At 37.3% G+C, this 232,638-nt stretch overlaps 20 protein-coding genes and 1 long non-coding RNA gene across 51 annotated transcripts in view; 11 read left to right on the plus strand and 10 right to left on the minus strand.

Moving 5' to 3' along the window:
- Positions 1-10,723, minus strand: part of pald1a (phosphatase domain containing paladin 1a) — a 62,260-nt gene extending 51,537 nt beyond the window's left edge. For 3 of the 8 annotated variants that reach the window (XR_012369365.1, XR_012369364.1, XM_073867252.1), the window contains exon 1: positions 10,563-10,723. The gene's annotated coding sequence lies outside the window, so the exon portion shown is untranslated. Of the gene's footprint in view, positions 1-2,882; positions 3,051-7,153; positions 7,290-7,789; positions 7,929-9,853; positions 10,023-10,562 lie in introns of those variants that run through there. The other 5 variants (XM_073867253.1, XM_073867254.1, XM_073867258.1 and 2 more) reach the window with 5 other exon arrangements.
- On the plus strand, positions 7,304-15,662 carry ndr2 (nodal-related 2). Of its 2 annotated transcripts, XM_055176591.2 has the most exons (4): positions 7,304-7,541; positions 12,411-12,745; positions 14,150-14,901; positions 15,015-15,662. In XM_055176591.2, the coding sequence occupies exons 2-4, from the start codon at positions 12,481-12,483 to the stop codon at positions 15,165-15,167; spliced, it is 1,170 nt and encodes a 389-aa protein (XP_055032566.1). In that variant the 5' UTR covers positions 7,304-7,541; positions 12,411-12,480; the 3' UTR covers positions 15,168-15,662. The 2 variants fall into 2 exon arrangements, with proteins under 2 accessions (XP_055032566.1, XP_073723360.1); XM_073867259.1 differs by lacking the exon at positions 7,304-7,541 and having other exon boundaries at positions 12,107-12,745.
- A 1,671-nt stretch (positions 15,663-17,333) lies between these two features.
- On the plus strand, positions 17,334-26,781 carry lrrc20 (leucine rich repeat containing 20). Of its 5 annotated transcripts, none has more exons than XM_055176598.2 (5): positions 17,334-17,476; positions 18,531-18,621; positions 19,327-19,476; positions 22,551-22,718; positions 26,556-26,781. In XM_055176598.2, the coding sequence occupies exons 1-5, from the start codon at positions 17,468-17,470 to the stop codon at positions 26,669-26,671; spliced, it is 534 nt and encodes a 177-aa protein (XP_055032573.2). In that variant the 5' UTR covers positions 17,334-17,467; the 3' UTR covers positions 26,672-26,781. The 5 variants fall into 5 exon arrangements, with proteins under 5 accessions (XP_055032573.2, XP_055032576.2, XP_055032574.2 ...); XM_055176601.2 differs by having other exon boundaries at positions 17,354-17,528; XM_055176599.2 differs by having other exon boundaries at positions 17,355-17,528; positions 18,457-18,621.
- A 9,150-nt stretch (positions 26,782-35,931) lies between these two features.
- On the plus strand, positions 35,932-44,807 carry LOC129421212 (neuropeptide FF receptor 1). The gene is made up of 4 exons (XM_055176588.2): positions 35,932-36,097; positions 38,778-39,095; positions 40,052-40,151; positions 41,748-44,807. The coding sequence occupies exons 1-4, from the start codon at positions 36,073-36,075 to the stop codon at positions 42,535-42,537; spliced, it is 1,233 nt and encodes a 410-aa protein (XP_055032563.2). The 5' UTR covers positions 35,932-36,072; the 3' UTR covers positions 42,538-44,807.
- Positions 37,081-40,822, minus strand: LOC129421219 (uncharacterized). The gene is made up of 6 exons (XR_012369366.1): positions 39,747-40,822; positions 38,874-38,977; positions 38,751-38,802; positions 38,278-38,355; positions 38,097-38,211; positions 37,081-37,921 (listed from the first exon to the last, which is right to left on the minus strand). It is a non-coding gene; the product is annotated as an uncharacterized lncRNA (long non-coding RNA).
- Positions 44,808-48,876: 4,069 nt separating the features above from the next.
- Positions 48,877-55,812, plus strand: ppa1a (inorganic pyrophosphatase 1a). Its single transcript, XM_073866524.1, is given in 9 exon segments — positions 48,877-48,905; positions 49,015-49,059; positions 49,061-49,099; positions 49,388-49,475; positions 51,670-51,819; positions 53,487-53,558; positions 53,560-53,576; positions 54,925-54,994; positions 55,416-55,812. Coding segments are annotated over 9 exon segments (666 nt in total). The 3' UTR covers positions 55,572-55,812.
- A 1,432-nt stretch (positions 55,813-57,244) lies between these two features.
- Positions 57,245-60,958, plus strand: sar1aa (secretion associated, Ras related GTPase 1Aa). 2 transcript variants are annotated; one of them, XM_055176595.2, is made up of 7 exons: positions 57,245-57,400; positions 58,618-58,689; positions 59,187-59,306; positions 59,410-59,475; positions 59,707-59,810; positions 59,889-60,020; positions 60,116-60,958. In XM_055176595.2, exons 2-7 carry the CDS (start codon positions 58,632-58,634, stop codon positions 60,230-60,232), a joined length of 597 nt encoding a protein of 198 aa, XP_055032570.1. In that variant the 5' UTR covers positions 57,245-57,400; positions 58,618-58,631; the 3' UTR covers positions 60,233-60,958. The 2 variants fall into 2 exon arrangements, with proteins under 2 accessions (XP_055032570.1, XP_055032571.1); XM_055176596.2 differs by lacking the exon at positions 57,245-57,400 and adding an exon at positions 57,410-57,566.
- Positions 60,959-61,863: 905 nt separating this feature from the next.
- LOC129421213 (testican-2) lies at positions 61,864-107,206 on the minus strand. The gene is made up of 10 exons (XM_073867262.1): positions 105,656-107,206; positions 73,288-73,333; positions 70,496-70,610; positions 69,894-69,999; positions 66,937-67,060; positions 66,554-66,655; positions 66,135-66,353; positions 65,564-65,626; positions 65,057-65,200; positions 61,864-64,555 (listed from the first exon to the last, which is right to left on the minus strand). Exons 1-10 carry the CDS (start codon positions 105,809-105,811, stop codon positions 64,434-64,436), a joined length of 1,197 nt encoding a protein of 398 aa, XP_073723363.1. The 5' UTR covers positions 105,812-107,206; the 3' UTR covers positions 61,864-64,433.
- Positions 77,447-82,453, plus strand: LOC141363747 (uncharacterized). 2 transcript variants are annotated; one of them, XM_073867264.1, is made up of 8 exons: positions 77,447-77,687; positions 78,981-79,056; positions 79,164-79,290; positions 79,555-79,620; positions 80,588-80,980; positions 81,721-81,822; positions 81,900-82,132; positions 82,243-82,453. In XM_073867264.1, exons 2-8 carry the CDS (start codon positions 78,985-78,987, stop codon positions 82,423-82,425), a joined length of 1,176 nt encoding a protein of 391 aa, XP_073723365.1. In that variant the 5' UTR covers positions 77,447-77,687; positions 78,981-78,984; the 3' UTR covers positions 82,426-82,453. The 2 variants fall into 2 exon arrangements, with proteins under 2 accessions (XP_073723365.1, XP_073723364.1); XM_073867263.1 differs by having other exon boundaries at positions 77,447-79,056.
- On the plus strand, positions 83,402-90,198 carry LOC141363746 (uncharacterized). 2 transcript variants are annotated; one of them, XM_073867260.1, is made up of 10 exons: positions 83,402-83,545; positions 83,896-84,022; positions 84,134-84,345; positions 85,868-85,985; positions 86,077-86,168; positions 86,367-86,484; positions 86,926-87,030; positions 88,143-88,328; positions 88,418-88,597; positions 88,724-90,198. In XM_073867260.1, the coding sequence occupies exons 2-10, from the start codon at positions 83,911-83,913 to the stop codon at positions 88,960-88,962; spliced, it is 1,362 nt and encodes a 453-aa protein (XP_073723361.1). In that variant the 5' UTR covers positions 83,402-83,545; positions 83,896-83,910; the 3' UTR covers positions 88,963-90,198. The 2 variants fall into 2 exon arrangements, with proteins under 2 accessions (XP_073723361.1, XP_073723362.1); XM_073867261.1 differs by having other exon boundaries at positions 83,431-84,022.
- On the minus strand, positions 93,877-104,934 carry LOC129442078 (uncharacterized). Of its 2 annotated transcripts, none has more exons than XM_055201924.2 (9): positions 104,687-104,934; positions 103,584-103,666; positions 101,851-101,976; positions 101,310-101,475; positions 96,943-97,414; positions 96,540-96,607; positions 94,974-95,041; positions 94,751-94,794; positions 93,877-94,010 (listed from the first exon to the last, which is right to left on the minus strand). In XM_055201924.2, the coding sequence occupies exons 2-9, from the start codon at positions 103,659-103,661 to the stop codon at positions 93,950-93,952; spliced, it is 1,083 nt and encodes a 360-aa protein (XP_055057899.2). In that variant the 5' UTR covers positions 103,662-103,666; positions 104,687-104,934; the 3' UTR covers positions 93,877-93,949. The 2 variants fall into 2 exon arrangements, with proteins under 2 accessions (XP_055057899.2, XP_055057898.2); XM_055201923.2 differs by having other exon boundaries at positions 101,851-101,985; positions 104,687-104,932.
- Positions 107,207-107,359: 153 nt separating the features above from the next.
- Positions 107,360-115,428, minus strand: ascc1 (activating signal cointegrator 1 complex subunit 1). 4 transcript variants are annotated; one of them, XM_073867265.1, is made up of 10 exons: positions 115,295-115,428; positions 114,850-114,977; positions 114,557-114,656; positions 111,463-111,560; positions 110,508-110,686; positions 109,954-110,087; positions 109,747-109,866; positions 109,461-109,585; positions 108,456-108,529; positions 107,360-107,575 (listed from the first exon to the last, which is right to left on the minus strand). In XM_073867265.1, exons 2-10 carry the CDS (start codon positions 114,965-114,967, stop codon positions 107,459-107,461), a joined length of 1,065 nt encoding a protein of 354 aa, XP_073723366.1. In that variant the 5' UTR covers positions 114,968-114,977; positions 115,295-115,428; the 3' UTR covers positions 107,360-107,458. The 4 variants fall into 4 exon arrangements, with proteins under 4 accessions (XP_073723366.1, XP_073723368.1, XP_073723367.1 ...); XM_073867267.1 differs by having other exon boundaries at positions 114,850-114,974; positions 115,295-115,311; XM_073867266.1 differs by lacking the exon at positions 115,295-115,428 and adding an exon at positions 115,108-115,213.
- Positions 115,429-115,460: 32 nt separating this feature from the next.
- anapc16 (anaphase promoting complex subunit 16) lies at positions 115,461-118,182 on the plus strand. 2 transcript variants are annotated; one of them, XM_073867270.1, is made up of 4 exons: positions 115,461-115,601; positions 116,380-116,516; positions 117,351-117,425; positions 117,620-118,182. In XM_073867270.1, exons 2-4 carry the CDS (start codon positions 116,390-116,392, stop codon positions 117,727-117,729), a joined length of 312 nt encoding a protein of 103 aa, XP_073723371.1. In that variant the 5' UTR covers positions 115,461-115,601; positions 116,380-116,389; the 3' UTR covers positions 117,730-118,182. The 2 variants fall into 2 exon arrangements, with proteins under 2 accessions (XP_073723371.1, XP_073723370.1); XM_073867269.1 differs by having other exon boundaries at positions 115,463-115,601; positions 116,380-116,531; positions 117,620-117,989.
- Positions 118,183-121,637: 3,455 nt separating this feature from the next.
- On the plus strand, positions 121,638-123,393 carry ddit4 (DNA-damage-inducible transcript 4). The gene is made up of 3 exons (XM_055175609.2): positions 121,638-121,799; positions 122,069-122,267; positions 122,373-123,393. The coding sequence occupies exons 2-3, from the start codon at positions 122,096-122,098 to the stop codon at positions 122,858-122,860; spliced, it is 660 nt and encodes a 219-aa protein (XP_055031584.1). The 5' UTR covers positions 121,638-121,799; positions 122,069-122,095; the 3' UTR covers positions 122,861-123,393.
- On the minus strand, positions 123,177-133,064 carry dnajb12b (DnaJ heat shock protein family (Hsp40) member B12b). Its single transcript, XM_055175608.2, has 9 exons — positions 132,675-133,064; positions 131,624-131,804; positions 131,022-131,167; positions 130,670-130,843; positions 130,440-130,516; positions 130,213-130,322; positions 126,154-126,326; positions 125,553-125,699; positions 123,177-124,364 (listed from the first exon to the last, which is right to left on the minus strand). The coding sequence occupies exons 1-8, from the start codon at positions 132,805-132,807 to the stop codon at positions 125,578-125,580; spliced, it is 1,116 nt and encodes a 371-aa protein (XP_055031583.2). The 5' UTR covers positions 132,808-133,064; the 3' UTR covers positions 123,177-124,364; positions 125,553-125,577.
- Positions 133,065-135,457: 2,393 nt separating this feature from the next.
- On the plus strand, positions 135,458-151,149 carry scd (stearoyl-CoA desaturase (delta-9-desaturase)). The gene is made up of 6 exons (XM_055175610.2): positions 135,458-135,758; positions 137,629-137,838; positions 138,052-138,182; positions 148,371-148,576; positions 148,671-148,903; positions 149,659-151,149. Exons 1-6 carry the CDS (start codon positions 135,533-135,535, stop codon positions 149,856-149,858), a joined length of 1,206 nt encoding a protein of 401 aa, XP_055031585.2. The 5' UTR covers positions 135,458-135,532; the 3' UTR covers positions 149,859-151,149.
- A 5,223-nt stretch (positions 151,150-156,372) lies between these two features.
- Positions 156,373-170,684, minus strand: sec31b (SEC31 homolog B, COPII coat complex component). 2 transcript variants are annotated; one of them, XM_073867271.1, is made up of 26 exons: positions 170,596-170,684; positions 169,993-170,083; positions 169,784-169,907; positions 167,461-167,656; positions 167,282-167,377; positions 166,827-166,967; positions 166,545-166,687; positions 166,370-166,469; positions 165,958-166,119; positions 165,690-165,842; positions 165,376-165,606; positions 165,203-165,277; positions 164,400-164,486; positions 164,210-164,312; positions 163,709-163,887; positions 163,454-163,580; positions 163,135-163,280; positions 162,172-162,345; positions 161,700-161,846; positions 161,121-161,280; positions 160,637-160,987; positions 159,197-159,255; positions 158,743-158,868; positions 158,537-158,656; positions 157,496-157,567; positions 156,373-157,415 (listed from the first exon to the last, which is right to left on the minus strand). In XM_073867271.1, exons 1-26 carry the CDS (start codon positions 170,662-170,664, stop codon positions 157,236-157,238), a joined length of 3,612 nt encoding a protein of 1,203 aa, XP_073723372.1. In that variant the 5' UTR covers positions 170,665-170,684; the 3' UTR covers positions 156,373-157,235. The 2 variants fall into 2 exon arrangements, with proteins under 2 accessions (XP_073723372.1, XP_073723373.1); XM_073867272.1 differs by lacking the exon at positions 170,596-170,684 and adding an exon at positions 170,317-170,334 and having other exon boundaries at positions 169,993-170,085.
- A 788-nt stretch (positions 170,685-171,472) lies between these two features.
- On the minus strand, positions 171,473-173,430 carry ndufb8 (NADH:ubiquinone oxidoreductase subunit B8). The gene is made up of 5 exons (XM_055175805.2): positions 173,270-173,430; positions 172,854-172,980; positions 172,632-172,731; positions 171,931-172,086; positions 171,473-171,629 (listed from the first exon to the last, which is right to left on the minus strand). Exons 1-5 carry the CDS (start codon positions 173,358-173,360, stop codon positions 171,537-171,539), a joined length of 567 nt encoding a protein of 188 aa, XP_055031780.1. The 5' UTR covers positions 173,361-173,430; the 3' UTR covers positions 171,473-171,536.
- A 193-nt stretch (positions 173,431-173,623) lies between these two features.
- arhgap44b (Rho GTPase activating protein 44b) lies at positions 173,624-213,793 on the plus strand. 8 transcript variants are annotated; one of them, XM_055175796.2, is made up of 24 exons: positions 173,632-174,274; positions 191,790-191,865; positions 192,528-192,567; positions 192,656-192,775; positions 193,194-193,270; positions 194,060-194,171; positions 194,424-194,500; positions 194,921-195,035; positions 195,288-195,356; positions 195,440-195,521; positions 197,235-197,362; positions 197,779-197,890; positions 197,973-198,054; positions 198,140-198,220; positions 200,974-201,087; positions 201,258-201,349; positions 201,433-201,613; positions 201,733-201,750; positions 202,422-202,613; positions 202,948-203,418; positions 207,572-207,687; positions 208,381-208,767; positions 209,098-209,138; positions 211,365-211,504. In XM_055175796.2, the coding sequence occupies exons 2-23, from the start codon at positions 191,804-191,806 to the stop codon at positions 209,103-209,105; spliced, it is 2,736 nt and encodes a 911-aa protein (XP_055031771.2). In that variant the 5' UTR covers positions 173,632-174,274; positions 191,790-191,803; the 3' UTR covers positions 209,106-209,138; positions 211,365-211,504. The 8 variants fall into 8 exon arrangements, with proteins under 8 accessions (XP_055031772.2, XP_055031771.2, XP_055031768.2 ...); XM_055175793.2 differs by lacking the exon at positions 209,098-209,138 and having other exon boundaries at positions 211,365-213,793; XM_055175797.2 differs by lacking the exons at positions 208,381-208,767; positions 209,098-209,138 and having other exon boundaries at positions 173,624-174,274; positions 211,365-213,793.
- A 587-nt stretch (positions 213,794-214,380) lies between these two features.
- Positions 214,381-222,341, minus strand: tex47 (testis expressed 47). Of its 3 annotated transcripts, none has more exons than XM_055175803.2 (8): positions 222,020-222,341; positions 220,054-220,126; positions 219,655-219,758; positions 219,413-219,477; positions 217,779-217,935; positions 215,866-216,019; positions 215,713-215,771; positions 214,381-215,193 (listed from the first exon to the last, which is right to left on the minus strand). In XM_055175803.2, the coding sequence occupies exons 1-7, from the start codon at positions 222,230-222,232 to the stop codon at positions 215,734-215,736; spliced, it is 804 nt and encodes a 267-aa protein (XP_055031778.2). In that variant the 5' UTR covers positions 222,233-222,341; the 3' UTR covers positions 214,381-215,193; positions 215,713-215,733. The 3 variants fall into 3 exon arrangements, with proteins under 3 accessions (XP_055031778.2, XP_055031777.2, XP_055031779.2); XM_055175802.2 differs by having other exon boundaries at positions 217,779-217,989; positions 222,020-222,327; XM_055175804.2 differs by lacking the exon at positions 222,020-222,341 and adding an exon at positions 220,888-221,163 and having other exon boundaries at positions 217,779-217,989.
- A 551-nt stretch (positions 222,342-222,892) lies between these two features.
- Positions 222,893-231,582, minus strand: cyp4f3 (cytochrome P450, family 4, subfamily F, polypeptide 3). Its single transcript, XM_073867273.1, has 13 exons — positions 231,424-231,582; positions 231,158-231,318; positions 228,456-228,597; positions 228,146-228,199; positions 227,840-227,967; positions 225,936-226,057; positions 225,576-225,864; positions 224,846-224,912; positions 224,631-224,760; positions 224,418-224,551; positions 224,267-224,331; positions 224,115-224,197; positions 222,893-223,287 (listed from the first exon to the last, which is right to left on the minus strand). The coding sequence occupies exons 2-13, from the start codon at positions 231,305-231,307 to the stop codon at positions 223,113-223,115; spliced, it is 1,539 nt and encodes a 512-aa protein (XP_073723374.1). The 5' UTR covers positions 231,308-231,318; positions 231,424-231,582; the 3' UTR covers positions 222,893-223,112.
- Between the last annotated feature and the right edge of the window lie 1,056 nt (positions 231,583-232,638).

The raw sequence follows: 232,638 nt of genomic DNA on the forward strand, positions 1-232,638 counted from the left end.
TATGAGAGGATTTGTGTGCTTCAATTTGCACTTATGCATATTCTCTCTTGGACGCACCTGGACTTGTAATGGGGTTTGGGGCAAGTGAAACCTAGTGGTTAGTGTGTCTGGCTTGTAACCCGAGAGTTGCTGGTTCAAGGCTCACGACTGGCGGGTTGCGACTATGGTGCCCTTGAGCAAGGCACCTTAACCCCAATTGCTCCCGGACACTGCATGGATAGCTGCCCACTGCTTCGGGTGTTTGTGTGCTCACGACTTGCAGTCCGTCTGTTCCGAGAAGCAACCTTCCGATCTTTCTGATGAAGACTTAAACTGCAATTCATCGACTGGCTGCTTGAGGCTGGCTCCAAAAGGGAGTCAATTCCCATAGACCTCCATGTTAAAACAGCCTGGTACAAAAAGTGTTTTTGGCCTATATAGCTAATTTTGCCCTTCATAACAAACGGTGAGGGGGTGAATTTTTTTTGTAACTCATCCGTTTAAATTGTATTAAACCACAAAGTTTTTGGTGACACACCTCAAACACGCAGAAAGGCCGCCCACTTCCACAGGAAGTGTGGTGAGATTTCAGAATCTCTTGACTATGTGGTTTAGACAGAGTGCAACTAAAACACTGTCATTTATTCAGACAAAAATAGGTAAACATTATTTCCAGTGCCATCTTAATTTCATATCCTGCCCACTGCTCTATAGCAAATTAGCAACTTACATCCAAAATAACCTGAATAAAAACAGAAACATAAACCTCCATTCATGTTTTTATTCATAGCTATAAAACGTCAGAATTGCAGATCATCATCAATGCGACACAACTAATGGACTATCTGTCATTTCTGTTGTGTACTAGTCGCCCACTATTGCATTTATACCATGAACTCTTCAAGACACTGAAGAGATGTGCAATGTTGTCATCATTCTGACAATCACTGTTTCACCTCCATTAGCAGTGAACCACAGTGTCAATGCTGAGAGTTTCTTCCCCTCTCACAAAGAACATTGGCCCCCGGAAAAACCCACTTCCTCACACAACTTCCTGCATTGCAACACCTTGAGGATGTGTTACATGTTACTTCAAGATTAACGTAACTGCAGGGCGGGTGGCCATGGGGATATCACAGGGGAACACCCTGGCACTTTGATTTTTACTATGGTATTTCGATTGGTAAGGCAATAAACTTAAAATAAAAATGTCTCAAAATACATTGTTGTTCAAATGATGTTACTTCCTTCAAGGCACACAAAATGTGAAATGTCTTCTCATTTTCATAATACTACAATGGTGCAAGGGTGAGGTCTGGATGATTTTAACAGCTACAAATATTCCCAGACTGCTACAGGAGAAATTGGCTCTCATATTCACACACACAGAGACTCAGAAATAGCACATAATTACAGTTATTGTGAAGAGATGACTGAGCACAGCCCAAAACGAAAACACGCCTTACCATCCTCATGACCACACTCACACGGTCGTCTCAATATATATGTAGGGCCTGTGATTTACTCGATGCGGAAAACACGGATCCAAGTATAAAAATGGAATTTAATGTACAACGCGGAATTTTGCACATTTTGGATATTAACTCATTTGAAATTTCAAATGCTAGTTTTTTGACGTGGTTTCATTTATCGGCAAATAAAATGACAGAAATGTGTGGAAACATTTTCCTTTTGTGTAATGTTGGACGTAAAGAAATGTACGTCCGTTTCTCGTCATGCATTGCAAGCATTGCCTCATCAGAGTGCAAGCAGGTTTCGTCAAAGCCCGGGATACAGCAGACAAAAATATACATTACCAGGGCTCCAGGCTAAATTTTTTCACTAGGAACACAGTGGCCCCCAACTGAAAATTTTAGGGGCGCAACCAGAAAATTTAGGGGCACACACCGTAAATCAACATGCTAACCAAATATTCACATTTCTACTAATTTCCACTGCATTACTTATAAATACATTAATGTTAAATGCAGAAAGTACAATGTGCGGTTTCAAATTCAGTGTCACATCACAAAAAAAGGTCAATTTAACTGGTCGCACATGTGGATGTAAAATTCAGTCGCACACACTCAAATTTTGGTGGCAGTCTGGAGCCCTGATTACACTTTCTTCTCGCATCCACCTTGTGTGCGCATAAGTACGCACATATTTAAAAGCATATTTACAGGACAATCACAAAGTTATGAAAGATGAGGAAGAGCAGCTGATCCACCACTGCAGTAAATATACTGTACGAGTAAGCTACTGTGTTCCTAGGACACAACGCGACCCTCCTGACATCTATTAACCAGCATATATAGTTCGTATATGTTTTCCTCAGACATTAGGGCTCACGAAGCGCCCACACAGGAGCATCGGCACCGGCAGTCAACACAGTAGTCAAGTTTATTTTTGTTAAAGTGAACATAAACAGCTGGATGTTTATCAGTATATTAAAACTATTAAAACAACAGTAGTCTGCTGGTTTCTGTGCCAGAAATGTTCATTAAACAACAACATTTTTTGAAGACGTGTCCATTAACAAATTAACAATTAGCAGATGCTTTTATCCAAATCGACTTACAAATGAGACAGTTTTAATAGGGTGTCATCTTTTTTAAAAAAAACTAAAATTGGTATTCATAAGTAAAAAATTAAGTGAGAGAACACACAAGATTGCTAGACCATTTAAATCACACAATGATACACAAACACAAACACACAGCAACTGGATGAAACATGCATGTTTAACAAATGTTTACCTTAGCCATTTCACAACTTAACTAACGAATCATTCTTCCAACTGAAGATGAATGTCTACAAATGAGAGTTTTAACAATTATTTTGAGAATAACACTGTTCCCAGAACCTAAATGAACCTTTACAAACACAAACTCTTACTGTACCTGTGAACACCATCAAATCCACAGACAGAAACCCCACAGACAGACAGAGAGCGTCAGATGATAACGGAGGAGACTAATAAATCACGCCATGATAACCAGACGCAACGTGTGTGTGTGTTTGGGGCAGTCGTCTTTAACTAGTACCTATCCTTCTAAAGAGACCGCTTTAGTCTGAACGACACAAGTGTCAGACACACAGTGCAAGGTTGTGCAAGTGTGTGTGTTTGTGCGTGTAGGATGTCTGTATGTGTTACTCATCAGAACTGAATCCTACAACACACACACACACACACAATTATCACATGAATTGAAAGCTCTTCCCAGTGAGTGTGTTACAACCTTCTCTACACACACACACACACACACACACACACACAGTCAGCTCAAAGCAAACAAGGCGATGAGCTAACAGCATGCGTGTTTACATCACGTAATTCAGCGCGGCTCTTGTAAGTTAGCACATCACACTAATTACTTCATTCGTAAGCAATTAAGACGCCCCGTCTCTCACACAACACACACACAGCTGAGTAAATACTGTGAATCTCAGTACACACACACACCTACAGCTACACACAGACTCCTATTCTTTATTGAAGCTAATATAGTAATATAATGAACTAACACATAAAGAACCCTCAATACTCCTCATAATCATGCACAATTGAACCTCATTCACACAGCACTTTGGGCCCCGAAAAATTACTGTAAAATTGGCAGAGGGGCTTCTGTGTGAACGCAAACACGTACCGTAAATGTTCTGGGATTACTACCGTAAAGAGGACCTAACATTGCCGTAACATTCTCTCTGTGTGAACAAGACGCAGAAACAATGCCGTAAGGGACATGCTGTAGGGGTGGGCGATAAATTGCCTGTGATTCTCATGCGTATCTCATCAGTTTAACTGGTTTCATGATTAGTAGGAAATTGACATCACCTGCTTTCAGGTGGAGCGGCATTTATTACACAGAGCCGTATTTTACAGAGAAGCTCGGCAAAATCGGATATCAGAGGCGATTTGTCCACAATTATGGACGCAATTTTGCCTAGCTTCTCTGAGAAATACGGCTTTGTGAAGTTAATGCTGCTCCATCTGAAAGCAGTTGATGCCGATTTACTAGTGAGGACGCACATGCAAATGCATCCTGAAGTTATGGTTCAACTCACTATGACACTTAAAACGCAGATCAATATTTACAATGAGAAATGTCTGCAAACTGGACTGAAGCAAAGATCTGATAGCTCGTCACGATCAGCGCTGAAGCTGAGATCATTCACCAGCATTACAGAACAGCGCATCTTATGATCTTGTCATAAACAAACATGCACACGCGTGGTTTCTCAAGAAATAAATATTTACAGATAATTAGCAAACTTCAGACGCTGTAGAAAAACCTAATAAGTGCAGGACTAAAATACGTTGTGTGTATATTGGCCGATGATGCTTGCTATGCTTCTAAATGAATTACGGTGAAATGCCGCTATATCCAAAAGTCAGGGGGCGCTCTCGTGCAGAAACTCAATATGCACTGTAGACGAAGAACAATACACATTTTAATGACACGCAGCTCCAGAAAATGTCTTAAGGATATATTTATATTGCTGTTCTTCAAAACTTTTCAGATATTTTCATGATAATAAAGAATAAGTATAATGATTATGTTTGACGAGTGTTGCTTTTTCAAATTCATGTTATAAACAAGTCAAACTAACAGTGATTTCTGATCGATAAGGACTTACTGATCAAAAGCTGTAGTACATGAAAAAGCTGTGAATATTATCGGCTGTGCGATTCAGAATAGTTATCGGGCACGCACTAATAGTGTATTTCGGCACCCCTAGTCACGTGTCTTTACGTTATGTGTGTAAATGCATGCACAGATTCCAGAAAATCATTGGCAGTGCGAATTAACCAAAAATCAAACAATTCCGGACAAATCCAGGACGCTGGATTTGTCTCTGCAGAACAGATATCAATCACAAATATCTACACACACACTTGAAACCCTTGCACATTTATTCAGTATGCTGGATAATCAAATATCAGTTTCCTTTGGTATCATAACACAATTCTGTTTAACACTTTTAAAAATGTTTCAATCCAATTCTCAGTGAAGAAAAAGCTAAACAAAACTTGTGCAGATGAACGTGAGCCAAGCGATCTGACAGGTCATGTTCCTCAGAAGATCAGGGATTTATGAGGACAACTGGGGCACGAGGAGGGAAACTTCTTGAAGAAGTATGTGTGGTTTACTAATACAGCAAACTGCAGTTGTGTGATACACACAGTCACACACACAACATGGGGCAACAGGGTGAGGCAGGAAATTGCAGTACTATCTCAATCTTAGCTAAATTTACACCGGTCACAAACACACATGTACACAAACTAACTAGACCAGTTTTTGTTCATCTATCACTCGCTTCTGAGTGCCATCATGCTGAAATAAATGCAAGGACAAATGAGACAACGGGTCACACAGAAATAACATTTCTATCATCATTTACTCTCACTGATGTTAACACAAACCCTCAAGTTCAGTATGAACTCTGACCTCCTCTTTACACACAATGACATTGGGTACATAAAGCGGATGTTGCTGAGCTCCAAAATGACAACATAAGAATCATGAAATAGTTCAGATGACTTCACCATAGCTCTTAAAACTCTGAATGCTAATATTCAATCTGCCCTTTTCGTCATAATTTTAAAAATGAATTGTAGAAATGTTTAAGTCATCTTTATCTCATTCTTTGTTTTATGCAGCTCTAAAAAATTTCAGAATCAATTCTTACATAAACAGTTCATCGTCATCCTTTATTCATCTTGTGTTATTCCTGATACTGTGGGAAAACCAAAGGAGAATTAAAGGCGTTGCTAAAAATAAAACATATTTTATGTCTTTTGTGTAATGCAATGTGTTACGTGGTTTAGAGTTTAAAAAATACTTTTTCACATAATAGGCATGGGCCGGTTACTGTTTTCAATGTATAACGAGGTTTTAAACAGTCAAGGTTTCAATGTTCTGTGATACCGTCTCCAAGGTATGAGCTGTGTTTATACAAAATTCATTCAATCATGTGGTTGATTTGATGTTTACATTTAATATACATTACGAAAAGATTATATATTTTTTGAAAGCATATTATAATATAAAGGCTTTATTTTTACCTGGCATTTTTGAAAATAACACATTTTAGTGTTGCAATGGCAATACCGCAACACAGTGAAACCGTGGTATTTTTGCTAAAGGTTATCACACCGCCAAAATCTTATACCGCCCCATGCCTACCACATACCGTATTATTGCTCCTCTATGTCCCGCCTTCCTGAAACACGTTAGAGTTAACCCTAACCCTAAAAGTTACTTTGCATATACATGTGGGTGGTTTTATGCAAATCTTCCCACACAGTGACTTAGAAAGTTTGGGCGTTTCAGAAAATAGCCTTTCACTTTTATAAAGAATAACTCATTGGGTTTAAGACTTTAATCTTTGCAGCCTTACGGATCTCCTATATGCATATAATTCAGGCTAAAACGTACCATTCTTTTTAAGTACAATTTCGTTGCTGTAGTTTTTCTTGCTCGTCTCTACACCTGCCGTATTTATTTTGCGCTCCTTGCTTTGGGCCGGTAGGTTCACCTCTGCACCCGCGGTCTAGCCAATAGTATAACAGTATAAGACCTTCTTGTATTTAGTAAGGCCCCTTCTGATTGGTCTTATTTGGACAATCTAAGCGTGCAACATACAAATGATAGACATGTAAAATAAATTCAAGTTATCACATCTCTCTGCGATACAAATATCGTGTATACCAGTATTGTGATAACGATAAATTTCTCGGTATGTCATGCAGCGCTAATATCACGTCATATGACCCATTTAAAGACTCTTCACAAAGCCCATAGGGTAACTCATATTGACAACATCTGCCAGTCTTACTACAGTAAATCTACCGATTCATACAACTAACATAGTAAAAAGATAGTTATTAACTGAAACAAATATATCAATACAATATCTCTTAAATAACATATGACACTATTAATGTTAATGATGTTTGGCCACAAGTCAACCAGAAGTGTTAAAGTTACAGTATAGGTGTCAAATCTGAAAATCACAGCAGAACTTACATGATTTATGGGTGTGGTCTCCATAAAAATTAAGTGTATGGAAAATGTAAACATTTTTCACAAAAAGATTTTTCGTGAATCACAGATGATAAAGTACCAAGAATTCAGAATGAGTCAATAATTGATATATTTACCTGAGCTCTTCTTTACAGCACTTATGCTTTCTGTATTTATGAAGTGTGCTGTGTGTAAGGAAGTGATGTGATGTTTTAAAGGAGTGATCAGAATTTCAGCTTCCTGTGAAACTTCCTCACAGGCTGTTAAAAACGGGTTACCTGCCTGTTTCCTGCTATCTGTACGACTGATGAATTGTGTTTTAAACATCCGCATCCGTCTGGACTCGCTCTGCTCTATAAAAATGACACCTGTGTTTGTGTCCGTTAGGAAGCGTATTTTCCTGTCCGGATTGCCCTCATAATGAGGAACATAACTTCAATTACGTTACACGCATTTAGTGAGAGGCATCTGATTCTGATCCAAAGATATCTTCATCCGAGTGAAATCACAAACGAACAATGAAATGTAAGCAACTTTTCTTTTTCTAAACAAACTTCTATCTGAATCAGATGATCCGAAAATAGACAGTCAATGGCAACATTTCTTTATGATAGCTACACCCCAAAAAATCATCATGTCTAAATGATCGCAAGCAAATATGAGCTTTAGAAATAACCAAGAAAATATTTAAGACTTGATGATACAAACTGAATCATAACATACAACAAATCATGACAATAAAAAAAGACACCCTAAAGTTTTTATTTACTTACTCAATCTGACACCATGTTTATGCTGTCCAAATCGCGGCACAGGACCGTAAAGCTGCTGTAATGTCTTTCCGTCTCTATGTGCAGCTTTCAAAAGAAGCACGCTCAGATTGCAGACGCAGCCCTTGTATTACTGTACTGACTACATACAGACAACAGATAGACAACATGACATCTAGTGGCTAAAATCAACTCAACACATCATGATTCAGTCAAACAAATCTTGCATAACTGTACAACAACAATAAATCCACAAATACAGCAAAATTGCATCAGATTCTGAAACATTAAAGCAAGTTTTTTTTGAGCATCTTAAATGCAATTTTTAGTTGTTATGTGACATTGGTTTATATCAAGTTCAAAGTGTGTACTAGCACAGACAACGTTCATCATAATAAATATTAATGTGCTCTTTTAATTTCATTAATTTGCTTTTTTCAGTTTTTTTATGGTGTGGCAAATGTTGCTAAAGAGCTAATAAAAGATTCAGAAATAATCCTTATATCATCAATAATCCACCAAGTATTTAAGAACAGCTAATTCATTTTAAACAAAAGCTACAGAAATCATCTTACTACTATCCTGATTGTATGTTGTCATAGTAGAAACCTACATTTAAATTGACACAGATTTAAAAACTCAATTCAATTTAATTGTATTTATATAGCGCATTTCACAATTGTTTAATTGTTTCAAAGGAGCTTTACATTAATAAAAACAAGTGAAAACACAGAAAAATCTGAGAAAAAAACTGAAGTGGAAAAGTGAGTGGAGCGTAAAGTATAGGAGAAAGAACTAAGGTAAGCCAATGTTAGTCGACTCCCTAGAGGTTAAAAAAACTCCTAGGAGAAAAAGCCTTTGGGGAAAAAGCCCTTGGGAGAAAAATCCCTTGAGAGAGAGACAGACTTAGCTGATCCTATAAAAGATATGCTATATATTAAACACTATATTATAACATTTTATGGGAATTTATTTTTTTATTTAAGGAAGCTGTATTTAAGGAAGCTAAAAAATACTGTTAAAAGTAAGAAGTCTTCTACACTTATCTTCAAATGTGCATTTTTATATTTAAAGGCTTTTCGTAAATATTTACTCATTTAAAAAAACGCACCCCAACCAGGCATTTATGAGAAATGTTAAGAAGACAGTTCAACTAAATTATTAAATAATGAGATAGCTGACTCCTGTCTGATGATAACTAGATTTATAGTTTGGGTAGAATTCTATATAAAAATAAATATATCAAGAGAGAAAACAAGCATTGGTGTAAATGAACTTTTGTTTCAAACCCTCATAGGGTATATGTGAAAATATATCTCTGAAAATATATCCTTAACAAGAATGAATGAATTCAATGCATCTTCTAACAAAACTTTGTAAGCACACAGAAGATCCAGAAAAAAACATCTCTTACATTCCCTTTCCCATTAAGGTTTATCTCACTTAAATTAAGGCTCGTGCAAGGCATTTAACACAAGATGCATAGAAAACTGTGACAGTGCTTTTAATTGGTCTCATTTTGGTCTTCAACAAATGACCTGTTTCCCTGCTGTAAACCCTAACAAGGGCACTTGACTTCATCTCAATCCCTAAAGCAAACTCCTCTAATCTAGCAGTGACATCTTCACATAGATGGATTATTCACAGATCTCTAATGGATATCAGCATCGAAACGAACTTCATCACCATTAATCTTCATATACCTGACTCTCGATTAACACATTAGCATTTGAAACGATTAATATTAAATGGTTTTAACGTGGATTGATAAGATTCAACATTTAGGTTTCGTCAAACTTTAACTATTAGAAATAGATTATATCTTGTTTAATGTCGACTTTCTGAGGAAACATCAAAAATTATAAAAAAAAATTACACGACGTCTAAGACTTTTGTCATCATTTAGGAACAATGCACATATAAATGTAAAAACAAATATATTTTAATCATCTATCTAAAATCGAATAATATAAATAAATAATGTTTGCCTTTGTGGTAAAATATGACGTTTCATTTTGTAATCAAACGGACATTTCGTGTCGCCTCAGTCAGTTTGTGTAAATGTACCTGTTTTTTCCCCTCTCTCTCATTCAAACGATTTCTAAATCCACACGAAGTCTCATGAAGCTTACAAATTATTCAAACATTAAGATGATGGTGGTAATTGTGACTCTAATCGCTCGTTTAATGACGTTGTTGCCCTCTTTTCTGCTCTCCAACAAAGTAGTACTCTAAAGCGACACACTGAGTGACGTCCAATTCGCAAAAGAATCGTTCTTTTGAGTCGAGTCCGTTTGTATGATTCAGTCGAACAAGCCCAACTTCGATGTGTGGACTGGACTTATTGACACAATCTATGTGAATATGTACAGTTATTATTCAAGAGAAACCTTACACTTAATAGCTAATGCGATACACAAAAACAACAATACGTAAAATGGCAAGTGTTGAAGAATCTGTGAATCAACTACTGAATCGATTCACTAAAAAGCTTACTAAAATGAACCGGAGTTCTCAACGCTGTTATGATCTGCTAACGATCATGTGTCATTTACAAACTCTAGGTTACAAATCACACACTCGTTACAGGTATCAAACCATAGTCATGCAATTTACTGCAAGAGAAATGACAAGAGAAACACATTCCGCTGCATAGAAGCTCCGGTTTGTTTGAACGCGCTGGCTTTTTGATTCGGATCTACAGCAATGCAGTTTTATGAAATGAATCTGTGTGAGACAAACCGTTGCTGAGAGAAAGTTAAAGTTCTTCACTCACCATCGCAGTGAAATCTCCGCCATCAAAACACAACGACTGATCTCAGAAAACACACACTTGTGTAAAATCCCTGTTGTGTGTTGGATTCAGACGCTCGGAGGGACAGCACTCGTGGTGCGTGTGTTTGATGCTCTCATTGAGCATGCGTGTGTTTCGGGGGTGTATGTGTGTGACTGGCGCTGAGGGGTTCAGACTACAACTCGTGAACTGTTTGTGTAACTCTCATGTATTTATTAAAGCCATTCAGAAAATATGATTATGAAAGAAAACATTTAAAAGCTCCTTAAGGTTAGATTCACCCTTAAGGTAAGTTCACACTTACAAAAATGAAACATGTTTTTTCTACAGTTAAACAAAACATGGTCAGTGTAGTAAAACCATGGTTTTGCAAATAGTAATCATTAAACCAGAAAGAAAACATGGTTACTACATTTTTACCACAAAAAAAACATGGTTAATTTTCGTTAGGGCAGGGCTCGATATGTTGGATTTATTTGGCAGGCCTATTTTTGTTATTATAAAATTATAGCCTATTGTAATAGTTTAAACTGCCCAGTGCTAAAAAACAACATCTGTGCTGTACTGGAGAGATTGTGGAATGGACGATCTATATTGTGATTATATTTTGTGATAACGGTGAGACAAAACCAAACTGTAAAAAAAATGCTGTAGTTATGCAGCTGTTTGCCAGTAACTTACTGTAAATATATGTTAGGCTATTTAACGGCAACAGTTTGCTTAAGGTTAAATGAACATTAACAAGTCTTTAACCTTAACAAAATAAGGTAACCGCTTCATGCGAAGCATTCTGGAAACCAGAAATCCTCATCCACCTTTTTCTGTTTTTATCCTTCAGATTTTGGTTACTAGAATGCTTTGCATGAGGCTGTTATTTTATAGTTTTATTCTGTAAAGACTTGTTAATGTTTAATGCGCATTTAATTTTGAACAAATAACATACACTGTAAAAAAATTCTGTAGAAATTACAGTATTACTGGATTTTACTGGCAACTAGCTGCCAGTAACTTACTGTAAATTTTTTGCAAGAGTTTGTTCAAAGTTAAATAAACCTAAAACATTTTCAGTTTTTATCTTCTACAGGAAGTTACTGGCAACCAGCTGCATAATTACAGCAATTTTTTACAGTGTACATTATATCTACAGTAAGTTACTGGCAACAGCTGCCAGTAATACTGTGATTTCTACAGATTTTTTTAACAGTGCTAGAAACATAGAATTGGTTATATCAATGAAGCAAGAGTGAGCAGTTCTCATGATATAATTTCAAAATGGTCTAGATGATATTGATCTAGCCAGGATGTAGAATAATACAAAAAAACAAGGTCATACCCCATGCACTGCAAAAAATGACTTTCTTACCCAGAATTTTTGTCTTGTTTGCATTACAAATATCTAAAGATTCTTAAATCAAGATGCATTCTCTTGATGAGCAAGGTTACCTATAAGAAAATAAGTCTAGTTTTTAGACAAAAAAATAAATAAAATTTAAGCTAATTTGTGTTTAAAACAAGCATTCTTACCCCATTGGCAGGTTGTTTTGCTCATCATAAAAATCCATCTTGATTTAAGAATTTGTATTATTTGTACAAAAAAAATGCCAAAAATACTCAGTAAGAAAGTCATTTGTGCAGTGTGTCCTACACGTAAAGTGTCCTTGACCCAGTTTAGTCTTCAAAGAGCAAAAGTAACTTTGGTGATGTCACGGTGCGCAAGGTGTTTTAATTGTTCATTGTAAAAAATGCGTCTCATTACCACATGAATAGATGATGAGCTGTCATGGCATGTCAATTTCCTTTAATGTCCTCTGCTACTTGTTAAATATGCAGCAGGGGCAGAGGGTGGGGGTATATAAGCCCTCTTGGACCCCTCAACCTGTCATTCAGAGTTCAGTCCATCATGCATGCGCTCGGAGCTTTGCGCCTGGCCTGCTACCAACTTTTGCTTCTTGGTGTATTTGGAAAGTACAACAGTAACAGCCATCTCCATGGCACAAGGACTATATCAGCGCATTTATCCAGACCGGACCGAACCCACCGATCGAACCATCGTTTGCCCACCTACATGATGCAGCTCTATCGGAATTTCAAGATGAACCAGACGCGCCCTGTGGATTATATGGACCACGAGCAGGCGGACACAATCCGGAGCATCCTTTCAAAGAGTAAGCCATATTTTATTTCATTTATTTCTCATGGTTTTTTTTTTTCATATGAAAGAGTTGAGGTTTAATGGACTTGGGAGCTTTGGGGGTTTGATGCGCGCCTGAGTCTGGATATCAGAGTTGCGCACTGAGGTGAAAAGTGCTGCGGCTCTTTTGTTGAGGGTCCCGGTGGCTCCTGGCTGTCAAATCTCAGCGCCAGACACCTTGAATCCACATCTCACTCGTGGCTGACTAAGTCCAGGATCAGCTTGAAGACTAATGCCCTGCGCAAACCCCTCTCTGCCGATGTGGATTAGACCCTCGCCAGACATCCTTATACAAATCAGTTGTTAAACCCAAATCAACATCAGCCCTCAGGTCTTTTTCACACGTCGCTGATTAGATTAGGTGCTCTTGGTTCCGAGCACGGGCGCAGTCGTTTACCAGCACGCCACAGGCATGCTCCTTTGAATTGGGATCTGCTGCAGATGTGTTAAACGATGGGTTTCGATCCGATGTTTGTTTTGAACGGATTAACAAGGCAGTGCCTTGCCCCTCCGTTAAGATTACTTTAATATATCAAATCGATACTACACGACTTTAATCAATTACAATATGGTATCAGATTTAGGCATATAAAGGACATGAAACTAACTGATGGGGTTCAGTCAAACCATCTGTAAAAAAATTGCTGTAATTATGCAGCTGGTTGCCAGTAACTTACTGTAGAAGATAAAAACTGAAAATGTTTTTTGTTTATTTAACTTTGAACAAACTCTTGCCAGTAAATAACATCAATGTAAAATCTACAGTAAGTTACTGGCAGCTAGTACCCAGTAATACTGTAATTACTGTAATACTGTAATTTCTACAGAATTTTTTACAGTGCAAATTGTGCCATTTAGTTGGTTATCAAAGCGGTTAGTTGAAAGATTCTAGCTCTTAACTTCATTGCAGGCTATGTTACATGGAAGAGTTGTTAAACACAACTATAGGGCCACTTGTTAGATAAACCAGAGCAATTAGCTGTTTTTATGTAAATGTACAGCTCCAATACACTTCACTGGACAAGAGCCATACATGAGGATCAAAGTGTGTGTGTTCAGCTGTCACAAATCACCTCATTACTTTTAAGTTTGTGTACACTACAGCGAGTCATTCATCCCTGCTTGGTGAAAAATAAATATCAAAAGAGCCACAAGCCACTGTGGTGGGTACATATTTAATTGGGCGAACCTCGCAAAACCTTTCCAGGACATAAACATGTTTGATTTTCATTAGGATTTAAATATTATTACGTTACTGAGTGATTGTTTTTAATTGCCTTCAGTTTCACTTTTAAGGTTGTTTGACTCCATCAAAATCTAATCAAATATAACAAAGATGTTCCCAGAATAACTTTTGTTTTTCATTTTTGTTTATTAGGTTTGTCCAGTGAAGGCAGACACTACGTCACATACTTTGACCTTTCGTCTGTCCTATCTGAACGTCAGATACAAGGTGCCGAGCTGAGGATTCGTATTCCCAGAGATACAAACCAAACGAACATCACGGTGGAAATCAGACACCAGCAGAACGTCCCGTGCCACCAGCATGTTTGCCTCCAGAACCAATCGTTGGGCGTGCTCACAGAGACATCTCTCATGGGCTCATCTCATCACTGGAGTGTCTACAACGTCACAGACCTGCTTCTGGATTGGATTAGCCCAAAACTTTCTGAGACCAAGCCCCTGAAGATTAAAAGAGCCGTACGATCCAGCAGATACACTCTTCAGAATGGGCCGAAACACACGGACGGTGTCCACCACAGAGCCATGCTGCTTATATTCTCCCACACCGCTTCAGATCAAGGAACGCAGGACAAGGCGAGTCTACTTCACACGGCTGAGAAGTCCAAGTTTTTATTCAACACCGAAGGAAAAGAGGTGCGTAGAGAAAGACCGCACAAAAGCAAGAGGGGCAGGAGAGGTCAGCCCATGAGGAACCCAGAGCTGGTCAAAAGTCAGGAAGATAAAAGCTTGCAGTGTAAAAAAGTCGACATGCACGTGGATTTTAATCAGATTGGATGGGGTTCCTGGATCGTTTTCCCCAAGAAGTACAACGCTTACCGCTGTGAAGGCAGCTGTCCGAACCCTCTTGGAGAGGAGCTTCATCCCACCAATCATGCTTACATGCAGGTTAGTGTCTCTTTATGTTTCCAATAAAATCACTCTCAGTACTAGCTTTAATATTAAACGATATTGTGCCATACTGATTCCTTATTTTGTCTTTATTTCTTCTTTTCCCTCAGAGTTTGTTAAAGTATTATCATCCTAACAGAGTTCCATCGGCCTGCTGCGCACCAACAAAGATGAGCCCCCTCAGCATGTTATATTATGAAAATGGAGAACTGATCCTGCGACACCACGAAGACATGGTCGTGGAAGAGTGTGGCTGCATCTGATGCACTCGTGGGTTTCATCAACACCTCTGAAGGAGGTTGAAGTGTACTTTTGAAAGCCCCCGTCTTAGCAAGAACAGTACTGTACGAGACTCGGTCGGCATCGAGCGAGGGCTGTTTTGTTGGTCAGGTGGTTTTCTCCATGTAATTGCCAAATTGCCTGTCCTGAGAACATCCTGAAAGCCCACGGGCAACAGGAAGCACAGCCTGCATGAGCAGAGGATAATCATTATCCAGACAACAGTTCCAAACATTTATGGACCTTGAAAAGAAGCGGTTAAGAGTGAATAAAAAATAATAATATCTTAGTTTAAATGGATTTCAAGCACTGTCTATGTATTTACAATTACACCGTGTGGTGAAGACTGTATGTAAATATTTATTGTATATAATACGTAAATAAAACATTGATATTTATGTAAATATAATATATGGATTCCTTTATACCAGCCAAAAAATGTTATTTTTGCTAAAAGAAATAAAACATGTTTACGTAATAGAATTTGAATGATGTTGTGATTGATTTGTAATAGCATGATTTGTGGATTCCATTATTCTTTCTGAAATCTTCAAATGTTTTTATATTTTCTTTCATTATCCACTTGTGATTGACAATCGAATCTCTTTACTTTAGAAACATACATTTATTGGTCTTATTGTGCACTATTCTATTCATTAGAATAAAACACTGTAAATGAGTTAAATATTTAAAGTGACATACACACTTTTCTCGAAAATCTGACAATGGATATGCACACTCAGTTGAAGCCCACAGACTCTGTCTGTGCCCTCTGTGGGGTCACAAGGGGTCATGGGTCAAACACAATCACCTTCTATTGTCCCACAGTAAAAGTCCAATCCAGTCCTGACCTGCCATGGACATTCTAGAATCACTTCTCATAGAATGAGGTTTACATGAGCAGAGCGAACCACTTTGCAAACACAGGACAGTGAGGTATGTACAGTGAGGTATGTACAGTGAGGTATGTACTTTGACTTTAAAATTTGATTCATGTTTCATTTACACAGCAGTAAATGTTTTAGTAGAGCTGATTTAGAATCTGACTTCTATGCTCTAAAAATTTGCCAGTTGTAAAAACACATCTTAGTTACAATTCCGTTGCAAGACAGATTCCATGTTGTCATTGGAGGTATTAATATTATGGATAAGAAATGTAATAATTTCCATATCAGAAAATTACTTTGAAATCTTAGTTGCTATACAATTTTTTTTAAACATACCTTCTTTATTGACAAAATATGGTCAGTGTAATAGATTTTTACTACCCAATAAGGTAAGGAAATTCATTTTAAGATATTGCATCAATATTATTCATGTAATGCTTTTATTAATAAGTTTCACTAGGAGATCTATCCATTATCTTCTTTCTGTAATCTTGAACCTGAACATTTATTTTGCATTTGTAACTTCCCTGTAGACTTTTGGAAGTGATGAATTTTGATGCATTTTACTAATGAGTTGTAATAGATGACTCCATGATTCTTTTTCTGGACTGTAACACCGGTTCTTCACTGTAAAAAATGCAGCATGAAATTAAAACAACTTGGTTTGTAAGCAATTTCAACCTATTATTTTAAGCTTTGGCTTGTTAAAAGTTGACATAATCTAAGTTAAAGATATATAAGTTAAGTAAAAATATATGTTGAGTTGCATTTTTTTACAGTGGATAATGCATTAAAATGAATGATACTGTTTCATCTTGATAAAACACTCTTTTATTTTTTTCTGTGTAGATCTAAAAATATTTTATGAGTTTCTTAAAACAAATGCAAAAAATGTCTATTTGTATTTTGGATATACAAATATTTAAGTATTTTATTCACTTTTCTTTTTATGAATTATGCATGTATATTGAATTAGTAAGATCTGTTTTCTGTCTGTATTCCCTCTGTTATATTATGTTATGATAAATGTTTTCTTTGTATAATGTTCACTAAATGTTAAATAAACGTTTTAAAAATGCCAGCTTTTAAAGAAAATAGAAACAAAAGTCTATACATTTTTATTTGTAAAAATTTTTATAGATAAAATAATTTATGTAAAATTAAGAAAATGCACCATGTAGGGAGATTAACAAAAAAGAAAAGTATAAAAAACATAAAAAATAGTTTGATACCGCTGATGTCTTTGCGCAGCTGCCGTCGTAAAGCCGCCGTGTGTTTTGCGACACTCGTGAGTGGAATCCGGCAGCCGGGTTTGCGTGTGGCTGGTCTCACACACGATACACCCGAAACATACAAACACTGTGTGATTAAACTTATCTAACACATCTGTCGGGTAAATGGAGAGGGTGAGAAAACATCGCATGTGTAAATGAGAGGATTTACAGCGCTGAATTAGAGGTTTGCTTTACTTCAACGCTTCTAGAGCGCTTTAATGCTTTTACTACTTTAGCATCAAATGAATGGGGTGACGTCATTCACGAGTTAACACGCCTCAAAGTAATGATTCATAATCTGTAACAATGTAATATTTCTGGTCGTGCATGATATAGTTTCATAGAGAGACGTTCAGGTAATACTCGTGCTATAAATAACTTTTTGGCTTTCTAAATCTGTCTGCTCAGCTGTCTGTAGACGTATCTGTCAGACAGGTGTATTGAGAATACTGATGACAGCACAGAAAAATAAATCCTGTCATGAGCACAATTATTCAAACAGTTTGTAAAGATATGTTATACTTTATTGTTAGTTACAGAAACCAAACTTATGGAAGAATACTGGCTTTATAGGTTGAAGTGACCGGGTCAAGTTGTCACAAGCGATACATCTCAGTAACTATACAGTGTAAAGTTTAAAACATTTAAATGAAATGTTTAGTAATGTTTGGTTTCTTTAGCAGTGGTTTGCTGTGTTCAAAACCTAATTACCTGGGTAGATAGTTCAAAACTAAAATAAATGAAGATTATACATTTTAGTGGATCTCATCAAATTAACATTTTAATATCATTTCAGGTAAACGGGTAACTTTAATAACACCACATTGGCATGCATTATGCTATAAATGAATTACTTAACTTAAATGAATAAGTATTATTTTCTAATAAATGTGTTTTATTTAATGTTTCATTTATATAGAATTCATAAAAACCTTTAAAACATACATTGCACATTGTTATGTTTAAATTTAAAACCTGGTAATCAGTCAAGTGGGCACTAATACTGACAATTAAAAATATTGTCTAGTAGTTTAATACTTATATTTTATTAGTATCTCTATAGACTGTAGGGAGGATTTGTGATATCAATGCATGTTTGTGTGCTTTGGCAGAAAACAGCTGCGTGTTTGTTATTTAACAGTGCATGACACATTGAGTCCAACTGAAAGCACCAATCACTCCTCAGATCAGAGCTGAACATCACAAGATGGCACAGGCCGTCGCCAACGTCGCCAGGAGGATAAATGAGACCATTGAGGAAGACAGAGACTTTTTAGGTGGGTGTGAGGAGCGGTTTACTAAAACTATCCAGAAATAACTTTGTCATACCTCATGCCTTAAAATCAAAAGAATGTAAACTTATAGATGTAAAGAAAATGAAGCCTATTAGGGCAGCACGGCTATGAGAACACAGAAAATTAGGTTTTCTCTGTGCATTTCGTCCAACAAAAATGTTTCATCCAAAATATCAATAACATTTGTATTTCTAGAGATAATAGAAATCTGATTGCTGATAACAGTAATGAAAAACCTGGAAATATTTAAGAGAAATTGAGGCTAAGCCAAAAATTGTGTTCAGTGATTGTAGTGGTTTTGACTGTAAAGGTCAACATTTACCCAGTAGATGGCGCCTTTGTTCTAATGAGCTCCTATCAATAACAAACACTTGATTTTGACCATTAACCAAATTGTCAAGTGTCCTTTGCTTTAAATCATTTAAGGGCAAACAGAAAAGTAAACTCTCATTGCAATCAGTGTTATTGTGAGGCCAAACATGCGTGCACGTAAAGTGCTTTGAGATTTCCGCCCAGCGACCTGATAGTATTTACTGATTTTCTGAGTGATTGCGCAACAGGAGCTGGTTAATATGCAGAGACCGAGAGTCCTTGAGTCCACGCAATCTCTTCATTAGATTTCTCTTATTAACAGACTGATTTCTAATTTCTGAATCAATCTGCATCATTTCTTTTCTTTTGCGTCAGATCTGTCGGACTGCGGCTTGATCAGTTTTCCTGATGGCGTCTTCAAAATGCTACGCAGTTGCACAGATAACATTCACAAAATCACTCTGGCCAACAACCAGCTCAAAGCTTTAGGCAGCAAGTTTTTCCTCACCTTCTCACAGTTACGAGGTAAGATTGAACTCCAGCTTGTTGTGTAGATGACCTAAACCTAAGACAGCTTATCTCATGAGGCAATGACTTCGGCGGCATGAAGGCAGCTCCGGGAAAAGCATTCAGACAGCCTTCATAGGCAGCGTAATTTGAATTATAAACAGAGAGCACCTTTTATGATAACTAATCTCGTGTTTGAAAACTACAATCAGTGTTGGGTAAATTACTCAAAAACAGTATTAATTATTAGTTACTAAATGCATCTTCACTCTGCCTACACGTTTTAAGGTCCAATTCTTCCTATTAACTACTATTTCCTTAATATACTCCTAATTACTGCTTATTAAAACTTAGTAAATTAGTTAGTAGTTGTTAAGTTTGAGTATTGGTAGGATGTAGAATAAGGTTTTGCAGAATCAGGCATTAATGTGTGATTTTTAAGTACAAGTAAACAGCCAAAATCTCAGTAATATTAATGCTTATTAATAACCAACTAGTTAAAAGTAGAATTGTATACTACACACTTATTAAGAAGTAGTGTTTCTTTGTTAGTTACAGTATATCTACACTATAAGTATGTATCTATTATTACCCAGTACTTATCTAGAGTTACATAATAACTATTTACCACTGGTTAAGTGCAGTAATGATTCCATTTAATTACCATGTAGATACTCAAAAGTAAGTACCACACATCTGTTTGTAGGTACAGCATATATACCATAGATGTACAAGGTAAGTACACAAACTGTAAAATAAAGTGCTACCCAGTAGGGCTGTGACGATTAATCGCGTGTCCCATTAAAAAGACCTGTCTAAAATCGATTCTGAATCGCAAGGCTCCGATTCTGTGTTTCATGCACAGTTCATGCGTGTACTACGGTGTTTGGTCAGTAGGAAGTCCTTATTAATCTAAAATCATTACGAGTCGTGTATAAAGTGCATTTAAAAAGCAACACTCATTAAACAAAATCATTCAAATATTCTTTATTATCAAGAAAATACCTGAAACAATCTGAAGAACAGCGATATAAATATACCATAGACATTTCCTGGAATAACGTTTATACTTCTGTGGCACAATTGGAGTTTCTGCACAAGAGCGCCCTCTGGCTTTTGGATGTGGCATCATTTCACCGTAATTCATTCAAATTCATTCATTGAGAAAACGCGCATTTGCACGATTAATCGTCCCAGCCCTACTACCCAGTAGGGTGTTCAATTACATCAGAAGTTAAGCCCGATTTATAGTCGTGCATAGGTTCTACGCCGTAGCTATGTGGTTACACGCGTGGATACTGCCTACCAGTGGTTTCCGTGTGTGTTTGCACGTCGACGCGGAGGACGACGCAAAAGTATAAATTAAAAAAACGACGCGGAACCTACGCCGTCGCAGCTACGCCATAGGACCTACGCACGACTATAACGAGCCCTTTACTGTAATTAAATTACTGGAAAGATAAGAGTAATCCCTTACTTTACTTTTCAACTACTTACCATACTTTCTGGACTAAAAACCGCACCGGAGTATAAACCACATCATTCAAAAATGCGTCTTTAAGATGAAATAACTTATATAAGTCACAGTAAAATCTATACGTCGTGTTTATTTAGAAAATTATTTCACAAAATCCAAGCCGAAGAACAGACATTTAATCTGGAAAGGCGAGTTATTCAACTAAACAATAGAAGACAGAACAGCAGGTTGAATAGATGTCTGTACGTTAAAGTAATATTATCAGTTATTTAAACGATAAACCATAGCATACAGAACTTACCTGGAAGGTTGAATAGTCTAAATTAACCCAACAAGCAAACTAGCGTGAAGTTCGGAGACTCGTCATTCCACATCACTGAATCATTGAATTACATAAATACAGAAGCAGCATATAGCGGACTCTCGCGGCTGTAGACTGTAATGTTGTCTCTTGCCTCATAAATGTCAAAATCAATTCATACTGACTTACAGGCGCACCTATAAGACTATAAGACGCAGTACCAGCCAAGTTATGAAAAAAACACGCCTTATAGATTGAAAAATACAGTAGTAACTAGTTACACCCAACACTGACTGCAATACTAATTTCTCACTAGAAATGCAATCAAAAGGTGTAAAAAGTAAAAATATAACTTGATTTACACTAAATTTGTGATCCAGACACTTTCTTGGCCATCATTTATTTTTCCAAACTCGACCAGGCTCGACCAATCACCCCTGCCCCCCCCCACCCCACACACACACACGTATATAGTTGTGGGACAAGACGATGAAGGTATATCAGGAGATAGAAAGTAAACCAAACATTGTATTTGGACGTTCCTTGGAATAGTGCCACCAAAGGCAACATTTTAGAGATTTCAGACGTAGCCTGTATGTTCTCAAACTAAAATAATTTGTAAAAACTTTTAAAGTCTTTCTGTTGCCTGTAGTGAAATCTCGACTGATTCTCTCAATATACACCCTCATCCAGCCAAGAGGTCATGAATCATTGCCTTTAGCACAGTGATGATAATGCAATATTCATAAAACACCAGTGCATTTATTTTTAAGAAACTATCAGACTGGAGTGAATCCACTCGTACCAGTAGAGCATTGTGTTAGTAGTGCAAAGGTCATGGGTTTTTATTTTTTAGGAAATGGACATATAACCTTAATGCACTGTAAGTTTCTTTGGATAAAACCATCTGCCAAATGCATAAACATAAAACTAACATAAATGTTTATCTCGAGAAAATAGTTTTCTTGGACATATACTTCTTTGAAACATCTGAAGTTCAGCATTAATTCACAACACTCCTCACTTTTAAACTTTGAATTTAAATTTGGAGTAGCAACTTGTGTTTGCCAGCAAAGTGGTTGACTTCATTCATTCCCAGACACACACATAATCACATTCATATACACAGAATTTTGATTAGATTAGCTTGGCTTCAAAGAGCTGTGCACTTCTTTGATGTTATGATATTTTGGTGAAATGATGCCGACTTACATACTGCAGTGTATAATCCTGGAAGCTCAGCTTTACTGTGTGGTCACACATCTGTCAGTAAGGATAGATGAAGATTGAAGCAGGCTGTTTGTTCTCCTATAGATTTGGACCTGCAGGGTAACGTCCTCACTACACTGCCACAGGCGGTCAGCGGTATGGAGCATTTGATCAGCATCAACCTTTCCAATAACCAACTGACGGTTTTCCCCGAGCACCTCACCGATGTCAAGAGTCTTCAGTACATCAGCGTGGAGGGAAACCAGATCACAGGTGAAAGGACCTGCAAACAGAATATTCAATCACTTTATTATAAATAATGGTCCACAGATATGAATGATATTGATATTATAGGCACAATATGTAGGATTTCCGGCACTAGAGATTCCCATTTTACAATAACAAAGGCGAAGCGTAATGATTTTATGAATGAGAGGGGAATGATGCAAGATGTTGTTTTCACATCCAGAGACTTGTTGAATTCACTAATCATGTTTACGGATAAGGTAATGAATGAATGTTTTATTACCTACGTTTGATCCGATTATTTTATGCTGTGGTAATGAATTAGCTATAAGGCACAACAGCTGCGTGTTAGATGCTGTATAACCGCCACATCCACATCTGTCCACTCGTGTTGCCATGGTTTCTAGAAACTGCAGATATTATTGATAGGCAACAATGACAAGGGACGAGACGTTATTTAAAATAGGAATTTCTCTGGATTTACAACTTCTTGGGATATTTTGGTATAAAACGGAATGAAATATCACACTGTGCTGGTGTTTTTTGGATATTTATTACAAAAATCGTTCATATTGTGGCTTTAAGAGAGCAAAGTGACTGATATGAGGCCAATAGGCTTTATGCCCAGCTGCACCACTTCCTGAACTTCAGCCAGCTCCCCGCCTCCTGTCCGCCACCATTGGAAAAACTGACCAGTCCAGGTGTGCCCGACCTCAGTAGTCACAACAACAATAATCAGACACACCTGGATCAATCAGCCTGTCCAACAATGGCAGACAGGAAACAAGGAGCTGGCTGAAGTTCAGGAAGCAGTGCAGCTGGGCATAAAGCCTATTTAACACAAATGAAATGGCAGTAATTGAGTGACAGGAAATTTGTAAAACAAACAAAAAACATTTATTGTGCATCACTGTAAAAAATGCAGCATTTTGTCAAATCAACATATATTTTTATGCTACTTTAACTTAAATATTATGTTAAACAATTTCAACTTATCGCAGGTAAAAACTTAAAGCAACACTAAAGAGTTTGTTTTACCTTCAAATGATGTTTCCAAAAAAGTTTCAGTCGTTCATCCAAAAACGGAACTTTCACATTCACTTTGCAGCTTTCTATCGGCCAAAACCACACTAAAGAAGTTTCCAATCGTCGGGTCGTGGTCCTGTAGTCCGACTTGTTTTACGGCAGACCTACAATCCAATCAGAGCCAGCTTTGCTGCAGTAGGCTAAATTATTTATGACAGTGGTAATGGACAATTCCGCTTCCAACCTGTAGGGGGAGCAAAGAGCAAAAACTCTTTAGTGTTGCTTTAAAATATTGAATTGACTTGCAAAACTAGTTGTGTTAACTTCATGCTGCCAATATATCCATATAGTACTGGTAAAGTATTAACATTAACTGTATGTACTGCAGATCTGACACATCACAAGGCTAAAAACAACACACAACCCATCATGACATGAAAAAGTGACTGTCTGTCACATATCTGGTTTACATTTGTGATCTGTTTACAGAAAGATTGATCAGCCAATGCAGATAACAAAAAAAAGGAATATCGGGCACTGCAATATATCAATTTATCTCTAATTCTCATGAATAATTGTCACACTTCAAACCCGTATGACTTTATGTTTGGGAGATATTAGCTATAATCTCAACATGTGTCATACAAATCCACCTGCTCATCACAAACTCATTATGTGTCTCTATAGTAGTACTACGTATAAATCCATGTACAAGCCAGAGACTATTTGTTTTTGCACATGTCTACTAAAGGGTTAATGGTGCCACATGGTGATCAACAGTAAAAATGACAAATTTTACCTCTTAGCAAACGGAAAAACCACCAACAATCAAGAATGCATGATTATATGGTGTCATGGCTTTGCAATCAAAAAATGTGTTTATACTGGAAGTCAATGGGGCAAAAACAGTAAATAAGGGAGAAAAAAGTGAAATCTGATGCTGAACAAAAACTAACAATGCATCAAAGCCAATGTTGTTACTAATCTTTGACAAGCCCAAGACTGTGATAAAAGGTTAAAAAAATCCAGTCAACAATGACTGTTTATATAGAAATTTAGTCATTTTGTGTGTGTTTTCCCCAAATCAGTGACATCATTATCAACTTTAGATTTAAAATCATGTCATTCTTGTAAACGTTTATTAGTTTTGATCAGGACTGAGGTTGATTAACAGATTTATTCATCTGATACATTTTTACAGCCGTTTAATTTAGGATATGTTTTCATCCCGAACAATACGAAAGGGTAGTGAATTTAAACAATGCACAAGAGTTAAAACAATAGAGATCCTGCGTATAAACCTGTGGAGTGAGAGATGATTAATAAACATCCCACAACAGCAGGTTAATAAACTCAATAAAGCTTGGAGTCAGTGATACAGAGAGAGACAAATGAACAGATCCAGACGTCTGACACACAACATTCATCACGACTGCATCACAGAGTTAAAGTACTACATGAACTTTACTCAAACTCTCATAAAAGTTACTATGAATGTAAACTATGACTGGAGTAAACATATATGGACATATATATATATATATATATTGTACAGTCATTGATTGAGGTTTCTGCGAAGAAAAGATTCATTTCTATTAATAAGTCTAAGGTTCAGTAAAGGTCTGGACATTCAGTCAGATGGTTGGTATATAAAAAGTTTCAGACACAGACAGAAGAAATGAGATGTGGAGAAGATGATTGTCAAGGTAATAGAAACTTTAAATACATCGACTGAGAGAAGATTTGTCTGCCAGTGTCAAAGAAATCATGACGTATTAAAATGTGTCTGGCTGTGACGAACGCTTGGTTAAGATTTGATTATTGTCAGTAATACTGAATGCTGTTATACGTTTGTGGGACATATTTACCTAAAAGGTCTGAATGTTCACAGCCTATGAACTGAACAGAAACTGCAATCCATCTTAAGATAAATGAAGTAAAGGTACAAATCATCTGTGATTTGTTTAGTGAGCATTTAGTCATTTTTAATCAGATTTCTGTTTCCATATCTGCACAATTCTCACAAACACTCCTGCAGGGTTCAGCGCACAAATGATGCTAAATAAATCCAAGTTGAATTCAGAATCTTAGTTTTCATGATGATGTTTTTGCTCTTGTGATTATCTGACTGCTACAGAAGATGAAAGCTTCTCATGTAATGCAACGAACCTCACAAAACAGCCATAAAACATAATAACACCATCACACAGAGAGAGAAAAGCATCTGCATGGGCAAGACATCAGAGGATCCTGATTATAAACACATTAATCATAGAGTCTGATCTGAGATATTAATGCATCAACAACAGCAGGACGCTCCATACAACCATGCACAAACAAAATCCACGATCAAAAAATATTATTTCAATTCATTCATAAACTACAAATTTGCCATTTCAATTGATCTTAACTGTCCAAATGTCACAATACAGCAAATTTAAATCCTCCTAAATCTGAACCCTTAAATGTATGAATGTTGCACCAAGTATTAGTAAATATTTGGTTCTTTAGTGACCCCGAGTATACATTGTACATCCATGTCTAGCTTCTCATTACTGTCAGAATACTTCATTAACAATGACCAAATGATGAAATATTGCATATGTTGTTATGTTTTGACATTTTATTGGTCATTAAACAGATGGCAAACAGTCACTCATGACTTTATAAGCAATGATTGTGTTCAGATGTGTATGCTTGTTATTTTAATTCAGTGCAAGTGTATTGAGGTCTCTGAGATGAAAGAGTTTGTTTTCAGATGTGTCGTTACAATGTTGTTGTTATCTAATCGTCTTGTGTTATTTATTCATGATAAATGATTTATTTCTCACTCATCAGAACTGCCCATGGAGAAACTCGCAGTCATGTCATCCCTGAAGAGTCTGGATGTGAGGTGTAATCCATTGACAACAGACACTGAGTCTTCATCACATCAGTTTACACTCCTGACCTGAGAACAGATATATCAGGACTTGATCTCTCTCTGATGCTGATGTTTTATGTTCATACACTGAACTGCATGCTGGGCCTCAGAAGTTTTCAATAAAGTATTTATTAAACATGAGGGGATTTTTGCTTCTATTGAGCTTCATGCACTTGTATAACTTTGAGAGCAACAGTTTTGTTTGTTGGATGAACAGATGGACGCACTTTATCTTAATACACGCTGCCTCTGTTATCAAGTCCATCTGGGATTTGAGATTCACACTTTACAAACTCAAAGAAATGTTCTTCTATAACTCTGTTGTGCTTTCTGTGAGTATATAACACTGTCAACCATTCACGAAGGCAGACATTTTCAACTGAGTTGACCTCAATGCCTACTCTCAAAGTACATCATTTTACAATATAGTATAGTGGTTAAATGTTTTTTAAGTCATGGATTGAATAATTTTCGGATCAGCAAAAAAGGAAAATAAAAGAACAAGGTGATAAATAAAGTCTAACAGTAGTATTTCGGAACAGAAATAGAATCAAATGTATAATAACACCGTCTTCTTCATGCTATAAATTAAATATAATGAATCTTTTTACAGAAGTGTCCTTTTGTCTTCTGTAGTCTGATTAACATAATGAAGCAAACATAAGCAGATTTTTAAAGTTAATGCCGTGTAAGCACAATGACAAGCATCTGATTTTTTATGAACTGTTTTAAGACATACACTGTAAAAAAAATATGCAGCATTTTTGTCAAATCTACATATCTTTTTTATGTAACTTCAACTTAAAAAACTTTTTTAAAACAATCTCAACTTGAATTTATAAGTTATGTCAACTTTTTTAAGCCAAAACTCAAAGTAGGTTGACTTGAGTTGCAAAACCAAGTAGTTTTAACTTCATGCTGCATTTTTTTTACAGTGTAACTGATTGTTTTTATGAGAATACTTGCCAACGTTGTGATATTTTGAGATAATTTTGCGTGCATGTGTCCTGTCAAGCGCATAAAGATTCTATGTTTGCATGCTTTTTGAAACGCATGCCTCCATGTGCACGCTTAATGTATGCGTGTGTGTCCATTTGAGTATTTGTGTGCACACAGAAAACTTTAACATCTTCTTGCGCTTACATTTTTTGAAATGGTTTAAATGTCAGATTTTTCAAATAAAATCTCTTTACTTAATGCATTAAGTCAACATTAAAAAAAAATGTTAATTCAACTTAATTAAGGGAAACCTTTCCATAAAATTACTTAGGCTTGTACAACAAAAATATAATAAGTTCATTTAAACAAATCATCTTTTGTTGCACCAACTTTTTAACAATTAGTTCTGATCTGTTCAATAAGGACAAAACAAGTTGTCTTTTTATCGTGGCTCTGCTGCTTGGAATGTTGTCTACAAATATACGTAAAAGTAATTATGTTTAAAAGAAAATGTGAAAATATGCTTTTAAAGGTATAGATGTACTTTTGCTTGTGCCGCTGCTACTAATATGTATGGTTATAGTTTTGTGATGTGACTGGAGTAATAATTGTATTTTTGTTTTTATTTTATTTGTATAATGATTTTTCTGTATTGCACAAATTTGTGGACCCCAGGAAGATTAGCAACCACTTTGTGGAAGCTAATGGGGAACCAAATAAACAATCATACCAATAAGCACATGTTATAATAAAAAATAATAAGATATGATACATGAGCATGTGAGAAGAGATTGTCCTCGAGTCAGACATTAACACAGTTAGTGAAGTCCCTCACATCCACAACTTAAACACAAACACAACTCTTCTGCACGATGGGAACCAAACAATTCAAAAAAAAATATTGCTTGAGAAACTGCAAATCTTCTCATAATTATCGGAAACTGAACTCATCGTTTCACCTCTGAAGAGATTTGCTTGTACACTTCAACGTATGACAGTAAGAGATTTTTAATGCTGTGTAGTTTTATGAAGACCCTTCAGCTTTTATCTTTCTATAAGTGTCTGAACAAATGAATGTGCTACTGAAAGAGGATGAGCTTATAATCCCTGCCATCGCTTCATTTCATAAAGTTTTCTCTGAACTTTAACGTTCAGTTTTTATTTCAGTGTTTCAACAATGATCAAAGGCTTCTGTGAAAGATGAAAGATACATGAGATGAATTTAATGTCAGTCATTTTTCTTAATCTTTTACTTGAGAAGGATGTCACATTAACAATCTCCTGAAGTCAGATACGTTTAAAAAAAGACATTTATAGATGACATGACATAGCTGTTCACTTTCTGTAAATTAGTCTGATGTAAATTCCATAAATCATTTCATTAGAGATTCATTTAATTTGTCATTAAAGAGCGCATTCTTTTTCTGATTCATGGTTTTACATTTTATTTGGTGTGTAAGTGTGTATTAGTTCATTTTAATGATATGCAAAGGTTCAAATCCCAAATTAAACTATGATGCGAGTTATCGTCTACAACAAACACACGGATGGCAACCAATTTCCATGTAGTCTGTTTTTATATTGAAAGACTTTACTACTGACTAAACCATGATTTAAACACAAGCTTTGTGCAGTGCAGAGGAGCACTTGTTGTTTATGGTTTCTACAATCACAAATGCAGACATGGTTTTAATGTTTTAGTATCTTTACTTTATCAATCTGGTCAAGCTGCAGTAAAGTTGATCGATCAGCTTGATCATCTGCATTTTCTAGATCACATTTGGCTTAAATTGATAGTAAAGATGATATTAACTTCTGTCAGTTTTGCATTGTGAGCTAATCTTCAAAGGAAAGGTGAGGAGCGTCACACTGCGCTTTTCAAAATGATGAGCTTTGTACAAAATCAACGCATTTCAGGGAGGCCGGGGCAACAATAATGTACAGTATGTAAAAATAATGAGTTTTTAAACCACGCGGACACATTGTACTACATCAAATACACAAAATAACGTTGTTTTAGCTATGTAATAGGGGCTCTTTAGACTTAAAGTAATGTATATTAAACATGCTGTTTGACCAGACAAAGTCAAAAGTCACTTTGGGAATCAAAGTAGCAGTCAGTATGTACTGTAATATGGAGACTTGCACACAAGAATGGGATGAAAGTAGTGAATTTTAAAGGCGGAGTGCACGATTTCTGAAAAACATTTTAGAAAAGAGAGACGGGCCTACAACCAAAACACACTTGTAGCCAATCAGCAGTAAGGGGCGTGTCTACTGATCGACATTGTTGCCTGGGTTGCATTTGTGTGGGGCGCAGAGGCGTCATGCCCATTCAAACTTTTTTTGTTGTTGTTGAGCCAAATGGATTTTGCATGCAACCTCAAAATCAAAGAAGCGTCCATTAATCTGTTATTTGTCTTTTAATCTGTTTAATAAGCACAATATTATCAATTCTGTGTTGCATCCGGTTCACTTTTCGGAGATTGTCGCTGTTTTGATGGTGTTACTTTATTCTGGCGGCAGGAGCTGCAGACAACAGTCACAGACATAGTGTCTGAGCGCGCTCACGGCTCTTTGCTGTTGCTGCTGCATTTTGCTATCTGAGGAATTAAAACATGTAAGAAATGCTCACAACATTTCCAAACCTCAGTACAGTAATGTGCAGTTAACCTCCTCTGTGTAGAAAATGTATGGTTTAAAATGTGACCGTCTCAAAGTTATATTATTCGAGTTCACGGGGGCGTGGAATCACACATGCTCACACATGAGGTAAAATTTGATGCAATAATGCATTCCTCGCATAATTATAATAATAATAATTTTATCTACAAATGTTTTGAATCATTATTGAACATTAAAATCAATCAAGTGGATACAGCTTATGTCATTTTGTTTCTTTATATACTTAATGGACTTAAAATTACATTAATTTTATAGGATAATGCAGTTGTTGTGCAAAATGTATTGATGACACAATTAAACAAGTCATTTATTAAAAGTTAAATAATAAAACATGCCGTTTCAGATGTAAATATGATACCAATATGTCATTATTCCGATTAAAATTTGATATGAAAGTTAGAACACTTTTATTTTGGAGGTTTTTGAATAAAGGTGCTTGGATTGTTATAAATGTAAGTGGCATGGAAAAGACTGTACCCTCTATAATATTTCTTTGATGTCTGTGTATGCACAAATATCTGTGAGCTGTGCCCCCTTAAAAAAAAAAAATTGGTGCATGGCACCCCTGGTGGGGCGGGTCTATTTAGGTGATTTCAAATGTCAACATTGACTTTTAGAGATCATGGACCCCACCTTTAAGTCAGATGTTACACTTTCAGTGTATTTGGGGAGGTTTGAGCTGTACCAGATGATTTGTCTGCCCTGTCGGACTGTGTTGAGTTTTGTAAGAAGGTAAAATCATTTCTCAATGATGTCTGCTCTGCGTCTGGTCTCCCATTATAATGTCCATATCCTTCATGCTCTTGTGGATTTGTGTGTTTGAACTCTTCAGCCCAAAGGTTGTTGAAGTTCTTGTCTATTATAGATAAACTCTCACATCAGCTCCATGTGCTGCGTTCACTGTTCCCTACACACTAAACTTCTCATTTCACTTATGTCAATACATCTCTACAGCATCTCCAGAGACAAATACACCACAGATTCAACCGAAGCGTCATTCGGTCTGATGCATTGTGATACAAGTGAGACAACCTGTGAGGAGCAAACTCCCAGTACAGCTATACATGATAATGAGAAACAAACAATATCTGACATGTCAGAAGAACAATCTCAGGAGACGGGAGGTTGCAACTTTTAAAGTAAATGGAAAGTTTAGTCCAAAACAACAATTCTCTCACCATGACAGAACTTGTTCATGAGTGAGAGATGTATGCGGTCTTTAACCATAAATGCAGTGAGATCTTTTATTCTGCATGAATAACAGTTCATCAAAATGCATTCATTCTGAGGCCTTAACTCAATGTGCGGTGAAAAGCATCAATTATCCAGAACAAAACATGTATACAATATCTACAATAATGCTTTAAATTAAATGCACCTCTTGTGTGTATACGCTTGACAGTTTTCCCCCTTTCCCCTGTTTATGATCTCTAACAATTATTTGTGTTTATTGTTGCTCTTAAAGCAAAGTGTTCAATGCTCTTTGATTTGTAAAATCTCAGGAGTTAAATGTAGACAGCTGGTGTATATAAGAGTCTCATCAGACTCGTGTGTGCTCAGCAGGTTAACATCGAGGTTGCTGTGACTCATATGAACTTTGGCTTAGTCTGTTGGTGTTTTGCTCATTATTTTTAATAAGATGTTAATATTGTTTACATATAATCATCAATTGTGTTTATTAACTGAACAGAATATTGATAGAAATCACCTTGAACCTCACATGCCATTACGTAAAAGGTTATAATAAAACTCATGGGCTTACGGAGAAATTTAATTGACCATGAGAATAGCAGACGGTATACAAGGTCTCATTTTTGTGTCTTTTGTCAAGATTGGATAGTTTATATTGCTTCAGACATAAATGTTTTTAGAAGTTGTGGTATTACTTCTGTCCTGTATTTTTTTCTGACCACTGTTCAGTTTAGTGCTTGTTGTTTTAAATCCAAAGAGTGAATATTGGCACTTTACCAATGTAGTTTTAAGTGATAAAGGATTTTAAAAATTAGCATTAAAGATAAAGCATTAAAGATGCTTTTGAGTGTTTTTGGTAAGATTTTAGAAACACAAATTCAACCTTTAGCCCAAATTAAGCAGTTAAGTCAGCGGCATACAAGAAATGTCACTAGCAATATAGAAAGGTTAATGAAAGTTTTGGAGATGGAAATGATTCATTTGGAAGATGAAAGCACAGGGGTTCTTGATCAGGTCACGCTTTCAAAGCATTGATGAAATGGATGTACCATCATTTTTGGCCTTGAGAAAAAGAATAGTTCATATAGATTTTCTTTCATTTAAACTTAGTCTTTGGAAAATTTTAGAGGTCACATATTTTCCAATTTACAATTTTCCATTTCCTTTTGTGTGTAAGTGTGTATTAGTACGTGTTAATGATATGGAAAAGATTCGAATCCCAAAGTAAATGATGATGCGAGTTATCGTCTCCAACTTAAATCTGTTTTTTTGGACTACAACAAACACAAGGGATGTTTCTCAATACCAAGAATGCCAAGTTTGGACTTGTGTCCTTCATAATTCAGACTTGTAAGTTCAGACTCAGAAGAATGAACTCACGAGGATGTTATATTACAAATGGAACAGCAGAGTACTTGAGGTCCTAACCAATACCTGCAGCCCTGGCTATTACTTTAATGTATTTTTACAATAAAACAAAATATATCAAATGCAAAAACCCTGCTTGTTTTTGTTTTGAAAATATGAATATGTGGTTAAGGCAACACGTACGCTGATTAGCTTTAATGTATTTAGTACAAAATGAAGTATGATATAAAACACAACCATTTCTTTTAATACTACAAAACGTTTGTACAACATGTAATAAACATCCAGTTAAAGTAAAGCACAGTAATTTACTACAGTGTAAAGATAGAAAATATAAGTTCTGAAACTTTAACATCAGTTAAAACGATAATAACAAACAACAGACTTCATGAATAATAATTCATATATTCAAAGGAAATATTTTATGTTTGACCATCAAGCAAATATCAGAAGGACTTGCCGAGAGGCCGCTGACCACCCACCGATCACCTGGAACTCACATAAACAAAAGTTGTCGGGGGAAATTTTATGACACAGAAAGAGTAATATTTTGAATATTGTGAAGGCTTTAAATTTCACTGGCGTTGACGCAAAATGCATTCTGGGAAAATTGGCTGTCCACACAACTCACCTCCTGATGCATACAGAATAAAACAACAATTTCAATAAAAAAAGAATAAGAAGTACATAATTAAAAATACAACTAAAGGCATCTTAACAAAATAAGATTACATGAAAGTTTGCCTAAAAAAAGAAAGTTTTTTAACTGGATTTTACTGTGTTTTTTGAACAACAAACAATGCGAACACATTGTATTCACCAAATACACAAAATAACATTGTTTTTAGTAATGCAATAGGGGCTTTTTAACAGATGTTTTTAGTTTTATAAGGAGTTATATAACTGTGAGCTTAAAACAGAAACAAAAACTTTTTTAGAAAACTTACCTCAAGTTTCTACTCAGTCAAATAAAGATGTTAGTGTTGTTGAGCTACGTCTAGAGGAGCTAAAAAAGCACTTCAAAGTATGCAGCCTGGAAAGGCACCGGGTGTAAATGGTCTACTAGTTAAGTTTGGTCAGTGGTGGGAGACTTGCTTTAGATTTGAAATGATATGGCCATTTGCCTTTGAGCTGTCGTAGAGCTATTCTCACCCTTTTACAAAAAAAGGAGATAAAATGCTGGAGACCAGTGTAGGTATTGTGTAGTGACTATAAGATACTCTTGCTAGTAGACTTGAAGGAGTTTTAAAGCAGGTTATTCACTCTAACTAGACATATTGTATCCCTGAAAGATCAATTATTAACAATATCCGTAATATTTTTGACCCTGCAAAAATACATGATTTTATTGTTCATCTCCTTACATCAAGAGAAGGCTTTCGATAGGGTCAAACACCAATATTTGTTGAAAACTCAGGAAGTCTATAAGTGAAAGTGACAAGACCATACTCGAAATGTGACCTCTGCATTAGTAGTGAACACACGCACTTAAAGTCATGAACACACACACACACACACACGGAGCAGTGGGCAGCGCCCGGGGAGCAATTAGGGTAAAGTGCCTTGCTCAAGGGCACCACAGTTTTAACAACTGCCTTTAGCTTACAAAAAGATTTTGTTGAGTTTTATATAATGATATTGTGAGTGTTATTGAGGTTAACTTAGGGTGGCTTATGTGTTCCTTTTGATGTGAATATAGGTGTAAGACAGGTCAGGTATGTGATTCTCTGTGGTTATATAGACCACTTTAACATAAGTTTGGAGAAAACATCAAAGGTTTGAGTTTACCTTGTTCTGGCAAAAAAAAGTTTCCCTGTCAGTTTATGCTGATGATGATGTTATCTTAATCAGTGACCAAAAGGATATCAACACAGTGGTAAATATTAAAATGATTTTAAAGAGATGATATCAGTCAAGAGTGAAGCAATCTTGGTAGGTCATTTACTTCAAGAAACATTGATTTATAAAACTCTTTTTAATAATGATGGAAACGATTCTTTTCTTTCTGCAATTGCTGGAGATTTAATCAAACAACACTTAGGCATCTAGTAAATACTGTCAGACTTGACGACTTCTGGAAATGTTGAGGAGGTTGTAGTAAAGCTGGACTTTAAATCCATTAGATTGATTTGCCAAATTCTAACAGAATGGAGGTCAGCTTTGTTAGAAAAAGGATTAAAAATCCTTGCAGACTTTAAATGAACTCTTTTTATACTTTAGTCTTGTCTCCTAGACTGGAAGAATGTGACAATACTTTTTTTGAGAAGAGATATATGTTGTTTTGTTGATTCACTCAGTGTTAAGATGGTGTATAAAAGTTGTGTGAAAGTTTTAATAGAAAGGTTCTAAATAAAATAAAATGTCCTTGGGCTAAGCAGAGATTGTAAACCAGAATGGAGAGCACTTTATAAGCCAACGTTCCCAAGAGAGGAGGTGATATTCAGTGCAGGATTTTAAATGAAGTTAATGAGTTTTAATGAGGATTTTGTCTATGCAAATGTTTATTTGTGGTTTAAAATATGTTAAAAAAAAAAGGTCTTAAGAGTGTCAGTTGTTAAATTTTGTTTTGGGTCAATCAAAAATAGCAATTTATGTGAGTAAAGATGTTTTTTTCAATTTAAGTCAAGAATACTTACAGATTTTAATTATTTCAAAGCCATAAATTATTTGTTATCTTTTAAAATAAAAAGGTGTAGTAATGAGGCACTATGTTCTGTATGTGAAGGGATGTTAGTTTTGGCTTTTTTGCAGTAATGGAGCATTTTATTGTATTAGAAATATGCAGATTTATATGTACATGTACTGTATGTAATGTATATTTTTTGCATGTCTCTTGGATAGAATTGTTTTATTGTAATACATTTTCAAACTCAAATTATCTTTCTCTTTCACACACACACACACACACACACACACACACACACACACACACGCACACGCACACACCTCTCTCTCTCTCTCTCTCTCTCTTTCTCTCTTTCTCTCTCTCTCTCTCTCTCTCTCTCGGGCTGTCTGTGGTTGAAGGATGTTCCTGTCTCTCTCTCTTTCTCTCTTTCTCTCTCTCTCTCTCTCTCTCTCTCGGTACTGCGGTTCATGCCTGCATGGGAACAGAAGTGCTGTTGTGTCATCTGAACTCGTTGGATATGTGATGGATGTTATTGTAGTAAAGTGTGGTTTTGTGAAGTAATCTGCATGTGATGTTCTGTGATATCAGCAGTTTACAGTCACTCACTGAATCCAGCAGAATAGATGGAAGACTGTGACACTTTACAAGGTAAGAACTTTCATCATCATCATATCTAAAATGATCTTACTGAATGAATAATCAATTTATATTCCTGTTCAAATGTTATGCTTTATGAGAAATACCTTTATACTACTATATTTTCTATTTTATATTGTAAATATAAGTATTTATTTTTTATTCTAATAAATTACCCTAGTATTAATAAAAATGAATTATAATTATGACACAAATGATTGTTAGTTTGCTTATTATAAGAATAAGTAAGAAATAGCAAAGAGTGCTGCACTGATCTTCATTGTGTAAAGTAAGAACTAACTTGAATAAGTAAATAAGTTGTTATAAGCTACCGTTCTTCTGATATAAACACAGATGTTATAGATTAGTGCTGTTTAAACATTAATACATCGTCATGGACTCCTGATGATGCGCACATTGTCATGGCACCTTCTTGATGTAGTTTTAAAGGTAACGTTGACTGATCGTAGTGAAGGTTAGACTTGACTTTCTGCCTCCGTCTCTGTTACGCGCGCGTCTGCACACCTTTCCCAAGCGCGCGCTCTCTCTCTCCTCCTCATCCTTATGAAAGCGCTTTATATATCGCAGATATCTTAACCTAACTGCTGCAAAGGGTGAGTCGAGAAGTTAAAGTCGTCGCATTAAAAGACTGCACGTCGTGGCTTAAGAAATCCACAATAAAACTATTACGCGCATTTAAAAGCAATGTAGCGCGCGCTGCTGCCTAACACATTTATGAAGAAAGACGACAAAGAGCTGCAGATATAAAGTGTGTGTCTAGGTAAAGAGAGAGACAGAGAAATGTATTTCTATAGAGAAATATTATTTAGTTTCACTTGCATATGTTTATAGATATATAAACACAGAAGAATTATATGATGCCTAGTAAGGGCACTATGTTTGTAAAATGTTTTGAAACAACACGAGTTAAGCACTGTAGCTCTGAGATGACTTTCCCCAAAAAATGAATGTACAAAACTCAACTTTTACAACAACTGTTAATCAATGTACAACAAACAGATAATAATGTTATTCTGAACAAAAATGTCATTTAAAATTGTCCTGATGCGCATCCTATTGTGAACTTGTTGCTGATACAGCCCTATTGTAGATATTAATATTGATATTAGAGAATCCTGAAAATGTATATGAAAGTTTATGTTTTATATTTTCAAACGAGTTTCTTTGTGTAGATTTTATCATGTTTATTTGAAGCTGACCCTTAAGCAATCCTGCTGTGTGACTAATGGATTTGTAAAGTACACATCATTTATTGTTGAATGATGAGCACACCAAAAATACATTGCACTTCAAAGAAAGAAAGAAAGAAAGAAAGAATGAAAGAATGAAAGAAAGGTATTGTCCCCTGCTGATTCAAATCAAGGGAGCTTGCAGAAGATGATATTATATGAACCACATGTGGCTTTATTCTGATTTTTTTCAAATAAATAAACAAAGTAAATTGGGTCTGATGGGATGGTTTTTCCTGCATGTGATGTTCTTGTATTGAAAATCATTATAAGGTAAAATGTGAGAAGGTACAAAGAAATTCTGCTTAACTCGGACAGATTCAGACTCACTTTTGAAGATATATTTGTTTGGTTGTGGATTCATATTTATAGAATCATAGAAACATGTTTAACAGACCTGATGATGTGTTTTATAATTCAAACATAAATTGATGTCACCATTAAAACAAATATGCAGAAACACAATTGCAAAAATAATATAAGAGCATACACTGATTTAAGTGGCTTTTGTGTAAGCAAGTGATTCTAATGCATTCTGTGCAAATTATTTATAAGTTCACATCGTACAGCAGCAGTCTCCAACAATCTAAAGGTGAAGAATAGAAATGAAAAGATTATTTTATATTCTGAACTCCTGTCCAGACCTGCAGCGCTTTTTATTTTTCAATTTATATGGTTTTAAAAAGTTTGAGAATAGATAATGAATCAAGAAAATAAAACAGATTGTCTAACATCCAAAACCAGGTTATTATCAGCTTTACCTCAAGCCTCTTGAATAGTGATGGGACTGAGAATTGTACAGGTGAAGCTGATGGTATTAGAACTGAAATCTCATCCCTCAGAAAATGCAAAGTGTTTAAAAAATAATAAGGAAACCTAAGAGAGACCAGAGGTTTAAATCTGTTATGTCTTGCTTAAGGAAAATCTACCCTAAAGAAAAACCTCAGAAGATATTGAGTTTGTTCCAACACCTCTTCCAGATCATCTGTCAGGTCTCCATGCATTACATATGATGCAAAGCTGTGGAACAGGGATTGACATGGATGAAAGCAGGGGTTTGTGGAAGTGATGCTCTCAAGGAACACTACATTATTTGACAAAAAACTTCATGACATACTTTAAAAATGCTAAACATGTCACATATCTTTGGAAAGCTGCAGATTCTTGTGATTTGAATGATGTAAACCCTTTTTACAATACAATCAACACAGCAGGTACGATTAGTTTCCTTTTGGGCGTTTTTTTTTCAGGGAATGCTAAGGGGTTAAAACCAAGAATCACTTTGACCATTGAGAATTTCTTGATTCACTTCATTCAAAGTTGGAGACGTTGCAGTCATTACCCACCACACGCTACCATACAAGCCATAACATCATGCATTGTTTATTGTTGTATCATCTTTAAAACTCTCTTACTTTGCAATCTCTTTTTTGTCTCGGCAGCTCTCTCAACGATGGACGTCAACCCCTTTTACACGGAGAACATCAGCATTAACCACACCATGCTCTTTAATGACAGCAGAAACATCACTTTCTTACCGTATTATCAACATTCTCTTGCGGTGGCCACCGTCTTTATTCTGGCGTACGGTCTCATCTTCTTGCTGTGCATGATCGGAAACATCCTGGTGTGTTTTATTGTGCTGAAAAATAGACAAATGAGAACCGTCACCAACATCTTCATACTGAATCTGGCCATCAGTGATGTGTTAGTGGGCATCTTCTGCCTCCCCATCACGCTGGTGGACAACTTGATCACAGGTAAATCATGTGCACTTTCAAATGTCATGCGTGCTAAAAACTTTCTACATTTCACTGGAACTGTAGTTTGACTTTTTAGGGTTTAAACACTTTCTGAACACTGATCTGAATGTCTAAACATGTCTATACAAAGACACACCGAAGAAGTGACATTACCCAAGTTAGATCTAGAAACCAGAATGTCATAATCTCTTTGACTTCACCTTGATCACAGCAGCAGAAGAACTTATTTGAAGGATTTATGTTTGCCTAATGAGAGATTTTACTATCAAAGTAAAGTAAAAAGTGAAGTACAGTGTAGAGATCAGGATCGTCATGTAATTGAGAGCTTTCAATTTGGTTCACAACACACTTACAGTGTAAAGCAATCACAGACTGAACAACAATTACATATTCATAATGTTTACTGCTTGTATGCATGATATCGTTATGATGAAATCTTGACTCAGATTTGTTGTTTAGATTTTGCATAGCAGACCATGTGTTGTATAAAGCAACCATATGCCATCTGATTCTGTTGACTGTGAATTTAAATACAAACCCAACGAGCCATACGCTACATTGTTTTTTTGAATAATTCATGTGATTTAACCCGTCATGTCAATATTTCTAATAAATAATGGCATCTGAACATATGTCAATAAGACTCACCAGAATCTTTGAGATGATCTCTGATGAACCCAGAGCAGGTGATGTGCAGAGGTCCTTCATAATGATAGCTGTCTGTGATATTGCCTGCTTGTTAAATACCTCTTCAATAGCTTCTCCATCAAATCTTCCCTTTAAACAGATCTGCAGACTATAACAATGTAACTCATAATTTTTTGGCATCTCTATGAAAAAACAAAACTTACTCCCATGACATCAGTGCAGTATAAAGCCTATTGTTTTATATTGAAGTTGTCTTTGATGATTTCTAAATGCATGAGTTTTGTGTGTTATTGTCTCTCGGGCAGGTTGGCCGTTTGAAGTGGTGATCTGTAAGATGAGCGGTCTCGTTCAGGGAGCTTCAGTTTCTGCATCTGTCTTCACACTGGTGGCCATCGCTGTTGAGAGGTCAATAACTCATCTGTAATTTTATTCTTCGCATAAAATCACCACCAACCTCTTCAGAAGAATAGTAATAAAAACTGATGTTTGTGCTTTAATGACACACACCTGTGTGCATTTAATTGTGGTTGTCTGTGTTTCTTTGTGTGGCAATACAAATACATTTATGCATACACTCACCTAAAGGATTATTAGGAACACCATACTAAAACTGAGTTTGACCCCCTTTCACCTTCAGAACTGCCTTAATTCTACATGGCATTGATTCAACAAGCTGCTGAAAGCATTCTTTAGAAATGTTGGCTCATATTGATAGGATAGCATCTTGCAGTTGATGGAGATTTGTGGGATGCACATCCAGTGCACAAAGCTCTCGTTCCACCACATCCCAAAGATGCTCTATTGGGTTGAGATTTCGTGACTGTGGGGCCATTTTAGTACAGTGAACTCATTGTCATGTTCAAGAAACCAATTCAAGCTTTGTGACATTAGCCATCAGAGGATGAGTACATGGTGGTCATAAAGGGATGGACATGGTCAGAAACAATGCTCAGGTAGGCCGTGGCATTTAAACGATGCCCAATTGGCACTAAGGGGCCTAAAGTGTGACAAAAAAACATCCTCCACACCATTACACCACCACCACCAGCCTGCACAGTGGTAACAAGGCATGATGGATCCATGTCTCATTCTGTTTACGCCAAATTCTGACTCTACCATCTGAATGTCTCAACAGAAATGGAGACTCATCAGGCCAGGCAATATTTTTCTAGCTCGTGCAAATTGTAGCCTCTTTTTCCTATTTGTAGTGGAGATGAGTGGTACCCGGTGGTGTCTTCTGCTGTTGTAGCCCATCCGCCTCAATGTTGTGCATGTTGTGGCTTCACAAATGCTTTGCTGCATACCTCGGTTGTAACGAGTGGTTATTTTAGTCAAAGTTGCTCTTCTATCAGCTTGAATCAGTCGGTTCATTCTCCTCTGACCTCTAGCATCAACAAGGCATTTTCGCACACAGGACTGCCGCATTCTGGATGTTTTTCCCTTTTCACACCATTCTTTGTATCCCTAGAAATGGTTGTGCGTGAAAATCCCAGTGACTGAGCAGATCAGACTGGCCCGTCTGGCCCCGACAACCATGCCACGCTCAAAATTGCTTAAATCACCTTACTTTCCCATTCTGACATTCATTTTAGAGTTCAGGAGATTGTCTTTATCAGGACCACACCCCTAAATGCACTGAAGCAACTGCCATGTGATTGGTAGATAAATGCATTAATGAGAATTAACCTATTAATCCTTTAGGTGAGTATATATGCTCTTTTCCTACAAACAACCATCATGTCTCAGGTATATTCCAGCTTTGATCCTCAGAGGACATACATACTGATAAAATTGTCACTTTGTATATAAGTGTCTGCTGAATGTATAAATGTAAATGATTAAACATTGATGCACACTATGACTGCATTATAAGTTGCTCTGGATTAAAATGTCTCACATTTGACAGCACTTATCAAGCTTTTTACAAAACAGTGATTCAGGGAGACTGAGATTCAGACCAGCCTGACTTTAAACAACCTTTTGATGATTCCTTTCTTTCAGGTTTCGCTGCATTGTTTATCCATTCAGGCAGAAGCTGACAGAGCGTCAGGCCATCATCACCATCGCCTTCATCTGGGCTCTGGCCATCGCCATCATGTGTCCCTCTGCGGTGACACTGACCGTCTCCCAGGATCTTCAGCACTTTATGGTGGACCAGGACAACATCACTTATCCTGTGTACACCTGCTGGGAGGCGTGGCCTGAGCGGAACATGAGGAAGATCTACACCACCGTCCTCTTCTCACATATTTACCTGGCACCCGTGGCGCTCATCGTCGTCATGTACACACGCATCTCCATCAAGCTCTTCAAATCGCCTGCTTCCATTCGCGACGCGCACACGGAGGACAACAGTCGTCGAGTTTTCCGTAGGAAGTTGAAGGTGGTTAACATGTTGCTGATGGTGGCTTCGCTCTTCACCGTCTCTTGGCTTCCGCTGTGGATCGTCATCATGTTGACGGACTATGGGAATCTGACAGCCGCTCAGCTGGATCTGGTGGCCGTCTATGTCTTCCCGTTCGCCCACTGGCTGGCCTTCTTCAACAGCAGCATCAACCCCATCGTTTACGGTTACTTCAACGAGAACTTCCGTCGTGGCTTTCAGGCGGCGTTTAAGTTTGGGGTTTGTCTGGTAGAGGTACCGCCGCATCCCAGACGCAACTGCACGTGGAAACACAACCGGGTGTGCGTGGATGAAGACCGGACGAGGAAGAGCGTGCCGGGTAAAGGAAGGAGAAATTTCTGCAGCAAAGATCAGTGTGATGACTTAGTGCTGGAGGATCTAGACTGAAGAGATTCACATCATCAAACCTCCAGCTGCAGTCATGATCAATGCAAAGCTACAACAAATATACTGTCAGATAAAATGGTGCTGTAGGGGCAGTACCCTTAAACCCTTTAACTGGTGCAGCACTTTTTGAGTTAAGGGGAAGGGGGGGGTGAAAAGGTGATATACACCTTTAAATTAATATAACTCTGGCATTTATTTGGTCAAGAAGCTTTATCTTGGTCTTGTTTCAAAGATTTTCACAGAAGTGTCTGGACATAAAATTATTAAATAAAAATTGTTATTACAGTGTACATTTATTGTAATAAATAAAAATAGTACAAAAAATATATGTTTTATACATAAAATTATCACAAAAAATATGTTGTGACTTTTAGTGGTTTTACCAACAACGACCACTAGGTGTCAACGGTATGCTGCATACTCTTGTCACAAATTAATAGATTACTGTCACTGCATTATTATTACTGCTAAAATGTTTTAAAATATAAAATCTACATTCTTTCCAACAATGTATCGTTTTTGTGATAGATAAAAATTGACATGCAAAATATTGAAGTAAACTCAGGTGTCCCGCTCACGGGACAGCACCAGTTAAGGGTTAAGGGTCGTAATACAGTATGTACCATTTACATTTGGTAATAATATGTACTAATATGAACTCTTCAGGTGCAGAGGTGTACTTTTAGAAAGGGTACCGCCCCCAGTGACCATTCTTGGGTGAGATGTTAAACAAAAACTGAAGAGCGTGTCATTTTTTACTCACACTAATCTATGATTTTCTTTCTTCTGTCAAACACAAAAGATGACGTTAGGATGTCTGTCTTTATATAATAATAGTGGCGGCCGGTGAATTCAAAATATGTGTTCGGTACGTCATGTGAACCTATGTGCATCATGTCAAAATGCGTTCCTGTTGTAGACGCATCAAACAGGTTTATGATAAAAGAGACACAAAATGAGATTAAGTGAGTATCTGGAAAACGTGAGCGTCTCTTTTATTCTGAAACCCCTTCGAAACGTCTGCAGAAGACATTGACATGACGCGTGAAGCACATAGGTACATAGCAACATATTTTGACATGACGGGCTAAATACATGTTTTGATGAGCTTGGCATCGTGCACCCTTGATAAAGAAGTCACGGGTATAATAAAGTGAATGTTAGGTTCATTTATTTGCCCTAAAGACCAGTTGACACAACCACACATACAATGACATGCTACAACAAAAATAAAACACAACAATACAACATATGTTCTGGGAAGTAATTGTGACTGCATGCTTTGTCATGTGTTACACAATCACACTGTATGACTTTAGACAAATGTGTCATATTGGGCTTTTATGGTGGTTTAAAGCATCTTTAAAAGGTTCGCAAGCATTCACAGATGTGTGTTTGCCATATTAAAAATGATTGTTGTTGTATATCTGTACAGAGGTTATCATTTGCTCTGCTGTAATAGTCTATTTGATATGTAAATACAAGTCAAACTATTTGCTGTGTTCAACAAACAGTAATTACTACAATTAATTTTGTGAAGTGTCTGTGTTTGCTCCTTCAGATAAACAAACGCAAAGTAATTAACTGGCAAACGCAGGTTGTGAATACTCAAATGCATACAAAGATGGATTTTTTAACATTGATATTTTGTATAAAAAAGCCTTTTATGTTTTACTGTGAAACTAAAAGCAAGTCAGTGGGGCAAGTTGTCACACACTGAGGTAACTTAACAGTCGCTGTTAATAAAACTCAAAGTATGCTGATGTTATTTTATTCCGTTCCCATCTTTGCTCTATGTTGATATGGAAATTGTAGTTTGGCAAATATAATTCACACAAGATCTCAGGTGTGTCCAGAATGTGTATGTGAAATGTTAGCCTAAAAGACCCCACAGATGATTTATTATAGCATGTCTAAAAAGCCTCTATTTGGGTGCAAGCAAAAATTAGCTGTGTTTGTGTGTGTACCTTTAAATGCAAATAAGCTACAGCTCCTCGCTCTCTTAACAAAAGAGACAGTAAGCGCTTTCAGTTCAAATAGATCTGATTTTGTGTAGAAGCGCAGAGAAAATAGCGCTCAGTGACAACTTTCGGAAGGCAGAAACTATGATAATACAGGACTGTGAGTCAGCGGCCATGGGCGGGGCTTTAGCAGTGTGACATCACATTGCTTAAAGAATCAAAACCGCATGTCTAATGAGACAGCTTTGGTTTAATGAGGATAAAAAACAAAGAACGGGTGGATTTGTTTTTCATTGTAGTGTGGTTGTGGTCACACACTGCCGACAAACATTTATGTTTAACACCATGTAAAAGTGGATTTTTTTTATAATAGGCCTGAAGGCTGTCTTATATACATCCATATTAATGACTGACAGGCCTGAATGTTTATTAAACAAAATGTTTTTTACAGTTCAGCATTTGTGTGTAATTGTTTTTTATGTTGACTATAACACAAACTTAAAACATTAACTCAGCCCCTTTAAAAAGCTAAACCGTTACACAATAACACTAAACAATGTTTACACAATAACATGAACTGAAATAACTACACATGCACATCGATAAGCACCTTACCCAACAATCCGAGTGCATTCACGGTACTCAAAATCAGCAGGAGATCTGCAGGTAATCCAGCCTGTAAAAGATTTAACACCTGGAAACCGTCTGTTCATCTGCTGTCGTGCTGCTTTCACGGCTTCTTTCATTCTTTACACACAGAGATATATCAGCCCACATAAACAACACAGAAAGATGAAAGCTAATCTCTCTTACAGATAACACATCACATTCACATTCAAGTATGAAACGGCTACACCCGAGTCAGACAGATTTAGTGTACAGGAGTGAACTTTGACCAAACTGATCTGATGTCTCGCATCCACACGGCCGGATGAGCAGCAGATTATTGGCTTAAGTGTTTTTCACCAGTCGTGTTCATGTGCAGAAGATGACTCAAAGACATCACCAGAATCTGAAAAGACCAAACACAGCAGGAATATCAGTCAATATGAGCTTCAGCATTGAAGAAAGAGCTCAAGAAAACACACAAGATTACAGAGTTTACTTTAGTAAGTCTCTTTACATGCATGCATGATGACATTTACTCAAATCATACGATATCTGTCAGTGACTTCAGTTCAGGTTCATTTCATTTATGCATTTTTATCCAAATAACTTACAGTGCATTCAAAGTATACATTTATATCTGCTAATGCAATGATATATCTGTTGAGCTACAGTACAGAAACACACTCGACATGCAGATGTTTGACCAATAACACTGATGTATCTGTGATTTCATTTGGCATTTTCCTCCTTTTCCTTACACTTTCACTATGAAAAGAAATATTTCAGGTTTTATTTTGACAAACGCATGATGTTGGCCATCTGTTGATGACAGTAACAGGTGGATGTAAATTACTGTTGCTATGTAACCAAGCACATCTTCATGTGCCACACAGGCAAAAATATAAAGATATGAGTTTTTTAAAGATATGATGTTAAAAGCCATCTTTACTGTATTTACGACATGAGATTACATCAACATTAAAGGAATCTGGTTATTATTTTGTCCTCGTAGAAAATGCAGAAGGAAAATATATATCACCTTTCCATGACATCCCCATCTACGCAGATGAGACTGAGGTATGAAATATTTTCATCTCTTGATTGATACCTGTGAGATTGAAAGCAGTCAAACTAAACCAGAAGAATCATATTGATTTGTGCACATCCAACAGAAACACAGACAAGCAAACACATAGAAATCCTAGTCTTAGAAATACATCAAAACATTTCAAAACGACAAGTAATGTGGGTTTTTTGAGTCTATACCTCTGTATTAAGATGCATTAATGGTGGACTAATGAAGTGGAAGAGAGATACGCATGTCTCTGTTTTTAATCCAGGTGTAACAGTCTCTATATGTGACTCATGCTGACCAAATGAGTCTGAATGCACTCGGTCTAATTTGAAGCGAGAGACAAAAGAAAGTATAAATGTTGATTTTGGTTGAAATTGAGGTTTTCATAAAAAATAAGTACATGAAGCCCTCGTCTAGTGATCCCAATGCTCTACATAGTCATTAAACATCTAAAATGATCTTAATTTGTATGTTTACTGAGAAGTGTATCGTCCTAAATGCTTAATCCTAATACAAAGATGCATCTTCAGATGTGTGTGTGCGGGTGTATATGTGTGTTTTTTCTTACCTGACATGAATCTTCTGTAAGTGACTCAGAGCACTCAGAGGAAACACTCGAACAGAGATTAATACTTAAAGATATAACCAATGCACGCCAGGGACATCTACTTAACCAAACCAAAAACAAGTCATAGGAATATTTATGTGAATCTAAAACACAGTCTGATTATTTGTTTCTCTCTCTCTCTCTCTCTGTTTTATCTGTAAAATAAGAGGCTCTCATCATAAATCAATCTGAGTATCATACAGATATAATGTGAATTATAGATGTGAATTTCTCTTTGTGTGCAGAAAAACGTGTGGTCACAAAGAATGTGTTGAATAATAACTAAAAAAGAAGAAACTTGAGCTAAAATACTGAAACTAAAAGCATACAGATCTTCTGTCCAGAGAGATTCAGACTGAAGCACATAAACAAATAAAAGATATTATTTTATTTTGGGTTCATTACCTCCCATTTGGTTCTGAATCCACGTGGCTCTTAATAATTGTGTCCTGTGTCACATGGCTCTGACTGAACTATTGTGAAGATCAACATTGAGTCATTTTATGTGAGTCATAGCGTGCAGATCCATTACACTACACATGAGTATATAAATACCTCCGAGTATCTCTGACGTTCTGATTCAGCATGATGGATTTGAAACATAATAATAACTCTTTTATTGTGATGCAGAACAGCTTGTTGAAACACAGACATGCTGTTTAAAGAGTAGCATGTACGTTAATATAACAAATGGATTCATTATTTTAATTTCCTGCCATTACAAATAGTTGAATTAACTTTAATGTCATTAATATTTCAAGCAGTGCAATGATGCATCATTCAATAAAGATCACATGTGGAGTGATTGTTACTCGCTCACTTGACAAACACACTTACCTTTTAAAAATCATTACAGTATTATTAACTCTGTGACTCATGATCTCATTCCATTCACAGCTCTATTATACACAATCACATGTATGCAGATTAAAAAACATCTAAATGTATATACTGCAGTTGATGTATGTGGATGTGAATTTGCAATGGCACTGGGTGTGAGATTTATATTAAACATTAAATCTGTGAAGGCGTATGACATATGCACGCAAAATTGGAATTTGGTGTATGTATTGCACGACTTTTCACACTGTGCTATTTATACACACTTCATAAGAATGGTTTGGAAAATAGATATTTTACATGACATTTACAAGCCTATATTCACACGTGTTTTATCCACATTGTGTTTACTTACACAGATTAAATCTTTTATTTCTTCAGGACATCTTTCACGCTGTTATTGAAGTTCCTAGATGGACAAATGCCAAAATGGAGGTAAGATTCTGGAAAGGTTATATATCAACACTAATATCATCTGATACCATCAACACTGTAAAACGCACGCACACACATTAAAGAAAATAGGATGATACACAGTGTGTTATTTTGTTTTACACCTTTCTGATTATCCAAACTGAATAAAGAAATTCAATGATAATGAAGTCAAATAAATGATATGCTTTTATCTATGTCGAACTATGCTTTTAAGTCAGTATCTGGAAAATGTGAGTGTCGCTTTTATCATAAACCCCTTCGAACCCCATCTGCACCAGGCACATATTTTGACATGACACGTGATGCACACGCCAAACACATATTATAAATGATGAGCCAGACACATGATGGGATAAATAAATGTTGTGACGAGCTTCGCATTGTGAGATAAAGATGTCACCGGACGCCACTGCTGCATATCCATTTTTTTTATTTATTTAAATTAATTTAAAGTAATACTTTACTTTACATTTACATTTACTTTATCCTACATAAAAATAAAAGTGTAAGGGCTCCAACCTTACCAATGCTTACATTTAATATTCTGATTATTTTATGGGCTCAACCAAAAAAAAAATATTATTAATTTAATATTTTGCATTTAACTTTGATCAGCATGATCAGAGGTAATCGAGTGAAGTTTGTGAAGATCATAAAGCATTTTGACAGGCATATTTAACAAAGTTTTAGGTTTATTAATTTGCAAAACCGAGAAAAATATCCAATTTAATTTACAGAAGAAACCACAGCTCATTTTTGAACAGCGAGTAGATAAACTTCAGATTTCAGTATGAACTTTGGGTCACTTATGGATGATTGAGTTCATCTGTAATCTGCAGAGGTCTGAGCTCTCAACCGCTACGACTTCATCACAATCAATCAATGAAAGAAACCTGATTAATCAACTGATCAAGTCATATTCATTTCTTTTCCGTAGATTGCCACTAAAGATCCTCTTATCCACTGAAGCAGGACATAAAGAAAGGAAATCTATCATCATAAGGGCTACATCTGGAACTATGGGGTGATCCCTCAGGTCTGCAGACTCATCCAGTCTTTTAGAAGTGAAGCATGCAAAATTCAAGTGCACTGGTGTGGAAATAAAACCCAGGGCGTATGAGGAGCCTAACTGTCCATGCATGAACAAACTCTTAAAGTCAAATTTTATGCACATTTAATCTGCCAACAGAGCCAAGAAATTCAAAGCAATTCTGGAAGCAATAATGAGGGAACATTATTAGAGCTCACTGCATATCTGCATTCATTTCAATCATATATTCAAAACTTTAAAATAAATGAACGGCTCGTGTTTTGCCTTTCTTTGACGTGGGAAGATCCAGGAGACAGGGATGGAGACACCAACTGCTGTGGAGACAATGATCCTATAGACATCTGAGACATTGATCATATGGTGAATACCAAATATTGAAATATGAAATGAGCACTATACTTTAAAGAAAAACATGAATAAACCGTAAGGTATTTGGACTGAGAACTTGTTGAACTATGACACATATCATCATTTGACAGCTATGACTTAAATTCATTTTTGTTTTAGTTCACAGTTTTTGTTAACCCGAGGCCAGATTAAGGTTTCTCTTCCTCATGTTTCTTTGAGATAACGCTAGAATATAATCATATGTCTGTCATAATCGACTGTCATTGCTTAAGGCTCAGTCTGGTGGTTTCTCCAGCTTATCGTGTTATAACCCCAACTCTCTAGGCACAACCATTTTAATGTCATTTCTGTCATTTAAACACTTTTAAATGCAAATTATACTTTTTTTAAAGAGCCAGTAAGATGACAATTTTAAGCGTCCTGGGTCATTCTACAAAAAAGGTGGAAATGATTGTCCCTTGCTTTTGCAGACCCCTTAAAGGAATAGTCTACTCATTTTCAATATTAAAATATGTTATTATCTTAACTAAGAACTGTTGAATCATCCCTCTATCATCTGTGTGCGTGCACGTAAGCGCTGGAGCGCGCTGCGACGCTTCGATAGCATTTAGCTTAGCCCCATTCATTCAATGGTACCATTTAGAGATAAAGTTAGAAGTGACCAAACACATCAACGTTTTTCCTATTTAAGACGAGTAGTTATACGAGCAAGTTTGGTGGTACAAAATAAAACGTAGCGCTTTTCTAAGCGAATTTAAAAGAGGAACTATATTTTATGGCGTAATAGCACTTTTGGGAGTACTTCGACTCGGCGCAGTAACACCCTCCCTCTCCCATTATGAGAGTGAGAAGGGGAGCGGACTTTTCAGGTGAGTCCAAGTACTCCCACAAATCTATGAATCCACAAAACAGCGAGCTTAATCTATTTTTATCTTTTTAATACATTTTAATTTGCAGATTCACAAGTTAATTGATGCTATTAAAGAAGTTTTGGGTATGTTGAAAGAAGTTCAATTAATCAAATTTCCATCACCCGAATTCCACCTTTTCTGTAGAATGACCCTCCTATCACGGTTTATAAGTCCCGGACAACAGGTTTAAATGCATGCAAAGTCAAAAAACACTGTGATTTTCTCAAAATATAAATTTTAAATTACCCCATTTCTGAGATCCCCAAACGATTCGTGTCTGCCTAAACCCCACCTTTCAGTAGCCTGCTCTGCTCTGATTGGTCAACTGACAGAGTCTCTGCACAGACCACAGATCAGTGGCACAGACCAACAATAGTGCAACATGTATTGACCTAGTTCTAACATGATTTACTGAAGACATTATCGACATCAATACACATCATTCATCATTAATCCAAGACATAAAAACGATGATAGAAACGAACATTTTACACTCATTTAAGCATTTATGTAAGCTAACCGGGTCATAGCTAAACCGTAAGTGCAGCATGCGTTAACCGCTTGCTAATGTGACTCTCTGACAGTATATTAAGAGTTTAAACAAAGACATCATTCATCATTAATCCAAGCAATAAAAAAGACGATAGAAACTAACAATTTGCACTAATTTAAGCATTTATGTAGCTATAATCATACTTACAGGTTGTGGTTAGGAGACGCATGTTGTTCCAAATAAAGTGGGTAATGAACCATCTTTCATTGCCAAACGTCTAGTAAATCCTTCCGTTAAAAATACACTTTCACAGCCAAATGTTTAGTATATCCTTTCTTGAAAAAGTAATTTAACCACAGATTCTTCATATATCTTCATACTTTGGTAGTGAACAACACAAACTGAAAACATATGATATGATGTTTACACACTAACTAGCTGTGGGCAGGTCATAGTTTTCGTTTCTCCCGTGGGCAAGGCTGCAAAGTGTTGTAAAGTGTGACATGAATAAAGTCAGGCAGAAGATTCAATCCATATGACGAATCATTTTAGCGATTCAGAGTCGACTTTTTTGAAAATAACATTGATTTTATTGACCTGTTCACCCGATTCACGCGTTAAATTTTACTGCTCTAGATGTTACAGAACTTGTTATGATAAATAATCCACCTAACACCCAGGCACGCGAATATGATTTTCTCTAATTTATAGATTTATATTAATTTAATCTGGGGTGGCCAGAGGGGTCAACCTTAAATCAGGGGTGGCACTGGCCCCCCTCTAGCTCGACCCCTGATTTTGACTGCGCTTTGTCATTCTCACAGATATCCATGATGTCCGCAGACTCAAGCCCGGCTATCTGGAGCCCACACTTGATTGGTTCAGAATGTACAAAGTACCGGACGGAAAGCCAGAAAACCAATTTGTCTTTGATGGTGAATTTCAAAACAAGGTTAATAGAGTAACTGTTAATTACTCTTACTGTTTCATTGAAAGATAGGGGCTGACATTTGATTAATGATATGGTCTTCTTTCCTTGATGATGTTCTTAATGGGTGGTTAAAGTCCATGTCAGATATATTAAATGTGTTATCAGTTTGAGACACCACAGAAAAAATGTGATATTAACCACCCAGACAAATTTGAATGATGAAAAAATGCTAAATAAATAAATTAAGTTATCAAAATCTTGGAAAAACAGGCTCCACTGCTTTCAAATGCTGGGGGCGTGTCCTCTGTTGGGCACTGAAACCACACCCACTTGTGGGAAACTGCCCATCTCTCTCTAAATCAAAGGTCCCCAACAACCGGGTCTCTAGAACGTCATGGAAAAATGTGTATAATAGCTACAAAATAGCTTTCAGGAGTGTTTTGACCTTTAAGAGCAGTTTCCACTTTTGTACCGGGTATCTCTCTCTCTCTCAGCACATCTGCACTCACATAGCATTACTGTACAAATGAATGACGATAGCGGCACCGTAATGAAAATAAACTCTTTGACTTAAGTAACCATAGTTTAACAGGTACACTTTAGGTTTGGGAGGAACCTAAACATTCAGTCCTGTGTCAATCATCATTAAAAGCATTTAAGTCTCCATGCCTCTTCCAGCATTCCTCTTCTTCCCAATCTTCTCCTTCACTGCTCATTTTTCCCCTCTGTGCGGTTCTTTTACTTAAACTCGGGGTTCGAGACCGGCCTCAGGTTCAAGCTGCCTTCGAGGAAAGCGAGCCAAGTTAGTTTACCAGTAATTATTAAGGCTTAATGGGCAGGAAAATTCGTGAAATAATGACAGTAAAAAAATCTGCCAAAATATGGTTCTACACTGAAAAAAATGATTCTGACCCTAATGAAATTTAACATCATTAAATTTGTCGATTTAATCCATTACAATATCGGTTCTGGTTTTAATGAATAAAGTTAAGTGGTTTCTATGCATATCAAGTGTTTTAAATCAACCTATGTGAACATGACTCATTTAAGTTGGGACTACAATAATAATTTGTGTATTGAATATTGCTAAAACTGGGCGGTGTTTTCCAGTTCCCAGCATGCTTTGCATAATAAGAGTACATATCAAAGGGTTATTTTATGCATTTTTAATTAGGATAAGAAAAGAGGGGAACTTATTTATGTTTATGTTGTTATATTAGTATTTGAAAGAGTTTCTGTTTTTTTGTTGGGTTTTTAAATGCTAACCATTGTGCAGACGAGTCGAGCATTTGCTTATGATGAGAAGGGTCTCATTGACACCTATCATTTATTTAGTGTTGTTTTCAAACTGTAAGTCTAAATGTCTTGATTTGAAAGCATTTACATTGAAAATGTTTATGCCAAAATCAGCTTTTCTTTTAATAAAGTGTTAGTTATTGTCAGCGTGCTGTTGCTGTAGTATAATAACTTTATATTTATAAATTTAAGAAGAACTAACATGATTAGATAATAGTAGCATTGGTGAATTTAACTCATTTTTACTCAGATTCATTTAAAATGTAATTGTGCTAAGGTAACTAAAACAGTTTACAAACACTTCTCTGAAATGACTTTAAACACAATGCCGTGACATGGACATTTTCTGCAGAGAATGTAAACATGTATTTAATATCTATATTATTGTTTGTGGTTTCACTATAAAAACAGTTAGAGAAACTCACAGTTTCTGGAAAACTCTCATCTCCAAGAAAACTCCTGCTGCCTGGAGAAATCAGCTGGTAAGAGTTATTCAGTAATCTTCTGTACAGTACTGTTGATGATAGTCATTCTGTCCGCTGTTACATCAAAAAGTTTTTTATGTAGCATTTCACATCCTGATAAAGTACAAGCTGCACTTAGACTGACCATTTGAGATTTTCAAATTAATTGAAAATGTTCTTTTATATGAGTGTCAAGAGGAAGCAAAATGACAGATCAAGATGACAAACACTCAGACTGCGGCCGGTCTGTACACATTTATAAAGATTTCATCACATTCACATTCTCAGTGAGTGCCACCTGTCTAAACATCAGCAGACATCACTGTTGTGAACGCACTCGCAGATCTTTTAAGTAAATAAACTCAAACCTTCATGACAGTTGATCCGTAAAGCGTTTCCTTCTATTGTGGACACAATGAGCCAGACTTCTGGGAATTTTCAGGAGCCTGTGGGATTCATATTTACAAAAAGAGATAGTGTTAAAATGATAAACAGGTGGTAGAACAAAAGTAAACAAAAGCAATTATATTTATTAGGGTTGCTCCGATCAATCGTCTGTAGATCGGATTTGTTGATCATCGCATTACATGACTCGATCGGTACTCACTAAATTTGGAAAGAAAGTACATTAATTATCATGATAAAAATATATAAATGATTACTTTCTGAGATACATTCCTTCATAGAAAAGGCAATCCCATACTGCATTGCTGTGTGATCTGCATTTAAGATGGCAGCCGAAGAAGGCAGATAAATATATTTATTATTCATTCAATACAAAATAATTCACTGCCCTAACCACTAAACCCAGGACACAAGATACAAATATTACATTGTTAAACACTATACACTCTTAAAATGGCTGGGTTATTTTTGACCCATAATGGGTAAATATTGGACAGAACACGTGCTGGGTTATTAAAAATATAATTTATGTATTAGTTTAGTGTCTTCATTATTATAAAAGTGTTACGCAACATATCAACAAGTAAAATCAAATAAAATCAACAAGTAAAAGTTTTGAGCAGACTATATCCAAAAAGTAGCCCTGCAGATTGTTTTATCAATTGTGGTCGCCCTTGCTCACAAAAAGGTTGGAGTGTTCACATCACACACTTTGTTGTTTCAAGGCAACTCACTTGGGTTTGGATCTGAAGCCTCACCGTCACGCTGCTTTACAGCTGTCTGATGAACAGAACAGATATTAGATATGGACCGCATGCTTCTCTGGGTTTGTATCTGTGGGTTGATTTCAATCCCATAAGGCTTCAGCAATGTTCAAGGTCTATAGACATGAGGTCAATTTGCTCAGGCAATATTTCAAGGTTCTTCAAAGTTACAGTTTTCTGTCAAATTTATTCTGCAGCCTGAACACATGTGTCACAGAAAGCCTGTTCCTCTGTTCTAGTACAGATGCCAAAGCCATCGTAGATTCAGTGAGTGTTTTTCCATCAGCCCACAGTCTGAAAAACACACAGAGAGAGAGAGACAGACAGAGAGAGAGAGAGAGAGAGATCATTTTCAATAACACTACTGATACATCAGAGAATCTCACAACCCTTTTAAACATAATGTACTATTTGGATTTGCAAAGTTTATGATGATGACTGAGATTAAGGGTGAAAATTGAATTTGCTCATGAAACGCTACAAAAGCCCTTAAATCAAATTCTGTCACCTTCATGTCATCCTTAATCTGTAACTTTCTTCATCTGTGGTACGTAAGAGACTCTCAGAAATGCAGAATGAAACTGTGATCTCCATATGCCCTTTAGTTTCACTGCAGAAAGAGAGAGAAACAAGCTATTAAATGTAAACAATGACAATTATTTGTATGTAATTCTGATGATTTATTCAGGCACATCCATACGGCGATGCAGAGCCGATACCCAGCTCAGATGAGAAACATCTTCATCATCATAACAGCACCTGTAACAGCTGTCATATTCACTCCCTAATGATAAACAGATGTTGGATTATAAAGTCATATTTTACATATACGCCTCGTTTGTAGTTTGTTTATAGTTTCATCTGCTTATTTACAAACTAACATTTAATTTAATTTAATCTGTTTTGTTCTTTTTCTCTTTCTAGTTGATACATGTTTCTATTACAAACACTCATAGAAGATCAGCAGAAGAAACAGAAACATGTTGTTTTATTAGAGCACAAATGAGACCATCAATACCTGACAGCGACACACCTCTGTGACATCTCTCATATTAGTTGCTAATAAACACAAAAATACATAATAATGAATGAATGAAGTTTCTGTTTTGGTGTTTAGAATGACACATACAATATTGTAATATTGTATAAAAAGAAGAAATAAAATATGTGCATGTTTGAAAATACACATAATTGGTTTGTTATTACTAATGTTGTTTACCTCAAGCATCTTTTTTTATCACCACAAACATGTGAAGCTGTATGGTAAAAGAACATCTAATTATAACAGAATAGGTTCATTTAGTAACTTTTTTAGTATAAATGCATGGGGACTCTACAGGTGTTTTACAGGTAATTATTGTTAATGTCTAAATGTTATTTCCTGTGGATTTTTGCATCCATCACCATGGCAACCGCCTCTCAATCTACAGCAGGAGTAAATAAACAGTTTTAGGGTAAGAGCATCAATGCGAGACATACAGAAGTTACTGTCTGTGTGATGTCAGCAAAGGCCTTATAACTACAATAGCCTAGAACAAAAGTTTATTAAATATGAAAACAGATAAAAAACAAATATTCACTGCAGTTTATATAAAACACTTATCATGAAGCCTATCATGATGTGAGAATGCCAACATATATGTGCATTATTTGCTAAATTGGTTATTTTTTGAGTAAGTATGCATGCCGTTTGAAATCTTATTTCAAAGTGTATAAACAAAAAGTTAGACGCTAGATCAATAAAGTCTGCAGGTGTTTAACCACACACCCGTGTAATTGCTGATTTGCTCTTATATTTGCATAATTTTAATCAATACAAAAACATCAACAGAATAACTTTATCGATGCAAACCCTGTTCATGCCTTTTGCAACACAAAATGAGATTCAGATGAAACGAGTAAGCAGTGACATCTGGTGGCCGGAACTTGTATGTACTTTATGACTTCAGCTTATGGCGTTTCTCATTTTGAAGGCTGCAGCCTCCGGAGGTCGCACACGCAGACTGCATACGCCATCAAGCCTAGTTTATTTAAGTTTACTGAGCATTACATTCACAAGTCATAAGCATAGTACAACAATTTACGATTTACTAAGAATAATAGTCAACTTTATAATTGTTAATATTCTGAAATAAGACGGCCTTAATGACGTATGCAGCCTGCCAATGCGACCTCCGGAGGCTGCAGCCTTCCGATTGAGAAACGGCCTTTATTACAGCCAGTGCAGCACACAAACTTTTACAAATACTGAGATCAAACAGCTGGGCTCGTTAGGAGGTAAACACATAACAAAACTTACCACAATAAACTTGCACGTGTAAACCAACGAACATATTAATAAACTTCGCCAAAAAAAAAGTTATTTCGTCACCCACATCAAGCCGTGTGAAATTTCTTCATTAAGAATCTTTCATTTTACTCACAACAAACCACTGAGTTTGCGTGTGCTGTGATGTCATAAGTCAAGCAGTCTGCGCAGCTCTGCAAAAAGTCTCGAGCCAATCAATGTCGCGTAAATGATCAGGTGACTATGTGCGGAAGTGCTCTCAGGGAGAGATTCTGTGGGTTACTAGAGACGCTTCTCTATCCGCAGCGTTAATGACTTCAGCTTTATAAATCACTGACAGCTTCATCCGGACGGGCCGTTATACGCGTCGCGCGCTTCTGATAAAGGTGAGATTTAATCAAACTCTGATAAACAGTCTGATTGTTACACTGCGGTCGGATGATCTTCACTCAGGCCCGGATTAATTGTGCGCGCGCACGGGTTTAACCGAGCTGCCTAGAACAGTGAAACTTCTCAACAGCCACCTTGTCACTTTTAAGCTGGTCTTTACTAGTAAGTGCTTGTGTCCCTACTGGTTAATCTACTAATGTAAACACGTGATATGTAGAGTAGTGGGTTGAACATGTTATCAGTTTGCCATGAAAAGAATGAGATGCGCTGATAATGAAACAAATATATATGTGTGTGTGGGGGGGGGGGGTATATGTGTGTTTTCTTATTGTTTAGTTCAATTAAACAGTGTTTATTTTAAGACATAAATCTTGATTTACCTACCTGACCAGAACCAGAATTTCAATAACTGATAGTTGTTCTGACTGCTGCTCTTAAATGTGACATATCATGATAATTCCATGTTTAGTGCTATAATTGTGTCCCCAGTGCTTCTATCAACTTAGAAAATGGGACAAAGATCAACCCAGTAACCTAGTTTTGGTAAACCATTCTCTGCAAGCATGTGGAAAAATAGCTCATTGAAATTAGTCTCCCCTTGTGATGTCAGAAGGGGATCTTATTATAATAATACCACCCATTAATCTGCACTATCCAACCATAGCACTGACATTTAGTGCCGAGATAAAGAGAGAGAATAATTGACAGCACAATTGAGTTTCAATTTCAACAAACCACCATTATGGGGATCAGTGTTTGCATTTCATCAGCTCATTTGAATTTTAAAGGACACACCCAAAAACAGTACATTTTTGCTGCTCACACCTACAAAGCAATTTAACATGTTATAATAAATTATCTCTATGATATTTTCAGCTATATGTACCCTAGGGACGCCAAAGATTTATTTGACATCTTAAAAAGTCTTGTGACATGTCCTCTTTATTGTCCTGACATCTTCAACTGTTGTGTTACCATACCATAGAGTGATGGGATCAGGTGGTAAAGTGTTAGTACACAGATATATACATTTATATCTTAGTAATGCATAATTACAATATTGTATCATCACATTTAGTACTTTATGTTATAGAAATTGCACATCATTAAATTGTAAAGACATGAGATTGATCAGTGATGACAGATTCTTCAGATCTGAGTAAACTGTTGCTTACATCTCATCAACATTCATAATCTAAACATTATTTTATAGGAAACACATCTACAATGTCATTTATATTTGACTGGATCTACAGAGGCTTTAGTGGAATCCTGCAGTTTTTAGGTGAGTTTAAATTAAACATGGTTTACACTACCAGTCAAAAGTTAACCGTACTGAACAATCCAGCTAAGACCAGCATAAGAAAGTGAGCTGGTCTTGCTGGTGTAGCAAGCTGTGTTTTAGTCAAATGTTAAGCTGATCCACCAGCTTTGCCAGACTGGGAGGACCAGCATAAACCAGCTACCAGCTTATGCTGGTCTTAGCTGGATTTTTCAGTAGGCAAGACACATTTTTGCAATGATTTGAAGTGAACTCAAACTGTGACTACAATTAAGCTTTTGATTGAGATAATTTTGATTTGTTGAATATTTTCTGTAAGTAGTTATTCTTTTGACCTCTATGTTATTCTGAAATAACACAAAATCTGAAGATGTGTTCAAATGTTAATCTATTAATGTATTTATTATATATTTGAACGTTTCCTAAAGTCAAGTAAATATGCTAAACTGACTGACAATACTGAAATATTGTGTTGCTGTAATTTTGTGTTTTATTGGCAGGTTTGTATAAGAAGTCCGGTAAGCTGGTGTTTCTTGGTTTAGACAACGCTGGAAAAACGACTCTACTGCACATGCTGAAAGATGATCGATTAGGACAACATGTGCCTACTTTACATCCTAGTACGAGATTATTATTATTATAATAAATATTATTTTTTATTAGAGGTATTAGAACTGTACAAATAATAATTTGAATGAAAGTTGAAGCTGTTTATTTTATTAGCATCAGAGGAGTTGACCATTGCTGGAATGACCTTCACTACATTTGATCTGGGTGGTCATGTACAAGGTCAGTAATCTCTATCAGTTATTATTAATGCATTGTAGTTTGTTTTTAGGTAAATAACGTTTAACACTAACATAAGTGTCACATCCTCAAACCTAATGCTCTTGTTTTATTTGTTGAATCTTGACACTGCTTTTAAATCCAGTTATTAGTGACCACAATCAATAAAAGTACTGTCTAAAGATGTTCCTGGTTAATTTTGGGTAAACTTGAACTGATCTCTCTGGGCTCCAGCACGGAGGGTGTGGAAGAATTATCTACCTGCCGTCAACGGCATCGTCTTTCTCGTCGATTGTGCCGATCACGAGCGCCTCGCAGAATCAAAGGTGGAGCTTGACGTAAGTCTCCGATCTCTTGGTTCTAGACGTGCCTGTGGCGAGTGTTTTAAACTAAAGTGACTGTCTGTGTGTTTGTAGGCTTTACTCTCAGATGAGACGATCTCAAGTGTGCCGGTCCTGGTGTTGGGAAACAAGATCGACCGACCAGAAGCTGTGAGTGAGACGAGTCTACGAGAGATTTTCTGTCTGGATGGACAAACCACAGGGAAGGTCAGAACCAGCCAATCACACGCCAAATCAATTACTAATATCTACTTCTAGACTACAGTGTCCCGGCATTGATGTTATAAATGCTGTGTTTTCAGGGTAACGTCTCTTTGAAGGAGTTGAACGTACGGCCGCTGGAGGTCTTCATGTGCAGCGTGCTGAAGAAACAGGGTTATGGAGAAGGTTTCAGATGGCTTTCACAGTACATTGACTGATTTTCTTTAGACATCTGCCCTGATTTCATTTCTGCTCTTGGTGATTATCAGCTCATATAAAGCAATTAATTGATTTTACCCATCAGTCAGTTCTTTTGTTAACTCTTTCTTGCATATTTGGATGGATATTCCACATTAATATACTGAAATGATCTCCTATAAAGTTAATTCAAGTCATTTTACTTTGACCAATGGTTAAAATATTCAGCATTTAAAAGTGCATGTTGGTTAAGAGATGACATAATTTGACGGGTTATTTTTAAATGCTAAAAACATAATCCATAGTTGAATATCATTACTTCAGCATTATTAATCTTCATACTGTAGGAATAATGGACGCTTTTCATTATATTATCTGACAAACTCATGAGTGTTTTTAAATCCAATCCTAACATGCTGAAATAGTCAGTGTGTGTTGTAATTTACTTGGTACAATATCAGTTATCAGTTGTAGATAATGTTCATATGATCAGATGTTTAGTGATTGTCATCATCATAGAGATGTTTTTGTGCTGTAGATGTTTTTGATGATCAGACGAGAGTCTGATGAGAGATCACCTACAGCACACACATGCGTTCATGTCATTGTAATATACAACAGATTTTTCCAGATGTGTAAATATTGTGTACAAATGAAGTATAAATGTGTTGTATTGTTTATAGCCTTGAATTAAATGTACAGGTATCTGCCATGTGAAAACATCTATAAAGATTTTGAGGAATGTGCACATGCCATGATATTTATATCTCAATCTAGTCCAGTTTCAGACTTAAAACAAACAATAAATGAATTCATCAGAAATAAATGGCAATCAGAATGAGATCAATGTTTAAATAATAAATCCTGATGTTGGGAAAAGCATCATTTCTGTTTTGAGAATCGTTGGGATCAAGTAATCTACCATATTTTCTTGACTATAAGTCAAACTTTTTTCATAGTTTGGTGGGTCCTGGTACTTCTAGTCAGGTGCGACTTATACGTCAAAATTATTTCATATGAACCAAGACAAAGCAATACCGTCTACAGCCACGAGAGTTCGCTCTATGCTGCTTTTCTATTTATGTAAGTCAATGGATTCAGTGATGCGGAATGATTCATGTCATGTAAATATAGCCTATTCAGCTTAAATGCGACGTATAGTCCTGTACGACTTATTTATGTTTTTTCGTCTTCAAAACGCATTTTTGACTGATGCGACTTATAATTCGGAGCGACTTATAGTCAGGAAAATACGATATACAAGATGCAGAATAGGACATTCAAAAATTACACATCAGTTTTTGTTCTCAGGAGAAAATCCTCCAACATGTTTATCTTAAACAAAATGTTCATCTTGTCAGAATTCATTGTCTATTAAACATATTCGACTAGATTGTATTAACTCTGTCACTGTGAGAAACCTTTTTTATTCTGTTGATACTTTTGAAAAAGTTTTTAATCAAGTGAATCCAAAACAGTTCTTAGATTTTTAGATGAAATGAATTTTAAACCTCTTACTTTATTTAATTAGACTTTATTATCACCATGAATGAAGCTGACATGGTGTTTCTTTCTTTTCTTTTAAAGAAGTCACAGTTTTCTGTTGCAGCAGTGCAAGAATCCAAAATAAAATGATCTCAAACAGAAAAGAAAAAAACAAACTTATTTTATAATCCACAGATTAAGCCTGTGACACTCAGTTTGTAATGTGAACCTTTTGGACCAATCAGCTGTGATATTTAACAACCAATTAAATTACGAAACCAATTAAGATGTCGTGACTATTTCATTCTTGTTGGCTAAAAAGAAAAAGAGACTATAGTCTCAATATGATTTCTCCTGGTTAAATAAAGTTTGCAAAGAAAACGAGAGAAATCTGTAAACCCATATAAGCCAGTGCTATATAGTCTTGTGAAACTGAAGTCGTTACTATTCTCTTTCTGTCTGTTTCCATTGTCAGTCATCTATCTATATTTCAATCGGATTTTATTTATTAAATCTGATGAATAAAATAAACAGAAAGAAGCAGCTCATCAATGTGATTTAAACCTCAAAATGTGAAGGGTAAACTCAACTGCTTTATCTGCAAGCCAGAATGTCAGCAGCACAATTGTAAATCTTTATGGAGCTGTTGAAGACAAATGCATGACTTCAGTGGCAAATGACCACACTGCTGCATTAACTACTGTATCCCACAATGCAATGCACACAGTTTCATTTCCAATGTGATAAATAGACCAAAAGTAATATTAGCTGTGATTTATAACATCTCTTTCCTCACTCGTGTACAATACATTATCTTACTGAATAATGCCAAATATATTCACTACTGCCAACTTAAACAGCATAAGTATGCATCATGCAACAATACTTTTTAACATTACTGTTGTGTTTAATTTTACTTTCTAGCTATAAAAAAATAATACTATACAATGCATAGTGCACCAATATGCAGATTTGAACTAATATTTGAATCTAAACTGGGTTTCTGATTTAATGATGATACATTATTAATACACAAACACACAGTATGTATTCAAAAATGGGTTTAAATGTTGTTTGTATTTTATTTAAAGGTACAGTAAGTAGGATTTACCCTCATCATTGTATTTTGCATTCAAAGGAATAGTGCTCTCTAGCGCCTCGCTTTTCCAAATGCGTGTTGCAACTACGGTAGCCGTTATGAACTCACTGATCTCCTTGTTTGTTTCAGCTGGTTCACGTGTTCTGAACGAAAAAGCGTTGCGATAAGCTAGTGCTTTTTGTCCCTCTCTGCTATTATAGTTTTCAATATGGTGGAATGACAAGCCTTCTTGGACTTACCCGTTCAATGGAAGTAAAGAGAAGAAATTCTAAGCTTACAAAGAAAAGTCAGATCATTGGCACCAATGATATTGATTTTGATGAATTAAACACTTAAAATCCTACTTACTGTCTCTTTAACATATTTAGTGAACAGATTTTGCTCTACAAGAGCTGATGTTGCCAACAATGTGAATCTATTCTGAGACATCTGAAAGATTGTTTCACTGTCATTTATTTTATATTATACCACGGCTCTGTTGAATGCTGCATTCTGATTGGCTGAGAAATGTTCTATGGGTGTTGATTATTTTTCTGCAAACCGCACACCTAACTTGTCAAATGTCTTAAAAATAGGCACCAGAGCAATGTAACCGTGGTATAAGCAGAATAATAGACTCCGGTCCCTTGAATTATTTGAAAATAATGCACACCTGCATTACCACCTTGGTGTGCATTATTTTCTAATAATTCAATGGCCCGTCGTCAATTATTCCTTACGAAGAAAAGCTTTCTGTTGTGGACTATCATGCAATACTAAAACAAATCAAATCTATTCAGATAACAAAGAACATTTAAACAATCAATAAATCATAGCATTTCACTTTTTGTTAGAAATACAACCACAAACTGAAACAAATGTTCAGAAAATGCACATTTGTGTTAAACACATCAAGTTGTACATTCAAGAAACCGAAATCACTCCAGAATTCTGAAAGAAAAGGTGTAAGATCATCACATTTGAACAGCTTGTCTCGTCTATTTCATGATAAATTACACAACAGTTGCGTCTGCTGTACATGCAGATAGTTGATAACATTTCTAAAAGGTTTCACAGTTTGAAACACTCGTCTGTGTTTGCTACATTTAATAAACATCATAACTGGCCATATTGGGCCTTGAATGCCCGTTACTCATTATTATTATTCAGCCTTTACGATATTAAGTTGCTATTCACAGATTATCCCTCACATCTTGTTTCTGGAGCTGTTGTGTAAAAGTAATGTCCCGTTCACACTCGTGCTGTTATAGCGTGACACTAATTTCTGTGTATCTTTATACTGAACCGTGTCCAAACCATAACATTGAATAGGCAAAGCATGTACAGTAAATGTTTCATCTGCTCTTCAGAAGTGAAAGTCCTTTTGCATAAATCATCTTGCATAAAACTTAATACCCTGTTAATGATACATCCGTCTGTGCCTGCATCAGTGGACTTTAACACAGACAAATCTAGTCCATCCCTTTGGGTTGAAAACTCCTGCAGATAAAAGCGAATGAGTGATCCGGGCCACTGGAGGGCACTGTGGAGCTCTAATACAGACACTAGTCATGAAATTAAAGTACTGAAATTTGATTCAGATTGAAGAAAAGCAGTGATGCGGCTGTAGGCTTCATCAGAAGATGATGATGATTGTTTTACCAAATGTATCCACCATCATCACTTTCTTCTGCCTCCTCTTCCTCTTCATTCTCCTCTATCTCTTTCTCCTCTTCATCCTCCCATCCGACACCACTGCTGAAATCTCCAGAGCTCATCAGCTCATCTACAACACAGAGACACTTCATTCAGGTCTTCAACAACTTTATTTCCTAAATTATTTTAGGTAATGTTGACTTTGCTAGACGACGTTTTCTTTCTTCTGGTGTGATGTTAAAGGGCTTTTAACCTATTTTCATTTTATTATGATTTGCTCTGAGTTTTATTTCAGATGGACTGTTATATTATGACAAGCCATTTGTTTCTATCTCATTAATATTAATTAGGTCATGATGACATCACTAGGACTCAATTCATTGGAACAATTGAACATATATTCACATAATCACACCGTCCAGCAAACTCATATTGTGTACATTTGATGTCTCTCTGCAGATTTTGAGGTCAGGCATCATCAGTATTTTTAATCTGGGCAGAAAAAGACTCCTGCTTGTACGCCTGCAGTAACCGTCGTTCATGTCAACATTATGTTAAAGTTAGCATGTTTAGCTGAGTGAGTGTCACTGCTGAATAGTAAAATCTGTTAAACCAATATATTGCTGCTCATCACAGTCTGGGTTTCCGTGGATCCGTGACCCGATGGCTTCAGTACCATGTGGGTCCACACACCAGCATTCACCCCGACTGTGGTCACACTGAAGTTTCCTATAGTAACCATCTTCATCACAGCTCGGGATAAACATACCTGTACACATGCACGCACACACGCACACACACACACACACACACACAAACACAGAGGCTTGAACACTGTGTAGTTGATAAAATCATCAATGTTATCCATCAGCTACTGTTATATAGTATCAACTCAAATAATTACCTCTCTGTGTGTGTGTGTGTGTGTGCGTGTGCGTGTGTGTGTGTGTGTGTGTGTGTGTGTGTGTGTGTGTGTGTACCTGGTAATTATCACATTGTGGGGACCACAAAGATAGGAATACCAGTGTTTTTGTGACCTTGTGTGTGTGCGTGCGTGCGTGTGTGTGCGTGTGTGTGTGTGTGTGCGTGTGTGCGTGCGCGTGCGTGCGTGTGCGTGTGTGCGCGCGTTCACCTGGTTTCATCTTATATGCTCCATGTATCTGAATCCTCTCAATTTCAGCCAAACATGAAGGCTCTGAACACAAACAGATAAATGATTATCGACACAAACAAAGCACAGATTATTTCACTTCTTATCAATTTATGTTATGTCATTTTTTTACTGCAATTACTATAAACTTACAGGAACATGTTTTAGTTTCCTTACTGATCATTTCATACATTGGAAACAAATGCACAGTTTCTTTGATCTGTTTTGAAATGGTTACTTTATAGTTGATAGGCCACTTAAGTCATTCTACTAACTATAAGTTACTATGAAACTACATGTTAACTAACTCTCCTTAGTGTTAGGGGTTAGGGTTAGTTGACAAGAAGTTACAAAGTTGCTTATAGTAATTAAAATGTCTAAATAATGTGTAATCATTTCAAATAAACTTTGAACTAAATTGTTACCTTAAAAATAACTTAGTGTAATAATGGAACTGTGATGAGTTCAACTGAGTTATCAATTAATAAAAATCAGGCATTGAGATCACTTATTTAACTGTTAAATGTTGTAAATACAAAGATGTGCGACTCACTTTCTCTCCAGAAACACAGACACCACTCGGCCGTAGACACTCGTCCATCTCTGAACGAGTCACAGGAGTTAAAGAACGCTCTAATGCACACTTCATATTTCTCCAGGTTTATAGCGGCCAGCTCTGACTGATCCAGGAACAGATCATTACTGGTGTCCAGTTTTGAGAACATCCAGCCGATGGAGTCCTTACAGCCCGCCACGAGACTCGCATCAAACCCTGCATCAGAGGAGACAACAGCTAGCTGATCTAAGATCATTTACTCTATCTTCAGTGTTAATTACAAGATAAAAACTTATTTGTGGTCAAAGTTTTTGGTGTTGTCTGTGGAACAGAAGACAGATTAAAGTGTAATTATATCTGAAGCAGAGAAGAGATCTTTACATCACGTGTCTGAATGTGAATGTGTGTTTGTTCACCTCGACTGACAGTAATCATCTGTTTAGAGTTTGCATGAAGAAGTTGAAACCAATCTCTGAGTCTGTCACCCAGATCGGCCAAATCCTGACCGGTGCACGCATCTAAACAAACACATTACATACTCAACACATGAACTATCTTTACTTTATAAACATCTTATTTCTCAGTTGTATGGCTGGTTTATTTTAAGCAACTTGAACCTCTAAAAATTATGAAAATCAACACAAGGCAGAAAGAGCTCTGAACGACCACAATAGTTTCTTTAACATTCAATCTTCCGGCAGTTCCATATATTAAATGTCAGACTAATAGTGAAACATCACATACACATATACTGACTGATATACACTACATGCATTTAACTCTATAGACAGAGACTCACCTGGTTTGGGTTGAGATGAAGTGTCTGATTTTGTCTTAATCTTGTCACTGATACACGGGCACGGACCAGAACACAGTACAGACACACCTTTACCTGACAAACACGCCTGCTGATCCAGTTTACACTGAACAGAGACACAGAGATATGAACAGAAATTAAAATTCATCGTCAATAATGCTGCACAAAAACTACATTTTGCAATAAGATTTGCTTATTTCAGTGTGTGTGTGAAAGTTAAAGTGAGCACAGCACAGATGAGGTCTTTTACAACATTAGAAACTTCACCCACCTGACCTTCATCTGCATCAGCACTTCACAACTCAATAATATATCCATCTGAAAGACTAATTCACGTTTAGCCTACGTCTAGATGTTTTTATACAAAGTAGCTTACAAATGTATTTTAATGAGTATTATGTGTGTTGCTATAGAAACCAATCATTTCTGAGCAGATGCAGAGCTCAGTTCAGAGTTAAATAACAGAAACATTATAATGCAAAACAAATGTTTAAATGATAAATGAATACCACTTAATCGTGTGTGTGTGTGTTTGTGTGTGTGTGTGACTGCAGATAGTGTTGTGGTTATTTAAGAATAAAGCTTAAGCAGTTTGTTTAATTTTCAGAAGATAAATTAGACTTTAATGTAAGACATAAAGCTGAGCAAGTCTGCAACTCTCACATCCAGCTCTTTCAGGCTAGTTTGCACCTGTAACTTTTTATTATATTGTTATTCGTGCTCTTTGGTCCCTTAATTCAATCAGGATATTCTTCCTGTGGGTCTTATATTACTTTAACCTGATTGGTTCTGGTTTTAAACAGTTGGTTAGGCTTCAATGCCTCATCTCAAAACTATATGTAAAAGATTGGTTTGACAATACCCATGTCACCAAGATTGTGCTTATTAGGGGATCAGTCTGTGTCACCAAGAGTTTTGAAATATGATTTTGTGGTTATAAAAGTGGGAGTGATTACAGCTGCCCGAGTGATTCTCAGTGTGTGGAAGGATACATCTCCTCCCGAGTTTAACAGGTGGAAAAAATATGCTGAAAATTGTGTCAGATGAAAAATTCTTAGCCAGGAATAATGATGATACGGAGGGATTTGACAAATCTGGGGGACGAATTTTTGACTGAGATTGATGGATTCTTTTGATTAAGTCTATTATTTTGTGGGGTCACATATATAGGCACTTTATAATTTGATTTTATTGTATCTTTTGTTATGTTTGTCTGTAATGATTATTGATAACTGGCCAAAAATGTAAATGTGAATTAATCGTGTTTTAAAGCTGTCTTTTTTATGGGGTTTTTTTGTTTGTTAAAAATGTTGAAAATAAATAAAGACTTCAATTACAAAAAAAAACTATATGTAAAAGTACATTATGTAAATGGTTATATTCACAAAGATTATACTTGATTCCTTTATGTTTTGATGAATTAAATCTATTTTAACAGCTGATGAATGACTCAGGCTTCTTTATGTGACCGGCGTCTCTCTCTCTCTCTCTCTCTCTCTCTCTCTCTCTCTCTCTCTCTCTCTCTCTCTCTCTCTCTCTCTCTCTCTCTCTCTCTCTGAATGAGCAATGGTTGTTTCCTGCAGTCACCCCTATAAATATTTGATCTGCTTTTAGCTTGAGTCTTTATGTTCTTACTGCAGCAGCAGCAGCAGCGTTGTGTGCGTGCGCGAGTGTGTGTGTGTCTCATTGTGTGTGTGTGTGTGTGTACCTGTGACACATAACTGTGTCCATCTGATCCACAGACGGATCCTAGCTTTCTAGGATTTCGTAAGAAAGCGAACGGTAAACTTGACACTCGTGCCGCCGGTTTCGGGGTTAGATCGGACTGGCCGGATCTCAACGATCTTTGCAATTGGACTGGTGTTGACCTGCAGTGGTCTGGAGTTGATACTAGACATGCTGTACCTCATGAAGTAATGATTAAGGATAAAAACATAACTGTGACGGCAACATTACTGCAAGATGATATGTACCATCCAGTTCCTCTTGGAAATACTCGCGCGTCTCTGCTGTTAATTAAACATCAGCAACGTCAGAGACATTGGAGAGGACTTAAAATCCAAGGAAAGCTCGCATGTATCCCTTCTGCAGATCACTCCATTTCACACACAATCTTCCATAACTCATCTATTGATGAAGATATATTGATCTTTACAGTTAAGGCGAGACTTCAGGTCTATCCAACAAGGCTAAATCTGTCAATTTGGTATCCTCGTTCCCATCCATCATGGTGTATACATCATGGGCAAGAACAAGTAATAGAATCTATGTCACACATATTAAATGGGTGTCACTATTACAGTAAAAAGTCTTTACGTTTCCAGGCATGATAGGATAGTGGACATTTTATCTGAGAATTTATCAGTATTATTTTCTTCAAATGTGTCAATACATGTAAATGGTTTTGTTAACTCACAAATGTTTTCTAAGTGTCCTACAGTGTCTGTGTTCTCTGATTTAAACGCCACCAGGCCTGATATTATAATCATTGATGAGCACAAAGAGGATGTGTTCATCCTGGAAGTAGGCTGCTGTTTTGATTCATGTCTAGAGGAGGCTTACTTAACAAAGTTAGTAAAATATCAACCTCTTGTACAGCGATTAACTGGCCTTGGCTATAAAGGTCAATACTTGGTATTCATTTTTGGCAGCCTGGGGCATGTGCACAGGCTTGTCATTAGGGGGTTCAGGATAGTTGGCTTTACAAAAGCAAGGGCAAAGCAAATGGCTAAATATTGTTCAATATCCTCCATCATTGGAAGTCGCCATATATGGAGAAGAAGGTGTTGTGTGTATCCATAAATCTGCTGTCTAAATTGTCAATAGATTCATACTGGGGGATCTGGCCTCAGCCATGTTTTGTATCTGTAACATTTATGTCCTTATGTATATGTATTATGAATTGTGGACTTAAATAAAGTAGTTAAATGTGTGTGTACCTGTGACACATAACTGTGTCCATCTGATCCACAGACAGGTCCAGCAGACGCCTCTGGGCAGAGTTTACAGTTGTTTGCATGAAGCTTCAATCCAGACTGTTTGATTCTACAGCAAACACATCAAAATCCACTAATAGACATGGGTCAGTATGTGACGATGGCACATTACAGTACATGTCAATATCTGTGACTAAGAGACTTAAAGCACCTTCAATATCAGTCAACAAATAATTCACATTTCTAAATAATTTCTAGTGTAAAATAAACTATAAGTGTCCAAATGTTTGTCTGTCTGAGAAAGTAAGTCTAAAAATGGATGTAAGACATCAAAGCTGATGTAACATTCATCCCTGAAATGCATTGTGTGATACACTATCATATAGTGTGTGCGTCTCTGTTAGCACATTTTGTCAAATGTTGTCAATAATAGACATTCATACAGAGAATTTGCATGCACACTATACATACAGAAATAATGAACAATGTGCTAGCTTGATATTTCAAAAAATAAAGCTATTTATTTTAAGCTGTAATCTTTTACACGTCTGTAAATGTCTTTCATCAATGCTGAACATCTGAATGTGATGTAATGTGAAGCTCACTTGTGCTCCAGTTTCTTGCGGTTCATGCACATCGCTCGCTGGTATCCCTGAGCCACGCACACTTTATGACGACTACACCTGACCTTCTCACACGGATCTTTAGTGTCGTCCACACCTGTAAAAACACTGAATCATGTCAATGAGGGAATGAAAAGGTAATGAAAGGATGTTTTTGATAATGATTACCCATAAATCTCATATTTTCATGCACAGAACAGACACATCAAAAATTGCTACAACAATTGTGCTTGTGTTGCCAAGAATTGTGCTTTAAAAATGTACAATATGAATTTCAAATGTCATTACAATCATATATAGGGGTGGTTTTCTGGTGGTTATCTTAGTTGCAACATGTTTGAGTTGCCTTTGTTTAAAAACACCTTGCACTGACACATCTTAACATACATCAGTATCATTGTTTTTTCTCAAGATGGACACCAGTACTGTTTTTTGTAAGGTATGTTTGTAAAAACTACATAAATGTAGTCCTAATATAACTAAGTCCTAGATTAATCTAATCTAAACCATAGTCTTTCATTGAGCATTACAGTACAGAAAATAGGGGGGCTTCATTGTCATGAAAATGATGTGACAATGTAAAACATTAATGCCATCAAAAAAGGTTGTCTCAGTGTTTTTAAAACATCCTCGTCTAGATGCAGCACTAACACCCAACACTGCAATCTCATCAGGCACTTTTATAAAAACCAGAAATCATTTTCATCTGTCTAAACTTGAATAATTCAATACAGTGAAAGAAGAATAAACTTCTGCATGAGAATCAACATTTGACTGAAAAATGTACCATCTGTTTCAATGCAACAACGGCACAAACAAACAAATTCATCTCCAGATGAAAAACATATTTCCACATAAATATAAAAAAATGACACTGCGGCACAGAATCGTCTCATTTCTCCTGCTTCTACCCCTAACCAAAACTATCTTGGTATAATAACATTACATTACATTGTGTGAATAATTGAGCAATAACTAAGCTTAATTATATATTGACATGTCTTGATATTACCATAACTGTACAGTACCATGGTAAGACTATAGTATGTGTGTTTAAAGTTTATAGAGAGCATTACCTAAAGTTACTATGTTTGTCTATACAACTGGAATATGTAAGAAATAATTGATGACGTCCATTGAATTACTCGAAAATAATGCACACCCAAGGTGGTGATGCGGTGCGAAGCGGTGTGGGTGTGCATTATTTTTAAATAATTCAAACGACTTGAGTAAATTATTGCTCTTATACCACACTTACCACAGACATTGCACTGGTTGTTATTTTAAGACATTTAAAAGACCAGGTGTGCGTTTATTGAAAAATAATCAACATCTGCTGTGGAACATTTCTCAACCAATCCTCATCATGTTTAAGCATCTCTCAGTCACTCCAGCAGGTGAATAATAACTATGACATCCTGCAGTCTCCTGACCTCTCCTGTAGGTTTACTGCAGTAAAACACTGTGATGTTTTTTTTATGTCTGTGTGATCATAAGTAGGATGAAAGCGTCTTTCTGTGCTCCGGGCTGTGCTGGAGGTGTTTCCATAGAAACATGAGGAATGTGCAGTTTCTGCATGATGATTTATAGCGTACTCACAAGCTTCATCAATTTCTGTAATAACGGCCCTTACAGCCTCAAAGAAAACCCTTTAAAGTGTCATCATGGTGTGTGAATCAAACATTTTTATCTCATTCTGATTCTCAAAGGAGCACAAGAGATCCTTAAGACTACAACGATGAAAAGATGTGATCGATATAATTGTAAGGTTTCCAAGATTATGGTTTACACTTCAGCTATGTGAAACATTCACATCACACATAGAAAAACAACAACTGTACATACATTTATAATAAACCCAGACAATGTTGAAAGACTCTGAGGTCACACTTTGTGATCTGACAATAAACCTTCAATTCAGTTCATTCAGCTACTAACTGCATGAATCTTCTAAATGAGATCCTTTTTTAATCTGTGCTGTCAATCAAAAGTCTTTCTTTTTATTTCATTTATATGGCATATTCAGCCCCTCACATCAGATGAGATTTCTGAAACAGATCAAGTCTTTAATAATGGAGCTTTAAAGAAGTCAGTATAAGGATGAAATATTCATCTGAATCACGGTGACTTTATAGATCAGCTAAATGCAAATCATCTGAATCACATTAAATCCAAATGTACATTCTCAATCCAGATGATTTTTATATAGAAAAAAAACATTTGTATACATAATCTTTCATTCAAATATAATAAATGTGTTTTCCATCGAAAGATTATCTGCTGTTATGTCTAAATAATGTTGTTTGATTAAAGTTTCACAACTGAAGCTTAAAGAATCTGAACGAGCAGTAAATCACGTGGCAGAATGAATCCATTTCACATGTAAAGATTGTATTTGTGTGAAATGATGAAGCAGTGGAAAGATTTAATGAGCTCAGATGCAAAAGCCTTTAAACGCCACCTCCTTTAATAATGTGATCATTTCACGCATTATACGTTCATCAAATACTTTCACTTCAAATCCACTTAATCCAGACCTCATTCACAAATACCAGTCAGAATCAATTATTAAAAAAGCTAATTTATAAGAAAACATGTCAGAGAGACTTAAAGCACATCTACATTTCCATTTATCTGACACCAAACATGTTTGTCTGTCTAACAGCGTTTCTTGCGTACAAACATTTTAAAATCACCTGTAGGGATATTTGGAAAAGGATGATCGTTTTATGGATGACTTAATAAATGAAAAGAGAAACTTTGATGATACTCACTTTCATCAGAGCCCTGTGGACTTTCCAGTGTCCGGATGTGATCGTCCTGATGAGAAACACAAAGACACACAATAAACACACACATGTGAAATAATACACATCAAACACAATGAGCGAGTCAAGTGAATGATCCCATACAGATTATCACAACATATTACAAGCAGAGCAAATATACAGTATCAATGATATTAAACCTGTCCTGAAAAGAGATTTGAGAGCTGTGGGGAAGGGCAGAATATTTTATGAATTACATGAATCAAGAAGAGTTTGGATTCACATGTTATTGAACTGAACAGATTTACATGTTTCAGGTTTAAAGCTCCTCTAAATGCCTCCATCATCAGACATCACAATTAAACACAATATAAGAACATTTCAACACAAACCTTCACTTCCTTCAGCAGCAGCAGGAGACAAAGAGCCAGATCAAAGAAAGAGAGAATAAGATTTTTACTTAGAAACACATGAAAGTGGACAACAATCTGCTTCACATTCAGTTTAATTGTCATCTATTAATATAATCTGAAAGAATAAAAGAGCCGAGGGATTTACCACAGCACAGCGACCACACGTCTCCGGGAATTCCCTGAGCTGACTGAACGGATTCAGCACACAAATAATTCATCACAACTGATCTCAATTGATTCATCACACAACTAATCTCAACTGATTCATCACAAATGATTCATCACAGGACTGAACTCAACTGATTCATCTCAACAGATTCATCATAAAACTGATCCCAAATGGTCTCAAATACATCATATAACTGATTAGTCAAATAAATGATTTTAACTGATTCATCACGAAAGCGATCTCAACTGATTCACTGAACTGAATGATAAACTTCACAGTTGAATAATAATGTATTTATTTGTGTGTTGAGTAACAATGAGAGAAACATGATTCATCTCCCTCTCTGTTTGTATATACTGTACACAAACCTATGAACATACAAATGCATTATCAATGTGTGATCATCTAGAAAAGACACATCAAAACTCACATGAGCTCCTGTTACAGACACACTGCAATATTAATATTCATCAAAATATGCAATTTAATGTCTCAGGACCCATGACTTTCTCACAACACACAAGTATGAAGTCATGTGGTTGGTTGGGTTCAAAAAGACAAACACAGTTTACATAGAAAAAATATGAAGAAATTACATAAATATGCACATGAATCTGTCAAATCAATTATTTCCTGCATAAACTTTGGCCAAATATCATCAAATTAATCATCCGGGCCATTAAATAACTAAGTGCAAGGCAACAGGTTGTATCACACTGAAGGGGTTTATTTTCGCAATAACAAACTGCTGCCTATATATTATCCTGCTTATTACACACCTGTTTACCTAAGGTAAGAATATTAAATATTGATTTGAAATATTTTATTTGCTCATTTTTTTAACAAATGCAGACCCTCCACGGTTTTAAGACAAGACGTTCAAATGTCACAAACACACTATTTGGTTGGATCATTTGTAAATATAATGTCGTTATTAAAAGACATCTTTATATTTCATTTTGTGTAATATTAACCTGTACTTAAAATAATTTGCAGCATCGTTACTGTGTGTTATTAGTAATATTTTAGAGAGCTGTGTAATAAAAAGGAATTGTCTGTGTTGAGCTACAGTATAGATACAGAGATTCACAACACTTTTAGATGAAAGAGTTTCTGTCATTTTGTCTCCAGATGATTGACACAATGAGAGTTGATTGACAGGCTGATGACCTCAGTGCTTTCTTAATGAAACCCATCTAGAAAACACAACACATCATCCATGAATAGCTGTGGCAGTGAAGATGTCACTCTTAAACATCCTCTCAGCCTGTCAGTGACCTGTGAAGCAGATGAAGTTGATTGTTCTTATATTGAGTTTTTTTAATCTCAGAAAAAGCAGATTTTTTCGGCAGCCAGTTTTTGATTGAAAACCTAATGAACCATTTAGATAGACATCCATACAGAAGACTCATCATACATTTGATTTTAAAGGATCTCTAATAAATATGAAGTATTTCAGTGATTTATTAACTGGTACTCATCACTATAAGAATTATAGGTACATTTAAAATCATCTCGTTCACAAACCTGGATGATATTCTGGCATTTTGGGATTATTTTCTCTGAATCTGATTTGATAGAAGTTATTCTGCTTTAGAAAGAGGAAATGTAGTTTATAAGTATATCAGATGACATGATTTTGATGCCTTAAAGGTGCCATAGAATGTAAAACTCTATTTATGTAGTCAGAGATGAATACTAAGAGTTGTGTACATAGTAATGACATATCATGAGCCTCAAACATGATTGTTTCCTCCTTCTTATGTAAACCTCTCGTATGCAAAAACAGACCAATCTCAACATAACACCAACTGTGACGTCATGCTACAGTCCAGATATACAACCCAGCAAGTACAATGTTGTTACAATGATAATAACATTGTGATTGCCGAGTTAGCACTATATGCTAGTTAATGCTATATGCTAATGTTTAGGCTGAAGTTCTACCATTGACGTTAGAGTTACGTTTTGTAGGTCCATACTGAAAAAAAACAAACTTAGCACTCAGAAACGTCCATTAACAATCTCCAAACAATTGATTATTCCTCAAAATCTGATACAGACTCAAACATAAGATCTGTTTTCACACACACCGAGCTACTGAAGGAGAAACAGCCAATCAGAGCAGAGCTCAACATTAATATTTCATGACTCTTTCACATAAGGTAATAATAGACCATTTCATTCTAAAGACAAATCCTAGGACATATAAAACTGACTGGATCATTTTTGGACTTAATAAAGACACAAACCTTCTGTTAGAGAACCATTTAACAGATTATAAACATGCATTCTTTGGCACCTTTAAATGCTCCCTATGTAGACAACTCACCAAATAACTGAGCAGGTTTTAAACACCTGAGAGATTTCTGCAGTATCATCACTGATCTCTTTTCTTCTCTGCTGTGTGTTTTTTCACTCCTACTATGCCTTCATTTCATCAAAGATGTGTTTTATGTCAGTACAGATATATAAACACAGTGAAACTGGACCTCATATTCCGACTTCTGAATGAAATCCAAATCCCCGAGTTCTTATCGTGTGGGTTGAATAAATGGACTTCAGTCTAATGATGCCAGCTGCCTGTGTTGATTCAGTTCCAGCTTCATCTAAATACTCATCAGATCCACTGCAAACCTTTCAAGATCATCAGAAATTCTGTAATGTTTCTGTCATCATAACAAACAACCACAGACATTAACATACATCAATTTCTCTGACTGTTTACAACTGAAAAGCCTCAACTCAATTTATGTTTTTTGAAGAAAACATCCATATTCTCTCTGTTTTGATCTTTACAGTATTTGGTTGTTTATCTTGTGTTGTGATTCACTGCGTCCTCTCATCATCTGTTGTGGGCAGTCAGCCGAAGCTCACATCTGACGGTAATAAATCTGTTCAAACCTAATGAAGTCGTCTACATAAACAGCACTTTCAGACAATGAGGCTGATCAGTGTGTTTAAAACAAACCCAACACAACTCATATCTACAGAACTATTCATGTCTGCTTAGAAATATTAACAAGCTGAGACAAACAAACACATGGATGTGGGAAAGGGAGAGCAAAAGAGAGAGAGAGAGAGAGAGAGAGAGAGAGAGAGAGAGAGTTAGTAAATGTTTATTATTCATTACTTATTAAATAATGTCTACTGTGTAACAACAAACATCAAGACTTCTCTCTGTATGAAGATCAGAAAAAGCAAACAAACCCAGTGAGATGCTCAGATCTCCTCCTGCTAAACTAAACTAGTCCTGTAGCGTAATGACTACTAGATTTTCACATTCTCTAAAACAAATATCAGGTCTGCTTACCCATCCAAACAGTCCAGTTCAGATAGTTATGCTACAGCTCAAGTCTTTCTAAAATCCTGCAAACAGTTAAAGTGGTCACTTAATGCCGGTTAACATGGAATCAATGAAATATAGAGACAGATTTGATAAAGCAGACTGACGTGATGCTGTGGACCCTCAGTCATCACAATCCACTGAAAACTCATATTCAAATCTAATAAAGTTGACTTTTAACCAAGACTGGTCATATATCTGACTTCTTAAAATACCATCCGTCACCCTGGAGAGTCAAACCAACCCGTTCTCATCAATATGCGTATAAATAACACGACTTTACACTTTCAAATTGCGTGTAATGTATACGCCAAATCCCATTTTTGCGTGCATATGATACGCCAATCCTTTCCATTCACTTTGATAGAGCGCAAATGCGTCTAAATACCACGCATCATCTTTAACGGAATTGACGTCACCAGCAGAGCTCAGTTCACTAATAGAGGATTTCACCTGATGCGCGTCCATCTTTAAACAGGTGGGTAACAATAATGCTATTTTTGTTACTAGATCACTTTGTTAACGTTAGCATTTTATTTATTTAATCGCTCCTGCATCACGCGAATGTTGTCGTTTTTTTTAAACGGCAGCGTATGCTTTTAAAGGAGTTGTTACTGGAACAGTGGGTTGCTCGATTAGCACAGCTGGTTGCTAATGCTGTATATAAACCTCTTGCAATTGGTAAAAAAAATAATAAAACAAAAACAGCCTTTAATCATACTGTGACTTGGGTCTTTAGGTTTTAGACATGGCTGTTGACAGCACCGACTGATATAGTTTTTTAGCTATCGTTTTTCGGTAAAGTGGTTGGACCCCCAAGGGTTTATAATGTAGTCTAAGCACGGCACGTGGACTCCTAACCCAGATTAATTAAAAATTTTGTGCACGACATTGTGTTTTACTAAAATATATCGCGTCTGCAGAAAAAAACTAATGTTAAATGCTATTTACGGGCCGCTGTGGTGTCCCAGTAATCGGTGTATCGATGGGTGCTGACACCAGGTCGGTATTTGGGATCATACGGCCAACTACATTCACTATATAAGCCGATCTGAGATCTGTCGCTAATACAGGCCCGTTGGTATAATGCAGGCAGGCAGTACTAGTTGCTTGCAGATGCACGACGCAGATTCCCGGGATGTTTTGTTTCTAATGTCATCATAAATACACAAGTATTTGTTAATTAAGCACAATTTATTCTAAAGTCTTTGTCTTCACCAGATAAAAAGCTTTATATTTTGCAGTAACCAATAAAAAAAACATACATCTGAAATTGATGATGATAGCTAATCGATTTCAGTGGTTCCCAATACCAGTCCCTGGCCTCCCTCCCGGAACGTTTTGGATGTCTCCATATATAAAAACACTTGATTCAGTTCATCAGCTTGTTAATGTGTTAATTGAGGAGCCTGATGAGTGAAATCAGGTGTTTTGTTTAGGGAGGCATCTGAAACGTTCTGGGAGGGTAGGACTGAGGACTGTAATTGAGATGAGAACCACTGGATCAGGTGACGTAATCTTAGCCTTAATACATAAATAAATATAATTATTTTTACAACAAGAGGTTGTTATGAAAATATCAATTCTCTTATCACCTTTATTGCAAATAGTCAGACGTCACTATATTCTACCAGAAAATAGAAAAATGTTATCACCCTTTACCCTCATATCTTTAATGTTTTCCAGTCTTTCCATTCAATTTTATTAGTCAGAAAGTTTGAGTTGAAGGCAGATCTCAGATCTAACTGACACATTTATTTTTGTGTTTCAGTACAATGGCAAGTGTTAACAAAAACAAACTCGAAGCTGTTCTTATGCTTGGGGATGTATTTGTTGAAGAGATACAGGCAAGTTTCATTATTGCTATATACACATATGTGTAATTAATGAACTCCGGTTAGCTAATGGCTATTTTTCACCTATCTACATTTTATTACATGCTATGTCCATAAAGAAATGTAACCGCGAGTCACATACTCCGAAGCATGAAGTCACAAGACCTAAAGTGACCTGGTGGAAGAGGGACTGTCATGGACAACGCGTGACCACCAACAAACGGAGGAAAAAAGAGTCATCTACTGGTTAATGTCCATCTTGTAAAATTTGTCAAATATTTTAACCGTGAGTGATGATGTGTGATTTGGAGTAGGTGCAGGTTTGATAATTGTATTAATTGTCAATATTCTGTACTTGTACATTCATCGTATAAATTACATTATAATGCCAAATACATTTAGGTTTAATAGCTTCCATGTTTGTTAAAGGTTTCAGTGTTTACTTTTGTACACCTGGCCAAGATTTTTTTAAAGAATTGCTCTAATACGTTTTTTTTTTCTTTTAAACAGTTAGTACGTCTCCATGTGCAAGTTCCTTCATCACAGCTCCATGTACTAGCAGCTACCAATATTCTGGTAGGTAAAACACATAAGGTATGCTTTATATCAGGGATGGCCTGGAGAGTCACAGTCCTGCAAAGTTTAGCTCCAGCCCTGATTAAACCTCACCTGCCTGTAGCTTTTCAGTGGCTGTTTCTCAATGTCAAGGATACTTCCTTAGCAGGACTGGTCTTCCCAAGTCACTTTCTTCAGAGGCACGTCTCCTCTTTAGAATTTGGAGAACACGTAAATGGAACAGGCTAGGAAGTGCACGTCATTACGTCAGTAAAAAGGTTTGCTTTCGGTGCTGCGCGCATAGGATTGTGGGTGTTTTGAGAGTGCAAAGAGCACAAAGGATACACACATGCATCCTTTCCTGTATATGGGATATTTTTCTAACAAAGGACTTAGTCCTTGGTTGCAATTCCAAGGATCCTCGACATTGGAACAGTCCTTCTGGCTTCCAAGGATCCTTACTTGACATTGAGAAACAGCCTTTAACTCTTTAGACCTTGATTAGCCTGTTCAGGTGTGTTTGATTGGAGCTGCAGCTAAACTCTGCAGGACTGTGGCTCTCCATGGCAAAGTTTGCCACCCCTGCTTTATATGAAAACAAGAAGTTAAGTACAAAATAAGTTTCATTATACCTGAACTTTTGCTATTTTATTAACTAATCAGCTAAAAATGTTCCCCCAAAACACTTGAATATTGACGTTACCATAGTTTGATGCATCACGCTCTGTCCCCATGACAGAACTAGGATAACTTTAGACAGCATCAGTGTTTCTCAGCAAAATCATGTGGTGGTTGTTCAGTTTCACACTTGACCTACACATAATCTTAAGGGCCATGTGTTTGTTTACCCATTTTTAACTATCCTTTTGCCTTTTCTGCTATCACTGGACTCTCCATGTATTAAAAGCAGTGTAACTGCCACAAAAGATGTGGAATTGAAAAGTTGGATTTCTTGTATGTTTAAATTTTTCTCTTTCTCTATTTGAAGATTTTAACATGCAGAGGCTTGAGGACATTCTGCAGGACTCTGAGAGCATTGATGTTGAAAATCCTGCTCCACAGCCATCATTGTCCAGTTGGTCTGAAAGGCAGAAAGGGGTCCAACAATGTTGGCAACAGGCAAGGCCACAAAACCTTGCCAACTTGTTGACAGCTGAGAACATCGTCCAAATGACATGTAATCACTGTCACAAGAAAGAAGCCATCATTCGTTGTGGGGAGTGTTTACCGTCTGAGTGGTTTTGTGCAGAGTGTGATCAACTGGTACATAAACGCCACACTCTGCACAGTAGGCAAACCACAATGTATGGTTTTTTTAAGTACATCCCTCCAACAGAGTTTGTGAAACTCCATGATGACAAATACATCATCTGTGAACAAGGTTGGTGCCTGTTTTTCAGGACACACTCACATTATACCCAACCAGCCTGAACCATGTTCGAGTGTGAACGTACCCACTCCCTCACCTGCACACAGTCACACTTATCAATCCATGTTTAAGAATGCTTTTGTCAGTAGGATGCAGTTGTTTTGAAGAAAACAGAAAGTAAACTCTCCCACAACACCAAAGCCCATTGTAATGTTAATTTGAGGGCTTCTAGTTTGAGTCAATCAGGATGTGATGACATGCAGACCTCTTATCATGCCGTCATATTGCTTTGACGATCTATTGCTTGCACCACTCACACTTTCACTTAACTCTACCCCACACTTCAGAATTTTTTTACCGAGGCAAATTAAGTTTATGACTGTTGTGCAGCTGACAATCTGTTCTTATGAATTGCGTTTGGCGCGATTTGCGGTGACATTGTTCATTTCAAACCTGAGCCCAAGTGAACAGTGCCAGAGCCCACCTATGCAAGTGGGCCAGGGCACGATTAACCAAACCATGCACTGGCACAGTACAAACCAATCACACTAGTCAAACGAACTATGATTTGGGGGTCAAACATTCGGCAAACATTCGGGCGCGGTTTGTTTTGGATAATGTGAGTGCGCCCTCAATTGATTAGCATTTTTCTCCTAAAAGACAACATTATTAAATTATGTTATGTTTTTCAAGTACTTGCTCACAACCCAAACATTCTTTAATGTCATCCTGATTATCCTTTTCTCTTGCAGATTGTTTGCTGCCAACATCCTTTCCTCCAAGGATATGCTCCTGTGACACTGGTGATGTTGCAATCTCTGCTGGTAGATCCATCATACTGGTTTGCATAAATGGTAGGATTGTGTGAAATAAAATAAATGTTTATTTGACACGTTACTTGTTATTTATTTGTTTTTTCATTTGCTCTCAGGCCGTTACAATCTTAAGATCCCGGAGCTAACTTGCAAACATTGCAATAAGCAATGGGCCCCAGAAGTCAGTGACTTAGTAAGGAGTGGTTACTGGCCCGCTACAATGCAAGCACAGACACTGTTTCACCGAGATCTGTTCCATTCCTTTGAGGCTATGAAGACAGCAGCTCCAGGAATGTCAGTGAAAGCCTTCACAGCAATGTTGGACCAGAGAACGAGGCAATTTGGAAGAGTATGTAAAAATTTGAAGCTGAAAGACAAATGCAACACACCCCACAAAAATGGTTGATTTTGTAGTTCGTTGTTGTTAAAAGCTAAACTACCATGTGTTTCTTTTTTCAGACTGGCAAAGTGAATGTAGATGCTTTTCAGAGGAGCTTTCTGCAATACGTGTACTGCAACTCTGAAAAGAACCAACTTCTGGGAAAGGAGCCATTTGTCTGTCCAGCCTGTAGCCCTGACATGTTGGCTGTTTCAGTTGATGGTAACCGAAAACTCTACAGGTTCCAGAAAAAAAACCAGTAAGTTTTGTGTGCTCATTAAAAACAGCCAAAGTAATTAAAGGGATAGTTCGGCCAAAATCGACACTAAACCCATGACCCACCCACCCCCAAGCCGTCCGAGCTGCACACGTCCATCGCTCCTCAGACAAACACATTTTCGGATATTTTAGAAAATATTTTAGATATTTCTGTTCATTAAATGTTATGTTACGGGGTCCAGGAATAGTCCACGACCTTCAAGTCCAAAAAAGTGCGTCCATCCTTCACAAATTAAATCCAAACAGCTCCAGGATGATAAACAAAGGTCTTCTGTGGGTAATCCGTGCGGTGTTTTTGTAGAAATATCCATATTTAAAATGTTATTAACTTTATAAACTAGCTTCCGGTAGCGCCGCCATCTTAGACTCAGGAGAGAGGATTAGCGTAGTGTACGCACTTTTCTTAGTGACGTATGACAAATTCGGAGGGCGGGGGCACCGAGCAGCAGCAGAGAAACTCTGTACGCTGCGTAAGCTCTCATCCTGAATGCGCATCACTCCAAAATGGCGGCGCTACCGGAAGCTAGTTTATAAAGTTAATAACATTTTAAATATGGATATTTCTACAAAAACACCGCACGGATTACCCCCAGAAGACCTTTGTTTATCATCCTGGAGCCGTTTGGATTTAATTTGTGAAGGATGGACGCACTTTTTTGGACTTGAAGGTCGTGGACTATTCCTGGACCCCGTAACATAACATTTAATGAACAGAAATATCTAAAATATTTTCTAAAATATCCGAAAATGTGTTTGTCTGAAAAACGATGGACATATGCAACTCGGACAGCTTGGGGGTGAGTAAATCATGGGTTTAATATCGTTTTTGGCCGAACTATCCCTTTAATGTATGTATTAATGTTATCATAGTAATATAGGTCTGCCATTTAAAATTAAGCTGTTTATACTGTAGCTGTTAAATATATAATATATATGTTAGACTTTGTAACCTTAACTGTTGGTTTTGTAAACTTCTTACTACAATGAATACAAAATACATTTTCTTGTAGGAGTGAAGAGCCAGGATTCTTTGATGGAGTGTTTTTAGCCCAGGACTCTGAGGTGTCCAATTTTGTTGAGGAAGTCCGGGGGGCTGTCAAAAATGTATGTTTAAAAAGAGTGAGAGTGACAAAAGTGTAAAGTTGGATAAAAAACAGCTAGATTCCAATCCGGAGGGCACAGTATATCCATAGTATTGGTTGTTGCACACATGTCCAACACATCGTCTCAGACTATTGTAATTAACCTTCTATGTGCTAAATAGCAAACAACATCTGTTGGTTTGTTATCCTCCAGAGAGCTACAAATGGAAGATGGGTAAATCAGGCAATTCAAGACAAATCCTGACTGTAATTGTTAAGATAATAATGTTTGTGTGTTTGAGGGGGCAGTAGCCCTTCTATTTAATGTCCATGAATTAACTACTGACATGTTAAAACAATTTACTTTGGTAGATTGCAGGAAAAGCGATGTGTGGGGAATCCCACTGGAGAGCAGCAAGAGAGACATCAAAGCAGGCCAACAAGTTGGATGAAGAAGGAGTTGAAATTGCTGTGTGCAGGCATGGATTCTTACTCAAAGGTTGGTATTTGATTTGATCAATTGCAATTAAACGTATTAAGAGAAGATGATGAACTGAAGCCTTTTTTGGTGTGCAATGTGCTCTTTATTTCCCCCCCCCCCCCCCCAAAGGTCTGAACATGTATAGAGGAGAAATATTTGCGTATCCAATGTTTCTCCAAAATCAGTTCCAGGATGCTACGTTTTTGGCTATGGATGTGACCTGCCGTTATGTGCCATATCTGGAGAAGGTGTCGGAGGCCCTGACTCATCTTCAGCCTCTTCGGAAAATGAAACATTGCTTGTCCGTTATGCATGCCAAAGCCCACAATACAAAATGCGAGGTGATGGATTTAACTACTTTTATATTCCAGGGTATTGTGTAGCCAACAATTAATGTAGAGTGCCACAATGCATGACGTGCATTCATGATCTCACTAATTTTGCATGTGGATTTGATTTGTATAGCTAGTAGGGGTGTGCATTGGCACTGCCCTCACAATTCGATTCAATTACGATTCACCAGGTAACAATTCAATTCGATTCTACGATGCATTGCGATGCATCAGAACTCTACTGTACACAACAAGGCAAGTGCAACTATTCTCAACAAAAACGGAAGCTTAGCAGCTTTAAGACAATGACAATTATATACCTGAGATGAGAATTTACACACAGCGTAAGTCTTGTCTAGTTTCCCATTAACTTCGTAGAATCCGAAATGTGCCCATATGTCCACTTTCCATGGAAAAGGGTGCGTTTTTATTTACCCGTCTTGATTGTTGTTGTTATGCCCCTGGAAGTAATTGAAACTTCACAATTTTATTGTCCACTTGAGGTCAGAAAATAAACAGTGACATAATCAATTATGGCACTTTGCTGCATCGATGCTGAATCGTGCATGCGCGCATTGCGATGCATTGCTGAATCGATTATTGTTGACACCCCTAATAGCTAGATTTAATAATCAGATATCATTGCACACTAATTCCTTGCGTGAAAATTGAAATACACATTGATGGTAGAAACATTAATCAGCAATGCTGTGATTGGCCGATTGTTACAATGGCCAAAGAACACACCTAGTTTTTTAACCCTTTCAGAACAAGAGCTATTGATATGGTGCAGCTATTGATATCCTGCAATATGCGTTGAATTTAGAATGTTCTTCATATTTATCGTTCATCTTCCGCTTCTTAAAATTCTATAGACATTGCTGTAACAGACTTTCCATATCATGTAAAAAGCCGCAACATCCAATCTATATTTTTATTTACATGAATAAGCCTGCTTCCATTCAGGTTTAAGCTTACAGACTTATTGCTATGATGACAACTCAAGTATAAGCCTTGAATAATCAAAGATTATGCAACAATCAAATCCTAATTGAGTAATTCAAGTATGAAGAACAGGCCCCAGGGGTGTGTTTTGTGTTAAACATGAGCTCCTGTGTCAGGGCTATTTAAATGTTACCCTGGAGGGCCGAGCACTGCATAGTTTAGCTCCAACCCTGATCAAACACACCTGAGCAAGCTAATCAAGGTCTTTGTGATCACTAGAAAATCACAGGTGGGTAAGTTTGATTGAAGCTAAACTACGCAGTGCTCGGCCCTCTAGGGCAGTGGTCACCAATCCTGCTCCTGGAGGGCCTAATTAAGGTGCTTCAGGTGTGTTTGATTATGGTTGGAGCTTAACTCTGCAGAGACACCGGCCCTCCGGGACCAGGATTGGTGGCCACTGCTCTAGGGTCAGATTTGAATAGCCCTGCCCTATGTGCTGTCCTCTACAGTGGTTGACCTTGGGATATGCATCAATATCAATCACCTTTATGTCCACACTGTTTAACAAGTCAACTGCTTTCTGTAGATTCTGTGGAATGCGAGGAACCAGGAAGGTGCGGGAACCACTCTTGGTGAAGAAGTAGAACAAGTTAATAGTTTTCTTTCCAGATGTGCTCTGACCACAAAATATATGACCAAGTCAGGTTTGTAAGCTTCTCTGCACCCTTACAATAATGTGCTAATGTTGTATGTTGAGTTACATTTACAATTTAGATTTTCTATTGTTTTGTACAGTAAGAACTGATATGCTTACTGTCCATGCAAGTGGGTGGAATCGGCGTAAAGAGAATGGCCTCCACATTGCCTTGTCTTCCAGATTCAAAAAGGTGTGTTCATGTATTTAGAAAAGGAAACCGTTACTGTTGAACTTTAAGTACACCTAAAATGCATTAAACTGTTACCCCCTATGTAGACACTGTAGCGGTATATAGTATATGTAGTTGTTTTTGTATTAAATCAGGCAGGAGCATATACTTTTTGGATTATTTTATGAAATGACGGGATTTTCTGTTACTGTTTTGCAGACCATAGAAAAGACTTTGGATGCAACAGAGAGCCTGAAGAATATGAAGGACCAGTTGCATTGCTCTGATGACATGCTAAAACAGTGGGTTGTTGATGTAAACCAGTGGGCCAGTAGTGGTAAGGACAATGATGCTTTATACATAAACCCTGTCTGGAGTAATTTGGTTGTAATGCATGTAGCTGTAGCTTATTGTTAAATTCTAGTGGAATTGACACCATTTGCAAGTCATAAGTCTTCAATTACTATTTTAACTTAAAGTAAACCTTTTTAGCAATGAAGACAGAATGGTCAGTCCAAATCAGACCAAATGGAAAATTATCATCAAGCACAATGTGCCAGTAGGGCTCAATATCCAGCGCTCCATGTTTGCAGCATTCATGCCTGCTTGGCATGTAATTCTGATATTTTATTCTCATTTTTGGTGAAGCAGTATGAGTTGTGATGGATATTGCTGTCCAAATTCAATATTGTCCCAAAGTCAGTTTCTACTATTCGATTTGCAATTTACAGTACTTAATGGTTTTAAAAAATATTCTTTCTTCTTGCCTTTAATTTAGGAAATGCAGGAGCCACTCATGTTGATGCTCGTGGTTTGCAGATCTCAATTGAAGCACTCTTTGTTAGCATTTGTCAGAAGAAACACTATCTTTATAGACAAAATGGTATGTATTTGTCTGTCTGCGCGCGTGTCTGTCTGTCTGCGCGCGTGTCTGTCTGTCTGTGCGCGCGTCCGTCTGTCTGTCTGCGCGCGTCCGTCTGTCTGTCTGCGCGCGTCCGTCCGTCTGTCTGTCTGCGCGCGTCCGTCTGTCTGTCTGCGCGCGTCCGTCTGTCTGTCTGCGCGCGTCCGTCCGTCTGTCTGTCTGCGCGCGTCCGTCAGTCTGTCTGTCTGCGCGCGTCCGTCTGTCTGTCTGTCTGCGCGCGTCTGTCTGTCTGTCTGTCTGCACGCGCCTGCCTGTCTGTCTGTGCGCGCGTGTGTCTGTCTGTCTGTCTGCGCGTGTCTGTCTGCGCGTGTCTGTCTGTCTGTGCGCGCGCGTCTGTCTGTCTGTGCGCGCGCGTCTGTCTGTCTGTGCGCGCGCGTCTGTCTGTCTGTGCGCGCGCGTCTGTCTGTCCTCGCGCGCGTCTGTCTGTCTGTCCTCGCGCGCCTGTCTGTCTGTCTGTCCTCGCGCGCCTGTCTGTCTGTCCGTCCTCGCGCGCCTGTCTGTCTGTCTGTCCTCGCGCGCCTGTCTGTCTGTCCTCGCGCGCCTGTCTGTCTGTCTGTCTGTCCTCGCGCGCCTGTCTGTCTGTCTGTCTGTCCTCGCACGCCTGTCTGTCTGTCCTCGCGCGCCTGTCTGTCTGTGCGCGCCTGTCTGTCTGTCTGTCTGTCTGTCTGTGCGCGCGTGTATATCTGTCTCTGTCTGTCTGTCTGTCTGTCTGTGCGTGCGCTCGGCTGTCTGTCTGTCTGTGCGCGCGTATGTCTGTCTGCGTGAGCGTGCGTCTGTCTGCGTGTGCGTCTGTCTGTCTGCGTGTGCGTCTGTCTGCGTGCGCGTGTGTCGGTCTGTATGTGTGTGTGTGTGTGTGTGTGTGTGTGCGTGCGCGCGCGCGCGCGTGTGTGTGTGTCTGTCTGTCTGTCTGTCTGTCTGTCTGTCTGTCTGTCTGTCTGTCTGTATGTATGCGCGTGTCTCTGTCTGTCTGCACATGTACTCACTGGATAGGTTAAATGCAGAAGTCACATTCCAAATATGGGGTTTTATTGGCAAATACTTAAATTCAATAATTGTTTTTGCTCTTACTACAGATCGCAACAAAAGGCGTCAGAAGATTAGCCAGAAGATTGGCCAAGAAAAGAAACGCTTGCTGGAGGAGATCCAGAGATACAACCAACAACCTGATGGTGACCCTGTGGACACAAACTCGGTTGTGCAGAAACTCTCCAACAAAACTCCAGAGAGCATGATCTGGCCTTGGCAGGAAGAGAACACAGGTATTGTATGAACATTTAACTTTTAGTATTTTATTTAAAATGTATCATTCTCAAATATGTTTATTAATGTATAGTTTTTATTCCTTCAGACGGTGTCAACATTATTACTAAGAAGAAGCTCTTTGACCAGCTAATGCTTGTCTCACGACTGACAGAAGAAAAGGAGATCCTTGTTAAAGAAATGATGCAGCACTGTCAGTACCTTAAGAACTCTCTAGCAAAGGTTCAGTTACTGATGGCCACTGTTTCAGAGTGCACACAAACAGGAAGTAAGTATAATTTAAACTCCAAATTGACTTGGTATTTAAGATTTGTCTTGACATAAATAAGCTATCTGATTAAATGTTTAGTGTTTATGTAATTACATTGTTATTTTTGTATGTGTGGACTTATAGGCTATCCAAATGGATTCACAGAGGATGGGTGCAAGGGCCTCCTCTGTCTACTCAAGAGAAGACTGCAAGACCTCAGACTCAAACAGCAGACTGTGGCATGCACATATAGAGGCATTCTTGAAAAAACTCCTAGGCTACTGGAAGAGGAGGAATTGGAAATAGAGGAAGAAATGGACTGGCAAAGTGACATCAGCTCTGAGGACGAAGATGATGAAGAATTGGGGACCCACGTAAATTGAATTGGAACTCAAGTCGGATGTTTGTACTTCCATAACTTAAAAAGGTTTCTGGAGTTTTGACAGAAGTTCCTGTGTTTTTGTTAATAAGTTTGTGGTTAGATTTGTTCCAGCAGACAACGGAATTTAAATTGAATAATTTTATTTATTTTAAGTTGACATTTGAAGAGTTTCATTGCAAAACGAGATAACTCTGTTTTTATTAATTGTTCAGAAATCTTGTTTTTGTGGTTGTGCATTCCAATTAATATCAATTCAACTGCAGTTGGTTTGTTTTGATTTAAACCTTCATAACTTAAAAAATACAGCTAAGTAGCACCATAAAACAAAATAATAACATAATAATAAACATGTTTTGACAAAAATGTTAAAAACGGATTTATCTCGTTTTGCAACGAAACTCTTCATATGATGAAAATCTAGACTTTTTCCATGTTTAAGTGCTATAATTGCATCCCCAGTGCTTCTATCAACCTAGAAAATGTGAAAAAGATCAACCCAGTAACCCAACTTCTAGTTACTGGTTTTGGTAAACCATTCTATGCAAGCATGTGAAAAAATAGGTCATTGAAATTTGTCTCTCCTTGTGATGTCAGTAAGGGATCTTATTAAAATAATACCGCCCCTTAATCTGCACTATCCAACCACGGCACTGCCATTAAGTGCAGAGATCAGCCCATTTGCATTTTAAAGCACAGAACCAAAAACAGTACAATTTATACCTACAAAGTGGCAATTTTAACATGTTATAATTATTTGTGGAGTAATTTGAGCTAAAGTTCATATTTGACATCTTAAAAAGTCCACTTAAGTTGAAACTGATTATAGAAATATGCACTTGTTTACTTGGTTTGTTGTCACATGCTTCTTATACTGCTGTAATTATCAGTAGCCATAACCAGATGTTATTATTGTTTCTGTTTTTTATTTTATCTCCACTTTTGGTTATTTTAATTGGTAGTCCACGTTGTACACTTTCTCTCACATGTAGGCCCATGAAAATGATGAAATTTCCCAAACTTCTGAAACATGTAATATGTAGAGTTGTACTTTTCCTCTGACATCAATATATTCAAACTATATTCTTTGTCTTCTGCATACCATTTCTTGTTTTATTTAAGTTACTGGAATTGTAATTGGGCTACACATGTTTATATATTATAACTGATAATATTTGTATATAATTGCTTGGTGACAATACAAATATAGATTTCCTAATAAAATAGATTTGTCAGACTATAGTTGACTTTTGCTTCTCACACAACAACCCTAAGGAGAAGAGAAAATGTAACCTTTTAGATTCAACCTATACCATGAAAATTTTGGAACATTAAAGGCCACATCATGTCTCATATTAAGTATGCAATAAGATGTAACAAACTGAAATTGTGACTGTAAAACCATTGTAGAGGCTTGTTTAAATATAAACCATATTGTAAGCCACATTTATATACCAAGGATTGGTTAGTAGGGTTGGGTCAGATTACTTTAAAGTGCACTGAATACAAACAACATTGCAATATTAGCAATCAGTTACAAAATTTACATTTAAGCAACAACCAAAGTTTGAATAATGGCCGTTTCTAAATAAGCATTACTTTCACAAGCCATATGCTTATTGCAGTAATTTATGATTAACCATTTTATAGGCTAATTGTTAATAATATGAAATAAGACAGTCTTGATGATGTATGCAACCTCAGAAGGATGCAGTCTTCTGTTTGAAAACAGCCATTATTTTAAGAAGCTCAGTGATTTAAGGCAATGCAATGCAAATTAAAAAGTAAATTTAATAGAAAAAAGTCAATTTAATAGAAATATCCCTCTAAATATAACAACTTAATCCCATGGTAGGAATAGGCTACAAATCAGATGCGGAAACAAGGTCATATAACTCTTATCTTCAGTAATGCATGTAGGAAACTTTTTAAATGGAGGAATATTGAAGCTACAACTTCATATAATCCTAGCTTTGTATGACCATTAAGGTGGTTTGGAGGGGATAAGCACTTCACAACACCCGCTTGATTACTTGATTAAATTGCTGTGGTTATCAGCCTTCGACATGGGTCAGAAGTGGCCTGCTGGTTGGCTCGGAAGGCCACTATCATCCATCCACATGGTTAATCAAAGATACAAATACAAGAGATGACTACAGATCCAATCAGATTCTTATTGTTTATTGTTGTTTGTTGGCATCATCAGTGTGGTCCCTTTTAAACTGTGCCATGTGGGAAACAAAGTTGTATTGTACTGAATTGAATACATGTTGTAAATTAAACACAGCATATTTATTTATAAATTTGTTTCATCATTAGCTTGGTAGGGCTAGGTGTTGGCAGAGACCTCACTATTTAATACTGTGGGTCACAGTATGATTTGATGTTGGTATCTGAACACCTAGATCAAACTCTGTAGTGCTCCGGCCCTCCAGGGTAAGATTTAAGGAACCCTGACCTAGATGCTACACATAACTTCTTTATCACAGTCCTACTGTTCAGACAGTTTCCTGTTGCTTAATATAAGCTTTTCTTGTAATGACAGGCCTGTCTGTGTGATTAGAAGCCTGGACAAGAGGGAGCATGAAACAATCCATTACTTATCTGGCCACTAAACTATATTCTACAGCAGGGTTGGGTATTGCTGGTGCTGGAGGGCCATTGTCCTGCAAAGTTTAGCTCCAACCTAATCAAACACACCTGAAGAATCTAATCAAAGGCTTGGAAATAACATACAGGTGTATTTGAATAGGCTTGGGGCTAAACTTTGCAGTACAGTGGCCCTCCAGGAGCAGGAATGCCCACCCCTGTTCTGTATGAATTACCATCTGGTTGGAATTACATAAAAATGCTGGATTTGATAAACAAACCCCATTTTCTTTTAATAATTTGCTCTAATCTTTTGGGAAGTGAAGATATTAATGGTGCAAGCATTGCAATTGGAATTTTTATTTATTCTTGCTGGTACAAAGCTCAGCTGCTCAACAGTATGTGGTTGCTATTGTCTGATTCTCCTCTTCATGATTTGATATGCACACTCAATAGGAGACAGATCTGGACTGGCAGCAGGCCAGTCAAGCACATGGACTCTGTGTCTATGAAGCCACGCTGTTGTAGCCCATGCAAAATAAGGCCTAGCATTGTCTTGCTAAACTAAGCATGGATGTCCCGTGAAGTGACGTCACCTTTATGGCAACATGTTTTTTAAACCCAATATGCCTCTGCGCCTATGGTACCTTCACACACACGTAGCTCACCATGCCGTGGGCACTGACGCACAAAAATCCCAACTTTTCTGGAAATGATGTGTGTAGTTTCTCACAGTGACAGGGGTTGGAAGGAAGAATATGTTAATTAACAATTTGCCCTTTGTGTTTTTTTCTTAGTAAGGGCCTCTTAGTTTTGAATGCAAATTGTGCATGTATGTCAGTGTATGTGTTACTTGTATATTAAAATATATTAACATTTTATAAAATGTATGTTATAATATTGCATATGTGTGTTTACACATTCCCCCTAAATTACTGAATATACTCTCAACTCATTTTTTACAACCCCAAATACTAAAAAAGCACTAGTTTTAAAAACTACAATTCCCTACTGACACAGCATGCAGCTTGATACAAATCAACACTAGATTTGTAGTTCTTCTGGTTTGCAAGGTGGGTTGTAAAATATACTAAATATATCTACTAATTAAATATATCATATATCTATCAGCCTACAGCTTTACTAGCAATTAGACTGCATATCGACGATCTGTGTTAACAAAAAGTAAATATAATTTTATTATTATTTCCGATTTCAGCCAGAAGATTGAGCAAACCCCGCCCACTACACACCGTACTTCCGCAACTTTCTGCTACCAAATACTGAAAACAAAATTGTTATTTCTAGACTTAAAGGACAAAAAGTTACTAGAGATAGAACTAAATACAATATACATCCACTGATCAAACATTGCGAAAATACAATTCACATTTCTCGCTAGAAAGCAGCCTAGTGGAATGTTACATCTGGAGTAACGCCTATGTTAGAACTTCTGTATGTGGCACACATTTGCATGGGAGATTATGACTGTCAAATAATTGTTTGTCATTTATTGCGTTTTATTTATTAATTCTCATTTGCGCAGTGAAAATTTAAGTCTGTTTAGTATTGAAAATATTATCATATGATATGAAGTTTGGTTCCAAAACGAGATAACTTTTTCAAAATCTATTTTTTAAATGTGCATTCCAGTTAATATCAAACTACAGTTGGTTTGTTTTGATTTAAGCCTTCATAACAAAAAACAGCTAAAACGTTGCACAATTAAATCATGACAACATCATAATATCTTTATCTCGTTTTGGAACCAAACTCTTCATATTGTATTTACAGTAGTACCCATAACCTTAATGTTTGTTTTATTGTATTTATTTTTTTTTGTAACACACAATCATGCCAATAAAGTAGCCTACCTTTAAATTGCAAATACACCTGCATGTTCCTTTCCATTTTTTATGAAGTGTATTGTAGCAATAACCTTCATTGACACATGGAAAACTTGCCCCAAAAGACAATGTGCAGAGATAAAGTAATATGGTTACTGTTAACTGTAAGGTTATTCAAAACACTGGCTATATACGGAGTACTACAAGGTTCTTAAAGGTTATTTAGACAGCAGCTATTGTAAAAACAGTGGTTATTGTCCAAAAAAACAAAACAAAAAGAATCTGTGGTGCAATGTACAAGGGGGTGTATGCATCCTCCAGCTTTATCACAGCTCCAAAATGTCAAAAACATTCTCTCAAAAATAATCTTTCCTGCTTTTTCAATAAGATAATGTATAAGCATAATCATACTTTGACCCACGGCATTGAAAAGTATGAGGTCCTTGCCAACATATAATGAAATGAAATTTATAAACGAATACTTTATTTAAAACAACAAAGAAATTCTTTATTTAGAAATACAGAACAGAACATTACAGCTTCATTGCAGACCTTTTATGAAAGTGTCATTTTTATATTCTCCTGTGGTTCCCAAGATGGGGGCCAGACCTTTTGGCTGAAAGAAATGGCAAAATAAAACACATTATTATGCACTTAATTTCTGAAATGTGTAAAATATAACGATAGCATTTGACATGGTTTACAAATCCTGTTAGGCTTCTACACAATTTCCTGACAGAATGTGGTGGGGAAAGCAGAAAGCTAAAGAGAACATTTATATGTTACATGTACATTTATAGCCAAATTATATTACTGTCAATTTGTAATGACATTTTAAACTGTTGTTTATGTTAAAGATTTGCATCTCAGAAATAAACTGACAATTTAATTGTCATTGAAGATATATTTATTATGTTGCATCATGGTAATATTAAATCATGAACCTAATATTGTGTATCTAATTGTATTGTGTGATAAGCAGATTGTTCCATTTTTACTGAATATGAAATTACAAATTGACTGTAAGCCCTTACCTCACATTCCCTCACAATTTAACAGCCTGCCTGACTTCCCAAAAACAACTGCAATGTTCAGGTGCTTATTACATAAACTTAAATAATTTGTGCTACTGTATAATATAGAATTGTGTTAGTAGCACAAAAGGTCATGGGTAGCACCAGGGAACACATATAATGATAAAATGTAAAGCTTGTGTAAGATTCATTGGATAAAAGCATCAGTCAAATGCATACATGTATAAAGAGTTAATAGCAAATCAGACAGGCTTTTTAATTAGGTTTAATTGTCCCATTAAATACAACTCATAAGTCAGTTAAACAAGAAAGCTGCCATTACCACGACGGACACGGGAGCCAATGGACAAGTACTTCTTTACAGCCCTTGGGAAGATGGTAAAAAGACAAAAAGTTATACTTTTATTTAGAAATTAATTATTCGGTTTAATCAGAATGAAATATTTTGTTATTATCCCAGCCTCTAAAAATCTGTCACCATATAATCATCAAATTCAATTGATGCACTTACAGATGTACATAATGTTCTGCGTAAAGGTACGTACCTTTTTTTCACGTGTCTGGGATACATACTGGACTGGGAAAATGTCCAATGTGCTGTGATACTGGCAAGCTGTAAAGAAAAATTAACAAATTGTGTAAATACAAACCATTACAGCTTAATGTAACAGTAATACAAAAAATACCACAGAAAGATTGATCAAAGACATCCTGATTGTCACAATTCTGGCTAGATAATGTAATAACAGTGAAGAGTAATCTACAAATTAATTTCCAGATAAAAATTCAATAAGAAGAAATCTGTTCTGTGATCTTATGTGAACAAATGATCTTTCTACACAAAAAGAAAAGATTTTCAATAGTTTTGCTGACCAGCATTGACCTGTATATTGTAAATACAAACAAACGAATTTCATGCCAGCAACACACAGGGACAGGGTTAAAATAAGATTAAATGTGCAGAGAATATTATTAAGTAACACCTGTTTAGAAGACTCAACAATAAGCAGGCTAATTGGTAACAGATGATGAGGTAACGACTGGACATAAAAGTAGCATCAGTCTTTGAACACAAGGATGGGTCATGGTTCTCCCCTTTGCCCCAAAATTTGTCGGAAAATTGTTATTCAGTTCAAAAAGAAAGTTTTAAGGTCTTTCAAAATCAACAGTACATAATATTGTGTATTGTGAAAAGATTTAGGGAATTTGGAGACCTCTCAGTGCATAAGCGCAACGTTGGACACCACTGTTCAATGTGCACGACCTTCGAGCCCTCGGCTGGCACTGCCCAAGAAACCATCATGCTTCTCTGACACACATGGGCTTGGGTGTACCTTGAAAAACCATTATCACATAACACAGTACACTGCTGCTTCCAGAAACGCAGCCTGAATCTATATATTACTCAAAAGAGGATGTCATTCATTTATTGTATTCAGAAACACAACCAAGTTCTTTGGGACTGAGGTCATCTCAGATGGACAGAAAGAGAGTTGAACCTTGTGCTGTGGTCATTTAAGTCTACATTTAAGTCAGGAAATACACATTTCAAGTTCTCTATGCTAAAGATGAAAGACCATCCAGATTGTTTTAGCAAAGCGTGTTAAAAGCCAGCATCTGTGATGGCATGGGTGAGTTGCATGTGTGTTGAGGCATAGGCATGAATTGGATTTTCGAAAGACATCGTGGAGAAGTCAATAACTAGGAAATTTATGCTTAGTTCAGCAGGACAATGCCAGGCCCCCTGCATGGGCTACAACAGCGTGGCTTAATAGACACAGTGTCCTGCTGCTTGTCCACATCTGTATGACACATCACAAAGACGACAATCAAGAGAATGGCAATCAGAGTGTTGAGAAGTTGAAAACATGTCTCTGTCCCGGCTTTTGTTAAGTGTGTTGGAGCCATGAAATTCTAGCTTTGTTTATTGTAATAAACATACAACAACAGATCTCCATGTGCCACAGAGGATGTTACAGGAATCACAGTATTCCAAAATGCCGGAGCACCAAATAGCACAGAGTACATCAAAGTTACAACAATGTCCCACAAAGATCAAAAGATACACCACCTGACTCCAATTAATTAATTAGAAATGTAGTATCACCTACCATCATCCTTGTTTCGCCGTCTTCTATTTTCTTTTTTTTTACTTAAAATTTGGACAGCTGCTGACTTCCTGTATAGAGAAACAAAAACTTGTGTAAATTGCAAGCCAGGTGAATACTTGCAAGTACAATGCAATGCAGGACAATCTGTTGACGCTTTCTCTGATCACCTACTGTTGGGCATGGCCACCTTGGATTATGACACACTGGATGCCAAACTGCAGCCATACAAATAACTCCATGTTGTATGAAAAAGTTAAAAAGCAACTTGTGAAATACAGTCTGACTTTTGAGTAGTGTGCCGTGCTACTCCTTTTTGTACATAGACATTCTCCTTACAATTCTGTATCTAAAATTCTACATTGTGGAGATTGCTCTGCATCTTCTATTCTGTGATGGCACTTACCTGTTTGCTGCTGCCACTTCTTTCTTCTTCGCCTTACTCTTTTTCTTACCCACTTCCTCTGTCTTTTCTCTCTCATTGTCTGCCTCCATCACTTCTGTCCCCATCTGTCTCAGCTCATCATACTCTTTCTGTCCCTCCATCTCTCCTCTTTCCTCTCTCTTACTCTCTACTCTGTCTTCATGAGCCTGTGCTATCTCCATCTCCTGCATGTCTGTCATCTCAGTCTCTCCTATTTCATGTTGCTCCTCCTGTCCTCTCTGGTCTTCGATATCTGTTTCATGTTGCTCCTCCTGTCCTCTCTGGTCTTCAATTTCTACTTCATGTTGCTCCTCCTGTCCTCTCTGGTCTTCAATTTCTACTTCATGTTGCTCCTCCTGTCCACTCTGGTCTTCGTTATTTATCACATCTCTTTCTGTATCATTTTCTCCCGGCCTCTCTTGCTGCAGCACCTCCTCACTTTGAGGATCACATGCTTCGATAAAATATTAAACAAAACAGGACATTTAATATGCAGTAAATGGTTTAAAATGTAAAAAGAATATAAAAAGTTTACAACAAAACATATAAAGAAAACAGAATTACACACCAACAGCTATCTAGAAAATATCTGTACTGACATTTAAAGGAACAGTATGTAAGAAATGTATATCAATTAATCATAAAATGGCCCTGATATGTCACTAGATATTAAGAAATCATTTTCATTTCAAATACTTATATCACTGACAACAGTGGTCTGGCCAGGATATGGTCATTTAAAAAGTGGAGTTGCAGCCCTCAACTGATGTTTATGTTGTCATTTTGTGTATTGGCCACCAGTTGTGTGATTGCAGTACCAGTTTTACCCACAAGTTTTGTGATTGCAGTACCAGTTTTGGCCACAATCCTACATACTGTTCCTTTAAAGATGCCGTTTTTCCTGATCCCATTTTTCAAACTTTAGTTAGTGTGTAATGTTGCTGTTCGATCATAAATAACACCTGCAAAATTATTAAGGTCAAAATTCACTGCCAAGCGATTTATTTTCTTTAACAGAATTCACTTTTCAAGGATTACAGAGAATGGGCGGTTTGGACTACAGTCATCTACTTCCCGTAATATCATAGCTTCGAAAACACAGGAAAAACGGCACCTTTAAATCAGGGGCCCCTTCTTCGTATGTCGCTAACTCAGTTAGCTGGATTTGATTGTTGACGATTTGGCATGATCTTGGATTATTTGGTTCTTCGAAGCTCATTTTAGACTTGCTGTCATAGCAACAGGTCCGTAAGCTCGGGAGCAGGCTTATTTCATGTAAACAAGATTAGTTTGTACCTTTTTAAGCGGATGTGATACGGAAAGTCTGACGCAGTCGCGTATTCTCCATTATACGAGCGCAATCTGCGTAAGATGCATGATTAATATAAAGAGCTTTTTAAATTCAACACGTAATAAAAAAAGGATAGATTAATTAAATCTTTTAGCGATGTTATTTAAAAAATATATAATATAACAAATATTCTTTATCTGAACTTGTGCAACTTGTTTTTGTGTAACAGGTGTTTTGATTATTATTCTTAAACGAATGAGAAGACAAATGCTGATCACATTCATTTTAAATTTGTTTGAATTTTCATTAATAAAAACAGCAATCAATCATACCCAGCACTAATAGATGTTATGTACAATAAAGACTATTACTCAGTGTGAAATAATTTTCGTTTGAATAAACTAATCTCCTATTTTAGTTTTTTCTTTAGATTGTCAAGTAGCTTACAATGTCATGCATGAAAGAGTTTTCGTTTAGGAATTTCTATCTGTTCTATCTTTAAATCGTTGTCTACAAATATGTTACCCTGTCCCTTTCCTGACAAAAATGACCAAAATAACCAAATACGTTTTTTGCACATATTTTCATTTATCTTTATCTTCTTTATTACACTTTTCTGTGCAGACTCAGCAGATGCAGGACTTTCAGGTAACGTGGAATACTGCTAATATTGCTATAGTCAGAAACCAGTTAAGAATAATACAATTGAAGTAAACTTATTTAACCACTTGCATATAGTTTCTCTAAAGATCTTTACTGTCCTGTGCATTGCTCAGAAACTTGCACTTTTTAATCTTTTGATGTAGAATAACATTTACATTCACTTACTGCACATCATACTTTATTTACCACATTCTTGAGAGCTGCTAAAAGTGTTGGTGTATTATCTACAACTGCACAAAAGAAAGGAAAACACAATCTTATAATAAACTACAATTCGAATTTTATTTATCAGAAATTAAATTGTTGCATAGACTGTAGGTGTAAGAAAGAGCAACTGCTCCAGAGATGATCTGCACAATCAATCAGTTTAGAGACATCACTCCTGCCCGCACATCACATGAAGATGGAGGACCACCACCTGTTTTTATTTAGCTTTTTAAGTTGCTGTTACAAACAGACAAAATAGCATTTTAACTGTTTTTAAAAGAGACTTAAAGTACTTTAGGAGCATCAAATTTTAATTACAATCATTAATTTCAATCTTTGACAAGCACAGTAAAGATATCAAGATTATATTTTTACAGAAAATTTTACATTATTTATGCTGATTTATGTACAAAAGTAGCTTTAACTGGGTTTTTAAATTCAGTGTCATAAAAAGTTCACAACCTGTCATCAATAGCTCTCAGACTGCAGGGGTTAAAAAATGTTTCTACTATCGATATGTTTTGCCTTTTCTTGCAGTGCATGAACGCGCAGTGATCTCAGATATTTCAATCCTGCCATACTAATCATCAACAGCAGTGGTGTTCAAAGAACCAAATAATTGAGATCATAATTAGTGAGATCTAAACATCTCAGATGTCTCATTTGATCCCGGCTGTATTAAGCGACGTACGAAGAACGGACCCCTGATCTATCTGGATAGGTACACAATGCAAGATCAATCTTAGGGTGGTTTCATATTAGGTCCGATAGCTTTGGGGACACTTGCATCATCAAGCTGCAGCCGTTAACTGATGTTGCTAGACTATGCAATAGGGTTGCTGCGGTGACAGAATTTTCCCACCGGTTAATCAGCACGTGACAAACCCGGTGATACCGGTATCACTGGGTGGGAGGGGGCTTATAAATGCGCATGCAGACATGCGCATTTTACTTTCACTTTTGAATTACGCAACTGTTTAAATGCAGCGCTTGCGTACGCTGCGTTAAATCACGTATGAATTTGCGTGCCATGCGAGTGCAACAGCTGGTTTAAGTTGAGTCAATGTGCGCAGGCAATTCTCACAGAACCCACCAGTGCCAAGCAGAGCAACTGGCTACTACTCCATAAAGCCCTGCTTGAATGATGGGTTTAAGATTTTTCTTACTGAAAAACACAACGGACTCGCTTATATTAAACATCATATATGTATATTATAACAAAAACAAGTAAGCACGCGGCTTCTGCCATTGTCTGGTTAGTCAGCTCGCCTCGCACACTCTGACAGGAATAAATTAAATAAATGAAACCTGCTGCTCATGATGTGACGCGCCCGTTCAGCTCCGCTGAATAGGCTTTATGCCCAGCTGCACTACTTCCTAAACTTCAGCCAGCTCCTTGTTTCCTGTCTGCCATTATTGGACAAACTGATTAATCCAGGTGTGCCTGACCTCAGTAGTCACAACAACAATAATCAGACACACCTGGATTAATCAGTTTGCCCAATAATGGCAGACAGGAAACAAGGAGCTGGCTGAAGTTCAGGAAGTAGTGCAGCTGGGCATAAAGCCTTTTCAGACAGCAGACACATTCAGTTGTAAGTGTTTGCTCTCTCTAACGAAACTAAATGATTTAATTACAAGAAAATATTAAAACGACAGTAAAGGACTGAGAGGCTGAAGCACTGGTAATCACCGTTAGACCGACTATCGCGACAAGCCTACTATGTAAGAGAAATTACCAAAATGAAGTTGTACGTATATCCTCATTGTTCTTTATTTGGACCTTTGGTTTTTATAAAAGAACAAATACAGAAACACACTTGCATCTGTCTGCTGCCAATTGTACAAAAGAAAGTGTGCTGTCCATTACAGAAGCAAGTGTGCGATTACAGAAGCAAGCAGAAAATTAACAGAAATTATGTTTACAGCACGTCATTCTCGCCCCTAGACAGCAATAGACTCTGGGGTGGATTGCATGCGTCATTAATAATGGTCCACTTCCGTAATTTAGATGGATTGTGTTTATATCAGCAGGATAACGTACCGCAGTCAACACAAACCGTACCCCAGACCACCCTTTTCAGACGGGAACTCTGACGTAAAATGGACCCAGGTACGCACCAAAACTGCTAATGTAACCCCCCCCCCCAATAGTGTCATGAATGTACTAATGTGGGATGTGACGTACCTTCTAACAAACCTTCAAAAAGGCAAAGGATCTTCTCCAGGACCGCATGGGCTACCAGTGGCAGCTCAAAGGGGCACTGGAGCTGGGCAATCCACTTTTTGTTTTGTGGTCTGTACTTTCCCCACAGCAGGAGGGGAAAGTACCCAAGGGCCTTTAGTTTCTCCACCTTAACAAAGAAAAGCATATAAGCAAACACAGACAGATTTCCAAAGCAGGCTTACATGGCAAGAAACACAATATTATTATTATACAACATACAAGAACCAAAAGAAAAACCTCAGTGCAAATTTCCTTTGGATAAAGAGGCCATGTGTACAGACAGGGTTAAATTCTGTATGTTGCTTTGATAGTAAATTTAGACTAGCTCATTATTATCTAAAATATTACAAATGCAGTTGGTTTGAGGACATCATGACAAACAACTAAAAGACATTACAATAGTTGTTGTTTCCCTGCACAATGTAAATTAAATTCTTTATTTCTGTAATGTTGACAGGAACCTGTAATTTCGGACCAAAAGAGAAAGACAAATGCATATTACCAGCAGGGCACTGTTATCAAATATTTTGGCCTGATTGCGAGACTTCTTCACTTGTTGTGCCCATTCCTTGGCTCTGGCCCGGAACGACTTCATACGGGCCGTCTGCCTGGACTTAATTTCTAGCAGCTTCCCACACTGAGTTAGGAAGAGAAACAGAGAGAGCAAGGGGGGGTGATAAGCAAAAAAGGTTCTAAACTATGGTCCAGTTGATCAAGCACTGATGATTTTCTAGCACTTATAAACAAGGGCCTAAATAATGACTTGGATACCAAGTGAATGCAATTATTGAACAGACAGACTAAATATGCAGCTGAGTCAACGCACCGGCATGTTTTAATAATATTAAAGTCCTGGTGCTAGAAACCAAGTTAGTTAGTTATCCATATTTCAATAGAAAATATGAATATCCATTATCTGGCCACAAACATTATTTGTTAAGTTGTCATTATTGCATGCGATAGTTAAGATGATGCCATTTTCTTATATATTTAAAAAAACATGAATAAGCTAATGACATTATCTTAACTTTGAGTTTCTTTGTTCACTACATTAACACTGCTTTTCTTATAATGGTCCAACCACAATCTTAAAGTTTTCACAACTACACTTATTAATTATACACTTGATTTTGCCTTGAAACTTTAATATACGCATGGACAAGGAATGCATGATAAATTGCATGCGATGGGGGCAATTTCACACTCATCATCGTGGACATATAATCGCTTGTGATAATGAATGCGATATAGCGCAGCTTGTTAGTGAACAACGGCTTTGTGTAGTAAATGCCGGTTAATCTGAATTCAGATGATGGTGATTTACTACTAATTAAGGAATCTGCTTTACTTTCAAGATGCGTATGACAATCACATTATCGTGCAGCCCTACCATGGACATTGCCTACTAGTAGGGATGGGCGATAAATTGCATGCGCATTTTGTCAGTAAAGCCTGTTCCTTGGTTAGTAGTAAATCGCCATCACCTGCTATTTAGATGGAGCAGCATTTACTACATAAAGCCGAAGTTAATTGACAATCGGGGCAATTTCGCATTAATTATTGCGGATGTATCCCCTGCGATATGTATGCCATACGGCTCAGCTTGTCAGTGAACTATGGCTTTGTGTAGTAAATGCTGCTCCATCTGAATAACAGGTGATGGCAATTTACTACTAATAAAGGAACCAGCTTTACTGATGAGATGCGCATAATATTGTATGCAATTTATCGCCAATCCCTACCTACTAGCAACAATGCAGAAGTATGAATAAAAACTGATGCATAGCTTAAGCCGTAGGTCCTACGCAGAACTATGATTGTTTCATTAGGTGCAAGCATGTTGCCGTGGTTATGTAGCTGGCCAAAAGATAACTTCTGATCTATGTTTGTTTATCAGTCTGTCTAGCAACCAAACTGACCTCTGGAATGAATACCTTGTGGAAAATAAAAATGTTTAGGTTTCCTAAAGATGAGGGGAGACACAGTGACATGAGCTTAGTGTAATGGTTGATACGCTTTAGCTATTATTTAAATTAAGGTCATTTACTGGTTATTTATATTGTTGTTTTAAAAAAATCTACTCTTTAGGGACACTGTTGTTATTGATTCTTTGCAGAAGTCTACCAGAAGTTATGTTTTGGGCAAAAATGCGGGTTGTTTATGTTATTAACACTGAAGCCATCTATAATAGGCGCTTTAACAATTAGACAGTACAGCCTATTGTACATTACTTACCTTGGTGCATTTTCGGTTGGCACAATTTATTTTTTGCAGGCAATGGGGGCACTGCCGAATTGTTGATCCACCTGGCATTTTTACTACAAAAAAAGGTTGGTAGTTTGGGTAAATAAGATAAATTATTACAGTACTACATTAAAATAGTAATTTCTGCACTCATTGAATAATTACTATGCAATACATTAGAAACATTGGCTTACTAGTCCTTTACTTCTATCACATATATAATAGAAATATGTATTCTTAAGGACAGATGATGTTGTTGTGACAGTACCAATAACTATTTTGAAAGTACTAAAAAATGGGAACACAGCAGAGTAATGTCAGGCTTGATCCCTTAACACTGGTTAGTTTATCTTCTTTAGACTTTAGAATAAATTGTGCTTAACTAACGTTAATATATTCACTCACTCACTCACTCACTCTGCTGACATTAGAAACAACTGTACTGCATCGTGCATCTGCAAGCAACTAGTACTGCCTGCCTGCATTATACCAACGTGCCTGTGTTAGCGACAGATCTCAGATCGGCTTATATAGTGAATGTAGTTGGCCGTATGATCCCAAATACCGACCTGGTGTCAGCACCCATCGATACACCGATTACTGGGACACCACAGCGGCCCGTAAATAGCATTTAACATTAGTTTTTTTCTGCAGACGCGATATATTTTAGTAAAACACAATGTCGTGCACAAAATTTTTAATTAATCTGGGTTAGGAGTCCACGTGCCGTGCTTAGACTACATTATAAACCCTTGGGGGTCCAACCACTTTACCGAAAAACGATAGCTAAAAAACTATATCAGTCGGTGCTGTCAACAGCCATGTCTAAAACCTAAAGACCCAAGTCACAGTATGATTAAAGGCTGTTTTTGTTTTATTATTTTTTTTTACCAATTGCAAGAGGTTTATATACAGCATTAGCAACCAGCTGTGCTAATCGAGCAACCCACTGTTCCAGTAACAACTCCTTTAAAAGCATACGCTGCCGTTTAAAAAAAACGACAACATTCGCGTGATGCAGGAGCGATTAAATAAATAAAATGCTAACGTTAACAAAGTGATCTAGTAACAAAAATAGCATTATTGTTACCCACCTGTTTAAAGATGGACGCGCATCAGGTGAAATCCTCTATTAGTGAACTGAGCTCTGCTGGTGACGTCAATTCCGTTAAAGATGATGCGTGGTATTTAGACGCATTTGCGCTCTATCAAAGTGAATGGAAAGGATTGGCGTATCATATGCACGCAAAAATGGGATTTGGCGTATACATTACACGCAATTTGAAAGTGTAAAGTCGTGTTATTTATACGCATATTGATGAGAACGGGTTGGTCAAACACAACTAATAAATAGATGACAATGAGGCCTGTAACACAACTTATGCAAATATTATTTACATGGATAACGATTGCATAAGAAACAGAGACACCTGAATCAATCCATTCATCACAGACCCTGATGTTTCTCAACACAAACCTCAGTCTGTAAAACACAAACACATCAGAAGAGGAGGACCTACAACCATTTCAGTTCTTCATTCTTATCTCTCTGAGATGAATGTTGATTTTGTGTGTGCAAATGTTTCAGATATCGGTGTGTTCAAATAAATGTGTCTGTATAAAAGTCACACCTTAACCTCCTAAGACCTGAGCTTTGATTGGGGTTGGAAAGAAGCAATAAATATAATAACCAAATATTTTTCTTTGAACATGAAGATGTGTAATTGTTCACGTTTGTGTACAACAGGTCTTAGGAGTTGAATGAAAACCCTGTCATTATTTCTCACCTGACGTTGATTTTTCCAGCAGATTGTGTATGATGTGGATCTTAAAGGATAGTTTGCTTGACACAAATGAAGATATTTTGATAAATGTTAATAACCAAACAGATCTGGGGCACTATTCACTTCCATACTATTCTTTTTTCCTACTATACAAGTCAATGGTGCCCCAGATCTGCTTGGTCACAGAAATTCTTTAATATACTTTCATTTGTGTTCAGCAAAGAAAGACATTTATAAAGGTATGGATTGATGTTAATGATGTGATGGGACTGAACTCACATCTCTGAAGCGGTGAGTGACGGTGCTGCGGCTGTACTGATGAACACTGGACATCCACTCTTCATCACGCACGATGACATTACCATGCGCGTTCACGACAGTCACGAGCAGCAGCTGCAGAGCCAACAAAACTCTTATAATCATCATCATCACCATCCGATCCTGCCAGACAACCACAACACAGTTCCGATCCGATCTGTGAGCTCAGCTGAACGATTAAACAGAGAACTGACGAGAGAGAGAGAGAGAGAGAGAGAGAGAGAGAGAGAGAGAGAGAGAGAGAGAGAGAGAGAGAGAGAGAGAGAGAGAGAGAGAGAGAGAGAGAGAGAGAGAGAGAGAGAGAGAGAGAGAGAGAGAGAGAGAGAGAGAGGAACTGAATGAGAGAGGCGGGCGTCACTGTCCAGTTCGTTACGTCACTATTGGGAAATTATTTTTACTTGTCAATTTATTATGCATCACATGAGATTTTATTGAATTTAAATATACATAACTGTTCAAAAATATCTCACAATGTGTACATTTAAAGAAGTGTGCAATATTGTAATATTATATATTTGTCATGGTCCTTACAATCTCGTTAAAAAAGGTTTCTTAATGACATTATGTTACAGTAACGTGAAGAGTTTATAAAATTATTCATTTTCATTAAGTCTGAGGGAAAAAACAAGTTATAATTAATAATTTTCCCTCCAAATTGTCTGTAAACTCGCGCAATTTAAAGGCTTTTAATTGTTAGACCGAAGTTCGTGGTTTCTGCTGTCATCTAGCGGTCAAGACGTTAAATTACAACACCCGCTTAATTTACATTTTAACTCCTTTCTGGTCACTTCTAATATAATGGAAAAGACAATTTGTCTTTTAACAAATTACTTCAGCACGTTTAGATGTAAAATTGTCTATTGTACTCTTTAGGGCCCCACCTGGCACCATCTGATGGCCCCCCAGTATGAGAACCACTGCTACTGGTTAATAACCTTATAATGGATAACATTTTTTAAACCTCTTTACCACAATTTAAGGTTTTACATTATTATAGGTGTAATGTAATTAAACAATATAAAATACTGTTCCTTTATAGCCTAAATGTTATTTTGTTAATTAAAATATGAGTGAAACTTACTCAAATTGAGTAAGACATGAAGAAATAATAACTAAATGTAAATGATATTTTGATCTGTGTCATTCTCTGATGTTTGAAGTGTCATTCTCTATTCACAGACACTGTACTGTACTGTCATAAACACAATCCAAATACAATTCAGAGGCACAAGACCTACCAAGAGAAACATGTACCAGTAAAAATCTCAGGAAATATTTCTATCTACTTTATAAGTAAGCAATAAGGTACGAGAGGCTGTGCTGTATCGTAAATAAGTAACGGCTGAAAGGCATTGTTAGGCACGACGCGAAGCGGAAAACAATTACCACACAATATTAAAGTAAAAAAAATATTAGTGCAACTTTCATGAAGTTAAATCAATAAAAAGAAATCCTTCCACTAGAAAAAAACAGTCCCTGACTGTGAACAACAACGTTTCGATGTGTTAAATGCATGAAAGCTCAAATAAAAACAACAAACTGATACGTGTGGTTGCTAAGAGCGATAAATAGAACTGTTGGCTGAAGCGGTCATAGCTGTATTTTATCGTGAATCAGAATCAAGGATTGGAACTAACCATTTTATAAGAAAAAACATGTAGTATAGTCAGTTCAGAAAAAACTATATTTATTATTTATATTATTTATATTTGTATACACAGGGCTTGATGTACTGAAGAAGAAATGCAGAGAAATGTTTGAGCGTCAGGAGAATGTGATGTGTCCTGCAGATGAATAATATCCTGTAGTGTCTGTGGAGTATCTCTGAGATAGATGAACAGAATTCAGCTCAAACGCTCCGAAATAAAACTCGCCAAACTCCTGCAATCACACAAAGACAGATAAACAGAACACTTTAGTTTAGGCTCAGCAGTATTATAGTCTTCAAGGGTACTTGTAGCTACAATGTATTCATGGAAAAACATCAATATTTGCATTGAAGTCAGAGTTTTATTATAACACAAAACTCGGCTGTTACTATGTGCATTAAAATGATTGGTTTAAATTGAAGGATCTGAGTTTCTTACAAGCAACCTGTGTGTTAGTTTGACAATACCTGAGTGGGCCTAATGTTTTAAAATCGTGTGCTTACACTTATTCATTTGACTTGGTGAAACCTTACTTATTCATTTAGCTGACGATTTTATCCAAAGTGACTTACAATTGCTATATATGTCAGAGGTCAAACGCCTCTGGAGCAACTAGGGGTTAAGTGTCTTGCTCAGGGACACAATGGTGTGTCACACAGTGGATTCGAACCCGGGTCTCTCACACCAAAGACGTGTGTCTTATCCACTCTGCCATCACCACACAAATAAAACAAGTTTTCAAATCATGTTTTGCTGTAAATGCATATATGTTTGTGTGAGAGTTATATTTAGGGGTGGTGTGTAATAAAGGCTATCAGACACATCTATGAGGATCATCATAAACTGTAGCTTTAACCTCTGTGTGTGTCAATCATGTTCAGTTCCATTGACGGCCACCAGGGGGAAGCAGATCCACAACTTACCATGCTGTAGTGTTACCATAACTTTTACTCCTTCATATCAATACCATTACCATAATGATGATACAAAAAGTACCACAGTACATATGGTAATCCTGTTGTTGGCATAAGTTATTGTAAGTGTGGGTTTTTTAAGGGTAAAGTACTGTGTATGTTATGGCGTATTATGAAGATCGTATTTGTTAAAATCACCTGTAAAATGTTTCTTGCGTCAAAAGCTTCACGATCTTTAAAGTTCGGTTTTCTTGCCGTTCCTTTAACCTCGGCTGAAAGAAACACAGATTGAGTTCAATACAAACACACAAACAATATCCTAAAGCTAACAACAGTCTTACATAAGCCGGTGATCAACACATTTTGTGGCATTTAGTGAGGTGAACAACATTACACACTGCTGCCAAATAAAAAAACACAACACGGTCTGCAAGAGTTCAACATGACCACGAAAACAAACCACCGTCCCATTACCATTCCTGATACGCTGAGAGTCCTACAGACAAAAATACTGCAGGGACACAAACACAGCAAACTCTGGCCTTCTTCCATGAAACCTTCTGAATGAAACCTTTGTGTCCGGGATGTGAAAACACATCACACATCAGCCTGATAAACAACATTAGTCTCGCAGCCAATCCTGGACAATGTGTGGCATCCATCAGAGGTCATCAGATTGTTCTCTTGACATCTATGTGACTTGTACTTGATATTAGAGATTCGCTGATCAGACTGAGGTTCTCACAGCGTGAACATCTGATCAATGTGATGTCAGTTAAAGGTGCAGTGTGTAAAGGATCTCTTGACAGAAATGCAAAACAATATACAAAACTATATGATCAGGGGTGTATAAAGACCTTTCATAATGAACCGTTATGTGTTTATTACCTTAGAATGAGATGTTTTTATCTACATACACTGAGGGTCCCCTTACATGGAAGTTGCCATTTTGGGCCGCCACGTTTCTACAGAAGCCCTTAACGGATAACATTTTTTTACTAAGTTGTCTCCAACAATGACGTTTGTCTGGTGACGGCTACAGAAACCTCTCTATGCATTTCAAAAGTGAGGGGTGAGAAGTGGACTGAGCCGTTGGTTGCAATTCGCAACCTCACCACTAGATGCCGCTATAATTTACATACTGCACCTTTAAACAAAGTCACTTTAAACAAGTGTTTTTGGAACTATAAAGGTAAATTTCACCTGATGGATCTTTCCTGAAGAGCGTGTTCATCACCGTGCCATGAATCTTTACTTTATCCCACTCACGTTCCATCAGACCTGCTGATACGAAACACTCCACGAGTCTGTCAGCGATCTGCTGTAATCTACACAAACACACACAAGGCAGTCATTTAATGTGTCCTCACAATGTAATGTTACAATACAAGAGCTTATCAATGCATCTTCACTGCAAATAACCCAACATAAAAATCTGCTGAACATGCATTTTATTTGTGTATCTTCCAGGAGCAGAAGTGAATCTTACTTCTGAGAACCATCTTGAGCAGATACTTTAGCATAGAGAACGTCCACCATTGACGGGTCATCATTCATATACTCAACTCCTCTGACCTCGACAGGAAGAGCTTTTCCTTCAGTTATATCTCTGTAATAATCACAGAACACCACAGATCAAAAGCCCTGTCAATCTATTTCACTGCGTTTGCAATGTACTTTCACACTAGACACACACCTGATAGTATCTTGACACTGTTGAAGCAATTCGATTGCACGTGTCACTTCCTGTTCATTCAGCAGGACCAAAGTGCCAATGGTGAGGTGAAGTTTAGCCGGCTTCTGAAAAATACTGCCATCCACCCCTGCGTCCTGCACAAACACATTACACCAGACATTAAAATTATTGTTGCACTACCTGAAGCAGACGGTGAGACATTGAAGACCTAAATATATAAACTCATATAAAAAAAGAAGTGCTGGTTGGAAGTTTCAAAATGAATCAGGCATCCCATCACTCATTTCAGGATCTGACTACACAACAATGTTCAGATGCATTGATGCGTCATCAGTGTTATTGGCTCTTATTAACTTTTAACACGCATGCATTTATGATTATAAATTATCCCTGATGAAGTGAAAATGTAGACATGAAATACAGATTCAAGCTTGCACAACTTGTTTTTTACTTGACATTATTTCTCATAGAAATGTGTGCATGCAACAACACCAGAAACATTATAAAAATGAACTATGGTGATTTTTGGTCCTTTATTGCGTTGACAGACTAACCTGACCGCAGCGTTCCAGCACCTCCTCTTGAAACCGTACAAAGCCCTCCTGCACCTGATCATGATTCAATGCCAAAGACAGGAAGTGGGTGAACGGCTGCTTCCTTCGAAAGCTTTCGATCAAAACCTCCACCCGTGTTAAAGCGGAGACCACAGCAGCCTGCTGCGCACCTGTGATCACTGCACACAAGATACATGTACATCCTAAAACCACAGTCAGAACACACTGTACCAAACAAACACACAAGCACATCCTGCTACTAGAACATTCTGACCATTCAAGCGCCTTGACTTTCATACAGGAATATTTTTAGTTGCACGTTGCATCAAACAGAAAGTGACAAATGACAAACATCAGTTTCTGAATGTGTTTACAAACAGCACTGAAGAGAATCTGCACATAACTTCATGCTATGCGGTTGCTCTAAGAAGGTTGTAGTGGTTTCAGTATATTGCTATGTGTTTGCTAGGGGTATGGTAAAATGTTTTAGGTGGTTCCTCAGTGGTTTAAGACGAATCATCTACACAAGTGATTCTCAACCGGTGGGCCAGACAGTGGTAGACAACTGACAAATAATTTAATAAATCTTGTTATATTGCATCAGTTATCACATTATTATTATGAATTCAAGATGCATGATCTTAAAGTCCATTTATGTTTTCATATCACATCACATAGAGCGTCTAAGCCTAAAAGTCCACCTTTACATCTTCCACTTTAAATATTTTATTTTATTTTAAATATAATATTTAGCTTTAGCCACTTTCACATGCATTGTTTTTCTGTTATTCTGCATTGATAATATCATGTTTAGAAAGGTGGTCCTCATCAGAATGTTTTAAACAGTCAATGGTGGGCCGTAAGTTGCAAAAGATTGTGAATTGATGTCAGATATGACTCGTGTCTCTCTTGCATTTCTTTTTTATCATCACTAATAATAATAATTCAGTCTTACCAATTTGTCCCTCCACACCCTGTTTGGGAATACTGATCGAAGTTTTCGTCTCTGATTCCAGACGCTTCCGTGTTTCTCCTTTCTTACCGATAATATACCTAAACAAAAATAGATTTTTTGCCAAATATTATATTTAACTAATATAAACCTAAATACAGACAATTTCTTCAAATTCTGAAAACATTACTGATTTGGAGAGGTTTCTCGGACATGGTTTAGATCAATCTAGAAGTAGGCTTGAGTTATATTAGGACATTTGGGTGCAAAACTTTTGTGCATCTTAAGACAAAACAATGGCATTGATATATGTTAAGATATGTTAGTGTAAGATGTTTTTACAGTCATATGCAAAAGTCTAGGAACCCTTGACAATTTCAATGATTTTCATTTCCAAATATTTGGGTGTTTCATTTTGACTATCAAACAACTGAAGGGCACAGCAATACTCCAGCAGTGAAATGAGGTCCACCGGATCAACAGAAAGTGTGCAATATGCATCAAAATGAAATTAGACAGGTCTAAGGTAGACCTTGTCATTTTGAATACCTGTAACTTTTTTAGCACAGATTCATTGAAACACACAATTGGTTTGGTGAGCTCATGAAGCGTTGAACTTCATAGACAGGTGCATCCAATCATGAGAAAAGGTATTTAAGGTGCCCAATTGCAAGTTGTTTTTTTCTTTGACTCTCCTCTGAAGAGTGGCAACATGGAGGCTTCAAAACAGCTCTCAAATGACCTGAAAACAAAGATTCTTCAGCATTATGGTTTAGGGGAAGGCTTTCACAGAGATATAAGCTGTCAGTGTCCACTGTGAGGAACAAAGTGAGGAAATGGAAGACCACAGGCACAATTCTTGTTAAGGCCAGAAGTGGCAGGCCACGTAAAATATTGGAGAGGCAAAGGTGAAGGATGGTGAGAACAACCCACAAACCACCTCCAAAGACGTACAACAACAACTTGCTGCAGATGCCGTTACTGTGCATCGTTCAACAATTCAGCACATTTTGCACTTTGATGTAAAAGAAGCCTTTTCTGCACGCACGCCAGAAACTGAGTCACTTGAGGTATGCAAACACACATTTGGACAAGCCAGCTTCATTTTGGAATAAGGTGCTATGGACTGAAGACTGAGTTATTTGGTTATAACAAGGGGATGTGGGGTTGTGTGGTCCAGTGTTAATTTTAGCAGCAATTTCTGATTTAGTCTTAGTCTTAGTCTTTCGAATAACACACCATTTAGTTTTAGTCTTATTTTAGTCATCTGAAATCTTTTAGTCTTAGTCTAGTTTAGTCGACGAAATATCATAAGAGTTTTAGTCTTAGTCTAGTCTAAGGTTTTTTAGTCTGTTATGGAATTGTATTAAGGTTTGAATATGCAATATAGACATAGAATACACTCATTTTATATTATTCTTAATGTCAAAAAAACTGACCGTGGCTTTTTCACAAAAGATAATATCACATAAAATAAGCCCGCTCTACCTAAAAATATACATGGTCCCTGAAAAAGATATGCATTCTCCCTAAATGACATGCACACACAGACACACACGCACGCAGACACACAGACAGAGACACACACACGCACTTACGCACGCACTTTGTCTAGTCATGTAAAACCACAACATCTATTAGTAACGTTACACATTTCATTCGATTTGAGGACACTGAATATTTATACTCAGTAATAATTCAGACAATCCAATACAATCAATACAGTTCAGATGTGTATTCCTTTCGTTTCTATGTTATACCAAGTTTAGCGAAAACACAGGGGTTTATCTGATAAAATAACCTTAGCGTGCATGCTCACCTTCGCATATATTTCTGGATGAGTCGTCTTTACAGGCTGTCGTCTTGTCATATTTGAAGTGTGACCAGATTAGACGGTAGCTCTGACATTGTTGTTGTTAATGAGACATGTCTTCGGACCGGGTGCACCGCAAAACGTTAGCGTGTTGCTAACGAGCGAAGTCAACTGAAATCATCCAAAGCTGGGTAACTAAGACTGTAGCTACAACTAAATATAATGTAAACAACCTGTTGTGAAAACGAACTTTGCCGCGGGTTTTTGAAATGCCTCTACTGCCTGCTGCCTGCGTAGATCAACCTACCCTCAAAGATTCGCTCTGATTGGATTTCTTCCCAAATGTCCCACAAAATGAGAAGCTCTGATTGGATCTCTTCGCCATTCGTCCCTCCCTAACATTTTCGTCTTATTTTTATTCGTGGCCTAAAGTGTCAGTTATATTTCGTTTCAGTCTTCGTCATCAAATATGTTTTTATCTAGTTTTTATTTAGTTTTCGTCCGTGGAAAAAGGTTCGTTGACGAATATTTTTCGTCATCGTCTTCGTTAACGAAATTAACACTGGTGTGGTCAGTGCCGGTACTGGGAATCTGGTTAAAGTTGAGGGAGATTCTTGAGAAGAATGTTGAGGAATCATTCACAAAGTTGAAGTTATGCCAGGCTGAATATTTCAACAAGACAGCGACCCAAAACACTGCTCAAAATCTACTCGGGCATTTATTCTGCATTCTGATATGTTCTGGAATGGTCATCCCAGTCCCCAGACCTGAATATCATTGAACATTTGTGGGGTGATTTGAAGTGGGCGGTTCATGCTCGGTAATCATCAAACCTAACTGAACTGGAGATGTTTTGTAAAGAGAGATAGTCCAAAATACAAACACTCATTACAGGCTATGGGAAGCGTCTAGAGACTGTTATTTCTGCTAAAAGAGGCTTTACTAAATACTGATGTGATTTTTCTGTTGGGGTGCCTAAATTTATGCACCTGTCTAGTTTCATTTTGATGCATATTTTCTGTAAATCCAATAAACCTCATTTCACTACTGAAATATTACTGTGTCCTTCAGTTATTTGTTCGATCAAAATGAAATTGCTGATGCAAATATTTAAAGATTACAATCATGGAATTGTCAATTTTGCATACGACTGTAAATTAAGGCAGCTCAAACATGCATTTAAGTCTGGAACTAAAATAAGTCCTGTCTGGGAAACCATCTTTATATTAGGTAGTTAAATAACATGCCAAGTCTCAAATATTGGAGAATATTTTGTGTACTAACTTATAAAGGACACTTGGCACATCTATGGCACAGCGAAAGCCTTTCTCTGTCTGTTCTATGTTGTGTGTATCACAGGGTTCATCCAGGCACTCCTCAATAGCTGTCAATGTTGAAATGAACAAATTAACATGAAATAATGCTTTATATAAATATTGTAAGTCTGTTCTATGTTGTGTGTATCACAGGGTTCATCCAGGCACTCCTCAATAGCTGTCAATGTTGAAATGAACAAATTAACATGAAATAATGCTTTATATAAATATTGTACGATAGTGAAATTGACCAAAACAAACCTGTTCCTGCGTATGAATAATCTTCTTCTTCTTCTTCATAAGTTTCTTCCTGAACAGGATTTTTTCTGTAAATTCTCCCATTGATGTTAATGAGCACCGGACGCAAGACATCCATCATAAACAAACTACTGAGGAGGAAGATGAAGAATAGGATGGTCAGAGTTTAAGTGCAAAACAATAATAAGGGCTTATTAATTATGGTAAAAGACACTTGAATAATTCTGTAAGAGAATATAAGTTAAACACTGCAAATCTCACACAAATCTTCAGTAAGCATTCATCGATGAAGATACGTGACATAAATATAAGCACGTGGTCAAGCTTGTGTGTCTGCTGCTGACGTTAAATGTTTAAAAGCCTGCGAAAACAACATACTTGAACTATACTGAGAGCGTTATTATTATAAACTAAATAAAGAAGAAATGATATTAATTAACTTTTCTACCTTGAGCAGCAGTCTGTGTACACTGGAGCCGCCGCTTTGAGCTCACTTCCGCCTTCGTCGCGTGACGTCACATTTCTTGCTGCGCTGCTGCAGTAAGATATATTATAAAAAATATTTTTGCATATTTGTTTAAATAGTTTACACTGAAATAAATTCTGCGTCGATTCTGTAAAATTTTTTAGCTAAATAATTTAAAAAGTCAGTCTGTTGTGCCCGGTGTTTTTCCGCCGGGGCTCGAGGGGGCGCTCTGACGACATAACTGTGTTAAACAGACAGCAACAAAGAAGAAACATTGTCATCGGCGCTTCAGTTGATTAGGTTTATAAAATACATGTTTTAAGATTTTAGTGTTATGTAAATTTGTAGTATTGTATTTTACATTTAAAACCGTACGTGTGAAGTAGCTGTAATATGTCGTGCTGTTTTGTGAGTTATGATGGTTTGTTTGGTGGCGTCATAGTATCAGCGCTGTTTTGTTTATTTGTTTTTAATTACAATATCAAAGTTTGAACAGTTTTTATTTAATGTACAGCTTAATCATAATCTATGTGCTCTGTATTCTGATTTGTCACTGTGTTTATATGTGTCTTGCATACCATATGTTTGACTTTCATTTACTTTTGTCTCAGGTGTTGTTTTGGGGTAATGTCTTTAGTTTAGAGGGTTTGTAAAGTTATAACTTGATAACATGCTTCAGGTGTTATCCATGAGAAGTGTTTCATGACTTATGTTTGGTGTCCCATAGACCTTGGGGATAAAGACATGTGATAAATGTACACATTGGAGCATTACACTGTTTATCTTACGCTGAATACATGCTATTGTATTTTTCCATAACATGTTCTTTAAATCAGTGATGGCAAACTGAAGCTTTACAGTATGAGATAAAACCTGAATGCAATCTTTATACTAAATCAGAGGATTCAATAATATCTGCATGTTAAGCTCTGTTTAGGAAACAGAAACATAACTGAAGAAAAATACTAAGAGACTCATTTTAAATGTTCTGCTATGTCTACACTTATTTGGGTTTATTGATTTTCAGCAAAAGGATGTTGGCTAATGTTTGTGTCATCTGTCCTGTCCAGATTTTGAATGGCGGCGTCTTCATCCTCCTCATCAGCAGGAGGTGTGAGTGGCAGCTCAGTAACCGGATCAGGCTTCAGTGCTTCTGAGTTGATCCCGCCCAGGAAAGTTTTGTACACTTATCCTAAAGGAGCCGGTGAGATGATGGAGGGTGTGTCAAATTTCTATCTTTTGATTTTGTACTGTGTAACTTTTTAGATGTTATTATTTTCTCCCACACAAAAAAGCAGACTCAACTATATGTAAATGTGTAAGCTGACTTCTTGAACATTGGTTAAACCAATTGTGTGAGTTTGTAGCGGGGGACTGTCTGTTTTCTCAGTAGTGGGCATGGAAAGCATTGGGGAAATCTGTTTAAGAAAAATCTTTTTCCATTCCTTTGTTTGACAGACATCACCTTTAAGTGTCCTTCTGAAAACTTGGCACATCCGGTTGGCAAAGTCCACATAAGCCTGTTATGTAAATTGTTATGGAAAGAGTTTTTCTAAAGCCAAACACCCAGTTAATGTCCTTTTGTTGTGGCCATTTTGTTTGTAAAATCCCTCTTGGTTATTAGAGTTGTTTCTGGGTCATTTGTCCATCAGATTTCATTCAGCAGGGGTGCAATTCTGTGTTTGGCAAATGGCCTCAATGCTGTCACCTCACACACAGTCCAGTTTATTGTGCTGAGCAACAGTAACAAACAGTACATTTGCTCACAACATACTGACTCATTGACCAACACCCTGTTTGTGTGTTTAGCACAGCAGTTTTGTCTTTGGTATACTATATACATATGAATGTGTGACCCCTGTGGTTTTCTATAATAGGATTTTAATCTCTATTTAGATATGCATCTTAAATTCCACCTCAGAGTTTTGCAATTTTCTCAGATTTAAGCGTTTCTGTTTACTGATACATAAATTTAACTTTATTTATTTAAGCCTTCTGCCTTATTTGTATCAACATATTCATATGTATTTTTCCGCAGATGGATCTGATAGGTTTTTGTGTGAGTCTGTGTTCAGCTATCAAGTTGCATCCACACTGAAGCAGGTTAAACATGGTAAGATAAAATGCATTTGTTTCGAGTATTTTTTACTAAATACTTTTGAATTTAATCCACATTTAAATTCACACACTTTGAAACTTTCATTAAAAAATCATTGATATTCACATCATTCTTGGTCACTGATCTAGGAACAGATGTACATTGACGGGTAAACATTGGTTATTCATACTTATGATCTCTGATCTCAGATCAGCAGGTTTCCAGGATGGAGCGTCTGGCTGGGCTGGTGGAGCAATTGGAGGCAGATGAGTGGAAATATAAACCCATCGAGCAGCTCCTGGGATTCACCACTTCATAACTGCTGTAGGCAGACATACTCGCATGCTCACACGTAGCTAAACATCTTTTTTTGTGTGTGTATTTTTTGTTATTGTGAATAATATTGTTTTAAAGGACTGTCATCGTAGATACAGTGTTTTGCACTAATGTAATAAGCGTGAATATTTCGATCATGCCTTTGGTTTGTAAATTTGCACCTTGTTTTGTAAAGCCTCAATTGTGCAAATGTCTTAGTTCAGCTGTGTTAAATGTTAAATAAAAGTTTTTAAGCCAATCGTATATGTGATAGTCTGTGTGAAGGAATTTACAACTTAAAAAACAGAACAATTAAAAAAATGAACCGGCACATATATTAAGAGTATGTTTAAATGTTTGATGAGTTTTGAGTCATAAAATCAAAAATGTCTAATTTGCTTTCTATTGTATATCCTGTTTTACTAAAAATATACATTAAAACATTGGTTACAAACTCTTGTTGACTTTAAAAGGGATTCATTTTCACACTTTTTTAACAAAAGTGTTTGCTTAAATAAAAGTAGAGTAAGAAAATAACCATCTAAATGTTTAAGTCAGTTGTTTTTAAAGCACATAAGAAGCTGGTAGTCTGTCCCACATGCTCTCTACGTTGAGGAAATGTATAATCACAGAGTGTGGGGGTGGACAGCAGCTGTGTTGGGATATAAGACCCCCACATTCTTTATCCTCAACCCGAAAGACAACAACAACTCTTTATATACTTTATCATCAGAAACATTTAAAAAAAGAACTGAATGTTCTAAGAAGTGATGTTCTTACGTAGGAACTGAAATTAATGTTACCATCTAAAAACTTTAAGGACATTGAAAACAAAAAAACTAAAATCTGATGTAATGTGATCTCATGTTTGTATGTTAAAGTGTGATGATGTTTATCAGTCTTCAGCTGAAGCAGAGATGTTGGTGGACAAAAGTACTGAACGTTCTGTTCTAGCTCAGATGATTATTGTCCACTCTGTAATCCTCAAAAAAGGGCGTTTCTAACACTACACACTTTCTGCAGGGTCCTAATGCTGTGGAACACAACACACTTTATCACTTTAGTTAAAATGATCAGAAAATAATGAGATTATTTTCACTTTAAATCTTTACCACCAAATTTTCTTCATTAGCAATATTGTCTTATTATTGTTTTTCTCACTTTTTTTAAAGTTGATTTTGATAAAAGTGTCTGCTAAATGCCTAAGTGTACATTTCATGTAATGTGGTGTTGTTCTTTTTCATTTAATTTTTTTTATTATTAAAAAGTTGTGATAAGATTTGTTGTTATTCATGTACTCACGGTGTAAACATCTTTTATTCTTTAACAAGTTTTCCAAAGTATAAACTTTACAGAAGTTCTGTGTTGCAGCTTTTATGTTTTTATGACCTGGATAAACGTCATAGAAATGTGTTGCTTTAAGTCATGAAATGTATAAGCACACTATATATAAAATAAGTCAGTACAGTATGTTTTGTTCCTGGATGTAGCACACGTGTCTTTGTTTTTCTTGTGGTTCCTCGCGCAGTCAGAATAGGAACTGTTTGTCCAACCCTCACGTGGGCTGAAATACGTCTGTGAAGTTTGGCATCCGTCCAAAAACTCTCAGTGTTTGCATTATATGCACTGAGATGAATGCATGCACGCATTAACAAACACAGGCACACATTTCCTCTGAGGAGTTTTACATGATAGGTTTTTTTGAGAGTTAAAAATAATAACCAACTTTATGTGCTTTGTTTTTTTTTTTTTAAGTTTTGTCCTGGAGAAATGTTTTATTGTTCACAGTTGTTGTGTGGTCAAAGGTTCAAAAAGAAAAACAGCTTTAAGTTATAACCTGGGAAATCTTCCAACTCATTTCATTGAAGATCATTAAAAGTGGGTTAAAGTCACAAATGCTTTTGATCTAAATGATCCTGTAAGACGATCTGTGGTAGTTCAGCAGAACATTTCAGTTCATAGATGACTTTCACTTGAGATCCAATCACAACACCACATAACAACATTAACTTTACATTTATGCATTGAGCAGGCACTCTGAATCAAGCATCTATGCTTCTTGTCATGCATTATCAGTCAACATTATATTTTAAATATTGTAAAGAAAATGTGAGTGTTTAACGTCCCTGCTGTGTGTGTTAGGCCATTGTGGCTGATTTTCATTTACACATCACAGAGACACCATCACATTATAACTTTCACTTGTGCCGTCTCTGAAGTAAATGAAGTTTGTGACCTAACTTCCCTCCTGGTGTGTTTCACACAGAAATCGCTGTTAAATGAGTATATATTAGTCTATTAATGTCTTTAGAGGGTTTGTGTATTCATGCAACTTAAAGCCTTTATATGCAAGAGTTTACAGGCTGTTGTTCAGGATTTTATCCTTCAGGACCCCACACCCTTTACCAGCAAACAGAAGACGTGAAGTCAGGCCTGGAATGTGCCGGTTCGTGTTGAACGCTCTTCTGTCCAGAGCCAGGCCCTCATCCTAAACAAGGAAAACTTTAACCCTTCCTAAACTTTCACTGATCGGACACAAACTGAACCATCTAAAGTAAACTTTAAAGCACAATGAGTTTGAATTGGCTACTTGTTGATCACCTTAAACTGGTCTGAGTTTATAAAGTGTGAAAACACCCAAAGCTTTGTTTTCCAAATGTGGACTTCAGTGTTTCATATGTTAAAGTGTATAAGAGAAGATGTTTTAGATTTACATTTATTCATTTAGCTTATGTTTTTATCCAAAGCAATTTACAAATGAGAAAGCATTTCATAAAAAGTGTAGGAATAAAGTTGTAGCTTTAGGTTCCTCGTGATTTTTTTTTTTTTGTTGTAAAAGTGTAAGCAGTTTTTTGGTGTATTGATTACTATTAGCAAAACCACTGTAAATGCAGCATTTTTGTCAAATCAACATATATTTTTATGCTTGAGCTTACAAAATTAAGTTAAAGAGCTTCAACAGCTGAGTTTAGTCACAAGTCAAAACTTAAAATAGTATTTTGTACTGACTTGCAAAACCAAGTTGTTTTAACTTCGTGCTGCCTTTTTTTACAGTGTGGTTCTGGTTTAGGTTTACAAAACCATAGTTATTTTGTGGTAACCATGTTTTTTTTACTGTAGTAAAATCATGGTTAAGTTTTTCTCTTCACTAGTTCTTCTGAGACACATTAACTTGTGGTTTTATCACGTGGTTTCTTCTTTAATAAAAAACTAAAGGATTAGCAGTCTAAAAAGTTTCTAGATGAACTATGGAAAAATAAGAAACCATAAGAAAAATGAACCATGGTTTTGTTATAGTAGCCTAAAAGTGTACTAACCAAGTAACTTTTTCCTCAGATTGATTACTATTTGTGTTCCATATTAGTTTCACCTTAAATACCATGGTAAAACGATTGAGACCAAGAGTACATTTTTAGTTTCTATAGTTTTACTGCAAATCAAATCAAAACGGTTTAATAGTTGCATCATATCATGTCACACAAACAACTTCCTAAAAGTCAAGTTAGTTTATGCCAACTATTTATTTAGCAAACGTCAAGCGGGGCTAAAGATCATTTTCATAAGTAAATGCATTTGTGTTTGTTTAGTAAAGTCATTGTGTTGCGGTGGGCACGTACTCAATGAGTCGGTTTCACTGTTTCACAATACACACAACTGATGTTTCGTTGCAAGATGCAAATCTCCAAAGTTCAATGAAATAAGCAGCAGTACGTGAGATGAGATGTGCCGCTGCATGTCCTGCCTGCAAACAATTACACACCTCCTCCTCCACTAAACACAATAGCTGCAAACTGCACTTTACTGCGCTACGTGTTGCCAGGCGAACTTGCGACGCGGAAGACGTGACCTAAAAGCCGATTGGCTGTAACGTGTACGGGGCGTGGCCAGCGTCAGTGTGTATATAAGCGGCAGTTGAAAGCATTGCGTCAGTGTTTTGCGGAGCCCTCTGCACATTCACACACAGCTGCTGCACTTACATTCATCACGCACGTCTTTGTTAGTTTAAGGACTATAAATCTGCACTGAATTGATCGGATCTAAAGCGACACTGCGGAGTTACAAGCAAAGATTTAGGTAAGAGCTCGATTTTGATGTTTGCGAGGTTTTTAATGCGTAAGATCATTCAGATTTTGCAGGACAAAGCAACAATGTATCAATGAACATGCACGTACTTGAGTCATGTATGTTACTTTAGTATCATCATCAGGCTTGTACGATGAATGAAATATCATCTGATGTATTAAAATAAAATGTAAAATATATATTTTTAGTGAAGTTCTTTGTTGACCCGACTTGTTGTTTTGTATGTCTCATTAATAACAGCTGTATTGTTTCTTCTACAGTGACTTTAGAGCCATCAAGTTTACACAATGCAGGAACATCTGATTTCCAGCATTTTGTCTGAAGACTCCAATCTTCCATCCACCCCAACATCTGATGCTTCATCCAAGCGTTTGTCCTGGAGCAGACTGCTTCAGAAGCTCCACAGCCTGGACTCAGATTCAGACAATCAAAGCAGTACAGATGACCAGTCTGATACAGGTACAGTCTGATCTACAGCATTACTCTACCTTTTTAAAGTATTGCATCTTTAAATATTTTGCATGTTGTTCTTGGTTTTAATGTGGTGGTGTTCCTCTCTCACAGGTTCAATATCCTTGCCCGATTTGTCAGAAAGCGAGATGTTTTTTGACCCGAGCGAGGAGGCTCTCTGTAAAGATGTGGTCCAGCTCATCGCAGATAACCTTACCGAAGCTAAAGACGGCGTATTGCACTGCTCCAAACTTCTCATTCCTGAGAAACTTCTGGAGCACATTGGCCAGGAGCTGGTCCATCTGTCTGTCAGCGAGCCCTGCGGCCTGCGAGGGGCGCTCATCGACCTGTGCGTGGAGCAGGGGGACAACTGTGAGGCCGTGGGGCAGATAGCGGTGGACCCTTACCTGGTGCCTACCTTTCATCTGACTCTGGTGCTCAGGCTGGACTCCAAAGGTCTCTGGCCTAAAATCCAGGGGCTTTTCACGGGCAGATCTCCAGCCTCACCTGTGCTCAGACATGCACTTAAACTCAGCACTGGATTTCGAGTTATTAAAAGAAAACTGTACAGCTCTGAAGAACTACTGATTGAAGAATGCTGAGAGACTGACTAGTTTTTTTATATATATAAATTTCATGTAACGGTTTTGTTCTTTCTCATGAGAGGACTGTAGTTGTGTGACTGTTGAAAGCAGTAAGTTACGAGTCTTCCAGCAGGGCATTTTTAAATGCAGTTATAGGGTACATAAAGGACTAAAAGATTATGTAATACAGTATGTATGGTATGCAGATGTTGCACTTTGCTAACAGTTTGCATTGAGACGGGTTTTTTTATTTTTACGAAACGTTTACCTCAGGTTTATGGAAACCAGATGTGGCAGCTATTTTGCATGCAGTCGTGTAGCAAACTTCATGTGATTTTTGTTTTTATTATTTGTCTTTCATGCAAGTGCCAGCTCACAGATCGATTCAACAATGTGTCTGGATGTGACCGGATGCCCTTTGTTCAAATCAATGTTTGTTGTTTTTAAATGCATATCCATGCATCATATTTATTTGATATTCAAATACAATGTGTACTTTTTGTACTTTTCATTTAAAGTGCAGAAAATAAATTATTTTTTGAAGAAAATAACCATTCTTGGTGTGTTTTAATGTGTCTTGGGCCAACAGTTTGGATGGGGACATTAAGAACATAAAAAATATAATTTAAAGGATAAAATGGTGTGACATAACCTGCCCTAATTTTTAATAAGAAAACTTGATGTTCTGGTCTAAGTTTAGCAGATTTCGACCTGGACGGTTTACCCAAGACCTCATCCTCAAAACCCACAATGAAACCCAAATATTCTCAGCTAAAATTAAACCTCTGCTGTTTGTAAAGTTGATTTAGCCCATGTCATGTATTCCTGGTAATCTTTAGAGTGTAAAATTTCATTTAGGAGTTAATACTTGATAAAGTACGATTTGAAGTAGTATAAAATCTGGATCCTGAAGCAAAGTACATTTCACAATATTTTCATTTATTGATACCAGTACAGTATAGATCCACAGAGGAACTTCACAGAGAAGTCTTTTGTCATGACAAACGTCAAAATATAATCTTTGCAAGCTTGCTTTAGTGATTGCTGACAATGTGATTAACTGATAACTTTGATCAATATATTAAGTGAAGGTTTAGCCTTCAGCTATTCATGCCTTTTAAATTCAAGTTTTGCTGGCTGACAGGTTCATTTCTTCAGTGCTACGAACGTGCCAAAGCGCATGATTCAGATGTCTGACGTCAGCTGACGTTCTTCGTGTGAAATATGGTTCACACTACCAATGAAAAGTTCACACCCACCCACAGAGAGGACAGCAGCACCTAAAATCTTTATTTGTATTCAGAGTAAAACAGTGTCATCTCTGGCATGTAGAAAATAAAACTTCATATGAAATAAATAATCCTATGTGATCCTTCAATAAATATTACATGTACAGCAGTTAAACTCCTAACATTTACAGGTACTCGACGATTTAATCCGTAAAATCCCTGCAAAGATAAATCTCAAAGATATAAATATAAATCATCAAAAAGAATGTATTCCAGAGATTGTTTTTAGGAACCTGCAAGTGAAAAGAAAAGAAATGTTAATACATGCATTATTTGTTATTATTTGGACATTTATTAACTCTTTCCCTGCCAGCGTTTTTTAAAAAGTTGCCAGTCAGCATTTTTTATGATTTTTACAAAAGTTTAAGGCCTTCTAGAAAATGTTCTTCTTTAAATATATAAACAAACAATAAATCAAATGAAACAACAGACCATCTGCTTTTCATCCTATCTTTATTTGTTCTCTTTAATCACCTCTCAAACATGGGTAGGTTTCTTCAAAAAAAAACTAATTTTGAACAAAAAGCTAAGATCATTGCATTTTTGTAACAGACTTTTGTAAGAGATCAGTGATGATCAAAACATACAGAGTTTTTACTGTTTTGGGATCAGTGGATGCTTTAGTGTTTTACAAGTTGTGTAAGAGCACCACCTAGTGCATAATAGCGGAAATATGCATTGTCGTAAAAACTCATCATTGGCAGGGAAAGAGTTAAATCCAACTAAGACTAATGGGTGCATCCCAATTTAGGGGCTGTGGCCTTTCAAAGCCGTATTTGAAGGCAAATGATGTCAACGGGCCGCGACGAAGGCTGTCTTAATTCAAGGGCTCCTTCACATACAAGCCTCCCAAATGTGGCCTTTTTTCCTCTGAAACCAAGGAACCATAGATGATCCTTCACAGAATATCCCAAGATTCAATGGGCACCTGTGACGTCTGGGTAATTCGCAATAAACATTCAAAACTGTAGTTAAATAAAAGTGTATATTTTGCAAATTCCAGGTCCTTGTGACTGTTTTACTATTATAAATGATATTTAAGTGATGTGAATTAATATTATTGCTGCAATATTGTGCGTGTAGCGTTTTGCTTTTGTATATTTCTAAGGTTGGTGAATTTTACATACTGTTGGGTAGTTTAATCTGCAACAGTGTGTTATATTTGTTAAAATAAAATAAAAAATCTGGCTCCATATATATTTTTAAAAGTCTGATAGGTGTCAGCTATTGTGTCCCGCTGACAAGCGTAGTGGGACCCCCACAGGCTAGACCACCTTGTTTCAGTTTGTTTCGTGGCCTTTAGAGGCTACCGCCTTCAAATATCGAGCCTTGCCTTTAAAGTCCGGCCTTAAAAGGATCCAGACCCTGAATTGAGATGCACCCAGCAGCTGAATGTAATATGTTAAATATAGCGCCCTCACCAGGTAGTGCAGATATAACAAAGTTTTATCCATGTAGAGAAGCCTGAACCTCCGATAGCCGAGAACAGCTCGGTGTTCCCATTCTCTGTGCCCGCTGGTACAAATCACTGTCACCGAAATACCGTGCACGATACAGCAATCCTTCCTCTAAAACACAAACAAACAACAAAACGAAAAAAAAAAACATTAAAATATCATAAAAACTATATGACTTAAGTCATGTGAAGCTATTTTGTGTGAGAAACAAACTACAATTAAGCTTTTATTTAGGAAATATCCTCCCCTTCATTGCTGTCAAATGTAATTGGTATACCCTGGCAAAATGACACCATTTGACCTCACTGACGTCAAACACGCCGCATCACGTCCTGACATGCCAAGTTTAAACGTGACTATATGCGAGTGTGAATGTGAGTCAAATATCTCAGTAACTTCAGGTCAGGAAGATGAATGCTGATTCAGTTCAAATCCAGTATGATCCAGCTTTTACTGAATGAATCAAAACACTTTTATTCAAATCCAGACATGAATTTGGAAACACAAATGTGACTCATTCACTCAAATGCATTGAAATCATTTGAGTGTTAAAGTGTTTACGTACTCTGTTGTTTCTCTTTCCAGCAGTTGTTTCTCAGGTTGGAGATGTAATCGTCCTCCACGCTGCTCTCCACCTGTTTCACACTTAATCCACTGAAGTCTTGACTGAAGCGCTCGTTCACGTAATACGTCACGCCTAGATGTTCAGTCACACGCTTGTGTGTGTGTCCTGCCGACCTGCGTGTGCCAGAGAGACATCAGATGGATCAGATATGACAGTGGCTATGTTTACATGCACAAAATTGTGTCAATCCGATTGCAGGTTACAACAATACGGTTTACATGTAAACAAACATTTTAATCAGATTGCAATGTTTATGGTTCATGTCATTCTATATAATCCAAATCAAACATCTGCGCAAGTGCACAGCCATGGTTGCCAGATTCGTGTATGAAAACCAGCTCAATGGACATTTAAAACTAGTCCAAAAGCATCTCAATAACCTTTCACAGCCCAAATACCAATAACTAATAAACTAAATCCTTTCATCTTTAACCCGCAGAGAAAAACACTTGTTAAAAGGAGCCCAAATATGAAGTAAAAAAAGCAAAAGACTTTGCAACGTAGCACACAGCATCTCCGGTGGAGTTCACACTTTATCTCTGAATAAATGTACAAAGTTGAGTTAGAGAAAGTAGTTCTTTAGAAGTTTTCAGATCTAGGCAAAGAAAACACAAAGGCACGACACTATTTTATTGCCTTATTTAAGACATGAACGCCACAGAATGTACAGCATGTGACCCCATTACCCCTTAATAATGTGTATAGCCATTGCCTTGCTATGTTTCTGTGATGAGAATCATGTGATGTGTAAATAAAAGGTAAATATAAGACGTGAACTTAAGCACAACTGTTCTGCGCATGTACACAAGCTATTTTTGCATCCGACTGAGAAAATACTACAATTCAGGTGTTTACATTCATTCTTTTCTCCTAATAATGATCAGAACACAAGTCGGACCACACCAACGCTTTCAATACAATCCAAATTTGCATTTGATCAACTTTAATCGTATTGATGAAGGTGTTTACATGAAGGCTTTTTAATCCGATTGAGCCATCAATACGATTACAGACAGAGTTTTTGGTTGCATGTAAATGTAGCTATTAAGAAACATTAGATTTGTACTTTTGTGACAACTCATCATTATGACTTTGGACTTGGCCTGATACCCAATACTTTTATAAAAGAGTTCGTTTCAGTTCTTGATTCTGATTGGTCAATAATTATTTATGATAACACACATCTATAAGCGCTGTTCTCAATGATTCTGTGTATCACTTCACAACTATTTTATCCAGCAGAAAGAAGACGTTTAGTGATTTAACTTCATGAAAGTTGTGTTGATGCATATTTTTGCTGTTTTATGAAAGCATGGAGGTATTGGAGGCTGTGCTGTATGGTGAAATAACGCCCCTCCTTCAGGCACGACTTTTTCATGATCCAGCACAGCCTCTTGTACCTTATTGCTTAAATACTGCCTATTGCTACAGTGTTTATTTTTATTGTTCACTGGGTGAGAAATGATAAGCTTTAGCAAACAGACACTGAATGACAATGTTCTTGTCTGATAGCAGGTCAGGCTTAAAGTGTAGAGGTCAGAGGTCACAAGCTTCATGCGCACAAAGTATGAAGACACCGCTGACCACAACTGTCCATTCAGACCTCAGGTGATTTGACTTTAAAAGGAATAATTCAGGGTTAAAGGTTGAGAGGTCACCAGCAGAGCGACTCCACAGACAATCCACCAATCAGATGAGACCTCACATGATTGACAGAAAGCATCTGCTGTACCGAGGAGTGGACACATTTCTTCAGACAGCATATGGGTTCATTTAAATTCAAACACATTAAAATGAAAACAACCGATACAGTCAGAGAAACACATCACACACACGCATGTTCATCTGTTGAACTGTGACCCAACAGGTCCGGACCGGCTACGATCGTGTAACCAGCACTGTTATTGATCTCCTATGGTGCCATCACATTGACCCTGAACAGACCAGCGTCCTACCACAAGATCTTCACGTGCAGAATCGGCACAAGAGCGGATCAATACTCAAGCAATATACGAAAATCTTTGTCTCAAACAGAAGTGGAGACATATAAAGCTTTAGTATTTGCTTTGTTTGGGTATGCTGGCATCAGCATTAGTGTTCATGTCACGATCAAAACCTGATACACCTTCAGCATCATCTGACAAAAGTGCTCTCATTTATTAAGTTATGTCCTTCGGAGGTGCATCTGATTTAGGAGTGTTCTGTGGAAAGTCCTCAACTAAAATTAAATGAGACATCCTTCATACAGCAGGACAGCTCGATGTTCCCATTCTCTGTTCCCGCTGGTACAAATCACTGTCACTGAAATACCGTGCACGATACAACAATCCTCTCTCTAAAACACAAACAACTTACCTTCACATGAGGAATAAACACCATTAAAATATCATTAAAACTATATGACTCAAGTCCTTTGAAGCTACTGTGTGAGAAACAAACTACAATGAAGCTATTATTTAGGAAATATCATCCCCTTCATTGCTCTCAAATGTAAAGTGCTCTCATTTATGAAGTTATGTCCTTCAAATGTGCATCTGATTTACGTCCTGTGGAAAGTCCTGAACTAGAATTGATGGCAAAAGAAACAGGAAGCATCATGTTGCTATGCCAACACATTTACAGCATCTGTTCACTCTCGCATCTGTCTAACAAATGAAAAATGGTTTCTATAAAGAGTCAAATGAGAACGTGTTTATATAAAATTTTCTTTAGTCATTGTTATTTTTTATAAATATTGGATTATTTAGAAATATTATAAATAGTTTTATGCAGTATTTTTTCCTGTAATATAGTAAGAATGTGCATGATAAATGAACATTGTCTTAAAAATGTTAGTTAACCAAAATATTGTAATTATTTCATTTAATTTCATGTATCTAAATAATTAGGAATGACATTTTTATGAAATTATTAGTGATAGGCCGATATATCAGCAGATAATTGGATTCTTTTCTATCAGCATCGACCGAGAAATCTTTGCAATCGGCCAGTAAATTTCTCTATTAGTTAAATGTGTTGTTTGCAATGAAAAGACACTCTGTGTCACTCAATGTAAAGTCTGACAGACAGTAAAATGACCAATCATTATTCACTTTTTATCATGACGTTACACTGTAAAAAATACTTTGCTGCCTTAAAAAATTTTGTTAAATCAACTCAGATTTACAAGTCATGTCAACAGAGATGGGTTGTCACAACTTATAAAATATAGTTGAGAAAAGTCAACTTATTTTTTTAAAGTTATAACAACTCACCTGTAGTTATAACAACTCATCTCTAGTCAAGATAAATAATAGTAAGTTGAAATGACTTGTAAATCACCAAACAATTTTAAGGCAGCATAAAGTATTTTACAGTGTATGTTGTGTCCACACTAGTTCAACACACTTATTCAAACAGTACCGTGAGATGTCAGATCCACATTAATTATGTCTATAGGGTAAATATGTTTGAAGTACTTTAAAAGGGTACACTTACTTATATCGGCCAAATAGCTTTATTTATCGGTCAACCACTAAAAATTATGTTAACTATTTCTTGCCTTGCTAACAAAGCACTGTTCCTGAAACACATGTATTCATGTACACATGTCTTCTGAAATATCACCTTATAAGATATCTTCACTTAAATGTCCAACTGCCTCCATTCTTTTCAAATAAATGACGTTTGCTCATGGCAACGCAAATAATTGTGATTATCTGTAGCAATGACAAATACACCTCAAGCATCCTCCAAATTCCCATGAAAGAAGATCGCATTTGAAGGTGGTATATGAAGTGACCTGGTTGCTTTTTAATGACGCATGCTGATAAATGCGCCCTTTGAAGGATGCAGCTTTGAAATGAGACACGATTTATGTTCTGAAGTGCTTTAATAAATCTAACCTGTTCAATATAGGAGGTCACCTGCTGAAATTAACTTTACGCCTGATCAATGGCTTTCTTTTTTATGATGTATGCATGAGAGAGAAATAATGAGAGAGACAGACTGAGGACTGACGGTCTGAAGCTCAGACTATACGGAGGATTTGTCACCATCATCTGACTCAATGCTGACACAATGACCAGAATGAGGATGGGCATCAACTGCATGAGAAGAGCAAGACCACCCTAAAACACACACACCTTTATAAGTCCTCTGTTCACAATCATCTCACTGCTGCCCTCTACAGTCATGTTGATAAAAACATAATGTGTCAAAACTGATGTCCTCGAGATGTTTCTCACCCCTCTGTGTTCTCCACGCTCGCCCTGATTATGATTGAAGCGCATTCTTCCATTACTGTACATATGATGACCATTACCTGATAGAAACAAAACATTCATTTACATCCAATGAACTCATTATCAGGTCTTTTCATGAATAAAGTTACTTTTAGACTCGCGCACACACACACACGCACACGCACACACACACACACGCACATGCACACGCACACACACACACAGTCACTCACTGGTAGGAAAGCCTCCTCCGAAGAACATATTAAAGAGATCTTCAGGTGAGATGTCAGCTTCATAGTGTGTGTTTGCATTGCTGGATCTGCCCGTGTTGCTTTTCTCTTCTCCAAACTGATCATAGCGTCTCCTCTTTTCCACATTAGATAAAACGGCATAAGCGTTTCCAATGGCTACAGCACAATTATACAACAATCACAAGATAGGCAAGTAAACAATTGTGAACAAAAACTAACCTTTAATGTATTTTCTCAAAAAACTAAATAAAGAATAACCCTTCATATATTTTCAGTGTAAATAAAGGCAGTGCAGAGTAACACATTAAATGTATTGAAAAGCAGCTCGCCGTACCTTTAAATGCCTCTGTTGCCCCCGGGGCATGATTCTTATCAGGGTGAAACTTTAATGCCAGTTTTCTGTAAGCTTTCTTAAGATCCTCGTCTGAAGCTTCTTTCTGTACTCCAAGAATCTCATAGTAGTTCTTGCATTGCTTTATTCTGACACAAAAACAAAATCTCTTATACAGACGCTGAAAAATTAAGAGAACACTTCAAGATCAGTTTTTTTTATTCCTTTTTTAGGTACATGTTGAAGTAAAATGATCATCGTTTCATTCTGTCAACATTTCTGCCAAATTCCTAATAAAATCATGCTTTTATTAGCCAAAAACTGAAACCGGACAAACTAACAACAAACATGCAAGAAAACAAGTAGTATGGGCTGTGCAATTAATCCATTTTATTTTCAATTTAGAGGTAATCGAGGTAAAACAATTATTTTGCTGCTGGACTGACTGCTTTGACACATGTAAACTATTGCAACACTTATTAAAAAGATTAAATAAATGCAAGTTTTTAAATGAAATGCTAACACACATCAAATGAAATGCGTTCATCATTTTTGTCAACAAGTGATCAACATTCATTCGAGTGGAAATAAATCACAGTCCACACCTTCGGACAGCTTCAGCCTGCTCAGATGTGTAAGGTTTGGAGTCTGCGCTCTTGTCTCCAGGTGTTGTGCCATTACTGCTGACCCCAGAACAGCGCTGACGTGCTTCTGTACCATCAGCAGCATCTGTAGGGCTGCTCTGTGATCTGCTCTCACCTTCCTGATTCAGACTCTCCAGCAACTCTAAGAACATTAAATGTGTCACAATATGCATCTCAGTACTCGTCAACTTCAAAGCACACAGATGACATCATTGATAAATGATGTCTGAGTCTTAGTGGTAACATGCAGCATCTTTACATTTATGCATTTGGCAGATGCTTTTATCCAAAGACAGGTACAATGCATTTAAAGGGGACAAGACACACCATAATGGTGGTTTATTGATATTGAAACTCACTGAATTGTGCTGTCATGTATTTTCTCTTTCTGCACTAAATGGCAGTGCTGTCGTGGTTGGATAGTGCAGATTAAGGGGTGGTATTATTATAACAAGATCCCCTTATGACATCACAAGGGGAGCCAAATTTCAATTACCTATTTTTTCACATGCTTGCAGAGAATGGTTTACCAAAGCGTTACCAAAAGTTTTCACATTTTCTAGGTTGATAGAAGCACTGGGGACCAAATTATAGCACTTAAAAGTCAGATTTTCATAATATGTCCCCTTTGAGCAGTACATCATTTCAGTATGTGTGTTCCCTGAGGATCAAACCCATGACATTTGTGTTGCTAGGGCAAAGATCTACCAATGGTGCTACAATTTGGCCTCATGGGGAACATATGCAACATTTTTGATACACTTGCAGATTAAAATAACAACTAAATCAGATCTGATACAAGAGTTACATCAGCTGTGAAGCACACACACATAACCACTAATGTTATATACATGCGTTTCATTAATTATATAACGATACAGCATTTCCACAGACACGTTATCTGATTCTCTCTATATGAATGCACAGCTAATATAAGCATTAATGCGCTTGAGATAAGCTCTGTGAGTCAGTGCTATAGAGGCCTGTGTGATCCCGGGATCAGTGCGCTCACCCTGCGCTCTTCGCGTCGGGAAAAGCCGCTGCGCTTTTTCCAGGAACCGGCGCGCTCTCTTCGGCTGCGAGCTCTCCAGCGCCCGGAGTGCGATCTCGATACACCTCTCTGCTTCATCTTTATTTACTTCCATACCGAGGAACGTAAAAACGCCAGAAGATGTGAAAAACACACCGAGACAGCAGCATTGAGCGGCGAGTGTTGCTAGTTAGTAACTGTTTCTCATGAGACGCGCACGAGCTCTTCCTGCAGGGGCGCGCGGCGGCCCAATCAGCTAATATTTCATTGAGACTCATTCATATATCAAGACGGTTTTTGTATTATTCTAGATAGTCAGATAAATTAATTAATTTATAAGATCGATACCCGGAAACTACAACTATATTTATATTTATATATATTGTATTTACAACTACCGGGCCAGTAAACCCGCCCAGGTAAAGACTTTCAACTTGACATTCGGCCCTTCCAGCAGTTTCTCTTTTCTATCAATGACATGAGGCGAGGAATGATGACGTGTACATAACGGGACTATTAAACTCTGATTATTTAAAATTATTAAAAAGTATTATTTATTTTTACCATTAGTTATTTATTTCCCTTCTTTAATTCATTTTATTTATTTATTTTCATTCATTATATTATTTAATTCATTTCTTTGTATTTTCGTATTTGAACTGTTAATGTTTATGGTGCAATGTGTCTGCCTTTGACACTTGTAGTTTATTTATGTACATTTGAAATCCCAATAAAAAAGTTTTTAAAAAAATCAACCGAAAAAAAAACTATTAAACTCTGATAACTGCACGGACACTTGACGCTGTTATAGGATATACAAATACAATAAATGTATTAGAATTCCATATTTTATATATCTATTGGTTAGATATATTTATTTGAACTAACGTTATACAAGTAGCATTTGCCAAAACAACCATTTTAGTGTATCATGTGATTCTATATTGTTTGACATAAGAAAATCACGTCTTACAAAATGACGTCTTACATGATTTTTAGTGTAATAATGGTCGTTTCTCAATCGGAAGGCTGCAGCCTCCAGAGGCTATGTCATCAAGCCTGGTTTATTTAAGTTAACAGAGCATGTCACACAAGTATGTTACAACAATTTACGACTAACTATGAATATTAGTTACATTTCTAATTGTTAATATTGTAAATTAATATTGTCTTGATGACGTATGCAGCCTAGATATACGACCTTTGTAGGCTGCACCCTCCGGATTATGAAACGGCAAAAAATATAATTGCTGTTTAAATAAAGCACACAAGATGGCGCTGTAGGTCACTTTACCACAGAGAATAAATGCAGACAAAGTTGACATATTTTGTGATGTTGTATGTAACTATTTGTATTGTTGTTGTTTTTTTTAACATTCTTATTCTGTTAATTTTGAATCAATTAATCATTGAATTATTTATGACAACATCATGGATTTTCTGTTGATTTGGATATAACTGTATTATCTTTATATCGGTTTCTCATGAGGCCAGCCTGTTAGTCTGTGACATCTACTGATGGGCTGACTGCAGAAAGTTTACAATAATCAAAATTTAATAAATGTATGACACAATAGGATATAAAATGTAAAATTATTGAACATTCCATGGACTATTAGATTGTTTGGATTTCTCATTGCATTGAATTGCACAAAAATATTTAACATGATGCTTCTCAGTTGTCTGTCTGGGTGCATAAACGGTTTAGACCAGTCTTACTAGTCAGTCTTTTTTTTATTTTCTTTAAAACTGATCATAACTGTTTAAAGACCTTTGCATAAAAATGTAGACAATCCGAAATATAAGACTGATTATCCCTAACTAAAGTTTAGAGTTTAGACAGTCAATGAAAATGTACATGATAAATATTGAAGTAAACCGCTCACGGGACCACGGCAGGTAATGGGTTAACTTACCGGTTATTTTTATGTAACCGGTCCCTGTGTGTGACAATATCACAGTAGATTGTGTGTAAAGATGTCAAATGAGGTGAAGATAATGTTTAATCACTTCTTTTGTTTAGGGGGAATCCTTATCATCAAATATTTGTTTTCTATCTGATAAAAAGCATCTTTATTACCTTCAGCTGTTTGGTTACATGAGGTTACATGATCATGGAGACTGACTGTGAATTCTTTACTTTTATATTTTTATAACTTTAAGATTGTTCGCTTTGAATAATCTCTGACAGCTTCTTATCACCCTTTATAGCTTTCATTTGATATTAATGGAAATAAGCACAAGCATCTGTGTCCTGTAGATAACTTACTGTAAAAATGAAACTGGAAAAGCATGAACAGAATTAAAGTCCAATGAAGAAGATTTACCATATAAAAATACTAAACAGAATAAAATCGAAATAAAATATTTTTTATAACTTTATAACTGCTTTAGGATGTTCCCATCTTAGACATGTAAGGCATTTTTCATAAACCTGATATAAATGTGGCAAGAGATTTCTTCCTGTTTAACTGGTGGAAGATTCTAGTACAACTTTAAAAAAAAGTGTTGTGTTGAGGAGGACGCATGTTCAGTCATGTCCTCTTATCATTAAGTGACATAACAAACTAATAAACTACGATGAGGACATGACATCATTTTAATAAATATATAACCATCAGAAAAAATTGACAATCGATTTGGAATAAAGGGTATAAAGTGTGTGTTGACTGCAATAGTTATGAGATGAGGAAACGGAGCTCGTGATTGGTTGTACAGCTGATCCTCCTCGCCGGTGGGGTGAGCGGTTACGGTATAAATAAAGCAGAGAGCTCCGGTGAGGTTCGGTGAGATTCGGGATGCTGCGGGCGTGAACGCGAACATCAGACGAACATTAGCCAATGAGAGATCTGAACTACGGTGGCATCGAACTCTCGGACCAATCACAGCGCAGTATTTCAGCAGTTCAAGAGCGCATCAACAACATCGTTTTGCACGCAGTTACGAGTGCGTGCTCTTCAACACGTTTGGATCTCTCAAGAGTTGAACCGAAGCGCGATATTTCATCGCGTTTGAACGGCATCACCGATTCTCATCCATTCACCCACAGGTGTGAAGAAACAGCAGGTGAGTGATTTTATATTTGTCAAGCGCGTGGTGACGCGCACACTGATGGTGCTGCTGTGACATCTGAGTGCGTACATCTACACAGCAAGCAATATTGCGTTTAAAAGACGTCTAATAGCCGTATAAACACAGCGCGGAGGACTAGGCTAAAATAAGGCGAAATCTGGGCTGTCAATGAAAATGTTGCCTAAAAATAAATGAAATATAAAATGAATGAATAAAAGCAAACACATTGTCATCACCGTTGACTTTGTTACATGATATTCTACATCTTTCAAGTTATTTTGGCAAAAATTGTAAAACCAAATTCAAGTTTATTTTGGCTAGAAGTGTGTCACTCATAGTCGGACTATATGGGGTCACTCGAGACAATGAAATGATGGCTATTGCTTGCTTGCTGGGTAGGCTGGAAAAACTTTCCATGGGAATTAATAGGAATAAATTGGGAGTAATCCAGTTGCTTATAACAGGCAACTTAAATGTAGTTAAAAAATATCTTGCATCATAATTTTGTTTAAAACAAGAAGAATGAATGAAATTTCAGTTAAATTTCTACTCGGCTCATCCCTCACTAGTCACATGCACACAGCACATTGGTTACTGAAGGGACAATGAGGCCACACCCCCTGCATGTACTTGAATTCTTCCAGAACATGCACAGATCATTTCTTGCACACAAACAAGTGTCAAAATGTCCATCTTTGTTTCCATAAATAACATATTTTAACAGTTTAACTAGCAAATACCAAAATGTGTTACAGTAGTCAGATATCTAAATGTAAGGTAGCAGCACTAATATTATAACTAACTATAATAATGTTTATAATAGAAGTCGAATGATAGTGGATTTGGTTCGTACTTGCCATTAATCGACCAACAGTTTTTAAGATGAATACTGGATCAACTAATGCAAATGGATGGTAATAATCATGACATGAAGAAACATTTGGGTTGAATTTATCTGCATGTATTTTTGAGGTACTACTAATATTATTGGCCTTGACCACAAACTTAGTTCCTGCTGTTGTTTCTCTGCTAATGCAAATCTAGTCAGCAGAAAAAAAACATTTCATAATGATATGAAGCAATGGACGCAACTCAGAAAAACTATCGGCATGGATGTTTGATTGTTCCACCAATAAACACAATGGCAAAACCGATTAATCGGTCTACCTCTATTTTTTAATGCTTTTGTGTAGAGCCCGGGATACGCTACACGATTGTTGGCTGTCCTAGACGAAAGTTTGCCATAGTAGAACAATCATTTGATCATGACTCTTCATCGGTAGTACAGTGTCATACAGTGAGAGAGGTTCAAAGATGGACATTTTCCCGGTCTTGTGACTAAGGATAGCCTACGATAGTTTTCGGACAGTGTCAGAAATTCAGCATGATCAACGCACAGCGTGTTTGCTGCTATGACCTGAGTACCAGTATTTGTTTACCAGTAGCACATGTTGAGGACGTTGCGCTAGCGTGTGTCCCAGCCGTCACAACCTATGATGTCATCGTATAGTCTACATACTTGTCATACCCACGTGTAAAACGCTCTATCGCACAGTGTGAAAGTAAGAAGGATTTTATAAAATGGGAAAAATCCTGCAGTTTACTCAATGAAAGTTGCTTATGAGCAAACTAAATGTTTATTTATGTTTGTTTATGATATAATTTATATACATTTCCAGAAAATTCCTATTAAGTTTCCAATTTGGAATATTTCCAAAATTCCCCAGATTAAGTTCCCTTGGAAAGTGTCTGGCAATTTACCGGTAACGTTCTGCCTCTTTGCAACCCTATAAGTGCGTAACGTAACCTGATGATTGTGCTACAGAAATAACACGTGTTTGTGTCTCTTTGTGTTTGTTGTCAGTCATGTCAGATACAGATGTCCTTTCATCATCATCACCTCGAGTGGAGCGTGTGGAGGATGAGTTTGATCACTCATATAAGGAGAAATCGGGCCCGAAGCCTGCCAGGTCTATAGTGTGGAGAAACGTCATTCTCATGAGTTTACTGCACGCTGGAGCCGTGTACGGACTCTTCTTCATTCCATCTGCACGACCACTTACATTAGTCTGGGGTAAATATGAAACATTTCACTGTTTTTATCTTGACTTAAGGCAAACTGTGTCACAACTTTAAAGTTTTCATATAGTAAATGATAAAATGGACCTGCGTTGAAAGTCCCCAGAATATAGAAGTGCCTGTATGCTCTGACCCACACACCGCAGAGTAAACTGAGGATGATTTACCGCGGTCACATCCACTAATCCCGTGTGTTTGTTTTCTCCAGCGTTGTTGTGTTTTGTGTTGAGCGCTCTGGGCGTCACTGCCGGTGCACACAGACTCTGGAGTCACAGATCATACAAAGCAACTTTGCCTCTCCGGATCTTTCTGGCGACCTGCAACTCCATGGCCTTTCAGGTACACTGACCTCTCTAAATAAAGACCATTATCAAAACTATTAGATAACATCTTGATTTGTACTGAGAAACATTAAAGGGTCATGAAACCCTGCTGTTTCAGCTCCAGTATAACTCACTATAGTTTTGCACAATCCACGACTCCCCTACTGGCCTGAACACACGCAAAACCTCTTCTCATTGGATAAGAACGCGCAAGTTCATAAATAATAATGAGACGCGTTGTTCTATATGTTGACACGATATGGAGTTTAAACACGGAAGAGAAAAATATCACCAAGAGATCAAATAGCTCAACATTAACTAGGTTTTTCCTACTGTTAAAATTAACAGACGCTAACGTTGTCTTTTATGTTGTGCAACACAACTAACTATGTTAACATCTAAAAAATGTTGGTTAGTGTTTCATGAAGCTTCCAAGAGGAAAGTAAACTGTTAAATTCTGTTGAAGTTTGCAGGTACAGGCCATTAGATTAGGTTAGTCTCTCCAAACATTTTGTGGTAACATGATTGGTAAAGATGATCTATCCCAGGTGAAAGAAGTACACTTCACAGTGTAATTTAGTTGTGCTCTATTTTCACACGCTAATGTTGTATAAAAAATACTACTTTTTTAATAAAGATAATATTAAAAACATCTAAGTGTACTTATCTGTGCCATTTTGAGACACCATGAATATAAACTAAAATGTGTCGTTCTGTTCTTGCTGTCATGGTGAGCGTTGATTTCAATGTAATTGTACAATGTATGTATTTAATAAAACACCAAGAGACCAAACTCTCAATCTGTTAGCCTCGAGCAATCAACCAAAACAATCACACAAACATCAACTTGATCAAACACACAGTGTGTCAAACCAAATCCATCACACCATTGGTGTAGTGCAGAGATTCACAAACTTTTCATTTTGTGACCCACTTCATCTATAATGGGAACCACCAACATATTTTATTTTTATTTTGCATCTAAATAACTTCTAGTTTATTAAATCAAAATCTTTGAAGCCAAGCGACTTTTCACGAACCACCTCATCCAACTGTTTGTGACCCAAAAGTGGTCCTGACCTACAGTCGGAAAAGCCCTGATGAAGTGGACAAATGGTGCAGACCCACTTCTGGCAACTCAAGTTCGAATCCCAGCTCGAGGTCCTTTGCTGATTCTATACCCCTCTCTCCACCCTGTACTGTCCTGTTGTCTCCTTAATTACTGTCTATGAAACAAAGGCAAAAATGGCCCAAAAATAACTTCTTTTATTTAGGTATCACTAGTAGTGAACTTGAACCCATCTTTGTACGAAACCTTTGTATACATTTTTTAATACAGAGATGGTATGTTAAAAGCACATTTTAGTTCATATTCATGGTGTCTTAAAATAGTGTAACAGTGTTGTATCTGCGTTGTGTGTAATCAGGATGGACACCAATTCACGCTTGAAGACAGTATTTTATTCTGTTGATAACATATGAACAGTGTGATCAGATTCACATATCACCCTTGTGTGTTCGCAGCCATTCTCTCTCGTGGCTGGCGTGAATCTAAATTTTTATTAACATTTATATGAACACTTTTACAAATTGAGAAATATGTACCTGTTGATAACATATGAACAGTGTGATCAGATTCACATATCACCCTTGTGTGTTCTATAATAAAGTAAACAAACTTGATGTTACCACAAAGATGATGTATCATAAACACAATTCAAACATACATTTAAACACACATAAATTTACATCCATAAGATGGTTATGCAATTATATAGAACAGTATTTTATCACAGAGCACCCACTCACCGCAGCCATTCTCTCTCGTGGCTGGCGTGAATCTAAATGACCCTACCGGAACCAGTTCATTATATGGGTGGAGTTTACAGCGGAATTAAAGGGGCCACACATTAAAATGTGTAGCAAGTGGAAACATCTTTATTTACCCTGTTACACTCCCCCCTGCTGATTTCCACTTGCTTCCGCAAACAAGTCCATACCCCACAAAAAAATAACACTAGATCAACATCAGAGTGAAAACACTGATCACAGAATCAGGTACATAACCTCATAAACCATAAACAGTAATAGAAAGAGAAAGAAGAAGAAACAAAATTATATAGTGTTCAAAGTTTCATGAAATTGTCACTTGAATTCAGTGTAGACACTATTCCCCAAAAGAATTAAAGTGAAAAGAGGGTGGCCAATCCCCTAGGCACTCGTAGACAAACATGCCCATTACATGTTAGATAGACAATGACAATTCATACATTTGTACACACAAGTTACTCGGCAAAGAGACTACATTCCCGTCTCAAATCAATACATTACACTTCCTTAAAGCATCCAATAAAAATATAAACAATAATAGTAACATTAGCATTAGCCAATAGAACAAAATGTATACCACAGAAAAAAAACTAAATATTCATGTTTACCCCAGAACTTTTTGCTGGTTCATTAGCTCAATAAATCTAGTAACTGGTTTAAACAGCCTACCAGCTCTGGATCTCACACGACTTAATGAACGTTCAGGAGGAAAGTTATCAAAACTTATATTTGACACTGAATTATGTTCTGTAAGACGACCACCAACAGCCTTTGTGGCACTCAAGGAATCAGGAGCAGCTATTTCAACTTGCTCTGCAATGGATTCTGGTACACTCTTGTCCAAACCCTCAACATCATCAATGTTTGCATCATTCATACCATCAGAAGGTAGCTGTGACACCCACTCTTGTGTTCTGTAATTTGAAGCATCTTCAGGCACATCAGTAACCACAGAATCAACACTCTCAGAGTCACTCAGGTGGTTTTCAGTCGTATCTACTTCATCAGGAAGTGGAAGGAAGTTTACTGGCATTATAAGGTTACGATGTACAGTCTTCACAGCACCAGTCTGACTGTGCTGAATTCTGTAAGTATGACTGTCAGCATTAAGTCCAACAACAGTGTACACTGTATCCTCCCAAAGATCAGCAAGCTTCCGTTTCCCACGTGCTCCCTTGTTGGCAAGCAAAACTCTATCACCAACATCAATTGGTCCTCCCTTGACTCTCCTATTGTACAAGTCAGCATGCCGCTTAAGCTGTTTTGTGGCAGATGCATGTGCAATGTTCATTGCCTCCTTCATATCTCTCCGCAGAGCCTGGATGTAATTGTCATAGTTCACAACATCAGGACTATCCAGAACAGCTTCAAATATAAGGTCAATAGGCAGCCGTGGAATCCTTCCAAACATCAACAGGAAAGGGGCATACCCTGTGGTCTCATGGATGGTGCAATTATAAGCAAAAGTTAGAGATTTGAGTACTTGAGGCCATTTGTGCTTGGTCTTTGCTGGCAGAGAGCGTATCATATTGCCCAGTGTCCTGTTCATCCTCTCACATGCTCCGTTACCCATTGGATGATAGGGAGTCGTTCTCGATTTTTGGACTCCAGCGGCATTCAACATCTCAGCAATCAGGGCACTCTCAAAGTTGGCTCCTCTATCAGAGTGAATACGCCCTGGGAAGCCATAAACACAAAAGTAGTTATTCCACAGTTGATGCGCTACTGCTTTTGCGGATTGATTTGGACACAAAAAAACGTTAGCCATCTTTGTGAAGTGATCTGTGACAACAAGAACATCCAGGGACCGATTGGCAGAGTCCTCCGCTGACCAAAAGTCTATGCAGACTAGTTCAAGGGGCTCTGTTGTAATGATGTTCTCCAATGGTGCACGACCCTCTGGTTCTGGTGTCTTGCTGATCACACATCGACGACAGCACTTAACATACTCTATTACATCCTTCTCTAGGCCACACCAAAAGAACCTTTGCCGAGCAAGATATAGAGTCCGCTGCTGACCTTGATGTCCTGCTTGGTCATGAACACCTTTTAACACCACGGATCTCATTGCGTCAGGCACAACATACAGGTAGGTTTTCTTTTTGGTTACACCATTCTTTGAAACTCTGTACAACACACCATTCTTCATCAGAAGTTTTCCCCAGTGTTTCATGAATTTCAAGACAGTTGTTGGTTCAGTGATTTGTTCCCTCCTGTTAGGTCTCCGCCCTCTCTCAACAAAGCAAATGACTCTGCTCAAAACATTATTTTCCTGTTGTTTCTTAATCAGATACTCATGGGAGAGCATATCAATGTCTGGTGATTCTGATGGCATTATTGCTTGAGGGAGGTGAGGCAGTAGTAAGGTATGTGATTTGATGTTCTCATTGCTATGCCTACAAGAGTGCAGAACAGCTTCCACTTCCTGCTTTGACATAGTGCCAGGGATGGAGACTTTAACTGGATGGCAGGCATCAGCCAGTCCTCCAGTGTCAGGAGTACTGTCAAAGGGGTGAGTAGACCAGCGAAAGACATCTTGGATATGGTCTGTTTGCACAGCTTCAGCCTCTGCCAGCAATTTATTATAAGGAACTCTTGTCAGACGATGGAGTACACTAGGGTGTACAAAAGGCTCTCGGCTCAGAGCGTCAGCAACTACATTTTTTGGACCAGGCACGTACCTGATGTCAAACTGGTATGGCGCAAGTTTGGCAACCCATCTATGTTCACAAGCGTCCAATTTTGCTTTGGACAGAATATACGTTAATGGGTTGTTGTCTGTCCAGACAGTAAATTTCTGACCTCTGAGCCAATGATGGAATTTGTCACAGATAGCCCATTTCATGGCAAAAAACTCCAGTCTATGTGCAGGGTATCGTGACTGAGCATAATTAAGTGATTTGCTTGCGAAAGCAACCGGCCTAGCAACTGTTCCACCAGCAGGAAGCTGAGACAAGACTGCCCCGAGTCCTTTACTCGACGCATCCACTGACAGCAAGAACGGCTAATCAAAATTTGGTTGTGACAAAATGACATTTTCTAGCAAGGCTTGCTTCAGCTGTTTAAATGCTTGCCTACACTCCGAAGTCAAATCTGAAGAAGACAACTCCCTTTTTTATTTTCGACGCTTCCCCTTTCCACGTGGAGCCCTTGTTCCGGTAGTAAGACTGAACAATGGTTTGGCAATAGCCGAACACTCCTCAATAAACTGTTGGTAAAATACTACCATACCCAGAAAAGATCTTATTTTCTGCTGGCAGGGAATATTAGTGCCTTCAACCATCAGATCATCTTCAGTAACAGAAGCAATGGCTTGGACTTTCTCAGGATCAGTAGCAATGCCATCTGCACTGATGACGTGGCCTAAAAATTTTACAGAACTTCGTAAGAGATGACATTTCTTTGGAGCAAGCTTGAGATTATGAGCCTTCAAACGCCGAAACACAACTTCCAGACGCTCCAACGCCAGCTCTTCAGTGGGTGCAAACACCAGGACGTCATCCAGGTAACATAGTAGACTGTTGAAATTCTGATCTCCGAATATCGTCAACATCATTCGCATGAAAGTGGCCGGACTGTTACACAACCCCTGCGGTAAACGGTTATATTCGTATAACCCAAAAGGTGATGTAAACGCTGTGTACTTCCGGTCATCTTCATGGACTTCTACATTGTAATAGCCAGACGTGAGGTCCATAGTTGAAAAATAAGCATTTCCACCCAATGCAGCAAGGGCATCAGCTTGATGGGGGAGGGGATGCGCATCTTTGATTGTGCGAGCATTAATCCAACGAAAGTCTGTGCATATTCTCAAATCTCCTGACTTCTTCCAGACTAGGACAAGAGGTGATGCAAACTCACTACTAGATTTTCGTATGATCTCACGTTCTTCCATCTCGTTCAGAGCCTGCCGAAGTTTGTCATATTGATTTGGAGCAAGACGTCGATACGGCAAACGAAATGGCTTGTCATCACTCAGGCGAATGCGATGAACAAAGCCTGTTGCTTTTCCACAGTCCAACTTGTGTTTGGAAAAGATAGAATGGTACTGAGAGACAAGATGAACAAGTTTCACTTTACAGTCCTCAGACACATCGCAAGATTCCACATCCAAGTCAGCCAAGCCCAGATCACGTAAGACTGCTATGCCATCAGCAGAGTCGGTCGGTCCAGATTCGACTGGTAATCTTAGAGCATCTGTTACACTCGTTTCATCCTGTCTGTCAGTTAGAACATCAGCTGTTCTTTGAACATTTTGCTCCAAATCAAATGAGCAACCATCAGGTAAGTCAGAGGTGTCAAAATCCTGTAAAGCCATGCAAGGAAAAGCATCAGCAAGCGCAGAATTCCTTTTCAAAGTCACTGCTTTCTGAGAAGGATTTATAACTTTGAGTGGGACCCATCCATCTTTGCGTATCAAAGCTACTGTTTTTCCAACCAGCACTGATCTTGGCCTTGATTTTACTCTACTGGGCTCCAAAATGACAGCACTGCCAGCTGAGATATCATGAGTGTTTTGCAGTTTGCCCCAAACTAAGTTTTCAGTCATGGGCTCGAGTGTCACAGCCTTTTTGATTTTTACAGTTCCCACTAAGTCAGGGATAGTATCATTTCTCCACTTCTCCACATTGGCTAGTAGGTCAAGTAATTTATTTTGTTCAGTTTTATCATACTCAGGATCAGATACACTTATCAGGAACTCTGCAGAACTTCTTAGCTGATGAATCAAATGTTTCAAAAGGTTACTGCCAAGAATGAGATCATCACTCTGGCCATCAACTACCAGAGTCGGAACAGTGACGTGACAGCCGTACACGTCCAAATCCAGCTCACACACTCCTAAAGGGTTTGTCCTGGTACCTCCACATCCAACCAAGACAACATCTGTTGGGGCAAATGAAAGGTCTGACAACACACCAGCACTCAGCAATTGTGGTAAGAACTTGGAGCTCATGGTGCAAGACATTGACCCACTGTCGAGCATTGCTTTTGCCTCAACTTTTCCACCAACAATAACTGAAGTGTAGAAAAGATCCTCGTATGGCTTAAGTTTCTGTGTATTTTGCATAATAACTGTACATTCGGAACTATACTCTTCACACACACTCATATAGAGAGATTCCAGATCACAATCCAACAATGATGGGGGATCATCATTTGGCCTTACACTCACCCCCTCCACATGCAGGCCTATTCGTTTCCCGTACGTGGAAGAGCATCCAATTCAGGCATCCTATCAACAGCTGTGCAGGTTCTGGCTTTAGGACACTCCACACGTGAATGACCTGCTTTGTAACAAAGAAAACACAGATGATTTGCTCTGCAGTGAAAATGGGTGGTGTGGCCAACATCTCCACACACTTCACATGGTAGGGTAGGCCTCACTCTGCTTCTCTGTGACCTAAACGCATTACGCTCTCTACCGGACTGATTTCTTGATCGTTCTTGGTCCAAAACACGTTCTAGCATTGCTAAGATTCGTTCCATAGGTTCAACATGCTCATTAGTTGGAGTTTGGTATTGAGCAGACTCAGGTTTAACACTTGTCTTAACCTTTGTTTCTGTAGGCTGAACAGCAACTTCCTGTTTCAGAAGAGGAATGGCTGGGGGTGCTTTAGGCACAGAGCTACATCGCTTCTCTCTACGATACTCTTCCAAGCGTGCATGGACATCTGCTGCTGTCCACTCTTCCAATGGTATGCACTTGAAAATTAGTGAAAGCTCAGGATTCGGACAATGTCTGATAAACATTACAGTGAGTTCATGGGACAGATCATCAGTCTTTTTATTTTGTCTCTTTAAGCAGTCTTCGGCCATGTCCATGGCTCTATTTAGCCTCAGCCAATAATCAAAGAGGTCCTCACCAGCGTGCGGGAGAGTGCCATAAAAATCAGCTAATGGCATGCTAGAAAAAGCTGTGTCACTGAAGTGTTGCTTAAGCAAATCAAAAATAGGACTTGGACTTTTGGACAATTCAATAGAGGGGTTACTGCGCAAGCCCACCCTTACAACTTCCCGTGCCCGCCCCATAAGCCTACTCATGACTTCGTCAGCTTGTTCTTCGACTGGTGTCCCTGTTTTGCGTAAATATGACTGCACTATGGGTACCCACTCATGTATTGTGTATGGATCAGCCCGATCACCCCTGAAACAAACAGGTTCTTTGATTTCAGATTTTAGAACTCTGTTCAAGACAGATGAGTCTGCAGAACTACACATTTTAGACTCTAAACAGGAAGCAATGCTCTCCCCAATTGAACGTCCCATTCGTTCTGCCATCCCCACAATTAATTCCATTGAATCATCCCCTCTCAGATTTGGTTGTTTCAGTTCACCTTCACTAAACTGAGGTGGTGGAGGATTTGAATTAACATTTACATTTTCAATAGCCTCTAAGGCGGACATTGGAGTCGATGTGACAGGAGTATAATCAAATCTACCTCTCCCAACTGATGGCATGGGAGAAAACATGAAGATGCCTCTACCTCTACCAAAACTATTCTCAGACTCCATACTCAATGTTGACAATATCAATGAACAAAACAAATAAAAATATTATCCAAATGAGAAAGAAAGAGAAAAAGAATCTTTCCCCTTATGTAGATATATATGAAAATTTGAATCAGAACATCAGAAAAACACTCTCAGGAGAAAAAAATAGAAAAAAAAATAAATAAATCTGCAGTACTCAAAATGTTCAAAATGTATAGTCCAAAGTTCAATGAAAAGTATTTGTTCAGCTTTCAGTCTTCTCCACAATAAAGTTATTGTAGATTAATTAAACCCCAGTCATCAAAACATATATATATATTACATACTCTTTTTTTTGTGAAGGAAAAAAAAATACTTCAAAGTTCAGTTTTAAATGGCAATCGTTGTAAAATATATCATTGCTGCTTTCAAATGGATACCACAATACCAGAACTTTGCTCCTCTCAATGATGAAACATGTTCCTTTACTCCCCCTTGTGGGCAGAAACGGTATTGCGCTTAACAGCGCCGACGCGAAAACTCGTCACCCACGGCACAAACTCCTCTGGAAATCTCTGATCAGTCGTTTCAGCAGGATGCTTCCAGAGTCACGGTCACGGCACCATTGTAACAGTGTTGTATCTGCGTTGTGTGTAATCAGGATGGACACCAATTCACGCTTGAAGACAGTATTTGATTCTGTTGATAACATATGAACAGTGTGATCAGATTCACATATCACCCTTGTGTGTTCGCAGCCATTCTCTCTCGTGGCTGGCGTGAATCTAAATTTTTATTAACATTTATATGAACACTTTTACAAATTGAGAAATATGTACCTGTTGATAACATATGAACAGTGTGATCAGATTCACATATCACCCTTGTGTGTTCTATAATAAAGTAAACAAACTTGATGTTACCACAAAGATGATGTATCATAAACACAATTCAAACATACATTTAAACACACATAAATTTACATCCATAAGATGGTTATGCAATTATATAGAACAGTATTTTATCACAGAGCACCCACTCACCGCAGCCATTCTCTCTCGTGGCTGGCGTGAATCTAAATGACCCTACCGGAACCAGTTCATTATATGGGTGGAGTTTACAGCGGAATTAAAGGGGCCACACATTAAAATGTGTAGCAAGTGGAAACATCTTTATTTACCCTGTTACAATAGCACAAATAAATACACCTAAACACATAACATTTTAAGAATTTTTAGTATAGTAAGTACAAAATTAGTGCATGACAATAGAGCACTTTAAATACATGTAAACTCTTTTTTTTTTCACCTGGGATGTCTGTCTCTCCTTTCATATGAAATTTGTTTGACATTAATGTTTAGATTTTACAATGCTTGTATCCAAATCAACTTAGAGCACATGACAAGATGACAATTTTTTTCTCCTGGGGCACAAACTCATCCATTTGCACTGTGGTTAAAGGTGCAGTGTGTAGATTTTAGCGGCATCTAGCAGTGAGATTGTGAATTGCAACCAACGGCTCAGTCCGTCATTCAGCCAAACGCATAGAAAAGCTACGGTAGCCGGCAGAGGACAAACATGTTGTCATCTAAGACAAAATACGTTCATATAGTTCATTATGTAAAGTCTTGATAATATAGTTATGTAGATTATATTGCATTAAAAGTTACACACTGCACCTTTAACTCTACCCATTGAGCTGCATGAAGATTATTATATAAATAGATGATTTTCAGAAATTGTAGTTTTTCTTATTTTCTAGTAGTCTTTTATTTGATGAAATTTGATTTTAAAGTTCCATGGTGTCAATTATGGATGAAATGATCTGTTTGTGAAGCCATGGTCTTGGTGTTGCAAGCATCATGCTTGACCAGTTTATGTTTCATCTCATCTCCTGCTGTAGAACGACATTTACGAATGGGCTCGTGATCATCGCGTTCATCACAAATTCTCAGAGACTGATGCGGACCCTCACAATGCCGTCAGGGGCTTTTTCTTCTCTCACATCGGCTGGCTGTTGGTTCGAAAACATCCTGACGTCATTGAGAAGGGAAGAAAGCTGGAGCTCAGCGACCTGATGGCAGATAAAGTTGTGATGTTTCAGAGGAGGTGAGCATAACCAGCACGATACAGGACTGAGTCAACTGGTCTAAATGGACCTCTGTTATCTAAATCTACATGTGTTGATCTCTCTCTTTCTCAGGTACTACAAACCTGTGGTGCTGTTTATGTGTTTTATTTTCCCTACAATTGTACCGTGGTACCTGTGGGGTGAGTCGATGTCGGTGGCGTTTTACGTTCCTGCAATCCTCCGATACACGCTAGTGTTAAATGCCACGTGGCTGGTGAACAGCGCTGCACACATGTGGGGGAACCGACCGTACGACAGCAACATCAACCCCAGAGAGAACCGATTCGTCACCTTCAGTGCTATAGGTACGATTGATATACACGTGAGCTTACATTTACATTCATTCATTCATTCATTCAGGTGATGCTTTTATTTAAAGCGACTAACAAATAAGAAATGGCCTCTGAGCTTTATTCAAAATACAAAGAACTTTATTTCACAGTAATAAAAAACTAGTTAATGCTATATGCTAGTTAATGCTATATGCTAGTGTTTAGGCTGAAGTTCTACTATTAACGTTACAGTTACGTTTTGCAGGTCCTTACTGAAAAAAAAACACAAACTTATCACTCAGAAACATCCATTAACAATCTCCAAACAATTGATTATTTCTCAAAATCTGATATAGACTCAAACATAAGATCTGTTTACACACACACACACAGAGCTACTGAAGGAGAAACAGCCAATCAGAGCAGAGCTCAACATTATTATTCATGATCCTTTCAAATAAGGTAATAATAGACCATTTCATTATAAAGAAAAATCCTAGGGTTGTTAATGGACATGAAAAACTGATTCTGGATCATTTTTGCACTTAATAAAGACACAAACCAAACACACAATTTAACATATTATTTCAATGCATTCTTTGGCACCTTTAAGATTTACATGCATTTAAAACCCTAAAGTAAATGTCCACACGTTTCACAGCATTAGGAATTTGTAGATGGAAATATTGTCATGAAAGTATTTACACAATGCAAAAAAGTCTGTTTTCTTGCAAAATATAAAGTCATTTTAGGCTGCTCTTACAGTAGGTTTTTTTTTTTTTCCTCAGGTGAGGGCTACCATAATTACCACCACACATTTCCATACGACTACGCCACCAGCGAGTACGGCTGGAAGGTCAACCTGACCACCTGCTTCATTGACTTGATGTGTTTGTTGGGGTTGGCCAGTCACCGTAAGCGTGTGCCCAAAGAGCTGGTGCTCGCTCGGGCTCAGCGCACCGGAGACGGCAGTCACAGAAGCGGTTAAACGCCGACACTTTATCCTTAAAAACTGCCATCCCGAAGACAGAGGGACGTTCAGTCGGTCCTGTGATGGGATTTGACAGCGACGACGAATCCTCTGCCGGGTTCCTATTCCAATGTCGGATGCCAAATGTTTTTCCCAGTCTCTGTTCTCAGCTTCCTTTCGACCGCATTTCTAGATCTTTTTGTTGTTTCGAGCTCCGAGCCCCTGATGTTTCAGGACTCTTACAGACGGACGGCCCCCGGGTTTTTCTGTGCGTCTCAGTTGAAATCCTACCAAATTGAATAGTGCAATACTGGAGAAATTAAAGCAAGATAATTCAGATTTCCTCGATGCACCTTACTGTATTTGCTCTAAAGCAGAGCAAACGCTGCCCTTTTTTCAAAGTGTCCTAATATTTATTTATAATATTTGAAATCCGTGTGAATGAATCTCGAGCGATTGATGGTTGCGATGCACATCTGGATCACAGGCAGACATGAAATCTGCCTGTAATTCTCTTTGATATTAGGATGGGTTTGAATTTAATGTCAAACTGATAATTTATTTACTACCACAGTCATTTTAGGTGCTGAAGATCACTGTGAGTTCAGAAAGAGAAGTGCGTCTCTGTACTGTTCACGACAGATCCTGTAAGGATGTTGACTCTTCGGTGTTTAATACTGTAAAATGTATCGCTTGGTTTTGTGTTGTATTTGATTGTACAACAAAATTCTTAATTTTGAGCACTTACATCTTATATGTCTGAAACTTCAGCGCATGCTGAATGATCAGAAAACTCTTCTTTCTAATGCCGATAATAAAGACGGACGACGCGTCTGTCCAATAGATGGTTTACAGTATTGAGAATAGTATGGTGCGTTATGATGCCAAAACCGATTGTTTTGCATGCGTAGCCCGTAACAGCTGTTCACCTTTTGTGTTTCCTCAAACATCATGTATTTTTAAAGACATTGATCCTTTGCAGATTCATTTGACAGGTGCTGCTTGTATTTAAATAGTTTAGCATTTGAAATCTCTTTGGATTGTAATAGTTTAAAGCATTTGTAAATACAGAGCATTTGACTCGATATGACCCTGTTCCTCTCGCACTGATGTGTGATGGCCTTATTTTCACTTTGACACAGAGACGTTTGTGATATTTTTTCATGCTGTAGGAGGTTTGATGAATCTGATAACTGAAGCTTGTACTTCTTAAAACCAATGTGATGTTTCTGTTTGTGATAACAGCCTGTATTAGTAAATGGATCCTTGTTTCATAATTGAAAATAAAGTGACAAACAGAGCCTTTAAACTTTCTGCCACACGTCTGAGTTTATGACTACTAAAGTAAGCGTCTCATTTAAGAGGGGGTGTGTATCATCTGGATGTGTTTAAAGGTGTTGTAGAATGTAAAACTGTATTTATAGATGAATAATAAGTGTCCTGTACATGGTAATGACATATCACTAGCCTCAAACACCATTGTTTCCTCCTTCTTATGTAAACCTCATGCATGCAAACGACTGCTAGAAAACAGACCAATCTCAACATAACACCAACTGTTAAAATACATTGTTAAATTAAGTACAATGCTAAAAACGAAGTTGTGACCGCTGAGTTAGCGCTATATGCTACTTAATGCTACATGCTAACGTTTAGGTTGAAGTTCTACTATTGATGTTGAAATGTACGTTTTTCTGAAAAACCACAAACTTAGCACTCAGAAACCTCCATTAACAATCTCCAAACAATCGATTATTCCTCAAAATTTGATACAGACTGAAACATAAGATCTGTTTACACACACACACACACACACACAGAGCTACTGAAGGAGAAACAGCCAATCAGAGCAGAGCTCAACATTATTATTCATGACCCTTTCAAATAAGGTAATAATAGACCATTTCATTTTAAGGGTTGTAAATGGACATGTTAAACTGACTCTGGATCATTTTTGTACTTAATAAATCCACAAAGCTTCATCATAGAACAATTTAACAGATTATTAACGTGCATTCCTTGGCACCTTTGAAATAATTATTTTCAGTAGAAAATCGAAATACAAACCCACTGGGAATTTTACTGAACAAATTAAGAAATCAATAATAGTAAAACCAATAATCTATCAGATGTGACACATGACTGTACATTACAGTATTTTCTTACAGTAAGGTTAGAAGTGAACTTGTGTGCTAACTGCTAACAATCCTTAACTGCGGAAATTTATCCTGAATTTATGGTGAAATGGGGAACGCAGATATAAGATTTAAATGATAGAATCATAATATGAACTATAATAACACTGTCGGTTGGTCTTACCTCATACAATTTGGCAATGAACCGACTTTAGACCACTCACCAGCAGAGTGTTCTCAAGTATTACGTCGCACTCTCAAAAGGTCAAAAAAGTTCACGGCATCCCGGGAATTTCAACAGGAGATCAGCGTGAGCCAATCAGTAGCGCCGTATGACTCCCTTGGACCAATCAGAGAGCTGCTCTCAGCTGCAGAAACACACTCACTGTGTGCGGTTTCACATTTGCGTTTATGAAAGATTATATTTGTGTCTTCTGTCGCATCATTCACACAGCTATCATATTTGTGTCGCTAAATTATTCATAACAAAAGTAAAATGATATAAATGATGTTAGCTTTATTCTCACAAACACGCAACAGGTTATTAAACACACGTATGGATTTTCTACCTGAATCGTGATCTCATGCTAATGTGTCGTTTTTATATTATTTATTATATTCATTAAACGATATTCGAAGAAAAATTATGTAACTTTTTAAGATTATACTCTTTATGAGGACAAAATGTGCAATAATATTATATAGTCCATATTATACTACATTTTTTTTTATAATTTTCCTGTTTTCTTTTCTTTCTTCACGTAAAGCTGCTTTGAAACAACGCAACATTGTATAAAGATGCCGTATAAATAAATATGATTTAATTTTATATTCAATATTTTAATAAAATCCTGTTAAATTAAAAAAAATTATGTTTCATGTGAAAGAAGTGAACAGAGAATATCTCATTTTCGCCCTCTAGAGGATAAACTCATCCATAAAATGATTTATTCAGGAATGCATCTAATTTCACTAAGAACTGCATCTGTGTGTGAATATACATGAAAAGCTGATTTGTTTCTCATTTAAAAAAACTATACTGTACTGTACAGTGCCAGCAGGTGAAAACGAGGCATTAGAGGTAACATAGGGCCAGTTTCATTCTGACCTTTGACCTGATGGAAGATCATACAGAAGGTCAGGGGTCTGCATTTGTCTATTATTTCCTTGTTGGCAAGTGCTATTTACACTAGCCCCGCCCACCAATGTCTGGTTGGAACACTAGGGGTGGTTTCCCGGACAGAGATTAGCTTAAACCAGGACTAGGCCTTAGTTTAATTAGGAAATATAACTAGTTTTAACAAGCATGCCTTACCAAAAAAATTACTTGTTGTCCAGCAAAACAAAAGGACAGTGATGTATTTTTAGATATGTCAGTGCAAGATGTTTTCAGTTTGGACAGCTCTTACATTTATTTTCGTCTAGGAGTCTAATCCTTGTCCAGGAAACCGGCCCCTAAAGTTTAAAAAAGACTAAAGGCATAAATCAAAATGGCACAGTAGACTTTTGACCCGATGTCGCTGGTTTTGAATACACCTTTTGCCGTGACCTCGTCCTTTTCCTATTACATCACATCGCAAATGCATTATTACTATGAAAAAGTTAGAAAAGTGGAAATAAAGTGCCTCTAACAAGTGTTTATTAGGACTAAAATTATTGATTGTCAGTTTTTATTCACCCATTAATTAAAAATATTTAACCCAGGGCTGGGTAACTATAGGACAGAACACATTTCTGGGTTAAAATGACCCAAATAATGGGTTGTTTTAACCCAGAAATGTGTTCTGTCCTATAGTTACCTAGTTCGGGGTTAAAAACAATCCAATATTTTTTAGAGTGCAGTGTGTAATAGTCAGTTTCATCAGACGCACGTGTGCTGACGCGGTACACGTCTGGATCCGAACTTTACTTCCGGTTTCGTTTTTTTAATGGTCTGACTAGTTGCTAAACTGATCTCTTGAACAAATGCCTCGTCGAAAATAACAAATGTTTTGGTTTCCTAGGTAATCTATGTGTTGTTTATTTTGCTTGTTATATAAATAAAATCCGTTTAAAGAACTTTGTTGTTATTTATTCTAAGCGGAGTTTACCGGAAGTTACGTGCGGACCACGAGTGACAACAGCTTGTTTATGTTGTTAAAGCTGAAACCGTCTATAAATATAATCATTTACATACTTTGGTAATGATTGGATCCTGTTAATATACATAAATACTGAGGTGCAAGTAGTATCTGCCAATATAGATAGCATTTAATTACTATTTACACTTATTGCAAATGTAATATTTTGATTATTAAATAAAACTTTCACCTACTTTAAATAAATGCCCATATTGTCACTTACTGCCATTTGGTTAAGCACATCTTTAGTGACAATAATTACATGGGAATGAGAAGTCCCCTATTGTGATATTTAAAGAGACCTCACTTATAGAAAATATTTATATATTTTTACTTAATGTAAATAACATCAATTACTAAGAAAATGTTATTTTTACTTTAAGTAAATAGTAGCTATCGCTATTTGCCCTTCCACTGCCGTCAGGTCACAGGGGTCAGAATCTTCAAGTGTCTGTTTGCATACGGGGACATTTAGTCAACATGAACTCTAAACTGACTTGTATACAACACATTAATGTGTCTTAATGTGAACAATTTATCAGTGTAGATTAGCGATCAAATTTATATGTTTGTTTGATTTTTTAATAAAAAACAAAATGACTTGCTTTTCACTCTGAAAGGACTTCAGCTGATGTTACTGATCTTTCCTGTATCTAAACAGAGACACTGTTTCATCAAATCTCCAGAGATAAACCAAAGCCCACGCTGGATTCATGTCTTATTAACCACATTCAGTCTCAGAAATGCATTAGTTTATATAAATAAAGTAGGTTATAACTGTTGTTATCTCTTAATTATCCCAATTAAACATTTACATATCGTCTGTTTTATTCCTCATCTAAAACAAAATGGTGTAAGAATTTATGGACTGCCTATATAACACTTCAATCATAGAGATAATCTCAGTCTGAGCAACACGCATAACGTCATATCAAAATAATTATAGCAGCAGTAAGACTTGAAGAACTAACACAGATTAAAGGGATATGTGACGGGTGTCTAAACATTATATCACCCCTAACATGTAATTAAGCACACATTTTGTGTAGGAATGGGAAGTGGTTATTGTGCGATATCTCATTCGAGGTAAGAAAACTGGTTTGAATGAACAGTACAAATGATCAAAGCTGTTTTATGTTTAATTTGATTTCGCTGAAGAGTACTTCACATGTTTTATCACTGCTACTACGATAAGCTTCTTCATCAAGATCTTAAACAGCCTCATCATTTTTCTTACAATGTCCAGAATTAATTTTCAGTTTAACTCTTACACTTCCATGCTTTAAAAGTATTGGATTTACATTTAGCGTTATTTCAGCAGACGACTGTATTCAAAGGTACTTACATGAGAAAGCATATGCGTTTATTTGTATAGATGGACAATAGTGACGCCTGTAGGCAAAAAAATAAAGGTCCAACGTAAGCGTGTATTCTCTTAGGTTAAAGGAGGTTGTACCAGTGTTTGAATTGAGGGGGGGCTGGGGTGAACCTGCACCTCCTATGAATTTTAAATTCTCCTGCTACACTGCCACAAAGTGATACTGTCCATTATTTGTCCCAATTTCACAATAAACTAATCCAAAAGATTTCTGTCTGAAATAAATGTAAACTCTCAAGTGAACCTCACGCTGTTGTTTTTCTGGAGGAATTGACAGATTAAATTAAATTTAGGATTGGATTAGGGGCTTTAAAAAAACTTATTCTCAAACTATTATTTCAAGTCAAGTCATTTTTATTTTTAAAGCACATTTAAAAGCAACAACAATTTCACACTAATTTGAGGGGTGAATGGTTAGGGTTTGAGGATCCAGGATCACATCTTACTTGCATATATGATTCGGGGGGGCTCCCCATAATCTTTGAGATAATTCAAACCCTGGGTTGTACTGTAACTAGTTCAGATGTCTACAGCATGGATCATTTGCATGACTGTCTGTACAAAATACATGAAAAGAAACCTAGCAGCATTTTAAATTGGTTGCTTTTTCCTTTTGTGCTGAACCTGTATTGATCTGTGACAGCCCTAGTTTTCATTCATGGCCCTTTAATGAACAGAACTGAATTAAACAGCCGGTCGAAGGCTGATATGAACTAAATAGCATTTCACCTTCACTTAAGATGAACCAGATTTATGATGCTTAAGAACAGAGACAGCTGTTTGATTGATAGAAGCAGAAGATGAATTTATATAAGAAATCAGGCTAAACATTCAGTCTTTTACTGTTAGCGTGGTCATGTGAAATCAAACACAATGCATATTTATTATGAAAACCAATCCTATTTTTAGAAGCTTTAATATCTTTTGCATTGTGACATTGATGACTACACTTGATTACAGTGAGGCAGAACAAATAAATATTGAAATTGAAAGTATTTACAGAGCCGGCATCTGTTGCACTGCCTTTATAAAGATGTCATTTTAACTCAATTCATCATTTTTGCTCATCATTGAGAACAAAGAAAGAGTAAAACAGGTGAATGCAGTGATGAAGATTTTGGGTGATTGTGGTGCACTTAAAGAAATCAAAAGATAAATCAGAACGGCTTTGAAAATAAGCTTCGTTATCTTTTCACAAAGCAAAATTCTTTTTGATTTGAAATGGAAAACTAAGCAGCAGCACAATTCTTGAGATTCACTTACATTCAAACAGAAAGTCATTGAATCATCTGCGCTTACATAAACATGAGGACTTTTTAAGAAACTCTTAAAGATATGAGAGTTTGCTGAAGAGCATGTGGAGTGTTGAGATCAAATCCAGAACATCAACCATCTCTTTACATCTTTTATCAGTCACTTAAAGATGACCATCGTCCACTAACACAGACTTATGACCCGACCCTAACTACGACTGAACTATAGACAGCATCTGAGACCAGACAATATTCTGCAACACAAAAACATTTGGCCACATCCCTCTCAGACAATTTTGTAAACTGCACTTCAGTCAACAATTTGAACAATTTTATGAAACTCGTTCTATATTTGTCCATGAACGAGGGTCAATGTGTGAGAGAAGGCAGCAAACGCATCAGAAGTAAAGCGGCAATACAGTCAGAGATTATTGGTGTATTCATTCTTACAAGAGATAAACAACAAGAAATGACAACGCTTTAAGACAGGAGCGATGAGGGCGCTGGGTTCAGACGGCTAGTTTATTGGCGATGGTCATGAGAACTTTGAGAACGGGCATGAACGCTGAGATCTCGCTGAAGTTACTGCTGCTCACCACCTGCGTGTGGACCTCCAGACCGCGCTGATAGTTGCGTGCGGCGATGCAGCGGCTGATCTCGTGCAGGCCGGCGAGGATGCTGGGTGACAGCTGACGGACAAAAAGAAACACATTAGATGTTATTCATCCAATCATTGTGAGTTAACATGTGAAATTAAACTCAAACTTACTGCCTGATCTCTCAGTTTGTCATAAAGACTCTCCAGGCGTTTCAAGGCATCGTCCAGTTTTCTCTTAGTTTGCTGCAGGAGAAGATAATGTTTGTAAATAAATGTAAATGTGAATCGCACTTACTAAAGATTGACGCATCGATCATCTGTCTCATGCCCTTTGACTTCTGGATATCTTTCAAAGCTTTGGTGCAACAAATGTGTCAATGTTCGCCTAATCCAGAGATAAGGTCTATATTGCATCAATAGTATTAACAGAAACTAAAACCAGCCAATCAGATTACAGCTTGCCAGATCTAAAAACAGCCTGCCAGTTTTATGCAACGTGAAGCAAGACCTGCTGTGTGATGCCAATAAGTTTCAGTGGACACAGCTTTTATCTAAAATTACATAAAACCTTTGACATTTTAAGATGTTTTAAGGCAAATAAGGTCATGTGCACACATTATAAAGATTTTTAAAACATCAGAGTTTCTTGCTGTATAAATGTGTCATATTCCTCATAATGATTCATTGATATTCGTGTGTGATGAGTATGATGGTTTTTATCCATTTTGAATGTTGACTAGTCTATTTTAGATAAAACATAAGTGAGTAAATCAGATTTTCATATAAACACGAAGACAGATGACTTGCTGGTTTGTTGTGAGAAATCAGGTGAAGTTTATGAGTAAAGCTGCACGACACCTGAGCTCACAGCAATCACAGAAGAAACAAACAGAGCTTTAAACTCATCAGATCACATCATTTAATAGAAAATGAAGAGAAAAGATGGATCTGTCTAAAGAAATATTAACTGAACATGTGTCTGAATTTAAATCCAAAGAAATCTAGTTGTAGTGTCATCACAAACACATGAGAGTTGATGTGAATGAATGTGTCTGTCTCTTGTTATTGCTTTTATTGGTTGATGCTGGAGCGGGCCTTTCGAGCCGTCACACTGGCACAGATAAACGGTAATAAAAAATGATGCTGTAATACTACTAAGCATTTGATATTTTTATCATGGTTAATCATTACATATCTAGGTGAAAGAGTTACCGGATCTGTGGCGGTCAGTTGACAGCGCTGCACCAGGCTGCTGAAGGTGGTCTTCAGTATCATGTGTTCAGCAGGAATCTCTTTCTGTTCCACACACTCCGCAGGAAGCTGACGCAAAGACTGAAACACACACACATAGATTAAATCATACACTGTCAATTAAATCACAAACACATGAGATCACATGACACAAAGAGTTTTCTCACCCGTATGTTGGGCTCCTGAGGGGCACCGGGTGGCACCTGAACTCTGTCCTGAGACACAGGGGCTTCTACAGGATAACCCATCACAGGGGCGGTGATGGGGGCAGGAGGGGTGTAGTTCTCTGATAACTATACAACACACACACGTCAGTAAATTTAAAGACACTCAATAATACCGATTACATTTATAATGACACTTTTTACATGTAATCTTGGAACAGATCCTGTTTTAAATCACATCTCTCATAGATCTAGAGCATGACATGACCCATTACAATGCTGTTGGGTGACTTTGTGTCACTCCTGAGGTTTACTTTTGTTAAAATTTAACAGACACTGGACTGAAATGGTCACAATTCAAGTAAAAATGATGATTAAAGGGCAAAAAGGAGTGGTTTTGTGTGGCTGTATATAGTGAAGAGCTATAAAATAATGATTATATATTGAATACTGTCACCTTCCGGTTCCGTGAAGCTGCGCGTAAAGCTGGAGGGTCGTTCCACCCGTCCTGAACACCTGAGAGAGAGAGAGAGACAGATGATACAAGACCTAATCCTAAAATACCCCGTCTGTGTTTATTTTGCAATAATGACTGAAATTAAGTAATCCCTTACAAATGAAGAGGTTTAACAAAATTTAAGTCACACTTAAGTCATACTTAGATGTTTCCTTTTTAAGTGTGACTGTTTGTCTCTTTAGTGCGAGTTAAATATTGGAGAGATTATTACATAACGTACAGAAGTGCAAAGTACTCAAGTATTTACTTTATTAAAAGGACATTTTTCATATATCTGTACTTTATCAGGGTGTTTTTCTTTAACTTTAATATTTAAAAGCATAATATCAAATGTTTTATTCCACTACATTTCACAAAAAATATCTTTTAATAATTAATTACATAAAAAAATCTAGTACTTAAGTACTTTTACTCAAGTAATACTAAATATAAAAGTAAAAGTACACACAAGTTAGTACTAGATTTTAATGTATTTAAGTATTAAAGGTAAAAAACATCTTGATAGTCTAGTAAAAGTAAAGTATTATGCATCAGAATGTAGGTAAGCAAAAGTTTGCCAATGAAAAACACTGTGATAAAGTACACATACATAAAACATTTACTAGAGTAAAGTTAAAATATTTGAGTACTTTACACCTCTGATCATGTAAATCCACACAGCAAACCCAGCACTGAGCAGTTTAGAGATTATTTCCCATGATCCTCTCTCTATCAAAGGACAACATTGGCTAACATTCGACCATCAGAAAGAGCATTATAGAAAGTGTTGCTTTTCATCTCAAACATTAAACACACACTAGTACTGAACCTTACTGAAACACACACACTAGGGATGAGACGGTATGAAAGGATTTACTGCGAGTTTTCAAAATCACAGTAATCAAACACGGTTGTATTGATAATTAAATTTAAACGATAATACTAACCATCAGGACATTTTATGGTGGTTAATCGTGAAACAGGTAATCGTCCCATCCCTAACACACACACACACACACACACACACACACACAACGATGTAAACATGGTTTATGAGGAAAAACAATCAATTGTGTTTTATTAAAGAGGTAAAAAAACAAAAAGCTCTGTAAAGCAATAGAAATGATTACTAGGCTCCATAAAAAAGGAAAGTCCTCATAAAACGACACACACACACACACACACACACACACACACACACACACAATCCCCTTCACCTTCCTCATCTCTGTAATATCTCAGCCATGGCATGACTCCTGCAAATCAAATTATTAAAAGAAAACACTTCAAATTACACCAGCTGTGATGAAAAGCACCTGTACCGCTAACTCTTCATAGATATAAAAGAATGAATTGATATTCTACACAGACAGGTGTACAGTACATCTCTGTGTGCTTTACCTGTAGGTGGAGGATGGACACCAGCAGAACTGAAACTTTTGGCCCCCGGAGCTCCCGGACCCCCCTGTGGATACCCCGAGCCTAAAGGTGGATACGGCGCAGGGCCATGAGCGTGCTGCGCTGTTGGAAATACAGGTGCTCCTCCTGGCATAGAGGTGGGTGAAATGAATCCTGGCGCAGGTGGGGCACCCATTCTCGGGACGTTACTTGGCATCAGGGGTCCTGGTGGAGATGAGGGGGCAACAGAGGGGCCTGACAGGCTGGAGGGGGGCATCTGTGGACCAGACATAAAACCAACAGGTGCACCCAGAGGTCCTGACTGCGATGTGAATGGCTGAGAGGGGGGAAAACCTGGAAGTCCAAGATTAGAAATACAAGGCAAATGATTAAAGAATATTATTAACAAAACTACGAACAAGACTGCTTAAAGAAGGGGTGATTATTGGCCAAAATAAGTCAAAATAATTGATTAATTGACCATTACCTGACGCTGTGGCCGGGTGTTGCGGGTATGCCGGTCTCAAACCCGGGCGTGAAACTCCAGCAGGGCCAGAATCAGGAACCTGCTGAGGGGTAAAGAGACGTGGCATTGGCTGTTGCCCTGGCATGGGCATCTGAGAAGGCACTGAAGGTGGGTACTGCCCCTGAATGACAAAATGACACCGAAATGTGACACATTCACGAGTACAACATTAGATTACAATACAGATTTTATCATATTAGCATGATTTTTTAAAATAATATACACTGATGAATTGAGTCTCCTGAAGAAATGAAAATGTCTTGTGAATATTACAGTATTTTTGCACACTGTAAAAAATCTGACAGCTCAACCGTTCACAGTGTAATGACCCCGCGTAAACCGCAGTCACATTGTACAACAGCCATCTTACACAATAAGACTCCACAAGGCCATCAGAAAGCAAACAACCGTTCATGACTGTCAACATGATCATATAATCACAGATTTATATCAAAGTCCCTGCTCAGTACACAAAACCTCAGAGGACAGTCGTGCACATGAACATGTGACATCATCACCTCAGAGTTGGGTGAGTCTCACCTGTGTGTGTGTTGTGGCTGCCGATGGTGCGTGTGTGTTTGTAATGCTTGATGGTTTGGCTCCTCCTGCTGGTCCTGATGGTTGTTGTCTCTGCAGTATCTCACCCTTTGCACGAGACAATCTTTCTCTCAACATCCTTACACCCGGCTACAGCACAAACACACAAAATAAATCAATTCACTTATGACAACTACATTTGAAAATTTAACCAAACACGAGTTCGGTGTGTATAGTGTTGTGGGCGAGCATTAGCGCATTTTTATGCAGTCTCTAGGGTACGCTAAATCATTACCATGTAAAGAAAAGTAGCATCATATTTCCGCCGTATGCTGCATGATTTAAGCTTCATTTATGTTTGCATGTCCATCAGTGTGAGACACTAAAGTTTCATTCTTAGTTATTACAGCAAGCATCACTAAAACATTACAGTTTGTTTATCTGTGATGATTTAAGTGAATTTTGTGTGATATACCTGGTCGGAGTTTTCGGGCAGGTAGCTGAGCGCAGCAGTCAAACTTCCCTGTGATGCCAGAATGCTGGAATATTGGATGAGTTTTTCTGTCAGCGCTGAGCTCCGAACACAAACTTCACCGCTGCGCAAACGCTCGATTGATTTACGCAGAATCATCACCTTCTCCACCAGATCCTGCACACATAAGACACATGTCAGGATTTAAACACACAGCCCACGCAAATATTAGTATTTGTAATATTCAGGGTTCCCACACCTTAGTTAACTTTAAATTCAAGGACTTTCCAGGTCCACTACCCTCAAATTCAAGGACTAAATGTTGGGACACATTTCAAGTGAGAGCAAGGTTACATTGTGTTATCTTTTAAGATACATTGTTACAGTTCTCTTTCGAGGGAACTCGCGGTGCGTCACTGCGGTGACACTTTGGGGACGTCTCCAGGGGTAAGTGCGTCTGAATGTGTATATCAAAATCAACCAATAATGAGGCTTAACCACAAAGACAGGGTGACGCGGAATCAGGAAGTATATCGCTATCTGAAATATTGCCAAAGACGGCGTTACAGGGACGCAGGAAGTATGTCAAGAGAGACGCAGCGTCTCGTTCCCTTCTCAGGGAACAACAGTCACAAACGTAACCCGAGACGTTTTCATGTGTCAAACACAACTATGCAAAAAAACATTTTGGTATGAATCAACATTCACATACAGGAGATACACTACACAGGAAATAATATGGATTTTTTTCAGAAAACATCTTGCATAAATTAGATTCAAGCACTTCAATGACCTGTATCTACTGTATGTATATTTTCAAAAACTTTCCAGGGCCTTGACCCCCCCCCCCCAGATTTACAAACTTTTAAGAATTTCAAGGACCTGTGGGAACTCTGAATAATGAGCAGTGTGTCTAAATCCTGATGTGAAGACGAGTCATTGTACTGATGTGTGTGGGACATTGACCTCCAGTGTAAGAGGAGAAGAACAATCTCTCTGAAACGTCCAACACTCCACCAGACGCTCGATGTTTCCAGAGCAGATATAACACAGACACGCCTGTAGACATCGTTTCTCTGTCGCTTCAGCCTCCAGACGAGAGCCGAGAGTATCTGCGTACACATAAACACACACACACATTAATAACAGCACATGCACGTGTCAAAACTCTCTAATCAGATCAGATGAGTGTGTTTAAAGTCACACGTGAACCGAATTCATTTAGCAACGTGAAAAATAACATTGCAACTATAACCAGTTTTGGATAAGACTGCAAGAATCTCACCACACAGAGGTGCAAACTCTTCTGGGTTGGCATACGTGAGCAGGGCGGCTAACGCTTCCTTCCAGTTATCCAGCTGACAGCTCTGAACGATATCACGCCAGTTCTGTGTCACCACTGATGAGATTAACTGAGAATAACACACCACACATCTGTGAGGACAGTAACTCACCTGCCTCCAACAATAATAACATCTACGTGGTACAGACAGTGACAGTTCTGACATTACAGTAGGATGATCCGGTAAATCGCCGTTACCATGGAGACACTGTTGGTTTGTTGCTTGAGGTACCGCTGCTGGGTCTTCTTCAGTAGCTCCTCCCCTCCGCTGATCGACAGGAGGATGGCTTCAGCGAAACGTCCGTCATTTAAACACAGATCCACGGCTCCCTCAAAGTTACCGACCAGCAGGGCCTGACTGATCAATCCATCCGTGTCTACACACAACATCATATAATATTACAGCAGCTTTAGGTGTGGATACATAACTTAGGGGTAGTTTCCCGGACAGGGACTAGGCCTTTTTTAAGGCCTTAGTTTAATTAGGAAATATAACTAGTTTTAACAAACATGCCTTACTAAAAACATTACCTGTGTGCATTTTGAGGTAAAACAAAGGACACCGATGTATTTTAAGATATGTAAGTGGAAGTTGTTTTCAGTTCAGAAAGCTCTTACAATATTTTAGTCTTGGACTAGTCTAAACCCTGTCCGGGAAACCGCCCCTTAAAATTGAGTATCTGTTAGTAAGACGCTCACCTGAGGACACAGGGATGCGGTATGATTCTTTCTCTTTCCTAGGAAGCTGAGTAAAGAAATCTGCATGGGAATCACCACCAGCGACGCCCGATTCATCTGCCATCTGATTGGATGAGAAAGCCAAAGACGTCACCTCTGAGCACAGGCAGCAAATGGTACCGAGTGAAGCATGTGTGCAATCAGAACTGACCTGATCAGAAAGCGACTGCATCTTTTCAGTCAAAGCATTCACATCTAAACCATTGGGCTGCAGGTTCCTTCCCAAACATGCAGAGATCTGAAGAAAAAACGAATCAAAGGAATATATATCATGCAAAAATGCACAGCAAAAAATTACTTTCTTACATAGTATTTTTGTCTTGTTTTCAGTAAAATATCTAATTATTTAGAATTTCTTTGTTTTTATTGTGATTTTATTGTGTGTCTCTCTTTTTTTAATTAAATATATTTAAATATATAAACTTAAATATATAAAATTTAAATAAATTTTTCTCTCTTATATACTGTTTTCTCATTTCTATGTAAAGCACTTTGAATGACCGAAATGTGCTATTTAAATAAACTTGCCTTGCATCAAGATCCATTTTCTTGATGAGCAAAATGACCTAAAAAAATAAATCTAGTTTTTAGACAAAAATATAAAATGTGTGCTTAAAACAAGCAAAAAATCTGCCAATGGAGTAAAAGAAACTTTCTTGAATAAAGTGTTTTAGAAAAAAATATTTCTCACCCCGCTGGCAGATTTTTTTTGTTTGTTTTATGAACAAATTCACTTAAATCTGATATCTTTTTGTCTAAAAACTAGATTAATTTTCTTAGGTTATTTTGCTCATCTTGCATCTTGATTTAAGAATTTTTTGATATTTGTACTGAAAACAAGACAAGAAAGTCCTTTTTTGCAGTGCAAGTAATGATTTAAATTTGAGTCTCGTAACATCGAGGACATGTCATGCAAATTAATGATAAGAAAAAAGACTCAGAAAGATGGTGGACCTTCTTCTGCAGCTCATCTTTACTAAAACCCAACAGCTTCAAGAACTTCACACGAGCTTCGTCTTCAAAGTTCACCTGTTAAAAACAACCAGCACCATGACAAACACTTTCTACAGATCATTAAGCATGTAAACCTGATATATTTGTAATATCTTATGAACACAATCGTATACCATGAGGAATTTCCATATGTCCTGCTCGGCATCGGAGGGTGCGCTCTTCATCTTCTTCTGACAGTAGCTGGAGAAAGATCCGGACTGTAGGGCCGACTGCAGCTCGGTCGAGCGCTCCAGAAACTCCGTCTCTGTGGTCACCTGACTGACGTACACGTGATGAGGGATCGGCTGGGTCGACTGCTGCTGCTGCTGTTTAGGGTTCTCAAATGTTATCAGTTTCCCACCGAACTATAAGAGAGAAAAGTGGATTAAAAGAAGTAACTACACTGGAAACATAAAGAGAAGGACATGTGAAACATCGAGATACTCACAGCGAATGAAGCGCCTACGGGCCTCCGTACCCACTTAGGCGGCTTCGTCAGAGGAGGGATGATGGTGGTCTCTACTGTGGGCTGAGGAACCTGTAAAGGTGGAAGAGTCTGACCCGTTCCAAATGGGTCGTTGGTGTCGAATGAAGCGGAGATCTAGAGATCAAATAATTTACGCACAACATTTGTCAAATATGACAAGACTCGTGAAGCACATCAACGTCAGAGTTTATCTTTGCAAACCTTAAAACGCTAACTATTGTGATGATACCTGATCCACTGTACTGTGTTGATGCTGTTGAAGACGCCCTCCCATAATAGAGTACACGCAGATCCGCCCATCAAATGATGCAGCTGACAGGAGGGCGGGGTTACGAGGACACCATTGCACGTCAAAACACCACTGATTGGCTGTCGGCAGCTCGTAAATCACCTGCAGAACATGAGGCTGGTCAACAAATGTGATTTTCATGACAGACTGTCTATTGTGATGCTGTGAAGTTTTTAGCTGATATAATATTTTATAGCTGAACTTATAAAAATGTATCTTTGCTATGTTATGTAGCAGATGTATTGCATATAAGTAGTTGTATATTTGAAATGCGGTGTCGGTTCTTGTTTTGTTTATTCAAAGATAAAAAACCAATAAATAAAACTCTCGTGACGACGCAGGTAGGACTGACCTCCGCAGTGTTTGGGTTCCAGCACAAGATGCGATTGTCTTTCCCACTGCTCAGCAGCAGCTCAGGGTCGGCCTGACTCCACGAGATTGAAAGAATCCCTCTGAAAGATAAAAAGGATCTCGTGAATCAGTTTAAACTGAAGCAATCACACACTCAGGCTTTAATGGATCTTTACCTGGTGTGGTTCTCCAGAACTTTAAGTGGTGAGGTTGCAAACCGAAGGTCCCACATCTGTATCACAGGAAGTCTGTCATCCTCTGATGCTAAAACCAGCTGAGTGGCCACGTCCGGATGCCACAACATCCCAGAACAGTGAATCTAACCAACAAATCATATGCCTTTGATGAGAAATTATGCTGAATTATATTTAACTGTCTTTCCAGACACATTTGAAATGTGACCCAGTCTAAACAGTACACATGAAGATGCTTTAATCTGATGTTCATAGCTCTCGTACCCTGTTGCTGTGGTCACTGATTTTAATGATAGGTTCGTTCTTCCTCAGATCCCACACTACGGCTTTTCCGCTGGGATTGGCGGATGCCAGGATGTGCTGCACCTGACTGTTCCACGCTACCACGCTGACGTCCTCTGCTGGCTGCAAACACACACAACACACAGCCTCAGACACGCTTACATCTGTGTAGCACAAACCTTCAGCAATGCATTTACAAAAAATTTTATTCTCCAAAAAATGAGTCAGAATGAGATGTTAGTGAAGAAGGTAATCCAAACATTTGAACCCAAACCAAAACCAAACCAACACACACCACATACACACTTTCACCAAAACTTCATCTTACCTCACAGAGCTAAAGGAACAAAGAAACAAATGTTTTCACTTTCCATCAAATGACATTATAAGTGCAATGACATCACGTATACGCACGTTAACAAATTTTACAATTCTACCTGTGATTTTGCTCCTGGTGTCATCGGATTACTGAAACTGTTTAAGTCCCAGATGTATATTTCAGAATCGTTGGCTCCTGAGGCGATGAGATTACTCTGAAACACAAGATCAAATCCAGTAAATGATCATCATCATCAGAGATACATCTGATTGACGCAAGCTTCACGGTGAACATTACCTGGAAGCGGTTGTAGTCGAGCGCTCGCACAGGACCCGTGTGTTTGTTGGACTGTCCGATCACGGCGTCGTCTCCTGCGCTCAGAATAGCGTCCGGACTGTAGACGGTCACGCTTCCGTTCTCGCTGCCTCCAATCAGGCACCCAGATAAATGTTTACCCTCCGTATCAAACGCTGTCCAAATCAAACTGTGAAACCTGTACACAGACGCACTAACATTAACCCGACAGGAATACATCTACACTTAAATCTCACCCTGATGTTTGAACACTTCATGCACTTGGAATAAACAAATAACTGCAAAAACAAACAAATAACCTGAGGGAAAATATGGCATTTAACAACATGCTAAACAAATCAACACAAACTACTTGTTAGTAGAGGTGGGCGATATCAGCTAAAATTCATTTTCCACTTTCCAACCAGTATATTGGTATTATATTGCCATATAAAAAAACACATTTTGGGATCACATTGTAGTAAACCTTAGTTAAGTTACTGACAAAATATGTATTTTTAACCTTACATAACTAGAAAAAGTGAGGGATTAGACATTCATTTTTTTCTTCTTTCCTCATAAAGTGCCACTGTATGGATGGGCGGACTCATCTTGTTATGAATATAATGCATATTGTCACAGTCGGATTGAAACCTTGCGTCTCAAAAACAGCTATTTTTTCATTAAATGGAACAAACACTGTATTTTATAGATAATTCAACACAAACACATATACAGAATATAAGTGATGCCTTTACAAAAATGCCTTTGACAACAGCTTTAAACAAAGAGAAATCCGGCAAACATTGTACTTCTGTATTTTCCCTTTAGTCCACTTTAACATCAAATTCTCACTCAGTTAATTACTGAAAGATGCACATATTTCCAATCATATCAATTTTTTTCTAACATGGGCAGCATTTTGCAGGGGTCGTTACAGGGCGCCCACAAAAAAAAGGAACCAAATACATGTATGGATTTTACCTCTTATTTGCACGACACATCAATTGTTTCATGTGCACTCAGTTAATCTGTATGGGAAATGGATGTAATGGATGTATGAACCATGTTAGTAGGCATGGCCCGCTTAGCAGTTTCAAGGTATAACCAGGTTTTAAACAGCCAAGGTTTCAAAACCACTAAAATGTGATACCGTCTTCAAGATATAAGCTGTGTTTATACAAAATTCATTAAATCATTAAGTCATGTGATTGATTTGATGTTTACATTTAATATACGGGTGATTCTCACGAAACCATTGAAACACCACGGCACTAATGATTTTAGCTTTAAAATGTGTAATATAGTAACATTAAAAAGCATCAGAATTAACACAATACTGTGTTCTACCTTGCACAATGTGTGATTTCAACATAAGAATTTATAATTGTACATTTTATCTCATTTTCTGCTGAAATTCTCATTACCGCAATGTGTCCGGCTGTGTTTGAACATGCGTTATGCTGTAATTTAATCAAATGAACACAAAAATATTAAGGAAAAAAATAAATGGATGTTTTGCTAGACTACTTTAGATGACAAAAAAAATATTTACTGAATATTCATGTATAGTAATAATGAAGAAAAATTAGGAAAATGATGTGTCCATGCCTGATGTTCTCATCCTCCGCAACACTTTTTGAGAACAGTTTAAGCACACATACAGAATTTTAATAAAGTTTGATTTTGAGTGACCAAGCACATGGACCAGTTACTTCATGATGGCTACCAGGTAAGATCATTTTTTTACAGTTAATATGAAATATTGTCTTGTCAGAATGCTTACACGACATTTTGATTATCATTACCACAACAGATGCTTATTAAATGTTAATTTAATTAATAGAAGCATAATACTTTGATTTTAAATGCATGTGCAGAATCTCCAAATTATGTTCTTTCAGGTTTGTCATGTCATTTTGAAAATATGTCAGTGTTGATGTTTTCTGACTGTTGCGGTAATGAGATTTTTTAGGACTTATTTTTTAAATTATGTTACAAAAAGTGTTAAATGATAAGTAAAAGTTTTTAAATTAATGTTCCCATTTACTCCAGACTTTGTTTTTCAATGTCTGGTGGGAAAAAAACGTAAATTTAAGCAATTTTTACATTTTCATGCTTGACATTTTAAAAACCAAGTTTTCGTGAGAATCACCCAAATACAGCAATCCATTATCAAAGAACAGCATTCATAAATCCCTCATCATCACAAATATTTCATATCACATACTTTATTTGATTTTCACATCTTCATAAATAGTTTGAGTGTATATCTGTGGGAATTTCTCACCACTTCCACAGCTTCACCTGTATGAGAAGGACTCACCTGCTGGAGGTGGGCAGAGATCCTCTGAGCTTCATGTCCATGGATGTATCAGCAAAATCCATCTCGAAGATCTCCAGCGCAGAGCTGGTGTTGAAGGAAGCGTCCAGCTGCTGGGCAGCAGTACCTGTACACCATCAGGAAGAGAAAATCAAACGTCATCATTACAGAACATGCCAACAAGAGTATTTGAGATCTAGGCCCACATTTACCCAGAGCCAGGTGTGCTGGATGTTGTTTTGCAGGACTCCATGCTTGGGTCGCTGTCCTTAGTATCTCCTTTATCCTCATCTTCCTCCAAGCCTCTTATAAGACAAGAACAGCCTTCAGATGGTTTACACAACAGGTGATTTACACATGAATTAACATGCAGCTGCTGTGCTGAAACGTCAATTCCTCTCTAGTAACAAATAACCATGTCAATGTCATGCCATCCCAGATTAACCTTAAACTCCTATTATCACAGATTATATCACTGAACTGCTGATATATGATCAGTATGTTCACACACTTGAGAAATGAAGCACTAAACTCACGTATGTGTGCTGTCACTGACTCTCATGATCTGATCTCTCACATTAATGTCTTTATAAACCCGTCTGTACATGTAATAAATGTAGTGTTGAGCAGCAGTGAATGTTTATAATCAGTTTTGATTTCCTGATCAGCTACTGTTCCCGTTAGCATTAGCCTTATGCTCAGTGTCTGCACTTTAAACACACACAAACAGACCACAGACGCACACAATAAAACATCACAGTCTAGAGTTTATCCTCAAAACGCCAAAATATAGTCAGTGATATGTGTGTACTTACGGCTGTGTGTAATAATTCGTCTCGTTTGTGTGTTAGTGAGAGTTTAGACGCGCTGCTTGCGTCATTCATGGGAAATGTAGTCAAGGCGGAAGTGTAGTCCAGTACGGCGGCCGAGACGGATGCTTTATACTTAAACGCTAAACCGTCTCACTGCTGATGCAATATCAGAAAAGAAATGCATTAATGCAAATATTTTTCATGTATTTTATAATGAATAAGAATTTAGCTAACTTTTTTTTAACATCACCATAAAAAATACTAAATACTCTCATTGTTGGTTGTTTCATTTTCTGTGTTGTTTGCTGTTGTAATACCAAACCCAAAATACTGGGATAGAAGTTATTTGGATAGAATAAGGAATTCTATTTATTACCAGCATTAATTTGATCATTTTAGTATTTTGCAGTACTTGTATAGTGGAAATAAATTTCCGAGTTAATAAAATCCGAGTTTAGTGCAGTGTTAAGAAAAAACCTTGTTGCACTTAAATGTTTAAGTTTAAACAACTTGAAATAACAAGTCATTTTAACTTTCTTGACTAATTAGAAGTTTGTATATATAAAACCAATAAGCTAAATGTGCTTAAGTTTCTACAACTTTATTTTTATAATTTATAGCAACTTCTAACTAGTCAAAAAAAGTTGACATGACTTAAGATGTCAACTTTAAGATGTTTAAACTTAAACATTTAAGTGCACCAAGGAATTGTTTACAGTGTGGTGTTAAAGGAGCTTAGACAATTAATGGTATGACAGCCTGTTACTTCTTTATTACAGATGTAGACTGTGTTGGGCAGGAACTGCACTGCTGAAAGCCATTCTGACAGGATCTAACTAGTCTTATTTTAATGAGCTGTTAAGTGTTGTAAAGATGACAATTTATCTTTATGTTTAATAACTTTATTAGAGAGAAATATACACATGTTATAGAACAAGGAAGGATTAGATTTCATAATGTTTGGGAGGTTCTGGTTCTTTATCAGGGTCTCCACCTCTCTCCAGATACAGGTCATTGTAGGGATACTGTTTGGGTGCCTGAGAAAAGAGAGATCAACGGTTAGTCAACAGAAACAAACAACAAAAGAGAACAAAGTGGACACAAAATATAAACTTAAGTGAAAAATGAATTATTTAATTATTAAGTGCTGGCTTACATTTTAGCCTGGCATTCTACTTTATTCAGAAATCACATTGAAGTCAAATTCATTGGCTCTTTATTTACTAATTTTATTCCAAATTTTATGTTTATTCCATTTTAAAACTTTTTTTAAACTTGAAAATTATCAGTTGTCCATTATTTCCTACAGCATGAGTTGAATATTCTTCCAGCACTTACCACAGGTTGGTAAGAAGGATACATCTCACCCAGTCCAAACATCAGCATCATGAAGCCAAAGAAACCAAAAAGATGTTTGCACATTGTCCTCCAGTCCACCGGACTTGGAGATGTGTCCACTCTGTTCCTGATGTACATGTCAAAGTCCCAGTGAATCTGAAACACCAACATGATACGTTGTATCACTGAACAACCACATCCATACATCTACTTCACAATTTCAAGTTACAGAATTAAAGGAGACATATCATGAAAATCTGACTTTTTCCAAGATTAAGTGCTATAACTGGGTCCCCAGTCTTCTATCAACCTAGAAAACGTTGTAAAGATCAACCCAGTAACTTAGTTTTGGTAAACCATTCTCTGCAAGCATGTAAAAATAGGTCCCCTTGTGATGTCAGAAGGGGATCTTCTTATAATAATACCACCCCCTTAAGCTGCACTATCCAACTACATCACTGTTATTTAGTGCAGAGATCAGCTCATTTGCATTTTAAAGATTCCAAAAACTGCACAAATTTGCTCACACCTACAAAGTGTCAATTTTAACATGCTATAATAAATTATCTGAGGGGTATTTTGAGCTAAAACTTCACATATGTACTCTGAGGACACCAAAGATTTATTTGGCATCTTAAAAAGTCTTGTAAATGTCCCTTTTAATTCAGTTCATCACTCAAGAGTAAGCAGTGGAAGTTTACAGGTTCTCCCCAGTTCCTCCTCAGATCCGGATGGTCCCACTGATACCATGGGTCTCTCTCATGCTGTGATCTTTCTGGCAGCATGGGGTAGTCACCATACCTGCAAAACAACACAAATATATACACAATAACTGCGGTTACTCAGGAGAACAAGTTGTATGTAAGTCGTAAGTCTTGGAGCAATACACATTCAATCAGAAGTGTGTCTAGAGACATCCATACCCACAGCCATCATCAGGATAAGGACGGTAATCTTCCAGTGTCATGTTGTATTTCTTGGCTGCTGCCGCTCTCTCCTCTGGGGTTTTGGGGTATGGGCCGGGTAACATGCCCGGAGGACCACCAGAGGCTGCAACACACACAACGATATCATAACATCTGATGTTACAGCTTTTAGACACACACAATATCATGGAAAAACTTAACATCTATTTTTTAACACTATAAGATGTCACAAATTTATAAACGAAGCGATAAACAGTTATAATTCTTTTTAGAAACACATCGGAGGTTAGCGTAGTCTATTACGTTAGCTTACTGATCTTGACATGAAGGTTATCGTATTTTTTAACTCACAAAACACTGCTTTAATAATGCATATGCACGTGATAAGAATACATGGAGGTATAAAAACACACCTGCCCTTGCCCCAATTATATTCGTACAAATTCCTGGTTTTATTCCTCTAGAAAGCGCTCGGGTCAACAGACCCTTTCCGAGCGCCGCCATGTTGCCTCGATGACACTCCGCAACGCGCAAGCGCAGAGTCCTGACAAGCTCCAATGAATGACACTGCACAAGATACACACCCGAGGAGAACGAAGATATGAAAAAAACATTAATTAATCTCAGCGGTCAAAAATTAATCAATCTCAGCGGCCTGTCTGCTCCCAAGAAGTACTGAAAACAAGAAAGAAATACCCACACAATATTTATGTGCGATGTTGGACAGTGAGTGAAGGCTGCTTTTCCGCCGACGCTGTACTTACTGACGACATCCACACGATGGCAAGACTGTTCAGAAAACCAATATCAAGAAAATATTTAGATATTATATTTACAATTAAATCCAGAGAATAAAGTCATTTGTTTTGCCATCTTGCAGGTTGCAAGTCAAAAGTTAAATTTTTGCAAACAATTTTTTACAAATATTTACTTGTTTTATTTAAAAATTCGGAATATTAGACATATTTTATTTGTAAGTGGATTTTAATGGAAATTTTGGTAATGTTTTGAAAGTTTTACACTTCAGTTTATACTATCCTGTAAAGCCAAAAGAGACGCTACTCGCAGCCCCTGATTGTAGTCCAATCTTTGCGTCAGAACTACACTCCCCATGATGCATCGCGCATGTCGGCGTCTCGTCAGCAGCGTTCAGCGCTCACCGGAGCATCCCGTATCAGAGCGACGAGCAGCGATCCTCAAACGATGATTTTTGCCTTTTTAATTCTCTGTAGGTGATGGTCGCACACCCGAGAGGATTTCTTCAGTATGATCCGCGCATTGGAATATTTCCCGAATGTTGTCCTTTAAGTGAGCGATGTCAGCTGGTTTTTCATCCATCGGGATTAACGCACAAATTGCAGGAAGATGAAGAAGCAATTCAACCGAATGCGACAGCTCGCTAACCAGACAGTGGGCAGGTAAAACACCTTCATCCTTCTGATTTACAGCTTATAATACCTTCAAAATGCTGAATCAATGTGCCATAAATATACGAACAGCTTCAAGTTATAGATTTTGATAAATAAATCTGAATATGTGATGCAATAAAATGCGATCATCTGGTGTTCGAATTTATTTGGTTTATTTTGAGTGTATGATGCTACTATTGGGTTATAGGGGTCTTGTGATGATGTGATATGTGGGGCGGTCCTGATGTGGGCCCTCCAGCTCATCCTTCACCTGTCCTGACCCCCAAACCCATCAGCTCCAGTACTGTCTGTCTGTCTACATTTCCAACTATATCAGTGGTGTATCTGCATTACAGCAATGCAAAACAACTATAAAATATCTTTGTAGGTGTGAATAATATAAATCTTTTGGATGAGGATTAAATTGCATTTGATTTGACTTGTTTGTATACCTAGTTTGACAACAACATCAGTCACATTAATAATTTTGACTCTGACAAATGGTTTTCAGTTTGGCTTTCACATTTCACTTCACATTTCTTCGTCTTAATGCAAGAGTCTTGCATTTTTTAATTTTTGCATCCCAGTTCTTTTTTATGGAGTTGTGGGTCTTGGTTACTATGGTAACAGGAAGTGATGTTATTGTATCATTAATAGGGGTTGAAGGGAGGTAGGTGATGGTTTGGAGATCAGTGACTAATGTCTGAGACCAGTGTCTCCTGAAGTGGACATCATAAAGACATTTCTCTCACTGAGACACTTTACAGTCAATACTGGAAGCAAATGATGGGCCAAATTCTTTACCAATTCTCGATGTCCTAAACCGATAAAATTCTGTCTTGCTGGACGTTTTACTTTACATGTTTATATGCATTAATTACTGTATAAATTTAATAACATAATAGCAGCCCAAATTTTTGTATAGGGATGGCCAACTGATACATTTTCTAATATGACGTTTTAATGTCTGAAGTAGAAAAATCTAAGAGCAGGGTGGCAAATAAATGATAAGTGATGTAAAATACAGTTTAATGACTGCAAAAAATAATAAAAATTATATTGCTGGACTTGTTTGTAAAAATATTTATACAAAAATTAAATATTTAAAAATATGTGCACTTGTGCAGACAAGGCCGCTAAAGATTTCTAGGTGATGCCATGCATAATTTTTGTATCAATATTACTAACATTGTTTGGCATTAATGTCTATATTTAGTTTTGTTGCCGGACTTCAGATATTTTGTGCTTTATTATAGCATTCATGTGCAGTAATCTCTATAACTAAATAACAGACAGCTCTGTTTAAATATTTATTACAGTCTAATAGTCACAGTTGAGTAATCGAGGGTTTCACACAGAAGAACTGATGAGAAAAGCTGTGTTAAATTGTGGTTGATCGATTTATCGATTTATTGTGTATCAGCAGTAAAAGTTGATTGGATCAGTTCCTAAAGAGGTGTTATTGATTATAGAGATGGTTATTGGTGAACAGTCAATCTAGGTGTATTATGTTTCATGCTTGATCGTTGATCACCTGCTGTTTTCTGTCGATGGCAACATACTTTAGCACTTTAAAAAATAAAGTCTTCAGTCTATTTTACCATCATATCATGACTTAATGTTGAATGGAGATGATTTCATTCATGGTAAATTGATAAGATGATGATGAAAGGTGCTTAAAGTGGAGATTTTAAAGATTAAAGAGCTTTAAGATTGTTTACTTAAAGGTGTTACTTTTACTGTTACAGATTTACTGAATAGAGAAATGTCTATTGAAGATGTTTGTCACTATCTTGAATGTGTATCAATATGCTGATACTGTAGAAAAGTGAAAGTGAAACATGTAAGCGACAAGTATGGAATGTATACTCGAACTATGACTTCTGCGTTTAACCCATCCCAGTGAGTAGTAAACATACACACACGCGCCCGGATCAGTGGGCAGCTATCACTGCTGTGCCCGGGGAGGAACTGGGGTTATTGTTGAAGGACACCTCATTCACAACTTGCCAGCCTTTAGACTCAAACCGACAGCTCTCGCCCGACTCTCTGATCACTATATGACTGCCAAAGATTATGGGTTATACTGTGTTAATGTGTTGTAATAAATAACCGTCTGGTAACAGCTCATTCAGACTCCATACAGTGTCTTGAGATGTCAGACAGGAGCATGTGACAGACTTTAAGGCTAATGTGTAGGCCTATGCTATAGATATACATGTGTGTGTTCCTGTGTGAGACTGGAAACGCTGTTTTACGTGAGTTTTACGTGTTAACAGAATAGCAGTTTAAACACATGTTAATAGTCAGATGAGCTGAATCATGTAGTCACCTTTAGAGCTGGTTATTACTGGGATAGTAGTACACTTATAAACATATGATCTTTCTATCAGCATAGTGTCTGTATGTACAGTATTTCCTGCAAGGCATCATTGGTTTTGGCGCAGTATTATTTCTTTTATATCATAGTTCATTAAGATGTGGCAGTGTTTAACATCTTTTGTAGTTGTATTAAGTCAAATGCGGTTTGAAACGAGAGGATATTTTGTCTTTCAGTACAATGTTTATCTCTCGCATTGCCATGAGACGTGTGTGTCTTCATAAGATCCAAGAAAATAAACTTCAGAATTCATCATGTAAATAAATACTATGGTATGTGAATTATGTTCATCTGACACTGTCGGTGTTATCTCATCGGTAGCATACAGTATTTTATAACTGTGACCTGCATTACAAACACATCAGAGTCACTAATAGTTGAGATTGTTTAAATGTTTGGAGAGGAAAAAAATGTCTGGATACAAACATGAGTATTTATTTATTGTGTCAATGCATTGTAAAACGAAACGACTGCTTAAGACAAATCAATATATAGTGCAGTTAAAATAGTTTAATGTTAGAAAGTTCCTCAGTGGTTTGACAGCATCTATATGTGAGTTAATGTATTGTGATTGTTCAGTGACCTCTTCATTATATGTGGTAGACGTTTACCGGTGTATTTACAGTTCAGTCATTATCTGAGCTCCTGAACGCAGCGTGTTTATGTGTGTTTTGTTTGTTTGTTATTGACAACACTAATTACTGTAAACAACCTTCACTGAAGAATGGAAATACCGTGCTGCCGTTGTGTTGCTCGTCCAGGTTATTTTAGTACCTGACATTAGCAGCTAATGTGTGATTTATTCCTCAGGAGCTTCATAACCCTCTGTAATGGCATCACATTTATCTCAGCCTGAGGTGGACGAGACGTTCATCTCTCCTCCTGATGTCTGCAGTATAGTGTGTTCTTTATATATGATGAGTGAGGTCAGAGGAAACTGCATGTGTGCTGGTCTGGGGTCAGGATCTGTGCGCTGTCATCAGTTACCTGTTTACACACACACACACACACACACACACACAAAAGCAACTGGATCACAAATTTAGTATAAATAAAGTTATATTTTCACTTTTACACCTTAGTGTAAAAGTGAAAATAGCAGTAAAGTTACCGATGTTAATTTGGGTTTTTGCTCTTTGCTGATCCAGACGTATGGTGTCTGCGTGAACAGGTTGCGCAGTAGCATGCAAAACATGTTCACAGAAGAGGGGCAAAAATTGCATTCAGTCTGAGTTCAATGATTTGTTGAACATTGTTTGGTCCTATGCCTTTTACAGATGACATATATTTATAAAAATACATTTAAACAACTTCACATAGTGATTGCAATCTGCAAAACTGTTTCACGTTATAAATGTCTGTTCCTATATGATGTATTTTAGCACCACTTACATGCTTTATTGACAAGTTGACATCCCGCACAAATTACCTCATGTGAGTTTATTAAAGTGCACCCATTTCATTGCTATAAAACAATGTTAATTTGTGTTTTTGGTGTAATACAATGTGGTTTCAGTGGTTAGAAAACACATTATTTTCCACATACCATACATTTTTGTAGCTCCAGATATCCTGTTTTCCTGAAACAAACAGATTTTGTACAAAACTCATAGATCTGAAAAGGGCTGTGTCTGATTGGCCAGCTAATCTGTACGTTGTGATTGGCCTGAATACCTCTGACGTCAGCAGGAAATGTGACGCTCCTTACCGTGTTTGAAAGATTCGGTTGCTAACAGGACTTAACTTACAGGCTGTGAGTCCAAGCAGGATGAATTATGATAATGTCGGTCTTTACTACATCACCAATTCCAGGAAGTAAACTGTTGCCTACAATCTGTGTGTTTGTTGTAGTCCAAGAAAAGAAATTTACATTGGAGATGATAACTCGCATCATTGTTTACTTTGGTTTTTGTACCTTTTGCATATTGATAACATGAACTAATACACACTTACACACCAAAGAAAATGAAAAAACGTGAATCAGATCATTCATTGGTGCTCTTTAAGATAGACTAGTCCTCGCACATAACCAGCGTAAAGACCGGGTAGATGAACAAATGAGATCTGAGGTGTAGACCAGAAACTCATTAAAGTCTTATTTGTTATGGCCCCTTTAATTCATCTCGCATAAAATATATCTCTCTCTTTTTTCGTCTGAAGTTGAATAAGTCTCCTCTAGATCTTCAGATTCAGATCATGAGCATCTTCTGGACAGGAGAAGATATATATTTAGAAAACACTTCCATTAGCTCCATGGTTTAAGTTTACATTGATATCGATGTTGTCTCATAACTGTTATTAGTATCGTGATGGATTACTGTACTGGCCTTCACTTTGAAACGTGGTGAAGAAGCTGAGACGTCTTCATCATCTGACCACAGCAGGGCTGATCTGACTCTTACAGACACATTCGCTCCATCTGTTAAGCGATACGGTCTGATGGCGGCTGATGCTAACGCTCTTCACACCAGTTAATGCAGTTAGACGCCATGCAGCGTGGGATGAGTGCACAAACACTCATCTATCATCTGTTTTAATGTCTCTTCCCGGCAGACAGACGTCGAGCAGTATGAACTGAGAAAACATCTCTTCCATATCTGCTTAATAGTGTCATGAAATTAACCTTACAATCCTACAGTTGGATTATTTTTGTTATATTGCTGAAATTGAAATGCACATTTGCAAGAATGCAGTGTATTTTTATATATATATTCCTGTACTTTACTGTAAAGCTGCTTTTCAAATGTTTCATGATATTAGATGTGTTATAGGGCATACACACAAACATGAATTCAGTGTTTTGTGTGCGTAGATTACATAAAAGTCAATGCAATGACACGAATAGACGCAAACTTCGATGTGATGTGAATGACTCGATTTGAGCGATTGTTGCGTCTTCATGCAAGTTGAAAATATTCAACTAAAGTGAAAATTTCGCATGATACGAAGTTGAATCCCGCAAAGAACATGCTTTGCGTTTGATGTGTACACAGCATTACCAAAGTAACTAATATTTTTATTTTAGTGTGATATAGACCTTTGTTTAAATCTGTCTGAGCACACATTGTGTTTACGTCTTATGATCGCTTGTACACCTATGATATTATCCAAACAGATGCATGTGTATATTCAATCATCCAGTTTGTCTTGTTATCCTGTTGTGTGTGTGTGTGTGTTGTAAAAACATGGTATTATTGATGTGGCCTGTGGGAGCAGCTCGAGGAAACCTGCTGTGACAGTAATGCAGGTGTATTTGATTGAAGCTGGAGTATTGTTAGCACACATATACACATCGGAGGACATTCCCCTGAGAGGACAGGTGTGCAGACAGGTAATGTGAGTGTTATTGTCACCCCCACCCCTCCTCACCCTGCCACGCCCCGCCCATGTGTGAAACCTTTATATAGCTAATGTATTCCTGATGAGCCATCACGCTCTGTTAGATCAGATATCATTCAGAGCTGATAACAGCAGAGAGAGAAACTCAGGGAAATATCTGATATCTCTTTTAAAGGTGCAGTGTGTAAATTTTAGCGGCATCTAGTGGTGAGGTTGCGAATTGCAACCAATTTGCTCAGTTCACTGCTCTTTCCTCGCTTTTGAAACGCAAAGAGAAGGTACGGTAGCCACCCCCTAAAAAAAAGTCATAGACGGAGACAACTTAGTAAAAAAAGTTTGTCCGTTAAGGGCTTCTGTAGAAACATGGCGGCACAAAATGGCGACTTCCACGTAGGGGAACCCTTGATGTATGTAGATAAAAACGTCTCATTTTAAGGTAATGAAAACATAACGGTTCATTATAAAAAGGTCTTTATACACCCCTGATAATATAGTTTTGTATATTATTTTGCATTTCTGTCAAGAGATCCTTTTAAAAATTACACACTGGACCTTTAAAGATGTAGATTTTTGCAACTTTTAAATGCTTTCCAGCAAGGGTGCCACTTAGGGAGATAATACGATTTTAAGGGCTCACACACTTTTGGGCCCTCCAGAGATCATTTTTATTAGTAACCGTAATAGTTATAGCCAACCACTTACAGTTACCCAATAGTCAATTTAATAGTTTACGTTAATCATCCCTGAAAATGAGAATGATGTTATTTTTGTCCAGATATAGATTCTGTCAACATTCTCCAGTTAGCAAACTATGCTAGCAGACTTTTTTGCTAACTACTAGCGAACTCATACACATGTGAGACTTTACCTGTGACCACAAAACTAAAGTCTCAAATCTAAGTGTGAGATAAAGAGCATCACAGTTTGATTTCAAACATTTATTTCACTATGATTTCAATCACTGACATGAACTTACTCATTCAGTCAGTCATTATTAAAGATAACAAGTTAATGATTTCATGAAGTAAACCACAAATAACTACTTCAGCTGGGTTTTCACAGGCAGGGTCACAATTATCTAGTATATTAAAGGGATAGTTCACCCAAAAATAAAAATTCTGTCATCATTTCCTCACTCTCATGTTGTTACAAACCTGTATAAATGTCTTTGTTTTGGAAGATATTTTGAGAAATGTTTGTAACCAAACCGTTCGTGGACCCCATTTACTTTCAAAGTAGGAAAAAAGAATACTATGGGGTCCAAGAATGGTTTGGATACAGTGTTGTTTTTGGCAGCCCTTTTAGTTTTAGTCTTAGTCTTAGTCTTTTTTAGTTTCAGTCTCATTTTAGTCACTTATAAACTTGATAGTTTTAGTCAAGTTTTAGTTGATGAAAACACAAAAAGGTTTTTGTCAAGTTTAAGTCAATTTTAGTAAAAAAGTAGTCTAACAAATTAATTTAGGTTACAAAGTATTGGAAATGAGCTTAGGTATGTAAGTAGATATGTTAAACCATGAAATGTGTCACAAGCCGAAAGTCAAGTAAAATTGAATGTATATGATATGTTAACAGCATGACTTGTTAGTTACCTTTAAAAAAAATATCAGCGTGATGAGCCTTAAGGTGCTGCTTGAGGTTGGTGGTATTCTTCCCACCTAGTTTGTGGCCACATTTACCGTCGTCTCCCAATACGCATCCTGTTTTTCTTTCTGATGGATTATTCTGAAAGTATGTCCATAAATCATCTCGTCTTTTCCGTTTATTGGCATCACTGCCACGGTCCTTCGAACTCACCACAGCTGCAGGTGTGATGTTGTTGTGTGAAATCTGGTGCGCGTGCACGGCATGGAGGCAGCCGGGTGGTGGGCGTACCCAAAACAAGGGAAGCGGCAGCATTGCTGATACTTTTTAGCTAAAGACAGACAGATTTCACGCTAAATAGGCAGAAATGACATGCATTGTGAACATCAGACTTATAATCATTTTCGTTTCGTCTCGTCTTGTCAACGAAAACTCGAAAGCGTCTCGTCATGTTTTAGTCAACTTAGAGCCATTTTTAGCTAGTAATCGTTGCATTATTGTCATAAAAAAATCTTTTCGTTTTTGTTGACGAAAACAACACTGTTTGGTTACAAACATTTTTCAAAATATCTTCCTTTGTGTTCATCAAAACAAAGACATTTATACAGGTTTGTAACAACATGACAGTAAGGAAATGATGACAGAATTTTAATTTTTGGGTGAACTATCCCTTTAACTCATGTAATCTTTCTTTAAGAATGTTGCATTTTTTCTGAATTTTTGATTATTGTTCTGTATTTTCCATTAAATTTACATTTGCACAATAAATCATCATATAGCTACAGACATGGTCGGTCTCTGACTTAAGAATGATAATAGTGGTCCACAGCAAAAGTAACAGGTTTGTATTGCAGACAAAGGTTTTCGATAGCTAGGTAGGCTTGTATTTTTGGTGCAAAACAGGGGCTCAACCTCCTTTTCTTTCATAAAGCCCACATTAGTTGTTTCATAGATGCTGCAGTAGTGAATCTGCTTCTCACCGCGGTGAATTAAACACCAAACAGCTTCTGCTAAATGAGCTCCCCTTTGGAAACATGACAAGTTACTCGTTTCACCAATTTCTTGTTCTAGCCACTGCTGAACACAACTTGTTTTGTCATGATGTAACCTAAAGGCAATAGAAAGTAACAAAAGATAGCCACAATGTATTTCTTCACTTTAGCCTACACAAATCATATTAATCACTTAAACAATAGGGGTTCATATTATTTTGTCCATATGTCACTGAATTGATTTTTTATTAGAATTAATTAATGTTCATTATACCAATTAAAATTCTTTTTACTAAAGCACTAAAATAATCAGTTTTAAAATATTTTTGTTGAAACACACACTAAAGCTCTGTCAACATCAGCCAGATGAGTTGTGATAACTAATGTGTTACTTATGAATAAATAACCAGAGGATCTAACATTTAACAGCGTGTATGTCAGGATCCTGCCATAAGAGTCTTGTTTTATATTTATGTTTTATCATGATGGCAGGGTTCTGACAGCCTCGTGTTCTATGTGGAGGCTCATGGCCTTGTATATTGGGTCATGTGCCTCTGGTGTCTCGTTTTTAGTCCCCGCCCCCTTGTTCTCCCTGTTAATTATTCATTATCAGTTATCACACTCACCTGTGTTGCCCTCGCTATCTTGTTTAGGGTTTTCCCTATTTAATCTCCTCTTGTCTCTTGTCTTGTGTTGGTATATTGTGTTCTGATGTATTGTGAATTGTAGTCTTTGTTGTTTAATCAGTTCAATGTTACATCAGTGTCTTGTTTAATATGTTAAGTCAGTATTTTGTGATTTCATGTTTAATGTTGTTTTGCCCCCAACGTGGGCTTTTGTTTTCGGTGTTTTCTATGTCCATAAATGTACAGTGTTCACTTCCCCGACATCGTCTGCGCTTGGGTTCTCTTGTCGTCTCCAGATCCTCACAGTGTATGTTTGAGAGTACACCAGTAGAACTTCATCATCTCATCACATTACTTCACATTATATTCATAGAAATGAGGTTTGTGTTTGCGTAACAATCCAGTAAAATGTTGGGGGATGTCGGCGTGCGCTTCATTGTTCTTAAAATGAGAACCTTGCTGTCATGCTCTGTTATCTTTATGCATTTTCTGATTCCTCGTACAGTGTAAGGTAATATTTTTTCCCGTGGTTATTTTAGTGTATAGGTGTGAGATGTGACCCAGTTTGTTAAGTGAGTTTCTTTGGTAATTAGATTTTTGCTCCTCCGCTCTGCTCATCTTCAGCAGAAAGTTGTGTTGTGTTTGTTGTCTATTCACACTGCAGTGATTTAATGTGAGTTCAGTTGTGACTCCTGTAAATAACTCAACTGTGTGAACAGGACAGAATGAAACAGAAGTATATAAATAAATACTGTGTGCATCTGTGTCATCTCACAAACAGTGTGTGTATGTGTTAGTTTGTGTATGTGCTTGTGTGTGTGTGTGACATATGTTTCATGCAGGGTTGGCAGAGTCCCACCAGCATGTGTTTCCTTTCGCTCTCTAATGGACCGTGTGTGTGTGTGTGTGTGTGTGTGTTTGCATGTGCGTCCATGTGTGCGTGTGTGTTTGTGTGTTTACACTTCACTCAGAAACATAAATTTATGTTTAAATAAATTTCAGTGGAAGTAAATAAATAAATTAATGGAAAATGTATTCAGATCAAATTGACCTCACTGTCTGTCAGTCTCACTTTCTCTCTGTTTGTTGTATTAGTATAATCTTTATGTATGTATGTGTGTGTATGTATGTACGTGTGTGTGTGTGTGTTTGCTGAGAATGAAGGGGTGTGTATTGGTTTTCTTTCTCTCTGGTCAAGTGTATCATTCACAGGATTGATTGATGAATGTCAATGAGCATCGCTGCAGTTTCTCACTAATGTCCTAAAATTCTCTTCGTGAGCTGATGTGAGGTCACTATTAGACCCGTGAGACTCAATAGTCCCTTTCACACATACAGTCTTTACTGGTAATTTACTGGTAAATTGCAGTTAACATGTCCTGTGTGAACAGAACCTTTCCGGTAAATCAGTGCTCCCAATTTACCAGTAAGACAGGTTGTAAGATTAACGGTAATTTGCCGGTAAGCGCTGTGTGTGAACGAAAAATATAGCATTACCGGCATTTTGATGACGTCAGACCGCGCTGACAGATCGGGCGGGCCAATCAGAAAGTTTTTTATACAGGTGTATGGGGTGTGAAAGCTGAACTTCCTTTGCTAACTAAGCAGACAGTCGTGTCAATCGTCGCGTCCCTTGTCGTGTACTGATTTCGTGACATATGCCGTTTAAGAATTAACGTAAGACTCTCGTCGTCACCCTTTTCGCCTGAAAATGAACGTGAGAAGCTGTCTGAGAAGCTACGTGACGTCTCCGCCGTGTCGTCTGCATATTTTTTTCTTAATTTAAAGCCTTTATCAAAGTGTTTTTTTTTTTAGTTATTATCCTTTGTGTTTTGAGTAATGTTATTAAACAGTTATCTACGGATTTTTATTTTATTGATGTTAATTTGATTAATTTTGTTGTTATATGTAGTAAAAGCACTAATAAAAACACCAATAGCCTAATTGTGTTAAATGAAAGCCAGCTATATAGTTTGTAACCGTGTCCCAGCTATGAGGCCACCGAGGTCCGGACCTCGGTAAATGTTTCATGTAAAAAATAAAATTCGAATTTTTCTGAATTAATAATACCTTTAGAGTAGACGACTCACATTGGCATCCTCGTATATAATTGAGTTTGGACCGTTTACTGTATAGTTTTGTGTAAAATGACAGAGATTGGCTTAATGAGACGCTGGTGGCTGCAGCATTTGCAGTGTTGCCAGATCCCATTGTGAAAAATCCTCTTTAGACGTTGTGTTTAATGGTTTAGCAAATAATGTGACACTTTGGGAAATTTATGAAGTAAGCATTGTTTGTGTTAGCGATATCTCTGAAGGACAAGGTCTTAACTTATTTCTTTCTTTATGGCCTATTTTGTTTTCGTACTAATATCATGGCAACACGGGGTGACCAGCACCTAAACAGTAATCAAATGGCGCATCATTCAGCGTGTGCAGGTTATTGCTGAGATGAAACTTTAAGACACACGCAATAATCATCATGATTATGCATGTAAGAAACGCTTTCAACACTACAAATCAGAAAATTACATAACAGGTTAAAATGAAATATGCCAATGTAAACAATGGCCATGAAGAAGGCTAAGTTATTTCATTCAGAGTTAGCATTTAACAAAGTCATGCTGAAAACATTCATACGAGCACTAAAAGTTCTTGTTTATATTGTCTAATATTGCTTATTAAAAGGATTAATATAATGCTATAATAAGCAATTATCCACCCTAACAATAAATTAATAACAAATTGTTATCTAATAAATAATATAAAAATGCCCACCCCAAAAACATATAGACATGTGTATCCAAAGTGTAAAATGGCAAAAAACGTTCAGACAGAATACATAAGATCTAGGTAAAAAATAAAATGTTGGTATATTAACTACAAAATTGGTGCACAAAATGGTACATTTACTACTTAAATGTGTATTTTAGTGCATTTTTTTCTCCTGGGATAGCGTTTGTTAACCCTGGACCTCTCTCATTTTCAAACCCAGGCTATATGATTGTAACAATTAAAGGTAATTAAAACCCATAGTTAATAGCACAAACATAAATAAGACCAGCTTCACTTATTTATTTAGAAATTTAAATAGCGTGTCAAAGTAATTATTATAAAAACGGTACTTAACGACAAATTGTGATAGTTAGGCTATTGTAAATGATAAGGACTAAGCTTTATATAAAATTCCTTAAACGTTCATTTCTAAAAGGAAACACAACTGATTTTATAGACACTACGCTACGCTTTATTATTTTGCAGAGAAATAGCCTACCTGCTTGCTTGCTACTTTGACTTTGATCATCTCTATATTCAGCATAAATCAGAGACAATAGTGTCAAATATATGTTTGGTGCAAATATTATTAATGTCATCACCGAAATTTAAAGAAATGGCTTACCTGTTTTAGCTCTTTTGACTTTTGACAAGATAACCACCCTTTTTTTAAATACAGTTTAAAATTTATACGTGTCGGAAAAACTCAGTTTTTATGTTTATAGTTTGATGAACTCATATGACACGCAGAGCATTAGCGTGTTTGGCGCAGCACCGTCCACGGCCAGCGCGCAACATTTAAACATTTATACAACGAAAAAAAGAAATCCAAAATTTACAGACTTAAACTAGATCACAATTTGCTTTTATATATAAAAAAAGAAAGTCAAGTAACAAGATGCAGAACAAATGTGTGCAAATAGCGTGATTCGGCGCAGCACCTCGGCCATCGCGCAACATTTCAACATTTATATAAACAAAAGAAATCCAAAATTTACAGACTTAACCTAGATCACAATTTGCCTTTTATAATAAATAAAAAATAAAAGAAAGTCAAAAGTAACAAGATGCAGAACAAATGTGTGCAAAATGCCTGAAGTGCATGCAGGGGAACAAAACACAAGCCACAATAAGACACAACTCCGAGTGATATAAAAAAATAAAGAAATTATTAAAATGACGAAAGTATAGCCACAATGACATGAAAACCCCTTCTCATATGCAGCCCTGTCACGTTTTTATTTATTAATGCACTTTAAAAATATTTATTGAAACTAAGCTACTTTTTACACATTATTTGCAAAGTATTTTCATAATAATAATAATAGGCTGCACTAATATATTGGGAGAAGGCTGTTATATGTGAAATCAGATACCCTTATTTAGCCAAAATTGAATTATCCTTATTTTATAACACATCTGCAACGATTCGACTGTGAGATTGTTATCGAATTTAGGCTTCTCATCGAATCTTCGACTACTGTAGAAACGTGTTGTTAAATTATTAATATTATATATTTATGTTGTAATATATATTTATAAAGTATTCGTCCATCCAGTCAGAAAGACTGCTGAGAAAATCAGACTCTTGTGTAGCCTACATAAATTCTAAAGGGTTTTTCATCAAACTGCTGCGACTGGTACACAAGTCGGCTATTGTATAAATGTTAACATTAAACACTTTGTGGTTCACCAAAGTTTGGGGACTGAAGGATCTAACTGCGATCCAGCTGCAATGATTTTGAAATGCCTTTTATTGGTAAAGTTTAGTGATTTATAAAATATATTTAATCAGCATAACATGTCGGGACAAACAATGGTTTATACCTTGGGTAATCTTTGGTCTGGAAACATTATTTTTACCCTAAAATTAAATAGTCCAAGTTCATTAATGCTGCTCTGTTAGATCTGCGTTATGAACATATACGGCTACAGCCTTCTATAATCATAGTCCTAAATGAAGATATATTTGTAATGCCGACTCCATGGTGATCATTTGCCATCTGAAAACCTTCCTTAGGGCACAATAGAAGTGCAGCTAGCTATAATACCAATTCTTTACAGACGCTTAGACACACGTACGTTATCCACACGCAAGTTATTCAGACGCTTATACACACGTACGTTATCCACAAGTACGTTATTCAGACGCTAATTCACACGTACGTTATCCAGACGCAAATTACAAAATATAAATTTCTCAGGTACGCCGCCGCCACCCCGCCTCTGACATTTGGCGCAGCTCCGACACGTGACCGTGACGTCTAACGCATTAAATTATACGTCTAACGGCTCTATAATATAGGATTTTGGCCTGACGGCAGGCGAGCGTATACACGTCAGCTCTCATGTCAGTTAGCAAATCCATCAGCAGAAAGTTCAGCTTTCACACCCCATATTTCACACCCCATACCGGTATTTTGATGTGTGAATGATGTCTTACTGGTAAAAAGACGGAACGTCACTGCATGTGTGAACAGCACATTTTTGTGTTTACTGGTAAATTCATTCTGGTAAATTCATGGTAATTTACCAGAATTACTGTGTGAAAGAGGCTATTGTGTGTTTGTGTATTATAAAAGCACACCTGTCTCTCACAGTGGGAATGTTTCACACACAGCAGTAAAACACAGGTGAAGGCTCACCTTTAAACAAAGTGTAATTGTGATGTCATTTTTCTTTATATACAAACTCTCTCAGTGTGGTTTGACAGGAACGGTGTGTAAACCTCGCGCTCGTACAGTATTGTTTGGCCTGCTACGTCATCAGATCTGGTTTTGTTAGTTTACTCCACCCAGTTGTGTAAAGTCTCATCTCAAGATGTATAAGGTTGTGTTATAGAAATTTACATTTTAGTGTTTAAAAGAGACACTTCTTGAGAGGAAGGAGTAGATTTATTCTAGATGTTAATTCATTTGATTTATACAACAGGTCTGTTGAATACTTTATTCTGATTGGCTGAGAAATATTCCATGGGTGTTGATTATTTTTCTGTAAACCGCACACATAACATTTTATATGTCATATAGCAGAGCTGTAGCAGACCAATGTTTTTGGTAACCATGATATAAAAGGGAATAATTGACTCGGGTCCTTTGAATTATTAAAAAATAATGCACACCCGCGTCGCATCGTGCTGCATTACCACCTTGCGTGTGCATTATTTCCTTATAATTCAACAGCCCGTCGTCAATTATTCCTTATGTTTTAAGTACACACACACACACACACAGTATACAGTTACAGTATATATACCACTCAGAAGTTAAGTTGTCACTGGACTGAACTGATCTTCATATGACCTTAAAAACATTTTAATAAATTACTGAAGGGGAATGAATGTGTGAAGTGTTAGATGACTGTAAAAGACATTCTGAGTCATTATTTGCTACATTGCAGGGAAATTTATGGATGTTGTGATGTGGATGAGGATCTGCTTGACAGCCTGGGGCATCAGGAGAACATTTTAAGTTGAGATTTGAATTTTGAAGTTTATTCAATACCACAATGTGTGTAACTCTCTTACAGAAAAGTAAAGATGTAAATGTGAATTCTGTCCATTCTCTTGCGATTAATATTTCACATACATGAATGAGTAACTTCATACTGTTGAAATGGTAAAAGTGCAGCCATGATTATTTATCATCATCATTATCAAAACTGTAGCCATAAAGTTCACATCAGAAAATACTCACACATATAATTGTGTACTCTTGTTGTGTTGACAACATGGCTAAACATTTTGACTGTCTTGTTCATAAACAATGGAGAGATGAACTAGGGATTTTACACAATTTTGCAGGAAATCCATAATGTTGTGCAGTTTGTGCAAATTGTTTTGCTATAAGATGATGATATAAGCATGCATTAATTAGCACATTTAAAGAATGATTCATGAAATTCTCTAAAGTGACTGAATAAAACTGTATACAATATAACAATATATACCCATACATACAGAATCTCTTTGAAATTAAGTACTCAGGCCTAATAATCAAGATATGACCCAGAAGAGATTATCAGTATAGTTTGTTGAATAAACTAAATCAGTATTGTTTAAAAATGATCTTGTTTAATAAAAATGACAAGAGAACATAATCCCCTTAGTCAGTGCTCTGGTCTTATGGGGGGTCCCCATCATGACATAGCAGCAAATCCAAAATGGCAACACATTACTACCTTTGAACGCAAATGTATGATTTATGTAACATCGATAAAAGGAAAAGCAACCAAAATTTACAAACTTAAACTTGGTCAGAATTTACCTTCATAACAAAAAAAATGTACAGGTTTGTCAGCATTATCTTTAATAAAATTAAAATATCTGAGGGGACCCCCAAGTATAATTTTGACTTCTTATAGGGGTCCCTAATGCCTTATGGGGGGTCCCGGATCCCCCCAGCCCCCCCTCAATTCAAGCACTGGCCTTACTTACATTTTTGTCATTTCATAGTTTTTTTAAATTGACTATTATTTTAAAATTTTGAAAAGATTGTGAACAAATAATGACACCAAACTTTTTAACAGTGGTGTTTACACACACACACACACACACACACACACACGCACACACACACCTACGCACACACACATTAACAAACACTGTGTATATACACACATTTAGATTTATGTATTTGTCAGTGTGTGTTTGTTGTTTCAGTATGAATCAAACCCTTTGTGCTTTTATTGTAACACTCCACCTACTGCGCTACAGGAACATACAAAAATAATAAAGCAGTTTAATAAATGTTTATGAATAACATACAGACAAATCTGTTAATTTTAGAGAATAACATTAGCTCAAAACTGGAATAAAGTCAATCTCACAACAACAACAACATCATCTGTGTGTTACCTCATTATGTTTTTGATCTGATCACTTGATGGCTAGGACACAATATTGTGCCCTCTACAGGCTTGATCTGGATGTGATCTGTGTTATTTTAGCACGAGGGCCATCTGTGGGTCACATCTATAATAATAACACACAGATATGTGGTGATATATACAGTACTGTGCTCATATCCTAGGCCACTACAGCTTTGTAGCTTTAGCAAAGTTTTAATGACCGTCCATATTTACTTTTCAGTTTTTGAGCAAGTCTTTTCTGATTTTTTGTGTTTTTAATACTGCATACAAGAAATTTACAAAAAAATGACAATTGTGTCATTTTTGTTCTGTAAATGGTTGTGGAGCCTGAGAGGTGTCCGGGGTGGCACTGGATCCCCCTGACATCTGATTGACCACCCTGTGTGCCACAACAAATTTAATACGCTAGTTTCACTCCCTCCAATAAAACACTTTGACATGCGGCAGTGGAGCACATTCTTAAAAACAAATATTAAGAGAATATTAACACACAATGCAAATACTACATAATGTTTTCATCGTAGACTGGAAGATTGTGTAGTATTTCTGTGGACTGCTTTTATAATAAAGATCGGTCTTTCTTTTTCTGTTTGCACTGTTTTCACAACAAAACTAAATGCTGTGTTTATTATTTTTAAAATGATTTTTACATCTGTGTTAGTAATGCATGCAGTGCAGTAGAAATATATCTAATGTGTAATGTGAAGTAATTAGCAATCATGAGATTCCTTCATGCGTTTGTGATACAGGGTTACTCAATGTTTCTTTTATTTACTAAATCTACCCCCTAACATAGCCTTGGCCACCTAAACTAGTTATTGTTATAGATGTCAGTCAGTCATTAGTTATAAACCACAGACAGATCAGATGTGTGTTATCAAAAGGGAAACAATGAGTTTAAATGGCTAGTTGTCATACCTGCCGGTCAGGTCTCATACTTCGGATGATTTCCTCTAACTGAAGGTGTCTCAGTCATCATGGATCTGTGGAAGAGAAAGCTTCAGATCTCCACCCGACGAAAACCCAAAGCCCATTCTGAGTAAGAGACTGATGTTTGTCTGATATAATACTGACTTATTCTGTGATCAGATCTACGTTTGCGGGATGTCTGATCTAGACACCCTGTGTGTGTGTTCATATATGTGTGTGTGCTTTATCTGGATTGTGTCCGGTTACTGGTTGAGTTGTGTTTGGGTCAGGTCAGATAGTTGATATTGTTTCTTTACATGAAATATCTCTATCATGGATAAATCCTGTTGTATTTTACCCAAAGATGTATTTTCAGGAACACAAACATAGATTGTGACCATTTTCGTGTGCACATCACCCACTATGCATTCATATTTACTGCATGATTCATTAAACATTTCATGTAAATCCTATAGCATTTCTTCACATTATATTCATAGAAATGAGGTTTGTGTTTGCATAACAAAGAAGTAAAATGTTGGTGGACAAGACATGCGTTTTATTGTCTTTAAAATGAGATTAAAAAAAACCCTCATGGTTCTGTGTTATTTTTGTGCATTTTTCAATTCCTCTCTCTCTGTCTCTGTCTCTCTCTCTCTTTACTGTGTAAATGTTAGTTTTCATTCATTGTTACTGGAGCGAGAGATTCGTCATGCACTGTAAGTTTACTGTGCTGATTCCCATGATGCTTTGTTTCTTTGAATGCTAATGAATGTTTGCTGTCTATCACAGGGCTGAGAAAACAGAAGTTCTGAATGAAGATCTACTCCAGGTGAGTGATGTCACTGTATGTCAATGTTATTTGTGTTTATGTGTGAATGTTTTATATCTGAGCGTCTGCATGTGTGTGGTGTCTCCAGGCGGAGAAACGTCTGGAACTAGTTAAGCAGGTTACGCACAGCACACATAAGAAGCTGACCGCATGTCTGCAGGGTCAGCAGGGTGTAGATGTGGACAAGAGGTCCGTCAGGTCTCCTTCAGTAAGTCATGTGACGTCTCTCTCTCTCTCTCTCTCTCTCTCTCTCTCTCTCACACACGCTTTATCATTCACATCACTGCAGAAGATCATAAATATTACAGAGAATCACACAGACAAATCACAGATGAGATCTGTATTGATTAAAGAAATTAAATTGAGATCAAATTGAGACATTTGTTTCTGTGAGATGCCATTGAAGTTCTCAACATCTTAAACTGCATAGATTTCACAATATATGACTAAAACTTAAACTTGCAATGAAAAGCCAGAGATACATCCCAATTTCTCATCATTCACAAAGGACTAAATGATATCAGAAATGCTGTCTATAATATTATAAATGACTGTTAATGTATTGTATTGTACTGTATTTGGGTCTATAGCTTAACAAACGTGTGTGTTTTTGTGTCTCTGAGCAGAAGAAACTTCCTCTAACATCATTGGCTCAGTGTTTGGTGGATGGTGCAGCTATATTGGGCGATGATTCTCTATTGGGGTAAGAATGACATTAAAACACACAATGACAACGTTTACATGCAGCCTCATCATTTTTTATGGGATTTTGGCAATATTGCGATTATACTTTACCTCATGTAAGCACAATACTTCCATAAAATAAAGCTCATAATGGCAGTAAGTATAATTGTAGCAAAACAGGAACGTTTTTTAATCACAGTATGCATCCACATAAACACTTTAATCGCATCTATACCGCACTAGCTGAAGTACACGTGTGTTTTAGTCACGCACCTCGAGTGAATTCATTTTAAACTTAGAAAGATTAGAAAGTTTTCCCTGAACTCTGTCAACACGACTTGCTGTCAGGAGTCTGTGTTCATCCAGAAACAGCTCAAATAACATCACAGTGGCATATTAAACCATTACAAACACTTTCATAATATTTCTGTCTTCATCACAGCACAGAAAAACTAAATACATCCATAAGATTGTGTTTTGTAATGTAAATAAATTAAAACTGCAGACAGTGTAAGTTAATTTGTGCTCTGCATTTTATGTGTGAATACTTAGAAAATATAAACAGCATGTAAACAGAAGAGTCAGTCATGTAAACATCTTACTGCCATTAAGTCTTTACTCTGATTATTGGAGATAATCACTTCAATTGTGTACATGTAAACGTATTAAATAAATGAAAGTGATGTTATGTAGCTAAAAGTTTGTTCTAGAATTTGTTAGAAAGTATCTTAAATGTTAAACAATAATAAACGAAAACCATTCCTGATCTCTGTTTTAAAACATGTGGTTTATGTGTCTTTGTGTTCAGTAAGATGCTGAAGATCTGTGGAGAGACACAAGACAAACTCGCTCAAGAACTTCTGCTGTTTGAACTCCAAACCGAGCGAGATGTCATTGATCCGCTCTATAATCTTGCTGAGGTTTGTGTTGATTCTGCCCTGTAAATAAAATAATATACTCATCCATGACTACTAGTGTATGCCACAACTTAATGTTGTAATCAAACTTGTATAATATTTGTATTATTAAGTCAGTGGTGGAGCAATGTGTCATGAGTTTGACACACATACTGAACAAAATGTATAGCTTATAATGCACTGTAAGTCAATTTGGTTAAATAAATGAATGTAAAGTGTTTCATGAAAGAAAACTTTTTTTCTGGTTCTTCAAAGATCGAAATTCCCAACATTCAAAAGCAGAGAAAACATTTAGCTAAACTGGTATTGGACATGGATTCTGCTCGTGCGAGGTGAGAAACATTCACACACACATACACAGAGATTTGTTTTCATCTGGATAACAAAACGAGGACAATAATGTAATGTTTTTATGTCAAATCATAAACTAACCATAACTCAAACCCTGCAGTGCCAGTGTCATATTACAATCTAATATCTAAATGAAATTATTAGTGTTACAGGTCACAAAAACATCATTACTTTGGTTCATTTTTTCAAGTTTGATTTATTCTTGCTTCTCCAAGCCTGTGTGATCTTCAGAATTAAGACAAAGTGACTTGCTCTTATGTATGCATTTACTATTAAAGGGTTGTCCAATATAATAATGTTGTGCTCTGTTCAATAGATGGCAGGTGTCAGATCATATACGTCTGGTCCGAGCAGCTGTAATATGAATGCTAACAGATGTCATTCTCTCCTCTGACCTATAGGTGGCACCAATCATCCAAATCTACTCTGTCCAATAAAGAAACATCAACGGGGGCCAAAGCCGACGCCCTCAGGGAGGAGATGGAGGAGGCGGCCAATCGCATGGAGATCTGTAGGGTGGGTGGGGCTTATTTTTATTGTGCATCTGTATACTCTTTATAAAGTATGGAGCGTGCAATGATTAACATAATTCATTACATTGCATTTGCAAAACTGGAGTGTTGTCCGTGTGTGTAACATCAGTGTGTGTGTATCAATAAATATCTTCAGAAAATTGTGTACTGTTACGTCAACATAACTGCTCTGTTCCGCTGTATATATAATGTTTCTGAAGTATGCATCGTTCATGATGAACATGTTATTTTTCAGGATCAGCTCTCGGCAGACATGTATAGTTTCATGGCCAAAGAAATTGACTACGCAAACTACTTTCAAACAGTGAGTGTGTTACTAAAACAAACCAGAGTTCTGCCTTCATCAGACCAATAATAATCTCTCTTCTTCTGTGTTTGCTTGTGTAGTTGATAGAAGTCCAGGCAGAGTATCACAGGAAATCTTTAGAGCTGCTCCAGAACATCCTGCCACAGATTAAAGCTCAACAGGGTGAGACTCATTTAAACCTAATCAAAATTAAATTCATACTTGCATGCAGGTGATAAACAGAAACCAGAAGTTGAAGAAATATTCAGTCTTAAAGTGCACCTATTATGGCCTTTTTACAAGATGTAATAAAAGTCTCAGGTGTGTGTCTGTGAAGTTTCAACTCAAAATACCTCACAGTTCATTTATTATATCATGTCCAAAATGTGCTGTTTTAATGTCTGTACCTTTAAATGCAAATGAGCTACATTCCCTTACACGCAGACAGTGAGCACTTTTAGTTAAAAGATATCTGATTAATACAGTCTGAGTATCCCTCTATTGAGATATTGTGGACAAAGTACAACTCACTGGTGGAAACTATGGTAATGATGGATTTTAAGTGGGCGGGGCTTTATGTGACCTCACATTGATAAGAAAATCAAAACAGCATGTCTAATGACACTGGTTTGATTTAAGGGGTATTAAAAAATGGGGGTGGATTTTTTCATTGTAGGGTGGTTGTGTTCACACACTGCCAACACACATTTATGTCCAAACACCTTGTAAACGTGGATTTTGCATAATAGGTGCCATTTAAGGCTTAAGTATAATTCCATTTTTATGCATGCGTGAGAGTGCACGTGATGCAATCAGAAGAGTGTGCACGTACTGTATGTGCACCGTCAATTTTTCAAACCCTGCATACATTGTTCACCTACATGAGAATGTATTATGCTGCCCGCGGGATGCATTGCATTTTGTTGCAATGTGCATGCGTTGAACGTCTGTGTACACCAGTGGCAGCTCGTGACTGCACTTCCGAGGATGCGCTAATTCATAATAAGTGTTCGGATTGTCACGTGTGTGGTTCCCTTTTTCCAAAATATGTGTCATGCGTGTGGAGAGATCCTGTGTGCATCACGTGTTTTGTCAAAATAAGTGCCTGCAGGAGACGCGTCAAAACCGTTTATGATAAAAGAGACGCTTGCGTTTCCTAAATACACGCAAGACACTCACTTAACAGTAAACTTTGATTACGCATGAGATTGTGCGAATATCTGGCACACGCGAGCGTCTCCTTTCAAGTTCAAGTTCAAGGCAGCAGGCACTTATTTTGGCATGACACGTGATGCACACACGATCTCTCAAAGCGCAGAACACATATTTTGAAATGATGAACCACACACTACATACATGTTGTGACGAACTTCGCATCGTGCGCCTCAAAAAAAGAAGTCACCAGCCGCCACTGGTGTACACGTATGAGTCAAATAAACTATAGACGGTTTCAGCAGTAACAACATAAAAACGCGACTGTCGCGGTCCGCACATAACTTCCGGTAAACTCTGCTAAGAAAAAATAACAACAAAGTTCTTTAAACGTAGTTTATTTATATAACAAGCAAAAAACAACACATAGATTACATAGGAAACCAAAACATTTGTTATTTTCGACGAGGATTTGTTCAAAAGATCAGTTTAGCAACTAGTCAGACCATTAAAAAAACGAAACCGGAAGTAAAGTTCGGATCCAGACGTGTATCACGTGCGTCAGATGAAACCGTCTATATTTTGCAATGCTGTGCGTTCGACCATGTAAAAAGCTGACTATGCTCAGGGCTTTACTGTAAGCAATACGAAACAGCCTGATTCTCCATAAAGATGTTATGAAATGACTCATATTATTCTTGCAGATGATCTTGATTGTCGTATTATATTGTGTGTGTATTTCAGAGTCGTGGGTGGAGAAGCCGTGTTATGGGAAACCGCTGGAGGAACATCTGTGTCTGAGCGGCAGAGAAATCGCATTTCCCATTGAAGCGTGTGTGACCATGCTGCTGGATTGTGGCCTACAGGAGGAGGTGAACACATTCACACCTCTTCACACCAAGACTAAACGCCTAGAAACTCAACTGTGCATTTCTTCAAACCTTTTCATAAAACCCTTTCACACAGCGTGTTGATCCTATAAAATTGATCCTATAAGAGCTTACATTACACATCACGTGTTACGGCTTCCAATAAGCTGTATGGCTCCTACATCACGTGTCTCTACAAGATCTTTACGGGATGTGTGTGAACGCACTGACAGATCCCAGAAGATCATAGGCAGTGTGAATGAACCAAAATCAAATGATCCTGGCACAAATCCCTGACACGTTACCTGTGTATTATCTGTGTATCTCGTGTGAAAAGGGCTATGATGTAATGAAAGGATTTTCCAGAGGAAGAGTAGACAGATTTATTCCTCTGGTGTGTTTTTTAATTTTTTTATCAGGGTTTGTTCAGAGTCGCTCCATCCGCCTCTAAGCTGAAGAAATTAAAGGCGTCGTTAGATTGTGGCGTTCTGGACTTTCAGGAGTATTCAGCCGATCCTCACGCCATCGCAGGTGAGATCAGGTGTCTCTCTCATGGTTTTATTCAGCAGCACACAGTTTCACCTGATCTCAGATCAGTGTTTGTGCTCTACAGGTGCTCTGAAGTCATACCTGCGTGAGCTGCCTGAACCTCTGCTGACCTTTGACCTGTATGAAGAGTGGATACAAGCGTCAATGTGAGCGAGTGTGTTTGTTTATGTCAGTTTGTTTGTTGTGTGCTGGTGTGTAGTTATTCAGGAGTTTGCGTTTGTTTGATTTCAGTATTCCAGATCAGGACAAACGTCTGCAGGCGTTATTAACCACATGTGAGAAGCTGCCGAAAGCCAACAGTGACAACTTCAAGTGAGTCCAGATATCCAACCATTACTAAAATCAACATTAGCATTTTGACACATAATATTTACATGTACACTGCAACGTTTCTGGAGAGTAACCGCGATGTAAAAAAAATATGTCACGAAATGTATATCAATGAATCATAAAATGGCCCTGATATGTCACTAGACATTAAGAAATCATTTTAATTTCAAATACTTCTATCAATGACAACAGTGGTCCGGCCAGGATATCGTCATTTAAAAAGTGGAGTTGCAGCTCTCAACTGATGTTTATGTTGTCATGTTGTGTGTTGGCCACCAGTTGTGTGATTGCAGTACCAGTTTTAGCCACAAGTTTTGTGATTGCAGTACCAGTTTTGGCCACAATCCTACATACTGTTCCTTTAAGTTTATATACAAGAGTGCTGATCTTCGACGGGTATAGGGATAATCACTTACGATTGGGATGCACAGACTGATTCATGAGCTTGAGACACATGGAAAGTGTTTAAAAACTGTGTGTGTGTGTGTGTGTGTGTGTGTGTGTGTGTGTGTGTGTGTGTGTGTGTGTGTGTGTGTGTGTGTGTGTGTGTGTGTGTGTGTGTGTGTGTGTGTGTGTGAGAAAGACCACCTGCTCTGTTAGCAGCCTTTCAGTCAGAGATGAGCAAATGACTCGCGTGTTTAAAGAAGCCTCCCTGACTAATATTAAAATGACCAGAAGGTGTTGGAATGATACAAACAGTGAAGCAGTTACTGTTATATTTTCAGGACAATATCGCACATTTGGGAAGAGCTCTTAGCCAATCAGATTCAAGAACCAGAACGAACTGTTGTATAATTAAGCAATATCGCTCGAGTAGGAGTGTGATATAGCTCTATATCATCACGGCTGTGATTAGGCCAGAGGCACGAGGCCGCAGGCCGAGTGCCGGAGGCAATCACAGCCGTGATGATATAGAGCTATATCACACGACTCCGAGAGCGATATTGCTTTTATACAACAGTTCGACGGCACACGTTTGAAAAACGAAAACTAGAAAACAACAACGGAGTTATTTTAAAAGCCTTTTTGTTTGAGAACTACTTCTTCCGCCACGGATTTGAGGGCGGCCAGAATGACAGGTAAAACTTTCGGCTGCTTTGAAACTCATAACAACTCAATGGACGGAAAAGCCGTTACTTTATATTACCGTTTCTTGGTCACAAAGTGTAGTTTTAAGATTAGTTCAGTCGAGAATGTATATGTATTATATTTAAATCTGCAGTCGATTAGTAAAGATAGCGCCTGTTTGAACGTTTGCTTAGTGAGATTCGGTACGAATGAGAACCAAAGCATGAGCGGACATCAGTGTTCACTCGCCCCGCTGACCACCGCCCTCTCTGGGCTACATCTCTGACAGAGATACCCTGGCTCTCATGTTGGCCTTGTTTGTTTATGATCGTCAAAATGAGATCAAATCAGCAGTATTTGGTGTCATGATCAAACTAGTACTTGTTTTTTAATTCATATTTAGTGTCTTTTGTGTTGTTATTGTTTTGGCGCGAGGTAAAAGTTAATAAAACTACTTGTATAACGTTACTATTGCTTTCTCATTTATTCTTAACGTGATACGAGCACTCGATTATTATTAAACTTTGTTCTTGTCAGTACTATATAAAACGGTTTTTTTTATAAGTGCCAGAGATATGTTTTTGCATGCTGCTTATAAATATACCAGTGGCCATATCTCATAACATGTTTTAATAGTCAGGTCACGATAAAGTAAATGATCAATGTCCACATTTAAAAGCTGCGGTGCTTAACTTACCTGCAGTTTCACGGTGTTTTCGCGTTCTGATAAGAAATATAGCTCCAGGAAAAAAACGAGTGTTTATATTCCTCTTTCCAAGTGTTAATCGTCCACACGATGTGACAAGACATTTCTCCCATTAAGTTTAACGTAACATCCAAGAGCGCTGATCTTTGACGGAATAATACTTCTGATTGGGGATTCACAGACTGATTTATGAGCTAGTAAACTAATGAGACAAACGGAGAGTGATTCAAAACAGGGCGTCTGTGTTTTTCCATTCAGAGATGAGCCTGCTTAGGACCTCCATTCACTAGGTGGCGGAATGATACGAAAGGTGAAGAGGTTACAGTGCCGATATCAGCACAATATCGCACAGGTCTTAGCCAATCAGATTCGAGAACCAGAAAGAACTGTTGTATAATATAATATAAAATACAATCATGTAAATGTTATATATCAGCATTATTATAAATTATTATTATTATAATTATTATATTTCAGATAGCGATATACTTCCTGACTCCCGCGTCACCCTGTCTTTGTGGTTAAGCTTCATCATTGGTTGAATTTGATATACACATTCAGACGCACTTACATCTGGAGGCGTCCCCAAAGTGTCACCGCAGTGACGCAGCGCAAGTTCCCTCAAAAGAGAACTGTAACAATGTATCTTAAAAGATAACACAATGTAATCTTGCTCTTACTTGAAATCTGTCCCCACATTTAGTCCTTGAATTTGAGGGTATTGGACCTGGAAAGGAAGTTAAATTTGAAGTTAACTAAGATGTGGGAACCCTGGAAAGTTTTTGTTGATTCGTGATTTGTTTGTAAAAACATCCATACACACATCTCACACACAAATTTTTGCGTACACATGCTTAATGAATGAGACCCATTGTTTCTCAGTTAATATAAACAAGTGTAACAGATTTGCTCTTCTAAGATGTTTTCAGTATTGTTTCTTGATTGATTTTTTTTTCATCAGGTATTTGATTAAATTTCTTGCCAAGCTAAATGAGTATCAGGATTATAATAAGATGACAGCAGGAAACATTGCAATAGTGCTGGGGCCAAACCTGCTGTGGGCGAACACTGAGGGGTGAGCGATCACACTTTACATTTATTCATTTAAGAGACACTTTTATCCCAAATGAGTGACTTACAGTGCATTTATCTGTATGTGTGCTCCCTGGGATTCGAACCCATGACCTATCGAGCTCGCGCTACACTAACACTAATACTCTTAAATTTCGCTGTTGTTTTTCCCAGAAATATTACAGAGATCATGACCACAGTGTCACTACAGATCGTGGGGATCATTGAGCCAGTTATTCAGCATGCTGATTGGTTCTTCCCTGGAGGTGAGACATACAGTTTGACCAATCAGACGCTCTGACTCGACACATTCACAGATGCTGAACACTTGTGTTACTTCCTCTCACAGAGGTTGAATTTAATGTTACGGGTAACTACGGCAGCCCCGTCCACACCAATCACAACGCCAACTACAGCTCCATGCCGTCTCCTGACTTGGACCAATCGGATCGCAAGGTGCAGGACCAGAACAGACGACCCCTCAGTGTTGCCACGGACAACATGATGCTGGAGTTCTACAAGAAAGACGGGTATGAGAAAAACTGCAGAACGTAACAATAAACATCATCAGACCAGATAAGAGATGCTTTGGGTTTAAATCTTCTGTCTTCTACTTTTAAATGCTTCTGCTTTTATTCCGCTATTGCAGCATCAGGAAGATTCAGAGGTATGGAAACCTTTCTGTTTGATCTGTTCATCTACTCTTTCCTGAATTTCCATATGATTTATAACAGGGTCTGAGACCAGATGCCCTTCTGTGATAGGATTATGCATTGTTGTGCAGAACCGTATTGCAGCTTAAGGGTTGATCAAATTTGAGGAATCTGATTGGCTGCATGTTGTTTTGAATGTAATTCAGGGTGCTTCTCAATATGCTTCCTCGCTCCCGGAAACCGATTGAGCTTTGCCATCATCTCAATACTTTAATGCACCGGAAGTAAATGCACATATAAATCTCCTCCCTCTTCATATCGTCACGTCTTTAATTATATTTAATTTATATTTAATGGTCACAGTATATTTGATTTATGTATAGACCACTGACCTATTAATGATCAGTGATATAGACACATATATAAATTTTACAGCCCTTTTAAGAACATCTTAATTTTAATGTAGTAAGGCCATGAATTCTAACATAAGTATGCAATTAACTTTATTTTTCTTGTTAAATATCTTGGGTCTTTAATGCACTTGATAATAGAGAATGAACTTTCACTTAATGCTTCGGCTCCTCCGTCCTCGCAAAGGAAGCGAGGATGCAGAAATAAGGATTGAGAAGCACTCATGCTGTTTGTCGTGTGGAATCTGATTGGCAATCTGTCTGCCCCGTTGCAGTATGGGAGTGCGAGTGATGGACACCTCCTGGGTATCTCGGAGAGGTTCCTCGTCGTCACGTAAGAGTTCGTCGACCCCACCCGGCGTACAGCCGCCCGTGCCGCCCACTGATTCGCTGAACCCTGAGCAACTGGGCGATCTCTCCACCTCCCCCTCACAGACTCCGCCCCCGATTAGTAGTGACAGAACAAGGTAAAAAGAGGGAACCGATAGAAGTGACATTCAATGAAACGCCGCTGCTATTGAGCTGATCACGTGACTGCTGCTTATTTCAATGCAGACAACTTAAGTCATCATGAATCTTCATATCATATTATTACATTTACATATTATGAAAGTACAGGTGTGCAAAACGATTAATCATGACTAATTGTAGTCGCGATTAATCGTTTTGCAGCCCTTAATGAAAGTAGTTCAGAATGAATCAGATTCATGCCAATGTTTCCCTGTCAGATAACGGTATTTTCGTCATCTGATGCCGTGCGTTTTTTTCCTCTTTATGTCTCAATCTTCATAATCTTTTCAGCTCTGATGACACGCCGTCCTATTGGTCGGATTCCTGTTACGCCTGCCCCTCCCCTGAGGAGGAAAGGCCTCCCCCTCCGTACCCGTTCTCTTCCTCCTTTTCGTTTTCTCACCCCTCGCCCAACCCTCGACCGGAGCCCTGCGCGCGTCCTGTCTTTCCCGAACCCGGCCCGTCTCCTCCTCCGCTGTCCGCCCGCTGGTCCGTTTACACCCCTCCTCCTGTCCTTACGTCCTCCAACTCTCTAGATATCAACTCCAACCCTAAACCCAGTTTCCTGCACCTGTCCAAACAGGGCTCGGTGCCCGCCGACCCCCCGCATGCGCCGCACGTTGATTCTACCCCCCCACCCGTATACATCAAACCCCCGCTTGTGCTGCCTCGACATGACGCCCCTCACCCTAACTTTACCCCTCACGCTGCTTCTCCACCATGGGCCGCCGGTGTACGAGAGAGGGGACTCAGAGTTGCTAGGTAATTACCCATAATCCTTTACTTGAACAGAACCATCAGGAGGTAGAGAGAGAAATTATACTGAAGTTCAATCAATCAATGTTTATTTCTATAGCACATTTAAAAACTGATCAAGCAGACCAAAGTGATGTACAGTAAACATAACATTCAAAGAATTAACAGGAATATAAAACACACAATAGACATAAATAAATGCAAAAAAATGTTATGGAGTTAATGAATAAGGGGAATCCCATTCCAAACGTATCATAAAATGTGATGTTTTAATCAGTTTTTAACCATACTGATATCTTAGAGGTTAATACAGTATTTTGTGGTTTAAATATCCATCCAATGTCTCTGTTAAAGGTAGGGATGCACCGAATCCAGGATTCGGATTCGGCCGAATACTGGGCTTTTTGACGGGGTTCGGGTTCAGCCGAATCCTAGATTTTTTTTCCACCGAACCGAACCCTTGGCTTGCGCTACGCTGGTCGACGTCACGCGGCCGTTGATTACACACATCGGGTGCTGACGTGGAGATGAGCTTTTTCTTTCGGTGAGCCTAAGGGGCTGGACACACCAAAACCTTTAAACACGGCTGAAAACGCCTTGAGGATGCCAAATGCCAGCTGTTTTTCAGCCGAGCGCTTGGTAGGTGTGATGCTTCAGCTGTGAGCCGGTTGGTTGCTGTGGTAATGTCCCGCCCCTCCTCCACTGTAATTGGACGGCCGTGTGAAGACTGTGACATTGACGAGCGGAGCTTCTCACTCAAAGTTGAATATGGTTTTCAGCGCGGAGCTGCTTGCTTATTGGAAAAACGAACGTGTCGCAACGCATCGCTTTCATTATGCATAATGTACAGTTAAAATTAAATAAAATGAAAAATACACTGCTGTGGACGTTGTTTACTTCATTAATGTGCTTTACTGTGTTAATGGAATAAGGATGCAAGTAGGATTCGGTATTCGGGTTCGGATTCGGCCGAATCTTAAACGGTGGATTCGGGATTCGGCCGAACCTAAAAAATCTGGATTCGGTGCATCCCTAGTTAAAGGTGTAGTGAGTAAATTTTAGCTAATTTTAGCAGCGTCTAGTGGTGAGGTCACGAATTGCAATCAACGCTCAGTCCACCGTTCACCGAAACGCATAGAGAAGCTACCATAGCCGCCACCGGACAAACATGTCATTGTCGGAGACAACTTAGTAAAAAAGTTTGTCCGTTAAAGGGAAATTCCGCCTTGAAATGATCCTAGGGTTAATAACAAACGTGTACCGAGTTCGACCGTTCACTGGAGTTTGTTTTCATGCTAGTCTAACGTGACCAGTGTTATTGCTAAACGCAAATTAGCATGTTATGGTAGCCTTCGGGGCATCAGTGCATTAAAAACGAAATCGCTATGTCTATACTACTAATAATGCTCAAAATAACCCCACACTTACACTGTAGCACAATGAGGGTCTCTATATGTAAACCGAAGCATTGAGAACTTTGCAAGTGTACAGACAGTTTATTAAAAAGAAACATTTACCGTTCACGTCTGGATCACATATCCATGCGGGCGCCATCTTGGGAAAACTAAACTCTCGCGTGAAACGTTGTTGCCCTGAACAGGTGTTGTGCTTTCACGCGAGAGTTCAGCCCTCCCAAGATGGCGCCCGCATGGACACGCGATCCAGACGTGAACGGCAAGTGTTTCTTTTTAATAAACTGCCTGTACACTTGCAAAGTTCTCAATGCTTCGGTTTACATATAGAGACGCTCATTGTGCTACAGTGTAAGTGTGGGGTTATTTTGAGCATTATTAGTAGTATAGACATAGCGATTTCGTTTTTAATGCACTGATGCCCCGAAGGCTACCATAACATGCTAATTTGCGTTTAGCAACAACACTGGTCACGCCAGACCAGCACAAAAACAAACTCCAGTGAACGGTCGAACCCGGCACACGCCTGCCACCAACCCCAGGATCATTTCAAGGCGGAATTTCCCTTTAAGGGCCGTTGTAGAAACATGGCGGCACAAAATGGCGACTTCCATGTAAGGGGACCCGCGGTGTATGTAGATAAAAACATCTCATTCAAAGGTTATAAAAACATAATGATTCATTATGAAAGGTCTTTATACACCACTGATAATATAGTTTTGTATGTTATATTGCATTTCTGTCAAGAGATCCTTCTAAAAGTTACACACTGCACCTTTAAACGTGTAGTAGAATGTAAAACTGTATTTATTTAGGCACAGATGAATGCTAAGAGTTGTGTAGATGGTAATGACATATCATGAGCTTCAAACACGATTGTTTTCTCCTTCTTATGTAAACCTCAAAAGAGCGCTGCAAAACAGACCAATCTCAACATAACACCAACTGTGATGTTACAGTCAAGATGTACGCCCCAACATTAAATTACACATTAAATTAAGTACAATGTTGTTACAACGCTCTAAACAAAGCTGTGACTGCTGAATTAATGCTCTATGCTAGTTAATGCTATATGTTAGCGTTTAGGCTGAAGTTTTACTATTGACATTAGAGTTAGGTTTTGCAGGTCCATACTGAAAAAAACACAAACTTATCACTCATAAACGTCCATTAACAATCTCAAACAATTGATTACTCCTCAAAATCTGATACAGACTCAAACATAAGATCTGTTTACACACACATAGAGCTACTGAAGGAGAAACAGCCAATCAGAGCAGAGCTCAACATTATTATTCATGATCCTTTCAAATAAGTAATAATAGACCATTTCATTTTAAGGGTTGTAAATGGACATGTGAAACTGACTCTAGATTCTGCCACAAACCTTCTATGTAGATATCAGAGAACTATTTAACATAGTATTTAAATGCATTCTTTGGCACCTTTAAAGTTTTTAAAGACATTGAAAAACCTTCTCAATAAAACCGATACATGTATATATAATACACATCAGTCCTGATCCTTAGACTAAAACTGTATGAAATCAAAACTAATGATTCTCTATCAAGTTTCCTTCACTGCTTTTATCCAAATCAATGAAGCAAAAATCCCAACTCTTCACTGAAGGGATTTTTCTTTTTGCTTTGTATGGCTGCCATACTAACATACAATACACAACACTTACAAACACATACAGTACTGTGCAGATGTCTTCAGCCACCATCACCAGCTTTGTTGTTTTTGCACATTTTAATGTCCATCCATATTTATTTTTCACTCCTTTTGTTAAGATAGAAACAAAAAAATACAGATACACAAAATTAAAAATAAAACCGTTTTCAGGACTAAATGTCTTCTTCAGGCATCAGTCAGTATTTAGTGTGACCTCTATTGGCACGAAACACATCTTGAGCTTTCTTGAGGAGACTGAAGTCCTGAAGTCATTCGATTAGAATTAGAAATTAGGATTTCATTTCATTTAGATTTAAGATATCCTGCAGCTGCCTGCTATTGCTTCAGTAGAACAGCTTATACTTTTATATTGTTTTTAAAGGGGACATTTCACAAGACTTTAATATGTAAAATAAATCTTTGCTGTCCCCAGAGTACATATGTGAAGTTTTAGCTCAAAATATCCATCAGATAAATTATTATAACATCTTAAAATTGGCACTTGTGAGCAGAAATTTGCTGTTTCCGGGTGTGTCCTTTAAAATGCAAATGAGCTGATCTCTGTACTAAATGTCAGTGATGTGGTTGGATAGTGCAGATTAAGGGGCAGCATTATTATAATAAGATCCCCTTCTGACATCACAGGGGGAGCCAAATTTCAATGAGCTATTTCAATTCACATGCTTTCGGAGAATGGTTTACCAAAACTAACTTACTGGGTTGATCTTTTTCACATTTTCTAGGTTGATAGAAGCACTGGGGACCCAATAACACTAAATAATGGAAAAAATTCAGATTTTCGTGATATGATCCCATTAAAACTACATACAAGTTTCCTGTATTTTCTGTTTTTATTCTAATAAAGAGACCTATAACTATAATCACTATGATCTATGATCACTATACAACTGCAAAAACAACAAATCTAATGGTGGACTTTTACACATTACTGGATACATGACTAAAAAAAATGATTCAAATAATCTCAAGATTCTTTCATTCACTGTCGTGTTAGTTTGAATGGTTTGTCTTCGGTGCAGTAATCAGATGTTTGTGTTTATTTGTGTCGTCAGTTCTCCTAAGACCAGAGAGCCGTCGCCTGTGATTGGTCAAAGAGGAATTTCACCTACAGCTCCCTCTGGTGGACAGATACAGTTATCAGATCAGAGTCCTCACACACTGCGCAAAGGTAAAGACGATCGATTGTGTGAACGAGCCGTGTATATGTCTGATATGAAAGAATAATCCTAAAAGACGACACAATCACCTTTTTAAACATACAGGAATACAGATGGAGAATACCTTTAACTCTGTCGTTTAGTAAAATATCCCTTTAGCAAATCACTTTGACTGAAATATAAATGATAAATATGAAGAAGGGAAAAGAAAAACATTACACATGAGATCACGTGATATGCAGTTAATCTTTTGTCAGTCTAACTGTGCATTCAGACCGCCACCGGCGAGAGCGTCAAAGTGGCCGGAAGTCATTCATTTTCAATGAGAGCCGGCGGCGAGCTCCGGCGAGCAGGGGCGCGGCGCGTCATGTACAGCGTGAGCGTCGAGGAGAGTTGAAATTCAACTCAACTTTATGGTAATGAGATATGACGCGGTTCGGCGGCAACCAATCGGAAGGCGTAAATGTTCGGCGGCAACCAATCGGAAGGCGGAAACCTCCGCCTGAGGGGAGTTCAGAGAATGCATTCGAGCGTCAGAGCGTCCACTACGCCTTTCCTTTAGCGTCATTGGCAGGGCGGCCAGAGCTTTTATTGACGCTCTCGCCGGTGGCGGTCTGAATGCACAGTAACGTAATGTGCTATGAATAAGGACATCATGTCTCGTCTACCGGAGATGATTCTGTTGATCTCTTTCTATCTCTCAGTTTCGAAAAAATTGACCCCCATCCCTCCCAAGGGTCCGTTTTCTCCACCCGCCGGCGTGTCGGACCTGTCTCCTGGCCCCTCTCCCGTCAGCCTGTCCCCGACCCCTCCCAGCACTCCCTCATCGTACGGCTTCAGTTACCCGCAGGGCGGCTCCACCCTCACCTCCCCCGGTCACGCCCACAGTCAGACGCCCAGCACCCCGTCTCTCTCCTCACCCCCTTCGCTCACGGGCACCCTTCCCAAATCACGGCCCACTCCTAAACCGCCCCGTCAAAGACCCAATCTGCCCCCTCCGCGGCCTCCGGGTACGTCGGGTCTGAGCCCGCAGCCTCTGGAGCACCCGACGGGCCTGTTGGATGGATTGTCACCCGAGAGTATGTCGACAGGTAAAACTCGCCCGTCACGCTGTCAGATAACGGCTCCGCACAAGTTAGTTTTCAGTATGTTACTGTGAAGTTGTTAATGTGACCTAATGTGACTAAAACATAGTTTTGTAAATTGTATGAGAGTCTCCACACCTTGACTGCTGACCACAGACCAATCAGCTGTGAGCTACATCAGCACATTATTTTTAAATATAAAGATATTTTAAAGCATTTTAATCTGATAATATAATGGACAGCAGATGTGCAGACATGTATATGTGAAAGATATGAAACGCTGTACAGCTCAATGGATTTTCTCTCCTGTTTGCTGTCGCTGTTGTTATTTTGCAGCGGTTTGAGCTCAGGGTGTCGGTGGGCTTTAACTCAGATGGGTAAGAGAAGCAGCGTGTGTTTTTTATTTCACCCGGCGTCATGCCTCCGCCTGGCTGTGCTGTATATACATCACATGGTTCCTGCTGTTTTTGCCTTGTGCTTCTGGCTGTGTTATTAACACTGCTGTCTGCATGGCTCAGATCCTGATACTCCTCCTCATCCACAGCCCTGCACCTGACTACACATTACATGAAAAGACTTCAAGAGATACAAATGACAATTCTGTCATCATATACTTGCCTTCATGTGTTTATAAACCTATAACCTAAGTTTCCTTCTCCAGTGGAAAGCAAAATGAGATGATCAGCATCTTTCTGATGTTGCACACACTGATAAAATTACTTGTGTGGTATTTTTGTCTTGTTTTCAGTAGTGCTGGGCAAAGATTAATCGCGATTAATCGCATACAAAATAAAAGTGATTTTTTGCATAATATATGTGAGTGTACTGTGTCTAATAATTGTGTATATTTAACCACACACACATTCATATATTCATTTCAGAATTGTTTTACTTATGTATAATTGTTTTTAATTTATTTTTAATATAGAACATATATAAATAAATATATATAAACATGTAAATGTTTCTTAAATACATACACGAATGTGTGTGTATTTATTTATACATAATAATTACACACAGCACATACTCATATATTATGCCAAAAATCACTTTTATTTTGTATGCGATTAATCGCGATTAATCTTTGCCCAGCACTTAAATATATATAAAGATTCTTAAATCAAGATGCATTTTCTTTATAGACCAAAAATATCAAATTTAAGTGAATTTGTGCATAAAACAAACAAAAAAATCTGCCAATGGGGCCAGAAAAAAAATCCAGAAATAAGTTTACTTATTTTTCTTAAATGCTTAATTAAAAAAAAATCAAGACTTTTTTGTTGCTTTTTTTAAGCACAAATTCACTTAAATTTGATATTTTTGGTCTATAAACTAGACTTATTTTCTTGGGCCATTTTGCTAATCAAGAGAATGCATCTTGATTTAAGTATTATGTGGATATTTGTCCTGAAAGCAATACAAAAATACTAAGTACACTGCAAAAAAGTATTTTCAAGAAAAACATTTCTTAGTATTTTTGTCTTGTTTTCAGTAAACATATCTAAAAATTCTTTAATTAGGATGCTTTTTCTTGATGAGCGGGATGGCCCAGGAAAGTAAGTCTAGTTTTTAAACCAAAACTATCAAATTTAAAGGTGCAGTGTGTAATTTTTTGAAGAATCTCTTGACAGACTATATTAGACTATATTATCAGGGCTATATAAAGAGCTTTTTTTTAATGAACCGTTATGTTTTTATTATCTTAGAAAGAGATGTTTTTTAACTACATAAACTGAGGGTCCCCCTACGTGGAAGTCACCATTTTGTGCCGCCATGTTTCTACAGAAGCCCTTAACAGACAAACTTTTTTTACTAAGTTGTCTCCAACGATGGCATGTTTGTCTGGTGGCAGCTACCGTAGCTTCTCTATGTGTTTCAAAAGCGAGGGGTGAGCAGTGGACTGAGCTGTTGGTTGCAATTCGCAACCTCACCACTAGATGCCACTAAAATTTACACACTGCACCTTTAAGTGATTTTGTGCATAAAACAAGCAAACAAATCTGCCAATGGGGAAGCAAAATGTTCTTGAATTTAGCGTTTAAGAAAAATGTTCAAGATTTTTTTGCTTACCTCATTGGCAGATTTTTTTTTGCTTGTTTTATGCACAAAATCACTTAAATTTGATAACTAGACTTATTTTCGTCATTTTGCTGATCAAGAAAAAGCATCTTAATTTGAAAGATTTTAAATCATTTTTACTGAAAACAGGACAAAAATTCTAAGAATTTTTTTTCTTGGAAATAATTTTTGCAGTGCACAGATGTTTTAAAGCTTTTGTGTTGTTTAAGGCTTGACCGATGTGCTGAACGGTTGTTGTATTTAGAGGAGATGTGAATGAGAAATTCCCTCTCATGTTTCATGGTGAAAATCACAAAAACAAAAAGTTATGAAGGTGATTCAATAATGGCAGAATTTCATTTAGCTGAAAGTTCAGCAATTCGATTCATATCTGAGGAGTTTCTCGTGTGATTCTCGTGTTTTAACAAAAACGATCCACACAACATGTCAGTGTCACATGTTTGTGCTGTAATGTAATGTAATGTGTTGTCTGTATATGTGCTTGAGAAATGCACTTAAGGTTGATTCTCTCTCACATCTAGACTCGTTGTGTGATCTGGATATTCCTGTGATAAACGTGGATCTGGGTGAAATCCTGGATGAAGGATCTTGCTGGAACTCTGAGGTTCTGTTGGAGTCCAGCAGCAGCAAAGTGGAATCAGAAGAAGAGTCAGAAAGCACGGCCCTATGACACCTCTTTACCCACAATCCATTGCTCTCGGCCTTCAACGCACAAATGACATTCGGTTGTACGATGCTACTGATGCTGTCGCCTGCATTTCCATGTTAATCCCAGAAAATATTCCTGCTGCAGCGACTGGAAAGATCACAAAAGACTACAAAAACAGGTCATACTACTGTACAAAAAAACATTGCTGGTGTGGTCCTGTCTTGATTTTTTTTCTTTATTTGCCTTATTTAAGTTTTGCACTTTTTGCCTTGAACTTCTCCTAACATTTGTTTGGGCTGTTGAACCGCTCACAACAGAAGATAGAAAGTCTGAAGCTTCAAGACTCGCATCTACAGAGATTTCAGAAGAAGGGCCAATAGATTGAGTTTGTGTTCAGATTGTGAAAGTGCAGGAGTTTGTTATACACATACATCACGATGGACGTCTCTGATACGATTATTTACAGTTTTCAGTGTCTCATGCCACAAAGGTTTTATTTTTAAGGTCTATGGGGTTGTTTCCCAGACAGTGCTTAAGTAATGCTTGATAAATAAAATCAGCTTGCACAATATCTTAACATATAACAGCGCCATTGTTTTGACTCAAGATGCACTCCAGTAATGTTTTTTTTGCAAAGAATGTTTGTAATATAATATAATATAACTAAGGCCTAGTCCTGGCTTAATCTAAACCCTGTCTGGAAAACCGCCCCATTATTTTTAAAATAGTCATAAAACATCTCGTCGTTTCCTTACATCCAGGATAGTTGTGTTTGAACACGAGAACATGTTATGAGCTCTTACCGGTCTGATGAAGAGTAATGATGGTCAGTTACAGATGCTTTACTATAGTAAACTAAAGAGATTTACTGTTGCACTGAATGCTGGAGTATTTGTAGTAATATCAAACGTTGATAAATGAAAGAATAGATCACAGTAAATATGAAAGAATATAAAGAAGAAAGTGAATGATATTATACTAACCTGAAGTGTTGACTGAGCAGATGTTGAATGTGTTCTGGGGTTTGACCGCAGTGACGGTCATTTGGGATTATTGGATAAGGATTTTATTTAACATAGATGATACGCATGAAAAACTCATTTCTATCTGTTGATATATTTCACTGCTAAACATAACTACAAAAACATTTATGTGCTTTTCCTTAACTCTTAAATCAAATATTTAAGCTTTTGATACCTGAATTAGGCTATTCATTCACAAACACACAATGTTTATCACTTCAACACTAGTAAATAATACAGTACACAGTATGTGAGAGATGCACACACACTAGAAGAGACTGAATGCTGACATGAAATGATATCTCCAGATGTTTTATGAGCAGATGAAGGTTTGTAATAACTTCTCTGTCCTCTGATGTGTTTATGTGTCACGCACTGCTGTGAAGTATTAACAAGGCAAAACAGACCTGCTGTGTATATACTCTATAGACAAACAAGATCAAAGATTTCTAAAGGCGTTCATTTATGAATTTTCTCTCTCTGTGTATACAGACAGATATTATTTTTGCTTCAGACACAATACTTGTACAGTACATAATAGACTAATATATGAATATGCTGCGGTTCTCCTGGAGGTTTGTTGATGAATCTTTGTGTTGGATTCAGAGAACAGAATTGCGACAGAGATTAAACAATGAAGAAGTCACAAGTTTACCTCTTATGATCTGAATGTTGTGCTGGTTGTAGTGATGCAATGTTTTCATGTAGATTCAGACCAAACACCATTTGTATGATTCTGTTTGTTCATTCTTTAAAGTCAACATGAAACACGGATCACAACCCTCTCAGATGATTTAGCAATATAAAGATGATATTTATGAATGACAGGTGTTTCAAAATAAATCATCCATGAAGCATTGAAAAGTCTTTCTCTAGATGAAATGTGATGCTGTGGTGATGTTGGCTGTAAATCAAAGTCATTTCACAGACAGTCAAGTATTTTCCACCAATGAATCTTTCTTCATTTGATCTTGACTTTAATGAACATCTTTTGTGTGTGTGTGTTTGTGGTTTTGAATGAGTTGTATAACTCTTGTATGACTGTCGGATATAAAACAGACCTGTTTTTTTTTGGTAATGTATTGGTTTGATCGATCAGGGTAACTGTGTAAATGGTGCAGAACCAAAATGCAAAAGAGTCTCAAAACTCCATCTTTCATTTTTTACTTGAAGTATTTTCCAGGTTTTTTTTTTTGCTAATCCATCAGAGCAGATCTTTCATGATGACAGCAGATTATTAGATGTGATGCTGGTAATCAATGTTGTTGTGTTTTCTCTACACACATTTTGCTGTGCTGTTGTTTTATGTTTATTGGTTAAAGCTCAATCTGATCCTCTATAACTCAATTTGAGTTTTATCAGCACAAGCATGTAAAAGAGGAAAAGCTGCCTTTTAAAAGTGTATTAAAGATGAAGATTTCCAGCAAAATCAGGGCCTGATAGAATCGGCAGATTATAATTTTATCTGCTGATTTTAAAGGGAAACCTGCAGAATAGATGTAAGAAACATACTTCACATTTATGGACAGCTGAAAACATGAGAGAGATATTGAAGAAGCAGAAGATGTAACTGTAGATTTTGAGAGATAAAGAGAGAGATGTAATGTGGATTGTAATTGTAATGTGGATCTGATCTCTGTAAACCTGCTGCATGCTTTGCTTTCATTCCTTATAATGTATATCAACTCCAATCACTCTTTATAAATGCTGTTGTAGCTTGTTTGTCAAACAGATAAAAACAAATATACACAAGCAACACAAAATATCCGCTGCTATCAAAGTAACCTACTGCTTATGTTTCCTGTACTGTCAAATCTTAGAAACAGAATAACAATATACAGCCGACTGCATGCGACATCATCCTGATTCTCTGTTCACGCTGACAGTGATTTTATTCTGGAGGACATGAATCATGCACGACACGTTTTTGTATTAATGTGAGTATGTGCAAAGACAAAATATGCAGTACAAACACACAAGATCTTAAACATCACTGAAAAACATAAAACATCACTGTCAGTGTAAACAGCCCTAAAGAATTCACTTTATATTGGATTGAACGCTGTACCACCACATGAAGCTCTCCAACTCTTAAATAAGTTTGATTCATGTCAGCGTCTCGTGCATATATGACAGCAGTGTCTCATAGTGAAATATTTAATGAAGATTTTTCCACCGCATATCTCTGTGTGTATATTAGTGTGGTGGGATGTTAACTCATGCATGCTCTTTCATTGTCATGCACTTCTGTTCTGTCCGTTTAGTTTTACACTTGAACAAATCGGGGCCAATTAAAAAATGCAGACTTTTACTCAGAGAATAATTTTCTATGTTTTGTTGTTTTCATGAGGAGGTTCTGTGTGTTAAAATGTGTTATAAATGGATAACTGGAATAATCTGAGACCATCAAAGTCTCGTGCAGCTTCAAGAACATCATCTGAATCAGAATGTGAGCTGAAATAAAAAACAAATTATTTATGAATATTTGTGCGTGTCATTTATTCAGAGTTATCATCACTCAACATGAAAAGACATTTATTCATTTTACAGTGTGAATTGTATCTGGGTAGAAGAATTCATGTAAAATATATATGGGAACTTAATATCTTTGTCTGAGAATTAGTTGTCGACAAAGAGTCAGCGTTCTGAGTTCAGTCGTTCAGAGAATATGAAGATTTTCTGTCAGAATAAAAGACAAAGATCAGAATGAATCTTTAGCAAGCAAACACATGATTCTGTGTATTAAAGGAGAACATATTAAAAACTGTGAGGAAAGCTAGTGATGATGTTTTCTAACATGGAGTTGAATAAAGCAGAAAACATGTTTCTCTTTTATAGCTCAGAGTTATATTTGAAGTATCTACTTTATGACAACAACAGACAGCAGACAGAGAAACAAACGAGTCCGTATAGGACTAATAAACAAAATAGCCCAGATGTGATATATCTATATTGAAAACACTTTTGAGATCTCTGCTGAAACTCTTTTTTCTCAAGAGGAACATCTGAGAAGTAAATAAACTATCCTTATAACTGTGTTGGAGAAACAAATAAGACATTAAAAAGATTTATTCATGTCAGGATTAGATTAGTGAATAATGAGATACAGGTAGTATGCTGTACACATGGCATGTATTCATGTGCTCTGAGATCTCATATAGTTGTATGCAGTACAGAAGTTCAAACATCATGTCATACCTGTGGCCCAAAGCCAAAACTCTATACTGTGTTTGGTTGAAGACTCCCAAATACATGACCTTCAAAAAACAGACACAAAACAACATGCTTTATAAATAATAGATCTATGTAGATGCTAATATGAAAGTGTTGTGTAAAGTGATGATGTGTTACCAGAGTCCAGCTGATGGTGTAGTGATGAGTGATATGTATTTAGATACTGCACCGGGCTCAACAGCACCTCCATCTGGAGAAGATGACGCACTGCAGACAGTGGAGGAATCAGCTGTGACTCCTTCAGCACCTCCTCTGAAATCTCTTTACATTCCTGATCAATAACACATCACATTTATTAATAATACATACATTATGATGCCAAAAATTATGCTTTTCATATAAAACCTTGATATGTGTCCAATCATCAATATTAAATATAATGTGTGAAATGAGTTTACATTTACAATATCGTAAAATGATAAATGACTGCTGAAAGCCTGGCAGGGTTTTAGGACCAGGTCACGAGCTGGAGAAGCACCCATGGTGCACATAAATGATCGTGTTTGTGAAACATTAAAACATCTTCAAGAGAACACATATATGTAGACGGAACCACAAAAAGGACGTTGTTTCTAACTTACATTTACATTTAATCATTTATCAGATGCTTTTTTCCAAAACGAGGAATAAAACAAAGCGGTTCTAACCCTAACCCAACGGTCGTTGCTAAAGATTCTCTTAAGATTCTCTTTAAGATTCTCTAAAGATTATCTAAAGATTCTCTAAAGATTCTCTTTAAGATTCTCTAAAGATTCTCTTTAAGATTCTCTAAAGATTATCTTTAAGATTCTCTAAAGATTCTCTTTAAGATTCTCTAAAGATTCTCTTTAAGATTCTCTAAATATTCCCTTTAAGATTCTCTAAAGATTCTATTTAAGATTCTATTTAAGATTCTCTTAAGATTCTATTTAAGATTCTCTTAAGATTCTATTTAAGATTCTCTTAAGATTCTATTTAAGATTCTCTAAATATTCTCTTTAAGATTCTCTAAATATTCTCTTTAAGATTCTCTAAATATTCTCTTTAAGATTCTCTTTAAGATTCTCTAAAGATTCTATTTAAGATTCTCTAAATATTCTCTTTAAGATTCTCTAAATATTCTCTTTAAGATTCTCTAAAGATTATCTTTAAGATTCTCTAAAGATTATCTTTAAGATTCTCTAAAGATTATCTTTAAGATTCTCTAAAGATTATCTTTAAGATTCTCCAAAGATTCTCTTTAAGATTCTCTAAAGATTCTCTTTAAGAATATCTATAAATTCTATTTAAGATTCTCTAAAGATTCTCTTTAAGATTCTGTAAAGATTATCTTTAAGATTCTCTAAAGATTCTCTAAAGATTCTCTTTAAGATTCTCTAAATATTCCCTTTAAGATTCTCTAAAGATTCTATTTAAGATTCTATTTAAGATTCTCTAAATATTCTCTTTAAGATTCTATAAATATTCTCTTTAAGATTCTCTAAAGATTCTATTTAAGATTCTCTAAAGATTCTATTTAAGATTCTATTTAAGATTCTATAAAATTCTCTTTAAGATTCTCTTAAGATTCTATTTAAGATTCTATAAAAATTCTCTTTAAGATTCTATAAATATTCTCTTAAAGATTCTGTAAAGATTCTATTTAAGATTCTATTTAAGATTCTCTAAAAATTCTCTTTAAGATTCTCTAAATATTCTCTTTAAGATTCTCTAAAGATTCTATTTAAGACTCTCTAAAGATTCTATTTAAGAGTCTCTAAAGATTCTATTTAAGATTCTCTAAATATTCTCTTTAAGATTCTCCAAAGATTCTATTTAAAATTCTCTAAAGATTCTATTTAAGATTCTCTTAAGATTCTTTTCACAGTTGTGAAGAAACCTCAAATGGTCACAGATTGATATGATGGTGAGTAAATGACCTTAATGATATTATTATTAGATGAAATATTAATATAACTCTTAATGTGTGCGTTGTAAGTGTGAAGGTTTACATGAGTAAGTTTATTGTTTTGTGGTTTGTTTATGCTCCAGGTTGTTTAATGTTTGTATACCGTGATATCATCTCCTGTATTGAGGAGGTGTGAGCCGAGCTGTAGGAGTTGATGAAGTGTTTGGATCACGAGTTCTTCCGAGTTCTGCTCCTCTGAGTTTATCGTGACTCTGCTGTCAAACTCTTTAAACAGCGTGAAGCTCCACTGCTGGAAGAGTCTGCTCAAGATGTCATGAGATACCAGCACAACTCTGGACTTCAGGATCACAGCACTGCAGATCACAGAAGAACTTTAAACATCTGGACGACCAGTAAAGCTACGTGGGCCATTAAGAAATCATGTTCAAATTATATTAAATTAAGTTAAAAAAAATTACTTCATTTTTGATGAGTTACAACATGTAAATGGCACCGATACAGTGGAATGGCCCACATGAAGGTGTTTAAAGTGGTTTCACTCCTATCTCACTGATCGTTCGCAGTTTGTTTCCATGGGCGGTTTCAGGTCTGAGGTTAGCCCTGTTCTCACTGGTGTTCCTCAGGGCTCAGTCTTGGGACCTCTGCTTTTTAATATCTATCTGACAACACTAGGTCAATTATTGCGATCGCGTGGCCTCCATTATCACTTTTATGCTGACGACACGCAGATTTATATACACTCAAAATCTGGTGAACATCTTGATGTTGATTTTCTTTCTGGCTGTGTTTCTGAGATAAAGGAATGGATGAGTAAAAATTTTCTGTGTCTGAATAGTGGTAAAACTGAAGTTATGCTAATTGGCTCGCGTCATCAGATTTCTAAAGTCGGTTCCTTACCCTTGTCTCTTGATGGCTCTGTTTTGGTTATTCAGGCTAAAGTGAGGAATCTTGGAGTTATTTTTGATACTGGGCTATCATTTGATTCTTTTGTTCAGAGTACAGTAAAGTCGTCCTTCTTTCACCTCAGAAATATAGCAAGATTACGTCCTATGCTAAATTTTTCAGTAGCTGAAAAGCTAATGAATTCTTTTGTCGTCTCTCGGATGGATTATTGTAACGCCCTTCTAGCTGGAATCTCAAAATCCTCACTCAATAGATTGCAATATGTGCAAAACTCGGCTGCCAGGATATTGACTGGGTCCAGGGTTTGCACTCACATTACTCCGGTCCTGGAGTCCTTACACTGGCTCCCAGTCCGATTCAGAGTAGATTTTAAAATTATGATGCTAACATATAAAGCATTGCATGGTTTGGCTCCTGACTACCTATCTGAATTATTAATTCCCTTTACCCCAACACGGACACTTCGAGCTTCGCAATCCAACTTGTTGGTTATTCCCCGTACACACTTGCGATCTATGGGTGACAGGGCCTTTTCTTCATATGCTCCTGTTCTTTGGAATTCTCTGCCTCGTGATCTTAGGGAAGTCCAGAGCTATGATATTTTTAAAGGTAGACTTAAGACTTATTTTTTTAAATTAGCCTTTGATTGTTGATGCTATTTTATTATTTGTGTTTGTGTTGTGTAGCTTGTGTACAGCGCTTTGAGAAGATGCTTATAAAGGCGCTTTATAAAATAAAGTTTATTATTATTATTATTAAAGTGATCAGGTTTGGATAAATGAAAGTGAATTGTCTCTATAGCTACCTTGTTCAAGGGTACAACAGAGTAAAGACTGAAGACATTATCAAGCTGATGTTCAGTAATGATCTCACCTGTCTGGGTTTTTCTGCATGTGTGTCAGGTCTTGAATGACAGACAGCAGAACTTCAGTTGAACACTAGGAAAGAATTGATTTATTTAAGTGTTACACTTTCTGTTTTGATGAAGAGAGGAGCTTTTCAATCAGTCTTGTACATATTTCAGGTTCAAGAATCTGACATAAAAAATCATTGAAGTTGTGTCATTTATTTTACAGAAACAGAGTAAATTCATATAGGTTTTGCAGGTGAGTTACCTCGATGATGTGCAAAACATGTTCAGGATAAATCAACAGAAGTCCTGTGAGAACTTCACCTGGTCTGAGTCGCTGCTGCCTGAAGATGAATCTCTCATAGTGAGCTGACACAGAACAGAAGAATCAAACATTTATATGCAGAATTGTTGTATGACGGAGAGATGTCTGCTGTACGTGCCGGTCATTGTCACTAATGTCACTGAAGCTTTTATCACAAACACTGTGTTTAAAAGAAACCAGAAGCAGTGAGTTGATGTAAACAGATACCAGTAAAGTCTTAAAGGTGCAGTGTGTAAATTTGAGCGGCATCTAGTGGTGAGGTTGTGAATGGCAACCAACGGCTTACCGTAAAATTGCAAAATTACACACTGCACCTTTAAACCGGTTAAACCATCTCACCTACTACAGTCCGTCTGTCTGTGAGTCCAGAGGGAAGACAACCGACCACATAAAGCCTGTGTAACAGAAACTTCTGAGAGAGAGAGAGAGAGAGAGAGAGAGAGAGAGAGAGAGAGAGAGAGAGAGAGAGAGAGAGAGAGAGAGAGAGAGACATGAAAAACCTGTTGAGAGACTCTTGCCCATAAAGAATAATAGAAACTATTTGTTGTTGACTGGTTACAGAGAGAGTTTATGTGTTTACTATTGAACTATAATTAGGCTATTTTAACACGCAGGCTAAAGTGGCCCAAATCCGACTTTTTTTTCCTAATGTGACACATATCAGATCACAACAAATCACTTTTTTTTCAAATCAGACCCAGGCCACTGGGTACAGTAAATATCTGATATATTGCAATATGACTTCAGTCTGAACAGCTGCCTTGTTGATTTTCATTCGACTTTTACTTCAATGCTACAGACATCAGATTTCTGCGCTGGAGGAAAAATGATCTTGTCAGATGTTGTGTGTAACTTCTGGTCTGATAGATATGATCAGTAATGACAGCAGCAGAGCAGTATGGACAACTATTTAAAAACACATCATCTGTAATTCCATAGCTTTTATTTACACTTTTTATAAATCAATTTTACGGTAGAAATCAGGGTAGGGAGCAAAATGTATGTAATACTTCATATAACATTATAGCATTAAGACAAAAGTTAATAAACAGATTATAAAAAAACATTGAAAGGTCTTGCCTAAAACTTTCTCTTGAATCATCATAGAGAACAGAAAAGTTCTTCATGTCCACTTAAATCAAATCTCATTTCACATCTCTCCCCTTCACTGACCATCTCATCATCTGACCGCTGTTGATTCCTGTGTGCAAGCCGCTGGTGAAACAAACTGGTCCCAGTCTCATCTTCTCCAGAAACATCTTTACTGGAGCTCTGAACGTCTTTCTCCATCTTCTTCTTTTACTGTGAGTCTATAACTAATCTTTCTCTTCTGTTTACTACATATCTCTATATCATAGAGGAGTAGCACTATCTGCCCTTAAAACCACTTCACTGTGATCTGTTCTGATCCATGCAAACGAGAACCCAACAAAGTCTAACAGAACTTACACCCCTCAGGTATGTTCTTTACTTTACTGTATATGATAGATTGAGTCACCATGACAACAGTTTGCACCTTTAACTGCCCAAATAAGAATTGTTTTATTGAAAATTGAAAAGCCTGTTTGTGATTGGAATCTGTAAAGTGTTTTAAAATAAACTCCCACACTTTTTACACTCTCAGTAGTTTATTTAGTTTGACGGTGATATATACATGCTTCACATGTTTGTCCAAACCTTCATATATTAAATGATGTACAACAGGGGGTCCGTGGTGGTATTAGTGGGGGTCCACCAAATATTTTTTTAATGCAAATATTTTTTTGAACAATTCAAATGCATTAAATGGGTTCAAAATAAAAAAAATAAACTTCCCATGATAAACTTTTCGTCATTAAATTACATTTAAATGACATTAAGTATTATAAAAAATATGATTCGAATATCTTTGTAATATAACCACTGTAAAAAAGTATGTGTTATAATAATAAATAGTCTTAATGTACTAGGGGTCCCTGCTTCTCCTCTCTATCCATTAAGGGGTCCTTGGTTTGAAATAGGTGTTGTACTGTATGTTTGTCAAATTTGTACATCAATGCTATTTACTCACTCCTCTGGGTAACCAAGTGCACTTCAGATTCACTTTAATGTTGTTGATTGTCTAAATAATATGAAATGTATTTCTCTTTGATTATATTGTCATGTTTTAAATGGACTTTTGTATGTAAGAATACAGGTTGTGAGATGTTGAAGAAATGAATGGAGTTGATGTTGTTGAGTTTGGTGTTTCCCAGCAACCGTTTATAATCAGAAATATGATATAGTTGTGTTGACACGGAAGATAAAATAACACAATCACACAAACCTTTCTGACACTCGTGTGGTTCGCCATGAGTCGTCGGGTGAACAGAGAAACTCTGTCATCCAATAATAAGCTGTTAAACTGGTCCACTGATCGAGAAGCCATCGTTAATGTAGCTACTTCCTGTGTGTGTTGGTTGCTAAGCAACATCAGTGTGGAGAGGGGGTGAATGGGGCGGTTTCTCAATCGGAAGGATGCATCCTGCTGAGGTCGCATAGTCAGGCAGCCATAAAGTCTGGTTTATTTAATTTAACTGAGCATTACATTCGCAAATCATATGCATATTACACAATTTACGATTAACTAAGAATAATAGTCAACTTTATAAGTGTTAATATTCTGAATTAAGACAGTCCTGGTTACGTATGAAGCCTGCATATTCGACATGCGTAGGATGCAGCCTTCGTAATGAGAAACGGCCGCTGTTCGATCCACGAAAGTAGTTTTGATAGTTTATTAGTATTTCTGTCGGTTATATACTGGTTTTTGCTTTACTAATATTGCAGTTACTGCATTCCTGGACTTCTGCTTGTTAAAATGAAACCAGTTTGATCTAATAATAATCCCGAAAAATAGATATCCTTATGAATATTTTCCTGTATTTTGACTACAAGCCGTTCCTGTAAAGCGTTTTAATTAAGATTTAAACACTGATCCAGCATTTTACACTGTAACAAACTTAAAATGTTTTTTTTTACAAAATTATGATTTGGTGCCCTATTTTCTCAGTTGACCATCTGCCACCCAAAATATCTGTATGAAACTTCATTTCTCAGGTTTGTCTCACACACAACTGCACATTGTTTTTCTCACTCTTTTTAATTTTTTACAGATTAAACCAGAAATGTAATGAAATGAAATGACAAGCACAAATCATTTAGACTTTACAGGTACTGTGCCCATCACCTGTACAGTTATTATGTCATATTGTAAAATGTTTTATTTTCATGAACACCTACACAGTTACTATCAACAAGCAAGCTAATATTATATTTTTGTATGCAAACATCATTTAATGCTTTTATAAAAACTCCGGTCAGACCGATTATAAATGACAGTAAAGTGGACGCTCCTCTTTCCCATATCATGGTGGTGGTTACTGATCCTGGGACAGAGGTTTGAAATGTAAAATCAGTCCTCCTTCTGCTCTCATCACCAGTCTATAGAGACGCCGAACCGGTTTGGGTCCGGGCAGAATACTGAACCTTATCAGAGTCTTAGCGACCACCACCTTCATTTCTGACATAGCAAAGTTCTGACCGATGCAGTTCCTAGCAAACACATAGAAGAGAAACACTGTCTGTGATTGGTCAGATGTGAGAGAAGAGAAAGGATCTGATAGGTGAGTAAAACCAAGATGACTCTTTAAAAGTTCATCAAGTGTCAGGACAAGACAAGACAGATCTCCATTTACATCTGACATTAAAGGTGCCAAAGAATGCATTGTAATAATCTGTTATATTATTTTCTCACATCTACACAGAACGTTTGTGTCTTTATTAAGTGTAAAAATGACCCAGAGTCAGTTTTTCATGTCCATTTATAACCCTAGGATTTGTCTTTAGAATGAAATTGTCTATTATTATCTTATTTGAAAGGGTCATGAATAATAATGTTGAGCTCTGCTCTGATTGGCTGTTTCTCCTTCAGTAGCTCTGTGTGTATTTAAACAGATCTTATGTTTGAGTCTCTATCAGATTTTGAGGAATAATCAATTGTTTGGAGATTGTTAATGGACATTTCTGAGTGCTAAGTTTGTTTTTTTTCAGTATGGACCTGCAAAACGTAACTGTAACGTCAATAGTAGAACTTTAGCCTAAACGCTAGCATACAGCGTTAACTAGCATATAGCATTAAGTAGCATATAGCAAAATATATTTAGCATGCATGAGGTTTACATAAGAAGGAAGAAACAATCGTGTTTGAGTCTCATGATATGTCATTACCATGTACACAACTCTTAGTATTCGTCTAGGTAAATACCGTTTCACATTCTATGGCACCTTTAACACACATCGTCTGTTACCTCTTTTGATCTTTTATGTCAATGAGTTTTTAAGTAATAAAGAGTTTGTATTAATTATGGCATAATATGTACCTGGGTCCTGCAGAGAATGGTATAAAAGCATGAGGTGATCTTTCCTTTGGCTTCTGTAGATCAAAGCGCATCGGGTCAAACACCTGAAGAGAGAGATCATACGTGACGTTCTCATGTGATTCAGTGTGGATCAGAACATTAATGAGTCTTACCTCAGGATTGCTCCAGACAACAGGGTTATGATGAATACCATAAATACTTATCAAGCACAGACATCCTGCAGATGGAAAAATATCACAGTATAAACATTTAATTCACCTCAGACATACTTTACAGTGTTATACGACGTGTGTTTATGAATACCCTGCGGAATGAGGCGGTCTTCTGGCATCTTCATGTCCTGTGAAAAGTATCGGGTCAGTGCCAGAACAGGTGGGTGAAGCCTTAAACTCTCCTTAATGCACATGGTGGTGAATTTAAGCTGACTGAGGTCATCCCTGCAACCATTCATAGCTATTAACATACACTCTTAACAAAATCTATTAATGTCATTTCAATGAGATGATGATGTCTGACCAGGTGATGTCATCTGTGTCTCTGTCCTGCAGCAGCGATGTGACTTCAGCACGACAGCGTTCCTGATACTCCTGATTCATGGCCAGGTTGTAGAAGATCCAGGAGAGCGCACTGGCTGTGGTGTCGTGACCTGAGGTGTCCAGACAGCAGTGATGTTACACAACATCATTCACACACAAACAAACCAACACAACACATGGAGGATCTTCACTCACCTGCAAACATGAACATATCAGCGTGTGCCTGAATCTCTTCATTTGTGAGTCCATCACCGTTCTCATCCTGTGCGTGATAACATTACATTCATCACACCTGTCAGTCACTTACCTGTCTGTTTCAATGTTAACTGGTCTAGGTTAAAAACCCTCAGTTAACTCAACCTGATCTCACAAATCTCCGTGGCATAGTCACGGAATTTTGTGCTAATTTTTCCGTGGCATTCTCACGGATCTCCGCATTTTTCTGTGGCCCTGCTACGGACTGTCTTTTTACGTGGCATTCTCACAGATTGGTTACTCAACTGTTTTGTCCTATTTTCTTACCATTTTCGCTTTGGTTTAGGGTTAGATTTACATGAAATGAAATCCCTACGCAAACCCAACTCTAACCCCAACGCCAGGCAACAATTGTTTAAAGTTTAGAAAATATAAAAGAATAAATCCAAAAATAGTATAAACCAATAGTTAAAGTGACATACTAACGCAAACACCAAATCTAACCCTAAACCGAAGCGAAAATGGTTTGAAAATAGGAAAAAGCAGTTGGGTAACCAATCCGTGAGAATGCCACGGAAAAAGACAGTCCGTAGCAGGGCCATGGAAAAATGCGGAGATCCGTGAGAATGCCACGGAAAAATGAGCACAAAATTCCGTGACTATCCCACGGAACTTTGTGAGATCATGTTGGTCAACTATATATAAATATATAGTAAAATCTGTCACTTGCCTTTGACAACAGCAGTAAGTCTATAAAATCTGTGTCTTTTTTCTTGTACTCTCCGGTGTATTCCAGGTTTTCCGAGTGGCTCTTTCCGTGTCCCTGCTGGTCAAGTTGGAGTCGTCGTTCTCTCACAATATTAGCAGTGAAGCCGTGTACGATGTCACAAGCCCTGCGGAAAGACCGTCCCTGTTCGGAGCGCCAGTATAGCCAGTCCCAGTGGTAAGGAAGATAATGTTGCCTCTTAACCACCAGCATGGAGAGCTCTAAAATAGCTGTGATGTATTCACTGGGCTTTCTGACAGAGAGAGAGACGGGCAGAGGTGAGACGTGTGTGTTTTCTTATGGAGAGTAAAGAGAAGTCCTCACCCTGAACACTGACTGTCACAGCTGAAGATGCATTTCAGCAAACTGTCCAGAGTCATTGAGCTCATGTGCTCAAACATGTCAATGTCGTTCTGTCCAGCGGCCAGCAGGTGTCGCCATTTATCCTGAACACACAAGACACGTGACTAACTAACTACTTAACAACAAACACACACATCTGTTTCAGACTCTAAACTGATGTTGCTGTGATGACTGTAGATGGCTCTCATGTAAACAGGATGAGATTAGTTGATCTTTGTAAAGTTTAACCCAGTGGTCTCCAAAATGTTGCCCATGGAGTCTGTGATTTGCCTGCCAAAGAATATTGTATTCTAGTTTTCTTTATTCGCTTTGGTAGTATTTGGTAAAACCTCACAACTGTTAGTACAAAACTCAAAGCAGATCATCAAATAGTAATCACATGTCCAATTGACTTCAAAATTATACATTCACTTTTTCACCAAACTTAATCATTGTGTCATCAAAGAAATATCTTTCATATGAAGTAATTGTCTTTCACAATGCAATGCTCACAATACTTTTGATATGCTTCTCATCTCATTTGCGTAAATACATTTTACCAGCACTTAATCCAACTGATCTTAATGGTTAATCACTGAACCATTTGGTAAACGTATAGATTTTCATTTCAGCAATATACAGTATATGGATTTTGAGAACATACTATTATATCTGAAAAATAAAAACGAATTTGTCCAAATGATTGTAGAGGATGTCTTCATTGATCCTTCACTTGATTACACATAGGATGGATATTTTGGAAATGATAGATTATGTAAGTAATGTAAGTGTATTGCCTAATGTGAAACTGTGTAATGTGTATTTTATAGTACTGTAGCATATTAATTGAAAACATGTATGTTGCATTGTTTGCTGTTGGATGAAGTGATTGTTAAAAGTATTAAACTGAAAGAAGATGATACCGTTGTGTTTCAGTGATTAAACCAAATGTTCTCATTACATATTACAATAAAAGTGATTATGTTGACTGAAAACATGTGCCACTTACTAAAAGCATCACATCAGGATTTGAAAGAATGACTAGCTGTGTTACAAGTGTGATCAGTTTGAATTTGTGTACTAAGAGTTTTGAAAATGTACACCTTACTTGTGAAAATAGGACCAAAGCGAATTTAAAAAAAAAACTGTAAAGTGTTTTAGTAGTTGTAGTCATTTTGAATGTGAAAGCTGAAAGTTTGTTAGGAGAACTGTATGAAGAGTTTTGCAAAAGTGACCTAAGTATTGAGAAATGTGTCCTAGCGTCTGGAAAAAACTGTAAAAAGTGGCCCTCTAGATTATTTTATCCATTGTGGTAGCCCTTACTCACACAAAGGTTGGAGACTCCTGGTTTAAGTGTATTTCTACCAGATCTTTGAGATTACTCATTCAAAACAAATCTAAATACTGCTTGAAGAAAGTCATCTGACATTTAATGAATCCTGCATGTTATACAATTATTTCTTTTGCTGGGTCAGCAGATATTTGTGTGTTTGTATGTGTTTTTGATTGTATGCATGTGTGGGGTGTGTGTTTCTAAGTGTGTGTTTTTGACTGAGTGTGTGTATGTGTCTGTGAGTGTGTGCGTGTGTGTGCGTGCGTGTGTGTGTGTGTGTGTGTTTTTGACTATGTGTGTGTACGTGCGTGTGTGGGTGCATGTTTGTAAGTGTGTGTTTTTGACTGTGTGTGTATGTGCATGTGTGTGCGCGTGTGGCTGACACTGTTATCATCAGATATAGTTATCATCAGCAGCAGTGGGTTAGGAAGCAGTCTATTAACACAGTGGCTTTAACCTTCAATGCTTGTGTCAGTGTCACATACAGTAAGTGATAGCAGTAAGTGGTGTGTGTGTGTGTGTGTGTGTGTGTGTGTGTGTGTGTTTGACATACGTGCAATTTGTTTGTGGATTGGTTGAATACATGCACATATTTTTTAAGGATGTCGAAATGAAAAGCTGAAGTCAGAAGTCGGCGATGGCGCAACCACTCCTGACCGTTCTGGAGCAGAAGCGACTGACCTGTAGTACACAGAGGAAGTTCTTAATACACTACATACAGTACACACTTTATGTCTACTGTGCACTTCAGTATGTAGAGTAAAGTAAGCACATGCCTATTTTTTATCTTAATTCCTGTTTAGGACAAACATAGTATTGTATTTGGATGCAGGTGTAAGCATGTATGGACATGACATACCCAGCCAGGGCTTCATGAAGCCATAAAAGATCCTGTCTTTGAATGTAATGGAAGCTGTTGGAAGAATTTTATTGAAATTTAGTACAGAAATCAGACGATCATTTAACACACTGGTGGTTTTGTCATATGATACTGAAACTTTTTTTTGCACTCTTCACACTGTATTCTCCAGTGTTTATTCGTTGTGATCTCTGTATCTGTTCTAGATTGAACTTTGTGAGACTTGTTGTGTTACTGTGAGCTGCTGTGAGTATCTGCTGAATAAATGAATACATGTTTGTGTGTGTGGTGCGTTCTGTGTGTTTCTCACCCGAGGCTGTCAAAAGAGATTTCACATAGTCTGGGTGGAAAAGACGAACCATAGTGTAGAAAGGACCCAGATACCACGCACAAGAATGGACATAACGCTTGATTAATTCATCAACGGCCTGCAGTCCTTCTTCATTATGACCCATCTGAAACACACACAGATCAGCATTAAAGTTGAAGATGTGGCTTTAAAACTTGACGTGAGGTTTAAGTGTTCATCTTGTGAAACCCCTTCTTCTGTTTCTGCTTTGCTCTTTAGCACACACGTCTAGATGTTATCTCTTTTCACATTAGATTACATCTGTTTGGCACTGACTCAAAAAGATACTGTACTAAACTCACCCTGAATGATGTTGGGAATGAAATATTAACACACTCAGTAGTGCACACTGTATACTGTCTACTATTTCTCAATCAGCACTATGCTACATATTCACATAGTGATTGTTACTTTTTTAGTCTGATTGGGTCTGTTCCAGTTAAATTCATTTGTGTACTTTATGCAAAAAGAAGATTTGCATACATGTACAAGTATTCTGCACTAGCACATATGTTACACTTCAGTTATACTTCAATAATAATACAGTGGTGTGCTAGTTTAAACATAAGATTACTAATCTCCAGTGTCTTTGTCTTGATCATTTTGCTCACAGCATAACTGAGAAAAATATCTTTAAACTTTGCTTTCGTATTTGTCAGTGCAAAAATACAAAATAACACTCATGGGCCTGGTTTCACAGAGAGGCTTAGCTAAACATGACTTATAATAAGACATTACTGGTGTATCTTGAGACAAATCAATGGTACTTGCATATTTTAAATCAATGGATCTGTCAATGCAAGTTGTTTTGAATTGAGACAGCTCAAACATGTGTTTTAGTCTAAGACTAACCTTAAAAGATTAGTCTATTTTCTTAAAAGAAAAATCCAGATAATTTACTCACCACCATGTCATCCAGAGTGTTGATGTCTTTCTTTGTTCAGTCGAGAGGAGGTTATGTTTTTTGGGGAAAGCATTGCAGGATTTTTCTCATTTTGATGGACTTTGGTGGAGCCCAACATTTAATGCTTGACTCACTTAACAGTTTTTTTCAACGGAGTTTCAAAGGACTACAAACGATCCCAAGCGAGGCATAAGGGTCTTATCTAGCGAAACAATTGTCATTTTTGACAATAGAAATGACAAGTATACACTTTTAAAGCACAACTTCTCGTCTAGATCCGGTCGTGATGCGCCAGCGTGACCCCACGCAATACGTCATGACGTCAAGAGGTCACAGAGGACGAACGCGAAACTCCGCCCCAGTGTTTACAAGTGTGTTGAAAGAGGACCGTTCCTACATTGTTGTATGTCAACTGATACTAATTAATGTCTTTGTGTCAGTTTATTGTTTACAATGGTCCGCAAATGTGCGTTTTATATATGTAACACGTGACCTCCCTACGTCACTACGCATTTACGTTAGGTCGCGCTGGATCGGATCCAGACGAGAAGTTGTGCTTTAAAAGGGTATTTTTGTTATTTTTCTTGTCAAAAATGACAATCGTTTTGCTAGATAAGACCCTTATGTCTCGTTTGGGATTGTTTATAGTCCTTTGAAACTCTGTTGAAAAAAACTGTTAAGTGTTGAGTTATGTATTAAATGTTGGGCTCTATTAAAGTCCATTAAAATGAGAAAAATCCTGCAATGTTTTTCTAAAAAAAACATAATTTCTTCTCGACTGAACAAAGAAAGACATCAACATTTTGGATGACATGGTGGTGAGTAAATTATCTGGATTTTTCTTTTAAGAAAATGGAATATTCCTTTAAGGGTGCGTGCACACCAAAGCGTTTAAACGGCGACTATAGCCACTTGTCAGTTTGGTTACATTTGGTTACAAATAACAGTTTGGTTCAATTGCTTAAATATCTTCCTTTGTGTTAAGCAGAACAAAGAGATTTATACAGGTTTGTACCATTTTGGGTGAACTGTCCCTTTAAGAGGTTAAATTTAGTAATTTTTACAGCTAATGAACAGTTTAGCATATAATCTGAACCAGTTGATCTGCTTTGACTGCCAAATGACAGACACAAAGGCATGAATGACGACACAAAGGCTTTACAAAAGACTTTTACCCATTTTAGGGAAGTGTCTCCCCACAGACTTCCCCCACTGTTTACTTTAAGTATATGAAAAGGCACTTTTAATTTTTATCGAACTTTTAGGTTAAAGTTTAGATCTACAGTAGTAGTTATACTTTATGTTTGAAGTATTTAATTTTTTTGATGACTCTTTCTTTCAGCAGGGTAGCTTTGTGTACATTCATGTTAAATGTGTTTCATCTATGAGACACAAAATGTGTTTCTTCTGTATGTCTTCATAGCGGAATGACAGTGAAGCTCACGTGAACTACACTAAAACTTTAAGAAATGTTGTTGCCTAATGTCCTGTGATGACATGATAACCTTTACTAATGTTACACACCCAAAACATCATACTTATTATCACACGAACAATAATAAAACAACCAAACTCAACCAAAAGTAACACATTCAAATCCAAAATACATCACAAGCCCAATAATGCATTCACAAAAACAAACAGACACAATATAATGATGATAATATAAAGATAATGCATGACACAGTAATGACTTTAGATAGTAATATAAAGTACTTTGGTTAATAGTTGTGATCTGTTTCAGATTAACAGGTTAACTCATCAATCCCATGTGTCCCAATAACCAGTTTCTCTGCGGCGGCTGATTGAAGCATCGCAAAGCGCGTCTTTTGAAAGAAAGAAACGCCGCGAGCGCGCACATAAGCACCGCACCGGAGAGCGCGAGGACACCGATCAGACCCAAAGCCATGAGATGTGAATCTGAAATCAATACAAATACCCGACATTAACTTTATAAAGGGTTTACAGTCAAACACACTTTAAAGGCATGATATATAAATACATGCATAATCGACTATGACCGACCTCGGTGACGCGTTGCTGAAAGTCTTTCAGACACATCAGACACATGAAGCTGATGTAGCCTGCACGGGCAGTTCCGGGTCCTGATGGAAATGTATCAGACATCGTTACTCACGTAAACAATCTGATGTGTGACGTTTTACACAAACAGTGTTGTTGAGACATGCAGAAAAAGTTGACTGTGTTTTTAGTGAATTTAGTTTCATACTTGAGCTTTGTGATTTACTTCCCAGTTAACAAAAACAAATCTACATTCCTTGAAAGTTTTTATGTGTTAAAGGGGACATTTCACAAGATGTAAAATAAATCTTTGGTGTCCCCAGAGTACATATTTGAAGTTTTAGCTCAAAATACCCCACAGATCATTTATTATAACATGTTGAAATTGACACTGTGTGGGTGTGAGCAAAAATGTGCTGGTTTTGGGTGTGTCCTTTAAATGCAAATGAGCTGATCTCTGCACTAAATGTCAGTGCCGTGGTTGGATAGTGCAGATTAAGGGGCAGTATTATTACAATAAGATCCCCTTCTGACATCACAAGGGGAGACAAATTTCAATGACCTATTTTTTTACATGCTTGCAGAGAATGGTTTACCAAAACTAAGTTACTGGGTTGATCTTTTTCACATTTTCTAGGTTGATAGAAGCACTGGGGACTCAATTATAGTACTTAAACATGGAAAAAGAGTCAGATTTTTATTATATGTCCCCTTTAATGTTTCTTTGTGTGAATGTTAAAGCAAGGTTACATTATATTATTTTATACCTGTTATAGATACATTAAATATGAAAACTGTTAGACCTTTTTGGAGCAGCTAGAAAAGCTGAAGACAGAAGAGTTTAACTAAAACAAACAATTACCATAATGGTGAACCAAAACATTAACATCCAAACCTCTGTTAATTCTCAATAAGAATTTATGAACAATACAGGAAATAAACTGATTAATAATAAGGGAAATTGTGTTGTCTAAAGCAATATTTCTACAGATAATTTTAGAAATTATGTTTTTATAACAGGTATGAAGAAACAGTCTTAAAAATAATACACTGACAACTTTTTAAGTTGGCATAACGTTAATGGGAACTCTGGCAACTTTCAGTGCAGGAATCAGCAGTTTTCTTTAAATAGTAATATTTATTTTAAGAAAATTTGCTCAAATTATTTTATTTTTATTTTAGTATTTTAATGAATTATTACATCCTTATTATCTATTG

Source organism: Misgurnus anguillicaudatus, chromosome 4 (assembly GCF_027580225.2).
Source record: "Misgurnus anguillicaudatus chromosome 4, ASM2758022v2, whole genome shotgun sequence".
NCBI classification, from domain to species: domain Eukaryota; kingdom Metazoa; phylum Chordata; class Actinopteri; order Cypriniformes; family Cobitidae; genus Misgurnus; species Misgurnus anguillicaudatus.

Bases quoted from the DNA above. Each gene is read 5' to 3' on its own strand.
- ndr2 (XM_055176591.2), top strand. From the start codon at position 12,481: ATGCATGCGCTCGGAGCTTTGCGCCTGGCCTGCTACCAACTTTTGCTT. The intron at 12,746-14,149 runs GTAAGCCATATT...TTTGTTTATTAG, and splicing joins CCGGAGCATCCTTTCAAAGA to GTTTGTCCAGTGAAGGCAGA. The intron at 14,902-15,014 runs GTTAGTGTCTCT...CTTTTCCCTCAG, and splicing joins CCAATCATGCTTACATGCAG to AGTTTGTTAAAGTATTATCA.
- lrrc20 (XM_055176598.2), top strand. The intron at 18,622-19,326 runs GTGGGTGTGAGG...CTTTTGCGTCAG, and splicing joins GGAAGACAGAGACTTTTTAG to ATCTGTCGGACTGCGGCTTG. The intron at 22,719-26,555 runs GTGAAAGGACCT...CTCACTCATCAG, and splicing joins GGAGGGAAACCAGATCACAG to AACTGCCCATGGAGAAACTC.
- LOC129421212 (XM_055176588.2), top strand. From the start codon at position 36,073: ATGGAAGACTGTGACACTTTACAAG. The intron at 36,098-38,777 runs GTAAGAACTTTC...TTGTCTCGGCAG, and splicing joins AGACTGTGACACTTTACAAG to CTCTCTCAACGATGGACGTC. The intron at 40,152-41,747 runs GTCAATAACTCA...CCTTTCTTTCAG, and splicing joins GTGGCCATCGCTGTTGAGAG to GTTTCGCTGCATTGTTTATC.
- sar1aa (XM_055176595.2), top strand. From the start codon at position 58,632: ATGTCATTTATATTTGACTGGATCTACAGAGGCTTTAGTGGAATCCTG. The intron at 59,476-59,706 runs GTCAGTAATCTC...TCTGGGCTCCAG, and splicing joins TCTGGGTGGTCATGTACAAG to CACGGAGGGTGTGGAAGAAT. The intron at 60,021-60,115 runs GTCAGAACCAGC...CTGTGTTTTCAG, and splicing joins ATGGACAAACCACAGGGAAG to GGTAACGTCTCTTTGAAGGA.
- LOC141363747 (XM_073867263.1), top strand. From the start codon at position 78,985: ATGGCAAGTGTTAACAAAAACAAACTCGAAGCTGTTCTTATGCTTGGG. The intron at 79,057-79,163 runs GCAAGTTTCATT...ATGTCCATAAAG, and splicing joins TATTTGTTGAAGAGATACAG to AAATGTAACCGCGAGTCACA. The intron at 82,133-82,242 runs GTATGTAAAAAT...TTCTTTTTTCAG, and splicing joins GAACGAGGCAATTTGGAAGA to ACTGGCAAAGTGAATGTAGA.
- LOC141363746 (XM_073867260.1), top strand. From the start codon at position 83,911: ATGTGTGGGGAATCCCACTGGAGAGCAGCAAGAGAGACATCAAAGCAG. The intron at 84,023-84,133 runs GTTGGTATTTGA...CCCCCCCCAAAG, and splicing joins GCATGGATTCTTACTCAAAG to GTCTGAACATGTATAGAGGA. The intron at 86,485-86,925 runs GTAAGGACAATG...CCTTTAATTTAG, and splicing joins AAACCAGTGGGCCAGTAGTG to GAAATGCAGGAGCCACTCAT.
- LOC129442078 (XM_055201923.2), bottom strand. From the start codon at position 103,661: ATGCCAGGTGGATCAACAATTCGGCAGTGCCCCCATTGCCTGCAAAAA. The intron at 96,608-96,942 runs GTAAGTGCCATC...TTCTCTATACAG, and splicing joins GAAGTGGCAGCAGCAAACAG to GAAGTCAGCAGCTGTCCAAA. The intron at 95,042-96,539 runs GTAGGTGATACT...TTTTCTTTACAG, and splicing joins ACGGCGAAACAAGGATGATG to CTTGCCAGTATCACAGCACA.
- LOC129421213 (XM_073867262.1), bottom strand. From the start codon at position 105,811: ATGGTGATGATGATGATTATAAGAGTTTTGTTGGCTCTGCAGCTGCTG. The intron at 66,656-66,936 runs GTGAGTCTCTGT...GTGTTTGTTTAG, and splicing joins TTCATCTCAACCCAAACCAG to ATGCGTGCACCGGTCAGGAT. The intron at 64,556-65,056 runs AGCAATATATTG...TTGTAGATGAGC, and splicing joins AAACCCAGACTGTGATGAGC to TGATGAGCTCTGGAGATTTC.
- ascc1 (XM_073867265.1), bottom strand. From the start codon at position 114,967: ATGATGGATGTCTTGCGTCCGGTGCTCATTAACATCAATGGGAGAATT. The intron at 110,088-110,507 runs GTTAGTCTGTCA...GTGTTTGTGCAG, and splicing joins TGCTGGAACGCTGCGGTCAG to GACGCAGGGGTGGATGGCAG. The intron at 109,586-109,746 runs GTAAGATTCACT...GTGTTTGTGTAG, and splicing joins GCTCAAGATGGTTCTCAGAA to ATTACAGCAGATCGCTGACA.
- anapc16 (XM_073867269.1), top strand. From the start codon at position 116,390: ATGGCGGCGTCTTCATCCTCCTCATCAGCAGGAGGTGTGAGTGGCAGC. The intron at 116,532-117,350 runs GTGTGTCAAATT...ATTTTTCCGCAG, and splicing joins AGCCGGTGAGATGATGGAGG to ATGGATCTGATAGGTTTTTG. The intron at 117,426-117,619 runs GTAAGATAAAAT...CTCTGATCTCAG, and splicing joins ACTGAAGCAGGTTAAACATG to ATCAGCAGGTTTCCAGGATG.
- ddit4 (XM_055175609.2), top strand. From the start codon at position 122,096: ATGCAGGAACATCTGATTTCCAGCATTTTGTCTGAAGACTCCAATCTT. The intron at 122,268-122,372 runs GTACAGTCTGAT...CCTCTCTCACAG, and splicing joins AGATGACCAGTCTGATACAG to GTTCAATATCCTTGCCCGAT.
- dnajb12b (XM_055175608.2), bottom strand. From the start codon at position 132,807: ATGGAAGTAAATAAAGATGAAGCAGAGAGGTGTATCGAGATCGCACTC. The intron at 130,844-131,021 runs GTACGGCGAGCT...ATTGTGCTGTAG, and splicing joins GGCAACAGAGGCATTTAAAG to CCATTGGAAACGCTTATGCC. The intron at 130,517-130,669 runs GTGAGTGACTGT...TGTTTCTATCAG, and splicing joins CGGAGGAGGCTTTCCTACCA to GTAATGGTCATCATATGTAC.
- scd (XM_055175610.2), top strand. From the start codon at position 135,533: ATGAGAGATCTGAACTACGGTGGCATCGAACTCTCGGACCAATCACAG. The intron at 137,839-138,051 runs GTAAATATGAAA...TGTTTTCTCCAG, and splicing joins ACCACTTACATTAGTCTGGG to CGTTGTTGTGTTTTGTGTTG. The intron at 148,577-148,670 runs GTGAGCATAACC...TCTCTTTCTCAG, and splicing joins GTTGTGATGTTTCAGAGGAG to GTACTACAAACCTGTGGTGC.
- sec31b (XM_073867271.1), bottom strand. From the start codon at position 170,664: ATGAATGACGCAAGCAGCGCGTCTAAACTCTCACTAACACACAAACGA. The intron at 165,278-165,375 runs GTATACGATTGT...TGTTTTTAACAG, and splicing joins ACATATGGAAATTCCTCATG to GTGAACTTTGAAGACGAAGC. The intron at 163,281-163,453 runs GTGAGATTCTTG...ATGTGTACGCAG, and splicing joins AGAGTTTGCACCTCTGTGTG to ATACTCTCGGCTCTCGTCTG.
- ndufb8 (XM_055175805.2), bottom strand. From the start codon at position 173,360: ATGGCGGCGCTCGGAAAGGGTCTGTTGACCCGAGCGCTTTCTAGAGGA. The intron at 172,087-172,631 runs GTAAACTTCCAC...TTGGTGTTTCAG, and splicing joins GGAGGAACTGGGGAGAACCT to ATTCACTGGGACTTTGACAT. The intron at 171,630-171,930 runs GTAAGTGCTGGA...CTCTTTTCTCAG, and splicing joins ATCCTTCTTACCAACCTGTG to GCACCCAAACAGTATCCCTA.
- arhgap44b (XM_055175793.2), top strand. From the start codon at position 191,804: ATGGATCTGTGGAAGAGAAAGCTTCAGATCTCCACCCGACGAAAACCC. The intron at 198,055-198,139 runs GTGAGCGAGTGT...GTTTGATTTCAG, and splicing joins GAGTGGATACAAGCGTCAAT to TATTCCAGATCAGGACAAAC. The intron at 208,768-211,364 runs GTAAAACTCGCC...TCTCACATCTAG, and splicing joins ACCCGAGAGTATGTCGACAG to ACTCGTTGTGTGATCTGGAT.
- tex47 (XM_055175802.2), bottom strand. From the start codon at position 222,232: ATGCGACCTCAGCAGGATGCATCCTTCCGATTGAGAAACCGCCCCATT. The intron at 219,478-219,654 runs GTAACTCACCTG...ATTCTTTCCTAG, and splicing joins ATGTTTTGCACATCATCGAG to TGTTCAACTGAAGTTCTGCT. The intron at 215,772-215,865 runs GTAACACATCAT...TGTTTTTTGAAG, and splicing joins ACACCATCAGCTGGACTCTG to GTCATGTATTTGGGAGTCTT.
- cyp4f3 (XM_073867273.1), bottom strand. From the start codon at position 231,307: ATGGCTTTGGGTCTGATCGGTGTCCTCGCGCTCTCCGGTGCGGTGCTT. The intron at 224,913-225,575 runs GCAAGTGACAGA...TATCACGCACAG, and splicing joins ACTTACTGCTGTTGTCAAAG to GATGAGAACGGTGATGGACT. The intron at 223,288-224,114 runs GTACATATTATG...TGTGTTTGCTAG, and splicing joins CCATTCTCTGCAGGACCCAG to GAACTGCATCGGTCAGAACT.